At 40.5% G+C, this 238081-nt stretch overlaps 8 protein-coding genes across 11 annotated transcripts; 5 read left to right on the plus strand and 3 right to left on the minus strand.

The window, feature by feature from the left end:
* The first annotated feature begins 20667 nt into the window (after window positions 1–20667).
* ankrd10b (ankyrin repeat domain 10b) lies at window positions 20668–34705 on the plus strand. Its single transcript, XM_006788317.3, has 6 exons — window positions 20668–21025; window positions 21785–21937; window positions 22854–22945; window positions 30903–31168; window positions 31951–32058; window positions 34120–34705. Exons 1-6 carry the CDS (start codon window positions 20828–20830, stop codon window positions 34317–34319), a joined length of 1017 nt encoding a protein of 338 aa, XP_006788380.1. The 5' UTR covers window positions 20668–20827; the 3' UTR covers window positions 34320–34705.
* Window positions 34706–35240: 535 nt separating this feature from the next.
* Window positions 35241–38916, plus strand: ube2al (ubiquitin conjugating enzyme E2 A, like). 2 transcript variants are annotated; one of them, XM_087829749.1, is made up of 7 exons: window positions 35241–35267; window positions 35364–35414; window positions 36912–36992; window positions 37079–37104; window positions 37261–37350; window positions 37424–37512; window positions 38158–38916. In XM_087829749.1, exons 2-7 carry the CDS (start codon window positions 35371–35373, stop codon window positions 38284–38286), a joined length of 459 nt encoding a protein of 152 aa, XP_087685875.1. In that variant the 5' UTR covers window positions 35241–35267; window positions 35364–35370; the 3' UTR covers window positions 38287–38916. The 2 variants fall into 2 exon arrangements, with proteins under 2 accessions (XP_087685875.1, XP_006788381.1); XM_006788318.2 differs by having other exon boundaries at window positions 35246–35414.
* Window positions 38917–39494: 578 nt separating this feature from the next.
* ing1 (inhibitor of growth family, member 1) lies at window positions 39495–44398 on the minus strand. The gene is made up of 4 exons (XM_006788319.3): window positions 44286–44398; window positions 43031–43198; window positions 41562–41710; window positions 39495–40467 (listed from the first exon to the last, which is right to left on the minus strand). Exons 2-4 carry the CDS (start codon window positions 43167–43169, stop codon window positions 39835–39837), a joined length of 921 nt encoding a protein of 306 aa, XP_006788382.1. The 5' UTR covers window positions 43170–43198; window positions 44286–44398; the 3' UTR covers window positions 39495–39834.
* Window positions 44399–44671: 273 nt separating this feature from the next.
* naxd (NAD(P)HX dehydratase) lies at window positions 44672–49701 on the minus strand. 2 transcript variants are annotated; one of them, XM_087829748.1, is made up of 13 exons: window positions 49532–49701; window positions 49386–49390; window positions 48385–49009; window positions 47832–48272; window positions 47489–47639; window positions 47348–47393; window positions 47163–47251; window positions 46398–46506; window positions 46123–46173; window positions 45928–46032; window positions 45704–45824; window positions 45466–45589; window positions 44672–45140 (listed from the first exon to the last, which is right to left on the minus strand). In XM_087829748.1, exons 1-13 carry the CDS (start codon window positions 49617–49619, stop codon window positions 44990–44992), a joined length of 2106 nt encoding a protein of 701 aa, XP_087685874.1. In that variant the 5' UTR covers window positions 49620–49701; the 3' UTR covers window positions 44672–44989. The 2 variants fall into 2 exon arrangements, with proteins under 2 accessions (XP_087685874.1, XP_006788383.1); XM_006788320.3 differs by lacking the exon at window positions 49532–49701 and having other exon boundaries at window positions 48385–49477.
* A 1735-nt stretch (window positions 49702–51436) lies between these two features.
* On the plus strand, window positions 51437–57725 carry rab20 (RAB20, member RAS oncogene family). The gene is made up of 2 exons (XM_006788322.3): window positions 51437–51907; window positions 56495–57725. The coding sequence occupies exons 1-2, from the start codon at window positions 51718–51720 to the stop codon at window positions 57085–57087; spliced, it is 783 nt and encodes a 260-aa protein (XP_006788385.1). The 5' UTR covers window positions 51437–51717; the 3' UTR covers window positions 57088–57725.
* Window positions 57685–119851, minus strand: col4a2 (collagen, type IV, alpha 2). Of its 2 annotated transcripts, XM_006788323.3 has the most exons (48): window positions 119595–119851; window positions 119341–119456; window positions 119183–119234; window positions 95928–96008; window positions 76853–76987; window positions 76719–76763; window positions 76261–76377; window positions 76103–76171; window positions 75923–75958; window positions 75779–75832; window positions 75637–75672; window positions 75269–75310; window positions 72952–73026; window positions 72818–72862; window positions 72642–72689; window positions 72518–72553; window positions 72388–72432; window positions 72124–72181; window positions 71528–71629; window positions 69414–69563; window positions 69257–69328; window positions 69015–69166; window positions 68829–68901; window positions 68591–68697; window positions 68245–68428; window positions 67799–67843; window positions 67436–67510; window positions 67252–67350; window positions 66590–66811; window positions 66346–66507; window positions 66092–66262; window positions 65844–65987; window positions 65638–65763; window positions 65362–65543; window positions 64424–64487; window positions 64244–64318; window positions 64035–64142; window positions 63830–63937; window positions 63675–63746; window positions 63191–63316; window positions 62982–63098; window positions 62706–62867; window positions 61290–61388; window positions 61029–61175; window positions 60827–60943; window positions 60372–60563; window positions 59597–59883; window positions 57685–59005 (listed from the first exon to the last, which is right to left on the minus strand). In XM_006788323.3, the coding sequence occupies exons 2-48, from the start codon at window positions 119376–119378 to the stop codon at window positions 58751–58753; spliced, it is 5007 nt and encodes a 1668-aa protein (XP_006788386.2). In that variant the 5' UTR covers window positions 119379–119456; window positions 119595–119851; the 3' UTR covers window positions 57685–58750. The 2 variants fall into 2 exon arrangements, with proteins under 2 accessions (XP_006788386.2, XP_006788387.2); XM_006788324.3 differs by lacking the exon at window positions 67799–67843.
* A 42-nt stretch (window positions 119852–119893) lies between these two features.
* col4a1 (collagen, type IV, alpha 1) lies at window positions 119894–170343 on the plus strand. The gene is made up of 52 exons (XM_006788325.3): window positions 119894–120099; window positions 140404–140457; window positions 143429–143518; window positions 143928–143972; window positions 144119–144163; window positions 144255–144317; window positions 144420–144473; window positions 144912–144938; window positions 145059–145130; window positions 145246–145308; window positions 145512–145547; window positions 145651–145689; window positions 146632–146721; window positions 146856–146891; window positions 146996–147055; window positions 147174–147209; window positions 147302–147346; window positions 147445–147477; window positions 149535–149586; window positions 149704–149739; window positions 149856–150002; window positions 150134–150217; window positions 150353–150436; window positions 152532–152602; window positions 152749–152940; window positions 155520–155688; window positions 155766–155858; window positions 156034–156138; window positions 156265–156362; window positions 156504–156654; window positions 156769–156882; window positions 157120–157287; window positions 157849–157938; window positions 158350–158502; window positions 158615–158713; window positions 158814–158903; window positions 159136–159275; window positions 160783–160909; window positions 161021–161101; window positions 163102–163200; window positions 164347–164397; window positions 164483–164668; window positions 164977–165110; window positions 165235–165307; window positions 165400–165471; window positions 165572–165700; window positions 165810–165908; window positions 166000–166212; window positions 166313–166490; window positions 166584–166698; window positions 167964–168136; window positions 168460–170343. The coding sequence occupies exons 1-52, from the start codon at window positions 120028–120030 to the stop codon at window positions 168539–168541; spliced, it is 4908 nt and encodes a 1635-aa protein (XP_006788388.2). The 5' UTR covers window positions 119894–120027; the 3' UTR covers window positions 168542–170343.
* A 28276-nt stretch (window positions 170344–198619) lies between these two features.
* On the plus strand, window positions 198620–210787 carry irs2b (insulin receptor substrate 2b). Its single transcript, XM_006788326.3, has 2 exons — window positions 198620–202290; window positions 208900–210787. Exons 1-2 carry the CDS (start codon window positions 198990–198992, stop codon window positions 208902–208904), a joined length of 3306 nt encoding a protein of 1101 aa, XP_006788389.2. The 5' UTR covers window positions 198620–198989; the 3' UTR covers window positions 208905–210787.
* Window positions 210788–238081: the final 27294 nt, after the last annotated feature.

Genomic DNA, 238081 nt, shown 5'->3' on the forward strand with positions numbered 1-238081 from the left:
CACTTCCAAGTCATACTGGAAAATCATGTCTTGACAGAGATAACGCACAGTGCATAAGAGCAGCAGGACTCAGGACTTTAGTCTAAACAGAAATACAACTATTGCTGTACTTGATATAATCATCAGCAATTATAAAATAACTTTGGGCTATATTGAGGTGAAATTTGGCAAAAAGCTGTGAAGTTACATTTTTGTTTTTTGGGTGATTTTCTTTCAATAAAATGTATCAAATCCTTCTGAATATTTCGGCATGATATCTGATACTGGGTAGTCAACCTGGTACAGACAGCATGAGGCCATTTGTTCCCATGCAGTTCCTTTCAATCCTCAATGCTCTCACAGCTCCAGTCCCTTATCCCCTTCTCCGCCCTGCAGTTTGGTGGAGCTTTGATGGATTTATTTGTGTTATACGTGAGTTTTATCGGGTTCAGCTTTAGGCTGTCGCATGTATGAAATCCATTTCATCACAAGCAAAACAATTCAGCCAATCCCCTGTTTGCTCAAACTGTGTCTACTTGCAATACTTGTGGACATAAATCTGCTTAAATCAGCCGCACTGTGGGGACGAGGAACGATTTGGTAATATTCAGCGTCTGCTGTTGCAGTTTTGAATGCTGCAAAACCTTCACATTTGCACCGGTTGTGTCCTGCGTGTGTATTCGCTGCCTAACATCTTGTCGGCCATACCAGTGAGCAGGGAGCCTTCCAGTCGTTCCTCATTTGGGTGTATTGTATTGTGTTTTGATTTAGTTGCTAGGGTTGTCACGAGATAAAAGAGCACAACAGGCAGTTTGACACAGTTCTCTCTTTGTTCCTCGTCCAGCCGGACCTGCTCTCATCACTCAACACCCAGCCACCCACCGCTCACTATAATCATTAACCTCAGATTAACCGCGGCACAAAGACCCCTTCTTGTTTTCATCGTCGTTCACCCTCCCACAGCCATTCTTCCTTCCCCCATCTATCTTCTCCCTCTTCCTATTCTGCACGCCAGTAAATGCTAGCCACTTAGGGCAGGGAAATGAATATCTAAGAAAGCAAAGCAGCCAGAGGAGTCACCTGCCACACTGTGCAGCAGCATCTGCTCCCCCAGCTTAAAGCGAACCATATGCCTATTTTAGCAGCAGAGATAAGAGAGCTCCTAGGCTCTGATTCACCACAGTTCTCTCTTTAGTCCTCTTTATGACAAAACTATTATTATATTATAGAGTTCCTTCCTGAGCATTTGCTTGCATACACTTCTGTCCTCTTCTGGGCAGCACCACCTCCAGCTATAGCATTAATGACGTCAATGAGATAATGTGCAGTGTTTGCAACTTCACAGGAAACTTTTCTTTTTATGATATCCCAGCCTCCTACGTTCTGAGTCAAATATCATTATCTCAGTGTGATACTTCTTGTGCATAAATAATTACCGTCAGGTGCACGGTGACATTTCTGCAACCTTAATGATGCTCTGCAGGTATGAAATCATTTTGCTGCAAGATTGACAACATAAATATCTGGTCCCAGGAGTCAGGTGGGCGGCTGAATGCCACACGATCCCAGTAATTTTCTTCCTTCGTTTAAATTTGACAGGCCACATCTGTTTCTTCATATTCCTCTACCTTTAATCCCTTCAAATCAAGCCCCTTTTTCTCATAGATATTAGCCTCACTATCACTCCTCCTCCTCCTCCTCCTCCTCCTCCTCCTCCTCCTCCATGGGAGTGAGCGGTGAACAGACTGCTTGGTCAAAAGGAGGTATGGGCAATGATGTCAGCAGCCTGCGTCAAAGTCTTAGGGGCATGTTTACAATCCCCTTAACCGAACTGAGCCTTTCATCGAGATCATTGCGCACTAATCAAATCTGCACGCTAGCGGTGTGTCTTTGTTTATGCACGTCAATTATCTCCTCCAGTTCAATCACTCAGTTCACCGAGAAGCGTGGCCACTATGCAAATGCGCAGCACCCCGAGCTAAGGGGATGCAGGCACACCTGTGTGCAAGCAAGAGACTCGCACATATACACGAAAGAACTGTGTGTAACCTTGAAATGGCTCGATAGAGGGTTTTGTGTTCGATCAGCGGAGGTGACTAAAGCCTTCTTGACGTGCGCCAATCCATCATATTCCCCCCTCCAGGCTTTTAGTGAGAAAGAAATTAACTCCTCATTTGAATTTGCTGCAGAACAGCTCTAATGCTTCCTGTTAAGGATTCATTGTAGGGTTGATGAGTTACTGGGTGTGTTGGGCTTCCAGTCACATGAGTCATCTAGACTGTGGTTTGCATTTATATTTGACTGCATTATACAGTGGCATAAACACTGACCTCAATGCAGCCGTGCAAGACTTACTTTGAAAGTTGAGAGATAAAGGGAGGGGTGAAATACGTCAGTGAGGCAGGTAAATAGACTGACTAGATACAAATCAGCTGACGTTACAGCCAGAATAAAGTCATGCTCACAGACTTATCTGTGTGCAGTCTGTCGCACAAGACATGTCAGACTCGAAACATGTGCAGGTGGTAATGAATGACAAGGAAAATGTTTGACGATCTGCTGGGAAAAGGATTTGATTTGGGGATGTTTTGCATTATTTTATTAATTGCTTGTGATTTCATGTATTTAAGTGGTTCTCACACTGTGGGGCAGGCATTGCTGTGGGGCAGTTGGGTGTGCATGGCTAGAATGAAAATAAAGAGGGATGCTAAGATGAATAAAAGATGTTTGTGTGGAAAAATAAACAAACAAGAGCGTGGGGTGTGGTGCAAACTTTGGTTGGCCTGTAGTCATGTGAAAATCAAAATTAGTTCTAATGTTTTACATATAAGGACAAAATAAAATTAAAAATATCCGTTCCTAATCAGGATCTAAAACTATTTAAGTATAATCTCAAATGAACACCAATACATGATGCGTTATATTGTGTCATTTATTTAACAGAAACTGAGGGTACACAGACCAGTTCATGGTCGCCTCATTGACTGCAAGGTGCTCAGATCCTGTGGCTGTAAAACTAACCTAAATCAACCCCCCTCCACCACCATGCTTGACAGCTGGTTTGAGTTGTTTGTGCTGATATTCTGTTTTTGGTTTTCATCAAACATGGTGCTCTTTGGTGTCATCTGTCTGACATTAAAGTGAATGTGCTAAGACTTGAATGATATAAAATGATGGACTTCACATTGTTTTAAATGACCTTATAACCCTTCCCAGACTTGGCATTGTGTTAACAAACATCTGAATGTTCCAGATCTGCAAACTGCCAAAAACTCTATAGAGGTGCTCGCACTCACTGATGAACCGCTAATCGAGTATATTTGATCAGCAGCACCCAGCTTGTACTTACCCTTTTAAGTCTGAGGGTAGAAATAGGAAGGGATGGCTACATTTCACTCTTTTTCACACATGGCTATGCTGTTACTTACCCACAATCCCCAAAAAAGTTAAATAAAGTAATAGTTACTAATTAAAATATAAACCTTCAAAGCCCCATGCGTGTCTCTATATCACTAAATTACTGTAGAACTCTAGAAATGTTGTTATATGACATGTGACTCATATATTTCAAAATTGATGCCTTCCAATGTCTTTCGTGCTAGATTAAGATGAGTAAGCAAACGTATTAAGGCACAGCATTTAACAGTTCTTGTTTCAGTACATATTAGCATGCCTACATTTATTAAAAGTACTCGAACCAATCCAAGAAACAAAAAAGAAAAAAAAAGGTGCTATAAGAAATGCTAGCAAATTCAAGCTAATCCATCACTTGGTTGTCAAGATATTTCACTCTTTGCCAAAATGATGGACTGACTGACCTGAGTAGTGCTGAAAATTTAATGACGCCGTTAAGGTTATTCATCGAGTTGTCAAAAAAGGTACTATGCATGTAATATTTACACAGTGAATAGTACTCCAAACTGAGCTCCTGCTGTGACTTGGCTAGGACATTGCATACTGATTTTACACATATATCTCAAGCTAAACATGCACTTAGTGGCCTTAACTTGCATCATTACAGACAGATTATGGTTTGCTTCTTTTTTATCATCAGTCGGCTCTTAGCGTCAGCTCAGGCTTGACTAAGCCTGCAGAAGCAGCCCTGCAGAAGCGAGTTGGAGGGGAGAGGAAGGGAGTGTGAGGTAACCCATTAACTGGTTAGAGCTGTCAGAGGGGCTGTGACCGCACAAACAGAGCGTTTGTGCTGCATTTACGTCAGACAGCAGCTGTGGTTCATCCCTCCCCCTGCAATACTATGAGAGTCAGCCAGACAGGCTTTGGGACTGGGAAAGAAAAACACTACAGAGAGCTATGTGTTTGCTTCTGGAGAAATGGTGATATGCTCTACAACGCGTGTGCACAACACGCAAACAGACAAACGAGATTAAAGTGGTCGCCCGTGGCATTTCCACGGAGGTGACAGGAAAAGATTCACACACGTACATGCATAAAGCTTCGTAATCCACGACATGACATCTGCTATAATCCTCCTTGGCATTTAGTGCACACGGCTGAGCGATTATAACAGGTGTCATGTCATGTTTAAAACTGGATTATGCTGGCTTAAACCTGCGAGTGTCTTGCAGCAAACGCAAGTGTGCATGCGGGTGTCAAAAACTCAGCTGCAGACTCATAAATGGTGTTTATTGTTTTAATTAAGGGGGGTATGGCGTCAGCTGCGGTGGACTTTAATCACCCACTCTAAATTCTGTGGGAGCTTGAGAGGAGGATATAAAATAAGAATAAAACACAACAGTGCAGCTCAGGGTCAAAGGTGCTCATGGGAAAACATCACCAGGCTATATTATCGTCAGCTGTACAGGCCCGCAGTGTAGGGCTGGGTATTGTCACTGATTTCTAGAATCGATTCGATTCGGATTCACAAGGTCCCGAATCGATTCGATCCACGATTCGATTCAGTCCGATTTGATTTGAATCCTGGAAATTTTGCCTCAGACAGTCAGAAATATTATAATTCAGATCAGTACATTTACATATTTTTGTATCTATAAAAAGGAAGCTGACACTCGCAAGACCTTATTAAAGGTGTGCGCATCACAGCAGATGCCTTTGTGTCAAAGTAGCTGAAGATAAAACACAGAAAAACATGAAGGTGATTTTTCCTGGCCTCGGGTTTTATACAAATATTCTGCAGTACATCAAAAACGAAAGAAAACCATTAATCAACACATGAACATTACCTCTAAAGTTACAGCGGTTTTATTAGAGACACAGCTAAGCGTTTCGCATTTTGCATAATTTTAAAAAGTTTAAATTTGTTCAGAAGCCTATTGAACGGCAAAAATTAGGTTTTCTTTTCGGAAGTAAGTAAAAGGAAAAAAAAAAAAAACAGCGGCCGACAGCGCTGTAAACAACGGTAGACTTGTGCGTAACAAGCAAGCGAATAATGCAGAAAACAGATTTTTAGATGGGAAACTGTTCTTGAGGTATACAGAGAGAGCAAGAGAGAGAGCGCTGTGCATGAAGTGTGATTTTATCGTGGTGGAAGCAAAACAGCAAAAGTCAGAGTGAATTCATGACGATGTTTATGTAAAGCGTAGTTTGGATCTTCTTTTGTTGCTGGTTCAGTCAATATTGTTTGGAGACACATCAAACTAACAGCTTTAGAATCAGCGCAAAAAGGGCGTAAACACAAAGCGCGGACCCGCCGAAACATCAGAATCAGCGAGCTGTCGGCTTTCAGCCCCGACTGTGTCCGTGCTGTCGGGTCGGCGGGTCCGCGCTTTGTGTTTACATCTTTGTGCAAAATCCGTGTACCTGCTCTCATTTACTGTTTTAGCATTTTGGTGGTTGTTGAAATTTTGTGAGGTTTAACCTGAGATTCTGGCGTTTTGGGCAAAATAAATTTCTATTAGAAAATTGATTCAGGACTTTAATGAATCGATATCACGTTATCCAAGCCAGAATCGATTTTAATCGATAAATCAATCATCATTTTATTCCCCTCTCAAACTGGAATCATGTGAGAGGAGGAGAATATGTGTTTGTTGTCAGAGTCATTGACGTGTGCAGGCATCTGTGCGTGCGTGCGTGCCCTCAACAGGCAAAGCAAAAGCTGGTTACTAACTAGGTCAAACTCGCCTTAAAGCAGCCCTGCACAGTGCTGCCATGACCAGTTATACATAGTTATACATAACTTTGTAGGACAGTTTTTACCACACAGCAGACTGAACAAAGATATCATGAGAAATATTTTGGACAGAAGTAGAAAGCAGTGGAAATCAGAAATAAATTGTTGTTTTTGCACATCTCTTCTCCTTAATTGTCGAATAAAGAGGATACAGAACAACTGGCCATATGGGCTGACATTAAAGACTATATTTTTTAATAGTTCTATATAGCAAACAGAGGTGGTGTTGTTATACAAAACGGCTCATTAGGAAATGTACAACTTCCTTAGTTTACCGGTCAAATAAAATGAGGAACATGAGCATCAAAGCAAAGTTTGGGCTGTTTGTGGGCATTTTGCACAAGTGTGTCGGTGCATTCATTTAGATGTGGTGATTCAAAGTGTAATAATAAACATAATCCATTTCCCACAATGTCTCTGTTGTTTTGCTAGCTTAAATTGCAATTAGCTGAGCATAATAATGTGACTTTTCTTTGTACACACGCATGGGGGTTAGGTCAGGTCAGGGCTGCAGATAATATATCAAAAGTGATCATCCCGGGGCTGTGAGGCATTTAGGTCGGGCTTGAGGAAATAGTTCACACTACAGAGTTGTTTGTTGTTTCGTGTGGTTGTGTAGCATCCATTGTTTAACAGTTGCCCTACTTATTACAGTGCGCACATCAACGGCACCTGTCTGAGGTACTTAAAGCCCATTGTTTTGTTTGCACTAACACACGATGTCATTGTGTTTGCTGATGCACTCTGACATTTCTGATGGTTCATTCCTTCTGTCATGTCAGGTCAGACACTGACGTCATATGAGCTTGTCATTTTAAGCATCAGTGCAGATTAAACAGTTGGTGTATCAGATGCCGGCAAATGCCTGCAACTAACAGATTAAAGCAAAAGTTTCTTATGAAGACTGATCTTGTGTTGTGAATTTTAATAGTTTACTTCTGGTCCTTTTTATGTGTTTATAACTCAAAGGTGTTGCACTACAAGTTGACTCTAGCAGCTATTTGAGGCTGGCACACTGAGCTAAAGGCTGAAACTAAAGTTCCAAAAGTGAGTCAGTCCCATAGACTCCCTTGTTAAAACCACAGACTATAAATAAAAGATGGATATATCTATTTATTGCTAAAGTCCCAGTGTGAAGCTTTCAGCAGAATTATTTAACTTAGAACTGAGAACCACTGCGCATCATTAACCTGGTAAAACTTCAGTCACACAGGTCTAGAAGATTCCTACAGTTGCTCATAGTTTGGATGGAAGACACTGACTTTTCTGCAAACACTAACCAACAGCTTGCCAGCTGATAATGAAACTTCAAAAAGTGCATCACAAATCAGTAATGGAGAACTTTTGCTTTCAGAGTAAAATAAAAGCATTTTAATAGGTTCCCTTTCCCCAGTTTCACTATTACCACGTGAGTACTTTGCAAGTGGTTGCAGGTATGTTAGCATAGAAAGATGCTAACCAACCGAAGCAATCACAAGGAAGGTTTAGTTGCAGTACTTTGCAAAACAGTAGGTAATTTCACAGTAGCAATGCCCATCTTGTATATAGATAGTTTTTTTTTGTAATGAGAGGAGTCGCCACCTGCTGGTCATCAAAAAGATTTCAGGTTTAAGATGCTTACTTTTCAGTCCTGGAGCTTACTGCCATCTTTTATATACAGTTTATGGTTGTCCAATGTGAGACTGTGGGGATTGACACATTGATGACGCTTTCAAATTAACTTTATTGGTGTTTTTTCCAGCACAGCAAGGCCTGTATTAGATTGCAGCACTCCTTGGTTTCACAGTCAGATCTTCCCTCTTCACCTTTGACATCTAATGCAAATGATGAAAACTAAAAAAGGCTCCAGAAACAGGACTTTCACCATGATTCTGTATCCATCACGTTAGTCTGCAGGTTTAAGACGCTTGTGCATTTACTTCTTTTTTCAGACCCAGTGGCTACATCCAACTTTTATATACAATCTACAGTCTGATTCAAATTTCATGGTGATCCATCTAAAATTTCATTCAAAATAACAAATATAAGGCTTTATGGTGGCCCCCGGGGAAAGTGAGTAGGATGTATTCACTGGATGATGAATGTCTGTAAAAACTTTTCATGACAGTTCATCCAAAAGTTGTTTTTTTTTTACCTACTGCGCAAAGCTATTTGTGTAGTTTTATATAACATTTCATTTGAATACCCGAAAGAAAGGAAACAAACTAAAATCAATTAAACCGGCTTAGAAGACCCTGCAAAAAGGAATTATCTCCCGTGGCTGTGGACACATTAATGACATTAATGTGGTTTACGTCTACAGATATGACATGCGTAATCATGTTTTAATATGCTTTCATAATTGGGCCAAGAGACTGTTATGAGAGATTAAATTATTCAGTTTATGGTAAAAAAATATGAAAGCAGCAAAGGGATCTGTCAAAAGATTTCCATGTGGCATATTGAAAAAAAGAGAAAGAAAGCAAGCTGCTGATTAAAATCTCTTTGTGTAAGAGCTGCTGCTGTGCTGGCGTCAGAAGCAGCTGATGTCACCTCTAAAGCTACACCCCACCACTGTCTCCCCACCACACCCCAACCCCCTCTCCAGCACATCCAGAGAGACTGCATCACCGGGCCTGATGATCGCCCTTCTCCCTGGGGGGGCACCTCACTGAGTGACTAATGACCTCCTCCTACAGGTACATCTCACTGGCCCTGTATTTTTGTGCTAGACAAAGGCAGATACAACACCTGATGTATCGCAATATTGCCGCAGTCCCAGGTGCTCGACAGTCTGTTGCAGACAAAGTCTTGTGTCAGGCAGACAAATAGACAGAATAGTGACAGAGCACAGAAGAGCACACAGCCCGACATAACGAGCTAAGAAATGTACAGCATGACGGATGCTCTGAAGAACAGATGGTGTAACAGTGTGCGTAGCAATAAAGCATACATCCTCTCTGCAGTGCCACAGTGAATCACATAAAACCACATGGCTTTCCATGCACACCTCAAAGTATGAGGGACTAATGTGGGAGGAAGTAAGAACTGTCAGAGGGAAGAAACATCACTCCGATGCTCTGGAAGCAGGCGGTTGATTTGGCTCTAGCATGTGTGACTCTAAGATAAGACAAAGGAAAGAAAGGGTGGTAAAAAAAAAACAAACAAACCCAAAACTGTTATATTCAAAGTCAGAGAGCTGAATCTTTTTTTTTTTTACCAGAGTGGAAATAAGATGTCTTTTGAACCTTAAAAGATTAATAGAAAGCTTTTAGAGTGCTTAATTTATTATATTTATGCCAGATTTTCTGTTCCTTCAATAATCCTCGACTCCTACAAGAGCCTCCTTAATTCACTAAATAAAGGATGCACAGATATTTACAAAGAAAATTAAGAAAGAGTGCTGTTACATTTGAGTGCATGCACTTAATAAGGCTCTTTCTGAACTGGTTTGAAGTTGTGATTTGTTCAATATATCTGGATTTAGTGGAATTAGTTGAAAAAGTTACTGTGACTTAGTGTGAGAGGAAAAACAGTTGGGCTTTCAGTCAGAAACAAATAGATAATGTTCTTATGTTAACTCAGAGAGTGCAAAGATTGACATGGCTATTACATATGCAACACCAATGTGTGGGTGTGTGTGTGTGTGTGTGTGTGTGTGTGTGTGTGTGTGTGTGTGTGTGTGTGTGTGTGTGTGTGTGTGTGTGTGTGTGTTAAAAACCCAACTATACTGGCTACATAAAACAGGAAGTCTTATTTTTATGTATGAAACCAACCTTTTGCCAGTTAGTGTTAATAATTCATTTCCATCCCAGTGAAAAACTACTGCAGCAGTAACTCCTCTGTTGTTTTTACTGTTGTTGTTATTGTGTTTCCAAACTTCAGCACGGCACATGAAATTTAATATGACACTCATAAATATAAAGCACTGACCTATTAACTTCAGCCTTAAGGTCAGGATGTTTTTCACAGTGAAAGTCTGCATTGAAGTCTTCAAATGTCATCAACCGAGCAAAATCCATCCACTGTGGAAGGCTAAATTGGATTACGGATGTCAGATAATACAATATAATACAAAATAATAACCATGATGGCGCTTGTGTTTCTGGGAATGATGCTTTGTTTGTGAATGACTTGATCCAAAAAGTTAATCTTTCGGGTAAAAGAGCGGAATCACTTCAGGTTCTCCAGTCATGTTCTTTAGTCCGTAGCAAGCGGAGGAAGTTATTCAAATCACCAATGTGTTGTTTTGGAGGTGATTTGTTGCCTATGTGATCGAGTTTATTGCAGCGAGCACTGAGGCCCTTTTTTCTCTGAGTTGATGTAGTCAGGGGTTAATAACACATAATCAGTGGCCTGCTGGAAGCACTTGTTGACATCTTTGCGGCAGTCCTGCATTATGAATATGTGTGTAATATATGTACGAGACGCTTTCACAAGGAAACATGTTTTCCGATTCACTCCCTGAACTCCCTGCAGTGAAAACTGGCTTTGATTCACTGTTCAAACTGCTGAAAATTTTAAATTTTTGTAAAGCTTTAAAAACAATATTAAGAATTTTAATCAAAGTTTTATGTGTTTGTCAAAGAGACAGCACTTCTGGGTCCAGAAGATGGAGCTCATGATAGAAGTGCAGAGAATGAGAACAGTTAGTAGTTTCAGATATTCATAGAAATTGTAATTGTCAATCCTAAACTTTGCAAACTTTTTTGCTGTCATGTTTATCACTCTCCAGTCCTCTCTGCTTCACTGTGTAAGATCCACCTCCGTATGCTGTCAGCCTACTGAATGACTGTTATATAAGTTGATATCATAGGTGGACACTGTGCCAGTGTATTTCCACATCTCTGTTTTTTAATTATTGCCTTTACATAACAGCTAAATGTCCTGTAAATGTCCTGCATATTTTTTCTCTTTTGAAAGTAAAAATCACCCTTTTTGAAAAAGGCTTCTCTTGTTTTGTTCCGAGCACATCTGGAGTGAATTTGACACAAATAAAGTGTGTGTGGGGAGGAAGGAAAGACAGTTTGAATTTTGAAAAATAAATCGAAGTAAAATATTTTCCATCTCAGCTGTTATCTGGCATACTAAGTGTAGCCAGTTGGCTTATTATTCAGTCTGGAGGCTATGTGGCAATGACGCTGTCCAGTCTGAGGCAGGGAGGGGACGAGGCAGGACGAACCTGAAGTCTTTGGGGAGGGATCTTTACTTTTACTTTTTATATATATATATATAATATACAATAATATATTATATATTTTTATACATCATGTAGTACTAGTTTATTATTACTAAAAAGTAAAAGATCTGAATAATCTACAGTTGTTGAATTCTGCATATGTGAAACCTGCTGCAATATATCAGCCACATACAAAACAGCTTTATTTCCTCATAATGTTATTGCAGGTTTTGAATGCGATTGTGAAGCAAAATGTGCTAACAAACTGATGAAACTCTAAGAGGTCAAGAGAAGGTTACATATTTTTTACTCATGCATGAAAGTCAAATGAAGAATATGTACCAGTTTTTGAAAAATGCAAACTTGTCTGGACCACATGACTCCGCTTTTGGTGGCGGCAAATGCTGTGTTTACATTTGTGCATGTAAAGTTAAGGCTGCGGTTTCTCTGGTATAAAGAAGTTATTTATGCAAATAAGGACACAAGCTATTTTTGTGAAACTTGTGGCACCTATATGAGGCAGATTAAGCCTCACAAGGGGCAGTATGATCACTATTACCAATAAGTAATGGCACTGTGGTCAGCAACAAACACATGCATTCATTTCATGCATTTGTTATTGTGTGTTTTGCACATGAGTTTCAATCAAAATGTGATGCAGAACCATAATTTTTTTGCTGGTTTTTTTTTTTTTTTTTTTTGATGCACCTCCAGTTCTGGACAAGCAAAAACTCCCAGTTAGCTTTTGCAAATTTTGGCGCCTCTTTGATTTTCTCCAGCTGTGTCCACAGCAGCTTATCTGCAATTTTTTCCAGGATGTTTCAGGGTCGTGAGGTTTTCTGATACAGTCACAGCAGCTGAGGTAACTGTGTGAGATTCCCTCATCAGTCTTGACTTTTCAAGTTAGTGATTTTCATGACTGGCACATGTTTGCAGAGATGTTACCACTGAAGTTTTCCAACACCATAGAAAATGCAGCTTTTAACCAAACCTTTAACTATATGTGAGATCATCCTATCACCTTAACCAATCCCAGCTGTTTTCTCTGCAAGAGGCATGGTACATGGTATCATCTGTACACTTTATTCTAAAGCCTGCTAGTGCATATAACTACCTCCTCTAAATTTATAATATGTTCAGAAAGCATTGCTGTTCTCTTGTAGTATTGATTAAGTATAGATTATAAATTAAAACATTTAAATCATGACAGTTCAGGGGCCAACTTTAAGAAGCAAAAGTCAGGCCACAAGCTTCAAGATAAGCACAGTAACTTACTGTGAGGTTTAGAGAAAATGTAGAACTTTATTTTTGTGCGATAGACTCTCTCATTCCCAGGTATGAGAGCTAATCCACATGCTGTTTACCCAAGTGGTACCTAACACCTTTGCGTCATCCGTCTTTCATGTGGACTCAGAGGTGCGTTATCAGACGTCAGCAAGCAATCCGTTGTACACCTGCAACACCGGAGAAGAAATGTGCACAGGGGGAGGCTAGGAAGACCATACCAGCACGTACAATGCCTTATCTCATCAGTAGGACAATGGCTCATTTACGTGGTCTAATCTGTCAGAGCTGAGGTGGTTTTTGAATCAACTCAGCAGAGTGATCAATATGGATGTAAAAGCAGCGCTAAGTGGACGGGGCTGAGGTTGGAGATTGACTTTTAGGCCACTCTGTCTAATCTGAGCAAACAGACAGTAGTCAGGTGGGATATTGACCCAGGCTGATAAGATATCAACAGACATTCCAGTGTAGATGTGTAGTGAAGGTCAGCGTCAGAGATCAAGACACAGGAGCGGGCAGTGAGTCCATAAATTCACACCGGAGTGACGCATGAAAAGACAAAGAGATAACTCATTAAAATGACTTGACGTTCACCAGAACTTGATGTGATTCACCCACAAAAACAAGAAAAAGCACTTCAGTGATTCATGTTTAACTTTAATCGGCAAGGAAATGTTTTTCTTTGTTCACCTAACGCCACAGCTTATTTCCACTATAGTCCAAATAGTTTACATGATACTCAAACAGAAAGGGCAATCTAGACGTGCCAGCTAAAATGTTTCTAATCTTATGTACCTAGAGATTAACTGTCCTCTGGCACCTGGTTCCACCTCGTAAGCAATTCAATTGGTACTGTACATCCGCTTTATTGGTATCATACTGGAAAAATAATAAAAGCACCCAGGTGTAGCAAAAATAAATACGCAGGGAAACTCAGACTTTCCCGACCATATATTAGGTACGCTGTTAAACTGCTCGTTAGCACAAATATCCAATCAGCCAATCACATGGCAGCAACTAGGTGTATTTAGGCATGTAGACATGATCAAAGTGAGCATCAGAAAGGGAAAGAACAGCCAGTTGAGACACAGGTTGCATCAGCTGACCTCAATAGGTCACATGATAGGGTGATAAGGTCACACGTGGGTTTCACCCAAAACCTCTGGTGGTAATAACCCATGCTTTTTTAACACCTGCTTCATATGATGAGTCACTTGATTAATAGTGGGTCAATGACCGTCTTAAGGGACAACCCCCCCACTAGTGTTTAAATACCTGGGACTCGCCACTGCGTGGTTTTAGAACTGAAGAAGCCTCACGGATGAGAGGTGAAATGTCGTCACACTTTTTTTCCAAACTCACTAGACTAACAAGATCTGAATGACTGAGAACCTACACAGTCAAGCTGTTGTGTTCTTGTTGTGTGCTACTGTTGTTGTTTTAATGTGCAATAAACAACTTATTCTTTGATTTTACAGTACATTAGGATTTATTAGAACACTTGCTTCCAAAGATTTTACTATGCCCCTTCTTAATGGACTGTAGGGTATGTAGAACTGGAAGTGCACTCCGCTCATTCACTGACAGCCACAAGAATGTCATGGGGCAAAATGTCTTTTTTTCAAACACTCATTTTAATATTAATATGAGAATTTATAAAGATAATAAAAACAGGAAAAGCTGTACTGACAGCACTAGTATTGCTTTCTTAGAGCTTGTGCAATAGTAGAGAAACATCACAGTTAAAGCTAAGCTAGTGTTTTTCCACACTCATATGGATGAATATCTCCGTCATTACCGTAAATCTTGACACAGGATTGCAAACAGTGATGAAATATGTTTAATAAAGGCATATTTGAGGTTTGCGGTTGTTCCTTTTGTAATGTAAAGTAGCATCCCCTTGTTGTGGTGCAGTCATTACACTGATCCATCACTTTCATGCTCACTTACACATCTGCATGCAACTATAGCTGTTTGCAGGCCATAATCATAAGGAGTGTCCAGAATTATACATTCTAAAGTGTCATATTTGACGTTGCACAATGGCGCACACGGTGCTCTACAAAAGGCAGAGGATCTGATGCCAACTAACAGCTGAATCACTGGTTTAATCATTAGAGCACATTGATCTGGCCTTGTTGCATTTAGTTTCATCCGTTTACTCCCTTGCTTAGTCACAAAGGACAAGGACTGGCTGTACACTCAGGGATTATGAGTCCATCAGTTGGGAAATATATACAAAATACTTGCTAAAACTACCAATTAGTATTTCTGTTGATCTAGAACACAAGTGCAGTAATCCAGATTGCTGTAAATATTGTTTACATGGTTACATTAAAATCATCAAATTCAAATATTCAAATAAAACCACTTAAATAACTCAACTTAAATCTAGGGATTAATGTTTTAAAAACACACTAATGCAGTCTTGAGCTACGGGCAATACTGAAACAGGATTTTACTCCACAGTATTTCTCCTCTTTATCTTTCTATTGTGGAGTTTGTGTGTTCTCCATGTGCCTGCATGGGTTCTCTGCAGGTGCTCCAGCTTCCTCCCACAGCCCAAAGACATGCATGTTAGACGGTTGTTCTAAACTACTGACTGTGGGTGTGAATATGTAAGTGAATGAAGTCTTTCTCTCTGTGTGAGGCCTGTGATAGACAAGGTGTACTCTACCTTTCTCCCTACAACAGCCAGAATAGGCTCCAGCTCTTCAGCTCTCCTGTGATAAGCATTGTATTGGATAAGCAGTGAAAAAAAGGAACGAATGGATGCAAAGTCCCTAAATCCTTTATAAAGTATTTGTTACATCTATACACAAACATGTTTATTACCTGCCTTAATATGATCCACATTGTGGCCAGCTTCGGTAACATAAAACTGCTCTTTGTGAACATAAGCGTGTGCATGGACAGTAGTGTATTCTCTCATCCATGTTCATTAATGTGTGTCCATGTGTTATACGCTGTGTTATTTCAGGAAAGGGAGGAGGGACATTACTAGAACAGGGAGTGGTTGTACTTGCAAAGTAACCCCTCGCTGATCAGAATGCGACTTACTGTTGCTTTCTGTCACACTGATTAATGTCCACATGAACGCTGACCTTGATGTCACTCGTTAAAGGGCTCTTAATAAGGAGGTGATCTGGGGAAACTGGGTAATGAAGTGTGGACCAGAGCATGGTAAATGGCTGAAGTGGAGCATGACATCATCGCAGTGATATCAGGGTGACGCACATCACAAAGCTTCATTAAAATTCCCCTCATTCCAAAGCTTTTCTCATGAGTGAAAACAGCTCTGGAGCTTGGTGCTGCATGCTGGGACAGGCTCCGTGGAGTCTACATGGCAGCACTAAAAGCTGGAAAACATCACTATTCGGTAATGGCCCGTTAATAAACACATTTAGTAATCACTGAGTAGACCTATGTCTGTTTCAGACATCGGTTCCACTTCAGCTGAAAGGCAAATGTTGCACATTTACTCTGCTACTTTTTATCATTTGGACAGAAATAAATGCTGATTATTGTATTATTGTAGCTGTAAATATTTATATTTGGGGGTTGTTGTTTTTTTTTTTTTTTTTGCCTGTCCCATTTGGTTCTTTAGCCGTCAGAATTGTTGTCTGAAGACCAACAAGGATACCCAATGGATTTATTTTGCCAAATGGATCATCATGGCATTGCCATATTGGTCCATTTGATCGACCTTTGTTTTTATTATTTATTTTATTTTATTTTCAGTTGTTACAGACGGGACAGACATGAGTGAGGGATAGGAAAGGGAGAAAGAAAGAGGAAGGAAAAGAAAAACAGAAGGGGAGAGGGACAGTGAGAAAGGGGGAAAAAAATATTTCCTGGATCACCTGTTGAGAGAAAAAGAATAGAAAACAAGCAAAAAAAAAAACAAAGCAACATACTAAACACAACACCATCGCATTAATCTAGCTAAGTGTAAACAGCAGTAAATACTAAATATTGAATGTTGTTGTGCAGCACGCAGGACAGACAGCGCACAATGTGCTTTGAAGTAGCAGCCAAGAAAGGTGTGATTTAAGTCTATGAACAGTGAACACCCATGTGCACACCTGTGTGGATCAGCGCGCTTGTATTCAAATGGTTTCCCCATGTAATGGTCTGCAAGAGGATGTAGAGAGAATATTTATATTTGGACTTATATTCACCATATTTGTCATTCTAATAGTTTACTAATGCTGAAGATACAGTGGTAGCGATGCCTGTTGTCTTTGTTAGTGTGAAAAAAATTCTACCTTTTAATAAAGTCCTGAACATGTACTACTAATACTATTGATAATAATAATAATAATAATAATAATAATAATAATAATAATAATAATAATAATAATAATAATAATAATAATAATAATAATAATTGTGAATATTTACTGACCTGGTCCTCTAAACTAAAGGGATAAACTGCCATAGATATATTGAACAACCATAATGCTCTTTATGTGGTTCAGGATTATCATAAACATGACATCATGCAATAAACCTAGTGCGCTGTGGTCTATAGCTCCCCCCTGTGTGCGGAAATAATACTTCAGAAACAAGCCCAAATGATTTGCAGTATATGGAGGAAGCACATGTCCTGTGTTTATGTAGACAAAAAAAGCTGTATGGGTTTTAAAAGGATAGTAATTATAATGCTAATAACATTAAAACATGTTTTTGTTTACTTGTTTGTTTGTTTGTTTTAAACTAAGTATGCTGGTAGCTGTTTGTACATGTTAACAGCTGTCAGCGCTATGCCTGTATGTATAAGTTATTGTTTTATGCTGCCATCTAGTGGTACAGAGTAAATATGTGATAAGTCTTCTTTCTTTCTTTCTTTCTTTTTTTTTTTTTTTTTTTTTTGCCATTTCAGTGATATATTTACCTAAATTCTAAAGTTAGACTTAAACTATTTTGGATGCAGCATCTTTAAAGGTTGTGGTGGGTAGCTATCATTTTGTACTTATCCCTTTAGTTTAAAACAGGGGTAGGCAACGCCAGGCCTCGAGTGCCGGTGTCCTGCAGGTTTTAGATCTCACCCTGGGTCACCACACCTGAATCAAATAATTAGTTCATTACCAGCCCCCTGGAGAACTTCAAGACATGTTGAGGAGGTAATTTAGCCATTTGAATCAGCTGTGTTGGATCATGGACACATCTAAAACCTGCAGGACACCGGCACTCGAGGCCTGGAGTTGCCTACCCCTGGTTTAAAACTATACTATAATATAGTATTTTATTTTCATCTGGGCCACCCTCACTTACAGACTGAATTAATGAAAAAGCACTAACTATTAAAGGCTGACAAAGAGTGGTGTTGGATCTCGTGCCATTGGAATATCTTACAAGCTGTGGGAACCATACTTGAAGTATGTGGAACCTCATGTCTCTAATATTATGCTACAAGGATTCTCTTGAGTGTTCAAACCGCATTTTACTACTGGGACCACATGTATTGTACTGTATTGTATTTCCTTTTTCTTTTTTTAGATGGATCTGAGCTGGTGTTTTGTTTTGTGTTTCGTTTTTGGTTTGTTTGTCTGTTTGTTTTTTATTGCGCTCAACTGTATTATGTTATGTAATTATGGATTGTTTGTGAAAATAAAAAAAATAAAAAAATATTGCATTCATAATAATAATAATAATAATAATGATAATAATAATAATAAGGTAATACTAGAACTAATAATGCTTAAAAATAAAATATATATATATATAATTACAGCTTTAAAGGAAATCATTTGTTTCAGTCATTTTTGTCAACACAAAATGCATCTGTTTGTTGAGAGTTGAGCTGTCACCATGATACTGGATTAATTGTTTGATCTGTCTATTTGTTGATGAATTATGCCACATAATCTATATAAGCAAATTTAGTGACACTAAACAGAACTGAGAAAATAAAGTGTGGCACTGAACTCTTTCACACCCTTCAAATCTGAACCACTCATCCCAAAACTGTATGGCCACTTCATTCCAACCATGAGACAAAATTACGTGGGAAAAAAGCATTATCCTCCTCAGTGCTGCACTGTAAATATAACTGATGTTAAATACTATAATAACATGCACTGAAAGCTCTTGTGCTAATTATAGCATAGACTCTCCTGCATTTGCCTCACAGTGGTTTGGTCCATTGCCAGTTATTCATCAGAGCCCTTGAGCAGAAAGGGAAGATTAGATAGAAATAGTTCCTGTAGGTGCTCAGCAGGAAATTCAGGAAATGAACAGAGTTGTGATTTATTTGTAACTCTTAGTAGTGAATAAATCCACAGTGATATTCACATTTAATTACATCTATTTATGTGTAAACTATTTGAAAATAAGTAAGAACAACTAGCCTCACATGACCTCTTAATGTGTGTTACCATGGATTAAAGCATGGTGCTGGGTTTTTTTTTGGTGGGGGTGGGGGGAGGGGGTATCATGTTTTTGGTGATCAATAGCTGTCACACAATGACAGGAAAGTATTGTGGGAACAACAACCGGCCTCACCCACCAAGATATTTTAGTCCCATCCACAGTTTGGCAGGCCAACGGGATTCTGGCCCCTCGTGCATGTCGTGCTCTGATTTATGCTGATGAACTCTGGTAGGAGCAGCGTCCCTTTGTGTAAATATAACTGCTATAAATGTTCATTTGTCCTTCTGTCAGTTGAACAGCAAGATGAGTAGAGAAGTTTTTAAGAAGGTAACTGTTTTTTAAGTCCTTATTATTGCTTAATTTATTTTAAGATAGGTATTTCCTGAAAGTGTGCTCATTTCTCCTGTGGGAAACAATGAAATCATCGTATTTATCTTATCTTATCCATTATTGATATATTGTGATGGATACTAATAATTTATTTCAAGACTGATTCATTTTTGCCTACCCGTTTTTTGTCCCTTTTTTTTGTCCATTGTGCTTTAACTAATCCAGTGACTCAGATATACAGAAGGTGGCATAGAGGTGACTGTCAGTGATTGTGAACTGACTGGATAATAAATTCAGTACATTAATGTGATGATAAGTGTGTTAGAGAATATATTCTATACTGTGAATAATAATATAAACATGAAATATTTCAATTTAAAACAACTCTGATATCAGTGATTTGCAGGCGAAAGACATTCTTTGGCTGACATGCAGAGATATGTGCTATTATAACTCATCACATCTACTACAGGTAGCATCAAAACACAATAGGAATGTTAACAGGGATGTTCCTAACCCCCCAAAATAATGCCTATGTATATAATTTATATTTTTGTTTTTTTTGGAGAGTTATATGTTTATGTACTATTTGTTTTTTACGCTGCACTCAGTCATCACAAAAAATGCATTAAGTAAATCTCAGATAACTGAGAAAAATGAATGATATGTGTCTTTTCCCCCATTGTTGTCCTCTTATAGTCTCCACCCTTGTTTACTGAGCTGCGTGGGGTTGATCGGCTCACTCAGAGATATGAGTGTGTATGTACAGACACAGAGGGGGAAAATATAGTTTGCATAAAGTTGGCTAAGCATTTGACCTTGATTTTCATTGTTACTGTTAAAGATTAAAGTAGACCTTGAAAAAAATCATGAAATCATATCTAGTAATATATCATATGATAGAGAAAGTGTATAACACAGCTTTTATTTTTTCACCAAAACGGGCTGATGTCAGCAGGCTGTACTAAAAAACATCATAAAACATCAAAGTTTTAGTATAGCCTTTGCTCTTAAGTGGGAGTTATGCTCTCTGAGTGCTCTTGTTGATACAGTGCTCCATGTATTCTCCCACTGTACATTATTAAAAGGAAGACCAGAGGTGTTCAGAAGGAAAGGTCAAAAGTTATCAAATTGGATTCTTATTATGTTTTTTTTTTCAACATTTCGTTTTCAATACATAGCTTAAAAATTGAACATCGGAGTTTCATAACATTATAAGAACACCTTTTTGGGATAACATCAATCTTCCGTAGAAAGTAATTACAGGCTCCTGGTCTAACGTAAAATCTGGCACTCGACGGTGACCAGAGGGGAAAGCGGGAATGTGAAGTCCAGTCCGCAGTTTGCGGCTCTCTCAGCGGTTCTCGGGTTTCAGCTCGGCGCGTGCTCTACGCCTCCTGCTTTGTGTTGTCAGGCAGAGAAAGACGCGCCATTCAGGGTGGCGTGTGTCCTCGTGCACGGTCGCAGAGTCGGCGCGGAGGACTGAATCACATCTAGTTAATTTACTCTCTCCTCTTAAATAGTTGACTAATATTTATAATTTCGTTACCATGTCGGTGGGAGTGGAGTCTGGATTCTCAAGCGAGGAGGTCTTAAACAGCCGCTTCCCTCTCCATCGGGCTTGCAGGGATGGAGACGTCGGTGCCTTGTGCTCCCTCCTTCAGTGCACATCAAACCCGGCCGACCTCACGGTGGAGGACACTTTCTACGGCTGGACGCCCATACACTGGGCTGCTCACTTCGGAAAGGTATCGCTTCTGTCCGCCCGGGTTTTAGTTAATGGATATTTTTTAGGCGAAATGTTATCCAGAAGGAGCGTCGTCGCTCTTCGACATCATGAGGCTCGTCTCGGCCATTTCCTGATGTTTCCATTAACTGTTAGCTGATGAGACGAAGAAGCAGCCGTCCCTGAGTGCAGGCAGACAATGGACCGTTGAAGTTAAAGCGATACTTTTTAAAGCTAGTTTTCAATTAATTGTATTAGTATGCGCAAAATTGTAGGTACGTTTTTACCTAGTGTTGAACAGGAACCTTATTAATATTAACTAATGGCTTTAGGCGATAGGTTTAACACGAAATTCTAGCATTACAAGAGCCACAAATGTTAGCTAACGAGCAGTTAGTTAAATTGGATGTAGCCTCGCGGACTGTAGCAGGTTTGCAGCTAAAAAGGGTGGTTATTCAAACTGCTTTCAAGCCAACTCCCGGCGCTAATGACTCATTTTTAATGAAGCGTTTGAGTGTAAAAAATACTCGTGGTAAGACTTGTTTAACAAACTGCACATTAGAAAAGAATAGGCCTCACGTTTGTACAGAGACTGGATTCATACCCCGAGGCAAAGCTTTGATAATTGTGCCTCGAAAACCCAGTCAGCCCACATAGGAGCGCTTCTTTTTTGCCCTTTTTCGGCTGCTGTAACACACTTACTTGCCTGTACCTGCCCTGTCTCAGAATGCAGGTAATGGACCTGTCTGACTGTATGTGCAATGCACTTGTGTCTTCACAGCTCGATTGTGTGATGCGTCTGGTTCAGGTGGGCTGTGGTGTGAACGCGGTAACCTCCAGGTTTGCACAGACGCCCACTCACATTGCTGCTTTTGGGGGCCACCCTGAGTGTTTGTTATGGTTGCTTCAAGCTGGTGCAGATATTAACAAACAGGTACGATATCAGACCCACTCACATCCTTTTTCACAGAGTTTCCTGAAGTGACATGTAAACTGCATTTGTTACAAAGTGGGACAAGAGGAAAACACAATAGAAAAAAGGGACAATGGTTTTTATGTGAAATGAAAAGGAAGCAGGGGAGAGGGCGAGTGAAAAGAGCAGAGGAGCATCAGGGGTTGAGCTCAGATAATCCCATTGAAGAGGATAATTCTAATTTGGGGTCACGGCCCTGACAGTGTTGCTGCTCACTCCTCCATTTGACCCACCAATGCCCTCATATTCCATTTTATTTCTTTATTTCTTCACCATATTTCCCGAAGCAGCCACTGTCAGACTGTTGAGTGCCTCACTCATCCCGTCTTTTCCTCTCCGTGGGATTTCATGCACAGACGGGCTCATGCACTGAGGCTATATTTGATGCTCCACTGCACTACTGAGAGGAATCAGATTAGTGGGGCACAGTGACATAACATATTGTCGTCATCAGGAACCACATTGCTTTGCAACTCCCACTGAATCTGCTTAACGTCTGTGGAAATAAACACAAGGGAAAGTTCTCAGATTTGCGGACCTTTTCCTCTTGAGTGTGTAGCATTTTATCTTTCCTGGGATTGGGCAGTAGGAAAGTGTGATATTTGAGCGCAGCCTACGTTGCATTGTGGTTGGGGAAAGCTGCCTCACCCCCCCCTTCCCTCAGCTGCACTCTTACTAATGTGCAACTGTAAATGTGTGTGGGCGGCAGTAATGTCTGGGTGAAAAGTTCAGGCTCTGTCCTGCAGAGTTACACCCTTTTATAATTTCCAGTATGTGCTTAGGATGCAGTAATATGTGATACATTTGATAAATACTTAATTGGTAATGTCTGTCTGATACATTCTATATATAACTGCAGTCTCTTGTCATCACTCAGGACTATGTGGGCGAGACGCCCATCCACAAGGCTGCTCGTGCGGGCAGCCTGGAGTGTATCAACACTCTCTTGATTCAGGGAGCGAAAGCTGAGTAAGTCCTGTGATCAGTCCTGTGTCATCATTTCTTTTCCTCTGTACTATCCAGCATTTTAGTTACACCTTTACAAGGGATCGCCACCAAACTCACATCAGTACAGTTGTTAAGTCTAAATGTTTATTCAGTTTCTTCAAAGCTGCAAATATGTGATCTGCAAAATTAACAGTGCAGGTCTTAAACATAAATTTGTAGAAGGTGAAGAATGTAATTACTAAGATTAAAATTTTTGATATTATATTATATTAACCTCAGCCAAAAGGAACGCTGCTCTAGAAGCGGTTACTTTACTTTAAATCAGTTCAGGTTGTGTCTGTATATAACTTTTAACAAGATTTGAGCAAATGACTGAATTAGTCATTTAGCTCAACAAAATAAAATCATCTTTGTTTTATTGTTCATGGGTTCATTAAAAATGTACACCAGACAACGGTGTAGACATTTACATCCTTGAAAATGTTTTTAGAAGTTATAGAGATGCATTTTGTGAAACGGTAATAATATAGCAAAGTTAGCTTGCTTGACATGTTAAACATTAACAGAATTGGTGGCGTTTCCTTGAAAATGTGACACATTTTGTTAATCCTTAAAAATTGTTGTTTTTCATTGCAACAATTCACATTAAGTTGCTCTCTGTGTGTAACATGATCAGATAAGACATATTCCACAAGTGCCTGCTTGTGTATTTGAATAAGCAGACGTTTATTACCTTTATAGTCTGCTACACTTTATGTGTGTTACAGTAAAAGTTGATTATTAACTCTGCGTCTCGGCGTCTTTCATCTAGATGGCTGACTTTTTCAATCCAGCACGATTATTACACAAACATGAGGGCAACTTAATGTAAAGGTTGATAAACTGTTTAATTAGTAGGCCATGTTGCATGATCTCTGTTAAATCTAGAGTGTGGTTTTCTTTGTTAACATTTGTTTTAAAGATTTGTGTCTTAAATACACAGCTTAACTGGGTGACCAAATGCACATTGCCTTTTTATCTGAATACCTCTTTACTGTCATTGTGGAAAGGCTGTAAGGTGTTGCATTGAATGAAAATGCATTGATTAGGTGGCCGTGTTTGGAAATGCAAAATCTTTTTTTTTTTCTTCTTCTTTTTTAAGTTTTTGCAAGATTGTTTTGGCTGCTCTCATGTCCACCTTTTTCAAGGATCATTAAACTTAACAATAATATCTGCATTGAGCAGATCTTGCACGATAAATTTAGCTTAGTAGCAGTATTTTAGGAGGTAGACATAATCTCCTCTTGTAGTAATGATCAGTCACACCTTTACAGTTGTTTTGCCAACATACCCATTTATAGAAAACATTGTTATCACTGTTGTTCGATCTGACGCATGAACAAAGAAGTGAGAGCCAAGACTCATTTTTCCTGTTTGTTAAATTTAGCTTCAAGACTGGCAGGACTTGAAATAACAACAGCTATATCGTTAGATCATAGCTGTTATTTTCCTAAAGGTCATGTGAATAAGCCTAATAAATTAGGCACCCAGTTTACATACTCACAGCTTACCTGTGTTATCCAGCTGTAAAACAAACAAAACAAAAAAAGCCTTGAGTTGATTCTCACTAAAGTAGGTTACCAGGTTTGTAAGTAGCTTTTTAATGCACAAAGAAATTAAAGGTTGCTGATTACTTTAGTCTTAGGAGTTTAGATGTTAGACTCAACATGTTTTATTTGTTTTTGTTTTTCAATTATGAAGTCTTGCAGCTTCATTTTCTGCAACATACTGTCTGCCTTTTCTTTGTGATCCCATTAGAGAACAGAAACCCCAAGCTACCAAGGAGTTTATATGTATGTTAATTTTTTGTAGTCTAATAAATCTTTGTTCACCAAAAGCTCTCTGTAAAGAAGGTAAATCCCACCATGAAGCAGTAAAAGTGAGCTTTAGGTATAACCATGATAATACTGAACATAATCTGAGAGCAGTGCTGACTTTGGGCCTTGTTTCAGTAAAGGAATGCAAACAGTGCTCACACGCCTTTTCAAAAGGTTTTAGAGACACACACACACACACCATGCATAATCTGTTCCTCATAGTTTCACAGAGTGCGTGTCCCAGAGTCATAAAAAACACTCGATAGAAATTAAAAACACTTCATTTTCTCCTTGTATAAACACCCTGGTTGCTACGGTTGCCTTGGCAAATTAAATCCACTGCTTTCACGCAGAGAAGCTCAGCAGTGGTTCACACAGTGTGCATTTGGTTATCAGCTGATGAGTATTATATTTTTTGATGAAAATGATATGTGATTTTTTTGTTTTGTTTTGTTTTGTTTTTCTCCCTGCAGATCACAGATATTTAGTTTAGTTTATTATCAAGTTTGTTTGTTTTTCATTTATTTAACTTATGACTCAGAAATGTAGCGGGGGCGCAGCTGGAGGGAAGACTAAGGCACAGCAGGTGGGACTGGGGCTCATGACAAAATAACAAATTTCAGCATCAAAGGGCTTTCAAACATCTGCTAACAAAATATTCCAATGTTAACAAAGGTTGACAAAGAAAATAGTCTGCTGTCATGTGCAGTAAATATTTGGTGGCAAGGCAGCAAATGAACCTTGACGTGATAATTATTCAGGCAATCAGTCGTTGGTAGCACTCATGGTGCATTATATCTGATGCATAAGAGAGAAATATTTTGCTGGGAAAATATTTTTGTGTATGCAGTTTATACTATAATAATACAACTCTGCAATACATAGTAGTCTACATCATATACTACTATATGAACTAAATTGTGTTCTTAGGCTTTTAGTTTTTACCCTAATTTTTAGTTGTAATGTTTAATTCAAAATATGTGTAATATACTAAGTCTAAAATACTGTGTTGATAATCTTCTAATTTGAATCTGTTAGTCAGGACAAACAGCTCTAAATCTACTCATTTAGCGCTTTGGTAATTTTTTTATTATAAATGCTGTTATTGAAGTCAAAGTTTCTGCATTTTCTTTTTGGAAGTTAGCTTGAACATTGAGTCTATTCTTTGAGATCTATTACTTGAACAGCCATCTCCATGTCACATTTCTTTCATGTCAGATTAAAGCTCCGTGATAGGCATCTAAACACTTCCTTTGCCCTCCGGTCCACTCACTGCATTATGGGAGCGAAGCTTCAATAACAAGCACGTTTTTACTGTGGAGTGTTTTGTGCAGGATCTAAGGCAGTAAAATGGATTAAGTAGTGGATTATGAATGGTTTATTCTTAATGGAAACTCACATCAACATTACCATGGTTATAAAAGAAAAGCAATGCTTCCAAATATTTTCACAGAAGCCTTTGAGAGTACCTTTTTACAGCAAAGCGGCTAAATTATATTTCACGCAAACAGGATGTCCTTGTCACATTGATTATATGAACAGTGAATGAATGAATGGGTTTTATTCAGTCGCTTAAATCTACATTTTTCATTGAGGATTTTCCTCAGTGGGCTGTTCATCTTCTTGGCTTTGTTTTATGCTTGCTTTGTATTACATTCTCTTGAACACACTTGTCATCTGAGATTTTCAATGGGGAGAAGTAATTCATAAGTGATAAAACTGTAAGCTTTGACTTACAGACTTTGTCAGAGCATTTTGCAGCTGTGACTGTTTCTGCTTATCTTCACATTTTCCGTGTGGAAGAAAGAAGAGACACAAGAGTGTGATGTACTCATTTGATTCATTAGAAGGAAGTGCTCTTGAAAGCCTTGAATTACGTATGAAATACTTTCATTCCTTTGGCCGTCACCTACAGATGCTTTTATGCACCTTTTTTTTTTTTTTTTTAATGAGTGGGAACAACATTAAGTCCACCTAAACCTGAGGTTTGTGTTATTTTACTCAGTGGTGTCATGGTTGGATAAAACTTGGGTCCTTCTTGAAGCATGCCTTGACGCTCAGCAGGCATTTTGGCAACACCTCTGTGCAAGCGTTTCTGCTTCAGTCTAAAAGATTGGGTTGACAGTCATAACTTTTACATAATTCCTTACTGGAACATAAAAACGATTAAATAAAACTCTTCAAAACTTTCCCCAGTGTCACAGTTCATCATGGTTTTATTTGTAGCTCTGTCCCGAGTGCTGACAGGATCAACATCTTTGGCTGTTTGCGCCAAGTCACTTGAACGAACGCCATCTTAAATCCTATTATAAATACACTACCAAGAAAAATGATAAGGACATCTATAAACTACTCGTAGAACCACTCATAAAGTAGATATATGGTAACTAAATTAATCAGACCCAGCTTTATAAATACGAGCTTTACTTTGCCTTTTGAAATCCAGTATTTAATTTGAATCATAAAACCAATGCTCTGATTTTGCTCTAGAACGCTAAAATAAACTTAGCACTAAAAATATATAGACTTTTTGGGGGGTAGATTTCTAAGAAATTCTTTTTTGTCATGAGCCTCAAACTGTAAAGGTGGTCCAGTAGCAAACTAGCAGCAGGTAGGCCAGTGCTTAGAGGCTGCCAGTGATGAGCGTAGTGCAGGCATGCTTAGAGCAGCTGAGTGAGATGGGTAGATTTGCATAACATCATGTACTGAACTGTCTAATGCTAACATCATCCTGTTGCAATGGTTATTCACTGTCATTTCACTGTACCAAATATTTTACGTTATACACAGAAATGTTTTCTTTTGTATGTCACAGTATTAACCCTATACAATATCATAGTCTGTTTTGACTTCTAATCTTTGTCACCTTTTCCTTTATGAAAGTGACAATAAGTTTACAAAAAAAGTTTTCTATACTGTTAACAGAAACAGAACCGTACATCTTAATGTTTTGCAGCCATTGAATTGGAAATGACTTGGTTTTTTCAAGTAATCCTAGAAAGGGGGAGAATAGACACTGCTGAGTCTGCCCCGTTCCCTGGGATAGCCGCACTGTTGTGGCATTGAGTGTTCTCACTATCGCTTCCTATCTACACACTGGCAAACTGTTGAGGTATTTCTTGCGGTGATTGGTTTTAATGCTAGGTTTTTTAATAAATCAAAACTAAAGTTTTAGACCTGCATGCTTTGCTTATTATCCATGATTGTTCCTGTATTTAGCCTCTTTTTTTAATTTTATGATTTGTCTTTATTTTGTGAACTAACCATAGGAGTCCTTTAAATGGACAGGGTTAATCACGTGAGTCCCATGTCAACATGTAGCATGATAATAGGCTGCCTCTGGAAGGTTAGACAATAGTTAGAGAAGATGCATATTGTGTGCTTAGGCCCGAAAAGCAAAGCATACCAGGCATTTACAAAGAATTAACGCTTCCTTTTTTAAGTTGTTTTTTTTGTTTTCGTTGTTGTTGTTTTTTCTTTTAAGCTATACACAGCTATCCATTTTGTTGGATTAGTGATTACCATAGATGTCAGGTCTCACTAAAGGAATAATGGTTTAAATTATTAGGGAAATAGAAAAGGGGCATATTGTTTCAGTTATGTGGAGGGAGATGTTCAAGCTGATGTTCAAGATTTGGTTTGGAAACAAGTCAATGCTGGAAATGAAGCCAGAGAGTCTAATAAAGAAATGAGAGAATTAATTTGCAGCAGACTTTATCTGAAAACTTGAAATTTGCACTTATAGTCGGGCATTTAAAATGCCTGGCACTCATGAGTGTCTAATGTTTAGCTTCCTCCTTAAGAGATCCACAACATATACACACACATAAAAAAATCACTGCACCTATAACCTCCTCCCTATCTTTGACCAACCCCACAGCAGAGCTGCAGTAATCTGCAAGTGTCTCTGCAATCACTCATTTGATATTGGATATAAGATTTCAAAACGAGGAGCAACTTTAATATCTTAAGTGCTTGAAAAGGGAGAGGAAATCTCATTTGGGGATGGTTGAGGTGAAATTTCACCCTTGTCCAAAAAAAAGGCGTAACCACTGAGTTCCTCTAGACAAGAATTAGGGCAAGTACTTGTTGTACCATTATCATACAATAAGTGGACCTTAATGATTAAGATTAGAAGATGTTAGATTTTTATCACAGTAACAGTATGTTATTCTGTGCCTATCTGGTCCACTGGTTTACTTAGGGAACTGTGTTCAAAGAGAGACAAATTTTAACATTAAATTCTTATTTAGTATTATACATGAGAATTATCTATTCCTTAGAGTGAGACTGATCCATCTACCATTTAACATGTAAATGATATTCAGTTAAAATGTAACCTCTTGGATTAATCCTTTGGAAGCGTTAATTTTGAAGGGGACGGGTAATGTGCAACAAGTTTATTGTGTGATTTTTACTTGTTTGATTTTTTTTTTTTATATATATATAAATCTTCAATTCTTTATAAAATGTTTTTTCACATGCTCTAGTTCTTGAAATGTTTATTTCTGCACAACTGTTTAGATAAAAATGCAGAAAACGAGCAGTTTCTACACATCACGAATGACCAAACAGCAGCTGTGTGCTTTAAATCCTGCCTCTTTGTGTGGAAGCTAATATCACCTGGTTTTAATTTAACACTATAAACTCAAAGTTCAATGAAACAAAATTTATTATTTATTCCTAAAATTTCGGTAAATCATTTTAGTCATGCATGAAACGACGTGACGATTGCTTTCAACGTTTTTCCTGTCGTGTTGTTTAAAAAAAAACAAACAAAAAAAAACCCAGTCCAGAGTCAGATGTGGGCCAGCGCTCCCAGTTCTTTGACAAAGACTGAGCTGTTTGGTTAGAGAACTCATTTCACAGCATGATGACATTTAGGCCCCGAACAACGGCAGTATTGTTTTTGTAACTGGCTGAAACAGACAAAAGAAATTTCCATCATTAAGCTGCAAGAAATGTTTTGGTTGGTCAATTATTTTCTGTATCCTTAAGCAGAATAATCAAATTTTATATTAATAGCACCTTTTTTTTAATATAGTTTTTATTTTATTCCTGTGTAGTTTTTTCTCCTTGCTGTCCACATTTTACCTCCAGTTGAAATAGTTTCCACACTTTAATGCTGTTTGAAAACTGTAAATTTGTGAGGGGGAGGGGACACAGTGCTGTTTGTTCATTCATTACTGCTCCCAGAAAGTTACTTTATCACTGCTGCAACTGGCTATGGTTAACACAGAGTGCACAGACTATTTAGAGTTATTTTATTATGTTTTTTTTTTTTGTTTTATTCTCTTGCTCATTTTTCTTGAAACAACATGAGGACAAGTTCACTTTAGCTTCACATTCTCAACAAAAGAAGAGTGGTGTTGCTTGGGTGCTGCAGTTCGACCTTGATTTGTTCTCGCCCTAATCGTTCACTCTCTGGAGTTTGTTTTGAAGATTGCATCATAGTCTTCACCCTCTTCTGATTCTCTGACTCATCTCTGGGGATTTTGTCACTTTGCCAGTCTGTCATTTTCTTTGCTGGCTTTTCCACATGGACATTGACACAGAGAAGACAACATCACTGCACTTTCAATGCGGCTTTGCAGAAATCCTTGAACTTTATCGGCGTTGGAGACGTGAGATGATAACCGCTTCTCATCCTTCGCAGAATGCTCCTTGATGTAGCCCGTTTGACGCGGTCCACGGATGTGATCTCCTGTGGATGCAGCGGATCATTTCATACATGTTCAAGTGCATGTGCTCAGCTGTCTTAACCATGTCCGTTTGCAGCAGACGTGTTTCCTTAATTATGTGGAAACAAGTGAAATTTTTAAGTTTCACTCAAGATGCAGATGATCCCAAAGGGATCAGTCGTCATCTGTCATGAAGATGACGAAGAGGATGTGAGAGAGGGTAGAGCAGCACAGGCTATTTCTATACATCTGTGTTTGTCTGTGTGTGCGAATATTTGCTTAATGAATGTGTGTGCGTGCGTTTATGTATGTATGTATGTGCGTGTGGGGGTGTGTGTGCCTACGTGTGCGCGCTTGGGTTTGTCTCATTTTGTTTGTGTTTTATTTGTGTAAATGGAGCATACAGTGAGTGTTTCTAACACTCCCTTTTCTGTTGTGCAGTATGAGGAATGCCAGTGGGCTGACTGCTGCTGACCTGGCCCACGCGCAGGGATTCCGGGAGTGCGCTGAAATACTCTCCAATGCCCAGAACTTCCAACAAAACATGGCTCAGTCTCATAATGGGGTTTTTCTGAATGGCATGAGCCAGAATGGGTGCCACACTTACCCCACCATCCAGGGACGCAGCTTCTTGAATGGTATGCCCAACAGAAAAAGGTCTTTCGAAGGCATGGAAGCAAACCCTGGAAAGAAGGCTAGAACTAACGGTAAGTTACTAAGCTGATCAGGTCTGTTCAGATACTTTTTTTTCTCTTCTGTTACCTTTTAAAGGAAATTGAAACTTTCAAGACATTATTAAGACCCTCAGCCGTAAAAGGTTGATGGTATAGTGTCATGCACACCAAAGTTTGTGAATGCAATAACTCGAGAACGAAACAGTATAAGATTTTGAAATTGATGCCATCGAGTTCAAATCTCAGTGACCTTGACCTCAATGTCAAAGGTCAAGATAACTTGAAAACCAAGTGAAGTAGGATTTTGAAATTGATACCATCAGTGTATCTAGGAGATTAAGGGTGTAAGTCTCTCCAGGTATTTACTTTTTAAAAAATATTTTCTGAAGTCTTTCCTCCAAAGGGTCTTGTTAGACTTTATTCACATTTGACGTGAGTCACAGCAATAGTGTGACACAGTGACTCTTTTTATTGATTATAATTCATTTTCCTGATATTAATTGATTATGTTGAAACACAAAAGGATGTTGGGTACTCAACTTCTTTTTACAGTCAGCTGTTTAAGTTATTTCTAGCATGCATGATATCCCCATGAATGACAACAAAAAATAATTCAGTTTTGGTGAATTGGTGATCAGCAAATTGTCATCTACAAACTATTTTCTTCTTTTCATCACAAGACCAAGTCTCTGCATGTATTTTTAGGAAAAAATCTGGGTTAATTGTATCTTCAAAGCAAATCTTTCTTTAAATGGATGGAAGAAACATGTCCTGGCTCTCAGCTCACTGATTTTTCCTCCCGTCTTGACTCTCAGGTTTTTGCGTGGAGCCCAAATTGCTTAACGGAAATGGGCCACTAGATGGAGCTGGAGATGCACAGATGGAGAGCATGAACATGGAGCTGGCAGCGACTGTAACCTCAGGTGGGCCAGGAAGCTTTGCATTTGGGATGAATGGGGTTGCACCATCACAAGGGCCGGGGCCCATGGATCAGGGGGGACCAGCCAGGTCGAGCCCCACAGCTAAAGAGCTGGAGGTCATCACTGTGGCGTCGATGCAGACCCCCTGTCGCTGCACCAACTCTTATGCCTACTTGTAAAGGGCTTGTGTGTGAAATGGCACACGCTTATGTTCCCATTTGTATGTTTGTTGTATGTTTCCTTTTTGAGTAATGCACAGATATCAAAATACATTTGTTTTGATTTGGTGGAGAGCTTCCTTTGAAAGATATTTAGGTGCGTGCGTGCGTGTGTGTGTGTTGTATTTTCTACTTTTCCATGTACCTGATTATACTCTTAAGGAGAAAGGTATTAATATGTGTTTGTTATACAGATATGTAGTCAGTGCATACGTCCAATTATACTGACAGTTCTTGTGTAATGCTTACTTTTTATTAGGTTTTAAATAAAAGGATGATTTTGTTTTGCACAATTATACCACGTTGTTTGCATTAAAAGTGCAAATGTTTATATTGGCTTCATAAAAAATATTTAGACACGTCTTATTATAACGCTCATAACCTTGTGCATTATTGTATAATAAGAAATAAGGAAAACTTCATTTGACACCTGATGTTGTGAACACCAACCTTCTGCTGCCAACACCAAAAAAAATAGTAATGTTCGAGTTTGTTTTTCTCCCAGTTTAATAAATCGGTAAATATTGTTGATTTAAAATGATATTTAATAGGTGACATTTATGTGAAATTGGTATCTAAGCACTTTTTAAAACATACATAAAGAAAGTCTCTGGAAATTTCGCATTTTATATTGAAGAATGACTTTATGCCAAAGCATATATGAACATGAATGTAGCTTTTAAAATTTACATAATTCACTGTGCAGCTTTCTTGGAGTTTCTAGATGCCCTTTAGTAACATTTACTGGTCCATGAGAGTAGAATTGGTTAACCCCTCTTTTTCACCTTTGTCATTGATTGGTCTGAAATATGATGAATGTTTACTGTGTGTGTGTGTGTGTGTGTGTGTGTTGGTGAACTTTTAAGGTAACTAGCAGCAAGGCTTGCATTTGCGTGTGTTACAGAAGAATACCCAGTGTGTTTTTTAAATTAATATCAGGCCATATTGCAATCGGTTGTTATGTATAAACAGTCCTGCTGAAAAAAAGTTTGCATGGTTTTTTACACTTTGCAAAAAGCCTTATTTGTTAAGCTGCGTTAAGTAATCCAAACGGTAACTTAATGTACGCAGTGTTCAAATTTTATAGGGGGGGGGATTCTTTCTGTATTTTGTAGTACTATTTCATGTTGAACATGGTTTCTGTTTTTGTTTTACGTGGCAGAAGGTTTGAGTGTGTAGTCTTTGAATCTGGGGCATCCAATGTTTTGAGTACTGAGCAGGTTTAGCTTTGTACTTTACTGCTTGACATCATTAAATGTGTATAAAGTTTATAAATGTGGCCTTTGTTTTCTTGGTGTATCCTCGTGCTCTTTTTTTCTCCTGTCTCACAACATCTGTGTTTATTTTTTTAATTTTTTTTAAAATGCTTACATTTTTCAGATGATTGCAAATACAGTGCCTTTGACATTTTTTACAATTCTGCTTGTGATGTTGGGTCATGGAGCTTAAAAGACTTGTGATTTTTCTTGTGAAATGACACAGAACTAGGTCACGGTGGTACAACGCAAATTGTATGTCAGAATTACTCAGATCAGGACGTGACCTATTTTAAAACAAGGTCTCAGGTCAAAACTTTTGAGATTACATAAACCTGTGGAGTCTATTTCGCAATTTATTGATCTCTTTTTTTTTTAAATCCAAAGAGTTGGATACCACTTTATGTGTGTTGAAAGCTGGCCATGTAATAGACATTATTTTTACGTGGCTGCTTACAGAATTGTAGTAAAAAGAATTTTAAATAGTTGTGCAAAACAAAATCGCCCCCTGCCTCGTTTGTTCTCTATTAGAGGCAGGAACACGATCAAAACAATTTGTTTGCCCTTTTGACTATTTGTTTCATTTACAGTGGCAGGTGAAAGACACTGTGAGGACTTTTTCTCAAACGGCCCAACAGCAGAAATCCTCCTTGACCACCACATCCACAGCGGCTCACCTGAGATCATTAACACTGGAGGCAGTCAGGTGGAGCACCTGAAGTCTGTGAAAGCGGAGCAGTTCTATGACTACACCCTCTTCAGCACCATGCTTCTTTACCATGGATCCTAAAATACAAAAGTGATCTTCCTGACAGCTCTTCCTTTTTGCCTGAAACTCATTTAAGCCTAAAAAAGCATTCATTCGCCTTAAAGCCACAGAGTGGTCACGTTCATTGAATTTCTTTGTTTATTAACAGCAGAGCCACTGTTCTGGATGGGTCTGAAACTGCATTAATAAAGCAGCGTAAAAAGTGTATTTTTGTGTTGTTAAAGACAAAAAAAGTTAATGTTTAGTTCTTGTTGTGATTTATGCTACAAATAGCAGTTTTCTTTGAATACACTAAAGTAAGCATTTGAGATGAACCACTGCCAGTGCTGAAATTTTTTTTGTCTCAATATGTTAAAAAATGGAAACACATAAGATGTAATTCATTAAAAAAAGGTTTTCCAAAGTTTGATTTTTCTCCGTACATCTTGTTCTGCTTCCTGCCATAGATGGCTTATGAAATTATGTGTGTAGAGAATCATGGTATTCTACTTTCTTTTTCTATCCATTAGATATCTACATTAAAGTTATTGGTGTGCTCGCTTAATACAGAAAACTGCTTTAAAAGCTGCACTCTCACGTGCTGGCACAGCTGTCTCAGGGCCGACCTTCATCATAGCTGCGCAGCATAAACATCCCGTCATCGAGGCTACGTCACCGTGGCCACGTCCCGCGCCACCCTTAACTCGAATGCGGTGGGGAGTTGATTCCAATCAAATAAAATATTGTATTAGATAAATCTATCGTGTTGAAAGAAAGTACAGCGTTTTTATAGAAACTACTTATGCTAACAACACAAAATGTCTACTGACATTTTCATGCTAGAAATTTCAAGTTTGCTTAGTAATCGCAGATGTCCCCGCCCCCCCTCCCCTTCCTTCTTGATGTGGTATCGTCCTGTGTAAATCTATGTATGCAAACCAGCGCGTCATATTAGCTTTGTAGGACGACGGAAGAGTCGGGCTCCCTTCTGTAAGGTTTCTGTAACGTTCTCAAATTACATTAACTATAATACAGGCAAATAAGCTCCTGTCAACTATTTTGCCTTGTCTGTACGTATTCTTCAAGTTAAGCTATGTCAACCCCGGCCAGAAGAAGACTTATGAGAGATTTTAAACGGTGAGTTGGTGTACAGGAATTATGCCGACATCGTTAGCCGTTTTGACAATTCGCAGCTATCATTATGCTAGCTTGTGCTAGCCCGACATAGCTAATCACTGTTTTTTCAGGATATAGTCAATTTAGGAGTTTCCTGTGTAAAAACAACCACAAGGCAACCGCTATAGATTATTGTATGCTTCTGCGAATGTGAATTATTTATGTGAAATATTTTTTTTTTCAAAGCACTTTGTCTTTCCGTGACGCTAACGGAGCTAGCTAATGCTAGCAGGTTGGTTGACTAAGGCTTCTGTCAACGTACAGCTCCTAGCTGACTCTTTGAATCTTTTAGCTTTGAATATGCGTGAGGAGTGGCCGGACGGTTTTCATGGTTTAAACATTTTTTTTCAACGCATTCAACCCCAGTGCTCCACGAATGTATTCCTTCCGTTTATCTTATATTTCCGCTTGATAGTTGCGTTGTTGACCAGCGCAAACGGTTCGACATCCCTACGGTCGCAAACTTACAAAAGTTTGAGTTAATGAGGCAAATAATGACGCCAAGAAGCGAAACAGAATAAAGTTAGATTGTTATGTAAATTTCCGAGTAGAAATCAATATGTCAAAGGTGAGAAACAACAGTAAAACAAAGCGAATGCCAGGCCGTGTATTGGCCTTCAGCTCCGTTTATAACCGTAAGGTAACACTGCCCACGGAAAATGTTTCGGGGTTTGTTTCTTTGTAAGCGATTCTGTTTATCGTAGTGAGTTACTGGACCTCTTCGGGGTCCTTAAACGTGTTTTGATCTCACTGTAAATCGAGCCTCTGGTCTTTTGATTATGTCATATTTGAAGTATTCAGGAATGTGAGCAGGTATTTGGGACGAATATACTACTGATATGGCTTTTTAAATGTTTTCTTTTATTCATGTTAAGTTTAATCTTCAGTGAATTTTGCGGTGTTCCGGGTATTTTGTATTGTGTTTTGTATTTTTTATCTTTATGTGGAGGGGCCAAGATTTAAGTTCCGAATAAACACAACACTTTGTGAAGGCAGGTGACTCAGTTATGTGGAGATAAGTGCCAATAAATGGGTAGTGATTGAGCATCTCACAGTAGAACAATTATATAATGTTTCTGAGGCTTCATTGCAAGTTAGGTAGTTATGCTAATTTTAAAATTTAACAGCTAACTTTGAGCAGGCATCTTATAAGCATCTTTGTCGCTCATGATGTAACTAATTCTGTATTTAATAAATAATAGTTCCTACCGTTTGTCATTAATGGCACTGACATATTGTGTTAGGAAAAGGAAACCATGGCAACAGCTGTGTTTCCAAGTATGGTATGTTTGTTTGACCTTATAAATGTGGGTGTGGTTAGACAATGAAAGGAGACATTTGATTGTGAAATACACCTTTCTGTGGACTCAGTGGAGAAATATTGTCTCTGGTCATTACCTTTGAGGCCTTGAAACTTTGCTTCAGTGTATTTATTTACTCAACCTTTTGGGTATGCAGTCTACAAGAGGATCCTCCAGCTGGTGTCAGTGGTGCCCCTTCTGAAAACAACATCATGGTGTGGAATGCAGTCATTTTTGGGTAAGAAATTAATTTGGTTCTGAAGTGTAGATCTTATTTTTGTTTCTGAACAAATGACAAAATATCGCTTTTCTCTAAATTCACAGCCCTGAAGGAACTCCCTTTGAGGATGGTAAGTACCCCATTGTATATAGAGATAGATAGAGTTAAATGTAGTAACTTAATCAAAAATCTCCTTGAATAGCATTAATTGAAAGAGACCCCTCAAGTCACATCTCCAAAGTGTCCTCAGTTGGTCCAAAATCTCATATGTGTTCCTTTGTTTCAGGTACATTTAAACTCATCGTAGAATTCACAGAAGAATATCCCAACAAACCCCCTACAGTGCGATTTGTGTCAAAGATGTTTCATCCAAATGGTAAGAACATGATCACCTGCTGCCTCGTTATAGTGTTATTTGTGGCCTGTTAATAATTGTTTTTTCTCCACAGTCTACGCGGATGGCAGTATATGTTTAGACATCCTACAGAATCGTTGGAGCCCCACTTATGATGTGTCTTCTATTCTAACATCTATCCAGGTAAGAAGTGTCAATATTTAACAATAAAAGAAAAGATCACATTATTATGGCATATTATTGTTAATTTGATTATGGAAACATTAAGTGCATTTCCAAATCATTGTGGCAATATTATAATATATAATAGAAATAATATGTATATATTTCTCTGAGAAACGAAAAGCTGCTACTGCAAATCCAGGCTCATCCAGACTAAGTTTAATGTCAGTGTGTAGGACTGCAGCTGACCACACACTGATTGAATAATCTCCACTGATATCATATGAACTAAACAAATGTCCCAAAGTGTAAGCTTAAACATATCGGTAACATCTGAGAATTTCTGAGAATATTATTTTCTTATATAGCAACTCATTTATAAGGTAGTGTTGATTCATTAAGTGCTGTTAATACATGAAAATAATCAATATTCAAATGATAGAAGATTAAAATTTATGATTGAATTCAAAAGATTAGATTTTAGTTTGTAAAAGTACAGTGGCAAACTGGAAAATTCTCAGTATTGTGCAATAGCTAAAGGGCATGACAGTTTTGTTTTTTGTTCCATCTTTTAGCAGTACTGAGTAGATGAATGAGTTGATTCAGGTTTGTTGTTTTCCATTTAAATATTCTTGCCTTCTGTATTAATCTTCTCTCCCCCTGCAGTCCCTGCTTGATGAGCCAAACCCCAACAGTCCGGCCAACAGCCAGGCAGCTCAGCTGTACCAGGAGAACAAACGGGAATATGAGAAACGCGTCTCTGCCATCGTAGAACAAAGCTGGCGAGACAGTTGACCTGATACTTGTGATTGCTTCTCTCCCTCCATTGTTAAGCTGTGTGTGCTGCAAGTTTTAGTGGAATACCTCTTAATTTTTTGACCCTCCCCTCTTTTAATTTTAAGCTTTTATGCACTTTACCCTCAACTTTCCATCATAAAACATCTTGTTCCTGCCCAACAAAGAGGGCCTTTTTTTTCTATTCTCGCCCCCTTTTTAAGTTCATCAGGGGAAATGTGCTGAATCTTGCCTTGATGTAATATCATTATGGACTTGAGGGCCATTACTTAAAATCCTGGTGTGTTCCAACTTGCTCTAATAACTCCATGATTAATTATGTTTTGTGTCTCAAGAGGGTACATCGTTAAGTCATGGGTCCTTTTCTGTTGTGAGCCTGATTTGTTGTCAGTTTATTTTCATAAGGCAGTTGGATACTGAGCAGCCTGATTATCACAGACTACAACTAAATCACCTTTACACCATGTCCTTTGCTGTGTTGTGAACTGTTACATGCATGACGGAGTGTATTCACTTTCCCGTTCACTTATGTATATAAGAAACCTGCAACTGAAATTATGTACAGATTTTGCACTGGTTGTCCCCCATGTCACCTTTTCCAGTACTTGTAAATAAAAAAAGGCAAAGTCATCCTTGTATGGATATGCATTTTCTTTCAAGTTGTTAGTGCACAAGTTATTTTACTTTCCAAGGTTTGAGCATAAATGCTGGTAGCAACAATGGCCACTTGCGTGGGGTACGTCGTAGCCTCTACGGAGATTCATAGTCAGGCTAGTTAGTCACAGTCTAAATCAGGCCTTGTTTGGGAAAGTGGACGACAGTAAAGCTAAAGTTCTCATAAGATCTGTTTCTAGAGATGGTGATGCCAGAAAATCCACTATATATGGTCTTTTTTTGAGATCTTTGTTAAAACAGCAAAATAAAATTATATATTCAATATAAGTTAAAATGCACTCTCAACTGACAGTTCTTTATGCAATACTGGAGAATCATGAGCTTTTACCTAAAACTCATTAAATACATTTTAAACATCTCATTTTATCATAAAAGTAGCATCCATGTTGCTCTTGTACAATGTTCTAGTGAAATGCAGTAAGCTGCAATTCAGTTGTAATTACAGATCAATGATTACAAAAAACGATGCATCTGAAATCACCACACAGTGAACTTTGAGTGTTGACTATAAAGTAGTGTTGAAGAACACAGAATTCATGTTTCTACTTTGTTTTTTATTTGAGTTTATATAGTTAAGCTTGTGATGTTGCATGCAAGACGAACACAAAGAGGGATGATGTGCAGGACAGCTTGTTACAAACATGCACATGGTTGTGTACTGTACTACAGCTACTGTTTGTAAACAACCAGGAGGTGGCATTCTCATTTCTCAGGTACACAGCTGTTACAAAAATAACTATTTACAACACCCCTCTCTTCGTGGATTTTTTTTTTTTTTTTTTTTTTTTTAAGCAAACACTGTTAACTGTAAATGAAGACTAATATAGATAAAATTAAATTTTTCACACAGGAATGTTCATGGGGCCAGGAGAGCTACCTGTTGTAGGCTCTCTCCTTCTTAGCCCTTTCTAAGGCCTTGTCCATGGTCTTCTCGTTTTCGCCTCTACACTTCGGGCAGTACCACTTGCCTTTAGGCTTATGATGGAGCCCGACGCAGGAGAAATGAAACCACTCAATGGGACATTCGTCATTATCACAGCCAATCATCTCGCCGTAAGACACCTGTTCGCACAGGCAATATGTTGGCTCATCCGGATCAATGGGCAGGTCTGGAGGAGACACTTCTCTCTCTGATTTTCCTTTTGACCTTTTCTTTTTCTTGGAAGATGTTTTGGCCTTCTTTTCCCGAGACACCCCCACTCCCACTTCCTCAGCATGATCCAGACCCCCGTAGCTTTCCCGATTTTCTCCATTTTTCTGACGTCGTGAGCGTTTCCCTCCCGCCTTTTCTCCACCGCCTGAAGATGATGTGACCTCATCGCGCTTCTTGTCGTGGTGACTGGGTTTGCCCACAGTAACTGTAGCTGATGTTGAGGACATCAAAGACGATGCAGTGGTTGTCATGGAGGTGGCCGGAGGAATGTGACTTTCTGGGATTTCTTGAGAGGAAAGGAGTAGTTCTGAATGCCAGTCTATTTGTCGCGTTCGGTTCTCAACCAGCTCCACCTGGAAAAAGAAAGAACATTCATGTTTTGTTTTTTATTTTTTCCAAGTTCACCTAATTTATTTGACAATGTAGACTAAACCATCACACTTAAATAATCCTGAATACAAATCTATGTGAGAAACCCCAAACTACATCAGTATCTGCCATGTCTGTGCCCCGACAGAGCCAATCAACAGCTGAACCAGAACACAAATGAGCCATGTTGCTTGAACTTACACGAATAAAAGCCTTTTAAAGGACTCTCATTAATCATCGTGACGCCTAAATCCTTTTTGGTTTACGTTTTTGTGAAGAGACAATCTGTAGCTCCCTTGGATGCACTGTACGTTTTAAAAAGCCAACTCTGATTAAGATTTGTTGAACATAAATTTTGCCTTCTTTGCTGAATTAACTAGAAAGAAGTTCATGCTTTCAGCAGTTTAGGCATAGCTGACGTCTAGGGGCGTACAAATGTTACTATAAACAGGTTTACAAAGGGTAAACCTGTGTTTGTAGAGGGAGGGATGCGTGCCAAATGGACTAAAAGGATTTTAGCAGCTGTGTATCTGGTTCCACTCCTGGTCGCCCAATCCTTCCCTGCATGTCATTCCCTCTGTACCCCATTTCCTGTTTATCGCTACTGTGCTATCCATATAAAGGCAAGAGCCTGAAAATAGTTTTAAAAAATATATATAAATGTGAATGTTCATAGAGAAATTATTATCAAAGCTATCCACTGTAATTATGTATCACAAAAGGAACACAACCCAACTGAACTTGACATACCAAACATGCCAAACAGGAAGGTCAAACATAGTGTTGTGTTTCTGGTAACTGCCTAGCTTGCATCTACAATAGAGTTATTTAATGTTTACTGCTGGAGTCTTGTAAATGTTTAGATTTTTTTCTTTCTTTCTACAAAAAGATTTCCAAAAAATGTAAACATAAAGCTCATTCAGTCCTGATACAAAAGATCTCTAAAAAGATCCATGAAACCCATTAGTCAGGGTAGGCGTTCTTCCACATATGTCACAGAAGAAGAGTAACGTAGCTTCATCAATGCACACATTAAGACCCGAAAGCTACTTTTTTGTCCAGTTTTTCTTCCACGTACCATTTGACCAGCAATCTGGATCTTTTCATCTCCAAGCTCCTGACTGCGAATCAGTGCCCTCTGAATAGACAACTGAAGCTTGCGCCTCTGAAGGGAGTCAGATTCACGGCGATACCGCTCATAAGCATCATCAAGCTCCTTCAGAACATCTGACAAAAAAAGAAAAGAAAAAAACAAATAAGAACAGAACAGAAATACACCACATGTTCAATTGTATACTTGTTGTTGGGTTTTGTTTTGTTTTTTAACCCTCATCAACACAGACGGAGCAGCAGCATGACTACAGGTTGAAAAGTAAGAAAAATAAATCATTGAAATCTTTTGTATTACTTTGGATTTCTTGACAATATGTCAGGCAAAGTTAACACTCAAGCATTACTACTACATTACAGTTTTAATCAAAATCTTCTGGAAGCAAGTGTCACTAAAGTTTACTGTAACTAAATAAACACTGTATTTCGATCATGTATTATGTGGTTAAAAATGAGATTAAACTGATTGCCAAAGCTGATTAACATCTGGTGCAAATATTATAGTAATGTAATTATACATAGCAAGTACATGTTATTTTGTCATATCCACTACTATTTTGTAATGCATATGGGACCATTTCTCTTTTGCTTAATCTCAGTCTTATGTTTTATTTTTTTATTTAATGTAATTTCTTAAATTACTTTATTTCATCACTGTTATAAATAAAACTTTGCACCACCTCACATAATAAGTCCTTGAGTATGGGACTGTAGTAAATACAATACTTTTATCCATCCATTCTCTTCTGCTTGTCCAATTCAGAATCACAGAGGTGCTGGAACTAGCCGTCATACGCTGAGAAGTGAGGGACACCTCGGATAGGTCACCAGGGCTAACACAAGGAGCTCACAACACATCAAGCTCACATACTGTGAATTTACAATCACCAGTAAACCTAACCCTGTGTATGTTTTACCACCGAGGTAGGAAGCCAGAGTACTGGGAGGGAGGCCATTGGGAAGAACATGCCAACTCCACACAGAAAGGCCTCAGACTGGATTCAAACCAAGGACCTTCTTGTGAGGCAGTAGTGTTAACCTACTGTGCCACAGGATATTTTTATTTGTATTGTTTATGTTGTAAACACTGTTGTAAACAGTGATTTCCCTTGTAGGATAAATCAAGTATCTATCATACAGTATTTAATTGCTGGTTGCAAGGTATATAATACAGCAACTGCTAATGTAGTACATACAATGGCGATTACATACTTGTATATACTACTGTGTGGCTGTAGGTTAACCATCTTATCCATTTGTTCACCTGTAAAATGCACACTTTAAATCACAAATCTTTCTAGGCTTTATTAAATGCAATGTGATTATATATATATATATATATATATATATATATATATATATATATATATATATATATATATATATAATTTCACCATGAAACCTAAACAAATGTAAACATCAAAGAGTAATCTTTACCTTGATACTTGGCATCAATTTCCTTCATGAGGGACACGCTCCTTTGCAAGTCAAAAGGAAGGGACTCCACAAGATCCAAATACTCCTCCACATAGTTCACAACAACGTGACCTGGGTCACCATTGGTCGGGTTCAGCATTGCGGATCCGTTTCCCCGCCGGCGCACTCCTACACCAACACCCGTTAACAACATTAGCTTTTTCATTGATAAATCTAATACTCAAGTTTGCAAGTAAATATTACTTCACTGCCTCAAACGTTTTTGATTGAAGCATCATAACGTGTGTTTTACAGCGTTTTCGTCGTGTTTACTAACACCTGTAATCATGAATCAGTTCTGGGCTGCAGACATACAGAAGAGAAGACAACTGATCTGCAGTCAGCCATACTGATGAAATTGCTACGTGTACTGCGAATGTGCCAACTGTTAGCTAACTCGAACTACCAATGCAGGATCTGCAAAGAAATACAAGACCCGGTGACTTCCGGTGGATAGCTGATAACTAGAAGCTGCTCGTATGGGGTGTCCTTACAGCAAGGTCTTCACAACTACAACGGAGCAGACAACTGTAATGCTAGCTAGCAGTGTTTCCCGGGGAACTGTAATCATTCTGGCTATGTGGAAGAATCACAGATGGATATGCTAACACAAAGCCTGCCACAAACAACAGGACACAAGTGAACTGCTGTGCTTGAATATTTCATCAAAAGCAGCAGCCGCCCTGTCGTGTCTAATGCTTGCCAAAGCTAACTACAGCAGCTATCCTGCCCTGCTGCTGCTGAGTCCATTTTAACGTCAAGTAACGATACCCAACTTTTCCCAGTTTGCAAGTTTATGAATCTCTTAGTCTGCACCACACACCTATGAAAATTGGATTTTCAAAATGTGGCGTTAAATGTGGAAGTCGCTGCTAAATGTTTTGGAAAGTTACATCTTAATGTGACAAACACAACGCTTTGAACAACGGTCACCGAAGTGAATACGTTTCACCTTCAACACATTAAGCACCCACTGAACATTTACGGACAATTCTATCTAACACGACGTGGACAAACAGAATGGTCTTTTACTGCTTTGGCACTTTAAAGTGGTCTTATTTTAACGCGTTGGCTTCGACGTGTCTGTTAGCTGGATTAGCCGGCTAGCTTATAACAATACTAAACGAAATTCAGCTCCAATCCTTACGGAAATACAGAGCAGATACCTCGCCACACTCATTTAGTTGCCATATAAGCGGAGGGTAAGTAAACTTACCTGTGAATACTCCGAGTTAACCTTACAGACTCTGTGATGCGGCTGTGGGTCTTGTTGCTAACGCTAGGTCGCGCGCGTGTGTGTGTGTGTGTGTGTGTAACTACGGTGGACTCGCAACAACGGCGCTAGCTGTCGGCTAATTCAGCTATGCGCATGCGCCGCATACTTTACACGAATCACACAAAACGCCTCACTCTTCTGCTTTTAGGTTTACGATGCTGCAACCAACCAAAACAATCTTTGTTGTCCAGCATGTATCAGTTTTCATGGACTTTACAAGTTAATATTCCCCACTGACTCTATAAAAGTCACGTTTTCTGCAGTCACTCACCCAGTAATACTTCCATGATCGCTTTTAAGAACTTTGTCGAAACAAACAAACAAAATCACATTTATAATTTATTTCAAAACATATACAGGTTTCTGGTTTAGTGTGAGCCCATTCCTCCTAATACCTTAGTCTCTTTGGTGGGCTTGGTGAAGGCATTCATTATTCAACAAGTGGTTTTCTTTTTGTTACTTTTCCATTAAACATAACACAAACAACACGTCAGTGTGTATATTTTGCACCAGATTTCGATTCCGGGTTCAAATCAGTCATTAAAATTCAGCTAAAGAAGAACATTTCTTTCAATCCCGAAAAGGCTACGTTAGGAGCGTAAAATTAATTCTCTTTTTACAACTGTTTGCATCGCTGACTGTTTTTAGCTTTCGAACAGCTTTTTGAAGGCTGAGCTGATCTCCTGGATCATGTCTGACGTGGTGGTGGACCTGCCATGCCGCTGGAATGCTTGACTGTTGCACTGCCTGGTGAGCGAACAAGCACCAAATGCAGCAACCACTGAGGGATTCATACTATAGGGGAGCAAAGGGAAAGAAGAAGGGAAAAAAAGGGGATATACATCCAAATAAAGTGATCACGTACATTTCTCTGTGCAACATCACACTTTATGCATTCATTACATAGGAAAAGCCAAAAAAAAAAATCATCTTTAGTGAGAAGTGGTCAGAACATTTGGTGATATTTTTTATACACTCTCAGCATGTAAATAAGTGCACTCTGTAGGTAATGTGTGTAAATATATTTTAAAAAAATATTTTTTTTATCCATTGAGCCCTGAAAAGCTTGGCCTATATATTCATTCAAACATAGCACAAAAAGCAAAAATCATGCCTTCACCTTCTGATCATTCCTGCTGTGGAAGCAGCATGGGCCCAGTGTGCCAGCACTCCCATAGATCCAGAAAGGAGATCCCCCTGTCCACCGCATCGTCTCCCGCTGCCTTCCAAGTTGCATGAGTACACTACAAACAGCAGAACACAACACAGCGTCACAAAAAGATCTCCAAACCATCTGAGAATAAACAAACTGAACGATCAGCTGGAAGAAATTAAAGCACGTTCTGTTTGATGCCAACCTTTGCTGCCATCTGTGATGAAATCCTGCTCCCCCTTCAGCACCAAGGTGAGGTTGCCCATAGCTACACTGAGCTGCATAACGCTCCGCTGATAATCACTGCTGTCCATGGGCTCATGGTGCTAATGCACACAAACGAGGCAAAAAGACACACATCAGCATAGAGGATCGCACGTTATTTGCTGTCAACTAGTGAGTGGGACTGAATTGTGCCAAGAAACTTACCAATGCCTCATACAATCGAGTGAATTCCATGAAGTTAGGCGTAAGGATGCCCTTCTGGTACCCTTGGATAACAGATGGTTGCTGTGTAACCAGCCATAATCCATCCTGTTAAGAATGATCACACACACTATGTATGACTTAGCAAATGAAACACCTTCTGCTCCACAGCTGGGACTTTATTTTATCAAGACTTACTGCGTCAATGACTATGGGGATATCTCTTGCTTTCGACTTCTCAATGACCTCCTGAAATAGAGAGAGAGAGAGAGAGAGAGCACAGGGTCTGTCTTTAATAAGCCTTCCGTTGGGGTGGGGGAAAAAAGAAGAAGTAATTTATCAGCCACCAGTAACACTTGTGCTATATAACAAGTGTTAGCAATAAGACTAGTCCGCCATGCTTATGCAGAAGTATCTAGCAGAGTAGCTGAGACTGTGTTAAGCGCAAAGAAGAATGAATATGCTCCACGTGCCTTTGCTGTTTTCAATAATAAGTCTTCTCTTCCTAAGCCTGGTCCCACCACAAGTCCGTGTAGTCTCGGAAGCCATTTTTCTATTTCTTCCACCGCGTTAGGACTGTCCCTTCATTCACACACATACACACAGATTGTCAGACATGCTGGAATGCACAATTAATCCCAAATTTTCAATTAGTTTGCAAGGCAAACACGCACACACAAAGTGAAGACTGACAACACTGTAACGGGTCTCTGAAGTGAGCAAACGCAAATAGAAAGCAGTCGATGTTAATGTTTTCTGTAAGTACCTCTTGTAGAGAAATGAGCCTTTTAACATTTTTTTGCTATAACAAGCTAATAATGGCTTTCTAAGAGCACACTGGCACAGGCTCACCAAACTGAAACACAGTCATAAATGTTACTGTAAGGTTCCCAAGCCGCTCCAGCCACGACAAGTAAGCGTGAGCTGTGAAGGTTTGTACTGTCACACTGACAGAATACCCAGAATTATGACACTACCTGTTCATGATCTGACAAATGTCAGAAATTTAAATATTTAGGACAGTGATTACAGAATCATTGTGAGAAAGCATCGTGTTAATTATAGCACTGGGTAAACTTTGATTTTTTGCTTGCAATAACACACCTTGTAACATTTGTGAATGCATCCAAATACCAGTGCATAATGCTAATAAATACACACCATTGCACTCTCAATGATCCAACTGCTACCAGCTACTTCAAATACTACAGAAAGATTATTATTGGCTCTGTACTTACAGAACTGGATGGACTATAAGCTCAGGGCTGTATGATTTGATTACAACTGCAGCATCTTTGGTGCAGAACACATGAGACAAGTCAGCCCCCTGGAGATGAGAAAAAAAATGTACATACAATATACAATTAGGAATTTAAAAAAAAAAATGAATGGACAAAATTGATAGTCAAGCTTTACTGCCTACCACTTTTAAAGCAGAGATTGCAGCAAAGTAAGGAGCTCCAGTGTAGCTTTAGAGATTAGAGATGAAGAGAAATTAGGGCAAATGTTCCACTGAATTTGTTTTTTTCTTTTAAATCATGCAGGAATCTTTTATGCAACATACTCTTGACATCCTCCAATGATCCCAATACGTCCATCTTGTCCCTTGTGTTTTTTGGATGTCAGCGGAGGGACTATGTTCTTTACCAGTGGCAGGATGTCATCCTCCATACCTCTGTGCGACGTGGAGCCCAAACCGTAGAAGCGCTCAAAAACTGAGGAGATAAACAAAGTGAGAGCGTTCAGTGTATGAGCTAGTTTCAAACCACTGTGGTCGACAACAAAAAACACACTAATACGATCCAAAATAAGAATAATAACTGAGTGTGATCTTTCACATTACAGCTAATCTGCCTTCAGGTTTCTCTCCACATCAAGGCTTCACGCGTAGCACCAGAACTAAATACCTAACGCCTGAGGGTCTGCGCTCAGAAATGGATTCTGCTGTGCGAGAGAGTCTGTCTGGGGCGAAGGGCGTTTGGGATGACCGGAGTGGCCACGTGTATGCGACGGGGAGGTACTGGAAATGACTGGAGCGCGGCCAGGATTCGCCGTCTTGGACGGAGCGGATGCTGAGCCGGAGGAGGAGATGCTGGCGAACATCTGGCCAAGCATCTGAAGCATCTGCAGTTCCCGGGCATGCTCAGCTTCCCGGCGCCGGTCTTCTGCTTGCAAGCGCTGCTCCTCCATCCGGTAGAAGTTGTCCTCGGCTTGGGCGCTCTGCTCCAGGAACTGCTCCATCAGCTTCTCCATGGGGAAATTGGCGCGTCGCTTCCTGGGCCGTTTGGCCGCTCTGGCTGACAAACAGCTGGCTGACTGGCTGCTGTTAGGCGGCTTCGCACAAGTCCCTGAAGTGGAGAAGGGTGTGACATTATGTTAGCACACATACTCGAGTCACACTCGAGGCACTGAAACATGATAAAGCCACAAAAAAGTGATAGTGGATAAGGTTGGACTCACCATTATTCCCCACTGTCACTTTAACAGGAATGGGGATGGGAACAGTTGGGTATTCCAACTTGACTTCAGTCTCAGCGGGATAAGGACACTCCCCTGTGCTCTCAGAGTAAGCATCCTGAGCATCTTCTCCATCCTCCTCCGGGCCATCGACGGCCTCCTCTCCTCCCGCACCGCTGTCTATAAACTCCTGGGCGTCCAGACTCGGCCGGTTACTCAAAATCCTCTCCATGGTGTCATAAAACTTGCAGATCTTGTGATACTGCCCATTATTCCGCAGATTGCCCTCCTTCGCCAACAAGTACTGCCTCTTGAGGCTCTTGATCCGCACCCTACACTGCTCGGGCGTCCTTTCAAACCCCATGGCTCCCAGCCTCCGGGAGACGTCGCGGTACACGAAGCTGTTTCGGAAGTTTCCATCCAGCGCCGCCTGGATGTCCTGCTCTCCCCAGATGTTCAGCAGCGTCCTCGTCTCCACGTCCGACCACAGGAAGCCCCGCGTTGTGTTCGCTTGCATAGCTGATCCAAAACAGGCCGGCTCTCGGCGTAACCTCCACCCCCGGGGAATAAGTTGATTGGAGAGGTTGACACTGCGGATTATGACGGCCGTTTGCTCTGGGTCTCTGCGCTCAGCCGCATCAATGCCGCGGACCACCGTCAGCCCAAACAACGACAAACGGCCATTTCGCTAGCTCAGAAGGACCAGCCGGGGTAATAATTTTGGTCTTAAACTTGAAGATCATCACAACGTGTGCAGGTCAAACTATTTGTAAGCTAGCTAAAAGCCTAGCCTTCTGTGTTTATCTCATTCGTGTCGTTGTCAAAATGCGTAGCTCTGGGATAAACCGACAGGAGATCGGCTACAAGAGCCGTTTTCAAGCGGCAACACTACATCGAGTAAATGTCCAAACTGACCTCTGATCAGTCCTTTGAGGTTAACTTCACCTTTCTCCGCCTGGTCCCCCGCCCCGCGAACGCATTTCTGCGGGGTCCTAGAGACCCACCTCAGCTCACCTCAACAACGAGCCAAACTGTCAGCTGCTCGGCCAACATGGAGAGCACTGGACGACTCTAACGGCTCACCTAACGTTACAGTCTAAAGTTAGGTTTTAATGAAGTAAAACTTTGAGATAACGTCAGTATCTTTTACCTTTCTCGTTTAAACAGGCCAAGGCGGCGATAAGCGACAGTGCAACTGGGATCGAGCAAAAAGCGAGCGCCTGAATCTGTTGAGGCATGCTCTCATTGCTTGTCTGACTGCAGTCACCCACTCTCGGAGCTTTATCACGGGCTGCAGAGCCCTCTGTGGCACTCAGCTGTCCTTACCTAAACTGGAGCTGCGCTTCAACGCCGGCAAGTGAACGCAAGTTAGCCTGATCATGAGGCGCCCTAATACCCAGTGCAGTACTACAGGAAGCGTGTGATGCCTTTAAAGGCTGCTCGGACACTCCTACATCCAAATGGGCTAAGGGTGAAATCTGCTGTCGACGAGCCATCAAACCGGAAGCAGTTTTAAGCATGCGCTGCTTTCAGTGACCACTAGATGCTTGGGATATTAAATCACAGTAGAGAGGTGGTCAGCAGGGCCGGATTCTGAGACAACAAGCCCTCCTCCATAATAAAATGAAGCACACATCAAAATAGACACAGAAGAGTAATAAGGTGCAGATGTTTTCAAGTTTATTTGCAGTTTTCATCTATTTGTGCTGATTTTAAGGTTTTTTTTCAGCCATATTGCAAGTATAACCTCTTTAGCCTCTGTTTTTAGAAGTTTTGTATTTTTTAATACTCATTATTCAACCCCTCTGCCATAAAGAACTCTTCAGGAGGTCAGTCCTACTATGCACTATGAAAGTGTAGAGGTGGTGACAGGCGAACACACGTGAACTGTCAGGCACGAGATTCCATACACACATATTTCTGTAGCATAAAAAACCTAATTTTAGAAGCATGTCAAAAAATTTATTTTACGTAGAAAGTGTAGCCTATTTTTATTGATCAAGTCTTCATTTCTAAACAAATATAATATCACCCTTAAAACTACAATTGAATTCATAGATTTAATGCATAAATTAAAATATTTTGTAACTGTAACTGTTTATCTAACTTTCTTCTGGTTATTGTTATATTTATTGTGAATAGATCACATGTTTCAATCGAAGCAGAAACATGATTGTTGAATATTTTTTACTTTCTTACAAATATCAGTCTACATTTTAGGCAGGCCATTGGCATAAAGTGAATGAATATTTATTTCTCAGCTAATAATTATAATCATCATCATGTTTTTGGTCCAGATTTTAAAGACCACATTGGCATTTTTTAGCCATTTGTCTCAGCCTGACAACAAAAATATATATTTTTTAATCCTCCAAACTAACAGAAAAACACAATTAAGCGACACGTATACCACTAAGAGAGCGTAAAATCCCAGAAGAATGTGTGTTATGCTTAGTTTAAAAACTAATACCCGCCCACCGACTAATTACAAATCGGAATTATAGACAGTTTTACTTTTCGCCCTGGGTTTTGTCTGGTAGGCATAAAACAACTTTAGCCTTGACCACTCAAATCACACTTAAGCCTTGGAGACCACTACTAACACCACACTAAAGGCATAAATATAACCATAAGGAATGCTTTGAGGAGAGGTATATTATGTAATATTTGCTGTCAGTGCATTTTAATGAAAGAAGAAGAAGAAAATCAGACAGGGGTCTTTGTATTTTCAATGTAACTCTGTCCCTTTTTTTCGTCATTGTGTGGAAAATTGTCCAACTCAAAAGGCTGCCCTCAATCTTTGTTAATAAAAGTAATTTTTATTTATGATTATTTCCCAGCAGCATATACAGCCTATAAACTTAAACTTATTTGACTTAGGCACAGTTATGTTTATTATTATTATGTTTATTATTATTATTATTATTATTATTATTATTATTATTATTATTAATAATAATAATAATAATAATAATAACTGAACTTGAAAACTTGAAAATAGTCGTTTTTTTCTTTTGTTACCATTGTCCACTAGAGGCCGCCCACGTCCTCCTCCACCTGGAAGACACGGCTCAGAGCAAATTCACCTCGTGGGTCTGCGGCTCGTCATCTACTTCCTGTTTTACCTCAGTGACTTTTTGAAGTTCGGACTTGGACAGCAGATTTGAGAATGAGCTAACACCGGATAGACACGTTATCAGAAGTGAACTTTCGTTCAGAAAATGGCGTTTGTCAGAGGAATTCACGACCAGCCTGCGGTGTTTTTCACGAGTTAGAGCGCGTCTTCGCTCCGAGCAGCAGAGAAATAAAATAGCGGGACCCGAACAAGCCAGCGTCATGCCTGAGGTGTCGAAGATGAAGAGGCCCGACGTCAAGATTGTTCTCCTGGGAGACATGAACGTGGGGAAGACGTCGCTGCTCCACAGGTACATGGAGAGGAAGTTCAAAGAGACCGTCAGCACCGTCGGAGGGGCGTTTTTCCTCAAACAATGGGGTCCTTACAATATCTCAATATGGGACACAGCCGGTAATCCATCCTTTACTCTACCCTCTTTCCCCAATGTTTACTCTAGACTCTTATCGTCCTCCTTCCCGTGGTTCAGTGCCTTTGTTTGCCTGATAAGGAATTATCCGTTCATCTGAGATAATCACTGCCATGTGACTTCTCTGTGTTTTCAGACGGCCTAAGCTTTTAGTCTGACTTTTATTCGCTTTAGTCACTTTTTAAAAATATTTCTTGAGTCGATCTTATCGTAAAAGCTGACCGAGTTCCTCAAAAATAAACATGGTATTTATTGATCTGTGGGTAGATAGGAAATAAGTGGAGTTTTCATTTGGTCTGCATGGAAAAAAGTCAGTTTCACTTCCCCTTCAAGGGACTACTTTAATATTTAAAGAAAATACGACTTTTAAGTGACATATTAAAAAGATTTCTACCATTAAAAAAACAAGATAAAGAGTATTTCATGTTACAGTACAATCATGATGCGTTACTCACTATGATGATGTTATCACAATACTGCGCTGTAAGCATGATGTATTAAAAGCGACACCAGGATATCTTTGCAGTTAGTTGGGCTCAAGGGAGAAAAATGCCTCGGGGAAAAAAAACTAAAAGTAGGGATTCATTTCTCATTTATTCATGTATTTGAGAATCTCAACCACGAGGAATCCTGAAGAAGTAACTTTCGTATATATTGTCCCACCAACATCAGAAACACGGACATCTGTTCTGGGTATTATGCAATATTAACGGTAATTGTGACATAAAGATCTGTCAGTCAGCTATTCTGGAAAACAAACCAGTTTTTCCTTTTTCTTTTTTTTTTTGATAAGTGGCCTTTCAAAGAGCAAGAAAATATCAGTTTTAGTTTCTTATCATCACAGGTAATGGCAGATATTTTAGTCATGAAGAATCAAAAGTGTATTAATAATGAATGTAACTGATTAAAGTAACACACACAAACTCCCCCACAAAAAAAAAACTTCTCTCTTTAAAACTCAAAGGTGCTGCCAGAAAATCACCCACTATGCAGACAAACACCCCCTGGACAAACCCCACATGTTTTTACATGCTGGCCTTTGTCCTAATTTACCGAAAATGCTCCATTTCTTAAATCAGTTCCCATGTTCACATCTTTTGTGCTGAACAAGGAAAGAAGCATGTTTTGTCTTGACTTGTGTTGCTCAATTTGTACGAGTGTGACCCGATAGAGAAATATCATCTGAGTACTTCTGCAGAAATGGTCACAAGTATTTGTACGAGGCTTCAGAAATTACAACCACTGCTTTTCTGATTTGGTGGAAAAGTGTAAATAAATTTGGAGCCCTTAAAACTAGACTGTGTGTGTTCAATTGTGCTTTGGGCTCCAGTGCTGAGGGTATTTTTTTTTTTTTTTTTTTTAAATTGTAATTTTTTACCAGAAAATTAAACTTTACATTTTATATATGAAACTTATTTTACATTGATTTTAGCTGGGCAGGCAAGACCAGTGAAACTCCCTTTTCTGTCAGTGTAAAGAAGTTTAAGTTTACATTTAATCACTGAGCTATTTTAACATAAGAACAAGAACTGTGATTTTTTTTTTTTTCTTTTGGGAAAAAACAATTCAGTTTTTCTGTTTGATTAAAAAAAAATGCTGCTTTGGGCTTAAATTATAAGGAATAAATGTGTGAAATTATAGAAAAAGTTCCATTAGCTCAGTGTGCAGACTAATGGACACTGTAATTAGAAAATTAGAAAATATTTTGTTAATTGAGAATTTATTTTTTTAACGCAACATAAAAATCTGAAGTTAGTATAGTAAATATTGAGGGGAAAAAAACCGTATAGCTTTCTATTATTTCATTGTTTATCTATTACTTACTTACATTGGTGTAGTATGAATCGTCATGGGAACGTCTTTTCTTTACAATAGGAAAAGCTGTAAAAAGAATTCTAAAGTCTACAATTTATGTCATCCTTCAAAATTTCAAAAGCCGTTCAATAGGCCACATTGGAGTGTTTTGCATGTTGATTCTGGACCTTGAGCCTTATGTTTGGCACCCCTGTTTTACACGTTATGTGTCTGAAATCGTTCACTTATTTGACAAACAGCCACTGAAGTTTTGATTTGAAATCAAAAGGTAAGTTTTTATTGTGACTCTGTAACCTGAAAATGAAAGTATTATTAGTACAACTCCAACAGTTTTCCTGCTGACTAAACTAAAATGATTACTGACTGAGTTAAATGTAGGTCAGTCATTATATTTCTGTCTGTGCGATAGTAAGTGAAATATAGGTCAGTTCTTCAGTTATTTGTCTTTTATTAATGCAGCAAGTAAATAACGCCCTTCATTATAGAGGGTTTCTCATAGGCAGAGCTAGCTTGTCTTTTCTCTGTGATATTGAATATTGTGTCACAGTGTATTCAGATAAACTCATTTGGCCTTTTCTGTTGGTCGTGACAGGAACAATCCAGTAACTGCTGATGAATAAGCTCGGCGCTGACTGTATTCAAGTGTTGTGTAAACAAGAATTAGGGCAAACCTTCTTAGGCAAATATGTACTTCACAGAAATGGAGCTGGTGAACCATCGAGATAAGGAAAGTCTGGCCATGTCACCAGTGAGCCATTTCCTGGCTGTGTTCCCCAACTCCACGACCTCTGTGTCAAGTCCCTGTGGAGTGCAGTTAGCGCTGAGTCGTTTCAGTTGTTGCAGATATTTCGGTACACACCACAAAGCTGTGATAGTGTGGAAGATAGCTGTTGTCCTTATTTTTGTTAATCTGTGAAACTCTAAGCTGGCTGCTTCTTTATTAGAGTCTTTTCAGTTACATTCTGTTGTGCGGGCCTTCATGCTGTCGGGCCTCTTCCTCTTAAAAGTCACATGATGAAGTTATGACAGGAGGAATTGAGTCCCTGTGCTTTAACCTGTCTTTTCCAAAGTTACATGTAGCAGTATTTTCCCAGAGTAGCAGGGGAGCTGAGTAAGTTGTTGTACATTCCTGCCATTTGAGCTGACGGCATAAAAAAGAAAATTCTTTATTTGTCAATGAGAAGGGAAGTGAAGAAAAAGTACCGTTTGCTGCTTTTCTTTTTCATATATGAGTCTGTCATCAGTATCTTTAAATGATGGCTGGGGAAAACAAACTAATAAATCACTTGATAAAAAACACAGCAGATGCATAAATACTGTTTCCAGGTTTTGGTTTCCAGGTCACTAACAAAACAGCTTTGCTTTAAATCTGTCTTTGTGAGGGTTAGAATGTTCAGTTATTTCCTGAAATGGATTGACAAAGGCTGCAAAGCACGGTGGTTAACACTTTCACCTCAAAGCAACAGCAAGGAGGTCTGCGTGTTCTCACTGTGTCTGCGTGGGCGGTTTGTTAGCCCTGCGGTCGACATGCGACTTGTCCAGGATCTACCCTGCGCTCTTGCCTGTGATAGCTGGGATGGGCTCAGGCCTCACTGTGACCCTGAACTGGATAAGCAGAAAAGATGGACGAATGGGTTTGATAGGGGCACTTACTGTTCTTGATGGTAACTTTTAAGGCAGTAGATTGTGGTGCTGTTGAAGTGCATCATTTGCCTTCAGCAGCATCACATTCCAGACAGTTTAAATCCACCCACTCCTGTCAGTTGACTGATTGGCATTCTAATATAAAACGACTGTTTGTGAATGGAAAAATCCCTGTAAAACCACACACACACACACACACACAGTTTGGGATTAATACCTTTGTCAAACATTGAACTTACGACGCAGCCTGGCTTTGGTTGCTTTGTCATATTCCATTTTATACAAACATATTTTTAATGTCGAAGTACTGCAGAACCACACTGTTTAGCTCGGGTGTCATCTGTTTACTCCCCCCCCCCCCCCCCCCCCCCCCCTCACTTGTTTACAACTATCAGAGGGAGAGAGAGGGGGCTGCAGTTATCCTTGAACCACTAACTGCCATTCTGCCATAATAAAATAAGAATAATATGTTCAATCAAATATTAATTATGCAAGTTCGTCGATGTTTAAACATCTAGTTACGTACATCTTACTAGTCTCTAGTAATGAAGTTAAATTCAGTTTTATTTATATAGCGCCAAATCCCAACAGTCGCCTCAAGTTTCATTATATCCTAAGGTAAAGACTCAACAATAATATGAAGAAAACCACAACAATTAGTCGACCTCCTGCCCTTGAATTGTGGGTTAGGCTAGAAAGAAATATGAAAAGCTGCAACAACAACAAACATCCCAAAATATCTCAGTGCACTCACTTGTAAAACAGTTCCCCCTGGTGGGGAAGGTTTTTGTTAAAGTCTGTAGAGGTTAATTAAAAAAACAACTTCAAATAAAAGTAGGATTTTTTTAGACTTATTAGATTTTGTGAGGTGTTTCTCAGTGACAGCTGAGTGCGTTACCAGAACGTTCCCACAGTGCACTGGATTCACACAATGCGCCCTTTCAAGCATTCTGCATATTTCAATAACAAAGATTGTTTCTGTTTTCAAACTGCTGACTGTCACACAATGTCTTTCCGTTGCTCGTACAGAAAATCTTTTTTCCTTTTTTTAAAAAAATGAGTGCTCGAGGTGAGTCTGTACTCACTCTTTTGACCTTCCTTTGTCTCCTCAGGCCGGGAACAGTTCCACGGTCTGGGATCCATGTACTGTCGAGGTGCAGCCGCAGTCATCCTCACTTACGAGGTCACCAACTGGCAGAGCCTAGCTGAGCTGGAGGAGCGCTTCCTGTCCCTGACTGACACCGCTAACCATGACTGCATCTACGCCTTAGTGGGAAACAAGGCGGATCTCACAGACTCCAAAGCCCAGCTATGCCAGGACTCAGATGGCCTGGTCAAGGACCAAACTGAGTGCAACCAGGAGTGCGAGGTGCTGTCTGGTTGTCCCACGCCGCCGGCCTCCCCTACATCCCTACCTGGCGTGATGCTTCGCAAGCAGGTGATCAAGGAGGATGCAGTGGCTCTTTATGGGAGAATACTGCGCTATAAGGGCCTGGAGGAAAAGAGCAGCTTGCCAGCAGAGAAGATGTGCTTTGAGACGAGTGCCAAGACCGGCTATAACGTGGACACCCTGTTTGAGACGCTGTTTGATCTGGTGCTGCCTTCCATTCTAAGGAAGAGGCAAGAGAATCAGGAATCTCCTACTGTGGATCTAGAGGAATGCAGGATGGTCGGCAGCAAGAAGGGAAGATCTGGCTGCTGTTAGGGGCCAAAGAGAGGTGAGGAAGAGGAGGCGGAGGCCACCTGTAGACTCATTTTTAACCAAAGGCAATCACCAGGATAGTCTGACGACTATAAATGCATACTGTGATGGTACTTTTCCTTTCTTTTTTTCTTTTTTTTCCCCTCTTGCCTTAACTGAGACCAAACCGTGTTAATGACCTCTTAGTAAAACACAAATCTACACTTCTGATGCTGTTAAGATCATAGTGTCCAATGAGATTTTTCCCATATTTCTTTGTAAGGAAGGGACATAAAATGCATGGCACATTATCACTCTTTGTTTCTGAAACTTTCCACTCTAATGACTCGAACTGCACTAATAGCCCAAACGTGCTCCTGAGGACAGACGTCACTGCCGTTTGTCAGCGTTTCGCCACCGGAATTTCACGCACATGTAACAGCACTAATTAGTTAGGCTGCACGTTGCACTGTTTATGATGAATTTTAAGGTTTTATTAATCAGACTTTAAAGTTCTGTCACTAGTGTTGATACTGATCTTTATATTTTATCTGCACTTTTTGGAACTTTTCGATGAGTGTATTTAAAAAAAAAAAATAAATAAAATTACAGCTGTTCAAATTTTTAAGCATTCTGTCGTAATAAAGATTTTTTATTTTGCACTTTGCAGTCTGCTTTGTGAGATTCAGAAGGACAATGACACACACGTGTAACAAACAACATTTAATCTTTCCGATCCGATGAAATAATCATGTTATAAAAACACTATAATTATATTACAATTATATCAGATGTTGTCAGTATTTTTCTGGTCTAATAATCTATTTCTTAAGAAGTGCATGTAGATGAAATAGAATCTTTTCTAAATTCTTTGAAACGCTCCTATCTAACAAAGGGTCAGTGACAGGAGCAAGGATCGGCTATGGTCAGACCTCTGTGTTTACATTCTGTCCTGATGGCGTAATCCAGAGGCTAAAAGTGTAAAGGAAAATGACGTAAGTAGTATTAGATTGGATATACATTTAAAAAACTTGCAGGGATGGGGTCAAGTTCATTCAGATAGTAAAAACGGTATCAGTGCATTGTACGAACGCGTCAGGAAAAGTTACGTGGCTCTGCAGAAGTTGACAAAAGCATAAAACAAGCTAACAGTGCATGGTAATTGTATAAAACTCAGCTTTGTAAGAGTAACTGAAAAGAAGCAGGATAACCCTTTCAAAAGCATCTACAAACACGTGTTCACGAGAAACCCTTCTCACCTTCATGTGGCTGAAAAGCAGTGTTAGTGTCTTTGTCGGGCTTTAAATCCTAAACAATAAGAGCATGTAGTTAAACTAAGCATTGCATACATATGTGCATCTTTGGTTCAGCTGTAGTGTATGGTCTCTGATAGTTAACAATGTGTCATAGTAACTGAGGTAATAAGTTAAAAAATTAAGCACCAAACTACATTTAACACAAAGATGATGTTTCTCCACAATACTGCCGTTCTCACCGCCTCTCCTTATTTATCTACAGTGTAACTCAAAGCTCGAGGCATCTCAATCATCAGTCATTGCATATCTGAGCTCTGCGGCTCAGGGAAACAGTTTCCCCATTGACAGTGATCTACATTTTCTGGATCCCCTGTTATCTGATTGGTTTTAGTATTAGACCGCTGTCAATGTGAAGTCCGCTGTTGAGTCTTTCACAAGTTCTTCATGCAGACCTGGCAACGGCTGATGCGTGACAGGAGCTGGCCTGCTTTTAGCGTCTCTGATGACGGCTCAGAGTGGAACTGCTGATCTACGGAGGTCAGCCAGAAGCTCTGCTTGTTAGCAAAGTAGTGGCAAGTGCCTTTGGCCCCGTTGCACTCGATGAATGGTGTTGTGCGGAAGTCCTCCAGGCACGAACCGGGCGACGACAAGGACTGACCTCCGCCTTCGTTTCCTGCTGCGGTGTGCTGCAAGGACAAAGGTGAAAGGAAATTTTAATCAGGCAGGTGAGAAGTCGAGTTGAACATCTGAAAATGTGTTTTCTCTGTCAGCAAATCCAATAATATTAAAATAAAGTCAACCAGGCCAGGGCTGATGTAGAAGTAGGACAAGATGTACATATGCACCAATACATCAATCAGTTCTGTTAAAAATATTTCCTACATATTCTGACTTTTAATTATAGAATTTAAACATATATTGGAAACCCTGATTTCTTGTCATATGTGAAGAATGGGGCCATAATTCAGAAAATAAACATCCTGCTGCTTTTAATAAGACTTAAAACTAGAAATTCAGACCATGAATGTAACAGAGAAATATTTACTAAGGTCCAAGTTCACACTTTTCTGCACAATTTGACTTCTTTTTGCAACCAGAGGAGTCGTCCCCTGCTGGCTGTTAGGAAAAAATGCATGTTGGTCGCAAGATGGTTTAGGAATTGGATTTATGGTTCAGAAAGCCACATGCTACTCTACAACTATGCAACTTCGCTGTCTGGACATTATCCCACACACACACTGTAAATCAGACTTCTGGAACCTGAACCTGAAACTCACCATGAGGAAGGAGTAGCCAATCCACAAGCTGCGCCAGCCTGCAGGACACTGTGGGATGGTGATGTCCTGACTGTGCACTGCTATTGCAACTGATGGAGCTTCACACACTGAGCAGCGGCTTATGTATGGTTTTATGTCGCCCTGCTCTACAGGCATCATAGGTAGCGGGGCAGTTGTTGACAGCCAGTAGGATTTGTCATTTCTGCTGGCATAGTAACAAATGTCTCCTGGATTGCAGTAGAGGAAGGGCATGGTGCTGAACTTTGAGAGGCAGGAGCCTGCCAAACCTTGAAAAAACAGAAAATACAAACACTTTATTAAAATTACAGGAATTTCTGGCTCCTTTGAAGCAAAATGTAAAGAAATTAAATCCCTAAATATCACACAAGTGAAAAAGAAAATAAAGCTATTACATATTATATAAATATATAAATTTACGAACTTGTCATGTATAATAAGAAGATAGTATTTTTTTCTTCTTTGAAAGGTTTTGTCTGTGTGGTACACTTTAAATAGTTTTATTTAGCAGATTTAAAGTAATCTGACAGAATCTGTCGGTCAACATTTTAAAAGCAGCCTTAAAATAATCAAGAGGTTCATTTCTATCATGCAACACCATCAGGAAGTTACAAATAGTGAAACATTGCTTCTGCATGACAGTGACCACAAACATGTAGCCGCAGTTGTAAAGAACAACATTCAGCATGAAGAAGCAAGTAAAACTTTAACACACATAAACACATGTAGAGTAATTTTCACACTTAGGATGACTTACCAAGGTCCTGGTTGTGGGCCTTTTCCTGGCCCTCGAGGTACAGCAAGCTGTAGCCATCCCACAATTTAGCCATACCCACGGGACACATGGGTATCTGATCGGACTGACTGTGTTTCACCAGCAAGTAACCCACACTGACACTGCGGCCAGGCATGCCAGGTAAACCGGAAATTCCCGGGTTACCGTGGTGACCTAATGAGGAATGAGGAGTTCATTCGGTGGTCTTATAACCTACTGAGGTGATGCATTCACATACTGAGTAACCTGAATCATTCAGTATTCCATATATGGCCTCAAGACCTGATAACCATCTACTCTAAGATATTACGATAATCCAAACAGACATTTGACATTTTTTTTTACTAAATCAACACTCACACAATGTTATAGTTCACACCTACTTTAAATCTTTTAATCCAGGTTTTATTAAGCTAATACCAAAGTATTAGACGCACCTTCCATGCCCTGTAGACCAGGGTGGCCAATTTGTCCACCTTCGCCGCGCAATCCAGGGATTCCCGGACTACCACTGATCCCTGGCATTCCTTTTTGTCCAATGGGTCCCACGAACCCTGTACAGAAACAATATCTATATGTATTAATTGGGCCCAAAATTTTTTAGGAATGGTCAACAGCAAAGGTTTTCCAATAACTAACCTTGATCTCCAGGAGGACCTTGTGCACCTGGATCCCCTATATACCCCTTGGGTCCTCGGATACCCTGTGGTCCAGGAAGTCCCCTCTCTCCTGGAATTCTGATGGAAACTGGAGGAGGACCCTGGTTTCCTGGAGGCCCAGGAAGACCTGGAAAACAGATCATATTATAACAGTGAAGACAAAAAGAAAACGAGCATACATGTACCCACACAGGGTATGATACCTAGAGGTCAGTCAGTATATTATGACTCTATAATTAACCTGGAAGTCCAGTGCTTCCTTTTGGACCGACTGGCCCTCTTTCTCCCTTTACACCAGTCTTGCCAGGTAATCCCATGAATCCTTGCTCTCCTTTTATTCCTGTAACAAAAAAAGCAGATGAAATTAATCATCATAATATGCCTTAGCAGGACCGTATGGGGCATCTTTGGCACAACCTTTTTGTAACTTAAGCTTCTTTGTGTGATTTTTAGGTAATTCAATTTCTTTCTTTGACCTAAATTACTAGTAAGAAGTCTACTGTCCCAAAAAACTGATAGTCATGTGAAAAAGAAAGTTTTCACAGGAGTGCTGTGAGCACCATTACTGCTTCCATAGGAATTAGGAGGGTAAGTAGCAAATGCACTTGATTAACTGATCACCGGGGAGTGTGACCACCTCTAAAAAGCAGACATTTAGGCAGTTTGCTGGAATGGGGGTTTTGAGTGTGAGTTAACACAATCTTCCCAGGAGTGGGCATCCCTGCAACTTTATCCTGTTTCAGACTGTGCAATGCTTAGAGAAACTCCAAAAAACCAAGACTACATCTCAGACCTCATTTAGCTAAATGTTAAAGTTAATGGCAGAATAATTAGAAAAAGACTGCACTAGTATGACTTGTTTGGAATGGTTGCCAGAGAAAAATTATTTTCTCTAAGAACATCACCATATGACTTAGGTTTGCAAATTTACCTCTGAATGCACACAAGACTTCCGGAACAATGTCTTTTGGACAGCTAAACCCAAAGTGGAAGTGTTTGGCCATAATGCACCACATTTGGTGAAAACCTAACCCAGCATATCAACAAACTCCTCATACCCACTGTTAATCACAGTGGTGGAGGGGTTAGGATTTTGGCTTGTTTTGCAGCCATGACACCCTGTTACCTTTCAGTCACTGAACTCCTCTGTGTACCAAAGTATTCTAGAGTCCAATGTGAGGCCACCAGCTAAAACTTGGTTGAAAGTGGGACATGCAATAGGACAATATCCCAAGCAAACCAGTAAAGCTACAGCAGAATAACTAAAAAAAAAAAAGAAGAAGAAAAGAATCAAGTTGGTAAGTTGGCAACACAAATGGAGAGCTTTGCATTAATGAATACCTGCAAACCTGAATGAACTGAAGCAACGTAAAGAAGAGGGGGCCAAAAGTCATCCACAGCAATGTGTGAGACTGATATAGTTGCACAGAAAAAAAATACTTCAAGTAAGTACAAGCTACCGAATACTGCAGTGTGCTTAATTTTTCATAGGACACAAAGAGTGCAGTGACAATGTTTTTTTTATACAAAACTGTACTGTTGTGACAGACTCTAGAAATTAAATAATACTGTTGCAATTCCATTAGCTATTATTTGACCATGTACAGTCATGCAGTACTAATTTAAACACAGTTAAATGTTTTAATTTAATCCGTACCTTTCTTCCCAGAAATACCATTTGACCCTATGTATCCAACTGGACCTTGATCTCCTTTAATTCCTCTGCTTCCTGGGAATCCAGGAAATCCATTTATTCCTGTTACACCCTGCTCTCCTGGGGGAGCGTCCACACCAGAAAAACCTCTGTTTCCAGTGAAACCTGGAAAATACATCAATACGGGTTAATAAATACAGATAAATTGAAGACAAAGCATCCCAGTATACTGGTGTGAAATAACAATGGTTTCCTTTCACAAAACTGAATCTTTTTTACCTTGGTATCCTTTAGGCCCAGCAAAGCCAGAGTCCCCAAGGGGTCCCCTTCTGTCTGGGGTCCCATTTAATCCTGGGGGACCACGAAATCCTTGTGGGCCAGGTTGTCCTTGATCACCTGAATGGATGAAACATGGGATTGTGTCAGCTTTAAGAAAGTTGAATTGTATTACAAATGGGTCTTATTAATGCATGACGGTAGAGACTAACCATGAGGTCCCTGGAAGCCTTTCGAACCCAGTGCACCTGGAGGTCCTGGCTGCTTATTAGGGTCACCGCTGTCTCCCTTCTGTCCTTTAATTCCCGTCTCCCCAGCAGGTCCAGTGATGTTTGGACCTAATGGAAAAAGCCAGGAAATGTGGGGTTACTAAAGTCTTTGCAACACAGAAAAAGCAAGACATATCTTTCATTCTGTTTAGGCTGGATTTAATTGTTGCTTTAATGTCTATGAATACACAACCAATGAAAGACAAAGACACATTTTGATATTATGTTTAGAGTCTAACCCCCAGCTTGTGATGCTATTTTTTTGCTATTTTGGATGTTCTTTATCCACTATCCTTTGTGTATCTGAAGAAGTGGTTGACCTTTATTTTGAAATATTAGTGGTATATTCCAGTAGAGGTATTATATTCTATATGTTTTAGCATTGCACACAGGGAAAAAATGTCCATGAATTCTTGAAAAATAGTACCTGGTGTTCCAGTGAAACCCTTCTGCCCTTTCAATCCATCTAATCCATCAAGACCTTTTGGGCCAGGAAGACCTGTACACATTTTCATAGTACAGAATAATATTGGAGATAACAGGCATGTAGTTTGAAGAGAAAGAACAGGACAGTTATCTGACCTTTGACACCCCGGAAGCCAGAAATGCCTGGTTGGCCCTCTTGCCCAGGAGAGCCTGGAAGGCCCTTTTGACCTTGATTACCAGAAGTTCCCTTCTGCCCATCCGATCCTATGCAATATATACATGTAAATGCAGTGTCATGCATATATAATATCTAGCATTCAAAACTGTACAATTAGGTGGTCAGTGTGAGTTTGTGTTCTACCTGGAAATCCTGGTAATCCCAGAATGCCTCCCTCTCCCTTCATGCCTTTAATACCTTCAAAGCCAGGTATACCTCTGTCCCCAGTTGTTCCAGTTAGTCCTGTCTGTCCTTTAAGAGGGATATTAAATCATTTAATTTCAGACCATCACTTGTTAACAATTGCTAATCAAAACAAGAAAAGAAGAAATTTGATGAGCTACAGTTTGTACCTGGCTCTCCTAGAAATCCATCCTCTCCTCTCAATCCAGGAACTCCAGGAAGGTCTATACGAGGGCCTTTCTCACCTGTGAAATTTATTACAATTTAACACCACATACAAATTTCCGTCATGATCACTATAATCAGTGTTTAAATCTCAGAATGTCTGAAATTAAAGTTCCTGGTTGTACCTCTGTCTCCCTTCCTTCCTGTTTCACCCGATGAGCCATAGGCACCAGGACTCCCTTTAATTCCCTAAAAAAGTTATATGTGGACAATTAAAAACATATGCACACACAGGAATGATGTCTGCGAGAAAAGAAACATGCTGAACATGCAGGTAAAAAAAATGAATTTTTACAGACGAAGCTGAAAATATAAATTTAGGATTTAAAGAAGTTTTCAAACCATCCAGGAAGGGAAGATAGAGAAAGAAATTGTAAAGATTTTTAAACAATATGCTTTGTCTTTTTAAACAATATTTTTCTTTCAAGAATTACTACTTCTATAGGAACTTTAGCTTTTAGCTGCTAACTGCTCCACTATATCCACCTACTAGAATCTAGCTGCACCTGTCTGCTGTTTAGCACTGATGTGGTGGGAGTGGGGGGTGTTCTTTAGCTACATAGAGCTAAAACACATAGGGACTGGCTTCAGCAGTACTGACGGTAGGTGCATTGTCTGCTAGCAAATGCTGCTAGCACTAGCCGTGGTGAAAACAGTGCATGATGAGCTGAACGGGCCTTTTACAGCACCTGTACACTAGTGCAAGGGGATACTTTTTTTAGAGCCAGGGATGCTAGTATTAAGTCTGCAGTTTCAAACTTTTTTTCAGAACTTAGCTGAGCGCAGGAAATATAAGCGAGTACATACTTGTACTCGCTTATACTCGCTGTACATGAACACTAGCATGTTCATGTACAGCACTAGCAAAGTGTAAGGTGCACTGCATAGATGTCTCATAGAGATAAAGTTGGATATTCCAATAAGTCAGTTACTTCAGCTGACTTGCTTTAGAGCCTTCCTCAAGTGAGTATTGGAAGACTTCCACATCTTGTCGCTGACTTCTTCACTCAGACCTGGATGTTGCCCCCCTGATAACTGAATTTCATTTTATTAATAGTTTCACCTTTACACCGGGCATTCCCCCGAAACCAGTAATTCCTCGGTTTCCAGTTATCCCTGGCATTCCTTTGATTCCTGGTAGCCCCTGTGGACCTGGATCTCCTTGATATCCTTTCTCCTTGCTGGGGTCCCCGGGGAAACCATGGGTTCCCTCCTCCCCCGGCACACCGGGAAAACCCTTAGAGCCTTTGGAAAAGAGTAAGATGTGACAAAGTTAGGGGTGAGAGAGCAGAGGAACTGAGACAAAAGGAGGAAATAAATTTTGATTTGAGCTTCACACCTCTTGCCCCAATGAAACCTTGATTTCCTACAGGTCCACCCTCTCCCTTGAGTCCTTTCATTTCAACAAGCATCTGTGGAGGAACTTTTGGTTTCTCCCCAGGAGGTCCTGTCAGACCACGATCACCTAGCAGACAGTTGTGGTCAGTTGTTGAGTTTTTGTCCAGTTTCAAAACAGCTCAAGGAATCTACAGCTGCCAGTCTCACCTTTTTCTCCACCTTGGCCTTTTATTCCTTTTAGGCCTACTTCACCATGCATTCCCAACCCTCCTTTCAGTCCACTGTGGCCCTTCAATCCGAGATCACCACTACGACCCTCAAAACCTGACATGCCATGTGACCCTTTGTATCCTTAAAATGGAGGAACCACAGAACATTTTGACAAATGGTGGGCATGTTCACATAATTTATTTTGTGTTTATGGTCTTAAGCATTTGATTAATTAAGAAACAAACCCTTCATTCCTGGAACGCCAGGGCGTCCATTTAAACCGGGAAATCCTGGATCACCAGGTGGACCACTCTCTCCGATGACGCCATCATTTCCAAATTCCCCTGGGATACCTTTTAAGCCAATAGGTCCTGGAGGACCTGGGTCTCCTTCATTTCCCCTCTCTCCAGTTAAACCTGGACAACAAGACATAAGAGGGATGTCAGACATAAATGTGAAGATTTGTGGAAATGTACACCTGTGTGTATATTCTTCTAACCTGGGTGTCCAACTGCACCATGTAGCCCTCGGGGACCTGTCCTCCCAGGATCACCAGGATAGCCAAAATTGCCATCTGGTCCAGGCTTTCCTTCCTCCCCCAGCAACCCTGGAAGGCCAACCTTACCCTTTAAGCCAGTCATACCTGGCATGCCACCCATTCCTGGACAAGTAGATGGATATAAACCATGAATCATACCTATCAAATTAGAGATTTGTAAAAATGAAAAAGAGAAACTGCTTACCTGGATAACCTGGTTCTCCTTGTTCTCCCGAATGGCCTTTAAACCCTCGAAGTCCGGGCAGTCCTGGGTCTCCGGGTGATCCAGGCATTGCATCCAAGATTTCTCCATGAACACCTTTTTCACCCTGTGTTCCATGCCGACCAGACATACCGGATGAGCCGGGGACTCCTTTGGAGCCTTTACTGCCTGGGGTTCCCAAGTCTCCACGAGGGCCTGTAAAACCTGTTTAAAGAACCAACAAAAGAAAATATAGACTAAAGATAATATTTCAACCAACGATTAGAACAGTTCTATCTACAGGACTATTGCACAGTTGGGGCCAGATTTACTAAACGGGGAAAATTAGCATGATGCTACAGTACAATCTCAAAAAAAAAAAAAAACGGCTGATGGGAGTGCAAAGGTCTGCAGATGATCTCCTAAAAATGCACAAATTAAGAAAGTCATAGCAAGTTCATCAACAGTGACCAACACAATGAACAAAAAGCAGCTCAAATTAGTGGGTCAAAAACCTGATGAGAGAAAAGGTTCAAAGAAACTAAAAGACTGATACTATGCCTCTTAAGGAAGTACCAACAGTAGCCTTTTAACACCAAAAGAGGGTTTTGTGCAAGTGTACTGTTACTAAAACTGGTCCTTGGGATTTTCTTATCAGTCTTCACCTGGTGGTCCAGGGGGGCCACCAATGCCTTGATCTCCTAATTCTCCTTTCGTTCCCCTTACTCCATAGAAACCCTGTGGTCCTTTTTGGCCAGGAAGACCTGTTGGATCGAGCGTAAAAGAAGGTATCAAAACATAGTTCCCCTGCAAGGAACAAAGCATAGCATCAGGGTCTTGATATTTTACCTTTAACTCCTGATAATCCAGTAGGCCCTGGAAGTCCAGGTGATCCAGGAGGTCCTACAAATGTATCGCAAGGGCCTGAGAAGAAAATAACAAACACGATATTCAGGACAAGATTTTAAATGTGCGTCAAAGTGTTTAGAAAGAACTACTTTGGTGAAGGTGAACTTTTACTGCTGCCCAGCGTGAACGGTTTTGAGAAAGTGACATTATCTTTATCCTTACATTTGCTGGTGTCTGGACACACTGAAATATTTTAAACATTTCATAATTCATCATGCATCCCAAACAAATAACCTAGAAGCAAAGCACAACAGAGTAGTCACAATCGAAGCAATAAGGTGAAAACGTTGTTATGCCAGCTACCTGTTACATCCACCTGTCCTTCTCCTCCTGTCAGACTACAGCCACCTTTCAGTTGCAAATGAGGGAGAATGAAAGAGAGAGGCATTCCAAATAAGAGTTATTCAAAAGCACAAGCATTATCTCAAACAAGCTCAGCTGCAGCTGGTTTGAGAGATGGAGCTCCTGCAACAAAGAGATAGCACGAGGCAAAGAAAGAAAAGTCAATAAAATGGAAAACAATCTACATGCATCGTCCTCTTTTAAACACCGGCCATTAATCGTCATTCCCATTTGACTTCCTTGCATTAAGTGACAAAAGAGAATATTTTAAAAAAGACAAAATAAAATGTAATATTTAGTAGAGTGAAAATGAGTAAAATGCCTGTAAGGAGACAAAGCCTTAGAGGAGATATATGCAACACCACAAATAAGCCAGAATAGAAGTAGGTAAGGAGGCAGCTCATTACCTGGACTGCCTGGTGTTCCTGGACTTCCATCATAGCCAGTGAGACCGTCGTCACCAGGTAAGCCACGCACACCTTTGACACCCTCAAGATTTAGACCTGGTTCTCCGCTCAACCCTACTGCGCCTGGTCGACCAGAAATACCTGGGAAACCTTTGTCCCCACCTTCTCCCCTGGGTCCTTCTCCCTATTTATATGGACCATCACAATCACTGCATTTTAAGATTGGTACTCAAGCGAGGCAAGTAAAGGGAACAAATGAGCAACAAATAGTTTAGGATAAGATGTAAATCACAGAGTAGGAGACTTTTTTAAAGGTAAAGACAATGTGAAATAGTGATGGACTCACTGGAGGACCTCGGTTGCCAGGCAAACCAGCCTGACCGCTTCTGCCTGGAGCCCCAGGTGCTCCTGGCTCACCATCTTTTCCTAAATCTCCTGGGTCACCGTGATGTCCTGTTGGGAATACAAAGACATTGCCAGGCATGCAAACAATCACAAACACAAATAAACATGGTATTTCTTTTCTTGCTCACTTGTAACTCTACTGTTGATCTGAAATAAGACAAAAATAAGATAAGAGGCACCTTTCTCTTTGGCGATAGTTGTGTCCCCCTTACGACCTTTTGGGCCTGGCAAACCATTGAGCCCAGGAAATCCCTATAGCACAAGAGAACAAAGGGGAGAGGAATAAGGAAATTATTGGGGTTTTTTTTGTCTGTACAAGTAGAGTTTGTCTTATTTTCTACAGGTTTTTCTTTATTTTGCCTTACTGCGAACCCCTCGTCTCCTTGGAGACCTGGATCTCCTGGATCACCTTCCTGACCAAACTCTCCAGTCATCCCCGGATCGCCAGGATCACCGGGACGGCCGAGTAAACCAGGTATAGCATTTACAACGTTGCACTGACATTCTCCATGATCACCTAAACGTACACAGGAGGAAATTGTTCTGATTAAATGACTGCTTTTTTATTTATTTATAATATTAACAGTTTAGAAAACTACTACTTCACCTTTTGGTCCTTTGGAGCCTACGTTACCAGGCCTTCCTCTGTCACCTGGGGCTCCCTTGTGGTACTCTCCCCCTAAAGGCAAATACAAGTATAATACATAAAGATGTAACAGATTTTACAAACAGAGACAACAATAAAAGTAACCTGATTCACTCACATGTCCCTTTTGGTCCAGGAGGGCCCATCTCCCCGCTGCGCCCCTTGACTCCCTGTGGTCCTGCACGGAGAGCAGGGCGTCCTGGTTCACCTTGTTGGCCCTTGTCTCCTTTATCTCCACCAAAACCTTCTGGCCCGAACAAAACGAAGACTGATGGAAACAAACGACGTTTTCAGAAGTTATTTCTGCGGCTATAACAACAGTCCAGGAGTTTTGACATTGGCACACGCCTCCTATCACAGTGGTACAAATATAGTGTTAAAATTGCTTAAATCAGGGGTGTCAGGCTCCAGACCTCAAGGGCCGGCGTCCTGCAGGTTTTAGATCTCACCCTGGGTCAACAAACCTGAATAAATGATTAGTTCATTACCAGCCTCTGGAAAACTTCAAGACATGTTGAGGAGGTCATTTAGCCATTTAAATCAGCTGTGTTGCATTAAGGATACATCTAAAACCTGCAGGACACCGGCCCTCGAGGTCTGGAGTCTGACACCCCTGGCTTAAATCATTCCAATTTCTATTAACTTTGGAAAGTCAAACAAGGAACTCTCAACCTATAACATCAAATAGGGTTACCTAGTAGTTTCATATGTAAAAAACAAACAAACAAAAAAAACCCAACTATTTTCCAAGTTTTAGTTTTAAGTATCAGGACATGATAAAAATCAGGGCTTTCCAGATTGATTTATTGATTTATATAAAACCAAAGATGAACAACAACATAGCATGTATTACAGAAAGCAAAAGCTGCTGTGTGAAGAAATAAGTACAACCTTACTGCCTCCATAGGAATTACAAAGGTAAGTAGTAGGCAGGAGCCAGCAAATTAACCCGAATGTCAGAATACAATGTTCAAAGAATCAAACAAACCCAAGAGCTCAGCCTCCACAGACCTCAGTTAGCATGTTAGCCGTTAAAGTTCATGACAGTAGAATAAGAAAAAGACTGCAGGTTTGTTTGGGAGAGTTGCCTGGAGAATGCTTTTCTCTTTAAAAAGAGCATGGCCGCATGACTTTGGTTACCTTATCATTGGGTGTACTTAGTTCTTCATACACTGCTTCTGCATTTTGCCTCAGTGAAAGAGACCTGGACTGCATGGCTATTTATATCTCTTGTCCTTCATCCGAAGTACTGAGACGATATCACTCATTTTGATTGACGCTACTTTTCAGAAGTGAGCACAGCAGGGCAGACAGTTTTCTGAAGTATGCAGTAGTAAACGCTGTCACCAAAAGGCAAGTGGAGGTTAACCCATTCCTATCTTTTTCTGCTTAGGCTACGCCCAAGGGGAAAATGTGAGTCACCACAAAGTCACAAGTTAGCCAGATTTTGACAGACGGTTCCTCCACAGTGGAAACGCAACTCCAACAAGGCCTGGGAAACTAATACTACTACTGTAACTGGGTGAAGGTGGTAGAGGTGGAGTTTTTAGCCATTCTATTTCTCCATATGACGTGAAAAGGGAAACTACTTATGAGTCTTACAAACAACGTGTGACTCAAAAAGGCAAATGCTAATCTTTTACCACATCGGTAGAGACCTGGTGGTGCTTACTAGAGAGAACAGCAGCTGAAATGACAGTTTTATTTTTTACAGTTGTTGGGATAGAAGAAGGGAGTACACAGAAGATTATTACAAAGGCCCATAAGACCACACATTAGCTTCCTAAGTTTGTGTTTATTGATGTTAGTTATATCAAACTCCAGGCAACCGGCCAGGGTTTTTAACGTTTCCCACACTTTCCTGTCAAAACATAATAACAGAATCTTTGCCCCACATAGTTTTTTGGGATCTGTTCACATGATCCTTTTAAGGCCTGAACCATGAAATAATTGCCAGAAAATGCAGGCTTTTTTTTTTTTTGCAATTTATTCCTTAAAATTTATTGTGCTGTTTCTTTCGATTTTTCAGGGAGAAACAAAAATCACACTGATAATGTAAAAACCTCAAAAGCTCATATATCAAATATGATACACTTGGCTTTAAAGGGCTGTTCACGTGTTAGAAGGTCGAGCCACAAATAACCAGTATGAATGTGCAGCAGTCAGCTGCTCTTGCTGAAATGTTGTTTAAGTCAAAGGTTTCGTGTCCTTCGAAGGCTTCTGTTTACATACCTTGTTGTTCTTCAGAGGCAGGAAGTCCTGGCAGACCAGGAACACCTTGGTCTCCAATCGAACCCCTCTCTCCAGGTAAACCTTTCTCGCCAGGAGGACCGGCTTATACAGTCAAAGAAAACACAAGAAGCATTTTTTACCATTTACGCAAAAGGTAACATCAACAGCTTCCAGGCATGGTTTGCTAAGAAATCATTCAGACAATGGTAAACCAAACTCTGTAACAGACTATTCGTATAGAATTAGTCTTTGTTGCGTTACTTAATAAATAAATACTGATTTCAGTGTGACTTTATTAATGTTGGACCATCTTTGTTTCCATGTCAGTATAACAACGATTTCTAATGTACCCTCAACTAGATGCCATGAACAAATGCTGTGTTGACATCTCTCCTGGACAAGAGCCTTGACTGAACTCTAAGCTCATGTAGACTACAATAACCTTTTTTAGAGTCACTTGACCTTTAACCTTAGTAAACTTGCCTCATTCCATTGAGTGCCTTGTCAGCACAGTTTCAGATTTATCTTAATCAAATTGATTTTTCTGGTTTCCACTGACTCATTATTTGACTGTTTCTCTTGTGTTAGTTACTTACCCGCTGACTCCCAAAAAGGTCCTTGTGAAATCATCTCTCCTGGGTCACCAATAACACCCTGAAACACAAATACAGCCTAAGTCTTTCTGTACTCCTCTGTACTTCAACTAATAAGATATTTGACTGTCTGTGTGTGACTGTCACATGCACATTGTGCTGTTTTTAATCACAATATCATAACTAAGCCATTTATTCTAAATAACTGTCTATACCGTCTGTTGACCAGTCTTTTAGAAAAGAAATGAAACAGCATCAGGTGCTCACCTTAGGACCATCTCTGCCTCTTGGTCCTCTTTCACCGTAATCACCCTAAAGAGTGATGTGATTTTCAGATTAATAAACTGTGTTTTATATTATTTTAAGAACACAACCATAACGTGACATCTCTTTTTACCTTTCGTCCAGGTCTTCCATTTGCACCAGGTGGACCCTAGAACAGAAACCAAAGCAGCAGATGACATAAGAGCAGGACAAAGGAAAGTGGTTTGATAGCATGTTTAGAAGTATGCTGAGCTAACCCGTGGTCCAGGCATTCCTTTTATTCCACGCTCTCCTTTGTTGTCTGCCTGAAATCACACAAAATAAATCCAGTTAATTAGAAATAATAATAATGATGAACATTGCACTTGTGTGGATGTGTTATATCTGTGTTTGTGATCTAAATGTGTACGATGAGTCATTAGTGGTAACATACCAGCGCCCCTCTTTCTCCTTTTACACCTTTGTCTCCAGGAGGACCCTAAAACAAAGTATTTTTATGATATATGTTAGTTCTTGTGACGCTCCCATTCATTTTATCTTCAAAGGTTTATGAGCAAAAATGAGGACCTGAAATTCAGTTGCATTGAACAGGACTTGCTCATGTGTATTGTTTCCTGGAGGCCCTGGGGGTCCAATTTCTCCCTGTGGTGAGAGCATACATACACAGAACTGTTAGCAGCAAAATATATGAAAAATATAAAAATATATTATACTTCATCCTTTTCTCGCCGTTTCCCCTTTCTTAAGAATGGCTTCTTTACAGCCAGCCTGTTTCTTAAAGATATGAATTTTGTTCACCTCCTGCAGGCATCCTATTTTGTCCTCCACTAGTCCAGTTTCTTAAAATTTTTAAGGACATCCTGCTGAGATATGACACGTAATATTTTTTTGGTAATAACCTTGCTGATGCAAAATAAACCCAAAACTGTTATGCCTGGCAAACTGTTTTATCTTTGGCTTTTTTCTTCATAAATTCATTCAAAGAAAAAGGAACAAACGATGTGATTTTGTGGCAGGCTGCTAGTAACAAAGTGCCTAAACATACCATTACAGTTGGTTCTCTGCTAAATTTTCTGTTATGTGTAAACACAACAGTGTCATGGCTCCTGTGTCACTGACACAGTGTTTTGAGATTTTTGTTCTTTGTTCTGCCTTAAGAGATTTGCTGCTGCGTTTTCAGTGTTCTTGTAGTTATGTTTTTGGTTTTGCTGGAGCACTACGTCTTTGACGGTGATTGAGTCCTTGAGTTTCTGCAGATTTCTATTTCCAGTTAGTGTTCTGGCTTTTGTTTTTTGTTACTTTTTTTTTTTTAGCCAGCCTGTGTTTCCTGAGTCTTGTCTTGTCTAGTCTGTCTCTTTGTTTGTCACTTCATGTTTTATTTCGCTAGTCTTCGTCTCATGTGCTTTACGTTCAGTTTTGTTCCCCTCGTCTTATTAGTAGATTCTATTCAGTTGTGTTCCCTGGTGTCGCTTTTATGCCTTATTGCCTTGTGTATATTTAAGTGTTCAGCCTTCCTCTGTTCTTGGTTATGTTGTTGTCAAACCTTCCCATAAAGCTGTGTTTCCTGTGTGTTCTGTGTCCCATTACAGACGTATAGGTTAATTCAGTGTTTCCCAACCACTGTGTGAAGATGATCCAACTTCACCTGATTGGTACTACAAGCGAGTGGTGTGTAGTGACAGGCAGAACAATTACATTATCTTCCACTTGAGGGCAGTACAGCTGCTTGTTACAGTTAGGTGGGTAGCCAACAGAAAAGACTGTTTTCTACAGTCATTGGTTGGCAACTGCCAGTAAAACAGAAGAAGACGACTAAGAAATACAAAAGTACATAGCCATGCTGCGAGTGAGACAACGTCACAGGTAATGGCGATGGATAATTATTTGAAGATGAAGTGATTAGTCTAACCTGGCTCAACTAAACAGGCCCAGGGTTCACACCAAGTAAGTAAAATGAGAGTAAATTTTCATTATATTTCAATAAATATACTTTTTGTGACATTTTTGTTTGCTTGTGTGCCGTGTGATTTTTTCCAATGTGAAATATGTGTCATGGCTCCAAAAGGATGGGAAACACTGGGTTAGTTTACGCTCCAGAGTTTGCCGAGTGTCATAGTGTAATGTTTTGAAGAGATTTCTGCGTTAAAACCACTTTCTAAGTTTAAGCCTTGTCTCGAGAGTCCTGCATTTGGGTCCACCTTTACCTGCATCACACCTGCACTTGACACTGGTTCATTGCTAAAATTAGGTGTCTTTTTTATGCCTAATTGACTAAAAAACAGAAACACATTCACCTAAAAATGGTCAGGTACAAAAAGATAACGCAGCCAATGTCCAAACCCCCCCCCCCCAAAAAAACAAAAAAAAACAAAACTATGAAGGAATTTCAGAAAGCCTGGTGAACTCTTGTTCAAGACTATTTTAATGATGAAAAACAAAACAATCTCTAGCTTCTTGGAACCAAAATATAAAGACATCAGTGGTGCCACCAGACTGTTACACAGTCCTACTTAGAAGATAGATTTGCTACAAAATACCTTTATGAAAAAAAACCCCAAAACCAAAACTTTTCTCTTTGATTTTCATTGTTTTACGATGTAACACTGGATAGTTTCCCTATAAAAGCTTTTAAAAATCTATCACTACCTCACACTCTTAGAGCAAAATTGCTTCTGTAGCTGTGCTGCTAACACTTCACCAACATCTGTCCCCAGTTTGAAAATGAATCTGTATTTGTGTAGCTGCCAGACAAATATTCAGGAATTAAAAGAAAAAATACTTTTAATACCCAATGAAATATAAAAGAGATGCAAATACGTTTTTCACACATTTACAGTTATTGAAGTAGCAACACACACACACACACACATAAATGATCACTCACTAGATCTCCTCTGACTCCCTTAATGACTCTGGTCATCGTACCCTGTCAGAAAGAAAACATAATTTGAATGTTTATTTGAAACCCATTACATTCACTCTCTGGTCACTTCATTATGTGCACTTTATCCAGTGCTCATTAATTAAAATATCTAATCTGCCAATCACATGGCAGCATGTATTCAAGAATGAAGACATGACAATCAGCTCAGATATAAATGTGTGATGCTATCATATCAGTATGGAGCAAAATCTCTGAGGGATGTTTCCAGCGCCTTGTTGAATTTATGCAATGAAAAATTGTGACAATTCTGAAGGCAAAAAGCCTAATGACGTGTCTACATAAGTGTTTATTTAATATTGCTGCCTTACCTTTGGTCCAGGGGGACCTGGAGGACCTGGGGGACCCTGGGAGAAGACAGAAGGATATTCGTTTCAATCACGTTACATAATAACAGTTCTGAAACTATAAAATAACAACTAAACTAATGAATTGAAACATGCAAACACTGACCTTTGGTCCTTGCACACCTCTGTAACCTCTTGACCCTGGATCTCCTGGAAACCCCTGAATAAAAAAAAAGGATCAAATCGCAGATCCTTGGGGGACACTGCAACCACATAAAAGTAATTTTCTAGGTTTGTTAAAGGATCTTACAAATGCTCCATCAAATCCTGGTGTGCCGGGATCACCCTGAGGAGGGACGGTTAAAGATGCATAAAGTTAGTAAGTTTTAGATTATATGGATTAAGTCTTGTCACGCCATGAATATAATGTGTTACACTCGGATGTTCTCCTTAAGAAAAGGCAGGTTTGGTGTGGAGTCTTCTTTCTCACCCTGAATCGCCGCATATACACACTGATCTCCAGTTTGTCTCCCTTCTCTCCTTTCCTGCCTGGTTGTCCCTGAGAGTTGAAAACAAAATATACAGTAACTTACGGGACATCGGTCTCTTTGTATTAATAACTATCTAAGCAGACTTGGCATTACGCACAGGAAAACCTTGGGAGCCTTGAGAGCCGGGAAATCCTGGTGCCCCTGAATCTCCATGAGTCCCGTTACAGCCATCTGCACCTGGTTTCCCTCTGGACCCAGCTTGTCCTGGGTGTCCCTGCAGAGAGAGCGACACAAGCAGAATCAACACTGTTTTCCTTCTCTCACCCCAACCAGTCGCGGCAGATGGCCGCCCCTCCCTGAGCCTGGTTCTGCTGGAGGTTTCTTCCTGTTAAAAGGGAGTTTTTCCTTCCCACTGTTGCCAAAGTGCTTGCTCATAGGGGGTCATATGATTGTTGGATTTTTCTCTGCATGTATTATTGTAGGGTCTACCTTACAATATGCAATAAGTGCATTGAGGCAACTGTTGGTCTAATTTGGTGTTGTATACATTATTTTGAATTGAATTAAACTGAACACTCTCCCACAACGTTCATCCTGACAGCACGGTGGACTTACAGGAATACCGTTGTTGCCAGAGAAACCAGGTACGCCAGTCATTCCCTGTGGAGCAACAAGAATTGCACATTAAACAAAATAGCTGTCATTGTCATGTGTTTAATAGTTTACAGAGATGAGAGATGAGCACTTACCACGCTTCCTTTAGGACCTATGTTTCCATCACGACCACGGTCGCCTTTCTGCCCCTTTGGGCCTTGGATGCCTTCCTCTCCTGTTCGCCCAGGTGGCCCCTGTGGGCCCTGCGGACCAAGAGGCCCAGGACGGCCCTGAAATTGGAAAGATAGGAAAAACAGAGTTGATAAATTTTAAGTCAAGGATGCAACACATCAAATAAACTTAATATATGAAAAAAAAACTTTTAAGAATAAATTGTCAGTTATCTTCTTTTGTTTCAGTCATGACTGTTAAAGCTAACACTGGTCATATCTCTGTTAGCAAAAAGGGTGAGAGCAAAGAAATCGCTTACTCACCCGGTTTTAATTCCATAAAGAAACAAAATAATGAGAATAAGACAAGTGTTATCAAGAGATATAAAAAAAAAAAACAAAGGAACCAAAGCATCACAACAATGCAACAGAAATGTGTCAAGCTGCATTCTGATTCAATAATAATTCCCAGTTTTTCCCTTCTCCACATTATTTTTTATTTTTCAAACTTCCAGTTGGAATTTTGGTTTAGATCACCAGGGGGAGACATACACTTCCTTATCTTTTTCCTTACCTTTCTCCTTCTCTTTACACCCACCCAGTGGCTAAACTTTATACTGCAAATACCCACTAACATGCCTCTTCACTCATGTTAGCTCTTTTTAACTTTAAATGAACAGACTAAGCCACACTCACAGAAATATCTGCCTGGAAACAGTTCAAACACGATAAACATCAGCCCCGAGCTGGAAATGTGGCACGTGCAGGACCAGAGAGCTTCTAAGAGCTGTGCACACTGTTATTTTAGGACAGCGATAGGGCAGCGAGGAGATTAAGTTAATGTAAATAAAGCCAGACTCTGTTGTCAAATGTCTCAGTAATGAAAAGAGAAAGGGCAGTTGAAATGGCTGTTCAGCCATATTCAGAGCGTTTGAGGCTGCAGACATCCCCCTAATCTGCAAGCTAAATATAACAATTTGATTAGGATACCCAGAGTGACGAAAGGGAAAAGGCAAGCATGTAGATAGAAAGTAAGAAAATAAGAGCCTCCCAGAGGCAGAAGCATCTGCAGCTGAGAGTCTGCTACATTAATTTTATTATTATTTTAATTCCTATCTCATGAAAGTGACCTCAGAATAACTGTTCACGTAGGCGTGTTAAGGCACCCTTAAAAAAAATGGAAAACACAGCACTTAATCTCATCACAGTGCATCATTACAGTTATTCACACACTCGAGGGAGCTGCTCAATGGACCCGCAGAGTCAACAATTATTGGTGGGAAGAAAACTGAATAATATGAGAGGAGTACTTTAAGAAGGGGTCATAAAACACGTGAGCATGGGGATACTATGGGAACTTGCTGCTTTTGTATGATCCTGGAGTTCTCGGTCAGTAAGTGGTGCTCTCAAAGGTTTGGAGGCCAAACAGTATCCCTGTGAGAACCAACAAACACAGTGACGTTGTTTGTCTGCTGACAGAAGTCCTTTGAGCGGTGTTACACGCAGCTAGAACCAGTGAGCCGAAAGGAATTAATAAAAACGCAGGGAGCCTAAATAGTGTCGCACAAAAATTCAAACAAGCTCAAATCAGATGCAGACAGTGTGAGAAAAAGCCTCGGCCGAACTCGTGTAGCTGCAACTGTAAATTTGGACATGCAGCATGTGCATCCTGTGTGTGTGTGTGCGCGCGCGCGCTTTGCCTGTGGGCAGATTTATTTAAGCAACAAGGTCTGTGCTTTGTCTGTGCACATTGTTGACCCAGCAGATGTTGCCTATAGAGCACAGCATCGACGACAGTCCTGTCAAAGCAATTCACACGCAGCCTGAACCAGGGCCAGTGTGATAAACACTGCTCTGAATTTTACATTTACTTTTCTTTTTTGCTTCCATTAACTCTGCACATACACACAGATAATAAGCATAGACCTCATGAAATGCAGATTAACTAATTTTCTGAAGACAAATGGTTCTGGCAAACCAATAGCTGTCTCAAATGTGTGTGTGTGTGTGTGTGCACGAGAGGTCCTTGTCTAGAAAACTTGTATAAACTTGCTTTGATCTGCTTTGTGTCTTTCAGCATGGGCTAACAAGAGAACCGATAAAGGATTTTTAGAGATCGAAGAAGAAGAGTGGTACAGTGAAAAGGATGCCACCATAATGCTTCTCACTTTACCTTTGAAAAACTGGATCAGGTATACATTTGCCTTTAGATGTGGTTGTCAGAGCTTGTCAGTTTTAGGGATGTTAAAAACTCGTGTATGTCACCAAGGAAACAAACCACACCTGTTCCACATCAGTAGCCAGTTCATTTGGACGGTAGAACTATGCCATTTCCTTTCTCCTTAATTCTCAAATGCACTAAAAAGTCTCCCTTCAGTCCTCCCCACTTGTTAAGGAGAGGTCCTCCACACTGTACCATTTCCTTCACACATCCATACTCCCCATTCTTATCTACTCTCACTACTTCCACCCTTCACTCCCTCACCTCCTCTCCAAAGCTTTCGAGTGTTCTCCCTTTGCATGTCTTCTTCCCCTGCTTTGTCAGTCTGCCTGCCCTTCCTGTCTCCACCGGGGGAAGAAGGACCAAGAAATCAGCCACTGATAGAGACCATGAATACATGCACAGGCAATGCCGGTCAGCTTAGTTGTCAACTCCTCTCCCTTTGAAGGCTGGTCGTAACTTCAGCAGAATATGAAGCTCAGGAGACCTGTCTCTGAAATAATGGCCGTCTGCGCTGCTTTAGTTTGCTTTCTATCACAGAAATACGTCATACATCTGGACTCTGATCTCGTGAGCTCCACAACGCAACATTAACTTCTGATTAGATTACTCTACACCTAAAAAAATAAATAAATACTACAATGAACTCCCCAGAAACTCTGTTGTAGTGTGAATTAAACATACACGAAAGATCAAAAGATTAAGTTCATTAGTCAATATCAGAAGAGTTATTTCTACTCAAGTATTACCAATAATAGCAGCAACTATGAGAGTTCACTCTAAATGTAGTTTTTTTTCTACTGTGGCTCAGGTTCAGTCATTAAATGATCAAATGAGGTTGTTAGAAGAACTATTAACTAAAACCATTTTGACTTTGTCTACAAAATTTAAGTCTTTCAGTCATATTATTAGGCTCCTTGTCTTTTATTATATCCTCTTGTTTTTTTAAATAATACACAAACAGACGGCAGATTAATTGTTAAACTAACTGCATTAAATGCAATTTTATGAACTGAGCTGAATTCTTCACATTAAGCTCTGTGCCTTTCTTTGTGTTATCTGTGTTTTGCCCATTTTTGCTTGATGATACAGCATCGACTCTAAATACAGCTTACTACACTGTATGTGGTGATTTTTGAAAATTCATGGAGCAGGCGTACTAGGTGGCTGAATACCCTCATTATTCTAATTAGAGGTAATACAGCAGATCTAAACCACCAGAGCAAGAGCCTTGGTTTAGATGTACGTGTAATTTGTAGCAGTTAGTGTAAATTATCGTCGTCAAAAGAAAAAATTTCATAGGGTCAAATAACCAAGAGAAACTGAAACATGGGAAAACAGGTGAAAAGGAGTTGAAAGGAAATACAGACAGGCTCAGACAGCAAAATACAAAGTAAAACAGTAACATCAAGAGTGATAACGAGAGCGCGCAAAAAAACTGTGGTTGTCAAAAATTTAAAAAGGAAAACTGTGATAAGCAATAAAACCCTGATGCCTTCAGTCACTTCTCACATCGTTTAAGGGGCATAAACTCATTTGCACTTACTTGACTGGAAACAAACACACACGTGCACAAAACAGGTCATTAAAACATGTCACATCAGAATCACATTTGGAGAACGTTTGTGCTCAATCAACAGCAGAGACTTACTAGAGGTTACAAGCAAACCTCAAAAATATGCAATGCACCTGATCATGAGGCACTGCTGACCTGCGGAGGGGCGGGTGTGGATCAGCTCGTCTTGGTGAAGTCTTACAGTCAGAAACAATTAAAAGCAGCTGTTCACATAATCTTTTACACAAAAACTCATTTTCCCATTCGCTTTGTGAACTGCTTGAGCCCCTTTGGGTGGTTTTCAAGAAAATTTAACAATGCCCCTGCGCCTCGCTCTCAGTTTTATTGCATTGTTTACATTGGAAATCCTGCTTCATCTGAAGCTAATAGTCATTAAAACATGTTCACACTGAAATTGTGGAATAGAAAATTAAATATAAATGAAATGAACACCATCTGAATTGATGAAACTACGGGTGAAAGCTACACTCAACTGTTCCTCTTATTATTTTATGCCGAGTGGCCTTCCTTATCCAGCCCCAAAAGTGATTTGTGTCTTTTCCCAGGATCAAAAAGAGGATCGCCACTTAAAGAGCAACTACCTGAGCTTCGGTAATTTAGCGTATCTCTTGCTGCAGTTATTTAGTGTACTATGCACTTCATGATGTCATCTCTCCTCTGGCCTTGCCCACCCACACTCATCAGCGCTGCAGACTTCAGCCAGAGATGTCAGTGACACCTGGAAAGTTTAAATATTCATCAGTCACGTTCTCCGGCTTCATTCCCACTGCCAAACATCTAGCCTGTATGACAGTTCACATGTGTTTTTGGATTTCCCATTGCCATATTAGCATCCACATCTGCTCCACTGCTTTATCTGTCTAAGCTTCAGCGAGCAACTTTATGATGTATCACTCGTATCAAGAAATCTCTGAGAAAATCCCTCCTCTTCACATGCTGTATAAAATGCCGTAACCCCCTCTGCGTGCACGGGTGTGTTTACATTTCTCATTCCTAAATCACAGATCTATTAAAAGTTCCCCCGTCTGACACCATAAATTTCATCTGGGTCCAGACGGTCCCCTGGGGTGGACAGTTTTGGAACGACCCATTAAGAACAGGATGGGAACGCACGGCCCGATATGCAAACCTCTGACATCCGAGAGGAATAAAACAAATCAATAAACAACTGGCCGGAAGCTTGCTCTGTTATTCCATCTGTTTGTCCGTCCACAAAAACTGGGAACTACGAGGGAGATTCCCTAATTTTACATATGAAAAGAACAACTAATTAAAGATGAATTTTTAAGACAAAAATCATCAGCAAAGTCATGACCAATGACACGAACAGCAGTTACAGTTCGGTTCTTAAGTTTCTATACATCACCACACTGGATTTTAGATCAAACAGTCAGGATGTGATTCGGACTGCAAAAGTAATGCAGTGATTTTATGCATGTTCCCTTTCTTCATAGCCTCAAAATTTATTAAACAAATTCATAATGTTTTTAATATTTGGATGAAAATCATTCGCTGTCAACGACTGCCTCAAGTCTACAAACCAATGACATCACCAAATACTGCGTTTCCTCCCATGAGACCCTCTGTCCGGCCTCTTTTTGCATTAATTTTGTATCTAATAACTGAGAAGCACGCTCTATTTGGGTTAAGATCTGTTGATTGCAATCAATCAAAGGCTGTAACATTTCTTTGCCTTGAGAAGCTCTTGGGCTGCTTTTGCAGTTTACTTTGGCTCTCTATTCACTTGCACTGTGAACTGCAGTCTTATCAGTTTTGCAGTATTTGCTTGAACCTGAGCAGAGAGTATATCCCTGCTACTTCTATTATTAATATTAATAAACACCACTGACACGGTTCCACTGGCAGCCATAACACTGCACATGCCCATGCCATAACACTGCCTCCACTATGTTTGAAAGATGATGTGGTATGCTTCAGATCACAATCACTGTTTCTTTCCTTCTCCATAATTTTCTCTTAAAATTACTCTGGTACAACCCATGCGTCCTCTTTTCAGAGTTGTTCTGGCAAAATCTAATCGGGCCTTCTGGTTCATGAGTGTAAGCAGTGCATAATTGGTGAACTTTCAACCCTCTGAAAATGGAGGACTGTGTGTGTGGCCCGGTTTCCTAAACAATGAATACAAAAGTTTTATAAAACCTCCATGAATAATGATTATAAACCTAGTGTGGTGGTGCACGGATGCAAAACTATGCCATTATCCCAAAACTTATGGAGCTAACTCTACGGGATCTTAGAGGAAAACAATAAACATGACATTAACAATGAACATAACGCCACTAAAAAATTTCAAATGTACCAATTTTACTTAAAAGCTTCCTGTTTCATTCTTAGTTTCCTGTCATGCTGAAGGTACAAAATGCTGCAGACATTTAACAATAATCAACGGCTGCTGGGTTTAATGAAAACCCTTCTATCTGCAGCTTACATGTGCACATATATTAGCAATTTTCCAAATGAACTGTTCCCACACTTGCTTCCACGTCTGTTTTTCATCTACACTGGGTATCCATCGAGTTTTGCCTTTACACCATCACCAACAATGTTAATGTCTCATGTCTAACAGTTGGCTTGCCCTCCAGATGGTTGTATATAATGTATCTTCTCAGAAATAACACCGTAATCCAAACAGAAACTGTTGTGGACGATGCTATGAAGCACGATCTTTTCCTTCTGACGTCGACGATGGGAGCTGACAACCGTGTCCTGCTTCTGAAAAATCTACGGGTCCTACAGAGTGGACTTTTATTACATTCACACAACACTCATTTATATAAACTCTCCCTGGTGAGAGCAGGTATCTACGCAAGCTGCCTCGAGCAGGAGTGCCAGAATAATAAAAGTCTGCAGCGCTAGAGAAATAACAGTTGGTTCTGAGGAAAGGGGATGGATTAAAGCCCGGGTTTGACGGAAGCAAACAAATTTGTATGTCAATCAAAGATATCTAAAGCCAAGTTTTTGCAGCTGTTCCTGAAAACATCAACGTGGCTCACTGTTACCACCAAGATTTGTAGTCTAATGTAGTCTAAACTTTAACAGAAACTGGCTATAGAAAAGTCAAATGGATACATATTTCATACTCATAGGAATATAGAATAGATAACAACTGGTGCTAATGCTCCATTATTAACTTTTCCTTTAAAGCATTCAAGATATCACACAGCTCTCTGCAACGAATGACAGAGGATCTAAAACAGTCCAAACCCTCCTTATTTTCTCACCGCTAATCGCTCCATGAGAGGAAGTGAGTGTTAGATTGCTAGTTTTAGAAAGATCCAGATGCGGCCCTCTTAACTCAAGTGTCCGACAAGTGTAAGAACAAGTGGTTTACTCCACCCCATTCACTTTGTTTTAAGCACTCTGAAGGAAATGAGCAGCTGCTCAGCTCTTCTGAACTTATCAGCTATAATAAAGGAATAAAAGAAGAATGGAGGGAAGGAATTAAGGGTATAGTACAACAGCTAAGAAGAAAAGAAGGAAGGAAAAGTGGTGTGAAAAAGGGAGGTAGGAGGAGAAAGGTTAAAGAGTGATTTAAGAGCAGAAGAAGAATGGAAAGATGGTGAAGTTTAATGTTAGGGAGTAAATAATTTAGAGCATGTAAACACTGAAGTCTGCCCTCTTTCTCTGACTCCCACAACTGGACTCAGATACTTCAGTTGATTCAGTCCCTCTTCTGTTACCCTCCTCGCTTGTTTTTCTTGGACACGTTTTTCCTGGACTCATTTCCTCAGGAGTCGCATCCCTTATGCATGATACCCCGGAGGGAAGCGGGGCCCAGTCTGTGGACAGGGATGAGGGGCTCTGCTTGGAGAACAGAAAGGGACCCGAACTGGATACCCTGAGGAGGAGTCAGGCAGAGTAAATAAACATCTGTAGATGATGTTTAGATATCTATTAACGTATGTTTGGATCTCCTGGCTGCAGTCAGGGAGGTCAGCTTTTTGTAGCCCCTGCTGGAAGAAAATGTCCTGCATCTAAAAAGCCCTTATGGCCACTTTAGATGAGAGCAGTTTTAAAATGATGCATTAGGAGTTCAGAAAGGGTTCACATGGCGCAGCGACATGTGAAAAAAACAAAACAAAACAAAAGTCTAATGAGGTCTTTTACATGAGAACGTTACAAGCTTTGCTGCAATGGAGACAAGCCTCCAGCCAAAATTTAGAGGACATCTAAACTTGAACCCTCATGTTCTCAGCTGGTCTCCGTGACTCATCCTCTTAAAATGTCTCTTACGCTAAGACAAAGAAATGAAACAGAGGGATGAATACAGATGACGTTCGGAACATCAGTCATTTGTTGTCATTTGTTTTGTTTCTCATGGCTCCTCTTTGTTCAGGACAGAAGACCAGTTTACATATGAATTAATGTGTTTAGACTCTGAGCTAATTTCTGCATGCACATGGGTCCCTCTTTTGCTCCGCACGTGCATGCAAATGTGCCAGAGATCTGACAGCATCCAGTCCATACAGGGTATTGCTAATGACCACTGGTTAGACTGTGTGAGTGTGAGAGAGAGCTTGCATGTGTGCTAAAGGGTGTATGGTGAAGATCAAGACTTGAGGGAGGAGGGGGGGATCTCAGGCTGAGAACAGAACAGCCCGGACCTTGCACTATCCCAGGGGTTCTCAGGGGCCTGACACCTGCGCCATTGCCTCATATATAAGGAATGAAACGTCTCCAGTCTGTGGTCCAAGCTTCGTGTGTGTGAGCCGGACACAGCTGCAGTCTGTGTGTTTGTGTGAAAATGCATGCGCGAAAGAGCAATATTGGGTCTGCAGTCTTAAACGAGGTGTTGCCCTCACCTCAGAGATCAACCACCTTTGTGCGTGCATATCGTGTGTCTGCCTCACTCTGACCGCATGTCTGCCACTAATGAGGTCCATCACAGGTGTGACACCCCTATAATCCCACTGTTACATTTATCACTATGATTATAATGCCATTACAGCTTCCACACAGTGGACTTCCCAAGGTGCACCATGTGTTTATAAAACTTTAGAAAGGAAAAGTCAATTTCCTCAGAAACGCTGCTGTCTGATAACGTCTAACCCAAGGGCACAAAGTTATGTACAGAATATTCAATTATATTTGCAGTCTGAGAGGCCACACGAGGGATAATAGAAGCAAGAAAGTTATTTTACCCCAAAGTTGACATGACTGATAAATAAAAATCATAATAAAACATGTTACTGAGAAATCAGGTAGGGTACAAACAGCAGTCATAACTTCTAATCCTAACCAGCGCAGGAATGATTGGATGAACATATTTGTTGCTTGGACAAAATGGGCATTTTCATGATGTCATATTGGGCTCTAACAACATTATCTAGGGGGAACGCTAACATCTATCAAAACTCATAGTTATTAAGATATTTAATGGAAAACTGACAATGTCTGCTACACTACTCTGGTATACTGGAAATGTTTTCTGGTAGGTCTAAAGAGGAAACTCTATCGAATGGCCATATTATATACTCACCAATCACTTTGTTATGTACACTTGTTCAACTGCTCATTAACTCAAGTATCACATTAGCCAATCACATAGCAGTAACTCAATGCATTTAGGCTTGTAGACACGGTTAAGACTACCAGCTAAAGTTCAAAACGGCAGAAGGTTGATTTAAGTGACTCTGAATATGGCTTGGTTGTCAGTGTCAGAGAGGCTCACACCAACAACGGCTGGTCAGAGTAGTTCTGAAACTGCTGGTCTACTGGGAATTTCCCACACAACCATCTCTAGGGTTTACAGAGACTGGCCCAAAAATGATAAAATATCCAGTGAGCAGAAGTTCTCTGGGAACAAATGCCTTGTTGATGCCTGAGGTCAGAGGAAAACTGCCAGATGTGTTTAAACTAATAGGAAAGAAACAGTAACTAAAATAACCACTTGTTACAGCCAAGTTATGCAGAAGAGCATTTCTGAGGTCATAACTTTGAAACAGGTGGGCAACAGCAGCAGAAGACCACACTGTGCCACTGCTGTCAGCTAAGATCAGGAAATTAAATTGAGGCTACAGCACAGGTTCACAGAAATACATGCATATATGAATAATAGAAGATTAGAAGATTTGAGAAACGATGGCTGACATGATGAGACCCTGGTGCTGCTGCAACATTCGGATGGTAGGATCCGAATTTGGTGTAAACAAAATGAAACCAAGGAAACATCCTGTTTTGTATCAGTGGTTCAGGCTGCTGGAGGTGTAACGATGTGGGGGATATTTACATGGCACACTGTGGGCCCCGAAGTACCACCTGAGAATCATTTAAACATCACAGCATACCCAGGTATTATCATCACAGTGTACCTGTCTTCTGATCCTGCTTCCAGCAGAATAATGCACCATGTCACAAAATTCAAAACATCTGAAACTGGTTTTGATGCATGGCAGTGAGTTCACTGCACTCAAATAGCCAACACAGTCGCCAGGTCTCAGTCCAGTAGAGCACCTTTGGAATGCGGTGGAAAGAGAGATTCACATCGGGAGTGCATGTTATAATGGGCTCATCCAAGCCAGTGAGTTCAAAGTGAAAGATCCCAGGTTTGATCCCCAAAGACAAAATCCCTGAGGATCAGGAAGGGTACTTGCCATAGAAATCAAATATGCTAGCTTAGCAGTCTGGTTTGTGGACAGATGCTTTCACGCTGCGTGGTTCCAGTTTTACCTTTTTTATTGGGACCACGAAAACCAACTTTTTGAGCACATCAGCTCTTCGTCAGACTGGAGGACAGATGCTCACAACTTCTTCTGTCTGAAACAATATTTTTGCAGCTTTCACGATTTTTGCCTACAGTAAGAAACAAAAACGTTTGTTCACGTTTAGAAGTCTCCCGCCCCCGTTTCAGTGTGTTTTTTCATGATATTTGGAAACATGTGAGTCTACTCCGAGCCAGTAAAATTGACTGTGTTCATTGGATTGTGCATCCACCTGCTTTAGATCTCAGAGAACAGAAGGTGGGCAGGAGGAGGTCAGAACCGGCACGACTATTATCCCGTTAGCTGAATAACACCACTCTTAACTTTTGTTTGGTTTTGTTTGGTAGCCAAATCTACAGTTAGACAAAGAAAATCCTAAAAATAATTGTTGTAACCTCTGTGTATTGTGTGTATGTTTTAGCTCAATGAACATAGCATTTTTCATAAATGTTATGAGTGCTGATGAATAGTTAAATACTAACAAAAAAAGACGCAGAAACAGAAGGTTCCAGATCTGCTAAATTAGATTTATAGTCAAACTCCCAGCTGTGATCTTGGCCCTGGCTGACGTGGCGGTCAGCCAGTCAAATAACTATCAGGGATACCCATGTAATCCTCAGGGTCTCATTATGCACCCGCAAAAAAATTTCCAATTGGCTGAGCCCAGAGTCCAATTTGAACTGAAGAATGGAAGATTTTTTTTCTTTCTTCATTTTCCCACGTGGGAATCCAGCACCCGCTGCCATTTCAGCTGCATTTGGTGGATAGGGCAAAGATCCATGCATGTGTGTGTTGTTTACTCACTTAATAGTTTATTACATAGGTTTACGGTAAATTATAGCAATTTGAGAGCCTGAGTATGTGTAAAGGATGGGAATGTACCTTGACCTTAGGTTATTGGGGGAGGGGGGGGGAGAGAGAGTACTCATATATTACACAACATTTACACAACCACTGTGCACATGTTGAAACACCGCTATGTGGGGCAAAATTTCTCACGTCTCTAGTCTGTGCTGTAAACATGTATTTGTCTTAGAAAATGTTGTAGGAATAAATATGAAACTACTTGGAGGAGATCTAATTGTTTCCTCAGCAGCCCACCCCCAGTGTAGGTTTCACAACAAGGCCTGATGGAGAACACATGGCATCGTTGCTGTGACCCAAAAAAACTGGTCACATTTTTCCTACAGCCCTGAGACCTTTCATCGCCAACCATAACAATTCCTGACCCCGCGTTCCTATCATGAGATTGCAGTCCAGACAGATGTGATCGTGGTGCGAGTCTGAATGTCCTTTTCAGTGTAACTCAGCAGGGGATGGACGGCACCGGAAAGTGTCCACTGGAAAATAATCAGGAAATTGTCCCAAAACTGGTATGAGGCTTATTTCAAGACACAAAGTGACTCTAATGTCCAAAATTTTAGAAAAAAGGGTGAAAGTATGCTGAAGTTCACAGTTCCAGCAGCAACATGAAACAGAATATCTCAGGGTAATTTGTCCTTAGGTATACTCAAACCATGTTTTGGCTGGTGATAACACAGTCAAGCTACAGATGGCAACTAAAAGAGCACTAGGAGGGAGTGTCTTCTTACCAAGGCCAACAACCTACAGTGAAAATGAATTTCATAAGACGGTGATTTCCTTCCATGATGAGGAAACATGACCTTTGAATGAGTTCAGTTTGCCAGAGGTTTTATGCATCTGTCCAAATAATTCATAATCCTTCTGTTGTTCCTTTCTCATGCAGTGTATGGACTTTCCAGTGATGACAGAAGAATTTACTTAATTTATTGAAATTTATTGAAAAAGTGAACTTTTGAATTCAGACTGAGGCAGAAAAAAAGCAGGATTTCTTAGCTTGTTTACTAAATAAATGGTAAATGGCCTGTATTTGTATAGCGCTTTTACTAGTCCCCTAGGAACCCCAGTCATCCACGCATTCACACACTGGTGGAGGCAAGCTACAGTTGTAGCCCACAGCTGCCCTGGGGTAGACTGACAGAAGCGAGGCTGCCATATCGCGCCATCGGCCCTTCTGGCCAACACCAGTAGGCGGTAGGTGAAGTGTCTTGCCCAAGGACACAACGACCGAGACTGTCCGAGCCGGGGCTCGAACCGGTTACAAGGCGAGCTCCCAACTTTTGAGCCACGATCGCCCCAAATAACTGCCAATAGCAGATTTTTCTGTTCTGTAACAGAAGTTACTACGGTGGCCCTGAGAGGCCAAACGGACTGCAATTTAAGAAAACACCAGCAATAAGAAAATAAGCACACAAAACACAACAGAAATAGCAAAAAAAGGAAACAGAAATAGGAAAAATGAAAACAAAAATAGGAAAAACCAGATTTCCAAAAGCACAAGGGAAGTGTTTCTGGGGAGACAATAACCCGACAGACCAGTTGCAGGAACCCAAAACACTATAATACTGACGACGGATTTTTAGGCTAATAGTTAGACTAACACACTTACCTCTCATCTTTTCTTTCCTCACAAGACCGATAAAGCGCCTTGAGGCGACTGTTGTTGTGATTTGGCGCTATATAAATAAAATTTAATTGAATTGAATAGATCCTCCACTTCTTTTAAGCGTCTCCCAGCGCAATTCTTAGCATATTTTGGTTCCACAACTGGTCCGTCGGGATTATTGCTTCCCCAGAAACACTTCCCTTGTGCTTTTGGAAATCTGTTTTTTTCCTATTTCTGTTTTGATTTTTCCTATTTCTGTTGCTTTTGCAGCGTTGTTCTTATTGTTGGTGTTTTCTTAAGCTGCAGTTTGCTTGGCCTCTCAGGGCCACCGTAAGTTACTATGTACATGTGCTCAAGAGTAAAAGCTGTTAAAGCTTCAGGACAAAGTCAAAAATGAACACTCTTGCTAGAACACAAGGAAATATTTAGATTTCTTCTTGGAATTTAGTACATAGTTAGATTTACTACTGAAAGGTAAACTGCTCTGTTAAGATTGGACTCTTTCTCATCTTATCTGTGATTATTAGTATACTATATATAGCTGGTCACTAAAATAAAGGGGTTAGATGTCCTTTATTTTATGTTTTTCTCCAAACTGTACATTTTCACTCCACCATTATGGAAACAAAGACATGTTTTTAAGGTTTACGGGTGATTCTGAATTGGCTGTAGGTGTGAACGTGAGCCTGAATGATTCTCTGTCTCTCTGTGTTAGTCCTGTGATTAACTGATGACCTGTTGAGGACGTATTCACACAGAAATGACTGAAATTAAAGTTATTTTGGTACCTGCCTCTTTTTTTTTTTAAAGATAGTGGTTTCAAAACAAGTAGCAAAAACCTCCCTTTTCCCACATTTGCTGCCAACTGGCGAGACTCAAGGAGGACTCTGTCACTAAGGAATCAATCAATATTTTCCTCACTGCAATACTTTTTAATTTATACAGGTATATGAGTAAGTATGTGTCAGTGTTGATGTTTCACCCTGCCGTTATGTATGTGCACAGTATGTGTACACGAGGCCCTCCTTTGTACACAATAGACATCCCATTCCTAAAAGCAGTTATCTTCCCAAAATGTGAGAGTGAGACACGTTTTAAGGCTCCTAAAACTGGACCCCATCTGGGTAGAGGACAGCGGGTCAGTAAAAAAAAAACAAAAAAAACAAGGAGGAGACATTTTTGTTTTTGCAGACCAAGACAGAGACTTGGTTAGACAAATATGATTTGATCTTGTGATGTTCATTACATGAATTATAGACCGCATGTTTCGTCCTGTTCATTGTCCATTAACCTCCTAACTCTTCCACAACATGCATTTTTAATTTCTCTTTGATATTTGGGCATATTGGGGCCCAATGAATGTAAAAACAAAGAATTACGAGATTTTTTTTAACCTTATTTTTGTTTTTAAGAAAAATAAGAGCCACATATGAGGATATTCGTTTAAAATTTTGATAGAACAGTAGCAGTATAATGTCCTCGTAAGTGGATATTAGGCCCATGTAGAGCAAAATTGAGTATTTTAGTCTAAATAACCCAAAATGTGATGTGCACATATGTGGACGCCAGGTCCTAGGAAGTTAAATCAGAGTTCTCTTTCTGCAGTGAAAGTTCGGATAGCTAATTCTGAATGAAACCATCATTTAAAAACTGCACTTTGTTTTTACTTGCCTTACCCTTCTCTAATATTAAAATTTCTTAAATGACCTGAAACATTTAAGTGTGACAACGATGAAAAAACTAAGAAGTCTGGATTATTTTGTATCCATGTGTCAGCTACATACAACAGGCGGTTGTTGTCTGTTTGTCAGGCTCTTTCACACAGGGCACTCGCAGCCTGTGATCCCTGCTGAATTCCTCTTTCCAAGAATCTTAGGAAAAGAAAATCCTCCCGTCCAAGAGTTTTAGTGATAGCAGCAGGTTTTTGCTTCCCTCCCCTCCCATCTACTGCACCATTACTCCACAGTTAGTAGCTCTTCCTTTGACAAGGTCAGGCCCAGTGGAGAGGGACTGCGGGCATGGATGAGGCTCCTGATTGCAGGTTTGAGGAAAAACTGCCATTACAAATCATGTAAGAAGCTACAGCATGTTACTAATATATATTGGAAAGATGCAGTAAATATGCTCACTAACTCACCTCCCATACCCTCCTATCATTTAGGCAGTCATGTTTGATCAGTGTTACTGACCACTGCTGAAAAATTCAGCTCTGAGAGCTCAAATAGAGTTCATAATTATGTAAGTTCAAGAGTTTATTCTGAAGACAAGGTGCAAGAAACACATCCTTGCTTTTACCATGAAAGTGTGTGCAAATGTCATGATACTGAGGAGTCACAAAATGATGATGATGCCTGCAGCATTCCTATCAGTGGCCATCCCTAAGCAGACAGGAAAGTATAAAACAGGCTCGGGTACTAGATTAAGAATGTAGGTATGCACTTGTTTTCATGGAACGAGGAAATCTTAACCATTTATAGATGAAACCAAACAGAGACCAACTTGTTCCCACAGACACAGAGGGCGTCTATATTAAAAAAAGATCAGTGGACTGTCATTGTGCTCAGTTTCCTCAGAACATGTCATTTCCTTTCCTTCTTTAACGCATAACAGTGTTTCTTATGGTGGAAAGGACACCATGTCTCCCAGCATACTCCCTCTAATGGTTTCCAAATAGTGGCTTGTTTTTTTCTTTTCGATGCACGTGTTTCTCCATGTTCATCCCTCCCAGCACTAAACATATCAGTGATCTGTTAAAAGTGAGAACGTGTGTTCAGTTTCTAATGTCATCCTGGTTCTAACTAGCTTGCACAACTGCTTTCACCTTTATTTGATCACACTGTGATTACACTTGTGCTCATGTTCCTCGGTTATAAAGCCAAGTCTTGGGAATTACTTCAAACGCTTTGTGATACTAACTTATTTCCTCATTACTACAATTTAGGGTACTTATTTGCCTTTTTATTACCATTCTCATGACTGGAAATGAAAAAAAAATCCACTAATGACGCAAAAGAACAATGAGGACTTTTGGAAGCATGCCGTCTCCGCTCTCAGAAAAGCCCTGAAATTAGCATATTTAGTCTCCACCAAGAATCTCTTTCATTCTTTGAGTCTCTCTCACGCACTCTCTGTCTCTCATGTCTGTCTGAACTTTAACTTTATTGTTTCCCTTTTGCATTGCTTTCATCTTCTGTTTTTAAAAGATAGCATCTAAAACCTCCATTCTATCTGAAGCCGCCAGATGGCGATAGTTATGGTTGGAAGAAGACTTCTGCTCCTAGGGAAGTCTATTGGTAAACGGTTTTCTGATGCGACTTAACACTTTCCTGCCGAGTTTATGGGCTCAGTTATTCATTTTGGGTCATACTGAATGAAAAATTAAGTCGTTTTTTATAAATTTAGTCAACAAGTTTTAAAATATGAGGATTATGTGAGGTATAAAATACACACACAGCATGCAGTTTCACAAACACGTCCTGGTTTGGCAAATACGATAGCGTACAAACGTTACCAAAGCGAGGCTTTGGCATTTGTTTAGTCCTGTGATAAACTCTGAGATCCAACTTTTATTTTCTTAAAACTAGAACACAAACAAAACTGATGTCACAGGAGAAGTTGGACAAAAAAATTATTATGCTCCACTAACGCATCATGTTGACATAAATGGCCGCCGTTTCTCTGTTAACAACCATCGCCCAATCGCGACAGCTGTGTGAAATCTCAGCCAAAGCAGACAGCTGCACAGGATGAGTCGGACCCATTCAGTGAAGCGCTCTTCTCCATGACTTACCTCAGGGGGAAGTTTTCGGAAGAAATGTTTTTGGAACGAGATGCAGGAGGGAGAAACAGATCTGAGGGGAACTACCTATGTTAGTTTCTAGTGTGTTCATAAACAAGTGCAACTGGGGTGAAACAAAAACCTCTGCAACATTTTGGATGTGTTACAATATGTACAAAATTCTTCAAATTTAGGAAATTTAAGCTTTAAATATGCATAGAACAAACACAAGGACAATGTAAAATGCCTGTGTTCTTGGAAATGAGTCTAGTTTCCTCTGGCTTAGAGACCGTTTGTCTTTGGCGAATGTTTGTTCTCTCGCAGACCAGGATGTCTAATCTGTGATATTTTTTCTTGTCTTTACAGCCCAAGCACAAAAAATGCCAAGGAAGGAAAACAACTCACTGTCTTAGCACTTACAGCAGCACTGGACAATGACAATTTTTTCCTTCGCTCCTGGTTGGCACAGTAAATCAGTGAAAGACAGGAGGAAGCCAAAGTGGTCTGCTGAGCCCATCGTCAGACTTATGAATCCTTCAGATGCGGAATGTGGAAGTTCCCGCTCTGGTTTCTTACAGGCTTTCCTGCATCCACAGCAAAGGTCAGACCGACTGTAAAGCTGGTCTGGTAAATTCTTAGTGGATGCCAAAGTCAAGTTGCATGAAATTCCTGTTGTCAGGTCCTGTTGTCATCTCCCTCAGGAGGTGTTCTTTCTCGCAAGGGGGAGGTTTTACAAGTCTGGATTTTCAGTTCCCGACTTTATGTGGTAAATGGTCTTTACCACATCAGAGAGCTAAGCTGAGACATTTATGGATCCTACGAGCAGTCTTCGGAAGAACAGAGAAACAAAAGGAAGCTGGCCAGTTAATCATCCGGAAAGTTCGTCTTTGAAATGCACAAAAATCCGAATCCATTTAAAAATGCGTTCATGGGCAGGATGGTGTTCAGGGACAACTTTAACAAGGGGGTAAATGAAGAGCTACATTTATGAACTTGAACACACTTGTGTCGCTATGATGGATGTGGGTGAACAGAGCCCAGGACAGAGATTTGAGTGCACATCTGTGGTTAGGTGAAGGAGACAAAAAGACTTAACTGAGATTGGGAAATACTGTGGTTTTGTTAGTAAAATGATCTGAGGTCACAATTCTCAACCAACAGATCCTTGTTTGAGGATCTCCGGATGAGCTCAGTACGTAACTAAGATTTCAGAGGCATATATGTTGATTCCTCTCTAAGCTTGTGGAAGCTCAGATAACCCATGAAGCACATCTTTACATCCCACTTAATCCAACTGTTTTATTATTGAAAAAACTTTTTTGCAGAACAAATGAAATCCCGTCTCTTTCAACACCCAAATATGTGTTTTCATTTGCTGTGGAAAGTAGACGCTGGTTTTTTCAAAGCACTGATATTTTAAGAAGGTAAAGCCCCTAGTGTAATAATCAGAAAGCCATCTGATGATTTGTGCAGCATGTGTCAGCAGCAAAAACAGCATTTAGTCATGCAGAAACCCCTGACACGCTCTGAGCGTGTTATCTCATTGTGTTTAGTCTATGTCTGTCTCTCTGATTTAAAACCCTCTCTCATTTTTCTCTTTTGCTCTCCCTCACTTCAGACACTTCTTCTTCCTCTCTGACCTTTTCTTTCACAGAGGTTAATGATGTGAAATTCAACTCTTAGACTACAAGAAAGGGTGATAAGTATGTCAAACTAATGACTTACAGCAGTGGGATCCTCCATACAGTGAAATAGTCTTAATAGACTGATTATCTGATATGTTAACTTTGCATTGTTGTGACACTTTGATTCCCCACAACATGACTGGAAGGCTATGATCAGGCATGACACTGATGTTGAGTTGAGCTGGAAACAGTGACCACCTCACATGACACAAGGGTTATTACCCCATCGCGGCTGCTGTGCATCCACAGCACCCAAATATCAGGCTAACCTGATATTTATTCAAAGTTGAATTGATGCTTGTGGTCCAATTAAAGGGAACTTGTTGGGGGTTCATTTACAGCCCTGATTTTCCCAGGATTCATAGGTTAGAGAAAATCATATTTATTTTATACTGTCCCCTATGCAGCCTGTGAGTTCATCTTTTCCTGAGACTTAAATACACCATCATGTGTGATCATGGCCTTAAATGGTATTCCAGATTGAAAAGCAGCTGGTAGAGCTGGTTAACACTGAAGATAAAAAGGGAAAAGACAGAAACAGAGTCAGAGAGGGAGGGAGAGAGTGGTCTTTGCAAAGCTACTTGGAACAGTAGTTAAAGTAGGAAACCTACCCTGGCACCCTTCTCTGGGAAACATTTACAGCCTCCGCTGCAGTCTCTTCCACCACAGGGGACATTGTGCTTCTTCCCACCCTGCAAAAAAACAAAACACACAAAAAAAAGCTCACATTACATATTGTACGCTGCTGATCACGCCAGCACCTCTGTTATATCAGCACGGATGACTGTGTATACTACTGTCTGCACAGTTGGGTATCTAAGTGTTTTCTGCAGAAAGGGTATTTTGGAAATGGCTCGAATGAGTCACAGAGGACATTCATTCATAATGGATGGTCGTCTGTTTATGAGAAAAAAAAAAGAAGGAGAAGAAGCTGGGTCCAGCCACAGACGGGAACAATCTGCCCTTAGATGTCTGCATACCAACCAAACCACCCACCATCACAGGCTCATCTGTCCTAGACATGACACAAGCACAACACAGACCAGAAGAAAGAAAGTGAAAGTAGTCACTCGCCAGCTTTGCCAACCCACAGGTCAGAGGTGGCAAGACCCTAAGCTAACTGAGAAAGCTTGAGGCATTAATTAAGTCAGAGCTGAGGCTTATACAACTTCACATTTATCTTGTGCTTTGAATAAAATCCCCATTCACGGTCTAATTCGAGCACATATTGCCTCTGAAGCAGAAACATTTGAACTACCGACAAAACCATGAACACAACATAACATGCTCATAGAACCACACCTCAAGCCTCAATACCTCAAAACATGTGGACTTAAAATCTGCTCAATTTGAGATCACTAATTCAGCTGCTCTTTTTATATATTTTCAAGTTCATTTGTGATGCCTTAAAGCACCCAGCACTGCTTCCATTGAACTGTATAATATGAACAGAGCAGTTTAAAATGTTCCATTAAACTTCTACCCAGCAAGGCTGAGAATAAAAACGAATCAAACCAACACGGAAGGCTTGGTTGCTGTATTAACTCCAAGGTAGCAATGTTTAGGGAACTAGGGTAAAAAGGCCATTCAGTGGCATTTTAGTAGCACATACAGATATTACAGAAACTGCCATGTAGCTGATGTATTTCATGACGTCTCACACTCATATCCCTACCTACGTCCTCCACCCACACACCCATACCATAGCCTGCTTAGGCCTCAAATGCCTCAATATTCCCCCCTCTCTGTCGTAAAAAAAAATCTAAATGAGCACTTTATGCCCACAATGGCAACAAAGTGGCAGATAAAGAATCAGAATGATTCTCCTCCTTAGTTTGACAGCCGATCCCAGCAGCCCTATTTACAAAGGCCACATTGAGACCTTGTTCATGCACAAAGACCTTCTTTTACCATAGAGGCATCGTCCTTTATTGGTCCCCCATCTCCAACAAAAAGACCCTCTTCCTCTCCCTTATGGAATGCACAAGGCTGCATTTCTTTGTTAACAATCAGTGAATCTGAGGAGTTCCTTTCAAACCACTGTTTGATGCCTCAATGGATTTAATTTAGCCTGCATGTAGTGTCAGACTCCAGCAAACAGCATGCTTTCCTTATGCCCCACATTTCATCTGATTATTTGAAATGCAGTATATCCACATCAACCAATCCCATGCAGAGGGATTACCTGTACGACAGTATATATATATATTTTTTAATTTTAGGAAAAGAGACATGAAAAAGGAAGGTGGTTTCAATCAGAATAAGGATGTAACAGAGTCATGGAATGACCTTTCTCCACATTAGGGTGGAAGTCCAAAAGCACAGACAATAGATTGCGTCATCTCCAGATAGACTCACAAAGGAATGGGTCCCATATAGGCAATTACACATTGTGGAGCAATGCATTATCAATTCAACCTTAGTTTACAGGCTCAAAATAGCTGATGGCCGTTTCAGCAGAGGACAATAGGATTGCGGTACAGTATCCTGTTTTCTTCACCCACAGTCACAATAACCCGCTGTTTGTCAAATCACCTTTTCCATAGCTTTTGCACGCCTTGGAAACTGAGTTCATGATAATGTGCAGGTGCATTTGTTTGCATCCGTTCAATCCCACTCTAAATAGTGGAACAATAACTCATCATATCATAAAATTCTGACACATGCTTGTCTCAAATTATATTAAGAAAAAACCAAATGCAACATACTTTCACTAAACCAGTGAGTTGATAGCAACGCTATCCCAAAGTGTGTTTGGGCTCACTGTGTTTGGACACAGCCAAGCTGGCTCTAGACTTGCCTCTAAAAGTCATGTGCTTCCAAAATAACTGTGGTGTAGTTCATTTGTGGTTCGAAAAGCATAAAAGAAGAAGTGCAAAGCATGAATTTGTTGTAGATTTAAGTAATATTTAAAATCTACTACTCCTACTGCTGATGGACATGGGATCTTTTTTAAGAAGCAATCAACAGAATATAGTAGCACAAATAGTAACATATGAAGACAAAAACCAACAATTCACTATTTACCATATGAAATGTTGCACTAGATCACACCATATCAGAAAAGTAACTGATAAATCCAGACCACCATGCAGCATGGCGTACGCATGGAGAGAAATGATCTGTGTGCCGTTCCATCACCTTGAATTAATGAGCAATTAAATCTGATAAGCACATTAATACATATTAGTGTCAAATGAGTTCTTTGATGTTACCAAATAATGTCATCCCAGTGTCATAAATGGTAAAAAAAAAAAAAAAAAAAAGGTAAATGGCCTGTATTTGTATAGCGCTTTACTAGTCCCTATGGACCCAAAAGCGCTTTACACTGCATTCAGTCATTCACCCATTCACACACACATTCACACACTGGGGATGGCAAGCTACATTGTAGCCACAGCTGCCCTGGGGCGCACTGACAGACAGTAAGAAAGACAAATTCAATTCCGATATATTTTACAGCAACAATTCACTTCAAGCAACAGTCACCTCAACGTGGTTTATGTTGTTTGGCATAGACCCAACAGTATTAGAAAGAAACCCCCCAAATTACACGACCCCGTATGATCAAGCAGTTGGTGACAGTGGGAAGGAAAAACTCCCTTTTAACAGGAAGAAACCTTTGGCAAAACCAGGCTCAGGGAGCAGCAGCCAGCCACTGTGACTGGTTGGGGGTGAGGGGAGGAAGAAGCAAGGAAAGGTAAGAATTTTTCAAAGCAAATCAGATATCAGATATCAGATCTACACATGATGTGTTGCTGAATTGTGTTTTGCAAAACACAATTGGAGTTACAGTAATGAACTATGTTGGACTGGTGCAGAGCAGCTGGTGGTGTTCATGGCCATTTTAGGTGGCATCAAGGGTAGCAGACCTCGAGGTAAATTTAAGATGATAAAGTTGGTTAGAGTCACTAACTTCCTTGTCGATCTTTGTGTGTCTATCTTTTACAATTGCTTTATTGTGCCTAGGGTTTGTTGTGGAAATTTTGCTTATCTTGTTTAATTCAGCTCCACAAAGACCAGTGAGCATCAGAGCGCAGATCAGCTCATCAGAGTCTGCACACAAAGAAAAACTGACTGGTTTTTGTTATAAGTAACTCCTTTACTGTAATCATAAGTCTCACACCCAGGCATGATAAGCAAGAATGAAACAGAAACAGCCCTGCACATTCACAATTCACAAAATGCTTTCAGAGTACAGATGAAAACCTCTTCCCATGCCTTTGTTATGAGTGCTGTCACACAACAGCACATATGACATGAAACAATTCCCGTGAGCCACAGCTGTTCCTTGAGACCCGGTTTACTTTGATTGGTGATCCGCGGCTTCTCGTTTACAGTATGACTGCAGTCATGATCATCTTTTATGTTCTGTGAACTGCTTTCAGTGGTCTGCTCAGCTTCACAATTACAATCACGTGTGTAAATGTAAACAGTGGTTCCACAAAAAAGGACGCCCTCTTAAGATATAAATGAAGTTCTGCATTTGTTTTTAACACTCAGACCACACACGTATGAAAAAACAAAAGGTTCTGTCTGACCGAGTAGTAACAGACAGTTTTCCACTTCTGGTCCTCTGTCTCTATGTGCCAAACAGAGCCCGACATCTTAACGTGACATACAATTAAGAGATCTTTCATCAGGAGTAAATGATCAATTTCTGCTTAAAGAAACACATTTAGTAAAAGCCACTTGCCTGCTGTACTGAATTACCAACACTCAGTACCTTAAACCAAATTTATAAGAATAGATAAATCCATATAACTTGGATCAGTCTGGAGCCACTGATGGCATATTTTCATGTGTAGATAAAGTTTTAGTGAACAGAGCTTTAGGGGTGAACGTGCAAAGCTGCTGTGTTTATAAAAATATTTTTTTCTCTGACGAAATTTGTAGTTCTTGTTGCCTCCCTCTTCTTTATGGAGACTGCAGAATTGCATCACTCTAATTGTGCACCAACTCCTTCAAAATATGTGAAATTAGTTAAACTAAACCAGCTGGGTCAACATCACCCTATCATGCTCATATTTTTCTCTCATACTTTGGCTTGGATTATTACATACTAGAGGTGGGAATCACCATACATCCCACATATTATCACAATACTTAACGCACGATACGATATTATTGCAATTTTTAAAAATATTTTGCGATATTCAGATTCTGTACATAAAGGTAAACTTTATCAATATTAATTTTATCTAAAATATGGGCAGCTTGACTCACCACAGTCTCCAAAATATAATTTTACATTAAATAAAAAAGTTTTAAACTTAATTAAAGTAAAACATGTCTTAAATTAAAATAAGTAAACTGTCATGTTTATTGCTGCCACAAAAAAAGTTAAACACATTTGGACAGTGAAGGAATGTCAGGATTCTTGCTCAGAAAAAGGAGCTGATCAACATGCTCTGAAGTCAGAGCATGTTCCAGTCCACAAAAACTTTTTTTGTAACAAAATATTGATTTCTGCTGTCCCTGTATCGATACATTATTAGCAAAGAAAATATCACGATACTACACAGTATCGATTTTTTCCCCCACCCCTATTACATACACAGTATTTTCAGAGGTATTTCCAGTATTTTAGCCTATTTTCAGAGGCTCAACATCAACTGGATAGTTGACCGATGAGCAGTTTCATGGCCAGGTGAAGAGCTGAATCTGATTGTTTCCTGTTCCCTCATTATTTCTTAACAAATGAAGCAGGTAAAGGACCTGGAGATGATTCCAAGAGCTGGACTTTCATTATATCAGTTTTTTACTGGAATTTTGAAAAGGTCCAAAAATATATAAGATCCAAAAACAGGCAATATAATACTTTTGTCAAACATCTAGGAAATAAAGCTGAAAGTTTGCACTTCGGTCACATTTTTAGTGATTTAAAAACTTGTGGTGTGTAGAGGTCAAATCTAAAAAATAAGTCATTCTCCAAACCTAAACAACCTAAACTGTAGGTAATGTCTATGCGGCTTTTACACATAGTCACTGCACTTAATATGTTGTTGCATTTCTACAGCACCACACTGTGGTCCGCCAGCAATTCAAATGTCGTTTACATGCATGTCCGTCCTGAAAAATACAAAGTACTCTGCTTACCCATATGGAAAAGATATATAAATCTTATAAAGTTTTTTATCTGTCTTGTATGAAACTTGTATGAAAAGCATACAAGAGTGAAAACACATATAAGATCCCTTGAAAAATTATATAATGAAACTGAAAAAAAAAATGAAAGTAATGAGAAAGTGGCCACTTTCATGAGTAAATCATATATGTTTTTACTATTTCTTTTCCATATGGGTAGTAAAAACTCTGAAGACAGAAGATTAGTGTCATCCAGTCAGTATCCCAGGTTTTTGGAGAACATTACTACAACAAACTTGATCTTTGTAGAAAAGTTCACTTCATTTTACCCCAGACATTACTGTGAAAGTTGGATATGATTAGCATATGAATTCTTGGGTTGAGCAGAAGATTAGGAAGAAAAATGATGAAAGCTCTTCTATGTCCTTATAAAATTTGATGTTGATGCCATTCTGAAGTAGAAAACAAGATTTTTTATAACTGGATTAGTTGTTTAATTAATATTGAACTGTAGTACAGAGAAGATGAGATAGAGTAATGTGCCGACCCTCTTGCCAAACTTAAAAATTGCTATGGTCAAAAAGTCAAATTGCATCATTTAGTTAGACAACTTTTAATAATTGCAATTAATTGCATTAACTGAATCTAACAGATTTCTATTTGTGAGCATTTCCTCTCATCTTGTTCACTTGTGTCGACTACAAAACAATCAAATCCTGTGTAACCAGTCAACACACTTTTTTCTAAACCACTTATAATCCTGTACTTTATAAAGAAAGCAGTCAAAAGCCATCACAAATTCCCAAGAACAAACCAGATGCTTTAAAAGTCATGCTTTCCTGAAAACCATCTGTCCAAATCTTGTAATTCAATGAACTGTAACAGTAAGTAATAAAATCAGTTATCGAAAACGTCGCTGATTAATTGGTGAATCTTTTAGCCTCCAGCAAGTCACGCTGCACCACAATCTCACAGCTGAATCAGATGTGTTGTTGGTTGGTTTGTGGGCAGCTTGACTCACCACAGTCTCGGTTTTTCCCCTGTTCCGTATACGTTAGTTTTACCACAGACAAAACCGCTTCTTAGCACTTCCTGTGAACGCCAGACGCAGCCAAAATCAACAAAGAAACTCAGGCGGGAGGACAGGATGATGACAAGACAAAAGATGAAGGAAAATACAGACAAAACAAACTGAAGGCGAACTATAAATAAATATGGAGAGAAATAATGTCGGACTTAGGCTGAAATTAGAGACGCATTCTTATCATTTTGGCCTCCAATCTGCAGCACTAAAGAAACCACAAAGATCAGGGATTGATTTGTGGTATTTTAAAGCAATCAGCGGTCCACGTGACTGATGCAATGAAATGCAATGGACTACTAAGCTCTATAAACTTGAAACAATTTAATGTGCCCCCAAAACAGAAGGAAACAGAGAAATTCAAGTCGAGATAATCTTTTAAACATAAGTTAGTGCAGATGAGTACATGAGGCAAACATCAGCGGATTCCAAGAAATGCAGCATGAAGGCAGACGTGAGTGTGCACAGCTGGACATTCCACTTCTCCCTTGCATATTTTCCAGTGAAACATGCAAACAGAGTATTAATAGGGAAAAACAAGAATAAAAATACAGTGAGAGATGTTGCCTGACTAGAGCAAAAGTGATAAAGCAGAAATTCCTTTAAAACATATTTTTTACCCTTATTTTTTTTAAGGGTTTTTAGCACTCTTGCTTATTAGATCGCAACTATTTCATTAAAATATCTAAACATCAACCAGTCAACACTGATGGCACAGGAAGATTTTGGCTAATAAAACAGCAAACTCCCTTTGAGCTGGTTTCTCTGTATCAAAGGTATCAGATGATCAGAGGTCACAGCCTGCTGCAGGATGAGCCTTTGATCTTTGGCCTTGGGTGGGTGTTAACACACTATGAGGAAAACTGAGGACAGAGGTGTAAAATATGGCTGCTGTGATCACAATAATGAAGAGTCAACAGAAACTAAATCCTCCCAAAAGGGCCATAAGTGTTTTTTTTGTGGGATGTTTAACACAGGCTTTGCTTATTTTTAATATTAAGGATTTGACCTTTCCACTTTGACCTTAGCCAAGGAGCCAAATGCCCGATCCCACTACTGAACTTTGTAGATGCTACACTCCTGTAATTACTTGTCTGCTTTGTTAGATATTCAAACAGATGCCTTAACTGCCACATATATGACTGATATCTCAGCGTCTGGGAAAATACATGATATTTTTTCAGTATAAAAAGAAAAACAGATCAAATAACATCCCGAGCATTGTGAAATTTCCTTAGCAGATCACACTTTAAAGCATGTTCCAGATGCTTATGTTCATTCTTTAAGAGTTTATATGCAGATCTTTCAGTTTGCTCAAAATAAGCAGTGCATCATAGTGCTAAGTGCTTATTTTAAGTGCTTATTTTTCCTCATGCACCTAAATTTACAGAATTCACTTCTACTAGTGGACATGAGAATAAAGAGGACTATCATCACCAGCAACAGTGCAAAGTGGGGAAGGTGGAGTCAATCTGCAAGATGAGCAATTAACTGGTGGCTTATTCTTTCATTTATTAGTTACAAGTACTTGTCTATTTCGCAGAAAACATAGTTCAGTCTCTACTTTGAGTCCTTTAAACACATTCAAAGGTCTGGCTTTATTAAGGTATCATCGCAAACATGTAATTCAGAATAACTGTTCACTGTTAAGATAAAAAAAGAATTAATAAAATATAGTATATTTTGTAATCTAGTGTTTGACGTTGGTGTAGACATGACTGGTTCAGACCATCCTAAACATTAAACAACAGCTATAGCCAGCCATCTCTGACCAGTGCCTTCATGGCATATTACAAACATGTTGTATATATTTGAATTCCAATAAAGTGCGTGGCTACAGCAATGCTGTAATATCATTATTACACGTAGAGATTAGATATAATATGTGTGACCTAGGAAAGAGCACACCTATAGAAATGCATCTGTTTTCACTACTTTCATGCTTCTGCGCTCCCTCCTGTGTGTCTGTGTGTATACATTTGTACAGTGTCTAATCACTCCCTGTTACGATTCCTCAAGTTTGCAGCTGCTATTCATCACACTAATGATGGTGACGTTAAAGAGAAAGCTCAAGCCCGTGAACTTGAAACACCTGGCCATAAGTTCATGATGGAAAGATGCTGCGTGAAATGCCTCGATGCATATTTGTACTATATCAGTGCTTGCTGTGATACTCCCCTTGCCAGCAGAGAACCATCTCAGTGATGGATTCTCTGGGAGCACACAAACTGGAGTTGACCTTTATATGAAGAGCAGAGCCCGACTGATATACATATGATACCATATATCGGCTGATGAATTATTTTTTTCATTTCAGACACATGAAACACAACAGATTTTCCTAACGTTTGTGATGAGTATTTATTCATGATTCCTTCCTAAGATAACTTTTTAAATTTAGTTTATCGGCTGATATAAATGTCAATACCAGCATATCGACAAATCATATCAGTCGATACTGTCAAGCTCAAATCAAGCGGTAACTTAAAAGGAAACTTAAAAGAGGACAAAAAGTTGTGTTAAGGACATATTATGGAATCTTGTTTACAAAATTGTAGGTTTTATTTCAAAATTGCAACTTAAAAGCACAAAATTTGTATCTATTTCAATCCAAAATCTTTGCTTATAACTGGCAAGAAACATTTTTTTCTTCAACTAAATTAAAATTTTGTAGTCATCTCATTGTGCCCAGAGTTTTGGTAAATACTTGCATTATTAATGAGTGTAACATAGGTTGCTGATACATAGAAATGTTTTGCTAACCACTGAAGTAAATGAAACAATAACTCGTTCATTCATTCCTTAGGTTGAATTGCAGTCTCTTTGGTTATTTCACAATCTCTGTAGACAGATATCTGTGTATGAATATGTAAAGTTTAGCAAAGATCAGGATTTTTGCCTTCTGTTTGTGTATCTGTCAGATATCCACTGAGCAGTCATGTGTGAGCAGACTTTGGTTGCATGCAGGTAAGCGTGTGGAGACCGAAAGGAGGATACAGTGCAGAGAGAGTAAAAGAACAAATCTGGCTCTAGACTTTAAGTCATGTTAAAAGTAATTTAGATGAAGAGTACGGTAGCACAGCATTTGTTTATATTCAGCCTTTTCTTGTTATTTCATCAGCACACTAATCCAAACACTGTGAAATTATTTAAAATCAAAATACTTCTGTTAGTGCTCAGTCTCTTAAAGATTTCACATGTGGATTCTTCTATGAAGTTTAAACCTCCAGAAGTGCTTAAAACACTATCAGTGTGGGCTGATTCCATCTGGCTAATGCTACGGCCTGTTGAGAGAAGCTGAACAATATCTTGATTCACTGCCACGCTGTTTGAAGCCTCCCTGTAGTGTCAGTGAATCCAGGACAACAAAAGAAAGAATTTGGGTGGAGACATTTGTGATTCACTGGATAAAATAGAAAAGACACATCTCCAACATAACCCCTGTGGCTGTGAATGGGAAGGTCTAAACATAAAAAATTCTGAAGTGGGCTCAAACATAAAAATGAAAACCAAAGACCAAAACATGCGGACTGTTGCTGCTGTCTGGCTGTGTGACTCCTATGTGCTGTACTGTTCATGAGTTTGTAAAATTCTAAATGAGCTTAATCTCTGTTTAAATGAATAATAAAGAAACTTTCTTCTCTACTTTTTCTTCAGTCAGGCTGTTCTATTTTACCACAGTGCAGTTTTAACAAAAGATCTGATGGCTTAAAAAGTAAGGCAACATGTCAGCAGGGCGAGTTTATACAGCCAGTGCAGCTTTGTCTTCCGGCAATAGTCCAGCACTGAACAAAATCAAATAATCAGATTTGAACTGTAACACAAACACATATACATACATCACATCCAGAAACAGGAAAATCAAAACATCAAACATTGCCATGTTTCTTTTGGCATAGTGATAACACTGGCATGTCTTGATATAACACTAAACGTCCCAAAAGAACAATTATGCCCCAGTCACTGTTTCTTTCCTCTTCAATAAACACTACAACTTGTATGCATTATCGCATCTCCATAACTAACTGTGCTTCCTGTTCCGTCACCAACTTCCTGCAGCAGAGCTAAAGTCCCCCGTGTGCACTCACAAACCCCCAGAGGACATGTACATCTACAGAACAGGAAAAATTAAAAGAAAATAGGAACATTTTAACACCATAGATCTGTGAGAGCAATGAGGAAAAAGAAAGATAGGACAAACACTGAGAAGAAATAAAAGAGACAAGCAGTAGTAGTATAGTGCAACAGGTATAGCACAACAATGCATTTAAAACTGAATAGCAACTTTGTCAAAAACTTGTTACTGAGGTCTTTTGATAGAAGGCCTCTAATGGCACCAACTAAAAGACAGAGCCAATATAATCAAAGGAAGGGCAAGTCAGCAAGGTCATCTGGCTACAGAGTATCCAGATCCTATTCCAGAATCAGAATCCGCCATCACCAGTGTTGCACCCTCAGTGAGACATGACTCCATTCTCCTTTTTCTCGCAACTTTATTCTCCTCAGTTCAGTTTGGAGTTTACAGGCAGCATAGCGTATCATCAGCAAAACATCGCTTCCTCACGTCTCAGACACTGTTTTTTTCCTGCGCTTACTGATGACATCACACGTCTGAACTCTGACCTCCTGGAGCCAGTAAACTACAAAAATTAACTAGAAATGTGTTCAAAAACAAAACACAATTAAATAAGAATAGTCTTTAAAGATTTTCCCAACAATTCAGAAAAATGTAAGTTTTATAACTACTTTCAGAGTGCAACACCAGCTCCTCATGCGAGCCACATCTGGAACCTAAAACAGCAAATGTTTTACCTGGATTTCACCAATCGCTGGAATGTCAGTTACACAAGAGAAGAAGAGAGAATAATTTCACTTGATAGAATCAGTATATAACTAATAAATGTGTGACTGATTGATTTTAGAAGCATGCTACACAAATGGAAATTCAAGTAGTGCAACAGTGAAAATGACATGCAGGGGCAGAGGGACAGATCACTCAGCAGAGAGCAGGATGTGAAGGAGAACATGAACTGAAGCAGGGGGACCTGAAAGCAGCAGGACAAACTCCCACTATATGGCTGGAATCCAGTGTAAACACAGCTCTGGTTTCTGCTCCATGCTTGACAAACTGGGACCTCCCCCCTCCTTAACTGGTCTTGGGTCAAATGCAGGCTTAACTCCATTTCCCAGTGGGCCACTCTCCTAATCAGAGCTTCCTGCTACATACTGAGCTAAATCAACCTGGGATTATTCCAATTTCTGTTCTGGACCTCAGGGCTTACAGGTCAGGCTTTCAGACTTGGTTGTGTTGATACTTGTGCTGCTCATCAAATGACATCAATGACAGACATCCAGATGGGGAGATCCATGCAGCAGCGTCATCGCTCGAGAGGACTGAGAACAGCAGGGTTTGTTTTCTTCTAGTTCTTTTTATGAGCAGACCAGAACCAGACTTAGTGTTAGGATGAAGGACAGTAGAGGTAAAGTGAGGAATAAAAAAGCGAAATAGAGTGTAGTGATGCTGAATAAAATGATAACTATACATTTAACAGATTACATGTACAACATTTAAGCGGAGAAGAATCTTTGTTAATAAGTAAAAGGGTAAGAAATTATAAGGATTTTAAAGGAAACACGAATGCAAGTATCAAACTGCATTGCATTACAGTATATTCATAAGTTTCTGAGACATGTCATGCACTGGTACAACCTCCGACCTCGTGGTTTCACTAAGAGAAAAGTGAGATGATCACCAAAATGATCAAGGTTCATTTTCTGGGAATTATGCATATCTGAGCCAAATTACACGGCAATAATATCCAAAAAAAAAAAAAGAAGAAGAAGAAGAAAAAAAACACAGACGGGGCATTATAGAGATAGACAAAATTGGACATGGTCATGTTATCACAAAGCGCATTAACTTTGCTAACATTCTTCCCATGACATGAAGTAATGAAGTCTAATCAATTACTGCACAGCTGGGATGGAAATTAATGGTCTATGACTTCTTTCCAGAAGACAAAACACAACAGTGAGATCAGAGGCTGGAGATGCCTGAGATCATAGTTACGATAATATGGATGGCCTCACACCACCTGCAAGATTTGATCAAACCTACACTTCGGTGCTTTACCCCCCCCCCCATCCAAAAACCCCATATATCAAATCTAACAGTACAGCTACTTCTACAAAGAGGAAACAGACGACTGTCACGGTTCTGGGTCGGTTCGACCCAGCATTTTGAGTTTCTGATGTTTTGGTTTATTTTTGCACTATGGGCTGCCCTTTGATACTCTTGTGCTTTGATTGTTATTGGAATTCTAGGTTTCTGTTTATTCGTGTTTAAGGATTTGTTGCCTCATGTATAGTTTGGGTTCCATGCGTTATTTTCTGTCTGCCTCTCAGTGTTGAGTCTGTGTGTGACGGTTTCTGGTTTCCTGTTTTACTTTGAAAGTTCATGTCTCATGTCAGTGTGTTCAGTTTTACCTCTCCCCTGTCTCGTTAGCCTGATTTCTCCCAGCTGTGTCCCCCTCCTGTTGCCCATCCCCTGATTACTCCCCTGTGTATAAAAGCCCTGTGTTTTCCTGTGCTCCCTGTCGTGTTGTACCTTCAACTTGCTGTGTGTTCATGATTTCCAGTTCTCCAGCACCTCAGTTTAGAGTTTTGCTTTTGTGAGTCTTATTTTATGTACAAGTTTGTCCAGCAATAAAGCTGCGTTTTCAGTTCTCGTCTCCAAAGAGTCCTGCATTTTGGGTCCACCCCTCCTGCCTGCCTGCCACACAGCCAACCATGACAGACGACAAGTGTAGGAGGAGGGCACAAGGGGGTGGGAGATGAAATGTGAAGAAGACAAGCTCTGAGAGGAAGAGCGAGGACAAACTGCCTGGCAAGGGTCTCTTTCAGGGATGGATGAAGAGAGGAGACAGAAGACAAGGGAGATGAAAACCAGGAGCTGGATGAGGCTATAAAAGGAAGTTAGGGACAGAGTTATACTGAGAGGATGAATTCTGGGAGGACGAAGGCTTTAGAATTCCTTCAGCACAGCCTGATTGGACCCCTGTGCCCCTCAATTAATCACTGCAAGATGGAGTAAGGGGCAAATGACAGGGAAGTTAAATACACAGTGTATAGGGACTTTCCAGAGACCACATCCAAAGTGAATTTATATCCAACCATTTTCTTATGGTACCGCTTCCTCTGTGGCATAATATTATACAGACAGTATTATTATTGTGCCAAATTTTAGAATATACTTCCACAGTAAATATATTGGAAGCATCTGGAGGTACAGAATAAAGAGACAGAATATGCTAAAAAAAAAAAGCTACTGTAGATCTCTGAGAAAATCTGACGAATACAGAACGACAGCGAGTTTGTGTTCGAGTCTGCACTGTAGTGTACACGAGTCGGGTCTGTCTGCACGCTGTCACGCATGACTGGGATGAAAATGAAGCATGACTGGTGATTATCCATGTAATCAAACCACTGGTATCCCTACATGTAGCGTGGCTTGTATATGGAACTTCTTCGTCATTTAAACGTCTAAATAATCAAACACAAACATAATTAAAAAATTTGTTGTGCCAACAAAAGCATTGAAGGTCGGTATAAGACAACCTTTATATGCATATGTATACTTAGTAAACAAGTAATTTAAGTCATTTCACATTTTCCCACAGTTTAGTGCCCTTAGTTTTTATTAAGAGAGGTCTGGAAAGTCAGTGAAGCAGCATGGATCGGTGTTCAAAACTGAAATCACCACATGAATATTTCAGAAAATGAAATATCTTTTTTTTTTTGGCCTACTTTACAAACAAACTGTGATTTAAGTGTGTTTAAAGAGTGAGAGAATTCCTTCGATCGGGAATTTGTTTCAAAACTCTCACAGTAGTTTATTAACCATAAAGTAATCTTCACACTACTAACTCAGACTCCTCTTCTGTTTCGCCTGATGCGTAATAATGTAAAGCATGAACAGGACAGAATTTATGCTGCGAATATGTTTTGATAAACTCTGGAGTCCCGAAACTATGTGGGGTCCAGCAGGGCTGTAAAGAAACTCTGACATATTCAGCTCCACCCGGCTTCCTTTTCCTGTTTAGAGCTTCTCTGGATAATCTATTTTCTCTTCGCTCGATTCTGAACTCAGGATGTTTCCCATAAAATCAAACTTTGCTAAGCCCGGACTCTGTGCTCGTGTGAGAAAAAATGCATCTCACACATACGCACACTCCTGCAAACGAGAGATAGCAAACTGTTTGACTAATTTAAGACATGTTCCACCGCCCCACAAGCATCTCCTTCATACTTATTCACTGTCCTTGTAATCGCCTACCACGCTGCTCTCCTGTTTACGATGGAAAGCTGAACACCAGTGGTGCAAGCAGCCAAGCGCACCGGAGCTTTCCTCATGCTTACAATGCACAAATGCAAAGGCTAATAAAACAATCACCAACACAAAGCCACATTTTTGTAAGGCCAACTTCAGAGGAAACAATACTTAAGCAAACAAAAGACCCACGTACTCTGCATCCACTCACATGTGAGCACACACGCACATGTCGGCCTATCAACGCGAACCCAACACCATACAAAGGCAGGGAGGTCACGAGATGTGTCCCTGAGGGGAGGCAAGCAGCTCAGTGGAAACCACTTGCCACCTCTGCTTCAATCTTTCAAGCTTCAATCTTTCTTGGCACATGAGACAAACACACACATACACACACATACACACACACACACACACACACACACACACACACACACACAGCTGTGACAGGGAAGCCCCACACATGGACTTCTCATCTGAGGCTGTGGCTTCCTGCTTCCAGCACAATGGGCTCTTCCCCCGATTGTTACAGCCGGGCACCTTCTATGTCAAAGCCGCTATTTTGGCAGTGGATGTGTTAGCCATATTTTCAAACCCTTATCACAGGCAGACATCTTCTCCTGGCCCGGACACCCACCTTCCTCTGGCGTGAAACAATCCCACTTGAGAGGTCAGTCACGTGTCTGCATTTCAGTCACGTGGCAGTAATTTATAGCAAGCTTAAAACCTTTCCTTGACTATCATGGCTGTATAAGTATAAGTGAAAAAGAGGGGGTAATTGGAAAAGCAGATGGTACTGCTTGGCTTCCAGGTACCGCAGCAGTGTGGGGCCAAAGATGTCTCCTACACGGTCACGCATCCTCTGCCAGCATCAGCCCCCGAATTCCATCACATGTTGAAATATATATTCAAACACCCTGGAATGAAACCCTCTCAAAGGGACGTATTTGAAACATCCTGTTAACATTACTCTCTCAAGAGCCTTCCTTCCTCCACCAGCAGACCTGGATAAAGAAAAAATTGTGCGCAATATTTATCTGCATGTAAGAAGCCGGGGCTGTAGCGGTGACTGCCAGCGCAATTCTTTTTTTTACACTCATAAGTCTGGAAGTTAAATTTTCCCACCAAAGGATGTGACCTCCATGTCCAGTTCAGAGCAAGAAAATAGAAACTGTCCCCGTGCAAGGTGAGAGGACATGTGTTGTCTTTGGACATGTGTTGTCCAAAGATATTTAAAATGAGATTAGATGCAATAAAATGCAATAAATGATAGCACAGGCATGCAACAGTCATTCCTAATGGCAGTAGCGGTTTTAGATACGGGCGACACGGGCGGTTGCCCGGGGCGGCATCGTGGTAGGGGGCGGCATCACAGGCATCGGTTAAAAAAAAATTGCTTGTACTCATGCTGCCCCGACATCATGCGAGCCCATATTGGGAATGGCATAGGCACCGATCGATTTTCTATCGCCCATGGGAGTAAGGGCGCCCTCCGTTTGCGAGGTGCGCCTGCTGCTTGCTGCACAGGGAGGAGAGGGCGGGGCGGCGGGGGATTCTCTGGCTGGCTGGAGCAGCAAAAATTACCAACTCTCAAAATAAAACAAAAATAAAAACAAACAACAAACACGAAAACACCAGACATCATGATACAGACTTATAATTTGCACCGATGTTTTTTCAAAATTCTATACACGAAAAGTGAGCGCGAGAGCCCTCGGTGCGCCTGCTCGCTGCTGAAGTCAAAGTAAACTTTATTGTCATCTCCGCTACATACAGTCCAGTATATAGAGAGACGACACGACCAGGCTCCAGTCACAGCAGTGAGAGAAAACAAACAATAAATATTTAAGAGTAAAAAAAATAAATATACACTTTAGGACTCCGGGTAAAGGGATCAATAACAATTTAAAATGTATATTTTATATTTTGTTTATTTAAAGTCTCACACACAACCCGTTTTTAAAGTTTAAAAAAAGAAAAGAAGAGGAGTGTAGCGACTTCCACAGTCGCTAGAGGCCGGGGATGGAGCCCGCCTATTTGCCTGACGCGCTGTCAACTTTACGCAGTAATACCAGAGGTGGAATTGCTTGCTTCTTTATTAAAGTGCTTGAAAAGTTTACAGAGCAATGTGATCGGCTCGCGATTCAAACTCTTAAAACATCACAGGCTATAATTCAACAAGGGGAAACTCGTTGTGCTGCGGTCAACAAAAACTACGGCTACCCAGCCCTCCTCTCTGTCAAAATCAAACCAGTGAAAGACAGACTGACAACGCCCTCTTAATGTCGCCGCTAGCACCCACGTGACTCCCGTTACACATCACCATAGCAACCAAACAAATTAAAACCCAGTGATCCTTAAAATTCAATACATTTAATTATGGCTCCTACAAGGAGGAACGAGCAAAAGACACAGGTAAGCAGATGTGTCATTGGATAATGGCAGGTCATGTATCCTAAAACATTAAGAATCAGAATACTTTCTTAATCCCTAAGGAAATTATGTGGGTTACAGTTCCTCCAAGAAGAAATGGTAAAAATAGTAACAGTAACAGACTAAACTCCAAACAATATATACAATAATATAATATTAATTAGTCAGTGTCAGTTGTTGATTTGTCCTGTTCTCATTGTATGACAAAGTATGATGTCTGTTTAGTAGCCGTTTGCATACAATGCATACTCTCTCTCTCTTCATATGTATGTGTGTATGTGTGTGTGTGTGTGTGGGGGGGCGCCAGAGGGGGTGTTCGCCCAGGGCGCCTAACAGGCTAGGACCGCCACTGCCTAATGGGCTATTTTGATAATTATTGTGCCAGGGATTTGAAGTTTCCCCTTCAAGGTCATCTCCAGGTGCAGCTCTGGACAACTTCCAAATTACTCCACAGAAGTCCTGTTTTTGTCCACTTGCTTGAGACCTCAAACTAATGCAGGGAGGTAATATGAACTTTTGTGTCAAAGTGACCGATCATCTCTTTGTGGATCACATTGATAATGAGTGGATATTCAGTGGCTAGGCCCGAAGGTGGCCATCAGACCAAGAGTAAGAACTCCAGCGTGCTGGAGCCAGCATTGTTTTTGACATGAATATGTCACAGTGGTGACCTACTGTGCTAGGTCACCACTGACTATCTTCTAGAGAAGGGATGTCAAACTCATTTTATATCATGGCTCATGTATAGCTCACTTTGTAAGTGGAGTGATCCAATGAAATTCCCCTTTCTGTCAGTCTAAAGAAGTTTAGCTACAAATTTAATCCTTGAGATATCTTAAAACAAGAAAAGGTTTAATTTCAACACTAAATCTCAGTTTTTCTGTATGATGAAGAAATGCTGCTGCAGTAAAAAAAAAAGAAATCAGTCAGGATGACTCTTTGGGACTACATTGTAAGAAATTACTGCAGACCCATAGTTAAAACAAAAAAACAATACAGTTTTTTTTATAGTAGATATTTTTAATTAATTCCTTCAGTGTAGTATGAATGGCTGGGCTGTAAAACTTATTAAAATATGCAAAAAGGTCCAAACTTTATGACATTCTTCACATTTTTCCTAAATCATCCTCTGGGCCAAATTGGAGGCTTTTCCAGGCTGATTCTGGCCTCTGGGCCTTATGTTTGACACCACTGTTCTATTCTAGAGGCATCTGAGGGACAACGTTGTGTTCGAACATCTTGAACTGTGGTCGCCAGAAGCCAGATTAGGCTCCCTGCAGCTTTTTTCTCTTCCACAAAGTGAAATTAAATTTGAAATGTCTGAAGACACTGGAGATGCAGGACTTCCAAGGAGAAATATAAAAGCAAAAGCTGTACAAAAGCAGTGCAGGGTGGTTTAAGGAGACTACCTTGGAGAGGCCTTTAGGCTTTGTGTTCACACACTGATGTTAGGTAACCTAAATCTATGGATCTTGAAGAAGCACTTACTGAGTAATAAAAAAAACTCAACAAAAAATATGAAATGTGATCCATCCATCCATCCATTCGCTTCCGCTTATCCTTTTCAGGGTCGCGGGGGGCGCTGGAGCCTATCCCAGCTGTCATAGGGCGAGAGGCGGGGTACACCCTGGACAGGTCGCCAGTCTGTCGCAGGGCCAACACACAGGGACAGACAACCATTCACACTCACATTCATTCGCACATTCACACCTAGTGGTAATTTAGATTAATCAATTAACCTATCCCCACAAGCTGCATGTCTTTGGACGGTGGGAGGAAGAGGAAGTGATTTTTAAAAAAATTGAACAGCGGCCCCTAAAACTCAAAACCCTTAACTTGGGTGATCCCTCTTTCACGATCTCCTTCTCAGGCATGTCCAGACAGCCTCCAGCACAGATGCTATTTTTAGATCACTTCCACTTGACCTACATGTTGTGTGTTTTCCCCACAGTCATCAAATGTGCTTGCCGTATTGCCTGACATTCACTGTAATGTCCTGAGGCATCTGGGGGAGAACATTCAGCAGAAACAGTCTGAATTCAGGTGCCTTTTCAAGATTCTCTTCCCTGACACTTGGTATATTTCAAAAGTGAATGAGTGGAAGGATCACTGGTTTGACACACTGAAGGAGATATGGCGTGCACTACAGACCCACAAGTACACAGGAGAATAACAGGACTTCTGTGGAGTGATCTATAAATAGCAGCTGTTGTGGAAACTGTGCAGAGGTGCATGAGTAGGAGATCTTGAACAAGTGGTCAAATTTAGATCAGGCAAGGTTTTTGATTTTTCAAGGGCCAACATTTTTGATTAAACCTCATATTGATGAATAAGAACTGTTCGCTCGCTGCTAGCTTGCAGTTTCTCATTACAGAAATACTTAATTCAGTTCCCAGAACAGGCAGTACAGAGTGGGCCTGCTCTGACGTTGAAGCTATTACAGACAGATTAGGGCTGTGCGAAATGACCAAAATCTCATATCCCGATATAAGAAAGAATAACGATATAAATCACAATTTAACATTTTCTGTAAATTCTGTGAATCTCTGGCAGCTCGTCACTCGGGAAGTGTTTCCAGCTGCGCATCATGTAGCTGGAGTCGAGTGTTTTAACAGATGCATGAAACTATACATTTTTAGACATAAGTTGTAACAGCCGCAGTTTTCTTTGTATTTATTACACGGCGAGCTGCGGGGGAAAAGCCTGTTCTAGCGTTTGAGTCTAAGGTTTATTTTTTAGCACCTGGCGGCTCTTTTTAAATTCTCATCCGTAAATAAGCTGCTCTTTCACGTGATTCAGTTTATTTTGAAAGGTTTCAACAGGATCTTGAGCTTTATTGTGAAAGGTTTATGTGGAATTTAAACAAGCGGACACGCGATGCTGTCACCGCCGTTGTTGCTAACGACAACGCATAAAAACAGGCGCTTGTCCGTCTGTAGTGTGGTTATATAAAATATAAGAGAGAGAGAGAACTTTAAGAAATTAATATAGCCACTACAGTGACCATCAAAACAATGAAAAAATATTGCCGTAAACAGTTTATTTTACGACACCACGAAACAAACGATAGCGTAAAATGAAACGATAGACGTTTTACATCGTCATCCGATATATATCGTTATATCAAACAGCCCTAAGACAGATTGTGAAATAATGCACTTCAATTGCATGGAAAGGTAAGAATAATTTGCAGCAGTGACTTTCAGAATGTATGCTTTTATCATCATGGCAAATTAGATCACGCCCACGTTCCTCTATCAGGGAGCTAACACAACACCACTGAGTATAACGTTTGCTGGTTTAGCATACCTTTGCCTTTAGTCACACCACAACTTAAGGAAATCTGCTTATTTGCAAGCAGAAAAACACAAAAACTCTGGGAAGAGCAAACGAAATCTCATGTACCAAAGTTTTAACAGGCCGGGGAATTCCAAGTGCAAACGCAACATGGAGACAGATGGTGGGAATCAGTTGTACAATGATTTTGTTTAAAGGAGTGAAATAGTCCCAAGGGTGCGATTTTCATATAATATTAAACAGAAACATATTTTTCCAGATCTAGCTGAGATTTGGGGAATTCTGTGTCAGATGGAAAACATCATAGTGACATGTAGTTGGTAACCGTTTCCCCTAAACCTGGAAAGATGTGAAATATCTTCAAACACCTCATTACCTACAAGCTATAGCTACTGACAGTGACTCCTTACTATGTTTTCAACAACTTCTGTAATGTTTGAAGATGGAAATATTTCGCCTCAAAATAATATTTATTGCAAACTGTTTATCCAGTTTACTCGTCTGCAAAGAAAACATGGATATCGCCAAACTAAAATTAGTTGTAGCCCAGCATCCCTGCCTCAGAGAAAAAGCCTGACAATACACAGAGGAGCTGAGCTGTGTCACACGCTTCTAATCAAGCCCTGACCAAATCTGATAAAAGCAAAAGACAACGGGACCTTTTCATCACTCGAAAAAATAACCTTTTATCTGAGTGCCTTGAGTATGATATTAAAAAACTCTGAGAGCCACCAAACATCAGACATCATGCGCCAGCTGAAGTCAAAAGAAACACACAGACACACACGCGTGCTGAATGCTTACACAAACAGTGTGCACATGGACTCAGCATCCCAAAGGTGCACTGTAAAAAAAAAAGAAAAAAGAAAGTTGCAAAATGTTTTAAAAAGGTTTTTAAAAATTAACCAACAATGAAAGTTTTTTAAATTTACTCTGCAAAGTGATGATTTGGTGCTATTTATAACAGTTGCATTTAAGATTAAGTTAAGAAAATGTGATTTGTTAAATCGTTGTGTGTCTTATTCCAGAAGCTAATCAGGGACAGCTTGCTCTCACTGGGATTTGAACCCACGCTCTGATCTTTGAAAATGAACTCACCAACCGCCTTTATCGTCTAAACACATTCACTTTGTCTCAGCTCCCAGCTCAGCAGCTCTAGTTCCAGATCAATGCAGTGCAAACACAATGTGCAAAACTCAAAAGCGTAAAAAAAAATTCAACTTTTAATTTGGGTTTTTAAACAATGAAAGAAAAAAATAAAGCGGAAAGAAAAGTAATATGTGTTATTGTGGAGTCTTCGCCCCTTGAGGCGACTGTTGTTGTGATTTTTTTATAGGCTATACTTTGGCTCTGGAAAATCTGGGTGATGGTGTTCACTCGTAGGCGTGTTAAAGTGCGAAGATGCTTCCTTGCCCGTGTCAGCAGCCAGGTGCAGATCAGATTTGCACGTCTACATTCTTACTGAACTATCATTCAGTAAGAATGATAGTTCCTTTCTTCGATCTCAAATTCTGGACTAAACATGGAAGTCCACAGAGGATCCACAGAAAGGGGACCAACTGACCAAAGAATAAATGTGCAGATGCTGACATTCATGTCATGTCCAAAGTCAAGACCTCACACACGCAGAAATGATGAAACAGTGTTTAAAACTTTACCACAGAACCACAAGCATAATTTTAAAAAGTACTTCCTGCACCACTGAGTTTCATAGGCTTAAGATAAAATGACAGCTCTTAGGAAGTTGCTCTGCTTATAGTTAAACCTGATGAAACTTTATATTTGTTTTAGACAACTCAAAGCAGAGGCTGAGGTTTGTGGCTTTTAAACCAGATTTCATAATAGCAGAGCAGCATTAGGAAGGGATCCCTTTACAGTCACTATTTACATGAGGAATAATCTGGTAGTAGAGTTGACTGTACACTGACTGCAGGTTTGGGAGTTTTCATGCCCCTCTGTGTGCATGATCTTATTGGGCCATAGCAGATTCAGACACTTGGAGTAGTAGTAGTACTAATAGCCTTGTGAAAAAGCTCTGGCTTTTTAATTTTTCATTCGAATACAGATAGTTTAAGCCTTTTAATGTATAACATGTAGATCCACTATGATTAAAATGTGCTGTATACCATTTATCATTAAAGTAATGAATCGGTTATGGGCTGCAGTGGTGGTGGTGATGATGTATTCTTGATTAATTAAAAAGAAAAGGACACAAAGTGACACATTTAAACCCATAAAGCTCATACTCAGCATCATCCTGCTTGCAGAGGTCATGGCCCCACTTCTCAATCCGGGGTCACGAAAAGCATACCATATGCCCATATTTTAATCCTATTCCTGTTTATTTGTTTTGCAAAAGCAAAAATGTGGCTGTCCCAATTTAAACTTTTAAAATTGCAACACCAGTAATCTCACTGAAAATGCTCTTTGCCAAGATCCCTCCTACTGGAGAAACCCTCTGGTGCTGACACGCCCACTGTTCGCACACCGAGGTCTGCGCGTTTCTGCTGCTTCAGACAGCAACTTCCAAGTCGAGAGACGCAATCAGCATGACGCTTATGCTTTAATTCTACAGATTGCACATGTCAAGTGAACTCTCATAATCAGAAATGAAAAGATCGCGTGAAATTTAAACTTACTGCGTGCACTTCTGAGGAGAGGATGGCAACGACGAGGCACAGAAGCAGCAGCCTGTTCACAATAATAATTTAAAAATTAATAAAAATAAAAAAAACGCGTAAAAATCCTGATCAATGAATCATTTGGTAATCATGTGCTGCCTTCACGCTGTGCTTACCTCAGGTTTTTCTGTCTTCTCCCGTGTTGTTCTTGCATGGTCCCCACTCACGCGGACCGCAAACTCAAGTCCCACACAGTTTCACGTGAACACGCTTTACAGCATGACTGTCCGACCTGAGGCACAGCGGAGACGCACAACGTTAATAACGCCGGTTAATCACGAGTGCATACATATGAGACTTTCTGTATCAATATTCATTCATTTTTAGCACTTTCACACTCAGTTCCAGTTTCGTAAAATGCACTACTTACGGTCACTCCGGTCTCTGTGCGATGGTTAGACGAAGGAAAAAAGTTGGGTATCACGAGATGCCCAGGCTCCCCGTTTGAAAAGTTTAAGATCAGCTTTATGTTCCACAAAAACCTCCTCAAATATTCTTGCAAAAGCACAAATGTGTGCCGACTAGTCCCTCTGCTTACCGAAAAGAGTCGGAGTGTTTGTAAAAGTAAGGTTGGAAACCCTTTGCATGAGCGAGGGTGGTCGTTTTGGGTGGGGGGTGTGGTGCATCACAAACAAGACCAAGTTACACTGATCAGATCCTCATAACGCCTCGGACAAAGATGCAGCAAAACGTGCTGTCCGTGTGCTGCCGATAGACTTTGAATTACCTGGAGGAAGAAGGCTGTTTTTTTGGGCACTCTGCACAACTTTTGCGCGCAAAGCTTCCAACGGCGCACAGCCACGATGCTGTTACCGTCCGGCTCGCTCTTAATGCTGGCGGCTCTCTACTTGTGTGTGGATCTGACAGGAGCTGAGGTGAGTGGAGGGAAAGTCTCCAACATTATTTTTGGTGAACGCACAGATTCTGTATCGTTTCTGTCTGATTAAGGATAAAGACCAGACTTTATTCATAAAGACCATGCGTCCCTGCGGTCTTCGGAGACCAACACAGTCATATCTCCAATCTGGACTGATTTGTAATACAGTCCATTTATTCTGTTTATCCATGTTACAAACATTTATTTCGTTCTTTCCTGCCAGATATTTGTACGTTTTAAGTGTGCGGTGATTTTTAAATTTTTTATTTTTATTTTTGTCAGAAATATACTTTTCGGGAGAGCTCCGTCACGCTCTGCTGTGAACATTTTGGAGTTGAGTTCCAACATCCTCTATGTCTGAGGAGGAGGGAAAGGGTGGAGCCAACTCCATCTGAAGAGTTGAAAACTCTGTCTCTCAGGGCGTGTGTTGCTTATGCACTCCAAAAAGATTATGGTACATTTACATAATCCATTTAAGACACATTGTAATGGTCTTGTGGTCTGATGTGGTGAAGCGTCACAGCCAACAACCAGAGACTAACTGTTCTTTCATAGGCATCAGATTGTCCGGGTTCCTTGTTATACTTTGAGTGAGGCACTCATTACAAGAGAATGTATTATGGGATACAAGTAATGACTATAAGAGCTGAATGATTCCATGAATGAAAGTGTGCAACTTTTTAAAGACAATAGCCTACATATCCCTCCGATGTGTATAATCTACCTCAGATATTCTGTCATATAAATTCATTTTTGACATCAAAATGAAAATTGGCCACTGTATGATGATGATGATGATGATGATTACATTATTATTATGATAATGATTTTTTTAGTTTGGGCCTCATAAAACAGATTCCTTTACTTAAAATGATACCGAGTCCAAATCTTATGCAGGTGATGTCATTTTTGTGCTCTATGTAGAATCGTTTTGTTGTTGTTTTTTACAGTAAATATATTTATACATTGTTTACATGGTTGGTGCATGGATGTTAATGGGACACTGTATTTTAGAATTACATTGATTAAAACACTGCACAGTGTAAATTGGCAGCAATGATGATCTGACACATTGCGGTTGGTGTTTTCCTCACAATGGTGAACGTTGAGCTTTTTTGTATGACTTTACAAGCAAGGCAGACTCAAGAAATCAGTAAGAATCTTTACATGAGCAACTTTTCAAAAAATATCAGTTCAAAGTAGATAATTAGTGAGTTTAACAGGCTATAACAACACTGTACATCTCTATAAGTCTCCTCTAAGAATTTGTTTTTTGTATTTTAAAGTGTGCTGTGGTTTCTTGTAATTTTGTTGAACTACTACAGTTTTCGGCTTCTTTTGAGGCTTTATTTTTAAGCACAGCTGGAGTTTCCAGCAGAAATATCGATTACACTTTCAGCCGAGTGAGAGGAAACAAGGTGGAATGAGGAGGAAGAGGCTGTTAATCAGCTGGACCATGCCAAGTAGCTTAAATTTACCATTTTGTCAACTTGGGGGTCCTTTTTTAAATCTTTATTATTAGAAAATCTCTTTTTCAGGGCCTGGCCAAGATGAGAAGCAGTACAGTGTGAAAAGTGCAAAGGAAGCCAATTTATATACAAATGCAACAATGTATAAAATTATTCACATAACTTTTAGTCAGAACTGACAGATATAGGATTTTTAAGTCTGATTCATTTGGTAATTTACAAATCTGATATAATATATTTCTCTGATGTTTGTTATGTTTAGTTATTTATTTATTTACTGTCCAGTTCTTCCCGCATGTGAACAGTCTATCAGAGTGCCCTCTGGTGAACAAACTGCACAACATCAGTACTCATGAGCAAGGTCGAAGCGTGCTTCTCCCATCTCTTCTTTACCTTTATCTGCTGTTACAAATGACGCCAATAACAGATCAGCTAATAGTTAATCACTCCACTGATAAATCGGCTGGATTCTAATTTTAGTTGTGATGGATTGTAACAGTAAGCCATCATCATGTCTCATAGACACAGTTAAGTATATTGCAAATTACAAATGCCAGCTAATAAAACCTTCCAGATATTATGGTGAAGATGTTATCTGCTTTGATGTCTTCAAGTTGTACTTTTTCAGTTCAGAAACGCCTACTGTAAGTTTCATATTGCCCATTATCTTGGTTGCTCTGACAAAAAACAAAGCACTTTGGTTTTGATGTTCCTTTCTCCAGATGTTTTATTACTAAAACAATCATTATTCACTTTATTAATCACGTTAATCTTCAGCCCTTCACTCAGAGTGACCTTTGATTCAGGGAGCTATGTGGGATAAAAGTGTATTACATTGCAAGCCAATATATCAAGTTGAACAAAACAGTGAAGCGCACGTTTTATCCATTGCAAGCCTGGATTTGGAAGCACGAACCACAGGCTGAGACAGAACATCAGGACAGAGGCTGAGGAGGTGGATATCTGGCTGAACCAGTGAAATCGAAGCAGGTCAACACTGTGGATTTAATCATTTGAAAATTTTCCCATCACCGATGAGAGGTCGACAACAGGAAGTTTGTTATAATTTCAGGACAATTATCCATCAAAAGCTGCAGAGTGAACAGGAAGAGGATTTCCTGATCTGTTATCCAGAACAATAAAGCCAATGACGACTTGACCTGCATCCTACCGACATATTTAACATACAGGGACTACCAACTGGGGTCTCTTGAGATCCCCAAAGAATAGTTTACTGCAAGAAGCAAATATAATAGAAAAATAATAATTCTCAAAGTGTTATTCATTTTCATATTTTGTACAGCAGAAAGCTTTAACTTTTCTTTAAGTCTTAAAAACTTAGAGCTTTTATCCAAAGTACAATCCACACTATTGCTTTAAAGATTATTTACCATGTTTTCATTCAAATATCTCTATTTTCAATAGTTTCAAGTAAACATTTCAGTTGTATTTCTATGATGAAACCAATATGGGTCACTCTGACCCCAATATAAAATAACCAAATTCAAAATACAACCAACCAATCCGCAGACATAATCTTTCCAGCATGTCACTATCCAGCAGTGGATAAACCATGCGCTCCACTGTTTCAATCTGCTCTGGTGCATCCTCCCGGGATCCCGCCTGACTCTGTTCTGAGTCCCTCCTGATTGACAGAGCTCCTCCCGCTATCTCTGAGGATGACCTCAGGTGACTCATTTTTCCACTTGTATTGCATCTTATTCTTTTAGTCACTACCCACAGGTTGGGGCCATAGGTGAGGGTAGGAAAGGAGATTGACCCATAAATTGACAGCTTCGTCCTCATGCCCAGCTTTTTCTTCATCACAACACAGCAGTACAGCATCCCAATTCTTGCTGCACTGACCTGTCTGTCAATGTCTGGCTCCCCTCTCCTCATTGGTGAACAAGAGCCTGAGATATTTAAACTCCTTCACTTGGGACAGCAACTTGCCTCTGACCCAGAGTGAGCACTCCACCCTGTTCCTGTTGAAGACCATGGTCTCACATTTATCTCCAAAGAGCAGAGATGTAATCTTTAGGCCACCAAAGTGGAAACCGTGTGCCACTTGGCTGTGCCTAAAGAATCTTTCACAATAGGCTGTATACAAACAGGAAACAACTAAAAACAGCTAAAGTTAAAAACACATCACAAGCTGTTAAAGCAAATAGTGTCCCACATGCTATGCTTGGGGCATGCTGGCATGTGACAGGAGGAGCAAACAGTTGCTACCCTGTGTTTCAGGACCAAAGGTAACAACTTTTACAAGCACATCTTCCAGCTGAGCATTGGACAGTCATATCAGCAGGTGGAGTTTTCCTCACTCTGAGGAGGTTATTCAAGGGTTTGCAGTATAGAAGTATTAGCTCTCCTTTTCATATGCGGCATGACCAGGGTGCACCCCAGCTGTCTCAGGTAGATCCAGTGACTTTCCAATAGCTTCCAGTCTGGTAAGTTCTCCATCTGGATGGCAAATACAACAATGGAGGCTTCGCTCTTTAAATGACTGACAGAGTACCCCTCCCCTCCTCTAATGCTGTGTGATCGCATGACAATAATGATCAGGAGGTGGCACAGGGTACTTTTAACTGGGATCCCCTGGGTCTCCAAACTATTTGCATTTTTAAAAAGTCCCAATCAAGGCAGAAATATAAAATGGTGTGACATCATTAGGAACAAACCGATGGATAAAGTCATAAAAAAATTGGAATTATAGAAGAAAAAGCCCTATGAGATACGATCTGCACAGACCCTAGTCAATAGGAAGGTTTAAATATGTCAGCAAACATTTTAAAATGTATAGAAATTGCTGTTAATGGTGCCTTTGTTGATGCGTTTTTGTTTTTGTAGCAGTTCTCTTTTTTTGTCTCCACAAATTAAGATATGAAATTAAGACAGTCTGAACTGAGAGTGGGTCACGATGACTTTAGAGAAGCTGCTATGACCATTCCTCTTGTGTGGATTGAGCAATGAGCTGATAGTCGGCTCTATGCAGACCTTTACTTCTTTATTTTTGTAATGCATCATCTGCTTTGAGTAAGTTTCTCAATTGTTTAGCAACGCAAGAGTTTCTCTCCCTTGGCGGTCATTTAATCTGGTCAGAATGAGTCATCGCTAATTCCTAGGAGAGAATTAGGAAGAAGAGGGAGGGAGAGAAGCAGACTAGCAGATTCCTGGAGTGAGAGTTTGTGTGTGGGATGTTAGATGGAAGGTTTTCGGAAACACAGTAAGTGGTGGGAAAGTCATGGGTTTCACCTTCCAGCTTGGCTATGACGTGCCAGGATGGGGTGAATCCCAACAAGGATCAACTCGGATCCGAGATGAATGACAGAAGCAACATTTACAGCTGCTAATCCTCATACTGCTGAGGAACTTTCTCCACTTTGAAAGCTAAGAATCCATATCAAGACTCAAATTGGGACTGCTGCTGCCCAAAGTGCCAAGAAGGCTGCATGTAGTTTTGTCTAGGCAGTGGAACAACCTCCTTTCCCACAGACATGACAGCTGACTCTGCTGCTGACTGACCACCAACCAAGCATTGTGCCCTGGGAAGGTACAACCTGCCTGACCCCCAGCATAAGCGTTGTAAAAATGCCTACATTTGGAAGATTTGCAGTCGTGTTAGTGTCTTCTTATTTTGACAGGCGTCACTGCGTAGCAAAGAAAATTCTCCCCTGACCTTCTTAGTCAAGTACTGTAGCAAATGGTGCCCCATTTTATGTGTGTGTGTGTTTCTCTGTGTGTGTGTGTGTGTTCCCTGTGCCATGTGAGTTGGGGATTTAAGAAGTTGGCTAAGCATGGAGAAGCCCTTTTCAATTCCCTGTGGTCCAAGCATCATCAAGGAGGCCATTCTTTAAGATTTGTCACAGCTGGAGTTGACTTTTGGCACATAAAACATTTCTTTTGGTGTGTTTTTTTGTCCTATGCTAATACTTTCTGCACTTTAACTACTTAAGGATCACTATGTATGTTTTCCTTGAGACTGATTACTTCCCTTAGGATTCCTGCTATGGCGAAAGTGCAATTAGCCATGTAAGTGTGAAATTGCTGAGTCATAAATGTCATCTGTGGTTTGGGCAGAGTGTAATGGATATATCTGTCTAACAGGGAGGTGCGAGGTGGTGAGCGATTGAGGTTAAGGGGAGGAGGTAACAAGGCTACGAGCCCCAGAAGTGGAAGAATGTGTCTCGGAGCCAGTGATGATACCCCGTAGCAAACAGTTTAGTCTCACTTGATATCCCTTGACCTGAACTTTCACCTACTGCTGCCAAATTGTCCAGTATTGGACAATGATGATAAGATCATTAGATTTATGGCTTTTTTCCTAGCCTGAACAAGTGTTGTATCCCATCCTTCAGCTGTTCATTTTTTGGCTCCAAAGGCTTCTGTCTTATCGCTCTTTTCCACTGGCATGGTGCTGGCGCCTAATCTAGAATTTATTTCTCTAATTTCCACAAAAATGACTCATGCTGGTGCCTAAAAGTTGGTACTGATTCAGCTGCAGCTCCCAAAGCTGGAACAACTGGTGGCAGTGGCTATTGTGGAGCTTTCTAGATAAAGTCCAAAAGTGATTAGATGCAGTCTACAGATTCTGTCTGCCATGATTTTCTTCCAATGGAAATCCCCCAAACTTCCTCCATGTAAACCTATATAATGTTCTGCAGTAAAAGTGTGGTCTTTAAAGGCACCATTGCAAAGCTGTTTTTGCACCATTAACACTACTACCGCTTAGGTGGAAATGAGGTATTTGTATCTTTCTTTAGAGTAGGAAGAACAGATACAAGACTCAAGTCATTGCTGAGCATGAACAAATACTGCCCAGTAAAGATATGCTGGTGAAAACTAGAGTAGTGCTGTGGCAGTTTGTTAAATAGGAGCAATTCAGCAAGCAAAACAGACCCAACAGACCCTGGTGAAGACTTTGAGACAGTACTTGTTTGTCGTGGTCCTGAGTCTGATGACTTAGTGTTTTGTGTTTCTTTATTATGATCTTGTTTATTCTGATTGTGTTTTCCATTAAGATTTGCCATTTGCTAGGTTTCTGTTCTGTGTCTGCGCTGGTCTCTCTTTTCTGTGTTCCCTCTGTCTGCCCATGATGTTATTATGTCTGCTCATGAGTCTGCGTCTGTTAAGTTCTGTGTCTCGTCTGGATCTCCGTGTCTGTCATGTACTTCCTGTTTTACTTTGCAGGTCTGTGCCTTATGTCAGTGCGTTCAGCTTTGTGCGCTCCCTGTCTCGTCAGCCGTGTCTCCCAGCTGTTTCATCTTAGCTCTGTTCACCTCTTGTATTTAGTGTCTGCGTCGTCCCCTGCTTGTTGTCACATCGTACCCTCACTTTCACTGTGTGTTCTGTTTGCCAGCCTGCCTACCTGTTTAGTTTGTTCTGTATTCCCAGTTTAGTTTGTTTTTTGTTCAGTTTCTTCCCAGCCATAAAGCTGAGTATTTTGAGTTAACTCCTGTTGGAGCACCTGTTGGAAAAGCCTTACAGCCACGCTATACTTTCGTATTGTTATACTGATAAAGATATGTTTTGTTTCAAGTAACGGGGCAGTGTTGAGTACTGATCTAATACCACTGTTAAATCAATAAACTGTAACCACCTATTGTCGGAAAGAGAGTGGGAATCAGTCTGTCAATTATTGGAGATCTTCAAGCTCAACTTAACATTAATTTCTGAGCTTTACGTCATAGTAAATAAATACATCCACTAATATAAGTTCCTTGAATTGGTATTGTTTAGTAAGTTGATAATGTATAATATATAATAATAATATGTATATAATAATAATAATAATAATAATAATAATAATAATAATAATAATAATAATATAGTCACAGTGACTACAGTACACAGTAGTCAGTTTTTCAATTACCAGGCTACTGTGTACTTCCTCTTGTTCTGAGTGTGCCTTTTTTAACTTTTTATGTTAGCATAAGTTCAGTTATGACACTGATCATTACGACAGTGAGAGCGGACAAGAAAAAGCATTGCTGTGTTCTAAATCTTTTGAGTTTTGTCAACCCAGCTGTTCAGAGTTTGTGACGTTGGTGTAGCTAAACATAAAGAAAATAAAAGCCCTCTTAGCTACTGATTTGCTCTTAGCCTCCATGCTACATTAGCTCTCTTGCTAGGAACTGGTGCTGCTGCTGACACGTAGTGTATTTGGTTAATTATTTAGAATCACCAGTTAAGCTAACATATATATCTATGGGAGGAATATATATATATATATATATATGGGAGGAAGCTAGAGTACCCAAAGAAGAGCCACACTGGCATGGGAGGGACGTGCAGGTCCCACAGAGAAAGGTGCCGACTGGGGTTCAAACCAGGACCTTCTTGCTATAACGTTACAGGTTACACATGAAAATAATCACGTGCTTATTTTTAGTATAAATACGCATCTATCAGCTTATCTGCTGTGTATGTTTTTAATGATTATCGTGTGCAGCTGATATATTTATAATAAAACCTTCTTGCGTTACCTCACTGAACAAGACTCCAATTTCTGAAAGGATATGTTTGTTCTTATAAAAAAAATCCTTCCAAATCAAATAAAGATCCCATCAGACCTGACTCACATGAACAGTTTGTTTTATACCAGTGTGCAGAACTGAGTGTTCCTGAGCCTCTTTAATGTCAGCAATGGTAAAAAGTTGCAGATAACAGATACGGTTTTGACAAAATATTTTAGTTTTGATTTTGATAGGTAGCGTTTTCTACACCAGTTGCTCCCGGATTTGGGACAACATGTTATTTTCTTTATCCACCCAATCTTGAGTTTCATCGTTAAATCAATTACCACTAAGCCCCTTGTGGTAAAACCTGCCAAAACATAAGCAGTCCAATCATAGAAATGGGCTGAGACATGCAACAGCTGGTTAGGATTGTGGTACAGATTGTCGTTTACTCTCTGATAACCTAACTTTCCCTCTCCAGAGGGATATAAGGGATTTAGGGCTTCTCTTGGTGCTTAAGTATCAATTAATAAATCCTTTTACGAATTGCCTGTCACAGTTAACTCAAATACTTTCATACCTTTCATCTTTTACAACTTCACCTGAAATTTCTTTATTAGTTGTTCAATATTCAGATTTAATACTGCTTTATACTGCTTGAACATGATGGGTGTTAAATATCTCCTTAATATGAAAGATAAGCAACACTGGAAACATTAAAAAATATATATTGTCTTAATTTATTTTTATTAAAAACTTTTTAAATCAATTTTAAGTTGAATTTATTATTATGTTTTAAAACATCTTTTTGTTAGTTTCATATAATTTAAAAACATTTTTTTTTAAATCTTATTATTTTGTAAACTGGCAAGCATACCTAAAACACCTCTTGTCAGTATGTAGGCATTCTTTGATACTGCATCATGTTGCCTTGGGTTAAGTGTTTTGATGCCATGCCCAATGAAAATCCCCAGCAGAGGCCTCTGCTGAGAGCTGCAAATAAGAGTTAGGAACGATAGCAAAAGAACATGAAAACAGCAGCTTGTATGGTGGGTGGGGTAACTGATTTACTGAGTGATGGCAATCTAGCCCAGCATCTCAGTGCAGATGAGAGAGGCACATGGCTCATATTTGTCTCATTATAAGTTATGACAATAAAGGTTCAGGGGGGATTGACAGAAATTGCAGATCCAGCTGCAGAGGACCCAAAGTTCTCCCATATCCATACTTAGAGCCTTGAACCACTTTCCTGGAAGAACAGATGAGTTATCCCATGTTGCCTTTTTATGTGGCTGCAGATGCTTGAGCTCTGACATATTGCTGGACAACAAGAGGTCATCCTCCTGAAGTTTTCCAGAAAAGGCCTTAATCAGATAAAATTGAGTAGCAAACAAGCTAAGGAGGTCACATGATATGGTTCACAGCAGAAGATGAGATATGCCAGTCTTTAAATGCGTAGGGGAAGTTTAAGGCGTTTTTAACAGATATGAGGTCAGATCTGTCGCCGGGGTTCTGCATCTGAGGGGTGTAATCTGTAAGCTGTAATCTCACCATATGTTCAAACAGTAGGGATGTAATGACGTTATGGAAGATAAGGATTGGCACGGATGTAGGAGAACAATAGAAAGAAACTCTCTCAATTAGCTGGCTATCAGATGAATAGTGTGGTATGATAATGGGCCTGAAGGGCTCAATTAGGCCTTCATTAGTTTGTGAAGTACAATAATAGGCTTTCTTTCTCTTGTCCTTGGAATTTCCTCTTCTTCTTACACTCAAGTTGTGCAGCTTCACGTACTGCACAAATAGAAATGCCTGTGTGAAACAGACCTTAGAGCTGTACATGCTCCATTCAAGTTTTACGAATATTATTATTATTATTAATAGGCACTTCTTACAAGGGAGAAAACTTCCCCATAATTCCAACATATGGTTGATTTGCACTCTACAGTATTTGGCATACTGATACTATTCAAGCCTAATATTTTGGCCTAATATATCTGGTCAGACTATTTCAGTGCTTAATAAATGTATTAGATCATCATCTGATGTAAGGTTTATGCCACAGCTGCTCTAAATTAACAGTATTGGTAATTACCAAAATATTTTTTATGCTTCAGCAATGGTTTCTCCACCAGTAAGCATAAGCTCTTAAATTGAAAAGATATTTTCATTCCAATATGCAGTTTTACAGTCTAATATACTGTTCTCATTTCTTTATATTTCGCTTGGAAAGTGGGAAGTAGGTGGAGTGATTTACTGAAATTGACAACCATACATGGAACTACAAGCAGTGTTTGTACAAGAGTAATGAGCTCTAAAGTCAATATTTGGTATGACCACCTTATTTCTTCAACAAAGTCTAACTCACTTAGGCAAGCTTTCTTTTCATTTATTTAAGTCTTTCTTTAAATAGTCTTCATGAATAGTTTTCCAGACTTTTTGGATGTTGGACACCTTTTGTTACATTCTGTTCTCAGATGATCCCACACTGCTTCAATAATGTCAGGGTCCAGGCTCTGGGGAGCCCAATCCATGACTGACAGTGTACCATTGCGTTTTTACTGCATTGGCAGTGTGTTTGGGATCATTGTCATCCAGGTGGTATCACAAGATGAATCAAAATCTCTTTTTGTGTCAGTCTTGACAAGATCAATTTTGAGAAGATGATTGGGTACAAGGACAGGACTGAAAATGCCAATGACCAAAGAGCAACTTGACCTTCAGGAAGTCTGAAAAAGCATCCAGTTTAAAAAAAACAACAACCCAAAAAGCAAGCAAGCTCACTATCACCTCTGTAGCTAATGTTAGCTCATAGAACTGCTGTGCCTATCAGGTAGATCTTCACAAAGAAGACTTTAAAAGCTAATGGGCTGTGATGATTTCTTTCATTGTTCTTTACGCGTGCTAATTTGTGTGAGAATGTTCTAGGCTGAGAACGAAACCAGTGAAACTTAAGTCACAGGGGTCATTGCTTGTCCTCACGTCCTGACGTTATTCCCAGATACCAGAGCACTCTTGAGAGACAAGTAATGCTGACCCAACCCCTTCTTGTCTTTGTGAGCATAAAAGGCAAGGAAGAGGCCTTCCTCCTTTGAGAAAGAATGACTTCCCAAAGCCTATATCCGGTGTCCAGCGCTGCACATTCACAGAGGAGGCAGGCAGAGTTGAAGTGAGCATGAACAGAATTGGCCCCTTTTCAAAGAATACAAACGCCTTAAAAAAAAAGAGTCATTGTTGCCACCCCTTCATCACCGCCTTATATGCATCAAAAGCAGATTTGCTGGACACAATGTTTAAACTCTGTTTTTGTTGATTGTCATATTTCACTTCCACGGCATCCAGGTCCAACTGATTTAGGAGGAAGCAAGAAAAGAAGTGCAGCTTTTGATTTGATGTTTGTGACCAATCTCATTCCTGTGGGATTGTAGAGGAATTTATTTTGCTAACTTGTGCGTGGAACAATAACTGCCCAGACAAGTGATGTGTGGGCACGTGAACAGAGCTCTGCATAGCAGCCATAAACACATTTCTCTCCCACAGGCAGAGATGAGAAAACTGCAACAAGATCTCACAGTTAGCTTGCCAGAGTTCTGATTTCTCAGGCTACATTTTTTCTATGAGCGTGCCACATAATCTTTTGCATTTGAGTGTTAAAAGTGTCCTCTTTCCTCAACAAAGAGCCCGCTTGTGGGCAGAGGTGGAGTGTGTATGTGTGTTCGGTAGTTAGAGCAGGAAAGTCCCCGCTGAAGGAGATTAGTAGGAATCTGACTTAATTTGCTAACAAGGTAACATTTGATCCACATTCACATCTCCATTCGCATACTCTAACACTGAGGAAGAGCTGATTTATCAAGATGACCTTTGTATGGAAGTCTTGTTTGGGCTTCTAAATCCCCACTAATGGCCTGAGCAGAGGTTACAGGTCATTTGGGTGTTGCTGTCTGGGTCATGTGACAGGTCAAGATGGAAGGCCTGTCGACTAGCTGATTAAAAGAGGTCAGCAACTCTTTGTAATCTACGGCAGGAATATGGGATAGGATGTGTTGGAAGCATTAAGATCTGAAGTCGAGTGAAAGGTGACCCACTGAGTCTGAGTTGGAAATGATAAAGTAAAGCACTGCAGTGATTTATGACATTGTTTAAATGAACTAGTAGACCTCGTGGCTGTTTTTGGCTTTAGTCTAATTCATAAAACTATCAAAAAGGACTTTGTGATTTCTCAACATGTGCAGGGAGTGATCAACACAAACTTGTACAACTCAAATCTACATGTACACAGGCACACACACACACACACACACACACACACACACACACACACACACACACACACACACACACACACACACACACACACACACACACACAACATTTTGGGAATCAGCAAAGCCTAACAAATTGTATAAAGCAATTTTACCATTAGCTGAGTTAATTTTGCGTGTGACATTTGGACCGTGTTAATAATGCATGTTTTATGTGTGCTTACATGTTCAATTTCTGAGGCTCCATAGCATGAGGTGTGTCTTTGTTAGGATGCTGGAGTTAAAGTGATACTCTGGGACAGAGATGCTTTACTATAAAACACACGCATCTTTGCTCCCAAACTAACCTTGGCCACACATGCTCATGCATCAGCAGAGTAACAACTGACTGGTGTGCAGGTTAATGTTTGTTTATGGATTTGTGTTTGCCTGTGTGCCTTTTAGCAGAGACTTGAGTGTTAAGTCATTTACATGCATTTTCGTTCAGATCTTCCCAGCGAGCTCAGGCATGTGATATCATGTTTGCCAAGGTTTCCGATTTCACAGATTTTCCTGTGTCTGTTTCTCATTTTGTTTACATCCATTGCATGTGTGTATGTTTCTAACAGGCTAATTCATTTGGCTTTTTGTGCGGGCACGATTGAGTTTGTGTGTGTGTATGTGTGTGAACTAGTCTCTGCAGATGCATCTGCTTTCAGTTACAGAAGCCTTGAACTGTTTCTCTGGTACAGATGAATACCTGCTCCCTGTGGCCAAAACAGGACATGCTTTACATCAGGCTGGTATCGGCTAATAAGCGCCGCGGGAGTCTTTAAATACAGGAAACAGAAACCTTTGTTTGTTTTATTGCAGAACGTACATATAACATATCTCCAAGTATGACTCTTATTTAAGATGTAGTCATAAATTAAGCTCATCTGATAACTTAACAATACAAAACAAGAGGAAAAGTAGATTTGGACTATTTTGTGAGGGTTTTTTTTCTTCAAATGCATCAAATAAATACATTATTAGGTTGGCATGGCATGGCGGTACAGCAGCTGTGGCCTCACAGAAAAAATGTTCCTGGGCTGATGCAGATGCCTCACTGTTGGACTTTGCATGTTCTCCTTGTGTCTTTGTGTGTTTTTCTGAATACTCCCCTCAGAGTTCAAAGTCATCATGATAGTCCAGTGAGAGACCAGTCAGGGTGGAGCCTGCCTTTTACATTATGACAGCTGGGTTAGGTGACAGTCCCCTACAACCCTGAATTGAATAAGGGAAGGTAATTTGAACGAAGGCTTGTTTATTGATTTTTTTTTTGACTGAGCCAGATGTTTCCCCTTTCTAAACTGGCTCACAAAGCTAAGCTAACTTTCTTTTGCTTTAGCCTGGGTATAATTTATTTACAGCTGAATGTTATTACTGTGGCTAAATGTCTTTCACAATTTGCTTTAAAGCAAAAAATATATATATATACAAATTTTAAAAGTGTTTCCATACATTTTATGAATTAAACATGATTTTTGATATTGAATTAGAAAAAAAAGCTCTTTCAGTTGGTGCACGTGTTGCTGTCTCTCACACAGACGCGCTTGTTTACAGAGCAAGTTGCACCAGGAGCCTCGTCTTCCAAGTATGGCAGTAAGATAGAAATTTCCCCTCCTCCACTTCTATTCTCCCATCCTTGACTCAGTACCAGAGAAGGCCAGGAATGTTAGAGGAGCACGCTTCAAACCGAGCACATTCTGAAAAAGCTTATCAATCCTCCTCTGCTTATCTCTTTTAATATTTCAAGTTTTTTTTGGCTTTATATTTCTCTCCCTCATTTTTCAGCGTGAGGAATGCTGAGAGGACGAGCACCTTTGTGGACAAGGGCACCTACACAAATAAGTAAAACCACAAGAAAGACGAGTTGGCACCACAGAGAAGCTAATTTTGTGCGGTTATCTAGACATCAAAATCAGCTGTGCCCAGAGCATTGTGCTGACTGTAACGCTCTGTGCTCCATAAATGTCTCATTTAGCACTGCCTAACGAGCCCTACTGCCAAGCGGGTTCCTTCTAACATTTATGGAGTAAATCTATCCTAATTGTCTCCATATGGAAGCAATGATCTGTAGTTTAGCGTCATGAGCATCTCTTTATTGGGTTACACAGGTTAAACATTGATGCCACTTTGCTAAATTGACCGAAACAGAGGAGGATCCTGTTTGATGGCTCATAATGAGGATTGCCTGTGGACGCACTTCAGCACACCGAAGGGGGGGTGGAAATCTTGCAAAACTTTATTTTAGTTACTTCACGAAAGAAAATTCTCAGCTGTTTATGTGAAGGTTGCTCGATATGTTAACATCTTCACAATGTTGCATAATATTTACGGTTGTGACACAAAGCCAGATCATCTCATCGGATGCGATTACGAGTAATTAGCGGAGCCAAAACCCAAACAGTTGAATAAAACGCCCAAAACACATTTGAGAATATAAATACAAAGCAAAGTGATGCAACAGCATGACTCACCTCACATGCTGAATCTGGTGTTTAGGTTGAAATAGCTGAGAAGTGCAGCAGTTTCCGTTTCCAGCTGCAAAACAACTGACTCAGGGGAGATAGTGGCACTCTAGATCGCAGAGATTTTAGGTTTTTTGTTTATCACAGCATTCCAAATGCGACTCAAGTGAAGGACTATATGTGCAACTGATCACAGGAATAGTGCGACAACCACATTGGATAAAGTTTATGTTAGGAACAGCAAATTGTCCTGCCGAGTTATCAGCTTTGCCCCTCAGTGAAATCCATATCAATGTGGAAGGAAGGCTCCTCTCTGCTCCCCCCATAGCCGGGGAGATAACCAAGGGGGAATAACTCCTGTCACGCTGCTGAACTTGTGTTTTTCTTGTGTTTTTTGTTCCGAAAGCACAAAAAAACAAACAAAAAAACAAACTGCAGACTTTCACCACATAGTTGATGTCTTGATGTGACCTCCCAGGGCATTTGTGCATGACTTTGGTTAAAAACCTTAACTCGCACCAAAACTGCAGCATTCACCCCCACCAGAATACCCTGGGGGTGGGATGTTATGAAAGGAATGTGCTGGGAATGTCACGTCGTTTTAAAAAGAAGGTCTGCAGATGACACTGACCAGATGTTTCTGTGATCTTCAGTTCCCCTTAACATGGAGTGAGGCGTGCAGTGAAACTGTTACAGCTGTTGTAAACGTATAGTCAGTGTGGAGCACTGCAGCGATGGGAATTTTTCTGCCCTCATGAGGTAATAGCCAGTACTGCTCCCTTCAAAAACTGTACAAAAGTTCAGCTCTCAAGATTTGTGCAAACATTGGTTAAAACGTATACACATGAGGTGCACTTGTTGTGTTTGGAAGCTGGATGTGGATATGCCCACTTTGGAAAGAGGAGCTGAGGTTCTGAATCGCAAGGCCACAGAGGAAAGCTGGACGACTCTAACTGTGCAAACCAAACCTTAAAACTACAGCTTCTTTCCCTCATTGTTTATCCTTTGTTTAATGAGTGAAGACGTTTGTATGGAGTCTGTATGGGAGTGTTTTATGAAAAATGTGAGGTCAGGAATGCATTTTAATGCAGCATGGTTAAGGCAGTGTGCTGCACTGATTGGTTGCGGAAAAGTTATGAAATTCTTTTCTCTGATGGCAGATTATTTTACTGAACGATTCAGTAAAGATTTCAACATCAGTGCAGCGCAAATCTACACAAAACACTAGCAGCAAAATAAAATAACAGCCGGAGATCAAAGTTGGCTGTTTGAATGTGCAGGTTCAGATTGTATCATGCAATCAGCACATGTAAAAAAAATCTCTTTAAGCTGTCTCCTGAGGACATTTGTGAGATAAAATCAGAAGCCTTAGAGAACCTAAGAAATGGAGTGTGTCAAATGATAGCTTACGGGTCGATGTTCAAATCTTTTATGCCAACATGTAAAAAAAAATTCTGATAAAGGAGACAGAGGCAAATACTGAAAGCCCCTGGTGAAAATGAACCTGGTGGTGGTAAGAAATATAAAAGCCTGATGCTTGGAGTCTATCTTTTAACAATTTGTGCTACGTTTGCTGTTCTTTTTTTGGCAGCTCTCTGGTTTACATTGAGAGAGTTTGTGTTATTGTCAGGATCTCCGGAGTGACATCCTCACAGAGGCTTTTAATCTCTAAAGTAAACATTACTCATCACTTCCTCTCTCACAGGTTTGTCTCAGTGTCTCTCACTTGCGTATGTAATGATGTCAGACATATCGAGCAAGTGCTGTCGAAAAGTTAGGCCTTCTGGGAAGAGGGTTGGCACAATGTGTTCCCTCGAACCTATGACACGTAACACCGTGGATATCTAGGCTTGTGAACGTGACTAAGTGTACCACGGAAGAAATCTTTTACTTGGATCCACTCCATCCTTCTTAAAGATGTTAAAGATCTGTGTTTCTCTGCTTGCTCCAACTTCAGTAAACAATTACAAACAATTTGTCACATTGATGGAGTTATGAGAAGGCTCCAGTTTGTGCTTTGCCCAGTAAACATACACAGTCTGCCAGGGTACATCTTATTGATTTTTCACAGTCTGGACACATTCACACCTGGCATCCAGGCTTAGCAACGACATAAACACGAGTCCAGAGACACGTGAGGCTGTCTGCTACAAAGAATCTCAGACGTTTCTTGTCCAACGCTGGATTTTGACAGTGAACATTAACACCTCACTCACCTTCTGCGAAAGATCGTGCTCTCTCTGCAGAGTAACACAATCTTCAGTGTTTATTTGGTCAGTTTTTGGTCAGTCAAAATTACAAATGTCGACAAATATATATGACTGAGAGAGTGATAATTGAAGCCGTACCGGCTCAGATGTTCCCCAGATTAACAAGGTCCAAGGCGTTGACGAACCAGGACACGCTGATGAGAAGCGGGCTACTGCAACAAGAAGGCATAAGTGGGTAAGGGATGAGAGGCTGCTGCTGGAATGCTACTATGCAACTAACCACAGTGGAAAGGATTACATAAAGAGGATGTGGGACTGTTGGAATGTTCGATACCCAACATCCAGATTGACAGCGAAACAACTAGTAGCTCAGAAGAAGCAACTGCTGGAGATGGATGAAGTACAACACAAATGCTACGGCAACAGGTAGCCAGGATGTCAGGTCAGGGGGGAGACACCATGACCCCCACCAGCGATTGGGTACCAAGCCCCAAGTATGACTGAAGCTCCATTGACTTCTACAGCAGCTGACCTGAAAGACAGGATCATGGTGAAGCTGGAAACCTGGACCCTGGCTGATTACCAAGACTACATGAAGTACCCCCTGAAGGTCTACTAGAAGATGTGAATGCAGCATTACAGAAATCCCTACTGCAATCATCACCAAGACTAATCAGCTCATCTACACCACAGCAGCAGTGATCACAGAGATGCTTGGCTATGAGATGAACAACCACAAGGAGCTGTACCCTCCATGGAGAAGAAGACTAGAGGCTAAGATCAGTGTTGCACGGAGGGAAGTTAGCTGCAAAAAGGTGTGATTGACAAAAGTAGTACAGCAAGTAACCTGAGGCCTTGGAAACTGCTAAGCAAAGACTCACAGCCTTGGTCATTTGCCTGAAGAGTATAAACAGCATTTCAAGCAAAAAGAGTTTTTGGCTTGAACAAAGCAACAATCTGTTTGTTTACGGTCTGATTTCATGTCACTATCTATCTGGTGATTGGCCCAATGCATCCCTATAATATCTGAATATGAAAGATGAATGTATACTGTGACGTGACTGTGATGTCCCCCTTTGGTTAGTGATGTTTCATCTTAAAAAAGAATACAATTAAAATGGGGTGATCGTGGCTCAAGTGTTGGCAGTTCATCTTGTAATCGGAAGGTTGCCGGTTCGAGCCCCGGCTCCGACAGTCTCGGTCGTAGTGTCCTTGGGCAAGACACTTCACCCGTTGCCTACTGGTGGTGGTCAGAGGGCCCGGTGGCGCCAGTGTCCGGCAGTCTTGTCTCTGTCAGTGCGCCCCAGGGTGGTTGTGGCTATAATGTAGCTTGCCATCACCAGTGTGTGAATGTGTGTGTGAATGGGTGGATGACTGAGTGCGTAAAGCGCTTTGGGGTCCTTAGGGACTGTAAAGCGCTATACAAATACAGGCCATTTACAATTAAGAGAATTAAGTAAACAAAAATATATAAGAGTATAACGTTTTTTAAGTATTATTGTTACTATTCCACTGCAGTTTGTATGTTTATTTCATCTCATATTTTTTGCGCAAGTTCTGTGTTTTGATTTCTACCTTGTGGTACAGCTCGATAATCAGAACCCTCATTATGATGTATAGCTGAGGATGTATGATAAGGTCCTTGAAGGATCCCTCTTCCCTTTAAGGTCCAGACAAATCAGACATGTGTGCTATCTCTGTTTAGGTCATTAAAAGGCACTCTTTTTTTCCTGATGTCAGTTGGGTCTTTCTCCCATCATTCCCATCTGATGTTTGGGTTAATGATGATGCATAATGGGCGTAGAAGGAAAACAAGCCCGAGAAAGCAAAGACTCACCACTTTTATCTACCCGCATATCCCGGTGTTGTGTTTGGAGATGCAGCGGTGGATATCATAGGGCGGTGTTTGTCACTGGTTTGTGTGTCGTGGTTTGAAGCTGGTGATGACTCCAAAAGCAGTTGTGTCTTAAAAACAGCAGACAAAGAGCAATTCTGAGACAGAGAGAAGCAGGTGAATGAGACAACACATACCCACAAACAGCTGTGATCAGCAGTGCTGACAATTTGCAAGTGTATCCGGCCACTCCATTAGCATGCCTCAACTTCCTTGTTGAAATCCCAAAAAATAAAAAATTCATTCATTCAATATAAACACTAGAAGCCCTTATTCGTGCGAGCCAGCATATTTGCCATAATAAAACCCACATGTTCATCTCCCTAAGAGTCAATATTCTTTTCCCATGTTTGTCTTATGACACTAATCTGATCTAAAGCAGGTGTTCGTTACGTTCTCCTGTGGTGTTGCAGAAAACTATTCAGTAAACAGAGGTGGTGAAGTGAGACAGGGTTAGGGGGAGTTGTTTTACAGCGCAATAGTGGGAAACTGCAGGCCACACATGTAATGCGCTGCAGGCAGAGGAGAACAAGTGCACTGTGGAAGGGTGTGGGCTTATTGTGCTGAAAACAGTCGCTGTTGTTCCCCGTCATTCTTTGAGCCACTTATTGATTTAAAGTGAAATGATTCAGACACATGGCTGAATTTGATATCAATAAATAGAGGATTAGACATGACTCAGGTATTTAATGTTGGGCTGACAAAGTTGTACTGTAAATGGCAATAGAGCTATTTATTTGTTGTGACTGCGAGAGACAGACAGAAATGCATGGAAGCAGAGTAGCTGTACAGTGTCTGCCCAAGTCTCCAGAGCTGGTCCAAAGCCCTGACAGGCTTTTGGCTGAGCGCCTTACACGTGAGTCTAGCAACAGCTGGAAGATGGGAAAAGAAGGAAGAGAGGAAAAGTGAAAGACAGAGCCAAGGCAGTGCAGGCCAGTTCCCAGGCTCTGGCCTCTGGAGACCCCCGAGAAGAGGAAGCATGGGGGATGGAGGGCCGAAGCCAGCTGCATTGATGTCCCACTGCCAGCAAATAGTTCTACAAAGCTACTCGTTGAATCCTTGATGTGGCTTAAAAGAAACCCGACCTTCCTTCAATGTCAGGAGTATCATCAGTACATTTAAACCTGCTACAACCAACTTCTTTCACTAGTTAAAAGTGAAGTCGCATTCAAAGTCTTTAATTCTGTGAGTCCTTTTGGCATCTTTCAGCTAAATTGTGGGTTTTGAGGCCTTTACTGTTAGGAGACACAGCTGGCAGTTGATTTCAGCATAATCAAATCTATGGCACAAACCAAACAGCAGAGCTAGGAACTAGCTTGTGAATACATGTGACTGTTTATATATTTTAAATAAAAGGAGAGCACAGCTGAGACATCTTAAAATGGCCAGATTTCTTGTTTCCCACCCCCGGTGGCCAGAAAAGATCCACCTAAACCCAGTTTCACAAACATGCATTTCTAAGTGATTTTTCCTCTAAGTTACGGGTCGTTTATTTTTATGTTTCTCCTCATCCTCAGGGCTGTGGTGCATCATGTGGAAAATGTGACTGCAGCGGTGTGAAAGGAGCAAAGGTAAGATTTGTTATTGGATTTTTCATTTATCTCTGTCTAAAAACATTTAGATACCGTTGCCCACTTTTCCTTTTCATTTGATGTGATTCATTTGGATGTCAGTTTCCATTTACACATGCAGTAATTTGACAGCAAATAGAAACAAAACCCTCTTTTACATTTCAATGGGGTCAGCTCAGAGGGACAAACTGGAGCTGGAGTGCAGTAGGTTCAGTCATGGAGCAAAGACCAGGATGGGAACAAAGAGCAGTTTGAATTAGAGCATGTCCAGACACACAGCTGGCCTGAAGGTCTTATTCCCATCAGATGGATGAGAGCCTTGAGTTGCAGAAACACAAGTGGTGGGGACACCAGCCATAAACTGGCTGTGAGCCTTAAAGCTGTCAGCGCTCTGGTATTAGTGTTAATCATGGACCGGAAACATGAAAAAGTTGTATTAGCTGTGTTGGGCAGGGTTATTTTTTTAGTAATTACATGCACTGACCAGCCACTTTGTTAGGTACGCATGTTCACCTGCTCATTAATGGAAATAACAGCAGTAACTCAATGCATTTGGGCACGCAGACATGGTCAAGATGAGCCGCTGAAGTTCAAACCGAGCTCTTGACCATGTTCATCCATCTTCAACTGGTTTCTTGAACATGAAAATGAGTTCATGACGCTCAAATTGCCTCCACAGTAACCAGGTCTAAATCTGATATTGCACCTTTGGGATGTGGTGCAATGCGAGATTCAGAATCACATCTGCAGCAACTGTGTAATGTTGTCGTGTCAATATAGACCAAAATCTCTGAGGAATGTTTCCAGCAGCTTGTTAAATGTATGCCATGAAGAATTAAGGCACCTCTAAAGGCATATAATGGTCTAATCCAGTACAAGCAAGGTGTAACTAATAAAGTGGCCAGTTAGTGTAGTTTTTCCTCTCAATAAAGATTTTCTTAGACTTAATTTTCTCTCACCTTAATTAACTAGTAAGGAAAGTCTCAAATATAAATAGCAAACTGACATTAAAATTTCCCTCCATTGACTCAAGAATCAGCTTAATCAAATCAGGGTTGCAGGGGCACTGGAGCTTATCCCTGCTGATGGAGGGTGAAAGGCAGAATACACCCTGGACAAACTGGCTGACCATCACAGGGCTACCACGTAGAGAAACAAAACCATTTAAACTAATGTTTAGACCACCAACCAATCAGCGAGCAACGTCACATGCACGTTTTTGGATTGTGGGATGAAGCATCTGGAAAAAAAACGCACACAGGCACAGGGAGCACACGCAAACTCTACACAGAGCATTGTTGCCAATGTGAATGACCAAAGTAAACAACAAAGTCAGCCTACTAGCAGGTATTTCACTTGGAGCCAAATCCAAATATCCAAATTTAACATTATTTGTGTCTGTGATCTAAATGGTAAATGGTAAATGGCCTGTATTTATATAGCGCCTTACTAGTCCCTACGGACCCCAAAGCGCTTTACATATCCAGTCATCCACCCATTCACACACACATTCACACACTGGTGATGGCAAGCTACATTGCTACATCTATAAATAGATACCTTACTTGCATGCTAACGTTAACCCCGACACACACCCTCTTTCTCCTGAAGAAAGGAAAAGAGAATAAAAATATCTTTTGGCCTCTTATTCAATTGAACTATGTGATCCAGTTCAGCACCTTAAAGCATTTAAAAACAAATAAAATTATATCTACAGTTAGCCTAGACTTTGTTTTCTTTTCAGTGCAGCTTGTGCTGCGTGAGCGTACATGTAAACTGTTGGCTCGGTTTTATCAGAGGACTGCAATGTTATCAATCCTCTTAGCGAAACAGTCTGACCTTTTAAGGCTCACGCTAACATCAACAGTAGCCAAACATTCAGCTGGCTCGACGACAGCAGATGTACTGATTGTTGTGTTCTGTGGAGTCTGGCCAATCACTGTTGACTCAAAGCACCTCTGTGGTTGCTGAAAGGCCTCAAACAGTCTTCCCAAAGTCTCATGCGTGCCTTATTTCCACTGATATCACTTCCTGATGAGGGACAGGAGTTGCTGTGGTAACCCTTGTTGTTTAGCATGCAGCGTTTCTCCTCACTGTGGTCAGATAATGAAAATCAAAGCTAAAACAATAGTTTGAGGGTTGGGCCCTTTTTATTTGTTCTACACTGCTCACTCCTCTCTGTGAAGGCTCTCTCTTCCTGATGAAACAATGCTGCCATCTAGTGGCAGATAGTGTAATATTTCTGTGTCCATTTAAGCACTGCCAAAGAGAACATCTTGAAACCTGCTTATAAAACTACTAAATATAAAAGCAAAATATATTAATAAAAATATACTTTCTTACTATTTAAATAATATTAAATAAGCTCTCCCATTTGAAATAACTGGTTTAAATATACACAAGCGCTTGAATTTGATTACTTTGGCTGTGTTTCTTTTCAAAATATCATACACATAAAAATAGTTTTACTACAACCGTGTATTCATACACTGAATACGGTGTATCCAACTACTCTTAACTTTCTGTCCGTAATGTAACGACAACGTAATAACTCCCTCGTAGAGACAGACAGCCTTTCATGCTCATATTCATACTTACAGTCAGGTTAGAATCGCTCATTATTCTATCCCACTGCATGTCTTTAGACTGTGAGAGGAAGCCAGGGCACCCAGAGAACATCACACAGAAAGGCCTCAGGCTGAATTTGAACCCAGTACTTCCTCTGGCTCCCTCTCACTGACTATGTTAGTTGATTTCATCTTCAGTGAGGATTTAAGGGAGTTTATTTATGTGTGTTTTACTTAACTTTGAACTGACTATAGTATTTATTATTTGGTAAATCATGCAATTTTAAAAATGTCTTGGAATCTATTGTTGAAACAGTTTGAGCATGAAAACAATTCAAAGTTAATATGTAGGTTTATTTTTTTGCACTTGTGTTAAACTTTTACTATAACTGTGTGCATGACAGGGTGAGCTTGGGTATCCTGGTCTTCAAGGTAATATGGGATTCCCAGGGACTCAAGGACCTGAAGGGCCTCCAGGGCCAATGGGCCCCAAGGTTAGTACAAACATTTACTGAGATACTTTAAGGCTTCATCTGGTTTGTATGACCAGTTTTAAATGAAATGTGAAAATGTTTATATTTTGCATGAGAAAAGTTAAGATCTTTAAAATGTGTTGTTAAAATCTTAATATATGAAGTCCAGAATCATGTAGGGAAAGAAAAGCTTAAAATCCTAAATATGCCAACCAATTATTGTTATCTGTCATAATATAAGCTGATTGCTTAGTACTTGATGTAAATGCCTTTATTAGCCTTAAGTAACCCTAATGTGGCTTGGCTTAACTAATAAATTGCCTAGTTGAAAGAAAAAACACTAGATTTGTATTCCATAAAGGGTTTTAAGTCAGATTTTTATTTAATTAATTTAACTGTGATGTTTTTTGGGTTTTTTTTGGTCTCTTAGGGAGATGTTGGTGAGTTCGGGGCTCCTGGATTGAAAGGAGTCAGAGTGAGTAACTAACCGTTAAAACTGTATGAAGTATACGTCAAGTATAAGTTGCACACTCTAAAGTTGTCATCCCAACATTTTGAATGTGTTGCAGTTGTTGTCTTGTCACTAGAGGGTAAACCTATCTCATGTTTGTGACTTTGCAGGGACCTCCTGGTCTGCCAGGTTTCCCAGGCAACCCAGGACTTCCAGTAAGTTGCTTAGATCTGCTTCCTGTTTCACCCCCTGAATGCTGCCAAACAAACTCTCTTAAACTGTCTGTTGCTGCACCTCCATTCATAGGGCATCAATGGACATGATGGTCCACCTGGTGCGTCAGGTATCCCAGGATGCAATGGGACAAAAGTATGCCATTTATATACTTAAATACTTTTCACACACTTGTGTATTTGTCACATTATTTTCACCCTACTTGTGCTTTCTGGCTTTGCTGTGTTTGTGTTTCAGGGAGAAAGAGGAAGAGATGGAACTTCAGGTTTTCCTGGTCCTCAAGGAATACCTGTAAGCACTGACGATCGGCCTCCATTGATAGTGAAAACTAGAAATTTTTCTAGGAAAAAACAGATTTATTTTGATCGAAACACTGGTTTGCTCTTTTCAAGCAAACCAGTGGAAGCCAGTTGAGGTGGTTCTTGGATATTCACTAGTTGAAGTATTCCAGGGCAGACCCAGGAGATGTTATATATCTTGACTGGCTTGGGAATGACTTGGATGAGCTGGAAGAAGTGGCCCTTTGGGCTCAGAATCCTGCCCCCGTGACCTTAACTGGAATACAATAGAAACAATCTAAGCATTAGTTTTGAGTTACAAATAATCTACAAATAATCTAAAAATAAAAATGATAAAAAATCAACAAAGTAATGTTTCTCAATTCAAATACTATCCCTGTGAGAAAATACAATTATTAGATGATTTATTTCTTTTTTATTCTTTTCTCAGGGAATACCGGGACTTCCTGGAATGAAGGTGAGCAAAAATTAATTTTTCATGTTTTTGCTTGTGAGTAAATGTGTCAAACACAAGTTTATCCAGTTTTTCAATAAGACATATTCTTTCAACTATATAAAATTATTTTGTCTCCTGCAGGGTGACCCCGGTTTGATGGGAACTGGTCCCATGAAAGGAGAGAAAGGATATCCCGGCACACCTGGCCGACCTGTGCGTAGTGCACGTGTGTTTGTGAACATGCAGTCATGTGTTTATATACGCTGAAAAACGTAGTAACAGCCTGAAGTAATACCATGAATGTTCTTCCCACAATATTCATTCCCAGGGACAAACTGGCAACCCCGGACCTATTGGGCCTACAGGACCTCCTGGCTATGAAGGACCCAGAGTAAGCAACCTGTGCAGTGATGCCCATCTTAAAAAAGCCATTCAAAGACTTAACTTTCTAAGAAATATTAGAAGCACATCTGTGTTCCTAATTATACAAAAAGCACCTTTAAGAAAACAGTCCTTTTAGATTTTCAATTAAATGCAATTACTGAATGCATATTATTATTATTTTTTTTGACTAACTTACTAACTGTTTTACAGGGTGATCCTGGCCCTCCCGGCCCTCCTGGACCGATGGTGAGATTACTGATCAGTACACTGTCAATACTGAAAAACTGTACAATCAAGGTTTCTGACTTGAGAAACTGCATGAGAGTGTAACTGTTTGATCTCCTTATAGGGAGATAAGCTGGCCTTTGAGGGTGAGAAAGGAGAAAAGGTAAGATTTATGTTTCAAATAAATAAGAAGCAAAGAAGTTAAATGTTAAAATAGCATAAATAGAGGAATTTGACCTTCAGCAGAAAGCATTCTGTTTGGCTTTTTCATGCAATTTTCTCGTGCTTGCTGCACTAAATTAAGAGGCAAACTCGGGTCAGCATTAGCAAATATACAAGATATAACAAATATCTCATTACAACTGTATTTATGATAAACTGTTACATAGCACGCTGAAGTTATTGCTGTACCATTTAGCATGTCTTTTTATTAACCTTATTTTGTAGGGTTCTTGTTGCCCCAGTCACATCCTGTTACAGATGTTTCTTTCTGTGTTATAACTGTATACTACATATGGAGTCAGAAATGGCGCATTTAGACGAGAGCATAAAATACACCCAATGTTAGCAAGAAAAATTTCAGCTTCATAGGTACTTTTAGACTTGGTAGACTACACTACACAGTGAGTCACATTAAATGTCCAATAACTGCACTGCAAATGCTTCAAAAACCTCCAGTACCACATCTGCACAGTATCTTTAAAATGAGAAGCATCCTGTCTGAGAGTGATGCTGAACAACTTGTTCATGCATTTATTACTTCAAGGTTGGACTATTATAATTCATTATTAGCAGGTTGTCCTAAAAGATCTCTAGAAGTCCAGCAGTTAATCCAAAATGCTGCAGCTCCCTGAGTCCTTGAGGTGACAGCTGTTGTGAGATGGCACTATATGAAAATACCTGAACTGAACAGACACATTAGCAAAAAAAAACAAAAAACCTTTGTGCCCGGGGCTTCATGGCTTTTCAGTGGCTGAGCAGCTCCTCCATAGTCAATTAGTAACTGAAATTACAAGTTTTAATTTGTTTTGATGTTATGTCTTTTTATTTACATTTATATTCTTAAGTATTTGACTGTGGCCCTTATTTTTTATCTCCCCTGCAGGGTGACAAAGGACTTCAAGGCCCACCTGGCCCTCCTGGACCAACATCATTTGAACAGAAAGGATCCAAAACGGTTATTAGTGGGCCACAGGTACTCAGCCACGCCACAGATATCGCTCTGTTCTTGTCTGTGATTAAACAAATCATTGCTTGAAATGAAAAAACAAAGATGACATAGATTCTGTTTTGTCTATTCTGAATATTGCTCTGTTTTAATTCCTGAAGGGGTTCAAAGGAGAAGCAGGAGAGAAAGGCGACAAGGTTAGTATTTTTACTTCAAAGACTAAAGTGTAAAACTTGCTATTATATATGCAAGCTATTTGATATCTATTACATTGCTTTTGACACACTTGATTCCCTTTCAGGGCTTCTGCATCCCATATCAGCTCGGAGTCAAAGGCGATATTGGCCCAGATGGACCACCGGTAAGTGGCAATTTGTCTGTGTGTGTCGTTACTGTTGGATGGTGTAATTGTGTGATACCTAAACTAATTTGTCCTTACTAAAAAAAGAAACAATAAAATATTTGTTTCTGTAATTAAGGGTAAACCTGGCAAGGATGGAGACAATGGGCTACAGGTAACAATAATTTACAGCAATAAGCACTCTAAATGCTGTTAATTTTTATTACATAACATATAATTGCTAAAGTACAAGATATTCTCATACAGGGAGAAAGAGGCTTTCCTGGAGCCCCAGGATACCCTGGTTCACAGGTAAGTATTCCAGCTAAATGGATATTATAGTCAGTGCTTTAGTCTGGAATTATGAATGAAGGAATTATGAACCGACTGACTGTTTTGGTTCATTTTAGGGCGAAAAAGGAGAAAGGGGACCACCTGGTGAGGTAAGTGATTCTTCTCTTTCCCATTTTTACTCTTTAAGTATGATTATTGAAATGGAACAGTCCTTTCTTGTTTTGGGTGGTTGAGGCAGGTCATCTACAAATCGGAAGGTTGGTAGTTTGATCCCTGGCTGCTCCAGTCTCCATGTTAATGTATCCTTGGGCAGGACACATCAGAGTGTGAATGGTAGATAGAAAGTACTTAGATGCAGAAAAATGTGCTTAGGTGAGAAATGAGACATGTTGTGTAGAAAAGTGCTATCTAAGAATGTCCAATTCACCGGTTTTAAGGGCCACTGGAAAACCAGTGGCCAAGCTGTTTTTAAGGCTACATATAGTCTGTTGCAAAAGTTTTCACTGGCCCATCCAAATCATTGAAAACAGGTATTCCAATCACTTCCATGGCCACAGGCATATAAAATCAAGCACCTAGGCATGCAGACTGCTTCTACAATAATGTGCCAGAGAATCGGTCGCTCTCAGGAGCTCAGTGAATTCCAGCACGACACCGTGATAGGACGCCATCTATGCAACAAATCCAGTCATGACATTTTCCTCACTAATACGTATTAAACAGTCAACTGTTATTGGTATTATAACAAAGAGGAAACACCTGGGAATGACAGCAACTCAACGTAACAAGTTCTTTGGAGTAATGAATCACACTTCTACAGATAGCAATCCCATGGACTGCAGTGTGCCGGGTGTAAAGTTTGCTGGAGGCGGGATTATGGTGTGGGGTTGTTTTTCAGGAGTGGGGCCTGGCCTCTTAGTTCCAGTGAAAGGAATTCTTAATGCTTCAGCACACCAAGACATTTTGGATAATTTCACACTCCCAGCTTTGTGGGAACAGTTTGGGGATGGCTTGTTCTTGTTCCTACATGACTGTGCACCAGTGCACGAAGCAAGGCCCATTTAGACATAGATGAGTGAATCTGGTGTGGGAGAACTTGACTGGCCTGCACAGAGTCCTGACCTGACAGTGGGCCAGGCCTTCTTCACAAATGCCTTTTTGGAAGAATGTTCAAAAACTCCCATAAACACTCTTAAACCTTTTTGGAAAGTCTTCCCAGAAGCTGCAAAAGGTGGACTGGTATCACATTAAAGTCTATGGATTAAAAATGGGATGTCACTCAAGTTCAAGTGAGTGAAGGCAGTGAATATGATAAATTGCAGTTGTACCTTATAGCTCTTACCCCTCAGAACAACACTGTTATGGTCATGTTATTTCTCACATCAACTAGTGTTAATTTTATGTGTAATATCTTGTCTGTTTGGCAGCAGAGCTCGGCTCTTCTAGAAATAATCTGCCACCCTTGTGTAGTCTCTGGAGGTAGATTCATAGCATTGACCAAGATCTAGCTGTTTGCATTGGAAAATTAGTGATTTTAAGAGTGAAGAAGAGCTTTTGTAATAGTACTTTGATCACCATATAAGGAGGTACAATTTAGAGAGGCGATGACGGACCTTTTGCAGGTGTGGTTAGATGTGCATGGTGATTTTTGTCTTATGATGACTTCCACAAACTATTATTTGGAATTATGTGGAATGATTGTACAGCGTATACCTTTAACCCTCTCAAGGCAGGCGTTGCCGATTTGCAACAGTTAAAAACTAACAACCTGATTACCCTACATACATATTTTATGAGTTTTTTTTACTCAGAAGTACCACTGCAGGACTTGGTTGTGCGTTAGCAACAAAAAACTTAATTTAAGCCTGAGAGGGTTAAAGATTTTAGAAGATAAGCTCTGTGTGGATAAGTTAGAATCAATTTTGATTTTTCTCTAATCCACACAGAGTCAGAAGTACATATTGAGGGTCAAACATATACAAACCGTCATTTAAAACCTTTAATAAGCACTGTTGATGCTTCTCCAGTGTCTTAACTTGACAAGGCCTATTAACTTCCCACGTTGATCATGACTGGCTACAACTGTTAGTTTGTCTTTGAAGCACAAAAAGGATTAGCATAGATGTGGGTTCACCTACATAGATTTAAGTGACATGAAACTTAAATATTAAAATTCTGACATTATGCAATTTTATTAATTATGCAGGGTGTTGGCCCTCGTGGTGCTCCTGGTTCCCCAGGTTCAAAAGGAGAGAAAGGTAAAAGCATGATATAATATGTTGTCAAATCCACTAAAGCACGCTCACGAACTCCACTGTGAATCTGTGATCACTCCGGTTTTTTCTCTTTCCTCATGCTTTCTTCTTAATCTATAGGTTTTCCTGGTCCTCGGGGAGAGCCGGGTCTAACAGGTATAAATAAACTCCTAATCTTTTTTTAAACAGCAAAACATGAAGCCTTCACATCTCAGTTATTAACACGCTAATCTGAATAAGACACCTGATGACTTTCCTGTTCTGTATTTCAGGCAGACACATCGAAGGGCCTCGTGGAGAGAAGGGAGAGAAAGGAGAGGTGGGTGAAAAGGGAGACAGAGGTGTGGAAGGAGAGCCTCTTGTCGGACCTCCAGGACAACCGGGGAACCCTGGTCCTCCTGGACCACCCGGACCACCAAGTATGTCTGATCTTTGAATGATGCAATCATTTTATTATATGAGAATAAGGGAAACTTCAATACAATCTGTATCTGCCAGTTTTTAAACAATCTAATGTGCGTGTGTGTGCCTTTGTCTGTGTGTTTACAAGTTAACCCTGGTGAATGTAACATTGAGAAGGGGAATCGTGGCCTACCTGGACCTCCAGGGTTACAAGGGGAAGAGGGACAGAAAGGTAAGGACAGCAGCTGCTACTGGTGACATATCTATTTAGATTAAATATAAATGTGTCTGTTTCCAAGAGACTGCTGAAAAACGCTTTACTGTAAACCATAATTTTTTAAATTGCTGTTTCTGCAAACTGTTTCAGGTGACAAAGGGGATACCTGTGTTCAGTGTGAAGGCACGGGCCCACCTGGATTACGTGGTCTTCCAGGTCCTAAAGGAGACACAGGTGAGTTAAATGTGGTCACATTCAAATTTGAAGTATATTTTAAAAAAAATGGTTATGTTCTGTCACCAAAATCTGTGACTCCGGACTACCATAAGGAGTCTTTGTCAGAGAGTCTGCAGACTCGTTTGGAAATGTAAAAAAACAGAAGCAGCAGGAGTAGCAGGGGAAAACACTACGAAGAAAAACAGAAACAAAGAGTAAGGGCAAGACAGACATGTTATTAACACACAGAAGGGTAATCAAGGGAATTGGAGCTAGGTGAGGAAAACAAGACATAGCTGAACTAAATCAGAAGAAGTGTCAGGAAGCGCTGTGTGGCAGGCAGGAGTTGGACTCAAAATGCAGGCACTCAGGCACGAGGTTTAAACACAAAGAACTCAGCTTTATTTGCTGGCAGGGAAAAAGCATACAAAAGCAAACTAAACTAAACTGGAAAATCAAAAACTAAACTCACAGGGAGACACACAGAGATCCACACAGCATGAAGGACAACGTGACACTGACTCAGAGAAACACAGGGTTTAAATACACTGGGAAGTAATGAGGGGAATGAGACACAGAAGGAGGGCACAGCTGGGAGAAATCAGAACTGACGAGACAAGGAAGCAAAGCAGGACACATTCACATAAAACACAGACCTTCAAAGTAAAACGGGAAGTATAACACAGAGACACGAACTTGACACGGTGGAGACAGCAACTAAGAAACAGAGACATAAACCATAAAGCAGAGGACTCTAAGAACCAAAATACACAGAGGGAAATACTAAGCATGGAACACAAGAAACTAGACTCGAGGGAGTAACAAAAGATCAACCATGAGAACATAATTCACAATACAGAGTGACAGAAAACACAAGAAACTCAAAACATGCAAAGACACAGACCAAGAAACACAGACTTACAAAGAACAGAGGGGGCACAGAGAAACATGAAGGTAAGGGATCAGAACTAGAAACCATAGAATAAATCACACAAGTACAAAATACAAAAATCACAAAGAACTAAAAACGCTGGATCCTGACAAGAAGAGAAAAGGGCAAAGCAAGGCAAAGGGGACCGATAACTACAGTAGGAAGTGACAAAACAAGAAACACCAAACACAGTGACCAAGGCTAAAGATACAGGAGACAGAGGGGAAACAGGATAGGAAAGACAAAAGCTGCGGGCAAATAGTCTAAAAAAAGATCTCTTTTGTCTTTTCCTTTTCCTTGGACTTGAGGTTAAGGAGAAACGTGAAGGAGAATGAATAAAGAGTTGGGAAAAGCAAATTCAACAGCACCAACACGCATGCTCATTTTCCTTAGATGCTTTGTAAGAGGTGTTGTTACAGTATTTTTTCATGTAGGTCAAATAAATGGGAATCACCAATATTGAGGTTGAAATATTAAAATGAAATATATGTACTATGAGCCAAAATGTTTGCCCACTCTGATGATCACATTAGATCTGACCAAGACATGAGCACTCTGACGAAAGCAAGAGTATCACTGTCAAAGCCTGTAATTAAGAAAACACTTCCATAAATGTAAACAAAGAGTGTTTACAACGACAGTATGGAGAAAGAGGCAAATGGCTCATGAAGCACAGTGGAGGCAATGTTAGGACTGCCAGCTGAACCGGGTCACTAACGTTTACTGATGATGTGACTGTTGATAGAAGTAGCTGGATGCCTTCTGAAGGCTATATCCTCTGCTTAGATACAAATGCTAATGTTAGAGATAAAATGCTAAATGCTGCAAACAGTACAAACAGTAAATGACCCAAAGTATACGGTGAAAGTCACCCAGCAGTCTCTCAAAGTAAAGACGTGAGACATTCTTCAGAATATGAAACTGAAGGCGAAGCGACTCACAAGCAACCAGTAACTGAAATCAGCTGCAGTAAAGCTTTATGCAGCTGCAGTATTGTCAAGAAACATCTGGCCCTAACTATATTTTTGAACATTTATTTTGTTTTCTCATTTATTTTGTTTTTTTCCTCAACTTTTCACAGTTGTGGCAGTCATTGATTTCACCATTCCTTTTTTCTGTGTTTTACCCATTCAAATGAGTATTTAATAAATTAAAGATGCACAATGTCCATTTTTACCTCAGGACCTCCTGGTGTAGTAGGCGGTAAAGGACAAAAGGGTATTCCTGGACAACCTGGACAACCTGGACAACCTGTGAGCAGAATATTCTTTGAGACACCAATAACAGAATCAGCTCAGGCTGATTTTTCTTTCACAGTTTCACTGAGAAAACAATAGATCATGAACAGCAGTGTACTTTTTTTTTTCTTTTTTCTTTCTTTTTTTTTACCTGTCTGCAGGGTGCTCAAGGAAATCCTGGATTAAGAGGTGCTCCTGGTGCTGTTGGTGAACCAGGGGACATTTTCATGGCTCCTAGTCTGAAGGGGGACAAGGGTCTGCCTGGTCGTAATGGATTATCTGGACCGCCGGGGCTGGATGGAATACCAGGAAGAGATGGTCCCACAGGATTTCCTGGCCCGAAAGGAGAACCTGTAAGTGACATCAGTGTAAAATTGCTGTGCAACCTTTTACTATGGTCTCTGGCGTTATTCACTATAACTACAGTGGGGCAAAAAAGTATTTAGTCAGCCACCGATTGTGCAAGTTCCCCCACTTAAAATGATGACAGAGGTCAGTAATTTGCACCAGAGGTACACTTCAACTGTGAGAGACAGAATGTGAAAAAAAAATCCATGAATTCACATGGTAGGATTTGTAAAGAATTTATTCGTAAATCAGGGTGGAAAATAAGTATTTGGTCACCTCAAACAAGGAAAATCCCTGGCTCTCACAGACCTGTAACGTCTTCTGTAAGAAGCTTTTCTGTCCCCCACTCGTTACCTGTATGAATGGCACCTGTTTGACCTCATCATCTGTATAAAAGACACCTGTCCACAGCCTCAACCAGTCAGACTCCAAACTCCGCCATGGCCAAGACCAAAGAGCTTTCGAAGGACACCAGGAAAAGAATTGTAGACCTGCACCAGACTGGGAAGAGTGAATCTACAATAGGCAAGCAGCTTGGTGTGAAAAAATCAACTGTGGGAGCAATCATCAGAAAATGGAAGACATACAAGACCACTGATAATCTCCCTCGATCTGGGGCTCCACGCAAGATCTCATCCCGTGGGGTCAAAATGATCATGAGAACGGTGAGCAAAGATCCCAGAACCACACAGGGGGACCTGGTGAATGACCTGCAGAGAGCTGGGACCAAAGTAACAATAGTCACCATCAGTAGCACACTACAACGGCAGGGAATCAAATCCCGCAGTGCCAGACGTGTTCCGCTGCTGAAGCCAGTGCATGTCCAGGCCCGTCTGAAGTTTGCCAGAGAGCACATGGATGATACAGCAGAGGATTGGGAGAATGTCATGTGGTCAGATGAAACCAAAGTAGAACTTTTTGGTATAAACTCAACTCGTCGTGTTTGGAGGAAGAAGAATACTGAGTTGCATCCCAAGAACACCATACCTACTGTGAAGCATGGGGGTGGAAACATCATGCTATGGGGCTGTTTTTCTGCCAAGGGGACAGGACGACTGATCCGTGTTAAGGACAGAATGAATGGGGCCAAGTATCGTGAGATTTTGAGCCAAAACCTCCTTCCATCAGTGAGAACTTTGAAGATGAAACGAGGCTGGGTCTTCCAACATGACAATGATCCAAAACACACCGCCCGGGCAACAAAGGAGTGGCTCCATAAGAAGCATTTGAAAGTCCTGGAGTGGCCTAGCCAGTCTCCAGACCTCAACCCCATAGAAAATCTGTGGCCGGAGTTGAAAGTCCGTGTTGCTCGGCGACAGCCCCAAAACATCACTGCTCTTGAGAAGATCTGCATGGAGGAATGGGCCAAAATACCAGCTACTGTGTGTGCAAACCTGGTAAAGACCTATAGTAAACGTTTGACCTCTGTTATTGCCAACAAAGGTTATGTTACAAAGTATTGAGTTGTATTTTTGTTATTGACCAAATACTTATTTTCCACCCTGATTTACGAATAAATTCTTTACAAATCCTACCATGTGAATTCATGGATTTTTTTTTCACATTCTGTCTCTCACAGTTGAAGTGTACCTCTGGTGCAAATTACTGACCTCTGTCATCATTTTAAGTGGGGGAACTTGCACAATCGGTGGCTGACTAAATACTTTTTTGCCCCACTGTATGTGACGACAGGCTTGGAATAGAAACCTAATTCTGAAAAAGCTAAGATGCTATTTTAAATATAAGGAAAAATAGAATGCAATGCAAATCTCATAAAGGGGATACAATTTTAAGAAAAATTTGACCTCATTTTTAGTTTGATGGAAGCAACACGTCTCAAAGATAGTGGGGAAGGTTCACGTTTACCTCTGTGTAGCATCATCTCTGAGGAGACCAGCTGATGCACTTTTGGGACTTTTGTTCCATTATTGTCTCATATGGGATCGCAGCTGCTCAAAGGTTCTGGGTCATTTTTGTTGTACTTTTCGTGATATTGTACTCCAGATGTTTTCAACTGATGAAAGGTCTGGACTGCAGGGAGATGAGTTCAGCACCTGGACTCTTCTACTAAGATGCCATGATGCTGTAATAGATGTGGTTTAGCATTTTCTTGCTGAAATATGCAAGGGCTTGTTGAGGGGAGCACGTGTTGCTCTACAACCTTTTAGCACTGATGGTGCCCTTTCCAGATGTTTAGTTTCCCAATTTTATAGGCACCAATGCAACTCAAAACCGATCAAGATGAAGTCTCGATCGGATAACACGCCAGAGGACACAATGTCCATGACTCTCTCGCTCTCTCTCTCTAACGTGTCCTTTTTATACCCGGTCATGTTGCTGACCGGTTGTCATTCAAATTGATTAGTTGCAAAATCATGGTACATCTTTTTTGTACCACTTGCTTTTCCTGCCTTTTTTACCCCCTTCCTAATTTTTTGAGATGCTTCGCTGCTGTCAAATTCAAAATGTGAGAGCAGGTCACTCTGTGATTGCTACGTTCTCAGTGAAGTGTTTATTCGTTTTAACTTGTTTTCGGCTTTTCTAAAAGAAAAGTGACATACATTTTCACCAATCTTCTCCTCAGGCCAGAGAGGGCATCAAGGGTGAACGTGGACCAGATGGTGATCCCGGTCCTATTGGCCCTCTAGGAGAGAGGGGTCCGCCTGGTCTGCCAGGCTTTGGCCGACCAGGACAGACTGGAGACAAGGGCAGTCAGGGGAATCCAGGAGTTCCTGGACATCCTGGACAACCTGGTAAGCATGAACTCTGAAACCCAGGCTTGTGATATCGCACTTGCACACTGATTGATAACATACCTTATGTCCACCAGGTACGAAAGGTGAGCCAGGGAAAGGTGTGAGCACTCCTGGTCCTCAGGGCGTACCCGGACCACGAGGAGAACCAGGCAGAGAGGGACCTATAGGTGAGCAACATAGTCAACATGATTTCATTTAACTCCAATTAAAAACATGTTTTCTGTATTTGTTTTTAACTTTGTGTTAATTAATACCAAGGAAGGGCAAAATATGATCTAAAAAATTAATGTATATGTAAAAATAGTTTGTTTCGTTTACTATACAATTTGTTGTTGGCTGCAGGTGACAAGGGCCTTCCAGGAGACGAAGGGTTGCCCGGTTTTCCAGGAGAAAAGGGTGAACAAGGACCTCCTGGGATTGGATTTCCAGGCCTAACTGGCCCTAAAGGTGAGTTATTTCATAATATTGACTACAACCCTCCTTTCTAAGTATCATGGAGCAAAATGTATACGGGGTTTGTACGTGAGGTAAGCGATACAGAACTTAGAGAAATAATTCTTTTCATGTTTGTAGGAAGCAGCGGAATTCCAGGAGCCCCCGGATTACCAGGAGAACCAGGAAGATCAGGAAAGGATGGCACAACAGGATCTCCTGGTCCACGTGGACCAAAGGTTTGTATTTGTCATTATTCTTGTAGATTTACATTTTCCATGCTACAACAAAAGCAAATTATCACTAGATATAGAGCGACTAACTTTAGAGATTTAACTCCCAGGTGAATCAGTGTCAGTGCTTATTTGCATAACTTACAGGGTGAACCTGGACGGGGACTTCCAGGTCCCAAAGGTTCACAAGGCCACCAAGGAATTCCTGGCTTCCAGGGAGAGAAGGGCAGCAATGGATTCCCTGGTGTTCCTGGACGAGAAGGACATACAGGCCCACCTGGACCTCAGGGTCTCAAAGGTATAGCAGGATTATTACAAATTTGCTCTGAAGCTATTTTTAATTTTTCTAATTAATTGATGCTGAAAAGTTCCATCTTCAGTACCAAGACCATTTTTTTTCTTTTTAAAATAGGTGATGTGGGACCTCCTGGACTTCCAGGACTGGTTGGCAAATCCGGTCCTCCAGGAAAAGGATTGCCTGGACCTCCTGGACTACAGGGACCTCCTGGAGAGCCCGGTCCTCATGGTGAGCTACAACTCAGCAGAAAAAAAAAATTTTTTCTTGCAAGATAATCTGTACCATCTCACAAAGAAATCTATAGGGCAAGATAATAAAACAATCATGGCTGTATATGCAGTTTCAAGTCCTGTGCATGCTACTTTGACACCATAATAGAAAGCTGAAACTCAGAACAGAAGCAAAGCAAATTAATGTGATTAGTGCTGTAGAAATTAAATGTGTTTATGTGTGTGTCCTGTCCAGGTGGGGAAGGTGTAAAGGGGGAGAAGGGCTACCCAGGTCCTTCTGGTCTAGACATGCCAGGGCCTCAGGGAGAGAAAGGAAACCTTGGGTTTCCAGGAGTACCAGGTACTAAAGGACTGCCAGGGCCTGCAGGTTTACCAGGCAGGGATGGACTCATTGGAAACCAAGGTAAGACAAACAATCCTTTTGGACATTTGTGTGGCGGGATTTGTATGACAGTATTTTTTTTGCTCATTATACTTTTTATTTAAAGGGTCAGTTTGTGAAAAAGTAAAAAATATATTTTTTTAATGAACATAATTTACAGTTTACAGTTTGCCATCTTTACTGCTCCCACAATGAACTAGATACACTGAGGTTGTTTCAAGGTGTAACCGCTCACGTGTCAAGCTGTTGTCAGTAACTTTCAACACCGTCTGTGCATGTTTCAAATTAAAAATCTTCAAAGTAAGGATATAAGGATAACAATGTTTTTAGTATGAATTGTATCCACAGAAATGTTGAGCTTTACTGCCAGTTTCCCCACTAACTAAAGAAAATAACCACAGAGCTTGGAATTAACAAACTAATGAGAAACTAATGAGAAAAGGGTTTCTGATGGAAAAGTTGAAGCTATATCCAATGCATCACATTGCATTTATGTCATTTTAAAATTTGATTACGATGTAGTGTGTTTTCCTGACGTGACACAAGCTTATTTAAAGCATTTTCACCCATTTAATCGTTTAGGTGCTAAAGGTGAAATGGGATTAATGGGAACACCTGGAATACCGGGATATCCTGGGCCTCCCGGTACACCTGGATCTCCTGGTCCGAGAGGTGAGGAATGCCAAATATAAAAACTCATGTTTTTTCTATTCCATGTCTCACAATTTAGGCCAGGGGTAGGGAACTTCAGGCCTCGAGAGCCAGTGTCCTGCCAGTTTTAGATGTGTCCTTGATCCAGCACAGCTGATTTAAATGGCTAAATTACCTCCTCAACATGTCTTGTAGTTCTCCAGAGGCTGGTAATGAACTAATCATGTGATTAAGATGTGGTGACCCAGGGTGAGATCTAAAACCTGCAGGACACCGGCTCTCGAGGACTAACGTTCTCTACCCCTGATTTAGGCTATATGTGGTTTATTCATCAGTAGCAGTTCAATTAAATTGAGTGATTTGTATATATAGTACCAAACCACAACAACAGTCACCACAATAAAAACGTCTTTTTCCTTCCATTCTTCTCAGGTGATCCTGGTCGTACTGGACCAAGAGGTGATATTGGAGAGGCTGGACTAAAAGGTGACAGAGGAGAGCCGGGTGTTCAGGGACCTCCTGGGAACATGAGTGATGTTGACATGGAGCACATGAAGGGAGTGAAGGGAGACAAAGGAGACATAGGTATAAAACAACATATGCGTCTTTTTAGAATTTTTTACATTTATTTACAAACAAACCCATTTTTGAATCTGTATATTTGCCTATAGTTTAAGGAATATTTTTTTACTTTTAGGTAGCCCAGGGACCAGTGGAGAGAGGGGCATACCTGGATTGCCAGGAGATCCTGGAATGCCAGGGAAAGATGGAGAGGCTGGATTACCTGGAAAACCTGGTGAGTTATCTGACCAGAACTTAAATTTGTGCTATTGCATTATTTTTATATGTGCAAATTTTTAAGCAAGTGTAATTGTAATGTTATTGATATTTTTCAGGTGACAAAGGAGACTCTGGCGAACCTGGAGAGCCTGGTGGTATGGGACCACCTGGACCGAAGGGTGGTGCAGGGGAGATGGGAATACCAGGTAGAGGCACACGGATAATACACAAATTGTGAGAATGAATGTATGGGTACAAGCCTGTAATAAATGTGTTACAGTCAGTACAATTTAAGTTCTATAAAAACACAAGCGCGAGCACCTGTATTAAGACCGTTTCAGGCAGGGGAAAATCTTAACTTACATTTCACTGTGATGAGCAACAGCTATGCACATTAAATTAATTGATTGTTAATGCACATATTGTCTGCTTTTGCAGGTCCAAGTGGTCCAAAGGGTGTCAAAGGAGATTTAGGTACACCTGGACATCCTGGATTCAGAGGCACGGATGGAGAAAAGGGAGAAACAGGATTACCTGGTGAGCCAGGTATTGGCGTCCCAGGATTTCCAGGACAAAAGGTATTCCACTATTAAAAAACCTTTGATTGTTACAACACTGATTCTACAGATACAGGCAGAAATTTGAGTCAGCATCAACCCCACAGTACAATACATATTAATAATTATTATATAAGTAGAGAAGACCTATGATGGGCTTTGGTAGCAAGTGTCATTCAATAATAAAAATCATTTCCAGTTTAGCAAACACCACTGTGATTTATAGTGAGGGATTCTAATCCTATAATATTCCTATAATTTCAGTACTACAACATTATTCCACCTTGGCTGATTGAATTTAAAGTGTGCTGACTTACAAAAATATGAACAGATCCTAATTTTTTTTATGGTAGTTTCATTTTAACTGAGAGAAGCAGAATATCAACAGCTTCTTCTTTAGCCACTCCTTTGTTTCCTTGCTGGCATCTTCAGTGTTCTGGCTGAGGGAAGGAGGTTCTTGGCCAAGGTTTTTATGATACATGGCCCTGCCCAAGGCATAATGTTTCTACCTCCATGCTCGACTGTGGGGATGGTGTTCTTTGGTTCATGCTCAGATTTCTCTTCCTCCAAACACAGTGGGGCAAGCTTACATCTAACCACAGCGCTTTCTCCCAGGCCCTCTCTGAATCACTAAGATGTTCAACGGCAAACTTGAGACGGGTCTTGTACATGTGCCTTTTTATGTGCAAGATTTAACCCATTACGGCATGGTATACCAATGATTTTCTTGGGGACTGTGGTCCCAACTGCCTTAAGATCATTAACAAACTCTTCCCATAACGTTTGGGCTGATCCACAGCCTTTCTCTTGATCATCTTCATGCCATAAGGCAAGATCTTGCATGGAGCTGTTGGTCATTTCATATTTTTTCCATTTCAGAATGGTCACATCAATAGTTGTCACCTTCTCACCAATCAGGTTTACAAATCCTGTTCTTTGGGACAAGTCCAAAGCTCACCTCTCTGGTCTCGCACTGGCTGGAATGGGACAAACTGATTCTGTGGTTGTGGTTTATACACATAACGATCTGAGAGCAGGAGTATCTGTAAATGATTGACTGATTGATTGTAATTTGTGTGAGACATGGGTACAGCCAATCTGTGGGAGCCAGAATTACTGGTACTTCATTCAATGACATGCAAATCAATTGAAAACTTTTATGCGTTTTTCAGGATTTTTGATTGATATTCCGTCTCTCTCAATAAAAGCTGTTAGAGAAATGAAACACTGTTTATTTCTTTGGAAGTGAGCAAACATAAAATGTAAGGAAATCAAATAATTAAATACAAACTGTATTTGTCAAAAGTGTGAAGATGAAATGATCAACACACTCTGCTGCTCATGTCCAGTGCAGGTCTGATGTTATTAACAGGTCATCATTACAAGGCTGTTAACTGACACTCAGCAGAGGTGGAAAAGCAAACATCGCAGTAGCTGCCGTTAAATTTTCAAAAATATTCAGAGTAGTTCCTTAATATTAATGAGCCCTTCCATTTCTTTAATTAGAATTCCTGCTTTATTTGTACAGGGTCAGACTGGCGGGCCAGGATTCCCAGGACGAGCTGGAGATAAGGGTCAGAAAGGCCAAGAGGGCATGCCTGGCAAGCCAGGACTGCCAGGACCCAAAGGAGAACAAGGCAGTCCTGGGTATCAAGGTCGGATTTCAGTCTGGGTTGTCAATTTAGTTTTGCTTACCTGGTCAAATCAAGGTACAGTAGTCATACATGTTGTGTTTTAAGGTGTATTGTGATCTGTGTGTTGTACAGGTCAGTCAGGTAGACCAGGGGACAAGGGTACCCCTGGACTTCCTGGGTTTGTAGGAGAGCCTGGTCAAGATGGCCGGCCTGGTAAGTAAGAGGCTTGTTTATCAGGCAACTGTATCCACATATTTACATTACACTAATTTATTCATGGTTTGAGGCAATCTTGTGGGACACATTTGAGGTAAAAAAAAAAAAAAAAAGTAACCACTGAGTTGTGATTTTTGGATCAGTTAGGTGAGTGTGCCACTTTTTAAAAGGGTGGTAACCTTGCTTGACCGTTTTTCACATCAATTACAGTGGGGCAAAAAAGTATTTAGTCAGCCACCGATTGTGCAAGTTCCCCCACTTAAAATGATGACAGAGGTCAGTAATTTGCACCAGAGGTACACTTCAACTGTGAGAGACAGAATGTGAAAAAAAAATCCATGAATTCACATGGTAGGATTTGTAAAGAATTTATTCGTAAATCAGGGTGGAAAATAAGTATTTGGTCACCTCAAACAAGGAAAATCCCTGGCTCTCACAGACCTGTAACGTCTTCTGTAAGAAGCTTTTCTGTCCCCCACTCGTTACCTGTATGAATGGCACCTGTTTGACCTCATCATCTGTATAAAAGACACCTGTCCACAGCCTCAACCAGTCAGACTCCAAACTCCGCCATGGCCAAGACCAAAGAGCTTTCGAAGGACACCAGGAAAAGAATTGTAGACCTGCACCAGACTGGGAAGAGTGAATCTACAATAGGCAAGCAGCTTGGTGTGAAAAAATCAACTGTGGGAGCAATCATCAGAAAATGGAAGACATACAAGACCACTGATAATCTCCCTCGATCTGGGGCTCCACGCAAGATCTCATCCCGTGGGGTCAAAATGATCATGAGAACGGTGAGCAAAGATCCCAGAACCACACAGGGGGACCTGGTGAATGACCTGCAGAGAGCTGGGACCAAAGTAACAATAGTCACCATCAGTAACACACTACAACGGCAGGGAATCAAATCCCACAGTGCCAGACGTGTTCCGCTGCTGAAGCCAGTGCATGTCCAGGCCCGTCTGAAGTTTGCCAGAGAGCACATGGATGATACAGCAGAGGATTGGGAGAATGTCATGTGGTCAGATGAAACCAAAGTAGAACTTTTTGGTATAAACTCAACTCGTCGTGTTTGGAGGAAGAAGAATACTGAGTTGCATCCCAAGAACACCATACCTACTGTGAAGCATGGGGGTGGAAACATCATGCTATGGGGCTGTTTTTCTGCCAAGGGGACAGGACGACTGATCCGTGTTAAGGACAGAATGAATGGGGCCAAGTATCGTGAGATTTTGAGCCAAAACCTCCTTCCATCAGTGAGAACTTTGAAGATGAAACGAGGCTGGGTCTTCCAACATGACAATGATCCAAAACACACCGCCCGGGCAACAAAGGAGTGGCTCCGTAAGAAGCATTTGAAAGTCCTGGAGTGGCCTAGCCAGTCTCCAGACCTCAACCCCATAGAAAATCTGTGGCCGGAGTTGAAAGTCCGTGTTGCTCGGCGACAGCCCCAAAACATCACTGCTCTTGAGAAGATCTGCATGGAGGAATGGGCCAAAATACCAGCTACTGTGTGTGCAAACCTGGTAAAGACCTATAGTAAACGTTTGACCTCTGTTATTGCCAACAAAGGTTATGTTACAAAGTATTGAGTTGTATTTTTGTTATTGACCAAATACTTATTTTCCACCCTGATTTACGAATAAATTCTTTACAAATCCTACCATGTGAATTCATGGATTTTTTTTTCACATTCTGTCTCTCACAGTTGAAGTGTACCTCTGGTGCAAATTACTGACCTCTGTCATCATTTTAAGTGGGGGAACTTGCACAATCGGTGGCTGACTAAATACTTTTTTGCCCCACTGTATGTTAAGAAACCACTTTGGCTAAATTCTGAGTTTAAATATAAGCTTTTATGGTTTTTCTGTAATGAACACTGACAGCTAAATGATGTACGTGTCCCAGGCAAATTAGTGTTTTTGGAAATCAGCAGGTGAAAATTGTGACTCTTCCAGTTTGACACTGTAGTATGTATACTTGTTGTTTTCCAGGCGAAGTTGGCCGGCAGGGGTCTTCTGGTCAAAAGGGAGATAAAGGAAATTCTGGACGTGATGGAATCCCAGGGTCCACGGGAGAGAGAGGACAGCCAGGTTAGTCTGTAAGAAGTTAAAAGAAGACTGCCAACCATCCAGTGAGAGAGTTTTCTACTGCACTGTAGGAAAAGAGCCTTCAATCATTTTTTTTCAACATCAAAAGCAAAAAAAACCCCAAAAACAAAAAACCCTCAAAAAACAAACAAACAAACAAAAATCATAGGTGTTGTAAATATAGATGTATCCTTTGGACTACATATATTGAAGGATCAGTATTAGCACTGGGGCCATGGCCGTGTTAGGAACCAAACTTGCCTTATTTGGATGAAAGGTTGCTTAGACAACGTTAGCAAGACACATAGGCTAATTCATGGTAAAGGAATCTAACTGAAAAAAAATCTGAGGCAGAAATGCGATGAATGGTCTGTGCCACACAACAAGTCATAAAATTAGATAATCCAATAAAAATGCTCCAAAAGGCACCAACAGCACACACTCAGTGAAGAAGTCCAGTTTAATGACTGGACGTTATGGATCAGGCCTTGCAGACATAATCAACCCCAGCTCCCTGTCAGGTCACCTATCAGTCTCAAAATTCACTCTCCTCAGATTTTATATGAAACTATTGAGCATGCAGAGATGCCAAAACCTTTTTTTTGTACAAATGTTTTTAATGCTTTATTTAAATGTTGAGATTTTTTTTACATGCTGGGCTTTTTTTTGGCTCTTACATGAAACCTTCATTTTTCAGTCCTTTAGGTTGCATCTTAACCATTTTCTTTAAACTTGTGTGAAGCTAAGCTTTAACCTCTGAACATGAAATTGTGTAGCCGTCTTGTACTATATGTCATTCATAAAAAACGAACACATCAGGAAGTCTGTAAGTTATTGCTGCATTAAATAATTTATATACAAAGAATGAGAATATATATATATATAAACTGCAAATTTTCCCATTCTATGTATATTTTAATTTTATATTATTGTACCAAAGAAAGAGAGAAAAGCTCTCTTCCTCAAACGATTTAAGTAATTTTTTTAAGAGCACATGCTTTAACAAGCAAACACAATTAGAGGATGCAGTGGGCAGTGAACTGTGATGAGATTATTTCTGTTTGGAAGTAAATTTTGCTAAAACAAATATTGTTTGCAGCAGTAACTTTAATGTATTAAAATATATCCTGTATCTACCCCTTTCTGCAGGTATGGCTGGAATAGGTTTTCCTGGGCAGCCTGGCGAGCTTGGCAGCAAAGGTGGGGGCCTTTACATCACTGATGTTTATATTGATTCAATTCATAGGACAGAAAAGTTTCATATGTTTTTTTTCCCTCACTGCAGGAGACAAAGGCAGTCCTGGCTTTCCTGGCAACCCAGGTATTCCAGGTGTCCCTGGTGTGAAAGGTGATAAGGGATTTTCCGGCCCACAGGGACCTCAAGGACAGCCAGGAGAACAGGGTCCCTCGGGTTTCTCTCTAGAAGGACCTAAAGGAGATAGGGGAGAAACAGGACAACCTGGAGAAGCAGGTACTGTGAGAAAGTAAAGATGCAGATAATTTTTTGCTTCATGGTGATGGTAAAAAGGACTACTTATACTTTATACTCTGTTTAAGCAGTCAAAGCACTTTCAGCTACAAATCTCATTCACCTAGTTGTACACACATTTTCTATACCTAAGCACTTTTATATAATGCTCACACACTTCCACTCTGATGGATGCATCAGGGGAAACTCCGGGGAAGTCAGGGCATAAAAAGTGCATAAACATGGTTATTTATTCCAGATACAGTAGTTGATAGATTAAAAAAAAAACTTTCTTTGTCTTTATCAAACAGGAATCACAGGACAACCAGGACCTGCTGGCTTTCCAGGCAGAGATGGACAGAAGGGAGAGAAAGGAGATCAAGGTCTCCAGGGTTTCCAGGGAGAGTCGGGAATAAAGGGGGATTCTGGATTACCTGGACTGCCGGTATGTCATAAGGCTGTTTTCAATTTGAGCTTTCCTCTTGCTGTAAACATTAGATAATGTTCCTTCAGAGGAGAGAGAGCCATTAAATTTACAATGGCAGCAATATTTATGCTTTTGATTACAGGGAGCACCTGGGCTTCCAGGTCTTGATGGACCGAAGGGAGAGATAGGATTACAGGGTGTAACTGGCTTCCCAGGTGAGTGTATTCAGAGTGATATATTTGTGTCATCTGTTCAAGCAATTATGGAAAGAAATAATTATGGTAAAACAAACTTTTACCAACCCTAGGACAAAAGGGTGTTGCTGGAGACTTTGGATATAGAGGAGAAGCTGGAGACAGAGGATTCCCAGGCGAAAAAGGTAACACAAGAATGAAACAAACTTAGCTGTGGTAATATTGACGTTATTAAATGTTAACGTATTAAACGTCTTTAAATTAAATATTAATGTCTTATTTTAGGTAACGAAGGCCCTCCTGGTCCTCCCGGCCCTCAAATGTTCATAAAAGGAGACATCGGCTTCCCAGGAATTCAAGGTTTACCGGGACCTCAGGGGCCATCTGGGCTTCCAGGGCAGAAAGGAGATAGAGGTGATGGTTATACCCCATTTAGACCGCTGTCACACAACAGCTTGCTCCTGCTCGCCTTTCACCCACACCCTTTTTAATAACGCTACCATTTTTCATTCATTTCTCTCAGGTGTGACAGGTTTTTCAGGGCCAAAAGGCGAAGAAGGTCTCCCTGGATATAATGGTCAGAACGGGGTCAAAGGAGAGCCTGGCTTTCCAGGACCACAAGGTGAGACACTCCACATGATTAATGCACGGTGTTGGTGCTCTTTGCTGTGCTGCCATTTTTTTTGGTTCTACTGATTTCTTCATATCTTTAGGACCTAGAGGACACCCTGGCCCGCCTGGACCTAATGGTGTTCCAGGCCCAGCCGGTCCACCCGGCCCCTCGTCCATGGATCACGGTTTCCTTGTAACACGTCACAGCCAATCGGTGGACATCCCACTGTGTCCCGAGGGAACCTCTCTCATATATGATGGCTACTCCTTGCTCTACGTCCAGGGCAATGAGCGCTCTCATGGGCAAGACTTAGGTGAGACAATATGAAAAGAAGGAAGGCCTCAATATAAAGCAGGGACATAACGGAAAAGATCTGTGGCTTCATTTGATATTCTTTTGGCTTTGCATTTTAGGTACGGCAGGCAGCTGTCTAAAAAAGTTCAGCCCCATGCCCTTCCTCTTCTGTAATATCAACAATGTGTGTAACTTTGCCTCCCGTAATGATTACTCCTACTGGCTCACCTCACCTGAGCCCATGCCCATGAGCATGGCACCTATCACTGGTGAAAGCATTAAACCCTTCATCAGTAGGTAAGTCACGATTTCTTTACACAGCGATTGCTGTTTCACATGTGTTTGATGCTTGATTTGACTCGTGCTGTTCTCATATGAATTTGTGCACAGGTGCGCTGTATGCGAAGCTCCGGCCATGGTGATAGCAGTTCACAGTCAGACCATTATGATCCCACCGTGCCCTCGAGGCTGGGACTCTCTGTGGATTGGCTACTCCTTTGTTATGGTAAGACGGCTCTGGTCGCTCAAATATATTTGTCCACCATGGATGAATAAGTCATGGCTATATAATAACGACTCTTAAATTTAGTCACCATGAGCATTTCAGAAATGTAATTATGAGTAGTGCAAGGTTGTAATTGCTGCACTGTGACAAAGAAGGCTGATATGTGCACAAGTGTTGAATCAGTTAGTGGCTGTGAAGCAGATCACAGTCACCCAAGGGAAGCACTTCTGTTTTCTGTGCTGTCTATATTTGCTGACTACAGAGAATGAGATCAAGCTGCGTTCCCTGGGTGTTGGCTCAGTACACTCCATTATAAACTGCAGTATTATTCATTGCAGTCAGTACTCCTTCAATCAAAAGTGGATTGTTTTTCCATTTGTAGTAATTTATATTTTGCAGGGTGAATCAGGTGGAGATGAGTGTCAGGGGGTGATTTGTGACAGAAGGATAGCAGCAAGAGTGAAAAGGAATGTTTTCAGATGGTGGCACTGACATAGATTGGGGGTTGCTAGCTTAGGATGCTAAGATGTTAATTGGGAGTGACCAGGATGATTAGAAATTCTGTTATCAGAGTTTGAGAAGAAGGCGACTCTCATCCAAGAGGCTTCTTCAGTCCTAAAACCTCTCGTCAAGCTCCTAAGACTACAGTACCATGACCTGGAAGACTGAGAACCCACTGAGACATATATCAGGGCGACAGTTCAGGGTGAGCAGCTTGGGGACAAAGAGAGGTAAGGCTGAGGCTTGTGCAGAGGAGGAATAGGGCAGTTGTTGGACAAAGAATGTTAAAGATGAAGCTGCATCTTTAACATTCAAAGATGGAGATGCTGAGAGGAAAGAGTGAGATGGAGGCAGATTGTTCACTGTGCTGACCCCTAAATGGAGCGACCAAAAGAAGAAGAAATAATTTATATTTAGTGATATGCCTGTGTTCTGCACATACATGTAATGCTAAACCGCTGAAAGTTAACAGAATTACTTAAGTGAGAAATAGTGTGAACTTAAAAGAGCTGAGGCAAAGGCGGGTTGCAAAGCAGCTTTCAAACCCAACAGCATCTGTGGAAAGATGCTTAAGTAGCGTGCTCTGTATGAGGTATGACAAACACATGTTATCAGCTGATGTGGGATGGCAGTGAGATCAGATGATACTAGACTTTGCTTGTTTTTGTAAATAAGAAACGCCAATAAAACTCTGTTAGTTATTGTCTTATAGATGTAAAAGGCCACTCATTAATTTGCATTGCATGTTTTTCGTGTTTGTGTAGCACACCAGTGCTGGTGCTGAGGGTTCGGGCCAGGCTTTGGCTTCTCCCGGTTCCTGTCTGGAGGAATTCCGCAGCGCTCCATTCATCGAGTGTCACGGTCGAGGAACCTGCAACTATTACGCCAACTCCTACAGCTTCTGGCTCGCTACCATTGAAGACAGTGAAATGTTTACGTAAGGCAGAATTCTGACACGCAGACATGAACTTTCTTGACTTTTTAAAAAAATTCAAATTACTCAACAACTTTGAAAAATGCTTTTTTTGCTGACCTTTAAATTCATGACCTTGCTCCAGTTTATTGTAAAACATGCAACAGTATTTTTGGATCTGCTTATCACTGCAACAGACTTCTGACAACACTCAAAGCTTTTAGTAATTTTGTGTGTTGGTACAGAGCAGTGACACAAGCTCATCTGCCTGCTGTTGTTAAGTTATCACATTTCCTTCAAGGGTACATCATGGGTATATAATATTTTTTCACTCTCCTTCCTTCCAGGAAACCCGTTCCAGCAACGCTAAAAGCTGGCAGCCTCCGAACACACATAAGCCGCTGTCAGGTTTGCATGAAGAGGACATAAGCAGCAATACCAAAGGCCTCCGTTTTACCGTGAAGAGCAATAAGGCGTGCGCTGATGTCATCGACTTAGCTTTATTTCCCGTTTTCTAAAGGATGGTGCTATTGCCCTGCCTGGCATGTAGGATAGGATCACGGCCAGAGACTGAAACCAAACCACAGAGACCAAGTGGCCGTTTGCTCCATGCAGAAACACACAATCACAACATGTTAAGTGTGACACCCAGTTTACCACTGCACTGACATGCCCCCTGAACTGGTAAACTGGTGTTAATTTTGAAAGGGCTGTGTGTGTCAGTCAGGTGCTATTGAATCTTATGTGCCTTTTTCTTTTCATTGTTTTTATTTCCATTCCCTACCAGTGTTTCAAAGATATAGCAACACAATAGGATATACGTTCACACCTTAGTTAAACCCTACTAATGTAAAAGCTAGGACTTACCACTGGTTACAGATGCTTGCCATTTATACCGCCATAAAGTTGCAGACACAGATGTATGCTAGTCACTCTGTTGTAAATACGACGTAGTCCTTCTTAACATAGTTCAACATACTCGCCTCAGGTTATTGATGAGTTACTTTGTGTGTTATTAATCCCATTTTTATTTATAAGATTTCTGAGAATATGTTCGACGCGAGTGTATCTGAGATGCCATATATCCGAAAAGAATGTGTTAATGCGTGAAAACCATCGCCTTATTAACATACAAAACAGCACTGAAATAGCATCACCAGGCATGTGACTGTGTGTGTGTGTGTGTGTGTGTGTGTGTGTGAGAGAGAGAAAACAAGATTTGAATGGCTTGGAAATGGCATGCGTGTTGCAATGTCTACATATATATTGTTGCAGAACCCTGTTGTTAACATGACAAATGCACACAAAGAAATAGCCAAGAAAAATCATCCTTCTTGTGTTTTTTCTCTGTACAAACCTTGTTTATAAGAGTTGTGTTTCCAAGATTTTACCCCCTTAAGTGAAACATATCCTAATCATCTGTGATCCTAAGGAGATGCACGTGTATAGATACATAACTTGTATTTGCAGTTTTGGATGTGTACTTGACTGTTTCTCTTTGTGAACTGCTTTTTTTGTTATTCCTGTTTATTTAGTGCAAAGTGTAATCCTCTCTAAAGCTCATGATGTTGGTTCTCTCCGAGTACTCTGGCTTCCTCCCACACTCCAAAGACGTGCACGGGGTTCGGTTAATTGGTGATTCTAAAGTGGCCATAGGCGTGAATGTGAGTTATCTGTTTCTCTGTGACAGACTGGCAACTTGTCCAGGGTGTACCCCGCCTCTCTGGGATAGACTCCAGCCCAGCTGTGACCCTGAATTGGACAAACTGAAGGACCACGGATGGATCGATGGGTCGTAATGGTTACGCAATCAGGTCGAGGACATATAGTGCCTATGCAGGTTAAAATCCTTTAAAAGGTCTTAGCATAGAGTTGTGTAGATTTATACAGCATCTGGAGAAAACTTCATGCGTTTATTAATCTTAGAAAGCAAGTTGGACCTCAAATAGCTTCAACAGCTCTGAAAGGGACATTTGTGTGTCCCTTTAAGAGTTTTTGAAATATGCAAAGTTAAGGCAATGACTGTACACTGACTGCAACCTGTTTTTGTTTGAGTATATGCCCTACTTGGGATAAAATGCTCAGACATTTGTAGAGTATTAGAATTATTTTCCAGTGTTAAACAAGCCTTTCCTAACAGTGATTACCAGAACAGAAAATACTTTTTAATATTTCACATCCAAAACTGTGTAATTTCTGAAATAAAATGATTTGTAGGAATTGTTTAAAAATTATTATTTTGTGTTTTCCGTTTCCAAGACAACATTTTTAACGCAGTACTCCAGAAACGTCACTAGAGGGCAGCATCAGCACACACAGAGCAAGTTGCTGCTTTCTTATATGAAAGCTCCCAGTATGTGTGACTCCAAAGCCCATTTTGTTTTTACTAGTCACTAGGCAACAGCATGCAGCAAAAGCTTACTCCAGATATATTATGACCAATAAATTAAATGCAACGTTTGCAGCAACCCTTCTACAGTGTGCTGCAGCCACTACCTCAGCACTTCTGCAGGGACTGTGGCCAACAAACCCATTCACCCCACGAAAACACAAGCGGATCAATACATTCTGCAGAGAACCAGATAACCCCCCCTTTCAACTCGCGTCTCGTCTTTCATTTATTACCGGAATCCTATCCCTTCTTTCCTTTCTTGTCACCAGACAGACAAACACAGCCCTTGACCCCTGGCTGTCTTCATAAACATGTCAAACGGGGCCTTGACCTCTGACCGATGAGAGCAAGGTCATTCAGGTGGAAGTCAGGCTGGATGGTCACAACACACTGAAAGGTCTAATGGTCAAATGGCAAACGCAACATGGAGCAACGGGCCGAGTACCATGATTATTTGTTACAAAGATAAGAACACGTGCGCACTTTAGTCACTGGGCTTTTAATATAACCCACTAAGAATTTTTGCCACTGGTTTTTCAAGTAAAACTAACACTTTATTTTACACATTCACAGGAAAGAACAGAATAATTTTGTTTTGGAATTGAGAAAAAACTGTTGTTTAATAACCTTTAATTAATGCAGTATGCAAAGTAAATAGTGAAAATTGGTTCTTCTGCATTTAAGTTAACATATCATTATTGCCTGAATTGATCTATCTTTTTTGTTGAAGTTTATTCTTAATTTTTGGAGACTGAATCAACTGGTTGTTGGCGATATTCATTTATTATTCATTCATGACTGAATGTCACATACAAATAGAAAAATACACAAAGTCATTGTCATGTGGTTGGGGAAGGTAATCAGCCTTGAGGGGTTTTAAAGTTCAAAATTAACCCCATTAGGTTTCTTAATACTGCTTGTTGTTTGCTAACACTGCTTGAGACTCAACTTAAGAGTTACAATCTCCTGCAGAGAGCTGGGCTTTGTGCCAGCTTAAGCTCCACCATGTGTATGATGGGGTTTTTTTTTCATAGAGACAGTGTCCTGCTAATATATGGCTCCAATGAACAAGGTGCATTTTAAATAATGTGTTTTGTTAGCACCGAAATGTTAGTTTGTGAGGAATGCATGTTTTCTTGTACTTAAATGTGTCGTGTTTGGGAACCTGTCCTGATTCATCACCGTGACCTTTCTCCGTAGTGGATCAGTGGCAGAGTTCAGCAACTTTACAAGCTTAGCCAAATACAGATTAGGCTCAAAAGCCTAATCGGTGTCTCAAACATGCTACTCATGCAGCTGCAACACACTGTAAACCAAGAATGAGATTGTCTAAAAAAAACAAACAAACATCTTGTTAACACTGCTTGCCTTTTCTGCAAAAAACTAGAATGCATTTCCGTTTTCATTTCGGGAACAAAGAGTCCCAGAAAATGATTTTAAATATAGGTCTCTATAACGCTGCAGGCTACAGTTTGATAAGTTGGGATGATTGCACCGTCCCCCTGCTGAAAACAATAAAAAATAAAAAAGCTCAGTAAAACTCATAATAATGTTGATGTAACGTTTGTTTTTTTTAACTTACCATATATTTAACAGTAAATTAAGGACTATTTATCATGTTTCTCATGACAATTGTCTCTTTAGTCGCTGCAATCACTGAAGCTTTTCATTCAAAATAGAGCTCTAGACCAGGACAAGTGCCAGTGATTGCTCTTTTTTTTAAAAAAAAATGTTCTAATCATTTATTTTTTACTATTGGCTGCTGATGCTATTGATGGCTTTACACCGGCTGGACTCTTACACAAATCACACAAAAAAAGATCAGGACTTCACATTTGAACAGCTTAATTGTGTTTTTGTTAAAAGCTCCGCCACAAAGTTGTTTTCATTGCTCTGCCTGATTAGACCTCCAGTCAGGTGGAAGTTGAGTGGAGCTATGCTGGGAACTGTTTGACAACCACCTTAATTAGAATGACATTGTAAAAGTGGTGCAACAAAAAGTCAACATCCAGTCCTGAGGGTGTGATCTGACTATTTATTTCATTATTTAATTTACTTTTGTGTTATGGCATAAAGCAGCTTGGACAAGAACTAGAACTGGCCATAGCACGGCTCTTAGGTTATTACCAGCTTCTTATCAAGCTGTCACTGACCTCCTCCACTGCAGCCATCCTTTTGTTCTGCTGTGAAGGACATTAAGGTATCTCTTGAGTGAGGGCTAAAATATATATACTCTTTTAAATGACTGTACTTTGGAAAGCCTTGCAAGTTTGAGTGTCAGACTGTGTGGAGAGAAGAATAACAGCAGAAAAGTGTCACTGCTCTTTTATGCGGTCGTTTATCTGACCCTGCTCCTCACTGAGATGAATAGGGAGTGAAATGAGGACACTTTTAAAACAAGCGAAGGATGGACATCAGGAGATTCAAAGAACAGAGATTCAGAATTTGATTTAATGTGCATATAAACCACCAAACCGTGCATGCTGTATACTTAATGCTCACCGGCCACTTTATTAGGTCCACCGGTTCAGTTGCTTGCCAGTGCAAATATTTAACCAGCCAATCACATGGCAGCAACTCAGTGCAATTTATTCATGTAGACACCTGCTGAATTTCAAACTGAGCATCAGAATGGGGAAGAAAGCTGATTTTAGTGAGTTTGAACATGGTTGCTAGTGGCAGATGGGCTTGTCTGACTATTTCAGAAATTGCTGATCTATTGCAATTTTCCCACAAAACCATCTCTGTGGTTTATGGAGAAAGAAAATATCTACTGCGCGGCAGTTCTCTGAGAGCCAGAGGCTGAAGGAGAATGGCCAGACTGGTTTAAGCTGATAAGGTAACAGTAACTAAATAACCACAAAAACAAAGTGTGCTGAACAGCATTTCTGAACATGCAACACATTAAACCATGAAACAGCAGGAGAAGACCCCACTAGGTACCACTAGTGTCAGCTAAGAACAGGAAAATGAAGCCACAGTTCACACAGGATCAACAAGATTGCACAACAGAAAACTGGATGAGTGCTGTTGACTGGACGAATTTTCATTTCTGCAGCAACTTTTGGTTTGGATTGCATTTACATAGCGCTTTTCAAGAGCCTCAAAGCGCTTTACAATTCCATTATTCATTCACACACTGGTTGAGGCAGCTACAGTTGTAGCCACAGCTGCCCCAGGGCAGACTGACAGAAGCGAGGCTGCCATATTGCACCATCAGCCCCTCTGGCCATCACCAGTAGGCGGTAGGTGAAGTGACTTGCCCAAGGACACAACAACCAAGACAGACAGAGCAGGAAATCGAACCGGTAACCTTCCGGTTACAAGATGAGCTTCCCAACCCCCTGAACCAACAGCATTGTTCAAATGCTGTTGACAATCAAAGTAATTTGGTTTATTTATGAGAGACAACTAAAGGAAAGCAAAGGCATTATCTTTTTATTTGTGGCCAAAGCTTAAACCCAACAAGAATCCTTTGATGTGCAGTTTATCATATTGCTTTATCACTTTTTAAATTTACAGTCTGCAATCTTTTTGCAGCTCCAGTCATCTGGCAGTGGCTTTGTAATGCTGAGCAACTCCCTCATTCCCATTGACAGCTGGTTTATGGGGAAGAGGATCAGGTGTTAAGGGGCCTGATCCTCCTTGACAGTGCGTGGTGCAATCTTTGGTCAGCATGGATGCTTTAAGCTCCTGTGTTATACCCTCTTGTTGGTGAGTGCACATATTGAAAAAAGAAAGGTGCAATGGAGGTAAAATATAGTCTCCACTGTCAACAGTTGTCATCAGAACTAGTTTTTCCCTTTTCTGCACCAATGGTATTGCAGCTATCTATCTATCTATCTATCTATCTATCTATCTATCTATATAGTATATGTATATATTGCTAACATAAGTTGTTATTAATTTTTGTTGTTTATATTTTCTTGTACCAAATTCACAGAGATCAGCAAACACGTCCACCACAACACACAGACACGCTCATCTCTCAGCACGATTACTGGAGATGTAACTCCATCTGTAGAGCCTGGCACTCATGTGAGGTCTGATCACGATCTCAGCATGATCGGAAATCTGATGTTCTCACATGGAGCCAAACATGGTGCTTCCTCTTCCTCCACAGACATTTTAAGTCAATGCACAGTGTCCACTCAGAAATATGGAAATAGCGTGGCAGTGTATGAATGAGAGGAGAACAGTACGCCTCCACAGTCAAGCGGAGGAGTAAAAAAGAAGAGTGAACGTCACAGTAACAGAGAGTGCGTGGGCACAAGAGGAAGAGTGGGAGTGAAATTGTGGGAGGCATTCCAGTACTCTCTCAATCTGTCTTTTATCTTTATCCATCTCAGTTAAATAACTCTTACACATTTCAAATAACTCTTCACTCTTCTTTCACTGCCATACTCTTCGTTTATTGCAGAGCTATCAATTAATTAGTACTTTGAAATAACCCCCTTCCTATTTACTTTTGGCTGCCCACTTATTTCCCATGGGGTTGCCACAGTGGACAGATCTACATGTTTTGGCACAATTTTACATTCCTGACAAAACCTTCTCATTTATCCAGGCTCAGGACTGATAAAAGGGCTACAACAGCTTACGACCCCATGAGGCTGGGTTTGTGCCTCCTGATTCCAAATCAAGGACATTTGGATATTTTGCGTATGGTTAACTATCGTGGAGCCAAGTATTAAACCAGTATTTCCTTTTATTCAATTACTTGTTTCACCACAACTTGTCAAAGAGAACAAAACAAAAAAAAGGACAAAGGATTGTTGGGTGTGTTGCATGACAAATGAACATTCTCCTGTAAATACACTTTTTATTGTATTGTACCCCCTGAGCGACTGTGGCTCAGGGGGTTGGGAAGCGTATCTGTAACCGGAAGGTCGTCGGTTTGATCCCTGGGCTCTCTGTCCTGGTCGTTGTGTCCTTGGGCAAGACACTTTACCCTACCGCCTACTGGTGTTGGCCAGAGGGGCCGATGGCGCAATATGGCAGCCTCGCTTCTGTCAATCTGCCCCAGTTGTGGCTACAACCGTAGCTTGCCTCCACCAGTGTGTGAATGTGAGAGTGAATGAATAGTGGAATTGTAAAGCGCTTTGGGTGCCTTGAAAAGCGCTATATAAATCCAATCCATTATTATTATATATATATATATTATATTTTGTATATATTATAGTAGCATAGTAAATGAACATGTTGTCAATTTCATAAATTCTTTGATTTTCTCCAGAATGGATGAACAGAATCAAACATCAAAGATGCCCTTTTGTGCTTGCTACAATCAGCTGACTTTATTTTTTATGGGTAATTAAAGTCGTGGTAATTTGGGGTTTTGAATGATTTCTTTGAAATGTTCTTTTTCCAGGCTGGAATGATTGTACAGCGTCTTTATTTTGAACTTTCTCTAAGCCAAAATATACATATAGGTTCAAATATGTGCATACATTCACTGAACTATTGGTGCTCAAAGTTCTGCAATGTCTTTTAGCTTGACAAGACCAAAGCTTCTTGTTAGTGCTCACTGTTAACAACAACTTTTAGTTTCTTTTTTTCCAGTATAAAAAGGATTTGTTTGACAGTGGATTGACCAATACTCTATAATAATGGGAAAGTCCACAGAACTCAGTGAAGATCTAAGAAGGAGAATTGTAAATTTACATAAGAAGGTCTCTTAGAGCCATTTCTAAACAACTCCAGATTCTAAGATCATCAGTTCAAACAACTGTATGTAAACAAGTTATTCAGATGTGTCACCACTTTTCTGGTGGAAGAAGATCCAAACCTTGGATGAAAGGGAAATGTTCAGGAACAACCAAGCAACCACCAGGGCAAAAACCTGCCACGAACTGGAAACTGCTGGAACACCAGTATCACTGTCCAGTGAGCGAGTATCATGTCACCATAGACTAAGAGTACTAACCAAGAAAGAAACCTGACACCTACAAGCTCAGCTGAAATTTGCAGCTACTTACATTAACAGCCAAATGCTTTCTCAAGAAAGATTCTAGGGTCAGACGAGACGAAGACTGAGCTTTTGGTCGCGAAGACATGAAGTATGTTTGGAGAAGTGAAGGTGAAGTTTTTCAAACCTAAGAACATTATATGACCTATTAAGCATGGTGGCGGTTTAAGACTACTTTGTATTATTTTGTACAAATATTTGTGGGGATATATTTATATATTTCAGCCTGCATTTTTGCTTTTGATGCTAAATTAGTGCAAAATGCAAAACCTGTGTTTGCTGTACAAACATTTCACTCTGAAAAACAAGCAGTTCAACGAAATCATTAAAACCCACAAATTACCATGACATTCATACCCACGATGAATCTATGCAAACGTCTGACCATGACTGTGCGTCACAAGGCCTCTGAGACCATGTTGTGACATAATGCAAAAGAAAAGCAGCAAGTATTCTAACCAGAGGTGGTAAAAGTCCAAAGAAAAACAAAGGGAGTTAAAAAAACAAACTCTGTTTACTCTTGCCTACACTGCAGATTGGGCACTTTGCCTGCGCATCTAAACCGGAAAATGAGTGGTCTGGGGTTAAAGAGGAATTCTGGAGGTGTGGGAGACACTAAGGTTGTTTGCAGTGTGGCATAGGGAAATAATCACTTCAGCTCAATTTACCAGAAATAAGCAGATGAACTATTATGGCTGACCACCCAACACTAAAGTCTGTGGAGCTGGTTTAATTCAGTGATGTCTGCTACCCTTGATGTAAACTAGCACTGAACATGAACACCAAAGCTGCTGTGCACCAGTCTAACACAGTGCATTAATGTAAACTTTACCACAGTACTGGAAACTGACATGTATAACCTGCACTAAACTGTGCAACTTTTGAATAACAGAAAGCTGGCACGCTTCAATTTGTTTTGCAGGATATTTCACAATAAAAACTTTAGCAACTTATCATGTATAAATCTGACATCTGATCAAAATACTCTAAAATATTACATGTAAAATTTAAATTTCCATTTTATCAAATGTAACTGACCAGTCCTCAGCTTTCAAAATAACCCTCGTCTTTCTCTGCTGTCCTGTATATTTTTTGCATGTTTCTCCATCTCAGAGTGAACTTATCTCACATTCTGGGAAATGCAGCAGCTGTACATTTATAGCAAACACACTGTGTGGAAAACTGCACAAAGAAACTGTCTGTCTTTGCAAATATTTGCTGTGCTGTTTCAAATGTTAAATTTGTACCTCCTTAAAAACCTTAAAAAATGTTATTCTTTTTATGCTTGGTCCTCTTCTGTAACACTAGCTACAAGTGAAGTACAGCGACTGCAACTTATGAACATCTGCACTAAAAAAAAAACCAATCTGGACCATACTTTTGTTTTTTGCCCATTTCATCTCGAAACACTAGTGATGAATAAGCCAATAAGTATGTCTTTCATGTAATATTGTTCCCTTCGTTTAGGCTAAAATCAATTTGATGTTTAAAGTTAATCAATTACACAATATAACTGACCTCAAATCTATAACACCTCAAAAAAGTGTAAAATGATAACGCTTAGTGTTGGTTTCCATGGTGTAAAAAGGCAGCACCCAGTGCTCCTTATTTCAAAGATCTTGGCTTCAAAGCCATAAAGCTGCAAATCAGAGCTTTAAATGATCTTCCGAATAAATCAGCGGGTGAAATCACACCTCTCAATGTCCATCTTAATATGCGGCCTATGCTTGGCAGGAAAGTGAGCATAGTTTCTAAAATGGTGAAAGCTATTGTCACAAGTATATTAGAATTTACTTGGAAGAAGTGCAACATTCAGGAAAACTATTGTGTAAAATGACTGGCAGTCAACACACGACGGTCTGCTTGGCCCTTCTGGACCATCAGCATGATCAGATGGTTGGCATTCATGGACTGCCCATGTCCAGCACAGGGAACAGAGGATGGGACATAGTGTAGGTGGGTGTCAGACAAAAAGGGGGACTAGAGAAATCTCCACAGGAATGAAGGCATGTAGGAAGAGATGGCCAAACGAGCCACTTTCAGAGACTGCATGCTATCCAATTTCAACCTGGATCTGGATTAGACTCCATTCCTATGCATGTGCTCTGAAATATGCAGAGGAATGCATCTACATAATGACATCCTTACAGATGCCTCGTAAACAGGGACAAGAGCATAGGAGTTTTGATGCATGCATCTTCTTTGGTTACAGAGACAGGAGGAAAAAAGGTACACTCTGTACAGTCCAGTCTTCACACCAGTGAGGAATAGTGATTAGGTACTATTCTTTCCTGGTGCGAGAAGGGATCGTGGGTGAAGTGTGAACATTAGCAGCCAAGGCTGTGAAGACTCAGTTAAAATTACATTTTTAATAAAACACAAGTTTTCCTTCTTTTAATATATATACAAAATTAACAAAATAAAAACACATAGCACTCTGACATTCTCATTCTCATCTATGTCTGACCTTTGTTTCATTCACGGTAAAACAAAAAGATGGCAGAACTATCGTCAGCACTTGTAACCTCTTCACGTCACGATGTTAAAACGATCGGTAATGATAATTCAACTGCAAGCTAAGGAGAAATTATATCTTATTAAACACGGCACCGGCATCTGTCTTAATGTCGTTTTCAGCGTAAAAGGTTGGGGTATAGGTCTTGGCTTACTGCACAATGTGCACAGTCTGTTTAAAAGACCACGCCATCCCTTACATTTCAATTTATCCGTGGCCAAAAAAATGTACAGCCGCGCATTGTACTTACTAATCACCTTTTACAATGTTTCATGCTAAATTACCTCGGTTAATACTATCAGCGGGATCTCTTATTGACTTGGCTGCTTCATTTACACGATGAGTGAAGTCTTCATCGACCTCAGGGACCATTAAAAAATGTGTTCCTACTAACAGAGGTCCAGCTACAGCAGAGAAAATGGCTGTGTGTGTGTGATACTAACACTTGCACAAATCTTAGTGTCAATAGAAAATTGTATTTGTTTAGTCAGCATAAGCTTTTAATGATATAAGTTTATTTGTGATAGAATGATGCATGATGATCTTTTCCTTGCTTAGAACTGAAAAAAGAACTGATTGTTCTTTTTATTGCTCAGAACTGATTGTTCTTTATGAAACGTGTTCTGATATTTGTATCTGAATCCTCCCACAAGCGATAGTAAGAAGTTGAACAAGCAGTTCTGACCTTACACACATACACACACACACACACACACACAATCACATATGCACATGCTTATGTCACTGAACGAATGTTTTCATTTCTCTTGTATAAATAAAGAAAGCAGGACGGTGACAGACCACAAGTCCGTGAGTGTCTCTTACATGTACGAGCGCTCTGTCACTTGTCCTCGCAAGTAAAGACAACTGCAGTGTTTGTGTTTTCTAACTCAAGTGTCTCAGCTGAAGAATTGCGGGGTGATTTTAAGAAATCCCCTCACACTTAGGAAATACTTAAAGACAAAGGTGAAACAAAAAGATGTTCTTTACTTTCACTTTAATAATCTGTACGTTGGACTAAAAGCTGCACTGATATATTAGCAGAGCTACACAAAATCACGAAATCACCAGTGTCCTGTGCTATATTGTGTTGTGCCCCCATCTGATGGCATTGCCTACAATATTGTTTGCTCTTTCAGATTGCTGATTTTCTCAGCAGCTGCTGAATTATTGAACAAAGCTATCATTACACCAGCAGACCAAGTATTTACAATACTATTAGGGTCTGATGTGCCGTAAATGGACCTTTCCATTAGCTGCTGTGAAGGCCAGAGTAACACCTGCATCAACAAAAACACACGCGTGTGCGCTTGCAGACACGAATGCTGTCACACAGTTGTTGTGGGGCGACCCTCATGGGAGTTGGTTATTTTTCAACAGCAGCCTGAGTACGTCAGAAAATGTGCTTACACTGGGGCGACACATGCTGGCTCAACAGTATTACGCAGCGTGGCTGTCCTTCAACATCTCAGGAGACTTCATGTTAAACACACAATCGCATACAGAAGCCCTGCGGTGACAGCGAGTGTGAAAGATATAAGCCTTTGCCTTTCTGGATTACCTTCGGTTCGTGCTTGCATTTGTGCTTTGAGCATTTCATATTTGTGTTCCGTGAGTCTTTTCCATCATTTTTCCGTCATGATAGGCCATGAGGGGAAAGCTATAAAGAGACCAGTAACTGCAGCCCCCCTCCAGAGAGATAAAGGATGCCTTTGGCCTTTTCACTGTGGAAACTTCCATGTTTACAGACTCCACCACCGATTTCCGTGTGTCTCAATCAGCTGACAAGCTGTTACATGAAGCAATAACATGGTTTGCCAATACTTGATTCACTAACTGACCCAGTTACCCTTATCGCTCTATACATGCATACATACACACACACGCGACTGTTTCCACACCTGCAGGTACGAGCTTTTTTACATTGCCACGAGCCTTCCTTGCAATTTCACATTCACAAATACATTTTTATAGCACAAGTCCAGTTTGAAATTCACGTAAAAGCTACTTTAAAACTGACATTGGATAAGCCCTACGCCCCATTGTTTGACTGTTTCACAACTGTGCCAGATTTGCTCTAAAACATGTGGCACATTTTAAAATAATACTTTTTTTTCATGCCATTGCAACCAAAAATAGTCTCATTTTGATTCATTTGGTGTCAGTATTTGGCTATTTAGCTTCTTGCAATGGCTAAAAGTGCCCTTTACTATTTAGTTTTAAGTGCTACGTTCTGACCCCGGACTAACCGTCAGAGGATGCTAGCTTTCTACAATCAAACATTAACATTCTCCATCCAATGCAGATGAGTCAAAGGGCTCCCAGTTTTCTACAAGATGCTCACAAAATAATTTACTGTGAATCATAATATTTTGCCATATAATTAAAAATCATATACTCACCAGATATTTGCATTAAGTTGCTCATTAATGCAAATATCTAATCTGCTAAATACACTCAACAGCAGGAAGACAGTCAAGATAAGCTGCTGAAACCGAGTTCAAACCGAGCAACGGTGAAGAGAGGTGATTTAATAAAGTGGCTACTGAATGTAAATTGTAAATTCTGTCATTAGGCGTACATCATAGCGACCGATATTCTTTGGCAAACCTATCTTCAGTTTGTTTTAATGGCAATCAAAGGACCCAATTATTTTACAAAGCAACCTTCTGCATTGTTTTGCTTGCATTAAAGGCCCAACTGACTTACTATAACTTGGCAAATGATCTCAAACGATGCTGACAGACTCATGCTGTGTCTAGTCTGTGTTCATCAAAGGTTGACAGAGTGTAACTGAATAAAGGCAATGGTGCTGATTAAAAACTGTGAAAGATGGTGGCAAACTCTTCTCCAAGTACCGTCACGCACGAAAGCTCAGATCATCGGCCACTTAATTTCTCGCATATCAAAGCTCCCTTCACACACTATCAGTGTCAGGACTCATCTGGCGAGGATGGAACCTACGAGACTATTATTTCTCAGATTCTAAAGACTGTATATCCAATGACTTCCCTTCATAGCTTGCGTGTAATTTATTATGTACATAAGGGCATCTATGCGTTGACCAAATGCAGATCTCACTTTAATAATTTTCTACACATCACACAGATACACTCTATATGCTCAACTGTGCTTTCAGTTCCATCACCCACATACATGTAAATATGTACATACACCCACGAATTCATGTGCAGAAAAACAATGCGTTAACTGAGCAGTTATTACTGTCATAGCTTGTCAGAACTCAATTAAGCAGAGAATGTAATGGGTGAATTGTTGGTATATAATTATATATAACTGAGGAGCACTGATACAGCCTCGCTCAATCCGAATGGCTACAGACGTTTTCAGTGTTGTGCTCTCTACAAAAGGAAAACATCAATGATGTGACACTCGGGCTCCCTGCCCCCTCAAGTCAAAGCCACAGATGGGGTTTTGTTTACAGCCTGTTCCTCTCTTCATTCTGTTACAAAATCATTATATCTGAAATCTAGAATCGCGCTGAAGGCACAATTAGGCCCTGTCTCATCTTAATTAGTTATGGTCATATAAATGAAGCTATTATTGAGTAAATGATCCAGTGTCCAGTAGTAAATGGATCTAGGTTATAGAATAGTATAACCCATATCCATTTTCCACACTGCAGGATGTCATACCTATTGCCAAGATCATCTCCATAATTTTTATTCACTGACTTAAATAGTGTGTCTTTAAAAGGACTTTAAAAGATAATAGAATTATTAGATAATTTTATAAATCTGACCAAATTCAGCAAAAAGACTAAAACCAGGAATGTGTTGATTAAATAGACCTTACCTTGGCTTTTCTATAGTTACAGCTAGGGATGGGTACCGGTATCCGGTGCCATTATTGCCTGTTATCGGACCCAGAGTTAGCAACATCCCCCAAAAACCCGAAGAGTAGAGTCCTGGCCCCTAGCCCTGCCAGTGTAGCAGAAATGATGACGGATGATGATGGCAGCAGCAGCCGTTCTTCTCTGCATGACTAGCTTAATGTTGTTTGTGTGTAATTTATGTTGAGTAGGCTAACCACTTTATTACATTAATGCATGTAAGGTGAACTAGCAAACACCGTCGTAGTTACATACGGCTGTCTTCTTGTTTGATGGCAGATACTCCCTTCACCCTGGCCAAAAAGGCTAAAATGACCAAAGAAAAAGTGGAAAACAGTTAAACACGAGAGGTTTTTGTACAAAGTTTGTTTTCCATTGATTAAGCACTGCTTCCAGCCAAGAGTGATACCATATATCCCCTATAGCTGCAGAAAAGGCTAACATTGTTATCTTTTTACAAAAAAAACAGCTGAACATGAGAGGTTTTTGGACCAATTTTGTGTTCTCCATTCTTTAAGCACCGGTTCGAGCACCGTTTAAGCACCGGCAACATTTCAAAAGGTACTGGTATCAGATAAAACCTAAACGATACCCATCCCTAGTTACAGCTGAGGACGTAAAGTCTTTGAAAACTGGTTAGAAAAAGTTCATCTTTTTAAGGCGAGGACAGCTGTGCACTGTAGTTTTTGGCAAACCTTTTGTTTGTTAGTGAAGGTTTTGATGGAGTATGCGGTATTTATGATTTTCACAAATAACATTACCATCTGGTGCAATGATGTGGCTCATTGATGCATTTTTTGGAAAGCAGTGTCAGCCAGTCAAGTCACTTCACTTTGGATCTGCCTGAAATATCTCAACAATTGGTTGGATTGCAGTTAATCTCACTGACTTTGGAGATGCTGTGACCTTTCAGCTTCATCATTAGGCCTCGATTTGTTTTATAAACCTTTAAAAGTTGTGGTCTGTGTCAGAGTGCTGCTTTACACAAGCAAATGCTAGGTTCAATATTGAGGAGGGATAGAGGAGGTAATCAACTTTCAAAATAATAACACTGATCCGGCCAGGTGGAGTCAAACGATGATTTTAATGACACGTGTGGGAAGACCGCCACTGTACGCAGACAGCGCCGATCCCCGACTTACAGAGCATAAGCAGGTGTTTTATACCTTTCAGGGCTTAAATTTACTGACGCCCCTTCAACGTCACTCAGATACAGTTCATACATAGGTTTCAAAACCACAGTGACTTAACACAGTTTAAAATAACATTGTCTCCGTCTCCACAGCAGATGCTTCCTGTCAACATTCAGACTTTTACTTCTTGTCTGGAAAACCAAACTGTTCCTCTTTTTGCATAGACAGCAAGAAACTATTCCTCTTTTACAGAGACAATTTTAGAGTTACAAGCAAACATGATTAACCTCTCACCTATAAATGACTCTATCTAATGTGTGAGTGTATGTGTCTCGACCTCACCAGCTGAACCTTGTAAGCTTTTCCACCAGACAGAAGGCCAGCACGTACACATTTAAGATTATAACAAGCATTCAAAAGCATTTAAGATTATAGATTCAACTCAACAGTTTAGAGTGGTTATAACTGCACCTGTAATAAAGGCTAATTGGGTACCAAAATGTTTAAACATCTGAATACAATATCAAAACTGTAGATTGTATTATTAATGCAATGGTAATGAGGATGATGATTAACAATAGCAGTAAAATATATCTCTAATTCCTCACACTATCAATCCAAAAATTATCAGTTCAAAATCTAGCCCAGAGAATTCCTTTCACAATAACATGTCCAGCATCTTAAGGATTACTGACTACCTGACAGACAGACTGGGCAGTGCTCTGTTTGGTTTGCTGTGCTCTCTCCATTCCTGTTCACCTTCTGCACCTCTGACTTTCTGCACAGCTTCGAGTCATACCACTGACAGAAATACTGGTTGGATGTCTTAGTGACAGGTAGGAACAGGAGGAGCAGTGGATGATTTTTAACCTGCCTCTGCATATGAATAAGACCGGAGTGATAGTGATCAACTTCGGAAAGAAGAGGATGGCTGCTGATGTTGATGTAGTGAAGAAGTTCAAGTACCTGGGTGGCCACATCAACATCAGACTGAATTGGAAAACCAACATCAAAGCTGCGGTACAAAAAGGCTCTACTTCCCAGGGAAGCTGAGGTCCTTGAGTTTGTGCTGCAAAATGATGCAGATTTCAATTTGCAGGTGTATTTTACTGTGGTCCGAGAATCCGAGCTTATGCCACCAATTGACTGGAAAAACTGGAAAGCATTAGAAAGGCTGCCTCTGTCAATGGTGGCAAATAGGACACTTATGAAGGCCACTGAACAAACTGCTATCCATCATGAATAGTCCTGACCACTCTCTCCACCACTCACTGGACAAGCAGTGAAGCATCTTCTCCATCAAACTGATTCAGCTCTGCTGGCACAAGGAGAGAAACATATTCATGTCACAAGTATAAGCCTCTATAATAGAATATGTCTGTCTGGCAGAGAGACATTTTATTCTTATAATTACCTTAACTGCTGCAACAAATTAAGATTCCAAATACAGGCGATCATATAAGTGTTTAAAGTTGAATCATTAACTGTTTGGGTGTTTGTGGATGAACTCATTCAGATTTAAGTTTTAAGTTTTTCTCACAGATTTCAAGGATTCAAAACTTCTCAGACTTGACTGGTGATCTTTACATTTTACTACAGTTAATGATCACTTGATATGTATGGATGTTTTTCATCAACCAGCAACAGTTTTACAGATTGAAGACCATCAAAGTTGTCCGTCCCACAGAGAGCGTCCAACGCCTGTGGACAATATTTCCTGTGTTCTCTGGTAAGTCGGTCCACCTCCTCATGTCCTCCACCCCCATGGTTCCACAATCACTCCATTACTCCTCTAGTCGCTACCCACACAGACAGCCTCTGACTGACGATGAGGCAGGCAGACAGAATGTTTTACCCTACTACACACATGTGGTCCTCTGTGATCTCCACCCACCACATGCTGAGATAAATATGCCTTTGAATCTTCCAGACTGTTTAAAGATAACGTGTAAGAAAAACATTTTATTTCTCTGTATGGATGGTGAGTTCAACCAAAGCTGTCTGGTTCACTGTATGGAAAAGGAAGATGGATGCCGATAATTCTGAAATGTTAAATATTTAAGAGCTGCAGGCCTCTGAGCAATAGAGGTGAGGGAAGAGAGGAAATGGGGGTGGAGAAGTGAGAAAGATGAAGAAGGAGTGGGTATTAAACGCCATCCGTCTAATTTCAGTGTGAACCTCATAACGTATTCATGTGATGGTGTGGTCATTATATATTTTGTGCACGTGTGCGTGCACGTGGAGTCCAGCCAGTCATCTTACATATCACCGTCATATTAATAATTCTAATGCGACATAAAAGCAAATATTCTCACTTTTTAAATTATTTGCTTGAATGCTCTCTCTGGAGTGTTGGATGAATATATTTGCATATGTATGTCTGGTATATGTTATGAGGGAATGAGTGATTCTTTCATTAGCAAAGCTTTCACACAGCGACTTCTTTCCATGTGTGTAAATGTGGTCGAGCGCCTATGTGTGTGTGGGTGGGTGCATTTTCCAGCACATCTGTTTCTCTTCATATACATTTTCATTGCAAATTCTATCAACATCCAGTTTATTAGATAGCATGTTGCTGCTGTGTGTGTGTATGTGAGGGACACTGAACAAATTATTCATAACACTGTAACAGCATAACAAAGCAATAATAATTAATTTAAGTAAAAAAAGAGAAACAGACTGGCTTGTTAGGTAGTAAGTTGCCTGCCTTTTGCCCTCATGCATATAATGCTGGAGAATAAGAAAATACAGTAACCCTGCTCCTTGCTAACTGGTGGACTATTTTACATGTTTCTGAGACAATTTTGTTCTTCTTAGGTTGCGCTCTTTGAGCTAAATGTCTCCTGTTTGTATTACACATGGTTGTATACTAAAAATTCCCTGAGCATTTTAAATGGAAATAAATGGAAATGTATTGTATGTAAATACACTTCTCGAAGAAATTACAGAAAGACCCGAAATATGTCAATCATGCTGTGTTGGAAATAAAAGGATGCAACACTGTTTGATGGAAATGAACATTATCAGAGGATTGACTTCACAGACATCCCGAAAGTCAAAGTGAAAAAAAAAAGATGAGGCAGGTGAGTTTATCTTACTGGAATTTCATTGGAGCAACTCAAAATTGTACTCAGTAGGTTTGTACATGTGTGAGCCTCAAACTCGGGTCCTCCAAAAGAGTCCTGATAGTCTGAGAGTTCTGTGAAGAATCTCAGCTGTTCATATAACTTCAAAGCAGCAGTGAAGACCACACCAGGTGCCACTCCTGTCAGGTAAGGGGAGGAAACCGAGGCTACAGTTCACACAAGCTTAATAAAACTGGACAATAGGAGGCTGGTAGGTTCAGAATTTGCAATAAACATGAACTGTTGCCTTGTGTCAACAGACTGGTCATGGTGGTGTAATAGCAGGGGGGATATTTTCTTGACACACTTCACAGTCACCAGATCTTGATCCAACAGAGTGCCTCTGGGATGTGGTGTAATGGGAGATTCCCATCTTGGATGTGGAACTGAAAAGTCTCAGATAAGCTCTTCCAAAAACCACGCTGCTTTTAAAGTGACTTTCTTATATTGACTTTGACCATTTTTCCTCATTCTGATTCTCATTTTGAACTTCAGCAGGATGTCTCGACCAAGAGAATCTAAATGAATGCCCTGTGACTGGCTGGTTAGATATTTTAAGAAGCACTTTAACAGGTGTAGCTACTAAAGTGGTTAGTGAGTGCAGATATAAATGCACACGCACAATCCATTAACTTGTACAACCAACTTTAGCAGCAAGAACTTGGGGTAATTGTTTCCTGTATGACTTTATAAGTCTTTCATATGATCATGGAGGAATTCTGCTGACTCTTCTTCACAATGTTGCTTCTGTTCATTGAGGTTTGCAGGCACTGATTCACACTCAGCTCTCTAAAGGTCTAAATTGGGTTTAAGTCTGGACTTAAACGGATTGGACCATTACAATATTCTTGAGTCTTTTCTTTTTTTTTCAGCCCTTCTGTTGCAGATTTGCTCCTGTGCTTGGGATCATTGTCCTGTTGCAAGACCCGGTTTAGGCCAAGCTTTAGCTGTCGGACAGATGGCCTCAAATCTGACTGTAGAATACTTTGGCATGCAGAGTAATGCATGGTCGACTTACGGACTGCGAGGTGCCCAGAACCCATGGCTGCAAAGCAAGCTGAAATCATCAAGCCTTCATCCCTGATCTTGACAGCTGGTATGAGGTGTTTGTGCTGATATGGTGTGTTTGATTGTGCAAAGTGTGGCGCTGTGCATTATGTTATCATGACTTTTGTCTTGTCTGTCCAAAGGACATTGTTCCAGATTTCTTGTGGTTTGTTTAGATGTAACTTTCCAAACCTAATCCATGCTACCATGTTCTTTGGTAGCATGTCAATGTGAGGGACCAAGCAGCCAAAGCAAAGAGGACACAGGCAAAAAATATCTTCAAAAAGGGTTTTCTTTATTTTAACCCTCAAAAAGTTCAAAATTAACAAAATTCAAAAACATACTTAGCAGCCCCATAAAAGAGGTCAACTAAATATACCTCCACAAAAAGTAATTTCCAGAAACTTAAACAAAACAAAATGAGACACAACTTAACTCACAAACTGACCTAATTACAAAGACACATGAGGGTAGCTTTTATAATGATTTGGCCAAACCATTTGAACACAATAGGGGGAAAAACAAAAACACACTAATATTAACTAAGCACAGAATAGCCTAACTAAACCTAAAACACCCCTGCTCCTGGTAAGCCCATGGTTGGTCGTGCTGAGCTGGCATTTTGTTCCCAGAGTCCTCAGCCACGCCTTTTGCCCAGACAGGAAACAGCCACCGCCCAAACCCAGGTAACTCAAAGAAAGAGAAACATAATTAATATAACAAAACATTTTAGAAAAACCACACAATGTTACTATGTGCGCGCCTCATAATATCAGTGTTAGGTTTAACCAAATGATTAATGAATTATATTAATGAAGAAAACTGCAGAGCAAACTAATAAAGTGAAAAATTGACTAATTTACCCCTGTGTGGCTGATGCCATCACAGTTAACCCTTACAAAAAATAAAAATAAAAATAAACAAGCTATTAAGTCTTTTTCTAATTGTACTGTAATGAACTTTAACCATGGGTTTAAACATGCTAACTGAGGCCTAAAGAATCTGATACTAGGTCTTGGGGTTTTTGTGATTTCTCTGAGCATTGCATAGTCTAAGTTTTCTGAGTCAACCACTGCTGGGGATATTGTGACACTGTTAAAAGACACCTGAGTGCTTCAGACCAGCCAGAACGTATGTTTATAGAGGTGACTACGCTCCCTGATGATCAGTTTATCTATTGCATATGATTAGCAGTAACTAGCTGCTTCTAACCTTGTTAATATGCATGTAAACCATGAGGTTGTACTTAAGTCAATTTACCTAAACCTACTGCTGAGTTAAAGACGACCAATCATCTGTCAAAGGCTTACTGTGGGATCAAAAATGAAAGATGAACTGTTAAATCACGTGCCTTTAGGAAATAAGTGGCAGTGACAAATCGGCTGTGCTCAAATCTGAATGTAAGTTAGTTCAAGTGAAAGCATTTTTACTCCTTTCACTGGACTTCAGATCATGTGTTTTAGAAGCAGTCTATCCTGGGGCAGTCTAGGCGACAGCTTCCTAAACGCCGGGCAGGCATTAAATATCAATTTACCAAATTGCCTCACTGTGACATTTGCATGCAAACAAATATATTCTGGTGCATGTGATGCTTTTAATGTGGAAATGGGAATGCCCGATGGGTTTTCTTTTTAGTTTTTTGCTTTTATTTATTTATTTATTTATTTTTTAAATGAAGTAAAATTAATTCAAACGTAATGGCAATGTCAGTGAGCAAGTTCCTGAATGTGATGAGGCTGTAATTAAAGCAATATATCAGACGAGCTAATAACCTTCTAATGACATCATTAAAAAAACAAAACAAGGGCTAATTTAAGACAAAAGCATTAACAACCACAGTGTACTTCATGATTACCACTTTTTGTTAGTGGGACGGAAAACACGTGCATGAGGCAGATGTAACTGTGTAGATTTCCAGGATGATTTTCTTAAGACTGTTGTGTTCTCATTTGTGACAAAGAGCCATCAACATCTAATAAAAACACTTGATTGGCAAATTACACAACATGCATAATTTAACTTTATGGCCTGTCTCTCTCTTTTTTTTTCTTCATTAAAACTAGGTCCACATACACATGTGCAGGGGTTTAGTGGATTGTAACACCATTCCTGCACGTAGCAATACATTATTTTAATTATCATGCACATATACACACATACTGTATAAACAGATTTCTTGTTTGAACAGTGCACTGTGTGTGCATTATGCATGCCTTATGATCAGCCAATTCTCATATGTTTTTGCCATGAGCTACATCGTTTTAATATGGTAGCAGTAAGTGAAGGTCACAGAAAGAGCTGGTGTGAGTGAATGCCTGTGAATATACACATGTATGAAAAACAGGGCAAATGTGGGAACTCAACAGCCTTAAACCTCAGAAAACTCAAAACCAAAACTGTGTCCTTTTGTCCGTTATGTTCACTAGGAAGCCTGAGGGAATTCGTCTTCTTTGTTCGAATTAGCAAATAAACAATAAACGTATATATATTCATGTTTGAACCAATAATCCTGACAGCTGTTGTGACTGGTTAATTAAAGTAACAGAGTTACAGAGTTGTCACAACGAGCACTCCATATGCTGACGCCTTAAGCCTTCAATTGTACATCTGAAGCATCTGGTACAGAGGTGGTAAACTTTGACCTTTAACATCATGAGAGCCTAGCTGCTGAGATCATCCTTAACTAGTGCTAACCAGCGTAACCTACATGTCTTTTTTGAGCAAACTGCTTGGTTTTACAAGCCTTAGACTCTGCACTTAACTCGTGGCTGCCAAACATAAAAGAAGCTGTAATCCACATGCACCACTGTAATAACTTTGCAATGTTCCACATTTTATTATGTTTTTGCGTCTGTCTGTGTCTACAAGATTTATGGTAACTGGGCTAAAATCATAACGGAAAAACAACAAAATATACCTTAAAGTGCTACTTCCCACAGAAAGACCTGAATCATAGTTTCTGTTTTGAACCCTTAAGACCTCATCCTCCATAACTGTGTACATAGTCATGTTTTACACAGCAGCGCAAAATGAGCTAAACCTTCCATCTACAACTGGAATGCTTGTTAAATGTGTCTCACCAGATCATCAGTAATTGATTGCATCAGTGAGAAAATGGGTCTTTCACTTCTAACAATAAGCAAAGCACATTTGCTCAGATCCATTTATCTAGACAGGGGGTCTGTGGGGATAGGCTTTATTAATAATACTGTAAGGAAAACAAAGCAGAAGACTCTTGATTCTATCACAGTATTTAAGCCTTCACTTGCAATGATAACAGCACTGATTGATCAGCGTTAAACACATCTGTGGTGAACATATCAGTGTTAAAGACATTTTTTGATGTGTGGTGTATCCTCAACAGCATCCATTTCTCAATCAAAGGAGAAAGTAGTGTAAATTGTGAAGCAGCAACAGCAGGGAACACAAACTCCTAACCACGGGGACTCACTCAGGAAATATAAAAGTAGTGAGAGCTGGACACAGACAGAATTTTTAGAAACAGACCTGTCTCTCCAGCCTCAGACACACAGAGAGCACGGACACACAAGCATAGCTGCTGAGGACGCGGCTAAAGGGGTAATCATGGGTTTGTCGTAATCTGCTCCTGCTGCCAAGCAGGACCACGGGAGAGTGGCTCAACTTTCCCCTGCTGTGAGGCTGTTGTGTAAATGCTTGTTATTATGGTTTGGCTTAGCACGTTGCAGCTAAAACGGATTGACCCAGACCTGCAGAAGTCTGACTCGACTTTGATGTCAAAGATCAAAGTTTGTCATCATGCTACTCTGTGCCCAATCACACTGTAAAAGTGTGCATTTCTTTGGCTTTTATTGTCCACACCAACACAAATTTCACCCACAACCCACCTGGCTAGCCAGATGTGAGTTGCTGCAACTTTATCCACCTCCCTGAAATGTCACTTGTTTTTACATTGTGTCGAGTGGAAAGCAAAGATATGTCTATGGGAAAGAAAAATACAGTCAACTGCATCATGATAGAAAATAAAAACACTTGTCAGGTTTCTTTGTACAAAAGTATTCAATTAAAATCTATTTTATTTATATAGCACCAAATCACAACAAAAGTCACCTCAGGGCGCTTTATATTGAAAGACAAAACCCCAACAATCCAATGACCCACTTTGAGCAAGCATTTGGTGACAGTGGGAAGGAGAAAACCCCGTTTAACAGGAAGAGACCTCCAGCAGAACCAGGCTTTGGGAGGGTCAGTCATCTCAAAAGATACACTGTTATTTTCTCAAGAGCTACTTTTTTCTTTTATACTTTTATACTCTTTTTAACAGAAGTATCTGTGCTTCTACTTGAGTGATAATTTGTGTGCCTCTGATGGCAAATGTAAGAGCTCAGAAAAAAACTTCCTGGGAGAGTTAATAAGTAACAGGAGAGGTAAAAGTAGCCCAGGGACGTGACCTTTAGGGGAAAAATTTACATAAGTTCACAGAATTTATTCACAGAACTTATTTGGTGAAGTTTGCAAATTTTTTTATGTATTCAAAAGAAACATTTTTTCAGTGAACCAATTTGCATGCGCAAGTCATTCATTTCGACAGGTACACTCACACGGAGGCCACAGTGGAGCTGGGAATAAACAGTCACCTTAACAATAAATTCTTCACATAGTTTCTTTACAAAGTTACATCAACTCAAATGCACATCTTTAATTTCCTGGTTGTTTTACAACCAATTTAACATAATCTGGAAATGCTAAGCTGGTCCATGTGAGAGGAGAGTGCTGAGACTCATCAGCGCTGTGATTTACTGCTACAGGAGAGGCACATGCTCAGTAATTTCTTCACTGAAAGGGGCACGCAATGAATATGAGAAGTAAGTGAGAGTGATTCAAGCTGAATTGGCTCCAGAAAGTTTAAAAGCCAAAGCAAACTGTCAGTCAAAAAGCTACAAAGTTATTCACGTCCAGGGTTCATCAACAATACTGAGAACAGGAAATTTTATAACACTGTATTACATAATAAAAGAATTTACCATGTTTTAAAAGTGGCAGCATTTCCTTGTCTGACGTCCCATTCATGAGGAATAAACACAATGCAGTCATTCTTCAGGCAGTTGCTGGGAACAACTTTAAATATGCAATACTTACTGTAATCAGCTTTATTCATATCTGTGATTTTGCAGTTTGATTAGCCATGACACAAAATACTTGTTTGTCTGAAAAGGAACCAATCCATATCCCTCTATATATGTGGGTAGGCGGTATTTTTATCCTTCAAGCTCGGGACCTCCGCCCTGGGAGCTTGAGGGTCCTGCGCAGTATCTTTGCTGTTCCTAGGACTGCACTCTTCGGGACAGAGATCTAGGAGTTCTTCCTGGGATCTGCTGCATATATATATATACACATATGTGTGTATGCATAATGTTCTTCAGCATCTTGCTCTGCTGTACTTCTGTCTTCTATGTTTATTTATTCATGTTTCACTTGAAACTGAGTCTCTGTGGGATTTGTCTTGTTAAATAAAGGTTACATTCCAATGCTCTTTGTTTTGGCGGTACAACAACTTATACTGGGTTATGGTTGGCATTTCTCTGCTAAGATATATGTTTGTGAGCATTTGTGTGCTTGAGTGTAGCATGAATGTGTTTGTAGAGTGAGAAAACAAAACAATAGAGTATGTGTGAGAAAGGAATGAATATTAGATCCGTAAGTCAGTTGAGGCTTAGTTGAAAAAACAATCAATGCATGCTACGCTCACACACACACACACACACACACACACACACACACACACACACACACACACACACAGAGGAATGAATAACTTCCTACACCCTCCTACACAGTTCCTTTTTAAAAACTGCTCTGTTCATTTTTGAATAATGTGTACCCACTGTACATTCATTTATCCTTCATTCACTAATATACGTGTGTACTCTCTCTCACTGACCCAAATTAAACAATATCTGCACACTGATGTGTCGTTACGCCATTGGAGGATGACGAAAAGAAATATGCTCCTGTTAAGCAAACAGGCCTTCAGCTAATCAATAAATTGCCACATATCACTGTCAGCTGCCTTACTCTCTGGCCTCGGATGATCCAACTGCAGTCTGTTTTCCAAAAAACTGATGATACAATTTCTTGCATGTGAAACACACACACACACACGCACACGCACACACTTAATCTGTTTATTTAAAATCCTCCTTCTGTCACAATCACTGATTTCCCCTGTTCTGACTGAGGCAGATAGACTCATGTATCATTGTCATTTATATCTAAACAGCGACTCCTGATAATGTATAATTATGACAAATAACTGATGATGGCACTGCACCTGTTTAATCAAAGCTAAACACAGCTGAGTTTTAGATGGCAGGCCGTATGTGGCCACAAGAGTAATTTGCCGGGGGCGTGGGTGCTCGTTAATAAATATGTTGCCTATGTGTCTCCGGCCTACATAAACATATTATCACTGGTTTCTCTTCTACTCACATATGCACGCTAGAGCTGCGTATGCGCGATATGGCTTCTGTCCTTTCTAATTAGCATAATGAATAAATACCAGTGTCAGTGACCTGTGAAATGAGGAAAAACCCTTGTCATTTCTGAGTATCTGCACAACTGAGGTTTAAAATGAAGTCATAACAATGTGATGAGATAGGGCAGGGATCGTGGCAAAGAGGAAAATTTTCACTCTGCCGTGGAGCGCCACGGTTCTTCATCAAACATGCACAAGCAACATTACACAACACAAGTGGCACATTGATTTCAATATAGCAATCTATGACTCTAGCGCCACTCTACACATCCATGCATACCCTGTGTCCAACTTGCAGACTGATAATAACAGATAGAACAAATCCATACCGATGAATTGGCCCACTGAGGTAATCAAAACAGTAATCACTTTTGCCGTAGCTTAATAACACAAAGATTTCCATCAGCGCACGTCATCCTTCCTACGGGTCAGCCTGCCTCCGATCAATCCCCACAAAAATTAAGAACAAGAGAAATTTCAATGTTACTGAAATTGCTGTATTGATTAGAGAATTGAGCAAATTACTGGTGACAACATGAGACTGAGTGCAGCAATCTATATGATGTGCACCCGAGAGGAGAAAAAACAGCTTCTATTATCATTTCTTGTTAAAAGCATTGGGTTTAAGAAATTAAAGGATCAGTCGAGAATGATGTTTGTAATTAAAAGAAAGGGCAAGTTACCCAAGCTTGACAAGCTAAGAAAGTGATGACCAAGAGTGTTATTTTATTTTATTTTTAGATTTTTTTTTTTTTCATTTTTCAGTCATTTAAATGGCTTTTCTGACCTCATTATGGTAAATATAGTGGCCCCTTCCCCTGTTGCAAACACACCTTTCTCATTTGATGGGCACCATATATATATATATATATATATATATATATATATATATATATATATATATATATCATGTCGAAAAAGAGACTTATGAACAAATGCTAACTGATGCAGCATGATAAAATTCATCTCAGGAGAAAGCCATGTGAAATATGACTTTCTAATTGTTATAAAACTTGAATAAGAAGTAGATCTATTCACTGTCTCATAAAAAATAGATTAGCAGATGAGTCTCAGTCGCACGAGTTGGAGCAAAGCTCAAAGTATTCAGTGGCTCACACAATAACTCATGACAAGAAAACAAACGAAAATAAAACCAAAGAACTGTCCTTTACCATGAACAATAAATGAAATCAGGATTATATTCAGACCACAAACATCAAAACAACACTCCGGGCTTTGACTGTCATCTGTTTTGCCTTTTGACAAATAAGATGAAGCAAAGACTGGGTGAGGAGTGTGTGTGTGTGTGTGTGATGTTTAATAAACAGTGTGTGTTTGTACTGTTCATTTGATCAGCTCTTATGTAGCAGTGACTGGAGTATGACTGATCCTAATCTTTACCCCCTCCTCTCCCCCTCTCCCGATCCCTCTCCAGCGCTTGCCCTTAATCCTATCTCGTCATTTCGGTTATTGTAATCTACGTTATGAAAGCTTATGAAACTAATCGTTGCACATGGTGACAGTGCTGTGGGTGACTGAGACATTATGAGCTTCTTACTCAGCAAGGGGGCCAAGTGAAGCTGTTTGTATTTGAAGGCGAGCTGAAAGAGTCTAAATGAGATTAGGACCTCAAAGGCAGTGGCTTCTGAGTGAACTCAGACAATCTATTAGACATATACTCTATAAACTAGACTGTATTATGTCAGTCTTTATTTAACCTCTTGCTGTTGCTTGCTCACTGTTTGCACGAGGCAAGGAATATATATCCAGAGGAGAAAGAACCACTCTGCTTGGAGAGTCACGACCTTTTCCATGCCTAAATAAATAAAACTATAAAGATGCAATAGGTCCATTGCAGGAGACGATGAGAGAGCCCATTTAAAGCTTTGTAAATCTGATTGGGTTGGCCCTTTAATTAACTTGTAAATTAATGCACCATGCTGTGTAAATTGGAAGGTGATAAATATTCATGTAGTTACCTAAGAAAAAAGGGCAAGGACATACCACAGACATAACCAGATTGAGTTTGTGAGCAGCATGCTCGGTAAACACCCCTATTGGTATTTTACAGAGAGCTAATTTGCATTTCTTATGCTTCATGGGTTATGCAAAAAGAAAGAGTCACTCTGTGCCCCTGTAGTCACTTCATACCACCCCCACGCGGCTTCTGTTTATCTTTCCAATGTCAGGTCAAGCTATTATACAAGGAAAGCTGTCCTGCACTTCACTTCTGAGACTCGATTCATAATTTATCTGCGATTGAAGCAACAGTAAATACTGTAAATGTTACTCAAATTGGCCGTGAAAAGTGTCTATTTGTTACTGGAGTGTGTGAAAGTTCAGAACCAAGTGTGTGTCTGTCATGTAGGAAACCTAATATCAAGAGCCAGGGAACCCTCCTTATCCAACTGGGAGATATTTGAGCCTAGGACGTTCAGACACTGGACGCTGTTATATCTATTTATATCTATGTCTTCATAGCACTTTCAATAGAGCTGAGGTAAACACAGTTTAGAGTTCAAATAATGAAAGGAACTGCACCCACGTTAAAGGCAATTTGAAGGACAGATCACTTGATTTGGCTGCTTGATTGGAATCTTCTCCTCGTGGCAGCAGTAAAATAATTTATCCTGTTGGCATAATTGACCTCTGCAGGGCACGGTAATTGACCTTGCCGCTAAGGAGAGGGTGTTGCTGAGCCAGCACTGTGGGATTTGAAGGAAAACGGGGGTATTAACATGAGGTGGGGAGGGGGGGGGGGTAGATTTCAGTAAGTCATCATCGTGGGATGTGCAGCTATTCAAAAGTGTTACTACAGTGTCACTTTTTACTGTGTTGGCCCAGGATACATAGCTGTCAGGACACACTGTACCTTCTCTTGGCAGCACGACGTTCCTGCTGGACGAGAAAAGAGGAGTTTCAGTCCCACAGGATGTCAAAAAGAGAATACCGGCTATCCGCAGCAAACTCACCATCCCGCCACGGTACCCAGTTTGCTCCCGCGTTTTATCCATTACGCACATTACCAGCCGCTGACGCATTGAGATCAGGAGAATTTTTTTGCGTCATCATGACTGCTGTGTTATATGACCATATATGGGGTACTTTTAGTTTCGTGTACAGGGTGTACTTTTAAGATTTTTTACGCTATAACCTCCTATCGCCTTAGATATTTTGGGCATATGTTCACCCCAGAATAACTGTTTTCACACCGCCACGCTCTGTTTCTGAATGGGTTAAGACAAACACAGAGATGAAGCAGTAAAAAACCCACCAAAAAACAAACAAAAAAAATTGTAACTGAGCAGCTCTTGCAAACATGGTTAAATCAGCAGGCGACCGCATTATTCAATAAAACACACTGCATTCTGTGCGCTCTTGTCATTTCTTGTACTAGTTATTCCGCGCGAACAATTGGGTGCTTTGCTTAAGAGTAAAAAAGGGGGAGGAGGACGGGGGAGAATATCCCGCTTACACTGTGAATGCAGGCTTTTCTGGCTGAACGGCTCATGGGGAATATTAAATTCATGTGCCAGAGCTGCAGAGTCGACCAGGTGATGCTTGTTTACCAGTTGGAGAACACCGGAACGACTCCCTCTAGAGTTAAAATATGGTCAAAGTGTAGTGAGAGAAAAAACAAACACCCATGGTAAGAAAATTTCCGACAGTGAAACAATACCTGTAAATTATACGTGTATAAAACCAGTTGCGCGTCATATATTCGTTCTGTGCATATAACTGATCTATACTCAGGTTATATTTTTCATAATCCACCCCGTAACGCCTTAAATGACGCAAATGATGGCTTTCTGAATCTGGGACATTTCGTTTGAGTAGTTGGGACCGGGCTATATCCTGCTAAAAAAAAACGTACGCTGAAGCCAAACGATGGATCATAGGAATAGGGATGCTATAAATAAAGCTACAGTCCTAACTGACTACACGCAAATGAGTCGGAAGAGGGCAGTGATAGTAGGAGGGCTCTCTCGCTCTCGCTCTCTTTCCTTTCTCACTCCAGCATTCATCCCTTTTCCACCAATAAACCCAATGAGCTGAGTGCGCACCGCCCACTGTTGGTGAGTGCGTATTTTTTTCGTCTCCTTTCCCTTCTTTTTTTTAAAACCGGAGCTGGATGTGTAGATCGTCACATGTTGTTTCACCCTCTTCGCCCCGGACACCAGCAGACATGTGTTATTTATCGCTCGGCTGTGGGAGAAGACGAATTAACGTGAAACCGGCTCTGGAAGTAGAGGATTAAAAGAAAGCGCGTCGTTTCTTTTACAACTAAAGGGAACGGAAGCATTGTGTCTGATAAGAGGAGGACGCGAGAATGGCGAGTCCGCCGAACACCGGTGATCAGTCGTTATTGGCCAGTAACGCGAACAGCGGCATCAAGAAATGCGGATATCTGAAAAAGCAGAAACACGGACATAAGCGCTTTTTTGTTCTAAAGGAGCCGAGCGAAGGTTTCCCTGCCCGGTTGGAATACTACGAGAGCGAGAAGAAATGGAAAAACAAATCGGCCCCGAAGAGAGTCATCCCTCTGGACTGCTGTCTCAATATTAGCAAGAGAGCGGACGCAAAATACAAATATCTTATTGCTCTTTATACCAAGGATGAGTATTTTGCTTTGGCGACGGAAAACGAGCAGGAACAGGAGAGCTGGTACCGGGTGCTGACGGATTTAATGGCAGAGGGGAAAGTATATGACGGCTCGGCGTCTAACTCTGCGTCCTCGCTGGTTGGCTACGACGAGTCGAGCTACGGTGTAATAACGCCGGTGACCGCCGCCTACAAGGAGGTATGGCAAGTAAATCTAAAATCTAAAGGTCTCGGACAGAGCCGAAATTTAACAGGGGTGTACAGGCTGTGTCTCTCCAGCCGGACTATCAGCTTCGTTAAGCTTAACTCTGATGTTGCCTCAGTCACCTTGCAGCTGATGAATATCCGGAGGTGCGGCCACTCTGACAGCTTTTTCTTCATAGAGGTTGGCCGATCTGCATCCACGGGTCCGGGGGAGCTGTGGATGCAGGCGGATGACTCTGTGGTGGCTCAAAACATTCACGAAACTATCTTGGAGGCAATGAAAGCCATGAAGGAGCTGTCGGAATTCCGCCCGCGCAGCAAAAGCCAGTCCTCTGGTACAAACCCCATCTCTGTACCCTCACGGAGGCACCTGAATAATCTACCCCCGAGGCAGACCGGGCTTCCCCGGCGGTCGCGTACTGACAGCATGGCTGCGACCTCTCCTGTGAGCAAATGCTCCTCGTGTCGATTACGTACTGCAAGCGAGGGCGACGGCACCATGGCACGCACTATGTCAGTCACCGGGAGCCCCCTTAGTCCAGGGGTCCACAGGACCTTGCTGAGCAGATCTCATACCATTACTGCTCGCCCTTCTCTGACGTTTGAATCTTCCACCCTCCAGCATAGTAAGTCCATGTCTATGCCTCTGTCTCCTTCTCCACCTGTGACCACTGCTTGTCCAGGCCACGCATCTTCCTGCCAAGACAGCGGTGCCCCTCGCCCCTCTAGCTGCAGTGCATCCTTCTCAGGCTCTCCCAGTGATGCTGGCTTTATATCATGTGAGGAATTTGGCTCTAGCCCTGCGGAGGCACGAGACCTCAGGTTACCGCTTACTCTCCGCAGCAACACTCCAGAGTCCCTCAAAGCAGACACCCCCCCATCCCGGGATGGCAGTGAGCTTCATGGCTACATGGTAATGGAGCGTCAGAATCAGAATGGTTACCGGTGGTTACCAGAATTTGACAAGGTGTATCGAAAGCGCACATACTCCCTCACCACCCCCCGTCAACCGAGGGGTCCCCCCCAAGTATCTTCAGCCTCCCTGGATGAGTATACGCTTATGAGGGCAACATACACCAGTGGAAGTCAGTCTTCTCGCAGGTGTCACACCGCATCTCCTAAAGGGATAAGTCTGGAGGATTACAGAGATGTTCAGATTGCTTCAAATGGTCACCAAGGTGACAGTGGCTATATGCCCATGATGCCTGGTGTGGCTCCTCTCACACCCGGGTCTAAGGATGATCCCTACATGCCCATGAGCCCTATGTGTGTATCTGCTCCAAAGCAAATTATCAACCCTTGTACAAAACCCTCCTCAATGGGGCTGGCCCCGCGCATACACTCCCCCGGGGGTGTTTCTCTGGAGGACAGTGGGTACATGCCCATGTGGTGTGCAACCAAGATGTCAGTGGACAGCAACGATGGGAAGCTCGCCAATGGAGAATACCTGAATATGTCTCCTGTTGACACACAGGTGTCTTTTACACCCCCAGATTATATTCTCAGTCCTACAGGAGATCCCAGCCTCCCGCCAAGCCACAGGCAGCCTTATTCTTGCAGTTCTCTACCAAGATCACTTAAAGGACATTTGCAGCGCAGTGGGTTCACTGACACAGATCAGTATGTGGTGATGAGTTTACAGAGACAGCGGATAGAAGAGGAATCCAACTACTGTCCTATCTCTTCAGGAAACTCTGCAACCAATGGCACTGTGGCAAGACCAGCCACTCCATCTTCTACTCCATCTCCTCTCAGAGTGGCTTGGATAGATGGAGGTCTGGTACACCGGAGTAGGGTCTGTCGGCCTACCCGTTTGGCTTTGGAATCCCTCAGAACACTACCGTGCATGAGTGAACACCCTCTTCCTTCAGAGCCACGCAGCCCCGGAGAGTATATTAACATAGACTTTAGCAGTGTTAACCACAACACAACCACAGAGTCAAAGAGCCCTGAGTCCTCTGTAACCGCAGAGACGGGATCTCGGTCACTCTCAGGCTATGCTAATATTGATGTCAGCTCCACAGTTCAGCAGGGATCACATCAAACTAACTGTACAGACACAGCTGAACTGTTGACATACCATAGTCTAGTTACCACTCAGCAGGAAACACGGGGAGTTGAGGAGGTGGAGGAAGATAAAAGCACAGAGGGACAGGAAAAGGAGAGGGGTGTTCCACAGCAAGGAAGCCTTAAGTGTCAGCCTGGTCCAGTCAATGACGACTACACTGAGATGACCTTTAGTCCTTCTGACCCTTTACCTGCTCTATGCACAACTCCCCGCCCGACCAGCCCTACTGCTTGTGTCCAGAGACTCAGCCTTGAGAGCAGCATAGTAGATGTGGTGCCCCCTGTGCCTGTGGACTCTTTTCTCAAGGGAGGTCCTTCATTATCTGTTACAGTTGTAGATCCACACAGGGGGGCCAAAGTTATCCGGGCCGACCCTCACGGACGTCGTCGTCACAGTTCTGAGACCTTCTCTTCCACAACCACTGTCACACCCGTGTGCCCATCCTTTGCCAACGACACTAAAAGGCACAGCTCTGCCTCTGTGGAGAATGTATCTCGCACAGTTTGTAGCTCTGAAGGACTCGGTGAGGAGTACAGCAGTCCCATGTGCAGGGAAACGTCAGCTGGCTATCAAAATGGACTTAACTACATTGCCTTAAACTTGATGGAGGGAAACCTTGGGGGATGCCGGTTAGGGGGCTGTGATGAACTCCTGAGGTTCAAGACAGCTTGTGGCTGCAAGGGGGGGCTGAATGGTTTCAACTCTAGCCCCTATGCCAGCCTGGGATTTAAGGAGACTACTGCTGCTGCTGTGAAAGGTGAGCATTGTCACACATGTCCCACACACTCATTCATTCAGTGCATTTTCATTCATGAAGGGAGTGGCGTCAGGGTTGGAGTAGGATAGAGATCCGCCTCAGGGCAACTGTGTACTCTGCAGAGATAGGCCACAAGTAATGTTGTTTGCAACACTTCTGGGCTCGTTTTCAGTCCCAGAGTTGATGATAATTACCTCTAGAGAACAAAAACAGCCTCAATGGTTTGTCTGCAGGAGCGTCTGTGTGTCTGCCCCTTGCTGTCAGTTTGTCCTTTCCACTGCGAGTTAAAAAGCTGACACTGTTTATTTTTCTTGAAAGCTCTTTTGTGGCCATATAATCGTGACTGACCATCACTGTAATATCCGAGATAACAGCCTACAGATTTATGTAATCCGGTGTAGTAAACTACAGTAGCTTAGAGAAGCAAACTAGTTGTCAACATTGCTATTGGGTGTAGGCTGTAATGTTTAGACAGGATTAGTCACCTACTTGTCACACCCAGGACACGCTGACAAATCTCGAGGCTGTGATGTTGATCCTGTTTTTAAAACTGCTTTTATTTTCTCTCAAATAAAAGCCCTGAATTAGACGGTTGAATGAAAGCGGTGGGGCATGCTGAATAACAAATACATTCTGTGGAACATGTTGTCTCCTTGTCTTCCTCCCCTCCACACATCCCAGAGGACGCAAACTCCCCTTTATCAAAATGTAATCTTTCTGCATCATCGCATTTTTTAAAAAAACGCTTTTATTTTAAAACGCTTTTATTTTAAAACGCTTTTATTTTAAAAACTTATGGTTATCTGCCTTCACGTTTGCTGTTCCGTTTATGTGAATGGTCTGTCCTGGTTTCCTCTCAGTGACGCAGTTTTGCACCGCGTCAGTGTTTCAAAAAAACATCTGATCTGATTCAGTGACGCATGCAGCGCTACACATGATGCCTCTATGGAAGCTGCTCGAAGGCGGCAAAGAGCACTCACTATTGGTAAATCTGAAGCGGTGTGTTACACAGACCTCAGAGAACAAAATGAATAAGCAGCAAAATCCCTGAGACTTGAAGGGGAAGAGTTGTTATCAAAATATTACCTTTCGCCTCATTTTCTTTCCTCTTTCCGCTGCATCAGGGGCTTTTCATCCATCTGTAAATGCCAGGGATTATTTACACGGATGGATGATATGGCAGGGACATGTCAGAAGTTGCTGTTGTTTCTAAAGAAAATACAAAGTGTTGAGATCATAGTGACTCAGGAGTCAGTGTTCCTGATGGTGAAATACAAGAGTTTAATTGCTGTTTGCAGTTTCACAACTAAGTTGTCTCTTTGTCTCAGCTGGCTCCCCTGCTGTGAGAGCGCAGCCAGTGTGGAGCTCGGTGCAAGTCATCGGGTTCCCCAGAAAAACAAGTGAGTCAGTTGTTTATCAATTGTCAGGTACTGGGTTTCAGGACTGGAATGTGGGCAGTGTGCAAAGGTTGCTGGGAGAGGTGAACGCTCACTTGTTTTTCTAACCTGCTGGGATGAAATCGGGAGGGGAGGGGTTCTTTTTTTCACTATGAGCAACTTCACAAATCGTCAAATGAGCTGGTGGGTTTTTGTGTTTGTTTCTTTTTCTTTCTTTTTTACACAGGAGACTTGTTTGAACACATGTGACTCGTGTGCACCTGAGGCACGCACAGGTATCCGTGAGAATTCGCTGTGATCTGGTACGTTTATGTTCCGGGAATTTTTTTCATTTCTTTTAACCCGTGGTGCAAGGCTAGAAGAGCAGGGGTGGAGGAAGGAGGGAGGTGAAAGAACAATGGTGATGGATGGTTGACTTGTTTTGTTTTTCATGTATAACAAAATGGACTATTGAGCTGCTGGCAGAAGGCAGAGAGTGGGTGAGAAGGAAGAATGGAAGAAAAATGCTGAATGACAGAAAGATCAGTGCCCTCCCAACAAGCAGCCGCTGGCCTTTGCCTTGGTAACTTTAGTACATGTGGCTACAACAGTGAGGAAAGCTGTTGATACTCACATCCAAATACATAGCATTCCGATACGAGAGGAAAAATAGGGCCCGTCTGTTTACTACAAGATGGCAGGCTATACCACATTCTCACCTTATCACTGAGTGAACCATAGTTTGCATTCCCGGTTGTATATCACGCTGTCACAGGTAGATTACGAAATCACCTGTCCTCATTTGGCACTGTGGTGTGAAGGGGAAGCTGAGCGGAGGGAGGGCGTTATAAAAATGCTTGACTTTCTGTATGAAAATCCTAAAGTATGGCTCAGTTGAGTTTGTGTATTTTAAGTGTTAGAGAGGGAGAGAGAGAGAGAGAGAATGGGGTGGTAGTGGCGCAGTGTGGTGCGTGGCTTTCAGTCCAAGCTTTGGACAAGTGTCAGCTTCTTGAACTTTGGGCTAGTTTTTGTGAGTGGGGGATGTTACCGCTGGAGCATTACCACTAATCTAAAGAAAAAGAGAGGCACGTGCACTCCTTTCACAGCTTTTTTTTTTATTTTTGGCTCGTCCTCATATCTACTTTTAGAGTATCTACACTGCCACTTATCATATCACTATAAAAGCCTCTTTATTATCCGCCTGCCGTCTTCTTTTCCCTAACCTGTCCTCATTTATCGAGTGCTTGTCTCTCTGACTGTAAGCAGTCTTGCATGAATGCAGACAGCAGAGAAAGATTCACGCTTTCCATTTGTGGGCCCAGACCCCCCTGCCACCCCCCGAAATACAGACACACGCATTTTGACTTTGTGTGCCTCTCCCATGTGCATACACACACACACACAGGCGTCAGCAGATGGTGGAGGGGTTGGGTGTGGGTGTGGGGTCAGGGGGTTTGCACCTGCCTCGCCAAGCAGTGCTCACTGGTTATTTGGCCCTTCAGAGGAGAGTGACAATACGCTAATGACTGGCTGCCATCTGCTACGACAGCTATGGGAGAAGGTTGTGGGCGTGGCCAAGCACTCTCAAGGAGCTACCAACCCCCCCCCCACTCATCCAATGCATCCCTCCCCCAACCCAAATCCCTTCTTCCTCTCTTCAAGCATTGTTTTTCTTTTCAGTAATCATGTGACACCCCACGCCACACACCTTCTCCATATTGGGGCGTTCACAAGCCTTTTGTTTTTCCTGTTGTTTTGCGACCTCAGTGGGCCGTGTCTGATTGCTGAAGGCCATAAAGGATTACCTAACAATGCACTAAAAAAATTAGCTAATCATGTCTGAGTAGAGCAGCTGACAAGACACTTTACTTCTCTTGCTGCTCGGGAGAAATCCATTACATAAATACTGCAGTTCTTTACGACTTTTATGGCGTTTTTTGTTAATTCCAGTGCATTTAAATTTCATGTGTGGCTCTGGGAAACAGTGGTGACTGTTTTTACTATGAGAAAGAAGAGTTAGTCATAAAAATAATAAACAGTTATAGCCTTAGGACTATGTTATGTTTATGAGCTGGTGGAAAAGTATGACATCTTCATGTCTGACATTTTTTGTTGTTGATAAAATTAATTGTGAATCATCATATACATAAAGAATTTCCTGTAGAAAGTGCACAGAGAATACCTTTACTCGGGTTTTTGGCTTCACGCAGCATTTTGAGGAACCCACAGTCTCTGTCCTCACCTGTCCTGTACACCCCTCCCATCTCCTCCCCACGCACATACACACACAGACACACATGCACAGTGCTCCAGGCTGTCTGATACATAACTCTTTGAGCAAACTAGGGCGGGATGTTCTAGCGCTAGATGAAAACAAAGTTAACCTCCCATATCCTCAGTTTAGCTTGGAGGTAAGAAGGATTACATTCACGTCAGGATTAGGCATTGTTTAGTAGCTTGTTTTTTGTTTTTTTTTTAGCTTTTTGTTTTTAAATGCAGAGGAAGAGACAGATCCTCTGTGACTGTGAGTGGATATTTTATGGCAATTATACCCACAAAGCACATTGAGTGAGTTTAGTCTTGGCTGCTAGCTAATTATACCTTTTTTTCCCCATCATAAGCAGACCGGCTCCTCATGAACTCTTTCCCAACTTTCTGACCTCCCCCCTTGCTTTATTAATGCTCCTCTGTAGAGCTGATAGTCATACCGTTAGTTTTGTTATATTCAGTGGCTTAATTATGTAAGCTGTATTTTCTGGTGCTTTTATAACTGAGCAGTTGAAATAATTCACAAACACGCAGTTTCATATTCTCACAATTCTCATCATTATTATCATTATTATTATTTTATTTGAGCTAACCGCAAACTGAATGGTTTTGCATTTTTGACATACTAAGCAAAACATCCAAATGTGTCAGCGGAGCTTAGGGAAACTGATTTGCTTTGGCGTTTTTTTTACCCCTCCACCTTTTTTTGTAGACCAAATGATTTACTGAGGAACTAATTGCCGGATTAATCAATAATCCACGTGAACTGCTGCAAGTGGATAATGTGACACGATGAGGAATGCCAAAGCTCTGTATGCAATAGTGAGTCAGCTGGATTGCAGAGTTGTAGAGCATTGTTTTTCTTTTTTTGTTGTTGTTGTTTAGCTGGTCAGACAAAGGTGTGGGAGGTCAGAGGTGAAGTCAGTCAGTCAGTGTTTGTTCGCTGAAGATTAGAGAGGAGGTAGCGGGGCAGGAATGTAAATAGAGCAGATCTGAGCCTGCTGATCTCTCCTTGTTTGTCTGTAGGTTCGTTTCCAGTCTACCCCACAACAACAGTTTGCAGTCCGCTTCCTTTCTCTTGAATGTTGCTCAGAGTTGCAGTTTGGAGTAGTTCCCTTTAAAGCCTGTTCATTTATCTCATTGACAACATCAAGCTACTCAAGTCTGTGGTGGTTACAGACAGAGTAACTTGTTTACTCTGACTCTGAAGCTCTAGAGAGGAGGCTGCTAATACATGCCTGTGTGTTTGTGTGTGTGTCTTATCCCTGAATGGAGCATAGCTAAATTTAGCCTGTGAGAACTAAATAAATAATGAACAGAGCCCAAGTCTGTGTGTGTGTGCGCGTGTGTGCGTGCGTGTGTGTGTGCGTGCGTGTGTGTGTGTGTGTGTGGGTTGGGACAGGGGGCACAGACAAGAGTTGTTGGGAGGGGCGGAGGAGGAATGTGTGTCTGTGCTCCAAAAAGAGGAGGGGTAGAAGCCATTGGGTTCATTCCCCCATTAGACCTCTGTCCTCTTCTCATCCCCCTCCCCAAATCTTCCTGCCCACCCACCTTTCTTCACTCAGATTCTATTTAAATCACATGTTTCGAACAGAAAATGTGTGTATGTGCAGTCCCAATATGCACTTGCAAGATTGTCCACAAACAAGGAAGTGTGATTATGTTCATGGCTACACCTGGTTGCTAATCTGAGCTGTTAGTGATTCAACACTCCTTCCCGGCAGATCTCAGTCATTCTCACCTATGTGCCTGCCTATACAGGCCGTCGACTGGCCCAGCCCCTCCAGAAACAGACACACAAACACACACACTTGACTGTTATGGTCCATCGGTCCCATGACCTCACTGCATTCCCGTTCCTCTCTGTCAGGTTGATTCTGTTACTGTGTTTTTTCCACCCCTTCCCAACACAGCCTTTCCGCTGTATTCTGCCTCTGACACCCGTGGTGATAAAGACACAGAGCTCGCTCAGCACCAGGTAGCCTCAAGAGTGAAATCATCTCCTCTGTTATTCAAATGAACTCAGTGGTTCCACGGTTTTGCATCACAGACGTCCCCGAGCAGCAGTAAAGGTGCCCTGGCATTTCCAGCTTAGTTTTTTTTTTTTTTTTTTTAAAGCTTTTGATTGGACATCAGGATCAGCATCAATTTACATTTATAGCCAGTATGTATAGGGGAAAAAGCCCAGAACAGACGTGTGCCTGTTTGCGGTGAGAATAGCTGAGGAGGGGGGCTGCAAGTCCTGAATGAAAGGTTTGTTTTAGAGAATGACGATCACATCCAGCTTTGTGAAAACGGCTCTTGTTCACGACTGGGGAAGAGGGAGAGGAGACAGCAAATGAGGGAAGAAATGCAGCCACAGACCGTGTGTGTGTGTGTCTCTGCGTGTGTGTGCGGGTCACCCAGCCAAGACTTCCGCTCCCATTTGATAGCTCTGCATGCAAATGAAACCTCACAAACATGTACACAGGGGCAAGGGTCAGTGCAGCTTTCCACTGGGAGAAAAGCAACACTCTCAAAGACTCTGGGTTCATGGTATTTGAAAGTACATAGCTGCGGTATGTGTGGGAGCAATTAAGAATACCTGTTTGTTAGTGTGTGGGAGTGTTGTTGGCGTGACGTTTGCCATCACTGGCCTGTTTCAGCTGCACAGTGCTAAATGCCACTCTGCTTTTTTTTCCCCCCTGCTGTAAAAGCACCTGCCACTTGAGTGTCTACCAGCTGAGGAATACACACACAGACACACATACTCATACACGAAAGCAGGCCTCTTGAAGAGCACTCATTCCTTACTTGGTAGCAGAGTGACCTTCCCCTCCCCTCGATTGTTCTGTCCTACATAATAAATGATGCAAACTGTATGTACACGCTTAGATTAAGTTTCTGGGGGGGATATTGACTTGGAAATCTCTATAAATTACATGATACGAAACTAACTCTTTTCTTCTTCTTCTTCTTCTTTCAGAATGAAGGCTGATGGGTCTTCCCAACTTGCCTCCCCCTCACCCCCCCACCCCCACCCCTTCCTCCTCTTCTTCTTCCTGTGAATGTAGGATTTCACTTCAGCCAGATGCCGAGGTCGCCAGAGCGACAGCTGGACCTTGCGCTGTAGCCCATGTCCTTTGACCCTTCTGCCGCCTCTGGGGGTTACGGGGAAGGCCATCGCCATGGAAACACGGACATTTGACCCTCCCTCCTTTTTTGTGGCACCTAAACATTCTGGTGCCATTGCTGCTGTAGTGCTAGATTTAAACAAACAGAAAACTAAAAACCGACTTTTAATTCTAAGCATAGTTAGGTAACTATGTGTCTAGGTACTTCAGCCTGCAGTATATTATGTTCATCGCTGGTATTGTTATTATCAATCATACAATTTCAACTGGCTTTCTAATGGCTTCAACCAGTAGTTGCCAGACATTCACACCTGAAAACCTGTGAACCAAACTTGGAGAGCATGTGTGCGCAAACATGCACGCAAAACCCTTCATGCATACAGATGACATGTATTTATTTATTTATCGTGTATGTGTGTATGCATTCATTGAAATGTGTGAGAATTTGTAAACAGATTGTACTGCAAAAAGAGACGGCATTTATGAACATATTTAAAATCAAAGGTAACATTTGCTAAAAAAAAAAATAAACCCTACCTCAGCACCAAGTTACACAGTAGAATTCTATATATATATAAAATATTTATTTTCAAAGGTGAATGTTTTTTAAAAAGTCACCGATCCAAAGCCTTACTCCAGCCATCAGCCCCCACCTGATGGATTTTCTTTTCTTTTTTTTTTTTTAGGTTGGACCTCTAAACACGCAGTATATCAAAGATTTAACTGATCATCACAGAGACTGAATGTTCATTAGAGCCGAATGAGAGCCGAACTCTCTGAGATTAAGTTCCCTCTCTCCCCACATTTATGACTAGATTATGTATTAGAAATCCAGAGTAATATATTTATTATTGTACCTTTAAATGGAGGTATTCATACACACTAAAATAATACGTGGAGGATGTTGGAGAAATAGGTGACGTTGCATTGCAAATGCATGCAGCTGTGACAAATGTAACTGCAGCATGAGCCAGGTCCACCTGGACCTGGCTCATGTGATCTGTGGCCTGTCTGAGTAAGAGTCTCAGCACCTTTTAAACACTACACCAACTCACCCGCCGTTCACTTAAAATATCCCGCACACCTGTCAGGACAAGGGACTGAAACGTGAATGTTTGAAGTTATTTATACAGAGCAACTGAACAGCCCAGTGTCTCACATTTTCTCACCTGATGCCTCATTGTGGAGCTCTGTCACACCACGCCAGGCAGCACTGAGCAATGTGGTACATGCAGGACTGCAGGACTGAGTCTAACTGGCTGTTCAAAAAGCCACTCGATAGCTTGAATCCATGGCCTCCACTGCATGGTCTTGCATTTACAAACTTGTCTAGATTGTAACACAGGACACACTGAATGTAGTACATGCTGTGTTCCAAGACTGGGAGCGCGCAACCCGACAAACACAACAACAGCAACAGTGAAACATGCAGAGGTACCGAATGGTAACTACAACACAGACACAAGCCGAATAAACGAAAGAAACCAGGGGAAGTATCTTATTATTTATCTGAACTCACAGGTACTTAACCTTTGCCTATATACTGTAAATAGCGCAGCGTTACATCGAAAACGTGTAAGCAAATGCTGAGAAACTTCGAGTGTTAAGTTAAATAACTTATGTTATTTTTAATGTACATAGTTAAATATTTGAGTGAGCTTTCTGATACAACAGAAGCACTAATTAAGTTATAACGCTAACCAGTATGGTTTGGTTTTGATTTTTGATTTTTTTGTTTTTTTTTAAAAACTGATTTGGGATGGTCTTGTAAAGTGGATGCCACTATGACGACATTTTCTAATGCTGTAATTCTAAAAAACAAAAACAAAAAAAAAAAAAGATTTTAAAGAAATCAATAATACTTGACATAATTAATTCTTGATACTTAGGTACACCACAAATGGCTTATATGCAATATTTACACTTTTAAAAAGAAATTAGTTTACAAGGACGAACCAAATGTATAAATACTGTTAATAATGTTTGTTAAACCTTAATTCAAATTTTTGCTGTTTGTACATTTTTTTTTCTTTCGATTTTGAAACGGAAACTTTTTCCCGCTTGTTTTTGCTAATCGAGCCTGTTGGTGTTTTGAGCAGTGTTTTTTGCATTTGGATAATGTTTCCAGTTTTTAATTCAGCATCAAGGTTGCGATATGGGCAATGGCTTACCCTGCTGTGGCTTTTCATTGTAAATATTTCATATCATGCACATTGTGATACTACTAAATGATAATTTAAACTTAGTTCATTGCTTTAGACTGTGTTGATTCTTTATAAACACATGCAATAAATAATATTTAAGAAAGCTATTTCTCTCTGTTGCTGTTCTCTTTCACACCCTGCACGAATAAGCGCTTGTCAGCGTGGATGTCTCCTGCCAGTTTACCAGGAAAAGCTTATTATAAATGAGAAAAGTGAAGAGTGTATACTGTATATCTCACTTGTCTTTCACTTCTCCCCTTGTGTTCTCTGAGTGTGTGTAAATCCTTGCTTCTTATTGAGAAAGACTGCGTCAGAAACCGGGTGTAGGCCTAATCTGGTGTTGCCTCCAGCATTAGCATTGTTATTGTTTTTCTATGCTTGCCTCCCAGTCCCCACCCCCAGCTATGGTAATTAGACCAGCATGTTGAAACAGCCCCCCTGTAACTGGGAGGGAATAAACGACACAGTAGTAAAAGAAAGATTTCTCACCCTCAGCCATATGCCATCGGATTATACATTCTCAAAGATTTGCTAATTAAATGGGTAATTAATGCTGAGAAATAGGTCTGATTGTCTACTGTGACGAGTCGTGTGTCTGGAAGGGAAGGGGTAGTTGTTTGTGCAGTTGTAGGGATATGACATGTTTGCAGAGCAAGTCATAAAGCTCAAAAGAAGGGGCGGTTTACAGAGAAATGCACAGGTAGACCGAGAGAGGCAGAAACAGAATGATAGCCTGAAGGTAGATCTCTCGTCCCAACAGCATAAGCAGAGGCTACAAGGCTAATGAGAGCAAAATTGTAGAGACCAAAGTGTGACATACACTATTCCCTGTAAACCAAATCTCATCCATCACCGAAGTGCTCATTGCTCCTGTTCTCCCTCTTGCTTGACTTGCTCCTAACGTTTAATTAAAGACTGTACTTTATCTCATTAAATAGTAAAGAAGGGATAAAGCGTAAAGCTGCAGGCCAATTGTCCCTCCCTTTCTCCTCTGTTCTTTGCTGTCACAAGAGTCATGTTGTCACTTGAGAGAAGGAGAGGGGAAATAAAAACAGTCCGGCTTTTATTACTGTGTGCTGAAAACGCTGTACACGGAAGAAAGTCTCTCAGCAATGCGGGAAACTGGCACGTGCATCCAAGATAAAGATGCAAATCACAGTTACAGTAAGATAATGCAAAGTCAATGAACTTGTTTGTGAATATCATCTGCGTACTTGCAATGTGGGTGCATGTGAATATGCATTCGTATCAGCTGGGGTTGAGGCAGCATGTTTGTTCAACAATCAATAGGTCCATATGAGTAACATAAAATATCCAGTTACCCCAGGGAGTCATCAGGCTTATGGGCAGGGACCTGCAGCCGCTCCACAGGAAATGGCTCCCTTCCGGAAAGCTGTCCGGGACACCACCGCTGCATTAGTGGTCGTGTGTGGGTGATTTTAAAAGCTTGCACAGTTTGTGCCCATTTGTGGATGTGTCCCCCACAACGGTCAGACTTTAATTGGTTCATGTGACCATCTTTGGCCAACATGCAACATATTTTCATGTCAACATAGACAAACATAGACGAAAAAAAGAACAAAAATACAGTCACAATGTTACCTAACTAGAAGTGAAATCTATGCAAAACAGAAGCATGTCACATTGCAGATGCTGCAATAAATTCAGTGTCTCCAGTATGGCACATGTATTCACGCGTGACACGTGTTGACTGCGTGTCATATTAGTGATTTGTGTTTAATAACAAGTGTAGTGATCTGTTACAGACCGTATCAAGGTATGTCAGACGAAAACAAGGAATACCTAGTGCTATAATGCAAACCTGTTCACTCATTTACTAAGGTTGGATTAGCCAGTGTACGCTGCATCATTAATGATAAACATGCAGATGACTAATTGGTTTGTAGGCACGGAACATTACAACAGTCACATTTATGCAATTTCATCTAAATAATTGTTTTGACATTGTTTTTTGTACCTTTCTCTGTTTTTTAAAGCTCCAAATCAGCTGTTTGTTGTTGTTACCATGTTTTAAACTGACCTTTCCAAAGGGAACGCTGGTGTGCACTGTTAGATATTTAAGATTTGTAATATTTTCTTAACCCAAACTTTTAAATATGAATCTCTCTTCTGTAATTATCGCTGAACTATTTGGATTTAATCATTTTGTCAAGGCTCCCTGTAGATGGAGTCAGGTGCTGCATGGATTCATCCATATTCAGCATCCTGAATGTTTCCCACAGATATAATAAGAAGGAATATGCACGTCTGCATTCAGCAATATTTTTTTTACCATATTTGTATATTGTGTGGAAGATAATAGATGACAGGCTCACGAGAGAGACAGAGTTCATACCTCGAGCTACGGCGCTCCCGTTTTACATTTGTGAGTGTTTAACTGTACGCTTGGAGCCCTGGAACACATTAACACAGTAAAGTCATCCTCTCTGTGTTTTCTGCCAGCAAACCTGCAGTAAACAAGGGATTACTTCCTCTTTCGAGTGTAATGTGAGAATGCAGAAGCGGTTTCTTCCCATCCACTTTATTTACCGTCATACAAACAGCTAGAATTGACATCCTTTGGTTTTTCTTGCCAACTAGTCAAACTGCAGTTTGCATCAGTGACATAAATAAGACATTTTTGAGAAGTTTGGAATTCTTCAGTTATATTCACAAAGATGTTTTCAGTTGAGTTGAATCAGTTCATCTTAACAGTTGATGCCAAATTTGAAGAAACGATATCGGCTTCTTTAGTATAAAGAGGACCATTAAACAACATGAAAAACAAAAAGTAGCTCCAGCCATCACTTTGAGCATAAAAACAAATGTATACTGTAGAGAACTTGTAACAAATGTATACTGTAGCGAACTTGTGTCAGACTTCATATAAACATATAATCAGTATTTGAGACTTTGCAAAACCAGCAAAGTCTCCATTAAGACAGTCCAAGTGTAGAAGGAGCGGGTATAGTGCTGCTAGAAAGCGGGAGTTATTTGTGAATTAGCTAACCCATAATGTTGTTTGGTTCATTCAGAATAATTTCTTTCTCAAAATTACAGGAATTAAATGAAGCTCTGTGCCTGATAACCTAAAGAGAACTTTCCAAGAGGTTCCCAGACTGTGATACAAATAATAAATGAGTCAGTACGGAAGCACCAGTTGAGTTTGACCCAGCATGTTTTGTATAGGACTGTGTGTGTGTGTGTGACAGAAGGGGGTTTGCCTGTTGCTTACTCTTCATCTATTACTGTGTGTCTGTGTTTGTAACTATATGCATGTGTGCTTGGTCAGCTTGTTCAGTAGAAATTCCCAGCTGTTTTCCAGGTAATGTTCTCACGCTTCTTTTGCATCTCCTGTTTCTCACACTGGCTGCTTTGACTATAATCCCTTCCTACAAGCACACATGCACGCATGCACACACATCCGCATGCATGCACACACACATGGCCCTGCCTTTTTAACTGGCCACCAGGTGAACAACAACAACCCACCTCACACACTCAAACAAACTCACACCCCTTCCTGCCTCTGATGATAGAGAAGAAGCCACAACCAAAATGGGATGGGAGCGGGGGAATGAGCACACAAACAAACACACGCACGCAAACACACAGACACACACATAATGGGGGGAGCAAAATGTGAAGCTGGTGAAAAAAGGAAGAGGCAGATGGGAAAGGTGGAAAGACAAAGACTGGGACAGAGGAGAACGTGCGGGAACCAACAGGATGAGCTCATGCCCTCTCCTGGCACTGCACACTTGGTGTGACTCATACCAAGCAGGTGTGTCTGCATGTGTGTTTACATCTGCCGATCAGCTCAGGGTGTGTCCTCACATTATCGTGCCGGTGAACATGTTTTTTCAAGCACAGGTAGAGCTATTCATTACATGAGTGTTTCAGCGGGTTGACTTGTTTATCGTCACTCCGCCTGCATAATCAAAGTGACAATGAGGATAAAGAATGGCTTTTAAAATAGTTTGTCTTTTTCCCCGGAACACAAATTTAGAAAAACAGCAGTCCAACAGAGGGTATGATGTAAGGATTACCAGTTTAGAAACCCCTGACTACTATGTACTCCCTTGAAAGTAACCGCATCCTCGCCGAGAGCAGCAGTATGAGAGAGAGTTTTTTTTGGAGTGGGCCCCTGCTAAAAGTCTCCTGTTCCCCTCCCTGCTTTTGCCTCAAAGTGATGGATGTGGTTGGTGGAGACAGCACACAACCTGCAGACAGCCGCCAGCTCCTTAGAAGGAAACTACATCTGCGTCCGTGGTCGCTGAGTGTCAGCGAGCAACACGTATACATATGCGTTGAGAGAAAGTTTGATAACGGCACAAGAATCCAAAGTCTGCTGTTCATGAAGTGAGTAAATTTGCTGCTCAGATTCATTCCATCGGAAAACAAAAAAGTAATTGTACGACTCTTCGCGGATCACCAGCACCGATGTGTTGAAACCCCAAGTCACGTATACGGTGAAAAACAGTGTACACAGTCACGGACTTCAGCGCATCTCTCAGCACAAGATCAACCATGACGAAATTCCTGTTGGCTAACATTGTGATAATTCCATGTTTTACACACCTCGATAGCACTCATTTATTTAACATCAATATGAAAAATGCATGTTTTCTATTGTGTTATGATGGTACAACAGAAAAAGAAGCAAACAAAAGGGTGCACACACCACTGCTAAACCTTCTCATGTGCAAAATGGGATGTTTCTCTTTGATGTTCAAAACACTGAAAAAGGTGTACATGCTAAAGTAACTGCAACAAACCTTCTGTATAAATTCTTGTAAAAAGCTACTTCAGGAATGACGGGATGACCGGAAATAGAGATTAACTTGTGTTTTTCTAACGTTTCCTGTAGATAATCTGGACCATTGTTCCTGCTTTTTCGGCATAACCTGTAAATAAAATGACCACTAATGTTTCACGTCCTCTAATCTGCATGTCGCCTCCATCTACAGTTTTCTTTATCTCTGATGATATTCTGAATTCTCCGGGTTCGTGTCTTATCTCACCCGGTCTCGGCATGACGCACAGAGCTGAGCAAGGTCATACAATTTCTATGCCACGCTGAGATAATGTCCTTGAATAGGAAATCTCAGAATAACTCCATGCTCTTGCTGAATGTTTCTATATTTGAGAGCAATGAATGGACAGCAACAGAGATAGAACACGAGCGAGAACCAAAGGACATTAAATGCATTCATGTGTCGATTTATACGTTCTTGACTCCTGTCAAAGAGATGTATTGAGCATGTGCTGGCCCTTATGCAAGGTCACTGTTGAGCATGTGACAAAATCTTCTACAAAAACATGAATATCAAACCAGCAGTAAACACAGTAGGTAAGTTGGTACAGAAAGCAGAGCTTGTGGCATGTTAGAGGAGATGTGAGGGGGATGGGAATCTCATTTGGGAATTACCTCATTACTATATGAATGATGTAGGCTGGTAGTGGTGAGGGTAAGATAAATAATTAGCGAAACACACAAGTGAACACAAAAAAGGCTTCTTGTTTTTCGGATTGAAGTGAGAAAAGAGCAAAATCGTTTATAAACCAGAGGGAAGGATTCGTTTTCTCACTGACAAAGGCATTTGGTTATTTCACAGTAACGAAATGGCTCAAGATACAAAAGCTGTTTCCTTGTTTGGCTTCTCCTGTGTCGGTGTAACGAAAGCTGTGTTCCATCAGTGAAATCGCACGACAGGTTTACAGAGTGCTCCACAGACACTGTCTGGAAGTGGGCCATCGGTTTCCTTCAATCACCCCAACGTGTAATGCCGCGAAGCTGACAGCCGTCTGTAGCAGAATGATACCCCCCTCTTGAGCTCTAATAAACAAACACAGTGCCTCCCCGGACTCCCCCAGGTGGTCTCAGTCAACACTCTGAATGGAGCATCTCTCAGTGAAGAATCAAAAGAAAGACCATGTGCCCATCACTCATCTTATCCCCCCACCTCGTCCTCCCAGGTATCCTCTCATTCTTTTCAAGTCTCTCCCTTTCATTGATCCACCTTATTTTCATTTAGCCTCTGTCTCATCCATCTTGGGTGTTCCTGCCTTTCTCTAAGTTCCAGACGGGCTGTGGGGCTGTAGCTGTAGCTGTCATCCCTCACCTGGCTTTCCCTGCTGGGACTCATGGCTCCCTGAGCATCCTGGTAAAAGACAAACCCATAACACATAGAAACATCTTTTTGTAACTTCTCCTTTGTCTTGAGCTCTCTAGCATGCACTTTTGTTTAGATAAACTAAACACCGGATCTACTTCAATTTATTGGGCTGATGGAAATTTAGGGTCCCAGATAAAGGATCCCCACATAGCAGTTACACCTGCTAAACATTTATCATCCCACCTCTATACTCAGGGTTAACATTATTTCAAATACAGCTATACTTGTGCTTTACTTCATAAAGGAAACCATAGTATGTAACACACGGATGAACTTCTGTGTAATCGCACCAAAGCAGAGTCAAAACACATCAAATCACAATCTCAGAAGAAACACGATGGTATTTTATTCTTGTAGACCAAGATAACACAGTCTGTCATCAATCGTTAGAGTGCTGAATCAAGGCCAACAAGCTCAACCACCAGAAAAAAAAAGCAAAACACAGACCAAACAAGTGTGTTAAAAATACATTTGCTGTGTTAAATTAAATGAATGAGGTTAGGTCACCTCGGTTGCCTTGGTTACAAAAATAAAGCAAACCCAGCCAGACTGAAAGAGCATCTGATTGTTGCTACCTGACTGAACAATGTAAACAAACATTTGTCCCTCATGAAAAATTCCTTCTCGGTCCATCCGTTCTGATCTCTTCCTTTAGCATGAGCTGGGCACCAGTTCAAGAATTTAGCCTCTAAAAACACCAAAATCATACCTGATTTAAATTTGATCAAGGTCATGTTCATCTCCGCAGGCCATCTTTTCCCCTATCACCTACAATGCACTCTGGATTTCCTCCAGTGTATCAAAAATGGTAATCCTTCAACTTGATTTTCATTTTCTGGAAGCTGATAAAGTAGCAGGAAAGCAAGTGAGCGGGGACTGTGTTGGTGCTGGCAAAACAAAAAACAAAAAAAGTTTAAATCCGCAGTACTCGGTTGTCTCCGGTTACTCCAGTTTTCTCCCATAGTCCAAAGGGATGCTGTTCATGGGGGTAGATTAATAGGTGATTATATTCATGGAATATATTACAGAAGGATTTGCAGGTCTCTCTCTATTAATTTCACTTGCAGAGTTTACAAGACAATAAGGAATGCAATAAATTACGTGAAATCACTGGCAACTTGTTTTTAATGTGCCTGTGTAAACATTAGACAATTTTAGCTATTTTATTGCTTCTGTGTTATTGTTTCTGTTTTATTATGCTTGCCTCTGTCACTTTCAATGGGATTACCTGTACCGATAAAGGTTAAATTACATTTTAAAATGTCCATATGTGTAATCCTCTCGCCCTGTCTCAGCTGGGATAGGCTCCACTCTCCCCGTGACCTTGAATTGGATAAGTGGAAGAGAATCGAATGATGGATGGATGGAGAGGAAATGGGTATCAAAGATTATTGTGTTTAAAGAGGTCTAATGACATCCATCTGAATAGAGAGTCAACTAGAACCACCAGGGCTGGACAAACTAGGAGCATATCAGGGTAATTACGCTTCAGCCAACGTATTTCACTTTACAAGTTTACACCTTTAGACTTAATACAGCTGCATTTCACAGTTGTTTGTAACATTCCCAAACAGCCCAACACTCTTTGTGGTGTCTGGTGAGCAGTAAGAAGCTGAGAACATGAGCACTGTTTAAGCGGCTCTCAGCAAGTGTTATTTTTCGTTCTTCATGCAGATATTTTGAGTGCAACATTGTGAATGCTTTCAAGGAAAGCCTGTGTTGACAGCTGGATGTAGGCCTCGCATTTCAGTGCTGCTGCTCGGGCTGATTTCCACTCAGTACTTTGAAAGTGCATTAAATATAACTGTACATTAAGGTAGAGAAAATCTAATAGGACCAAAGTTTAGACTAGCAGCCCAATAACAGGCAGGCAGTTATGCAAGTGCTGGCATGGCTGAAGCACAAAGCATCACAACAGCTGTAATGAAAACCAGAAACAGACAGAGAGAGAGAGAGAGTGAGAGAGAGTGAGGGAGTCAGCCAGTAAAAAGAAGCAAACCTTCCATCACTACTCCAACCACAGGGAAGAGATTTCACTATCCCCTGGTTTACTCTTAACAGTAATGGGCTGTTTGTCTCCAAGTAGTTTTCCCCCCCACTTCTGCATTTCTTTAAGTCCCTATTTCAATCTGTTTCTCCCTGCATGTCTCTCTTGTCTCCCCCTTCTTCCTTGAGCATGATAGGTTGATAGGTTTTTCTCCCTTTGAGCGCTTGCAGAGCAACAACACATTCCTGTCCACATTCCAGCCTCAGGAAAAACAGTGTCCGGAACATAATAAAAGACCAAGCACGTCATTTGTTTTCAAACCCACTTGCACTCATTGGAACAAAACTGTGCTTAGGGCAGGATTGGGCAAATGTGTTTGTGCAAAACAGGCAGTGAAAGGGATGTGTTTGCGATTACAAGAAGCTGTCTGCGTGCGCGTTGTCTGTTTTCCTCTGTGGTAATGAGAATACGATGAGCTTATCCCTCCACTGACAATATATCACACAGATTCCAACAAGTCACAAGAGTACAAATGAAGTACCAATGTTTAGATGAAAAAGAATCGTGGCAGGTTTAAAGTCAATTTGCACTTTATCGGTTTTTGACTTCCATCATCCAACTTTAATTTCGTAATGCACCTTGAGTCACGTGTAAAGCCCCAGGTACACTATGACCTTGTATGGTCTACCTGTACTTTCAGTTATTAGCTGTAAAAGCATGCGCACTGGACACCACGCAATGACAAACAGACACACACACACTCAGATATTTGGCTTTACACACAGTAATTACCATTAGGAAGCTGATAACAGGAATACTGGACATTTCGGCGCTGTGTGCACTTTTTGTGTTTGTTGCAGAGATGACCTTTCATATCTGCATGGGCATACACACTAAAACCTGGATAATTATCCATGCAAATAACAGCCTCTGACAGTGGTGGCAGGTTCAAGGTCAGGGCAGTTTTAATGTTTTGGCATACTGGCTGTAGTGTGTCCTTGATCAAAGAGCCTCTTGACCTAAAACAATATTGTGTTCACTTCCTCCAGTCTACTTCATTTTCCACAACCCTCTCAAAACTCTCCATTTCTGGCCAATCCATATCACCGCTGACCTTAACCTGCCTTCTATGTGTGCTGCCCCACCACTGCCAGTCCTATCAGCTCTCCAGGAAGCTAATAATCTCCCTCCTGTATCTTACACGTAATGTGGTGGCCAGCAGCAGTGCACACGTGTGAATAGTGCATTTGTCAATGCACATGTGTGTGCGTGACTGTGCGTGTGTGTGCAAGCCCAGTGCACACAATGATTATTCAGCCATAACGGAAGTCATAAAGACTTCCGCTGATTACTATCAGGGCAGACAGAGGGAGTGGAGAGATCATACAGCCACAGGGTATATACGCAAAACTAGACCAGTGCTGCACAGACACTGAAACAAAGCTGAAGTCTGAGAGGTTAGGAGACTCCACGTGCCATTCATATTATTTGTAAATGTCCCAAGATGACAGTTATAAAATGCTAATAAAAAAACATGGTATGATAGCTAGGTGGCTACATAATGGTATCATTAGTACACTGGCTTTAAGGTTTTTGTTGTTGTTAAAATACAACAGGTTAGTTGTATTTCCAGTTTGCACAAGCTTACATGACATAGTGGCTAAATTGCTATAAATAATTGAAAATAGATAAATAAATTAAATTAGCACAAAAAGTAAAGACATTTTTGTTTGGTTGAGTATTTCTTTGTTGTAACAATGCCAATAAATCTTTATACTGATGAAAAGTCTTTTTATTTATACTTAAATGGGCCCACATTTGTAAGGAAAATGGATTTGTGGGTTCAGTAGCAGAGTTGAACATGAGCTGCGCCCATGAAAACTTGTCAAATCTTCTCTGCCAATGCCAAACATTAACCCTGCTACAGCAGTCAGTTGGTGTTCGCTGCAAAACAATGTTTGGCTGATCTGGATACGGGCTGTGTTATCAAGCAACTTGATGCTGGTGCTCAGCAAAACCACGTTGCACCTTGTTTAGTGTGAGCTCTACTACCATCTCCAAACACAAGGCCAAGTTCCATATAACGGGAGAATTTAGAGACAGGCTTTGAAGTGGGCATCCCAAGAAGACAACACCACAAGAAAACCGTTTCCTCACCCTGTCAGCACTTCGAAACTCCTTCGGATTTGCAGTCTAACTTTTCTGGATGACCTGGCTGATGGCTCTCTACCCACAAAATCCAGAGCAGACTGCACACAGCCAATCTCCGGTCTCACATTACTGCCAGGAGGCCTGCCATGAGTGTCCTTCACTGTTAGGCCCGTCTGCGCTGGTGTCTCCAACATGTGTAATGGAACCTGAACATGTGGATGAACGTTATGTTCAGCGATAAGTTCAGATTGTGCTTATGTCACTTGAATAGTAGGGTCAAAGTGTGGAAAAGATCCAGAGAAGTGAGAATTCTCCAGAATTTGGGAGCGGAGAGGATGGAATTGCAGTCCTGACCTCAACCCCATTCAACACTTGTGAGATCAGTTTGGCTACACTGTAAAAAAAAATGTAATATAAAAGTATTTTACTGTGTATTTTACAGTTTTGTACTGTTCTTCTAGAATATCATTAAATTTACATAAATAGACTGTGATTTTACATTTCAAATGTAAATTAACGTAAAATCACTGTAATGTAATAAAAAATAATTGTTTCATTTTTTAAATGTATCTGTCTGTACATATGCATATTTAGATTGTTAAAATACATTCACAAATGCATCATAATTTCACAAATATATGTTCGTTATTTGAAAGATTTAACTGTTAAATTCAAATGTAATGCTATGGGAAAATATATAAAATGATTCTTATAAACTTTTTTTTACATCAAATAATAATAATAATTATTGTTGTTTAGGGCGATCGTGGCTCAAGGGTTGGCAGTTTGCCTTGTAATCAGAAGGTTGCTGGTTCGAACCCGACTTGGACACTCTCGGTCGTTGTGTCCTTGGGCAAGACACTTCACCTACCACCTACTGGTGATGGCCAGAGGGGAATTATAAAGTGGAACTGTAAAGCGCTTTGAGGGTCTCAAAAAGTGCTATATGAATGCAATCCATTATTATTTAAACCAACTGTTAACTGTATATTTCTGTACATTTAAGTATTATTATTCATATTGCTGCATTCATTGACCTTGTCTATAGGTAATTTCATTTTTTAATCACATTAAAATGTTCCTAACTTAATGTTTAAAAGCATTTGAAAAAGGCAAAATCCCATGTAAAATTAGTGCAACAAACTATATTATCATTGCTGAAAATAAAAGTTATTTTCTGTTATTTTCTGGTATTATTTTGGCGCCCCAGCTGCCGGAATATTACTGTTTTTTTAGGATTTTTTTTTTGTATGTTGTTTATGCCAGAGTGACCAAAACAACCTCAATGGATGACTTGCGATAAGTGCTGGTTGAAGAATGCGATGCCATCCCACAGCAGTGTTTGACCAAACTAGTGACTGGCAAGAGGAGGAGGTGCCAAGTTGTTTCTTCAGACTTCAATCATCCGATCCATTAAACGAGAAATCAGAGATAAGAGCAAGAATGAAGTATGGGCAAATGAAATTTGCTTATGATTACTTTAAATCTCTTAACTTTACAGTGTAGGTTTTTTTGTACCTTAATCATGCTTTATCCTTTTTCTCTCTAACATAGACCAGGATTGCTGTCCAATCTATTAGCAAATCAGTGTTAAACTTGTGACCTGGTTTGACTTGCACTTGTGGCACTAGTTTATGCACCAACTGGATACAGTGGAAAAATGATCCACTCCAAAATCATTAATATTATTATTTAATGAATTTGACGCGTGGCACTCCTAAGCCAAAAGCACTTCGATATCACCCTCCAGCTGATCACATGTAGCACACAGGAAAGAAAAGGCAGCTCTTAAATGCTTGGTATCAAGAAACAGAATTACTAATGCTTTGAGTTTTACCTCAGTCTCATGGCTTTCAGGTAATATTGAGAGTTAGTACAACATCTGAAGATTAAAAAAAAATTTCATGCTCTAAATTAGCTGCCAATTAATGAGTCCTAATGAGTCAATAAAGGCCCAACAAGATTTTTCACAAAACATTTTACTTTTAAAATTTTATGCTCAGCTGCACAACCTGCATGTTTTTAACCTTCTTAAAATCATGAAGATTTCAAAGCACGCTTAGCGGTCTTGTCCATTCGCGAATGATCTCAGAGAGATGTCGCACATAAGAAACATCAAAAGGCCAGAGTTTAACAACCCACTATTAAACCAGCAGTTCTTACAACCTGCTTTTATATGACCGCCATATTACACTACCGTGCTATTAGGACTTAAGGGACCAATAACTTGTCATTAATGTCCACAGCTTATCCTGTCTATTGACCTGGACCTCTATCATAAAAAAGGGGGAAGAGAAATCAGCCCCACCCATTTTCTCCACCTTTCAAAGCCAACTCGACTACCAAAACATAACCACGATGTTTCCTGAGGTGTCTCACAGACTCACAAAAAGACCACATCCGATTAGAGGACATGAGAAAGCTAATTGTTGCTAGGCAGCATCACTTCTTTATTGTTATCGATAACACCTCTTCCTTGGCTGCAAAAACTATCACTTATATGACTTAATAGTGAACAAACGAATAAAAAGATGAAAGGAAAGAAATTAGTATTTGTGCTTTTTGTTTCATTCTGAGTCTGTTTCCTTCAACCATTGACCTTCTGTTTTTCTTGTAATGGTCTCGATGTCGCAATCCACACTGGGACAGGCGCCAAGCATGTCTGCAGACACCTGTGTCAGAGCTAGTGGGAAAAACAAGAGTGAAAAGAAGATCCCACCCCTACCCCACCCCCACTTACTCATGCTCACTCTTTCTCCCTCTCTGTTTATCAGGGTTTCTACCTCAACTTGAATGGGTCATGTGACTTCCTTCCTGTTGTTTTGACCCTGAGGTCATTCTCCCTAAGGGTCTGTGCCTCCCCCCCCCCCCCACCCCCACCACCTCTTACAAACAGATGCCCCACCCCCAACCAGCACTACTCCTCTTTTCACAACCTGAAAATCCCAGCCTCTCTCTCCCTCTCTCTCCAGGACACACACACAAAACACAGGTACGAAATGGGGTAGACTGAGGTAAGAGGCGGGCCCCTGCTGAATCTGATTGAACTTTAGTAGAACTTGATGAGCGCACTCTCCTCAAGCTGATCTTTCTGCCTGTGGATTCCAGCAGACTGTGGGGTGCTGGGTGCTAGTCGTCTTGTTATGGCTAACTCCAAAAAAAGAGGACAGGTCCAGACACTGACTGAGCAATAGAGACTTCTATGAACATCAGTCACTCTCTTCCTTTGCACTAACCGAAGTTTATCATCAATTATCCACTAAATGCAGGTCTTTGATGTCAGCATCAGTTGTCCAGTCCACCCATTATTTTTAGATGGTTTAGAAGTCAGAATGTAAAGTGCCCCCCAAATCCCTCTGGATGTTTAGTATGTAATCTCCTGAGTTATCAAAGGTCCTGCTATCTCATAGTATTCCCACAGCAGCAGCAGGCTTCTGTTCCTGTCTAAACACCATTCACAACACTTTGCAGATTCAGAGCAAGCGTCAGAGGGGCCACGGTGGATCAAGTATGCTGTCACAGTTGCAGATAAGACTGTGTGTTATCAAAAAAATTCTACACAGGAGAGCTTCCACTCATGGAATTTCCTATTGCATCTGGTGCCCTGTGGAGCTGTAACCTAACTTTCTTTTTCAGGTAAACTTTTTTTTTTAATAGAATGGATAAAGGCATTAGATATTGTTAATTTTTTTACACATTACACTTTAAATATGCAGCAGGAGAGAAATTCACATCTGACAGCAGTCACTACTGACCACTTAAACCAGCACAGAGATGTTGTAATCATCTTTGGATCAAAGTACCACAGTGGGGAATGATTCCTGTTGGAAATCAGCATCCTTTGGAAAAAAGCTAGAAATGTACAGCCAAAACCAACTTCCCTGTAAGAAAAACAAAAAGTCTGCCAAAGAGTGTAGTAATGCAGAGAAGACAGAAATGCAAGGCACCAAGGCAGAGACAAGGTAAAACAAAAACAGCAAGCCATTAACTGACTGATTTAAAAAGCCTAAAAAAAAAAATAAGCAAATGCCACATAAATGGTAATGAAATATACCAACAGGAGATGATCTGACAAGGACAAATTGGGAGATGATTTATACACTGAGACAGGACTATTAATACACTGGGAAATTAAAGGAGACAGGTGTTAACAATCAGGGAATCAGAGGAAGTAAAACAAACATAGGATATCAAAGAAAATTACGTTTAAAGTAAAACAAAAAGTTATCAACAAAAAAACACTAGACACACAGGCAGGACTCACACTCAAACGAGGGAACAGGCACTAACAGAAAGATGAGGCAAAGGCAGGAGCAGACAGTGAAACACAGAGAGAACTACCGCCAATCAAAATTAAGACAAGCCACATACATTATGTAGCGATAAAACCATCACTAGAATGAGAATTATTATATGTGATACTACATAGCCTATTTGTGGAAAGTGAAGTAGGTGTAATGATAATTTTAGATGTTTGTATCCATTTGCTTTATTCTTTTAGGTCTTTTTCACAAGTGAGGAAAATTGAGGAACAATGGGGACACAGCTATGTTCAGCACATGACTGTAACTGTAAAATTGTTTATATGTGTAACTGCCATCATATATAAACTTCTGTGTGCACGTCATTAGTGTCAGAGGCTGCAAGAACAGATCTCTCTGCACAATAAAAGCATGCTTAGCAAAGTTTATTCTTATTCCCTGATTTGATGGGGCGATCGTGGCTCAAGAGTTGGGAGTTTGCCTTGTAATCGGAAGGTTGCCGGTTCGAACCCCGGACACAACGGCACAGTCTCTGTCGTTGTGTCCTTGGGCAAGACACCCGTTGCCTACTGGTGGTGGTCAGAGGGCCCGGTGGCGCCAGTGTCCGGCAGCCTTGCCTCTGTCAGTGCGCCCTAGGGTGGCTGTGGCTACAATGTAGCTTGCCATCACCAGTGTGTGAATGTGTGTGTGAATGGGTGGATGACAGGTTGTGTAAAGCGCTTTGGGGTCCTTAGGGACTAGAAAAGCGCCATTTGTCTCTTGCTCCTGTTCACCTACGTGAAGTCCTCTCGAATCTCTCGATGAAAAGCATCTTCACTTATCAAAAATGGTCCTGTCAAGAGCGGAGCAGTATTTCCCCTGACAGGGGAAAACTCTGTCTTGTTCTGTGTCTGCATGTGTTAAGGCCGAATGCTTCTATCTGTAGAGAGAAAGGCATCCTCTCTGTGCAGCTCTGGAGAGCACGGGGTGTTAAGCAGTCCAAATTAAACCCGCTTTCAGCTGCATAACGTTCTGTTCCCAGCCTGGGTACGATGAGCCCCAGGCACACTGTCAGACGTAAGTTTGAGTTCTTCTCAACACCTCATCTGACCAGAGCAAGGTGACCTACTACTGTCATGTCAGCCAGTTGTGGAACAAGGAGAAATGGGAAAACTTTCTCTCTATGAATGCAAAGGGTGTGTGTCTTATCACTTTTGATAGCAAAGCAGAGGGAGAGAACGAGTAATGTCAGAGACAGATGAGCTCTTTTATAAATGTGTTAAACTGTATTTGGACAGACACACAGCTTATTCTAGTTTGTTCTTTTAGCTCATTCATTAAAACCCCAATATCTCATTTTAATACATTAACATTAATAGAACATATGTCACATACTTAAAATGATGCTATGCTGAGCCTAAAAAGCAAAAATTAGGTAATTTTTTTATATGCAGACCTTTGGACTATATCTATAAAAGCAGTTACTTTCGGGTTATGAACTATGTTATGCAATCCTGGAATAGTTTTATGCAACAAGACTGGATTTAAAAGGTCAGCTAAGAAATGCAACTTCCAGATTTGCCAGGGACCTTAGATAAGGAGACACTTAAAGCGTGTCCTGCTTGTGACACTTCATCTTGTGTCAAAGTTGCTAAATATTTCAATAACCTTTTTTTTATTGGATTTGACTAGAAAGCCCATTAATGTCCGTTTCAGTCACAAACACATTAAAGTTATGGCTCTTTTTCCATTTCCTTCACGTGGCTTTAAAATAAGTTCCCAGATGTGATCCTACATGGCTAACAGTTTCTTTAAGGAAACACAGGGGATTCTTTCATTTCAGTTGCTCTATACATGTAAAAAAACAACAACAACAAAAAACAGAGATGCATGCCTGTATTAGAAAAACTGTAACAAAAATGCATCTCCAACTAGTCCAACAAAACCTGAACAAATACATAAAACATATGCACACTGCATGTCACCACTACAGCCAATAAAGTAGAAAGGAAAGACTCCTGTCTTCATTAAGGTTTCTCGATGGTGTGCAGATTCGGTGAACTGAAAAGTGCTGCTGAAAACACTGAAACAGTAACTAAGATGATGGAAAACCTAGCAACCCAGAGAGTGCAGTAATTATTATGCAGGCAGAACTCAATACAGAATATACAAAGCAAGATAACATTTTCGAAAGGCAGACTCACACTTAGAGAACACCATGTGTACAAACATTTCTTCATTTGGGTACACAAACGGGTGTGTGTTTCTTTAATTAACCTCGCTGTTAGTGAGGTATGCTCCTTGTTAAAGCCTTCTGTGTTATCAGCCAAATGTCTGGCACTGTCTAGAAAAGAAAAAAAAACATAGTAATGCTAATTTCCTCGCAAGTGAGCATGCACTACCAACTGTGATGTCTAACAGTTATTTTACTGTGCGTGTTTAAAATTTTCACACATAATTTAAGCCGTCATCAGTGCAAATATTTCGGGAACTAAACCTCTTAAAGTAACGGAACTTAGTAACGGAACAGTAAATATTAACTATTTGTGTGTGTGTGAACACATACACATGCATCTAATATAAAACAGCAAAACACAGCAAATCCCACATAAGTATTTAATCCCAATGCCTTTTTTCCCCACCAATACCCTAGAGAGCAGGCATCACAATGTGACACAAATCAGATGACAGAGGATTTTGTCCAGCTTGTGTGTATGTGAGTGTCTCTGTGTGGTGTCCCCCACCTGCTTCTCACAGAGAACTCTTGTGCCATGCCTTCTGTATACTAATACACAGATCTAACAGAGAAACAGAGTGTTCTCATTAGAATATTTGGATCGGATGGGGAGGGGGTGAGACCTATCAAAGGGGAGGACTCGAACTGCGATGGTGCCAGAAATCACATCTGAGATGCAGAGTGAATGGATGGACAACTGAATGGTTAAAAAGAAAAATAAGCCTTATTTAGTTGCAGTTTAGTTTGCTTTCTGTAATGTATGCAAACATGTCTTGTGTGTGTTTAAATCTGGATGATTGCATTTGCAGATGTGTACTCAAGGTTGTTATCTACTAAACAGATTTGGCTGTTTTGAATTAACACTGTTATGTCTTTTTTCATTCTTGTATTATTTAACAAAAGCATAAACCTTCAAGTATAATGAGCAGTAGTGTGCAAAAGCCTCAAGTCACCTCTCTTTTCTCTGTATTTTTTCCGCCAGGCGCCAGACTTTGGTGAGCTTTTTTTTTTAAAAGTGGTCTTGAGCAACAGTTTTACTTTGTACACTGGCTAATTTTTCATTATTTTTTTGGTCCAGTGTTTGCACCTGACCATTTTTAGAGGAATGTTTTCTGTTTGTTTGTTCACTTAATGCTGAACTATGAATCACATCTTTATATAACTTTGGTATAAACAGGTTGTCGCAAGAAAACATTTAATTTGTTCCCATTTTATTAGTTGAAGCTATGAAAAATATTAAAAATAATACAGTTTAACATGCATAAAATTATGTTTTTGCACCTACAAGGTGATTGTCTGAAAACTTAGCATGTCTCAGCGCGGTGTGGAGGGTGGCCTCAGACAATTTAATTTCTCAAGTGAACGACGAAGGAAGTGGAAGGCCTACAAAACTATCTACAGCAGATAAGCAGAAATGAAATTAATGTCCTTAAAAAAGAGGATAAAAAATCCAACAAAGACCCGAGACATGACCCGAGAGCTGCATCTGGCCCTGCATCTTCTCCAATAGGGACAAAAGGCTGATATATGCCAAATTACACAAGAGCTGGACTGAAACTCAGTGCCAACAGGTCATATGGAGTGAATTCAAGCATCTGATTATTTTTCAACAATGACCCCAAACATGCAGTCAATGCAGTAAAAATGTATCTAGACAAAACAGCAAACAGTGGAACGCTGTCAGTCATGCATTGGCCTCCCCAGAGCCTGGACCTCATCATTACTGAAGCAGTGTGGGATCATTTTGACAGAGAACAGAACCAAAAGACAGTCAACACCAAAGAAGAGCTTTCAGTGTCTTTCGAGAAGCCTGGAGAGCTATTCCTGAAAACTACTTAAAGAAAGCTTGCGTAAGAGAGTTCAGGATGTGTTGAAGAACCAAGATGGACACTTTTGATCTTATTCTTGTATTGTATAAACCTTTTTTTGCCTTATATACTATATTTCTCTCTAAAGTAGCCATCTTACACCTACTGCCCCTACTCCCGCCCAGCTTTCCACTTAAATGTCATCACGTCAGATAAAATGTTTCATATTCATGAAGCTTGTTTGGAGCTCTGGGATTAAGTATAGGGCGGGCGGTGTCATTATTCAATAGAGATTGAATAATAACACCGCCCCAATACAGAAATACGCTTTAACCTAAGCTATTTTAATATTTAATATTTAAATATTTTTATTTATTTATTCATCATCCAAAAAAAAATAAAACAGTTCCACACAGTGAGTCACAACCTTTTTTCTGCTATGGGAGAGGTCTGACATAAGATATGCTGTAGTCTGTATACATTTTTACATGTCAGAACTATACCTACCAGGCTGTACCAATGGGCACTTTGGTCCACACCAATTAATAAAGTCACAAAATGAAAATATGATGCTAGCCCACAAAGAATATCTACACCTATACATATTATTTCACTAGCTGGGCCCACGTCCTCATTTTAGGTTTGACAGCATTTTAGTAGGTAAAAGTGAATGCTTTGACATGAATTGAGCTGCGGTTTGGGGAAGGCCTCGAAGGGGACTGGCGATGGCTCCCGGGCCTGGCAGATGCCCACGCACTAACTAGAAATGAAGAAGTTAAAGAACTGAGAACAAGGAGGGAGGGAGGGTGGGGCACATAAACGCGAATGAACAGCTTGCAGAACTGGGGGAACCTATATAGATGACAACCGGAAGGAGCATGTTTGGAGGCGTGGATTTGCTCCTGATACATAATCTCCAACATATAAAAAATACTAGCGCAGCATACATATGAATAACCATGTGTGGAGAGGGCACACATGCAATACCTCCATGTACAATACTGATGTGCACACATTCATGTAATGTTTGCTTCTGTGCTTGTCATCTCCTTGTCTTCAGTTTTCTTGATAGATAATAAATGCAGATGACCTACAGGTGACTCAAAAGCAAATTAGGATGGACCGAGCTGCCCGTCATTGCACCACTCTGCATTACTCCTTTCACCCTTAAAGACAAGCCAGCCATGCTAATTAAATCACTTTTACCTATTAAGTAGGGCAATTAGGAGATTTAATTAGTTGGCAAATGGTTGATTAGGTAGTTGACTAATACTTGATTAAAAAGCGCTACAGCACTGTGTGGTTCTGATTGTCATTTGCATTTCGGGGGTGGTTAGTCAAGGGAGGCTGTAACTCAAGATCTTTTTAGGTAAATATGATCAAAAAGAAAATTGCAGGGTATTTCCTACCCACATTTGTCATTGTGTCTCCCTCAGATGCTAAATATAAATGATGTGGGTTTTTCTCTTATCTGTCATTTTGCTGGTGACAGCAGAGACAAATGAAGGATGAAAGCTTGGACACCACACAAAGGCGAGGTCCACGGAACAAATCGGAGAAGATGGTTTCTCTCTCGTTGGCTTAGCCTATTACATGTACCTAAGATTTTCACGCATAAATATCTCTTCTGAATTCAACAATGCATGTTTAGTCTTACTTCTATGTGTATGTATCCACTGATTAAATAGGCAGTTTCACAAAACCCCTTTTGGGTACACATGTGAGCTGGAGTTACAAGTGCATTTCCTTTGTTTCCACTCCACATAGTCATATAGACTATCTCATCAAGTGGTATGTGTTTACTTGTGGAAGTGGGTTTTTAATGTAAATTTGACATATAACAAACAGAGGCAAAGAAAGGTCCTTAGAGAAGTGACCTGAGGGAGAAAAGCACCATTGCAGCACAGTGGTTACACTGCACTGACAGGGCCTTCAGTTGCTATGGAAACAATACAAAGGTTATTGACATAAATTCAGAGAGTTTCCAGGAATGCTATCTTCAAATTATTTTGCAAGCTGCCTTGATACTAATATAGGGGAGGTGCTCTAGAAGCGCCTGCTACTACCTTTACACTGTTTTAACATATATAAAACATTTGAGCAACTGTGAAGTATCAGACTGGGAGCAGAAATCGGTTTTTAAGTTAACTGCGTTTAAGTTTATCCTTATTTAATTCACACTACAGTCAGAATGTTTGCAGCCACATTATATAGACTTTACAACAACCCCAACTGGTCACAGCAGATGGTTCTGACAGATGTTTCATCCTGTTAAAAGGGAGTTTTCTCTTCCCACTGTTGCTAAGGGCTTGTCAGAGCAGGTTATGTGATTGTTGACATTTTCTCTGATTTAATTTACCTTGTTTATATAAGCAAATATGTGTGTCGGACATTGTCAGGGGTAAGGAACTCTGTTAACTGCTTTGTTAATCAAAGACAGTCTTAATCTCTGCTGACTAAAAAGAACATAAAAGGAAGATGATTCACTTACTACCATCTGGATTCTGGGAGGGCGGGGCAGATAGTATTCATCAAGTATTACTGATTTAATGTCAGTGATTTATCTCTTTGTTTTGCTTTTCTGAAGCTTGAGCGCATGGGACCATTGTGTTTTTACATTAGAGAGTTAAGTGTATGTTGATCAAGTTTAGATAGGGGAAAGATTTTCTGTGCTGGATATGTTTGATGGAGCTGTTGGCACAATGCATAACTCATCACATGGGCTGATGGAAAGCGTGCTTGTGCTATGGTGACATTTCACACTAGCTGTGTAGGTGCTTCAGTGTTTCATTTGGTCAGTGTGTTCCCACAACACCCAAACAGGATTAGGACTTCCCTGGGCTCCCCACTGTAGGGGGACAATCTAAGACAATCTTCAGACTGCTTGTCTAAATACTGCTAACAGTCTGGAGCTCTGATTTAGCAATGAAAAAAGCAAACAAGGAAACAAACGAAAAAAAAAACCCCTAGTGATGACTCTTGTCGAAAATCCCCTTCATCCTTGTGAAATCGCCTACTTTCCACCACCTCAAAACCTCTGCTTTTCTCATTATTTTTAAAATGACCCCCACAGACCTCAAAACCACTAATTTTTTCTTTTTAGTGGGCGATGTCACATGCACCTTTTTCTGACCAGCATCCTGGAGCTGCCTGTTCTCATTTGAGAACATGCGATGTATGTTTCTCAGTCTTGATACTTTGATGTTCCTCTCCTATTGTGCAGTTGTCCACTAGGTTCCCTTTTCTCTCTCTGTTCTGGTTAGAAAATACAGTGTTATAAGAGCAGAGTTGTGGTTCATCAAACTAAAGCAACAAAATGAATGTATGCCACTAAAACACTGTATTATTGTCAGGTTGTTCACTACAGGGAACCCTTTTAACATTACATGGACTGTTGCTCTACTGCATGCATAAAGTAAATGGTAAATGGTAAATGGCCTGTATTTGTATAGCGCTTTTACTAGTCCCGCCTAGGGACCCCAAAGCGCTTTACACACCCAGTCATCCACCCATTCACACACACATTCACACACTGGTGGAGGCAAGCTACAGTTGTAGCCACAGCTGCCCTGGGGCAGACTGTGGCTATTAGTATTCATAAGTTTACTTTTAAGAAACTTGTCTTAAATATTTTTTTCTGCAGGTTGCATCGTGCAAATTGGGAGCCACTTCATGTGTGTTTGTGTCTAATCTCATGTTGCAAAGGTTGATGTGATGGATGTGTCTGGAGAGACAGACCTCTGAGTCGTTAATTGAAAATTGAGGCAGTGTTGAGATGATGGTATTGATTTTCACGCTCTCAGCCAGCAGTGCATTTAAGGCTATGCCAATGCGTGCGTTGGGTGAAGAGGTGAAGAGGCAACAAGAGTTGGGTCAAAGCAGGATGGTCAAAATGGGATGATGGGAAGAAGAGGAGGTGAAAAATGGGGCTGGCAGCAAAGTGAAGTTGCAAATGAACACTGAAGTGCTTGTCCGTCCTTTTTTCTTATAACCCTATAACTAAACCAGGCAAAGAGACAATTCTGAGTAGAAAAACTCACACCGGTGCCTTTTCTCTGTGGCATCGATCAGACTGGAGCAAACCAGTCCCCAGGTTGTTTATGAGTCAACATAAACCTAAAAGCCCCCCAACCAGTGCTCAAATAATCAATAGAGGTGGGAATTGTGTTTACTTCTGTTTCATGGCCTTTGAAATGTTGCAAATGCCTTCACCTGCTTCCTCTCCACAGATTTTTTCCCCCTTTTTTAAAAAAATTAAATTATATTTACAGAGCACCAATTTACAATAACAGTCATCTCATGAAGATCCCCCCTCCTGTTTTTTTGTTTTTTTTTGCCTCAAGAGAAAAAACAAGCACAAACAGACCGTGGACAAGAAATATGACAAAATACTAACTGATACTAACACTTTAATGATGTCTGAGTGTAAAATATAAATGCCTAGAGTAAAAAATGAGGGGATTTCCCAATTTTAACGATACTGCAAATGAACAAAGGCGACACTGGTTGTTTAAGATTTGTGAGTTAAAAGGCATGTCCTGGTCAAAAATAACTCCAGGGTTCCTTACAGCAGTACAGGGCACCAACTGGAACCAAATAAACCCACAGACAAATAGTCTATGTGTCCATGGTTGTGGTTTCTAGACTAAAACAAGCATGGATAATCAATCTCTCCTTCCCATTGTGCATGCTACATACGGTAGTCCCCTATTTCCCACCACTCCCACACACCCTGTTGAGCAACCACTCAGTGCTTCCTGGGAACAATAACAATCTGGCATGAGATGATGCAAACATTTTATGCAAATACTGATTGCAAGCATCATTTATTTGTGTTGACTAATGGACAGGGTCCAGAATACTGCGAATGGGAACTTTGTTTTTGAGTTCAGCCAAGCACATACAAAACACAACTCTTGATATGCTCAAAAACAAACACAGCAAAATCTAAAGTTTATTTATTCAGTCTTAGCGTTGCTTGGCTGTGCTTTTTTGTGGACATTTCCAGGACCTGCAAGTGAACAACAAGTTATCCGTTCGTTGCGTTTTGCTTTACATTCTGTCATGTGTTAGGATGTAAACGCTGTTTCTGGTGTTTAGTTGTTACACGTGTGTCTCTGATGGAGAGGCAGTCAGCATCCTCATAGCATGATTGATATGTAACATGGACGAGACATACTTGGACAGAAATTACTTGTATTGGCCTTTAACGCATTTTTTGCATATGAACATATGAGAAAGTGGTACGATCCAGTACATCCTGGCAGTGTGACAGTGAACCAGGATGTATTAGGACCAGGAACCTGTAACTAAAGTTGATTTTATCCATTATTATCTATTTATAGAGGACACTCTTTTTTATGAGCAGCTATTGTACTTTTACCAAATTTTCCTAGATCCAAAGCTTGTTCTTTGATTCCTGTTGAGCAGTGGGATTTAGTAGAGGGTCAGTTGTCAAAATTAAATGTATTTTCTGTCGCTACTATACTTGAAAGTGTCAGATGGTTACCCTGGCCTCATCTCAGTCAGGTTCTTCGCTTGCTGTTGTTTTTAACAAGCCACAAAACTCAGAGAAATACTACTATTGGGCATAGATGGGTACAAATTGATCTTCAGGGTATCCTTTGGGGAATAATGAAGAGCAAAGTGAATAAGACAAAACAAAGGATAAATAAGGGACCTAAATGGGAAACAAAGAAAAGGAGGCTTCTTTGATTCAGTGCTAGCTGGTGTACTGTCGAAGGGCTGTTCAGTCTAAATTGCCTCTGGGTCATTTATCCCCTCCTCCCATGTGATGGTGGATCTTTTCAACCCTGAAAAAATGACGGAATGGCTCTCGTGCCACTTATGGTGGAAGAGATAAATTAGAGAAGAAACCTCAGACGCTGGGGAGTAAGATTTAGATTGATGGTCAAACAGTGGATGAGAATACCTCCATTGCCCCTGTGTTAACACTTAAAGTGGATTTTTTTATGAAAAGAAAGGAAGACAAAAAAAGTTGTTTTGCACATTATTGCTGAAATAGTCACAGAACATTAAAAGCTGAGGTTTCATGAATTCTTATTTTGTTATATTACAGAGCGTGTGAAATGAATAAAAATGATTTTATTTGTTAAAGGATAATTAAAGCAAATGTTACTCATCACTCAGCAATATTAGCATCATAGAACTGTCTTGTTTTTTCTTTCAAAAGCAGTAGTTGGAGTGGTAATTACTATGTTACTAAATTATCAGCTAAGGGTACCTAGCTTGGTTAGCAAGCTGCACTGAAATACTGTATGGGGACAATACATACATTCTAATTATTACTAAGTAACAGACTAATAAAAAACTTATCCAAAGTGAGGCACAAACTTCTTGGATGGCTTTACAACACAGCAAGATACAAAAAAAGTCAGATAATCTATTAAAATGTTCCAAAAGACACCAACAGCACATATACAGTTCAGAACTTGAGTTTCAGGCATTTTTGCATTGGCTGTGTTTTTTAACTTCTGAGGTTTTTCCTTGGAAGGTACTCAAGGAAAAAAAAACAAATGCAGAAACAGACTCACTGGAACTTGTCATCAAATGCTACTTGACCTCACATGTACTACGAGTTACTTCTAAGTGACTTATTTGTGATTCACTTGTTATTAGAAATGCCTTTTCACTCTTCAGCACGTTTTGTACATGTATAATCAGGTAAAATGGTTCAGCCTAATTCATCCAAACACAAACTGTTTCCCAAACCTTCCAAATCTGATTGTAATTCAAAGTTGATATTTTATCCCCCACAAAGTGGCAGCTACAAACATTTTCAGGTTTTTCTACAGGATCCTGCAGTGTGCAAGCAAAAGTTTGTTGAACTGATAATATTTTTGGAGGAATATTCTAGCACACATACAGTATGCAAGTTTTATCAGGGTAAATATTTACAGTTACCATTATCCTTACGTGCATTAGAAGCAACTAAATGAGCAAATACAAATGAATGTGTGTTTTTCTAAGAGGTTAAGACGGTTCAGTATTCTGCTATTCTAATAAAGAAACACTTGATAAGATCTTATGCATGACTAAAGAGCTTTGTGAGATTTGTAGGGCTACCATGTAAATATAATGTTAAAAGAATAACCTCAAACCAATATCTAAAATTGTTTGTATTTGTGTTTGTATGTTTATACGATTGCTACAGAATGAACGAGAACTCCAGTGTAGTTCTATTAACAACCAATAATCCAACTATAATAATCCAAAATTATGCCAGTTTGTGTGACTTGATGATGACGTTTCTAACTCCAGAGTACACAGTTGACACACCTGGCAGTGCGTGTGTTAGTGCCCTTTGATAGAAGCCATCTACACACTAAGGCATCAACTTCAAACGCTGGCTCCCACACTCTGAGGTGAAGCTTTCCAGTGACGCTTGAGGCAAACACTTTTTTTGGTAGATTGGAAAACAAACAGACAACTGAATCCTGCTTGTCTTGACCTGATTACTAACTGAAAAACCACAGGTTAGTAAATAGCTAGAAGCACACCCTCTTATCCTGGGAAATGTCACTTCAACCAAGCATTATGCTCAACACTGGATGTATTGCGCTCCTCTTGCCATAATGTGTGCTTCATGGAAATATTAAGACACGCACACACATGCACACACATAAAAAAAAGCCCCACCAAAGTACATCACTGGAAGCACTGGTCAAATATTGGACTTTAATTACTAATCACTGTATTACGTTGTACCTATACTTCTTTACGGATTCATTGCTTTTATTTGCTTACTTAAGCAGCTACATTGCAGCATTGTGGTCATACATAATTTTTTTTTTAACTAACTAGAAAGTTTATAAAGTATCAGAACCATCTAAAGTATGTTTCCGGTGCCTTTTGGAGCATTTTTACTGTCATCATTTGACAAATAATATGGCTTGCTATGCAATCCAAAAAGTCAAAGTAATGTTATTGGTATGGTACTTGTCACCAGCTAGTGTCTGTGACACCCAGGACAGGAATTGGCAGGGGAGTGCAAGGGGATGGGAGGTTTCCAGCACAAAAAAACAATAAAATGAGAAATGACTATCACTTTTAATATTTGGTGATCCCTTGAGAGCAGAGTCAGGGGTCTGGGATGATCTGTATCCCATTCTGTTCACATTTTTCATTATGTCACCATTCCACTACTACTTTTTGAACTTGAAAACTACCCCTATTTAAATAAAAGAGAAATCAACAGGAATCATAGT

Source organism: Neolamprologus brichardi, chromosome 16 (genome assembly GCF_056152115.1).
Source record: "Neolamprologus brichardi isolate AB-2024 chromosome 16, ASM5615211v1, whole genome shotgun sequence".
NCBI lineage: Eukaryota > Metazoa > Chordata > Actinopteri > Cichliformes > Cichlidae > Neolamprologus > Neolamprologus brichardi.

Excerpts from the sequence above, each read along its gene's own strand:
- ankrd10b (XM_006788317.3), top strand. The coding sequence starts at position 20,828 with ATGTCGGTGGGAGTGGAGTCTGGATTCTCAAGCGAGGAGGTCTTAAAC. Across the intron at positions 22,946-30,902 it reads ATTCAGGGAGCGAAAGCTGA|TATGAGGAATGCCAGTGGGC; the intron begins GTAAGTCCTGTG and ends TCTGTTGTGCAG. Across the intron at positions 32,059-34,119 it reads GGCAGCGACTGTAACCTCAG|TGGCAGGTGAAAGACACTGT; the intron begins GTGGGCCAGGAA and ends TTTCATTTACAG.
- ube2al (XM_087829749.1), top strand. The coding sequence starts at position 35,371 with ATGTCAACCCCGGCCAGAAGAAGACTTATGAGAGATTTTAAACG. Across the intron at positions 37,105-37,260 it reads AGGAACTCCCTTTGAGGATG|GTACATTTAAACTCATCGTA; the intron begins GTAAGTACCCCA and ends CCTTTGTTTCAG. Across the intron at positions 37,513-38,157 it reads CTATTCTAACATCTATCCAG|TCCCTGCTTGATGAGCCAAA; the intron begins GTAAGAAGTGTC and ends CTCCCCCTGCAG.
- ing1 (XM_006788319.3), bottom strand. The coding sequence starts at position 43,169 with ATGCTGAACCCGACCAATGGTGACCCAGGTCACGTTGTTGTGAACTAT. Across the intron at positions 41,711-43,030 it reads AATTGATGCCAAGTATCAAG|ATGTTCTGAAGGAGCTTGAT; the intron begins GTAAAGATTACT and ends TTTTTTTGTCAG. Across the intron at positions 40,468-41,561 it reads TCCAGATTGCTGGTCAAATG|GTGGAGCTGGTTGAGAACCG; the intron begins GTACGTGGAAGA and ends TTCTTTTTCCAG.
- naxd (XM_087829748.1), bottom strand. The coding sequence starts at position 49,619 with ATGCCTCAACAGATTCAGGCGCTCGCTTTTTGCTCGATCCCAGTTGCA. Across the intron at positions 45,825-45,927 it reads CTCGATTGTATGAGGCATTG|CACCATGAGCCCATGGACAG; the intron begins GTAAGTTTCTTG and ends TGTGTGCATTAG. Across the intron at positions 45,141-45,465 it reads ACAGCAGGAATGATCAGAAG|TATGAATCCCTCAGTGGTTG; the intron begins GTGAAGGCATGA and ends GCTCCCCTATAG.
- rab20 (XM_006788322.3), top strand. The coding sequence starts at position 51,718 with ATGCCTGAGGTGTCGAAGATGAAGAGGCCCGACGTCAAGATTGTTCTC. Across the intron at positions 51,908-56,494 it reads CTCAATATGGGACACAGCCG|GCCGGGAACAGTTCCACGGT; the intron begins GTAATCCATCCT and ends TTGTCTCCTCAG.
- col4a2 (XM_006788323.3), bottom strand. The coding sequence starts at position 119,378 with ATGCAAGAACAACACGGGAGAAGACAGAAAAACCTGAG. Across the intron at positions 69,167-69,256 it reads AGGCTCCAAAGGACCAAAAG|GTGATCATGGAGAATGTCAG; the intron begins GTGAAGTAGTAG and ends GTGTACGTTTAG. Across the intron at positions 62,868-62,981 it reads TGGGCCTAAAGGATACCAAG|GTTTCACTGGAAACAGAGGT; the intron begins GTAAAAAAGATT and ends TGTATTTTCCAG.
- col4a1 (XM_006788325.3), top strand. The coding sequence starts at position 120,028 with ATGCTGTTACCGTCCGGCTCGCTCTTAATGCTGGCGGCTCTCTACTTG. Across the intron at positions 143,519-143,927 it reads CAGGGCCAATGGGCCCCAAG|GGAGATGTTGGTGAGTTCGG; the intron begins GTTAGTACAAAC and ends TTGGTCTCTTAG. Across the intron at positions 144,164-144,254 it reads CAGGCAACCCAGGACTTCCA|GGCATCAATGGACATGATGG; the intron begins GTAAGTTGCTTA and ends CTCCATTCATAG.
- irs2b (XM_006788326.3), top strand. The coding sequence starts at position 198,990 with ATGGCGAGTCCGCCGAACACCGGTGATCAGTCGTTATTGGCCAGTAAC.